The sequence below is a fragment of the Sylvia atricapilla genome, chromosome 3 (assembly GCF_009819655.1).
Source record: "Sylvia atricapilla isolate bSylAtr1 chromosome 3, bSylAtr1.pri, whole genome shotgun sequence".
In the NCBI taxonomy this organism is placed as follows: Eukaryota; Metazoa; Chordata; class Aves; order Passeriformes; family Sylviidae; genus Sylvia; species Sylvia atricapilla.
In genome coordinates, this window is record NC_089142.1 from 77,527,810 (window position 1) to 77,770,218 (window position 242,409).

The following is a 242,409-nucleotide window of genomic DNA, read 5'->3' on the forward strand; positions in this document are numbered from 1 at the left end:
GCAAAGGATTTCCCTTTCCTGTCTTATTTTTGAAACTTCCTTATTCTATGTTTGCTGTTCAGCTCAGTTTGGTGATGCTGCAGGCCAAAGAACACATTCATTGCTAAAGTCATGTTTGAAATTTCTTGGTTATGGTAGAAGAAGGACAAAGATGTCACCACTCTCTGGGTAGTTTTGTTACTTGGTGGTGGTGGTTTCTATTCCTGTGAGGAGAGGGATCACTGTGAGGGAAGTGATTGATTTACCTTGGTGGAAGATTTTCCTAAGTACCGGACAGTAGCTATCGATTTCACCACATGCCAAATCTTTATTTAGAGACTGAAAACTACTTTTGTGGTCTCCAATGCCAGTGAACAGGAAGGATGGGATATGTGAGATGCTGAGGCTTTGGATCATGAGCAAATGACAGGATGTACTGGAGGCAAAATAGCAAAAGCGGGGCTTCAGTGAAGACAGCTCCTGGAAAGGGGTCCCAAATGGGGAAATGCCCTTGTGGGGAAATGCCCTCATGGCCAGAGCTGAGCTGGATGGCTGCCTGCAGCATGGACAGGTGTGTCACAGCCTGACAATGGTGCCCACTCACAAAGTTACACGGACTGCCCTGATAACAGTAAAGTTTCAAACTTTACAAACAATATTCTGCTGGGGATTTTGGAACAGATCTTACCCACTCTTCCGGGCAGCTACTGCCTGAATGAGAAGTGGCAGAAATTGAACTTTTAATGTGAAAGAAATAAAAAATCTGCTTAGCTGCACTCAAAACTTTTCTGCCAGAGACATTCCTCATTAAACACACATGGTGGGATTTTTTTTGAAAGAGCTCGGCACAGCCTGTTCCCTGCTCCCACTGGAATCCATGTAGGTGCCACAGGTTTCAGTGGGAGGAGAGCTAAATCAATATGGAGTGCTTTGGAAAAATACAGCTCAGAATGGATCCTGGCAGCCTGAGTAGATAGGGATTGGAGGTGATGCTGAAATTGTCACGTAGAAATTTTCCATGCTGGCTAGCATTATCCTCTCCATCCTACTTGGTTCAGAGCTAATGGAAAGCAGTGTGTGGCAAAGCATGACTTGAGGGGAAGGGAAAGTCAGTGCTGAATAAAATAAGAATACCCTAATTTCCTCCCTCCTCCGTGTCTTTTGTCAGGACAAAAATTGCAGAACTTCCCTTTCTTCCTAAGGTTGCCACTTAACTCTTCAAGAACATAGGGGTTAATTGCAAGCAACTGTGCACATTGTGCTTACTACTCCTTCTGGATGCGATTCTCCTGATGTGGGCTGAGCAGGCTGGTGCTCTGTTCTCTCCAAAGTGCACCTGGCACATTCTTAAGTGTGGGAGAAGTAGGGGAGGAGGTCACGTTCCCTCTGTTCTGTTAGCTGTCTCCCACAAGCACAGGCAGCAGAGGCTGCTGTGCTGGGTCACAGCCTGGTCTCATGGAAAAGCGTAGCTTGAAGGGACCTCTGGAGGCCTCAAATGCAATCTCCTACTCGGGCAGGGCAAACTTCAGAGTTCAGTGAGGTTGCTCAGCTGCTGAGGCACAGCAGTAATTTCTCCAATCTAGAGGGGAAAGTGCAAAGTGATCACAGGCCTCAGACGTATGTAGGACAAAACATGCAGCCTGAAGACTCTCAAAATATCTATCTGGTGATCCAGTGGTCTTGAAGGAAACCTGACACAGCTGACATCCTGCATTTCTTTGGTTTATGTCATTCTGTCCCCATCAGGTAGCAAAATATCTTATGAATACAGGTTGTCACAGGATAATCCTGTTTCATTACATGTTCTCTTGTTGGCACACGGGCACTGAAATGGTAAAGGTTGGTGAGGGGCAGGGTGGTGTTTGGGTTGAAGATCTTGCACAGCTGTGTCAGCTCTGGAGGTGGTGCCCCAGATGGGTCGAGATTTTCTTGTCCTTCCGTTGTGTGAGGTTACTCCTGCAGCTGAAGTAGTGACAGTAAGCCAGTCCTGTAGCAGCCGCTGTTATTCTCACAAGGTGACACTGTCACTCACTGAGAAACCTTCAGCAAGTGGCTGATTTTCCTCATTCCCTCAGTTGTTCTGCTTCTCTTTTGGACACATCACATTCAGTTTTTCTAGGTAAATTTCAGATCTTCTGATAGAAAATGTTATACACATACCAAATAACCAAAGAATCACAGAATCAATCAGTTTGAAAAAGATCTCTGAGATCATTTAGTCCAACCTATGATCAAACACCACCATGTGAACTGGACCATGGCACTGAGTGCCACATCCAATCTTTCCTTAAACACCTCCAGGGACAGTGACTGCACCAGTCATGGTCCCAGAAGTGAACAGTAGCCTCTGTTACACACAGCAATTCACCTCTTTTTTGCTTGAATGGCTCATTAATAACTCCCTTGGTGTGCTTGGTGTTAAAAGAGGCCCCAGCAAGCACAAGCTGCCCTTCAAAGTGGGTGGCGTTGTAAAAAGAACAACACTGTAGTGTCTTCCACAGGCAGCAGCGGGGTTCCTGAGTTTGCCATACACTTTGAAGGAATGCACTGTGGTTTAATTGCTGCCCAGATCAGGCCTGTGACATGCTCTAATTGGGTCTGTCACCTTTCTTTTTGAGGAATTAAGGAAGTGCCAAAGCCAGGAGCCCTTCTCCTGCCAAACCCAGAATCAACCCCCCTGAGGGTAAGGATCAGTGTGAACTAATAAGTCATGACAATTCCTTTGGTGCCTTTAGCATTTAAGGACTTCTCCAAGTCAGGAATTTACTTGAGTATGTCAGTTGCCACTGACCAGCTGAATATTTGTCATGACTGAGTTCGATCTCTTGGATCCAAAGGATCCGTCCAGCTGTGAGAGTTTTTTTCCCAAGGAACGTTAGTGTTCACTTTGATAGTTTTAACACTGGCTAATTTTTTTCACTGAATAGCATCCCAACATGAAAGTATCTTTCTACCCAAAATGCACGTAACTCCACTTCCACAGTAACTTCATTCTCATTAACACAGCAGCATTAAAAGGGAACTAGCAGAATTCAATTCTACCATGTCAGCAATTTTATTTTTTGTAGTAAGGAAATGTCTGCCTGAAAAAGGATTGATTTTTTTTTTAGAGGATCCATATGGATGTATAAAGTATTGGTGCCATTTGGTATAAATTGTAATCAGTTCCAGATTCTGCTGTACTAAGAAACTTGAATCATGGAATTGTACGTGGTGGTTTCTGTATTTTGAAGGCTCTCACCTAAACCGCAGCTCTTGTAACAACTAAAATGGCTACACCCATGGTGTCCAATCCCTTGTCTTAATCATGTTAAGAAAATGTTTGTTTAACTATGAATCAAAATTGTATTCCTAAGCCCTGCAGCTTTTCAGGTGAAACGACAGAACCAGCCTTGTTACACTGGGGCAAAGTAGGTGGGCTCTAGAGGCTGAATTTCACTTAATTCCTTCAATTGTGGTTCCTTTGTCAAAGCATTTCTGAAGGCCTGGAGCCAGGCAACGTGGAATACTAAGCACTGGGATGTAAGTGGGATTTAAGCTGCTTGGTCTGCTTTTGGCTCCCTGCATGTATTTTAAGGCATATTAGAGGTACAAAGAGGTGGAAGGGAAAGGCACAAGCATGCACAAAGTCTGCTGCCTGTTTATACAGCGTCTGTGATTGATAGAAGTGTGTGGCTGTAATGAGGATATGGCTATTGAACTATTGTTTTAAGCTTCATTCAGGGCTTGGGTCAACTGATGTCCTCTTGAATTAGGTAGGGGAGAGGGAAGATGGCAGGACACTCCGAAAGGTTTTTTATGAATTGCTGCCAACAGAAACTGATAGGCCAAGAGATGGTTTAGGTTTGCTGGGGGAATTGTTTTCTATGGAACCAGAGCCAGCATAAGCTATCACTCTGAACCTACTGGTAGCTCTCAATGCTGTGACCAACTTCAACCATGTCTACAAGGCAAACTAGAGCAAAAGGCCAGCACAATGTGAGATCTGTGAACTTTGATGAACAGCTAGAGACAAATGACCCAACTAATCCTCCCTGCTGAGAGCATGGACAACATTTAGTTTGGCAGCAGTTTTGCCAATGCAACTGCATCTGTCAGCTTGTTGTGGCACTCAGGCACTCACACCTGCAAACGGGTGCTACCTGTGTATGGATGGATGGAGTATTGGAATACTGAAAATCTGAAGCTGGGGTGAGAGCTGCAGTGGTGGCTTGGGGCCTAGGCTGTCTTACAGAGATGAACACATCTGGTTTCTGAAGCAGGAGGAGGTGGGAGTCAGGAGAGCACTATAAATTTTGACAGTGGCTGAAAGCAGCCCAGGGCATCATCCTGAACCCAGTGAAAGATTGTAACAGTGACCTTGTTCTTTATCAAGATCGAAGGATTAACCTCGAGCAGGACAACTGAGAGCTGTTCAGTGACAGCATTCACTAAAATCAGACTACACCTTCCTTCCTTCTTCCTTAACCATAGCAGGTAAGAAAGAACTGGTTTTGTCCTTCACAAAGAATCTCTTCCCTAAAGACCTCTTTCCAGAGACTTACTGAGAATGTTTTACTGCATTTTAACAGTATCTCCACTAGTCCTAATGTCTGGTTCCAGCAGAGAGAGAGGGAAGGGTCCTTGGAAGGACAGATGCTACTGCACATTTACAGTCACATGGACTTTAGTAAGATCTACTGTAGTGTGCAGAACTGAAAGGGATACAACTTATGATATTTTTGGTTCACTGACTGACCTGAATATTGGAAAATAAAAATAAATTTAATTCAAACTGAATTGAAACAAGTTTGTTTGGGTGGTTTTTTCTTTTTTTCTTTTTTTCTTTTTTTTTCTTTTCTTTTTTTTTTGGTGAAATGAGAAATAATAACCTAATTTTTGGATAATTGGACTGAATTTGACTCACTGTTAAAAATTGTAAGTTATCCTTCCTATAATGCAAGGTAGGTCTAAAAGACACAGCAAAACATTTAATTTGAAAAAATATGAAAAGGACCTGTTTCAGGATTTCCAAAAGAAATTCCTTCACTCTGGAGAACGTCAAAGTGAAACATCTGTCAGTCTCCTAAGTTCTTTCTCTCCTTCCACTGAAAAATAAGAGCTGATGGGAAGGTACAGTTCATGAAGAAAAGGAAATTCTCCCCCTTCTCCTCAGTATTTCTGAAAACCAGGCCATCATACTGTAGAGTGTTATTTGCAGATTTAGTGGGAAACATGCCTAAACCAGGAAAGAAAAAAAATTCCATGTGAATCAGCTTCCAAGTCAAACAGTTTCTGTAGGTCTGTGTTTGAAATCTTCCCCCTGGAAGCCTAACTTCAGGCATTAACTAATTCAGATTCTGGTCTTATTAAAACAGCATGAGAAGGAAAAACTAGCCAGACAACTCCCTAAGACTTTTGTAATGTAAAATAAATCTTGCACTGTAAACACCTGAGGGCTGATTCTTGTAAAACACATACACACAAAACAAAAACAAAAAAAAACCCAAAAAAACCCCCCAAACAAACAAACAAACAAACAAAAAAATTAAAAAAAAAATAAAAAGAAGAAGGGAGGGGGGTAGAAGCCAAAATTAGTACATAGTACTTTTTTTTCTAAAAAAAGGTGATTTTATTGAGTTTTAATATACAGCTTTAATATGTTAGGGTAATCATACAAGATCTCTCTTGTGTTCAATTTACACATTACAATAGAGATGTGAGCTAAAATCTTTTGGTTCAATGTACAAAAGGAATCCAATGTCGACTAGCAGCTTTGAACTTGGCAAGAAAGGTTCTAAAGACTTTAAGTGCAGTAACAATCATACAGAATACAAAATGCATATAAGGACTTTTCGCCAAGGTATATAAACATTTGAAAACATTTGGTGCCTGCTCCACAGGGCAGACAACTTGCAAATTAGAAAAAAGTCACTGACCAATGTTCCAGGAAAGGAGGAGCATTGTCCTGTGTAACAGTTCTTATAAAATGGACTAAGAATATCTGTATCATAGAATTTGTATGGATCAGAAAAAAAGATCTGAGAAGAAACAGTAGGCAAGAAAATGAACAATCAAAAAATGACATAGTAATATAAAATATTCCATCACTATTTAAATGCCAAATTAATCAAGCAATAGTAAAAAAAATTCCAAAACAAAACAAAACAAAAACCAAAAAACAAAGCTCTTCTGTTTAAAATAACAGCACTGTTTTTGATTATTTTCAAAGATTTTTTTAATTAACACACTATATACTTGTTTCTTTCATACAGAGCAATGTGTCCATTTGGTCTGTCACTTCAATGAAGCTGATGAACAACCAACCCATCATGGCTTACCTTTGACACATTTTAACCCTTTTCTCCCCTTTTGTTTGCTACTCTGGTGCCTTCTTTTCTCAAGTTAAATACTTTTCTTCCTTTGCTTTCTACAGTGCAGAGTATATGGGCTTAGGATATGGAGATTTTCCTCTACTCCAGTTCACTCTCTGGTTCTGAGTTCAGTGGTGTGCAGTAGTTGGGCTTGTCTGAAGGCACGTACCCAGGGAGACACAAACACTTGTATGATCCCTCCGTGTTAATGCATTTGGCATTCTTGCAGAGGGACATCCTGTTGTTCAGCTCGTTGCACTCATTCACATCTGCAAAAAGGAGACATCAAAAGACACATGCACTTAAGTCTGGTGTGTAGTTAATACTCCTTTAGTTCCAGCACTGCTAGAACTGGAACAATCTGCTCAAATGCCCTAAGAACTCTATTTTCAGTTCCAATTGGGTGGAGTTAGGCTGGGTCAAAAGCTCTAGAAGATGAATTGGGAAGGGGTGGAAGTTTTCCTAGCAAATCAATAGGGTATTAAAGGGCCTTAAACTGTTAGATTACCAAGTCCAAATTCAGCCTAGCTGCACAACAAAATTAAGTAACCACTTACAGGTGTTTATTTGATGACTGAAAAGTGACTTTAAAGAAAGAAGCTCAAAGTTCTCAGCATAACATCTGTACTTTACTGACTGAATACTTTAGGAGCTGCTGCTGTTGTCAAGTGGATAGTTGTGAAGGGCAGGCTACCTGCACTCAACATCACACAGCTTTGGCCTGACATACACAGCAGCTACATCTTTTCTTACTAAGGAGGCCGGCTTGCTGTAAAGTCCTGAAGATTACAAGGCACATAGGCAGCTTCTCGTCTTAGAGCTGGGAGATTCCAGCTGTGTATCACAAAGCATAATGGTAAACAAGGTTAGTGCACTCCTTAAATCGAAATAATCACACTATCTATACTAAGCTTCTGCATTGAGAGTTGGTTGTTTTGCTTCATCTGCTCATTGACATTTGCTGTTCCCATCTTTAGTTGTTTTTTATTAAAGATATAGATGTCTTGGTTAGTAAACGTGCAGATTTAGTAGTTTGAGAGTAAGAGAAATAGTTGAGTCTGTTGAAATCTGTGAAAATCAGGGGCCAAACTTCATTGACTAGTTATCTGCATATTTAGGCAATCACTCCGAATCCACTCTAAAAATCCAGTCCAAAACCCACTCTTCTGCTCTGGATCCATTTCCATCCTCTTAGCTTACTAAAGCCTTTGAAAAACATTTGGTCTGTACATTAAAGCCTTGATATAAGTTTAAGCTTCATTCCACAAATGTGTATCTGTTCACTTTTACTCTCTTAACTGAACACAGCTGTAATGACCAAGATGCACTGAGGAACCCCATGACATTTTTGTAACAGTAATTACTGGCCTTTGCAGTAAATAAAACAAAGCTTGGATCTTTGATACAATTCAGGTGTTTTGTTTGTTCAAGGCCTCCTAAGGTCAAGTGACTGAGTGAACTGACGGACTACCAGGAGACAACAGGTGATGTAACAGGTGATATGCTATCCTCACCAACACAAGTCATTTTGGCCATGTCCAGGTGATAACCATCAAAGCAGTCACAGGTGTAGCCTTCCTGGACTCTTACACATCGGCCATTTTCACATCCATTCAGAATACCACATTCCTCTGCTTGTAGCTCCTCAAAGCTGTTCAGGAAACCTGGGAGGAGAAAGAATTGCAGACAAGTAGGTTACAAAGCTATTCAATCAGTATACCCAAATACGTAGTGAGAGTCTGAAATTCTCTCAGAATTTTACTGGAATGTGACTTGACTTTGCAGAAAATAGGTCAGCTTTAGCAGAGCTGCACCATCTGGAGTTTTAAATGTACCAGAAAAGTGCTGTGATATGTTTCAAGATGGAAACTGAATAACTTAGTTAACTCTTAAGTTTTATTTGTGTTAAAAATCTGTGATTTTTTTTTTTTGGTAGAATGGAAAATCCCTAATTTAATTGTTTATTCTGTAAAGAGTAAGTGTTTTCTAAATAGTACCTTTCTTTTCAATTGTTATGCGTATCAGCCTTCAAGGAAACCAGTGGTCATGCAATTTGGGATAAAAGTGTCTTTAAAAAGGATTGTAGAAAAATAAGGTGTGTGTGTCTAGAGGGGTTAGAGATGCATTATAATTTATCCAGAAGAAAACATATTAAAAAAAAATCAATCCCAGCTGCCATAAGGAAAATAAGAAGAAATCAGAGACTGCTTTCCTGTTGTGGTTTTTTGTTAACAGCCCTTTGGCTTGTGCTTCAGTGACTGGTGCCAGTACAAATACCTATAATCTACCAATTCCTCCTTGTCATAATTCTAGATGGTGAGCAGTCAAAGCTCAAAGAGTTGAGCTTTTTTTTTCACCCCTTATACAAAGAGTTGTCTTTGTATTCAGTGGTTTGTATAATGCTTTTTGTGCTCCTTTCCTTAGAGCTTTTGTGACAGTTATGTTTTTATATATAAGGAAGGATTTATACTTACAAAATTATTTTACATTTGTACACGTTCAGAGATTGTCTCTAGGACTGAAATCCTCCTGTAAGTCCCAAGTTTTTTTTCACTAGCTTTCTGCTCACAGAGTAATGATGTAACAGGACTGCAGATGGCAGCCCATCACATCAGACAGACTTCTGTGGAAAAAGCTGAGAATGTTTGAGTCATAAGTTTAATAGCACAATGAATAAATAGAAGGGAAATTGGAGCTGGAGTGCAAAAGAGGAGGATATATCTCCCCATCTGTCCTGTAACAGGTAGTGGCTCTGCCAACAAGCCAGCAACTTACTGAAAAACTGTTTACTGATTCATACTGCAACAGCTGTGATGCATATATTTGCTAAGCTACCTAGGAATACAAATTTCTCCCTTCCTTATGTTTTTTTTTTCTCCTGTCTTTTCTTATTTACTCCACCCAGTCTTGGTCCTTGAGGCCCTCTTTTCTACTGACCTGCTTTTGCCTTCCCTACTCTACCCTTTCCATGTCTTCCTCCATTTAACTTCCATACTATCATTTCCACTCCCTCTCTCTTTGACTACAAATATTGTTCCTATCCCGGATTTTCTAGCAAGGTGGGCTTCTTAGTAAGGATCAAGCTGGTCAATAATATGCTGAGTAGATTCTGAAGACACTGAACACATAATGTGAAGTAAGTACTTGCTGACTATTGTCACATCTCAGGATGTCACATCTCACCTGTATACACAGGATGTATACAGGTGTACATTGAATGGGAGACATTGTAGTCTTTTTCATGAGCCTTGTAAATCACTTCTCAGTACAATAGCATTGAGATATTAAGCACTGTCATGATGTAGGTAACCCAGTTTCATTACTTGCTGGAGTCCTCTGGCAGAGCTTGCAGAGGGCTCAGAAGAGACCTTTAAAGTAAAGATATTTTCTAATTTAGAAAACAATGCCAAGAAAGGGAAAGGTGTCCCCCTGAATACATAGATATTTTTTAATAAAAAAGACATAATTTATTAGACATATAGATTATATGTAGGCATATATGCATGTGCATAAACATATGTACACACATATATACATCTTTTCTCTCCCTCTGTCATAAATACAGTATGTTGTAATTTTAACTAGCTGAAACTGAAATATATATCATTCACATCAAGTTGTACTTCACAAAATATACTCTAGTTCAGAATAATTTAATGAGACCTGCATTGTAATTCTGAGTTATGTATTTGCTTCTGTAGAAACTGACTGCACAATGACAAATATTACACTGAAGTACATGGCCCTGCCATGGGATGGGATGTATTGGTGTATTCCTCACGCAGCCTGCAGCAGGGCTGTGATCTTGAAGTCTCTGATGCCCTAAATAGGATATCTCATCTGATTCAGTGATAGGATGGGAGCAAGAGCCATGAGCTCTTAAGCCTCTGTCTCTAAGAGGTTGGAACTGGATGCTCTTTAAGGTTCCTTCTCACTGAAGCCACTCTATGAAGCAGCCTCAGCTGTGGATTCAAAAACTTTCCATAGTTTATCATATTTATTTACCACTAAATTATATAACTTGTTTATACCTTTTGAAATGCTTCTTTCCAGATTTAGCAGTAAGTTGACATTGCCTACCCAGTCATTGTTCTGGGTTTTTTGTTGTGTCATCAGTAGTTCTCAGCTGTGTGACATTTCAGTTACACATCAACACTCAGTAACCTGACTGGGGAAGAGCACAGTAGCAACTTGCAGGCCATATATGTGTAAAGCACAAAAGTTACCAGCTCCTTCTGGTACTTCCACTTTTCTTCTCTAAAACTGTGATAAAATATTCTGGACCTGTTCAGGGTGCCTGATTTCGAGAAAGATGCTAAATCTATAAGCATTTCTCTCCTGCAAATTTTAACAGTGAGGTGGGCCCAACCCAACATAGAGAGCCCTGATATCCCTCAAGTACAAGCGAGATACTGTGTACATTCCCTCACACCCTGCTTGGCAGCCCATAATATCCAGACTGAAGTCCATACATATGTGTATTCTCTGATCACACTGTGCTGTAAATTTTCTCTGTTGAGCAAGAATGACTTGCTTGCTCTCATTTCACCCATACAAGTTCAGCTGGGAAATCATGGAAAGATGAAGAGATTTTTTTTTCTTCTAAATTAAAAGCACTCTGGAGAAATCTATCCCATGCTCCGAAGGAAAATCAATTTGTGAGAAGGAAAATTGGCAAGCCTTTTGACCTTGAGCTGTAAAGCTGTTGGTAAACACAAATTTAGTACATTTGGCACAAACTGTTTCACTAGATTAAAAATTAATTGTACTCTGAGCCCAACTGGACTCTCATACAAACCTGGCTATTGAACTGGGACACCTGACTGAAAGCCAGTGTCATAGGAATAACTAAAGCCCAAATAGGCCAGACTACCCAGAAGCAAAGAGAAGAATGAAACTGGCTACAGGGAAAAAAAAAACTGAAGTAAAAATCTCATTTCAAGGCTTTTACATAACAGAGAATCTTGCTTACGGTCTTCAACAAAGTATGGATTGGTTTCTGGAGTGTAGTGCTCCTCGAAGTCCACTAAAGCATCCTGTCCATATGGCCGTCGAGATCCTGGAACAGGAATGTTGCACAGCTGGGCGTAATCCTCTGAGGGGGGAAAGAAAATAAGATATAAAAGTAAACACACTTGTAACACAGGCTGCATTACATTAGTCCCAGTGAGCTGTGGTTCGTATTTGCTGGAAATAAACTTATCTTCCTAGAAATGCCATAAATCTGCAGAAAAGAAAATTTCCAGAAAGCATTCTCTCTTCAAGAAGGATGCCATTACAATGTTAATCAGCCAAATATATACTATTAAGTCATAATAGGGATAACACCAGGGATAGATTTGAGTCAATAACTGTACAAAAAGTTATAGGTCAGGTTCTTCTGCTCAGCATGGGAAGCAAGATCCAAGGCATGCTGTGTATCCCGCTGTTAATGCACTTGTCTCCAGGGCTATCTCTGTTTATACTCCTCATTCTGTGGAACAAAGGCTATCCCAGACCATCATGGTTGCTAGCAGAAGCCTCCCCAAAGGAAGTAAACTGGGGCAGGTACAGCCAATATTGCTGGCACTATCAGCCAACCTGCAGAAATCAGAGTGAAAAATACTCCTAAAATAGCCCTCACTTACCTACAAACTGTATGTTCAACCCACAGGCTTAAAAGTGTGAATGCTGTTCAAAGTCTCCTTGTCTGTGAACCTCAAAGAGCATGGGGAAACACACCACACAGGAGAAACAGTTAGATCTCATTTTGTGCCTCTCTCTAAAAGCTAGACTACACAAGTCAAGACCAAAGCAACTCCTCATTTTAGGTGTCAGAGTCCATGTTTGAAAAGCTTATGCAGAATTTGACTCTCTCATAAGTCAAATAAAAATTGTGTCAGCTATGTTTCTATTACCCTTTACTAAAAGACATACAACACAATTTATTTGAAAGCAGAAATATTGTTAAAATACAGCAACCCAGGTGCTCCTTTACTGTTGCTACAGTCTATTTAGTATCTGGTTCTGTGAAGATTGCCTGGTGTTCTGAGAATCAGACAGAGAAAGGATGGGAAAGAAAAACCACCGAAAGAGAGGGAGGAAAAAAAGCCCTAAGCAGATACAAAATCCAAGAATTGCAGATGGTTGCAGAGCCAGAAACCTCATGCTGTGTAGAACTGTCCCAGACAGCAAATAGTTGGATAAGTCCAGACTGCCTCTAGACAGTACAGAGCACAGCCCTACTTGCTGTCCAGCACTGTAACTTTATTTTTACAGGTAGTATCTCCTCTGCCTGGAACAATTTTATTTTGTACTGAAAAAACCGAAGTGTTCAAGAAGTCTGTTTGAATTCTGTGGTCAACAAGTTGGCCCTTTGAGAGCACAAGACAGAGCAGTACAGGCAAAGCTTGTCTGTGCACACCCAGAGCTGCCACAGCTGCCAGTCCAAGTCTGCAGCACCAACTCCCCCGAGAACGTACAAATCATTGTAAATCCCACCACATTCTGCTGCAAGAGCAAAGTGGTTTCCTTTGAGGTATGTCCTCCAGAATATATTTACATACAGTAATAATATTCAAACACTACTTTTCTCTCCCAGAGAACGAAGTAGACTGCCCAAGAGCAACATCCCAAGGCACAGCAAAGAAAGCCAGCACGGCAAAATAAACAACATATAGCAAAAGTTACTTACATCCCTGACTGCACAGCTTCCCACTGAGATACTGTGATAATGAGCATAGGTTTAAGAGCTGTCATAGGAGCAGAAACACACCATTCTTTCTTCCCCACATCTAACCCCAGATTAACATCCATGCATGGGGACAGGAGTGACCCCTTCATTCATATGTACACACAGGAAAGCCATGCAGAACAGTAAAAGCACTTTATCACAGATGCCCACAAATGTTCTTGGCAAAGGAAATTCGTGTTCTACCACAAAATACTAATTCATCTGGCTTATGTGGAAGAAAGCACTACATAAAAACAGTCAGTGAAAGGCAAAGGGATAAAACAAGCAGCTCTTAGGGACTGCTGCTTCTTCCACATGAATGTGATCTGATGGGAAGGACTGAGCAGAACCTGGACACTGGCTTCCCAGATTACTGAGTGCTAATTTTGCCATTAGTGATACTGGTAGTATAATGTTTTAGTTCTAAAGGACGCAGTTGGAACTTTTGAAAATCCATAGAGCTGAAGCTCTCATATACGTGAGAGCTGTGTAGTTTAAGATTGTGCAAGGCTATTTTATATTGCATGTCTGCCAATGCAAAGTTGTTTAACATCTAAAGAAGAATTAAGGAAGAATGTTGACAATAGAAACTTGTTTCCTGCCCCACTGGTCCCTCAAAAATCAAGTTCTGAATGTCTGCATTTTTAGGGCTTATACATGTAATACTCTCTTAGTACTGTATGTTCTATTTAGCTGTCCAAGTAGTGTCGACTAAATCTCTTGCCTTTTACAATGTGTTGTTCCAGTCACTAGGTGCTTGGGCAATAAACCCAATGGGAGCAACAGCAACTCACCTAAGAAATCAAGAGTAGAAATTCAGGACCAATAACAATGATAAGTTATCTATTCCGGTAAGTTATCTATTCCACCTTTCTCAGCTTGTCTTTTTCTTCTTCTTTCTCTTTCTTTCTTTTTTTTCCCCAGGGAAGAAAAGGGTGGGCAGAGAGGAGAGTACAAAGACTGAAAGGTAAATGGAGGGGCCACATTCTGGAAAGGTCATGAGAACCGATGTTTTAAAATAAGGTAGACTTGAGACTTGGATCTCTGACAGAAATGAACCCATCAGAGTGCCCCTGTAGAGGATAGAACAAGTTACAGAAATGACACTTGCTCTTGTTTTAAACTTTTCCCCTTGCTATGCTATGTTCCTACAGTTCAAATTAAAAATGATATATTTTGGGTCACTGTGATGTGTGCTGGTCACAGTCTTCCAGGGGAGGGAACTAAATGAACAGAGTGCTGTAAGATTTGTGGGTGAAAGCATGACACAGAAGCCTGCAGGCAACGATTTAAATGGCAGAACAGCGTGACATTGCCCTAGGGAGATGACAAGAGACTGAGATCAAGAGGGTGGTAAGGGGGCAGAGACCAAGAGAGAACATGTAACTACCCCTGAACGACAGAAACATTTTAGTTGTCACAGAAATAAATACTCACTTTGAAAAGAATCTTTCAAGTAAAATTGAAAAAAAATTTCTATAATTCACAATGAATGAGGAAACCTTTTTCTATATGAGTTTATTTTTTCTGCTTACTCATCTCTTGGCTGTGATCAGGGACAATACAACTACAGTTCAAGAGGGAAAAAAACCCCTTTGTTTTTAATATAGTTTTGTCTACATTGGTCCATGTGCTTCTATGTTTTTCTCGTAACTTGCAAATGAAGCATAGAGACAGCTTGTTGTATAACTTAGAGTGGCTATTATAAAAGGAAGCTGATGTATGCTTTCAAAAATGTAAAGGGCATTTTTAAAGTCATATGTACTGCATATTAAACAAGTGTTAGGGGATTACATCTAGACACACATGTGTACTGGCAGAGATGTTAGCTGTAATTGGCGATGAAAGCTCGGCTGACAGAGACGACATGATATAAATTGGATGGACTAACTGGCTTTTAGGTGCTTGTAAGCAAAAATGCAGCTGTGCAAATGTGCATCTAATTTGCATATATAGTTGTAACTGAGCAAGCCCTAGTGAGCCTTACTTGTACCCAGATGCCTAAAATTCCTCATGTCAGAAACATCATTCCATAGTTCATGTATTTAAAGAAAAATATTATATAAAAAGCTTTTCCTGATACAACCATGAGATAACTACACCACAGCCAGTCCAGCTCCTGCCCATAAAGAAAGCTTTATTTCTCTTCCAGTTCCTCAGAAATGTCACCATCACACACACAAAAGAAGCCAAGACTAAGAAACAAAACCAGATCTTTCAAATTATTTAAGAATGCAATAGTTTCACCAAAGGTTCTGGACATCAGTCTGAACTGGTGAAGTTTATGCCATCGCAGGAGATTGCATCATATGTGAACCGAAGATAAAGGCATTTCTGCTCTATATTTTAGATGGTGCTTTCGACAATTTTGAGAACTTCATTGACATTGCCCATGGAGAGATGCTAAGGTTTGCAGTGAACAGCAATCATATCTGTTCTACAACTTAAGAAAAAGGTAAGGGTTATTTTTCTTAAAGGTTATTTTTCATTAGTTAACAAGGATGTTCATATCCGCTCATGGACATACTATAAATGAAATCCCTGAAAAAGATTCACAGTTACTGTAAAGCTCTTGCTAACTGAAATAATTGCCAAACTGATTTTCTCAAAACCTCTTGGTAGTGACCTTTTGCTCCTTTACTAATGCTGCTCGAGTTTCCTAAAATGACCTTCCCATTCTTTTTGCTCCTAGTAGATAGTTAGAAGTTGTAGTAAAAGTCAGGTTGTTTCTAACACAATTTTGCACATTGGCTTTCTGACTCCTTGCTGATTTCCATGTACACTTAGAATATGAGGTTCCATGAGAAAGAACCTTTAGCCAAAGCTCCTCTGCATGTCTCTCCTAACCTTCAGAAAAAGCACTGAAACTCTTCACAACAGAAATTAAATCGGCCAAAAATCTGCACAACTGAACACAAGATTTTCAATATTCAAGGCCAAATCACTGAAATATTTTAAGCCTAGATGATATAATCCATTTGACCAGAGTCCTTACCACAAAGGATAGAGGCACAGTGCCATCCTAAATGGAAAGATGAGCAATGACCTACAGAAATTAACCCAGTGCCTCCTTACTGATCTTTACCATCCCAAAAGAGGACAGATGAAAACTCACCCTTTACACACATTGGTTTTTCCTGTACTTCCAGATCTTCATGAGTGACACCAGCCAGAACTTAAAGGGAACACTGTGTTCTCATAATATGGAAGCTCAGCCCAGAACTAGCTCATAATGTTTACAAAGGATACACAGAGTTCCTTTGCAACAAAAATTTAATCCAAACAATCTGTTCTGCCAGAAATGGGCAGAATTCAACTCCATGTAGGCATCTCTGAGGGTCTGCATCTGAATTAGTTGTTCATTGTCCATTTTAATCCATGGAAAGACATAACCACTTTTAGGACAGAATCTCATTGTAAAGCACAGGTCTAGAACAGGTCAGGGGAATATATTGCTCAGGGTACTGATTTATCTTTCCCGATGGAAAGAAAAACTGGCAGGACCAGCACTGATGTCAGTTTCTATATAAAAAAACACAATATGAAATTGTCCAACAAAAATCCTACATTATACAACACCTCATGTGATTAATTTCACCCACTACTCTCAGAGTTCTCCTAGCATGGGCTTTGCAAATGCTAAGGTGGAGATAAGGAGAAACTTCAAATACAATATAAACAGCAGGTCTCTATGTGACTTCTAATCCCACCGAAGAGCTGAAACGTCTACTGACTGGAGAGCTACCGTTGTCTTTTCTGCAGATCTTCTAAACCTAAAGTATTTTAGTTGGTGGATGGGGTCCGCCGCTTGGGACCCAGAGAGCCACAGCCACCCCAAAGGATGTCTCGCTAGAAACAGCTCCTTGGGGGGTCAGGGCGCTCCTCAGCTGGACAGAGGGGCTTCTCAGCATCGGGCAGAGCAGTGATTTTTCAGCTCAGTGATTTCAGCTCTCAGTGATTTCAGCTCAGTGCTCTCAGCTTATGCCCTTGTGAGTTGCCCCTCTTTTAGCTGGCCATGATGAGAGAGAGAGAGGTCTCGTATGGAATTTCCGCAGGTGGTACTTTATTGAGAGGGTACCAGTGAAAGGGATCCAGGGACGAGGAACCTCTGCCGACCAGAGGAAACTCAGGGGTTTTTATGGGACACCAAGGTAGAAGGAAAAGGGTACAGACCCAATCAATTGTAACAAATCTACATAAAATTCCGAAAGGGCTTATGGGTCTCCGAACAAGTCGCCGTAGCTAAAAGGTTTGTCTTTGTCTTAGGAGCTCCGAGTAAAGTTGCGAAATTCTTCCTTAACTCCCTCCAAAGCAAAGCAGCTGAGGCTCCACCCACCCCCACACTAAAGTGCTTCCATAAAACCCCACAAAGTAACAGAATTTAAAACTTAAAGGGTAGAAAAAGTATTTTTAAGCATGCACAAATAAGCAGGCTGATAAACTGAATGCTGGTGGCTTTCAGTTTGTGAACTGAAAATGTGTTCATGACATTATCTTAGTACTCACACCAACAAAAAAGTCTAGGTGCAGATGTAATAATGTACCCCCACTCTTACTAGTCATTAAAACATCTGCTAAAGCTGCTTAGGCCCAGATTTGCCTCACCCTGTTTTCTATACAAAAGCTTCCCCAGGCAGCCAGCTGCAGAAGAGAAAGTATCCTCCTTAGCTGACGGACATCTCTTTGGTTCAGGGGCTCCTAACATCACCGTACCAGCATCTTAAAGTGTTACTGAAGCAAAGGTGCTACTGCACTGCAATAGCCTCAAAACTATAATTTTGAAAATACAAAAATAGGCTGTCTCCGTAAATTAAATGCTGACCCCAGCACACCACATTACTCAACATTTTCTAGCTATTAGTTCTATCTCCTCTCTTCAAATTTCCTGTAACCATACACCTTGCCCAAAGTCCATTCCAGTCCCCTAAGGGTCTCTCAAAAGAGCTTCTGGAGTCTCAGATTGTTTATAGTTCAGGTCCTACAAGTTCAAGTTAACTTGAGGTATATATGACTTTATTTTAGATTTCAGATTTTTTTCAGTCTGGGCCAGTTGCTCTCTTTTCTGGCGTGGAGGCTCTGACCCAGCTGCTAAACCTACTGGTGCCTGCCCTGCTACCAGTTAGTAGACCTGGACTCTGGATGGAGAGAGTTGGGCTGTTAGGCACTAACAGTGAACTGACCAAGGAAGCAGAACTTCCAAAGGCAAGTCAATCCAATGTGCATTTTTGGGGGGGGGGGTGGGGGGGGCGGGTACAATGAAGAAAGGATGTTTTGGTGTTGTTTTCTAAACCAAAAAGTACCAAATTTTCTAGTTTTCCTCTAACAGTCAATTTCTACAGATTGCAAATAACAAATCTCAAGTGCCATAGAAGTTTTTTAAGAAAAATTACTGAACTGTTATTACTGTTCTTTGGGCAAATACAGACTAATGACACCATGAGCTCAGAGAGAATACACGCCAGTAGTTGACATTTTGGTATTGGATGAAATCCGTGAAAAGTCTTTATCTGCAATATGATGATATCATAAGACAATAATGTAATTGAAAACAATGTCTTTACATCCCTTGTTTGCACGAGTCAGATGTACACAACCACAGCACTATAGCTCATGTTTACAGTATTTTGACCAGGACTTTGAACTAATATTTTGAGCTTGTTCCTCAATGTTATCATCAAAATACTTACCAGTCTTATTGCTGTTGAGATGTTGCTGTCGATATTTGTTGCAATCTCAAAAAATGGAACTTATTTTTATCTCATTCTCTGAATGTCTGGAGTCCTTTCAGTGGGGTTTGTTTAATTAAGCACTGATTAGTAGTTTTTAAAAACAGTAGCAACCATGTAAGTTCTGCTTTCAGGCTGATTTAAGATAGTATTTATTTTTGCTTAGTATGGATAAATTCTTAAAAAAGCACTCTATCTTCCCACTGTTTTTATGCTGGATCCTAGTTGAACAGGATATTTAAATCTTGTCATGAAAGATGAAAGCACTTTAGAGACAAGTTGGGTTACGAAAACTAGAGGTTATTTTTTAAAAAGCATTAATATATTTAGAAGCGACGTGCAAAAGTATCACTTATGGTGGTAGGCCTGAATTTCCTTCTTTCTAATGGAAGTGACCAGATCTTCAAATACAATCGGACTATAAACAAGGTAAAAGGAAACCACAGATCTGTACTATGATTCAACCCATTTCATGGTGAAAGTCTTCTGGTGATAATGCTTTTCACATCGCCAGGTCTCCTTTAACATGGGTTACAAATCTTTAGAAAGCCCCTAACTGGAGAAACAAGCAAACACCTTCAGTAGTAAACCCAGCCAACACAATACCTAAGTATTTAAAAATGGAGAAATTCCAGGTTCCCCAGCCAGGACTTGAACCTGTGACCTGATGGCCTGGAGGTGTGAAAGCACTCTCTTGAGCCAATGATATCACTTTAAGTGCTACAGACTGAAGACATGTCAAATGAATAATTTATTCAGTTCAGTCAGCTTTAAATTTTTCTTGGTAAATGTTCCTGAACACAGGGAAAGACTTCCAGGTTTCTGTGTGGTTGAGTGCACGTGTGTGAGGACAAATGAGCACATACCATCTTCACTACGAAAGGAGAGCCTGTATGTTTGTTCTGACATAATAAACATTCAATATGCTTTTATTTTTAACTATGTTCCAATTGATAAGAATAATTTAAAGTATCTGGGATCAAAGTATGCCTCATAGTTTCAGTTAAAGCAGATACTTCTCAATGCAAATGAAAAATCGCATCAAAGTTATCTTGTGTCTGGATTGAGAAAGATTTTAATATCCAACATAATGCTCTTCAGCTTTGACTAAGGATCATCCAACAGATGTTTAGGATGTTATCAACTGGGAACCTCCATGTAATTTTAAAAATTAATTTCTCAATTTTCTTCACAGAGCTAGTGGGGATTTGCACTCCACTGTTTGCACAGGATTGAGGCTCCAGAATCCTAATGATCAAAATGCATCTAATATTTTCAGACTGAAATAGTTCCAATTTTTTCCCCTCACATCAGCACTTTTGTTTAAATTAAAAGCTTCTGGGAATTCTCCATGACTGTGCTCTAGAGAAGAGTCTTAGAACTTGCACCCTTTGTTCCGCAGCTATGCTTGGAAATTTTCATCTTCCCTTGTGAGGCAGGTTCTCTTGGCCTGACCATGTTGGTGGTACTTCTCTCTTTCTTTGCAGATTTATCCTGCTTTAAATGTAACTAGTTAGAAATCTCCTTTAGTAAATCTTGTACCTAATTTAATGCTAACAGTAACATCTTTTCTTTGCTGTCTCTTGATTGCATGACACAGATGGGTCACTCTCACCATGTAATAAACTTCATACAAAGAAAAACTTTAATCTGCTCAATCTTTCCACTTGAGGAGTTCCAGTTCATAGCAATGATTCTTGCTATTAGCTGTTGCCCTGTATTTATGTTACTATTAGATTTCTTTCCATTGCATTTGTTATGCAGGTATAGTATATACCTGCATAGTATATAGTACAGCAGGTATAGTAATTTGATGTCCTCATGTAAGATTTGTTCTGACAAAGACATTTCAGAGATTTCCACATCTTATAAATCAAGCTGTCATGCCCTGTTTTTCTTCTTCAGTCTCTTCCTAGAGTAAGCATCAGCCAGCAGTTACCCCAGCCAACATCATCAAAATCAGATGCTTTTTTTTCAGTTGCTGCGTTTCCAAAGCAAATTCAAACAAGTGAAGATATCTAAGAACAGGTACAGGGACCTTGCAAGTAAATTATAAAAGCATACAACCCAAGCAGACAGAAACAGCCACATTAATGCTTTACTGAGCTTTTCTACGTAGTTTTTTAATTCCTGGGTTTTTGCTAGAAGTAAAACATGTATTCCTTTAGCCTCAACACTACCATTAGAGTAATCCAGGAATGTTCACAGTAAAATGCTTTACCAGTGCAGGATGGTATTCCTACATGGAAAGATATGTCACTGAAAGACACATTTATAGTAAGAAAGCTGCATCCAAACTAGACCTTGGAACAGTTTACATGGGGAGAGGAAGAAGTTAGTATCATACCAGACTGTGTATACCAGGGCTTATGTACCTCAGGGCACAGCATGACATTTACCTATGCTGCTTCCACTGGCCCCTTCTCCAGTCCCCAGAAATAAATCTGTGTGTTAATGACATTTCTCTCTGTATCCATTCAGCTTTTGTAGTCACCACAAGTAGCACCTTCTACCTGATATATCATGGAAGAGTATCTAATTTCCAAACTAGTAAACAAAATATCGTCTTTTAAATATATAACAGCTGGCTTTCTTTTTAACACTAAATTATATTCCCTGGAAATTCTTCAGTCCTTATTTCCCTTCACTTGAGGGGGTAGGGGTTTTTTTTTTGTTCTTTTTTACGTTATTGGGGCAGATGCAAGGGATGGAAGTGAAGAAGTGTTTCAGATCGTTCTGAGAAGTGACGCCTGCATTTCCTTACCCGACTCCTTCATGGGGCACAGCGCACACTGCATGCCCCAGGCCTCCCCGTACAGGCAGCAGCACTCCGTGTACGTGGTCTGCTTCCCAACCAGCGGCCGACTGCACACAAAATCCTCACTGAGGTGCTGCCAGCAGAGGTCCTGGTAGACCTCAGCTTCTTCTGTTTGTTCTGATGGAGAAGACAGGATAAGGTCATCATCATAGCACTGTTATTTAAATAAGACACTGGTATAATGATAGATTTTATAAATTTGGATTAGAAAAATAGCTTAGCTTTACAGACTCTGCTGAATACAAATTTAAGCTTAGAAGTCATGACCTTTTTGAAGTGCCTTTTGAGGTGGCTCATCTCTTGAATATTCAGCTTTGGAAAAATCTTAAAAGGTTGTGAGTTGTCACATTAGGCCAATTTAAAAGCACATTGTGTTGGATACCCCAAAACCAAATCTTTCTAAATCACAGTCATTGCTGGATACTTAACAAGGATTCAGCTCAGCTCCCATGGGAGTTAACAGAGCTTGACAAAAACCAGCATCGGGAGAGAGGTGAATATTTGGGGAACTCCATCCACACAAAGGATCTTTAAAAGTTATTTTACTTTTCTTATATTGCCGTCAATGGCATCTGAAAAAACTTTTACAACTAGGGCAGAGCTGAACAAAAAATTTTACATGGGCTCCCTGGGAGACTGGACAAATACTTGGAAGAGAGTCCCATTAACTAAACAGACAAACTACATCAGTCTCAGGAAATCCCCTGAGCTGAAAATAGCTGGAGGCTGAGAGTGCTGGGGAGGGTGAAGAGAAGTATTGTTTATCTGCCCTCCTGGTCTCTAATCACCCACTTACAGCTATTGTTAGAGACAGAACACTGCTGTGAACTACAGCCACATTCTTATGGACTTTAACAAAAAATCTGTATTTTTGTCAAGGCTGGAATATTTCAAAGGCATAATGGTTTTGACACAGATCTCAGAAGAAACCATTCCCAGTCCCAGCAAGTTCTGATCACTGCTGATCAGAAGGAGAGGAACTTTAAACTTAATCTTCCACTTGGAATGTAAAAACCTTAGCACAACTGTTTTGTGAAGACATCTGCAAAGTTTTGATTTTGCTCCAACACAGAGTGAAAAATAAGTGCTGTCACAAACCAAGGTTCTGTTTTGTCTGTGCATATCCATTTACTGCATTTTCACATTATGCATGGGTGAGTACAGAACTGAAACACTGAGAAAGAGCAGAACTGAGTTCTGAATGCACAAAGGTGATCACAACTTAGATACCTATTCTACTGAGAGCTTGCCAGAACATGCATTGAAAAGCAGCAGTGGGTCTCTGCAACCAACTCCAGATTCTGGCGGCAGCAAAGGAACCAGCCTGCCCTCTCCCTCTCTGCGTGAGGGGGACATTGCCAGTGGCAAGACAAGGCTTGAGTGCTTTGTATGCTGGCTGAGATGATCAGTGCTGTGTCAGCCTGAATGTCTTATGACACAAGACCCTTTGGGCTCTTACATTCTCTTCACATCCTAGATGAACCCAAAGGACAATCCTGCTCTTGGTTTGTTTAACTGAAGATTGAACAATAGAAATGCTGTGGCTCTTTCACAGCTCCAGGCAACAGGGTGACCGCATTACTCCTCAAAATATCAGCCTTACAATTTGGAGTGGCTAAAGCAGACATTCAGTTGTATTCTCATTTCCTTTTACAGAAGCATCTCAGGAAAATTCACTGCAAGTTGCAGGAACCAGACATCCAGATTTATAGCTATACAGTGCCAGCATTAAATCAAACCCATTGTAACAATTCTTTTGAAGACATGAGTGGCATAGACAAAGCTGTGCAGACTGCATAATGCTCTGGATTTCTGAGACGTTTCTAAGAATCTCATAGTATCTAACGTTTTTTTCTGAAATCAGTGTCTACTGAAACGAAAAGAACACACAAAAATGTTACTTTAACAGTGATGTTGAAGCCCACAGCTTGAAGCCGGGAGCTCAATGTACCTTCAATGTTAATAAATTGCAAGCACACATACAATCTTAGCTATTTCCTCCTATATCCTGTCATTCCTGTTTTTATTTTACTTTGGTAGAACTGAATCTCGAGACTTAGCCTGCAGCCAAACCCCAGCCTTACTGAGACAGCAAACAGGCTGTGCCTCATTACCTACAAGGCTGGACAAGGCAGCCGCAGAGGTGGTGAACTGGCTGAAGACTCCTCAGCCCACACCTAATCTCACAATACTTCCAGCAATGTCCTGCCTGTATAGGCAAAGTGGAGCACTGTGGAGTCCTACACCATGATGCCTTCTGGATCAACAGACGACAGTCCAAGCATTGCCTTCCAAAATCCTCCAGAAGAGCAGGCTCATCCAAGGATGACCCAGTCTAAGCTTAGACTTTGGGTCTGTAGCCATGTCAGCACCACCTCGTAGAGGCGTATTCACTTCAGTAATATGTATAATGGATCATACCACTCGAATCTGCTGGTCTGATGCATCGCTTTTCTGTTGCGTCCAAAACCATTGGGTGTGTACAGAAACAGTTGTAAGATCCTTCTGTGTTAATGCACTGGCCATCAATACAGCTGTTTGGGTCCTGACATTCATCCGTGTCTTTAAAATGGAAGGAAATGTATCAAGGAGAGCCAGCACAAAGTATTTGCATTGTGTTAATCTATGTTTCTATTTTCCTATATTAGGAGCAGACCTCACAGCATGTCTTCTGTGAATTACCACAAATACCCACTGCTGGCAAAAAAATCCTGCCTGTGCCCATGGAGAAGGACAGAGATCTAAAGGACGCTGACCTCCAATCCTCAAGTCGTAGGGAGCTAGCAGGGAGAAGTACTAGGGAGGATAAGGAGGCTGGTTGGAGAGATTGCAGTGCCAGCAATACTCTGCAACCAGTATAGCTGCCACTAGTTCCCACATTCGTCTCCCATTAGGACAATACTAGCAGGTATTAGAGGTGGGCATACTCTCAGTGATTCTTCATGAGCTTGTCAGAAGAAACGATCACCTTACCTAGCATGGTAGTTATATTTCTTATTTTGTGTTGGAAAGCAAAAGCTGAAATTAAGCTCAAGGGGAAGAGCAAGCCACTTCAGATAAATTACATTTAATCAGCCAAAATCCCACCCTTTGTAAAGAATAATCATAGAATCCCAAGGTAAAAGGCTCTCTTACTGCAGCTGCAAAAATTGTTTCCTTTCATTATGCTATTCTGCACATTATACATGGTTCTCTGCTTACAAGGCAAAAGCCAGGGTCATGGTCATGAGTAATTTTCAGCTGAATACCAGAACCAAAGGAGTACAAAGTTGTGCAGGCTAAAATGGGCTTATCAATGACCTCAACCGTAATTTCATATTGCATATTAATTCCTTGTGGAAAATCTGTCCTTGGAACAAAAAAAAAAAAAAAAAAAAAAAAAGTCTGCATTAATTTGATTTGGTATAGTAAACGCAGAACACTTACCAAATAAAAGGTGAGATTCAACATAGAGGTTTTCACTGCTCACCCAACATACAAAGAACAGAAGGCTAAATTGTACCTTGGCAGAGTGAAGCACCAGTGTGCACGTAATGAGAGAGCCCCCTCTGATCACTTTGTGCTGCCTGCATTAAGGCTGGCACCAGCTCTTGACTATGCACTCAAAGGAGCACAGCCTATATAAAAGGCTGTTCTGGAGATGCAAACTCCTGGGAGTAATTTGCTGAAAAAGGAGGCAAATAAAGCAAACCCTGCTCTACATGCCACAGCTATGTCATCCAGAATTGCTGCTCAGCCAAGCAGAAGGAAGGGAAATGACCCAATGTGTCTTACAAAGCTGCTACAGGAGTCCAGAGGCCCGGTGCTTCTCCCCTTACTGGGAATGCCACAGCTCTGATCTGAATCCTGCTGTACAAGTCTGCTTGTTTTGCCCATCTGCATACCATTATAGTGACAAGACCACTTTAAATAAACTTACCAAAGCACTGGAGCTTAACAGGGTCATAGTATGTGCCTTGTTTGCAGTAGCACTCATAACCTGGCTGTGTATTCAAACAGAAGCCGTTTTTACAGATTTCTTGTCCAAAGAGTTGGCATTCATCAGCATCTGGGGAGGAAACATTAAAGGCTGTGTTACCATTGTTATTATGCTGCCGCGTAGACAAGCAAGATGGAATAAATCCTATACACTTCTCTGTTCAAGCAAATTTCAGTTTAAACAGAAAATCCCAGGGGCACAGATATACACAGAATAAAACCCCCTCAGACAACTGGTGTGGAAGAGGCTATGTAGCCAGAATGGAAAAGGAAAAATTGGTGGACTGTTACTTCCACTTGTCAGAATTAAGTCCCGTGGCACTCAGAGACTGAAATAATCTGCAGTTTCCCTTTAATTCCTTTGGTATCACACAGCTCTTAACTCCAAGCAAAACAAATGAACAATACAGCCTGTATTTTTCCTATATAATTTGCTTTACTGAAAGTATTCCCACCATGGATCTAATTTAAGCCCACCATCTGGTGACCAAACTAACTAAGCAGTTATGCTTACAGATGGACTCTGTAACTGCTCTTCTCTTTGCACAGAGTTTGGTGACTCTGCTGTGCATGGTAGGAAATCTTCCTATCTGCACTGCTCATGGCTTTGTTTCTCAAAGCACAACTTCAGGCCAGCCTTCTCCCACATAGGAGCAGTTGTGTCTGTGGCTGAGCACAGGGTGGCATTCACTACAGAACTAGCGACGGCTGACAAAGAGAATCTACCACACTTTCAAATGAGGCTAAATGTTTTCAGGGAGGTTTCATGGAAAATATATGCCAGCTCATATATAGCTTTTCAAAGTTGTACACATTTTTTCCCAGTCTTGTATTTATGTATTTGTTACTGTTGGAATTCCATTCACTTCCTTTTTTCCAGCCTACTTTTCATTTGCTAGACCTACTTAGAGTAATCTGTTAAAGCTAGGTTGGTAGTAAAAATGGCAATAAAAAGCACAACTTAAAGTAGGTCATTCTTCTCTCAGTACCAATTGTTTTAATCCACTGTCTTCTATAAATTTACTCCCCCTTTATTCTGGGGCAACACAGATTTTATCCCAAAACTGTAATTTCCAGCTGTACAGTAGTTTTAAAGGTGAATCCTTTTTCCCAGAAGAACTGAACGATCTAGAAAACTATTTATTTTTACATCCACTCTTCCAGCCACTAAGTGGCTACAAACATTAAATATTTTGACTGTTTAGCAGCAAGAACAATGCAAAGATTAATAAGAAATGTCATGTTCACATCTGTCTTTTTCCCATAGAACATGAATGTCTGTCTGGAGAAAAATGGGAAAGCCTGGAAGCAAAGCCAAGGAAGGCTAGCACTTCTGACAGATAATTCCATTATGAAAACAGGAATTGCGCCTACAAGCAGAAGCTTGTGGACAAAAGCAACAGTAACATTTAAGTTACTGTAACAGAGAAAGATCATATTACCAAAAGAGCACATTAGTAAAAGTTGTTTATCTATTTAGTGTTTGTCCTTCTTGCCATTCCCAAGGTTTTACAACATAAATTTACTGAAAAGGGAAAAAGTCTTTTTATGGCAGGGTTTTGTGGAAGATATTTCCAGATGAACTATTTCCATGTTTTAGTATTTATAGCAGCTAGAGATATTATCAACCCTGAGGTAGCACAAAAATAACGCCCATTTTATCTGAGACGCATTTGGACATGCTGCACACAAAAGCAAGTTCCAAACTCCCATTGTGAATATATACAGAAATCTTAGCTCTGTAAAGATAAACAATACCCTTAAATAATCCCTGAACAAAAACACTCTCAGAAGACTTTAAGATGACCTCTGTGACAGTCTTAAAAATTATTAATATTGATGACTACTTGTCAAACCTGAAAAGAAATTTTGCAGATCTCTGTTTTCCTTCTTGGTGATGCCAGCTTCCTCCCACCCACGGTCACCAACTTCTATCACTCTGATTTCTTTACTACCACTGGACTACCACCAGTAAGTATTCCATTAAGTTCTGTAATGAAAATATCATTGCTGAACTTCTCTTCAGTTTTTATATTCATTCTCCCTTGCAGGCCAAATGTTCAACAGAACCCTCTCCTCTCTTCCAACTCCTCTTTGTACATATATTTACAAATTTAAGTTGGCATTGTATTCCACATGTAAACGAGTATTTGTGGTTTGTGGTCACAGCACCTATTCTCACAGTATATAGCACTTAGCAGAAATTAAACCGGAATATTACAGAGACTGCGTAATTGACATTCTTAACAATCTGTAAAGTGATGATTTTCAGTAATGTTTCATAATACAAACTGTTTTTATCACGTAATAAAATTTGAATTAGTATGTTTACATTCCTGGCTCACGTTTCTAGTTAATCAACTACCAGAACTTCTGAAATAATTGACCTTAATGCAAGTCAGTACTGACCTTTGTAATTCTGAGCAAGAAGCCCGTAAGATGATTCTTCAGAGGGAATGAAACCTTTTCCTTCAGGACACAAATCAGTAAATTCAGCTGGGAGAGAAAGAAAGCAAAAAAATTATGTTGTTAACAAGAAGGTATTCACATACGTAGTGACATGTAGTTATATGTATTTCAGGGTACCTTGAGATATCTGCCTCGTTTGCATCTATCAGGCAATCATACACACCACCTTTAGTTTAATGTGGGATGTTAAATGCCACAGCCTGACTTTCCTCTGCTTCCACTGTGCAGAGCTAGCTTTCTCAAATGTCACTAGGGTGCCTACAGCATCACAGAGCTCCAGGCAAACTCATTTGTCTTGCTCTTTGGCAGGAGAATGTGGTCCTTACTAGGTTTCATGGTGTGCTGCAGTTATAACAATACCAGTAGCCAAATTATCTTAATTAAAGCTAGCATGGGCCTCTCTCTGAGCTACGCTGCAAGCTGTAATCTAGGCATACTCCAACTGAGATACAAACCCCCGTCCACATTCCTCAGTCCTCGTACAGGAAAAACACTAATTGACTGCAACAGGAGAACATGGTGTGCATTACAGAGAGAAATTATCCCAAGTGTCTTGGAGACTATACAGAATCAAACAAACCTATCCAAGCAGAGAGGCCCCTTTTTCATTATGCATTTCATTTCAGTTTGACCAATTCTAAGGTATGATTAAAACAGGAATTAAATGTGACAGTGCATTTCTGTGAAAAGTAATCTTTAGCATTTCATCTCAAAAAGTTTACACATGTTCTCTCTTATGTGATTCCTTTACAGCTAGATTCTGAATTTCAGCCATCCCTGTTTATGTTTCAAGTACTGTTTTCAAGATTTGTGACAAATATCACATGGCTCTGTTTGTCTAATTTAATACTTAGAGGTTAAACAATGGTCTGCAGAGAACATTATTAACTGAATTGTTCAGTAAGTTGCAAAATGTAAAACTAATACCACAGCATATATTGCTAAGCTGTGCTGTAGAAACAGCATTACAAAGAATAGCTGCAGCATCAAAAATGTTGTAATGGTTACCTTTGTTTTCCACCTTGTGGAAAAAATGTAATGTGTTACCATAGCATCTGCAAAAAGCTTTTGTGAGAGTCTGTATTTGCTTAAAATCAGCTGAAGTTAACACCGTTCAGTAACAGCCTTCTTTTATCCCTAGGGCAACTGCAGAAAAGCCAGTGGATTTACACTAGGTACAAATTATTATCATCACCCTTTCCTCTGTGGAGGGCTCCTATGGATAAGTCATGACTAGATACTACAGAATATGGGATTTAATGGGCAAGCCTTCTCTAAAGGCAAAGCACACTCTGCAAACAAATACAATGCTTCAAAAGCTTGCAAAGGGGCAGAAGGTCTCATCTTACCAGTTCCAACAACAGGGCATGGGAAGATTTCACAGTTATCACCCCAACCAGCACCCAAGGTGCAGCAGCATTCTTGTTTGGTTACATTGGATGTAAGCACGTTGTCACAGAAATTAGCATCATTCAGATTGTAGTAGCACTCCTTCTTTCCATCTTCCTGTTGATCAGCCTCTACTGGCATTTCTAAGGCAGAAAAGAAAACAAACCACACAAGATGACACATGAAATTAGTCACTTTTTCAGAATGCCAAAAGAGCAGAGAAGAAAATCATGAAGTACAAATTTTGGTTTAATTTTATGACATTAGAAAGAATGATAGAAGTCAATGACTTTCCTTTGGCTTTTTCAGACCTGTTCTCCAACTTGACCATAAAAAGATTCCTCCAATTTGCACTTCTGTTATTTTCAAGCAATGCATGAAGTACCTGCTCGCATGTTCTGCTACTAATGGCCATGCCCAACAATTGACAGGATGCTCTTCACTTATGAATCCAAAAGCTCTTTGCAGAGGTAAACAAATATTATTACTTCATTTTTTCAGATAAAGTAACTAAGGTATGAACTGAAGAGACTCAATTTTCAAAATAATGAGCATTTACAGCCCCTTTTAATTTCACTGGGAAAAAAGCATGCTCCACATTTGAATACAATGCCCTTTATGATTTTTGCAGAAGTAACTTACTGACTCCATGGTAAGCAGAGGAATATAATACAGATGTCAAGTTAGCTGACTCTGTATTTTACTTTAAAACAGGAATCCAGCCAAGAAGGCAGATTTATTGCCTTAAGCACTGAGTGAGTCCTCTCACAATATTTATACGGACTGGAGGCAAAGTAGTCTGTCCCACAGATCCAATAAATACCCTATTAGTATAATAGTCAAAAACCTTTCTAAAGCAAGGCACTCAAGTACACCAAGAAGTGATTTTGAAAAGAAATACCTATTTAAAGCATCTGTGTTTGCAGAACTCTTTCTCCCTAACATTTTACTTCACAAAAATTATCATCAAGGGCTCAGAAGTGGGAACTACCACATAAAATTGCTATTCACACTTGATAGATATGAAAAACTCTGCACAGGCCATCAGTAAAGTAACCAAGTTCTAAAATTACATATGCTCATATTTATTAATTAAACCCAAAACTTTATTCAGGAATTGGAGATAGATAAATCAAGGTGACTAGCTAATTTCCTTTTTATCTAGGGAAATTCTTTATGCTTAGTACTTAACAAATGTTTGACTCACAAAATCCTATTAAAACTATTGCAGGCTGACTTTTCACTCTTTGAGATTTCATTAATTTTTACCCAGGCTCTTGCACAATAAGCCAAGAATGAGACATTTCTCAAGGGACACAGCTACTGAGGCAGGAATCAGGACCTCTATAAAATTTATAGAGTGACAGCGCATTTCAAGATGGTACTGCAACAAATGTTGGTTTCATGGTGCAGGAACTGTAACAGAGTTGCTAGCAGAGACAGGGTGGGATGACTTGCACAACTGGAGCACTGCAATGAAGGGTTATAAACTCCTGAGAAGGGATAGGCAAGGAAACAGAGGCGGCGTCATTCCCTGCGTTAGGGAGTGTCTCAAACGACGATGACGACAGGGTTGAGTGTTTATGGGTAAGAATCAGAAAAAAGGCCAACAAGGCAGGTATCCTGGTGGGAGTCTATTGTAGACCACCCAGCCAGGATGGAGAGGCAGAAGAAATATTCTGTAAGCAGTTGGGATAAGCCTTGCTATGCCTGGCCCTTATTGCTGTGGCAGACTTCAGCATACCAGATGTCTGCTAGAAATGCAACACAGCAGAGAGGAAGCAGTCTAGGAGATTCCTGGAGTGCATGGAAGGGAACTTCCTGACATATCTGGTGAGGAAGCCAACCAGGGGAGGTGCCCCACAGGACTTGCTGTTTGTGAACAAAGGACTGGCAGGTGATGTGATGGTCAAAGGCTGTCTTGGGAAAAGCAACCAGGAACTGATAGTGATTGTGATTCTTTGGAAGTAAAAGGAGAGGTGCCAGCAGATCTGCCACCTTGGACTTCCGGAGGGTAGACTTTCACCTCTTTAGGAGACTGGTTGAGAGACACCCTAAGGCAGGAGTCCTGAAGGGCAAAAGAGTCCAGGAAGGCTGGATGTACCCTAGGAAGAAAATCTTAAAGGTGCAGGAACAGGCCATCCCTATGTGCTGAAATACAGGACAGGAGGGAAGACGATCAGCCTGCCTGAACAGAGAGCTTTGGCTGGAACTTGGGAAAAAAAGTGAATCACCTTTGAAACAAGAGGCAAGCAACTCTAAGTGGGTTTTAAGATTCCACCTTAAAAAGGGTTTGTGAAGTAGGAGCTTGGAGATAGTGATGTCCAACAAATGCTGAAGGAAATAAATGAACTCCAGCTCTTGCTACTTCAATCCTATTATCATTGCCCACCCACATTCCCCAAGCAGATGGAGTAAGGCCACTTCACTGGGCATGCAAATTCTAGATCCATTTGGAGAAAAGCACATTTAAAAATGTCAGCATGGGTTGCCTGTTATTGCACTTCAATAGTATCAACATTTGTAATAGTTCTTTTGGTTTCTAATTAGACACAGACAATTGGATTTATTTATTTTCCTCAGAAAAGTGACTTCAGATTTGGGAGGCTGAAGGGCTGGCAGACACCTCCATTCAAATTTAGTATAATGTTGCCACCTGCAAGGCTTTGCAGTTTTGCCAATATAACTAAATTGTGCATTAAAGGATACACTCAGCTGGCTGCTTATTTCAGCTTTCTTAGTTTAGTTTGTGGTCAACCCGCATCTGATTGTTACAATTTTCCATAATGTGTTGAATTTCATCATTTGAGGTGGTTTTGTGGTATCAGTTGCTATCCAATAGGAACTATATTGAGACTATCATGTCACAGAAATGCAGCTGAACTAAATCTGTCATTCCAAGGTGAGAGAGCAGTACTTCAGTCACCAATTTATACATTTTCCTTGGCCATTTGCCATCTGTCTAACAGAATCAAAGCCAAATCTTCATCAGAAGAGAAAGCATGGCTGTTTTCTTGCCGTTTATCAGAGAAAGAACACCAGAAGCTGCCCTGGGAGGGAAATAGTCTCCTCATGTCCTTGTTTATTCTCATTTTTACATATGATGTGTTGGTTTCTCCTCCCATTATATGCTCAGCAGCTTAAATGCCTGTTGTTTACACAGCTGTAAGTGAGGGTTAGTCAAGAAGACATCATGAATGTTTGGAAAACAAATGAGATACAAACCTACTTTTTCTTTTTAAACCAAGACCAGTCTGTGTCTACAAGCTCATAATTTGTCATAGACTATTAACCATTTAGTAAACAGGCTGTTTTTGAAAGTGATTTCACCAGGTATGTTGACAAAGCATGACAGAAAATGAATACTTACTTTTTGTATCATTGTTGATTTTGGGTTTTTTTTGTTAGAAAAGGTAAAATATCTTTCTACCTAAGGCAAGCTGGTGAAGGAAAATAATCTTACCACATTTTTGATATAACTGTTCTATTAACAGCCTATGAGAGAAATTCTGTATAGTTGCTGCTGGACTGGATTCTGAAGTATTTCTTAGAAATAGACTTATATACCTGAGCATAAACCTTGATCCAATAATAAGCTTAGCATGTGTTTGATGCAAAAACATGCATCAGTAATATAATATTCAGTGGATAATATGGATTAGCATATGCTTAGACTTCAACATACAGTGAAATATTTGCCTAAATAGTGTTCTCCTAACAACTGTGATCTGAAAAAAAAAACAAAACATAGAACTGACAGGATCTTAAATACTGCAAACAGGATCAACAACACAATTGATGCAATCAAAAAACTGGTTGCAAAAATGAAAAATATTCATTATAACTTTATGACTTCTAAAAGCTCAGCAAAGACTCGTGACTCTCAGCAAATAGCTTGAGTAAGAACTCTCACTTTCAGAATCTGATTTTCATAAACACAGTAAAAATCTTCATGATATGTGGCTGTTGTAAGGGTGTACCTGTTTAGTTTTCTCAACTGACTCCACATGTGACAAGCTCCAACACCTAACATGTGCACATACAGTGCATACACATGCATATATACAATTCAGGGATTAGTGCAAGTGATACATATGTAAAACTTAGTAGCTAAGACTTTGTCCACAGAAAACTGAAATTCACTTAACAATTGGAAAGCCTGTAATATTTAGGAAATTCAGAATCTGTACTCATGCATCAAATTTCTAGCCTTAAGAAACCTTTTGGATCAAATTTACAAACTGTTACTTGGCAGCCTCAATTTTTTTGTGCTGGTGGTTGGTTAGATTGCAGGGTGGTTGATTTTGTTTCAATATTAATCAGTCTAGAAGGTGTCCATGGTTTTGGACACCAAAACCATGATTTTAACTTATAATTCCCATCATTTACTGTTAAATATATTGCAATAAATAACTGATTATATTTCATGTAGACAGGAGAAAGCAACATCTAAATCAGCAGTAGGTAGCTAAGTGGGCCCAGGTACCTTAGTGGAGATCTACATGGTGATGCTGTGCCTGATGTCCCCAGGACAGGGCTGGCCCTCCTGGCTGCCAGGGCACTGCTGACACAGGTTCGACTTGCCAGTGACCAGGACCCCCAGGTTCCTCTCCGTGGCACTGCTCTCCAGCATCTCATTCCACAGTCTGTCCATACATCCAAGGCTGTGCCTTCCCAGGTACAGAATCTGGCACTTTCCCTTGTTGAACTTCATATGGTTGGTGATTGCCCAGCCCTCTAAATTTGTCAAAATCTCTCTGCAGGGTCTCCTTGCCTTTGAGGGAATTAACAGCTCCTCCCAGTTTTGTATCCTTTGTGAACCTGCTCTGTTTCCCTTCCAGCCCTGTGTCCAAGTTATTTATGAAGATGTTGAAGAACACAGGACCCAAGATGAAGCCCTGTGGAACCCCCCTAGTGACAGGTCCCCAGCCTGATGTCACCCCATTCACTGTAACCCTTTGTGCCTGACCCATGAGCCAGTTGCTCACCCATCCCATGACGTGTTTTTCCAGCTGTGTGCTGGATATTTTGTCCAGAAAGATCCTGTGAGAGACAATATCAAAAGCTTGACTGCTATCCAAAAAGATAACATCAACTGGCTTCCCTTTATCAGCTAGGTGGGTTACCTTGCCAGGAAAGGGAATCAGGTTTGATAAGCAGGAGATTCCCCTAATGAAGACATGCTGGCTGTGACAAACGATCATGTTGTTTCCAGGTGTTTTTCAATAACTGCCAGTGTAATCTTCTCCACAACTTTACCAGACACTGAAGTGAGACTGACAGACCTGTAGTTAGCAGGGCCCTCCTTCTTGACGTTTCAGAAAATCAGGACAATGTCTGCTGGCTTCCAGTCAGTTGCGACCTCTCCAGATTCCAAAGACTGTTCAAAAATGGTTGAGAGACCTCACAATGACATGAGAGGCTCTTTGAGTATTCTTGGTTTAAACCCATTAGGTCACAGAGACTTACAGGGATCCAGATGGAGGAGCAGATTCTGCACAAGTTCAGGGTCAGTTATGAGTTTATAATTCTCACAGCCATGGTCCTCCAGCTCAGATCAACAGGACCCCCTTAGCTTGTCATCCATGTTGAAGACAGAGGCAAAGAATGCATTAAGTGTCTCTACCTTGTCTATGTCTCTGTGAGGTGACCATCCTCATCCTGTAATGGAGCCATGTAATTTCTGCGCTGCCTTTCTTTATTCATCTAAAACCCCCTCCTTTTTATTGTCCCCCACAATAATAGCCAGCTTTAACTCCAACTGAGCTGTGGCCACACAAATTTTCTTCCAACAGTAGCCAGCAGCATCTCTGTATTCTTTTCAAGTTATCTGACCTTCCTTTCACTAGACATATACCTTCTTTTTTGGTCTTAGCTCCAAAAAAAGATCCTTGCTCAACCAAGCTGGTCTTTTGCCTCACCTTCTTCACTTTGAATGTTTTGGAAATGCCTGTTCCTATGCTCCTAGGCAGTGGTGCTTAAAAAGTAGCCAGCACTGAATGGACCCAAACACCTCCAAGGGCACTTTCTCAGGGGACCTTGCTAGCTAGCTCCCTGAGAAGCCTGAAGTCTGCTACTCTCATATCTTTAGAGTTGCAGCTGGCATTTTCCTCTTGTCACCAGATTTTAAACTTGATTACTTCATGGTCTCTGTGTCTGAGACAGCCAACAATCACCACTTCAATGATTGGCGACCCTCCCTGTTAATTAAGCAACAAGTAAAAAGGGGCATCTTTCCTAGTTGGCTTCCTTAGTAACTGTATCATGAAGTCAGCATCCAGGTGTTTAAGCAGTCTTCTGGACCTGTTTGTGCTTCAACAGACTTCAACATCTGGCAAGGAGAAGTCCCCTCAAAGAACAAAGGAAGTTGACCGGAGGTTTCCATTAGTTCCTCAAAGAACAATTAATCAGTGTCATTGTCCTGGCTAGGTGGTTTATAGTAGACTCCCACAATGACATCCATCTTATTTGTTTGTCCCTCAATCCTTACCTGGAGACTTTAAACCATACCACTGCCAAATGTGAGCTCCATACGTTCCAGCCACCTCCCTGCCTCACCTGAGGAGCCTGTAAACATCCAGCGTGGCACTCCAGGCATTGTTTCATCCCACCAGGTTTCCCCTATGCCAATGATGTTTTATCTCTGCAAGCACTGGTACTGAAACATTTCAGGTTTTGGTATGCCACCCCAAACCATACTTGCTATAATCCTCAAATATTCACTGTCCATTATAGCTTCTGGATTCAGTGTTATGAGACTTCTTAGTAGTGTATTAGTCTATATTAGTAGTTCAAATGCATACTACAACGTGCAACAGTTAAAACTACAATCATACTCAAACTTATTATTCATTACTATTATCACTTGAAATGCATCAAACTTGGCACTTGCTAGAAATTAATCACAAATAGTTTTATACAGTTTGTTAAAAGAATAAATGAGAAGGCTTCAACCCAAAGGATGCATTTTTTCTCTCTTAGGTACAAAGATGTATAGAACAGCAGATTTTCATCTCCTACGGAATGAAGTTCTTTCCTCCTTTATCTTTTCTTGTTTCTGAAACATTTCCTACATTTTATGAATGGCAGGGCAGAGAAGAGAGGAATGAGACAATCAAGCCTTGAACAATTTTTTGCACTTCTTTTGACTGGAAAGTGACAATAGGGGCTTAAATTCCTGAAACATACACTGGGAGGATTGTTTCAAGGCACAGCTAGCAACAGACAAATTTCCAGCAAGTGGAATCTAAATAAAAGGAAGTCTTGAGAGTCCTCAGGGCAAGTAAAGAAAAGTATGAACACACAGCACTCCACAAATCTAACAGCCTTTAACCACATGGAAGAAAAGACCCAAATTAAAGTAACATTTGAACAAATGCCACCTATTTGCACTTCATATAAGGTGGACAAACACTTCTTTATGCACAAAAATACAGAATGAAAAGTAAGCAAGAGCCGGGTGAGCCAGGCTGAATTACAGATATCTGTGACAGGATAACACAGATTAAGTTCTTATTTTCTGCCTTTTAAGCTCTGCCTTTCATAAGCATGGCACAAACTAATGCTGATAGATGATGTCCAGATGCACCATGGGAGCTTTGGAAGCACCACACCTGACTTGAGTATGTGGTTTGTCAAAGCCGAGAGGAAGTGTGGCTATTGCAGCACTCTTTGCAGCAAGGATACTTTATAAGAAGAACTAACAACAGCCTTTTCTCCTCTAACTTTGGAAGAAAAGCAGATAGTAAAATCTCTGCTCTGAGTACTGCCATTTTGCCTTATTCTAGTCCAAGACCATATGATGTCAAGTACTTCTCACTAGCTTCTTATGGTTTCCTACGAGAGATCTTGATGACCTCATCAGAGAAACATGTGTTTTGTTAGGGCCTGATGAAGCCTGGAGGGGAAGGAAGAACGGTAACTTTCCAGATTGATCAGAGCAAGGCTGTGCTCACTGCAGACAGCATAATGGAGTTAGTACTGACAGCAGAGTATCCATCTGTTGACAGTACAATCGATCACACTGTGTTCTTCATCCCCTTCCTCCCCACAGTAATGTTAGGGTATGTCCTCAATTGTCCCTTGGATGCGAGTTCTTTTTACATGACTCAGGTCCTCTGCTGATTTTTTTAGTTCTGGTTTTGTTTCATCAGCTAGCTGAACTCTCCTAAGTACTACCTCCTGACAGGCCCCAAATGTTTGTCAATAAGCTGCTAATGATATTTCACAGGCAACTTCTTGAGTGCTCTTGAGTGCACATTCAGTGATCTAAATATTTGTGACTATTGGGTCATAGATATTTTAACCCTCTTTTTAAGTCTGAAAGATCATGAGTGATAGGAGAAAATACCCACAGCCTGGAAGCTGTAAAGTCAGCATCCTGGCAAAAAAGCCAGTTCCTCTAAGGCTTTCCAGAAGCTGGATCAGCCTGGAGTGTAGGAAATCTAGGAAAAAATACCAAGATTTGCATTCTGGAGGAGAAAAAATGCTGTGCAAATAAATCCTGTCATGTCTTGTACTCTGTTCATCAATACAGTGGGTTTGTTCCTGTCTCCAAACTGGATCAGTGTACAAAAGTGATGGCAGGTTTAAGAGTCCTAAAGTAATTTTGAGTTAGTGATTTTCCAGTAGTATTTTCAACACCCAAAACACTTTATAAGAACAGCTCAAAAATCCAGTACAAGTAGCAAAAACAGGAGTAAACCAGGCAAGGACGCTTCAAGAAAGACTGGCAACAGAGGTAGATTGACAACAATTTAGTGGTTTGGGTTTTTGCTTTCCCAACAACCTTCTCTTAGGACTTGTATTAATTCCAGATAATGCTAACAAGATATCACTATTGTGCTGATTTCGGCTGGTATAGAGTTCTTCAGAGTGGCTGGTATGGGGCTGTATCTTGGATTTGTGCTGAACACAGGGTTGATAACATAGACATGTTTTTGTTACTGCTGAGCAGGGCTTAGACAGAGCCAAGGCCTTTTCTGCTTTTTGCTCTGCCACACTGGTGAGGAAGTTGTGAGTGCATGGGAGGTTGGGAGGAGACACAGCCAGGACAGGTGACCCCAACTGACCAAAGGGATATTCCAGACTGAACAGCAACATTCTCAGTATACAAAATGATGAGAAGAAGGAGGAAGAGGGGGATGTTTGGAGCAATGGCTTTTATCTTCCCAAGTCACTGTTACATGTGTCCTGGAGATGGCTGAACACCTGCCTGCCCATGGGAAGCAGTCAATTAATTCCTTGATTTGCTTTGCTTGTGTGTGTGGCTTTTGTTTTCCCTATTAATCCGTCTTTACCTCAGCCCATGAGTTTTCCAGAGGAGTGAGTGAGTGGCTGCTTGGGGCTTGGTTGCCATCTGAGCTGAAACCACAACAACTAAATTCAACTTCTGGTTTTAATAATATGCTCCCTTAAACACTGTCCAAGCATACTAATGGGTGTTTGTAAAAGTTTAGACAAAAACCAAAATCACTCAGGTCACAGACTTGATTCCATATCAGATTTCATTGTTACAGTACAGCCAACTAAACTGTTTACTCTTACCTGCTGTAACTGCTCAATACTACTGCCAAGTCTGTTGATATGTAACATGTAGAAGGTGCTTCTGCTATCTTTTCACTGCTAATGATTCACTGATAACATATTCCATCCTAGAAACACCTCCTCTCATGCACACACTTCCAAGACACTGACAAAGTTTTAAATTTTTCTGCTGTAGTTAAAGCAAGACCAATACTTCAACCAGCTTTGCCTTTCCAATGGCTGTGTGTGCAGCTGAAATCATGCCAAGCAGGCAAAAATCCGCTGGCCTTTTACCTGGTGAGGTACGGAAGCGGCACTGTCCGGTCATTGGATCATACTCCTGGTTTTCATCAGAGCACAGACACAGGAAAGAGCCATCAACATTTTCACAGAGGGCTTCACCACATACTCCACTCAACATTTCACATTCATTCACATCTGGGGGAAAAATCCAAAACATAAATCAGTTGAGACCCACTACTGACTGTTCTTTTATCTGCTGTATCTGTGCCAGTATTGTCTGCCAGATTACAGATGTGGTCTCTGGGGAAGGATTAAAAACTCACTAATACCTAAGTGGATTGATAAACAAGTAGTAAGTGCTCTGAAATAAAGACCCCTGAAAGTCACAGTACAGTTTATAGACTATTAGTGCTGATTAGGTGCTGACTGTAGACCAGAACACAGTTTTTTTGGCATTTCTCATTGTTAAATACTTGCTCCTCTGTGTATTCTCTTATTGGGATTTAAGACTCAGAGTAATTTAATTTGTTTTCTTAAATTTATTATCAAACTTCCATTAAACTCAAGGAGCAAAACGAACAGGTTTTGGTGAGATTTAGACTGTCCTACAAAAAATAAAATTAATTTTCCTCCCCTAAATACCATTTTTCTTGTAAACAATCACTAAACAGAGAATTTCCCAGCCCCACTACCACCATATGTCCATGCACGGAGTCACAGACTGCTCCAGGACCCACAGAAATTGTGCCCAGGTCACCCAGAGACCCACGCTGAACACTGCAAAATTCCTCTCCCCAAAAAAATTCCACATACATATTTTTAACCAGGATTGCACACACCTGCTAACTAGCCAACTCTGAAAAGCTTTTTTGACTGATAGAATTGCTGTCTGTTGTTTAAACAAGGATTACCAAATCCTACCAGGATCACTTCGCTTTACTTTCTTTTTAGTTGCTAATGTTGACATTTGAAAATTTATGTCTAATGAGAAAATCTCATTAGTAGACAGAAATCATGCTGATCACTATCAGAAATAGTAATTTCTTTATCTCAATTCAGAAATTCCTGTAATGGAGTGTGGTCTAACATATAACTTGTGAAGCAATATTTCATCCTTTTTACCTCTTGCCTATCAATATCTAGTCACCTGAATAAACATTGATTTTGTGTTCTTTAACATAAATGTGGATTTTAACTTAAGAGTTTGCTCACATTTAAAAAATGTATTCAGATTTTTCTTTATCTTTTTATTGTGTTCCTGTCATAAGGAATAAGTCGTCTTTGGGGAACATTGCCTAGTCAGGAACTGGAGACTTAGTTTTCCCTTATGTTGTTTTGGCTTATGTTGTAACCGGCTTCAAAATTTATAAGAGTATTTTATACTACATAGTGCTATACAAGGAAAAAAAAAATCAAATGCAATATTTTGTGGTTCAGAATTACTTCAGTGGGAACTCAAAATTAAATTTAGTTTCACATCATCCTTTCCTTTCCCCTTTTATTTTTTACTTTCTTTGCTTAATTTGTTTTCATCCATGCAAAGTTACTGTATGACAAAATACACCTTGGTATGCAGCAAAATAAGTTTTAAATGGCATAAAGAATTTTGTAATGGAACTATTTAATATATTAGAAAATGCAGGCACTCTGCAAAACTTCTAATTCCTTCTCTGTGTTCCATATCCCATTTAGGTGTCTGTTACCAGTAAATGTGTTTCATCCTGAGTCTGGCTTAAAGGAATTGCCTAATGAATACCTTTCCTTGATCTGGTATTAATTTGATATTACAAACTTTTGCTGCCTCAAATGGTTCTCCAGCCATCACTATTAACAACAGATCTGGAAACCTATTAGTCATAAAAGAAATGTGTAGTATTTACACTTCTTCAAATACCCCACATCATTTCATGGTGATAGGTGTCTTTCCTGGAGCTGGAAGCTAATGTTAAAATCTGTTTTAACACCTTATGCCGAGGGAGGTGCCATATACTTCAGCCTGGCTGTGCCACATTCCAGATGTTATTTCCTACAGGGGATATAGTGCAGGGTCCTGGTTACTCAGATAAGAGACTAAACAGATGTAGCACTTAAATAGGCTAAAATATTAAATTCGTGCCATTATATTTGTGAATGGTCCTGACATGCAGAAACATGGAGGTTTCTTGGTTTTTTCAAAAGAAATAAAATAAGTGGGTCAGCTTATTTGCTGTTGGCCTCTGTCATAATAACAGGTTTTTTTCATGAAATACATACAAAGTAAAGTTTCCATCTGGCACAAAGTTCAAAGTGTAAAGAAGAGCTCCATTCTTTTACTAGGAAGTGGCATGACTTTAATAAAAAAAGACAGAAAACAAGAAGGTGAAATGCATTTTGTTGGAATGCTGTTTTGGCTCCCCTGAACTTTGCAGCAGTGATTGGTAGCACCTGTGAACTCACCTGTACACCCCTGCCCATCCTGTGTGTCCTGGTACCCCTGGTAACAGAGACAGCGGTAGGAGCCATCCATGTTTTCACAGAACCCGTGAGTGCCACACACCGTGCCGTTCGTACACTCATCCACATCTGCAAGGAGGAATTAACATCAGACAGGCTGTGTGACAGCCAAAGGCACGCATCCACAGTGAGTGCAGAAAACCCACAGATGGGCCACTTTGCAAACAGATGCAGCTGTGTCTCAACACGTTGGGAAGGAACACAAGGACAAGACACAAAAAATTAATGTAAGACACTGTTTCAGGGTTAGCTTTGCAGTAAGTATGTCAGCAGTGGTCAGCTGCCTGCACCCATCTGTTTCACTGAACTTGCTAACCACAGCATGGCGTTACATACCACAGACTAAGGCACAGTTCAAATAATTTCTCTGACTGACATATAGATTCTACCAGTGGAGTATTATACAGTCAACAACATGAGTGAAACTGAACTCACTGTGCCTATAAAAAGAGTTCAAGGGTATAGCTACATCCCCTGTGGAGAATTGCTGCACAGATCACATTCTGGCTCTCAGCAGACAACAATTTCATAGTATAAGTGGTAAATATCTGTGGACTGAAACTTTTGTCTTAAGTCCTGTAAATCTACACATACAAGTCATCTTACTTAGGTACACAAAGTAATTCCAACACCGGAAAGTTTTCTGTACTGGCCTTTTCATTTGTAGTTCCAGTTTTGGTTTGCTGGCCTTACAAATAAGTCACTTGCATGTGTAAGTCTTGACATTTCTTTGACTCAGCTGTCCACCAAATTACAATGAAGCAAAGCTGCCTGTGGCAGACTGTGGTTTATTTTTGTAAGTGTATTACAAGTGCTAGGAATGCATTGTTTTTATCTCCACTCAAAGTAAAACCTAAACCCAAAGCCCTGGCCATATGTGGTTGTTAAAGATATCATGAGATGCTTTTTAGGAGGAAGAACATTGGCCGAAACTGTGAACCTGCCAGGATACTAATATTAGTACCTTCTGTCTTCTATATCCCTCTGCAGTCTGAAGCAGAGAAATTATCACTGTACTCTTTCCTAAAAAACATTATGCTGTTAAGTATGGCTACTGTCTGATTTCCTTCTGCACATTTTCTCAAGGGATAACTGCATTTTAAATGGGGAACAAAGTGATTTTTCTGACTGCTTGTTGCTATCATTAATTCTGCATATTTTGGTAGCCCTTCTTGCGATGGAGCCTATCATCATTCTACCTCCAGTGAAGGCCTTTGGCACTCCTTGAACTAAAGAACTGCTGGGACTGAATCCTTCAATGCCACAAAGAGAAGGCTTCTCCAAACAGGTGAGGAGCACCTGGTATTTTTCTGTAAGGACAGAGTAGGGCTTAAACGTAGTCTGACCTACTCCTCCAGCTCTTCACAGCTGTGACGAACAAAAACCTACAGAAGTCAGCAAAGATGCACTGCATTCTTACCTGACAGTAGTCAGTCACCAGGCAAGGACTTTTTACTTATAAATTGTGTTTTATGCTCAGCTGAAAGGGAACTCATGGGCTTTGAACCATGAGGTCACAGCCCCGCAAGCTATCAAAATCTGAGCAGCATGCCATTACAATCCACACCTGCTACCTCTGCCCTTTTGCAACCCAAGTGCTCAATTCATCCGCACAAGCTTTGTGTGCCTCAATGAGTGGTGTTTTTGGGATCTTGAAAACCAGCTTTTCCTGTGTTGTGGTGGGGTCTAAAAATCACACAGGTTTGGAATCACATGTAGACTTTTGAGGCCAGAAGAGTCTATCCAGAACCTCTTATAAAGGTTAAAAAAACTGTCTCTGGCAATTTCTGTACCAATGGAACGAACTGTGAAATTTTAACATTTTTCTCAGAAAGACATGCAATTTCACGCTAGGATGTTTAAGTGACGGAAAACTCACTTCTACAGAACTGATCTTAGTTAACAAACCTCAGCCTACATACGAAATGCAGGAAAAAGCTGGATGTACTAAACACACCAAAATCTAGGACATATCCCTGAGTATAACTGATGGTTATAAAAATGTACTTGCAGATGGAACTGGCAGAAAAATTCATTTGGTTTGTAAGTTTTGTAGTAAAGATATTAATGGTCTTTACATCTTGATTTATTAATCAAAGGAAATATATTAAACTAATTTATTTTAGAAAGGGCTATTACATTTGGCAAAGAATACAATAGCCAATATGCTTATTCTCAAGGAATTGAATATGAAAATTTGGATGGTTTCTGCCCATTGGACTTACTGAAACCCACCACAAATCCTTCCTAGTAGAATTAATTCAGCAATGTGGTCTGTGTTAAAGACTGTCAGAGGTGAAAGGTCAAGGTACCTTTAATACCTTTTCTTTTCAAGTTCCCACAGAGATAGAATTATAGAACTATGCATATGGAGTTACTGGGAGGAAGACAATGAAGATTTTTACAATTGTGTTTTTCTGGTCCCTCCTTCTTGCCGCTGTGCACTGTCCCTGCATAACATATTTGATATTAATAATCTCATGTGATCAGCAGAGTTTCACATATCTAGTAAAACATCTGAATACTGTCTCTCAATCAGAAAGCTCTGTTAGAGAAAAGGAGTTCAAAATGAGCAAACAATGGAGGCTTGACCGCTGGGAATTTCAGAAAACATACAGTAAAACAGTGTTTGTTTCTTCAGTGAAAAACTATGGTTAACTAACAAAAAGTTCCTGAGCCATGGGACAGTTATTGTTAAAAACATATGCAGAAGAAAATACAACTGGAGATTTTAGAATTATCCAAATAAGAACTCCTCTTATTTAAAACCTAAATGTTAAAGGAAGTAGGGGAATGGTTCATGCAGCTGGTTCTTCAAAGGTAAAACAAGGTCACTGACTAAAAAGCTGCAGAAACAAAACCTGTGATTGTAGCAAGTGTCCTAATTCAATATATAATACAGCCACAGAAGACAGGTTTTTTTAAAAAAGAACAGTCTTAACATCTTTTAGTGCATGGGATATTACAGAGAAGGTCCAAGCACCAAATATTTTTCCTTGTCTAGACAGTTCACTCAAAGGACTCTTTTTTACAGCCGGAAAGGACATTTGTTTCTTTAATCACCCCATAAAGAGTGAGGCTTGTAATCGGCAATTCTCTTGCTACATGGAAACAAAGGGGAAAAAAACCTAAATATGAAACTAATATATCCTATGTCTATAGAGTGACTAAAGCAGTTCTCTGTAATTACAGCCTATTTTAGAATCCATGAACCAGTGCTGCCTGCTTTAATCAAGAGTGCATGTGTGCACTTGTGCACACTTTTGGGCAGCTCAACACTGTGTTCTTGTTTTCTGACAACCTGAAGGCAACCTCAACCATGATACTTAAATCTCACTGAAATCTACTTACATAGCAATATGTCTGGAATAAGAACTAGTTCCTACAACACGTCTGTAAAGTGATCAGAGAAGCAGAGCTCTGATTCTGAAACTTCCAGGGCTACCCATAACATGCATACAATAAAAAGGAAGAAGCAGAGGTTGGAGAGGTCTGATGGGATGTGTAAGTTTTTTTGGACTGCCTGTTGCAGCAGTGACGAGCCAATGAGAGACAAATGGGATGGGACATGGAGACAGAAGACGTGTTTGAGGCAGGGTATCGACTTAAGCATCAGAGAACCTCTAACTTGAGGTTTTGCCAACATATTCAACAAACAGCCAGCTGGGTAAACCACTATCTTTACATGAACCCCAGAAAGCTCAACAACGAACTAAGGAGCACTCCGAGAGCCTCCAGTTCAGAGAGGCCAGCACAGTCAAATTGCTGAGCCTGGGGCCAGGCTGCAGTGGTATGTCACTGCTGCAACAAAAGTTTGTCTACACCTTGGAAGAAGACACAGTCTCCACAGCTGTTCAGTTTACTTTGGCCAATGGCCACAAAAACTCCATACCAGAACTAAACCACATGAGGTTCTTAAATGTTTTATGCTGTTGTTGTTTCAAACTTTTTTAAAAAAAACAACAAGTCAAACTCGTACAAAAAAAGTCCGGAGATACGGAAAATCTGCTCCCCAGGTACAGAGAGGTGTGTGAATCCAGGAAAATTTTCTCAGGTTCTTTCTCTGATGGTATAAACAGTTATTCTCACTCACTTAACTAGACCTAAATTCACAGAGGCACTTAGTGTAAAGAACAGTAGCTCCTGTGGCTGGAAGCCACATGCTTTTTCAGTACCTGAAATATCACACATTCCTCTTGTGTCATCTTGCCTTTTAGCATGAAGCTGACACCACTACAAATATTGACAATGATGCCATTGGTGCTCCCTTAAATTGAGTTTTTTTAAAACTCAGGAGTTGTTTTTATTAAAATGACAGAATGGAGAAACTAATTGTGGTGGAAAAGGAGTGCTGCCTCTTCAGAGACTAGAAGTACCCTTGCTTCGCCAAGTTATTAAAATACTTTTCCAAGTGCTGAATATAAAATCTGATCTGTATTCCATACACAACACCAATTACTTGTGAAGCATGGTCAACTGGTTTTGTACTTGTTTTATTCTTCATTAAAAAGTTCCAAAACTAGTCACAGTCTTGGAAATAAGATCTTGTGACTTCATCTTTTTCTATTTAGTAGAAGTTTGGCTTTTTTGTTCTAATGGAGATTAACTTTGTATTACTTCATCATATATGATAGCAACCTTTCCCTGGAAACTGTGCTATTTTATTAAATGTCAGAGATGCAGAAGAGCTCATGGTTTCTGGTACATCTCCTAACAGTAGATGCCAATGACTTTGGATTTTTTTAAGTTGCGTTCCTTTTCCGTTGTGCCATTTTTAATTTCTGAGTTTGATTTCACAAGGTTAATAAGTCTTCAGCTAGTTTCATTTTGAAATAAAGTGTTTGGCTTCTACAAAGAGAAGGCTGTATTCTTCTCTGGCCACTTTTTTTTTCCCCTCTTTTATAGCTATGCTCAACATGAGGCAAAACACCTGCTACTACTTTTCTTGCAGAGCAATTGAAGATATATGGCCATATCCTTCCTGAACACTGGGTGAAATGTATACATAGTGATGAAAGGAGTCCATGAACATGCTTTGGAATTATCCCATTACTTCAAATCATAAAACACTGTCTCCTCCACAAACCAGTGGAGTTACCCAGATTTGCTCTCTCTAGCCTACTTGACCAGGTTTTTGTCTTGGCAGTAAGAGAATATTTCTTTCAACTTATGCCATGACTTAAAAATGAAGTAAATGTTTAGAGAGGAAAAAGCACTAAAAAACACTCGAGATTTTTTTAAAATTATCAATAATAATTAAAACACAAATGGCATATTTGATGTTATGCTATATCTAAATATTCTGCACTTAATCCCTGACATCAAGCATAACATTGATCCTGCCAGCACTGTACTTCATTTCATGAGAGACCACATTACTAAATATATGGCAGGTTATGTGCAAGCCTCAGTAATGAAGCTGTAATGCTTTTCTCTGGTGTAAGCAGGGAGATGCAACAGTCAGAACAAGTTTCACTTTACCGCATTCACAAAGGACAAATGTTTTCACTATCCCTAAGTGAACTATGAGAAGAACTGGCCTGCGAAAACAAATCACATATGGATTTACTGGCCTATAATTTGGGAGAGAGAACAGTTGTTTACTTCTTGGGTGCTTGAAATCTGCTCTCCACTGGTTCTAACACTGAGCTATCATCTGCTCAGTGCTTCTTCTCAGCATGCATCCTGCTGAAATACTACCATATAATTTTTCCCCTTCTCAACTTTTCCCACAAGCCTTATTGTCTTGGACACTCCCATCAAACATAAGAATAGCCATTCTTAATCTAGTTAGGGGAGTGTTTATTTTCTATGAGCATCATTGACTTCACAAAGCCACATACCTTCTTGGTATCACTGAGCACAAGTGTCCTGTTTTAAGTTCAGTGCAGGAGAGCAGCATCACTTGCAAACGTGTATACCATTAGCAACAGGATTCTCAGGATGTAGTAACATAAGAAACCTAGCTACCATAAATTCCAGGCTCCTGGTTGATATTTCTATAAAGATCTAATTACTGCTGTTTATTCCATTACTGCCATTTCAAAATGCCTGAAGTTCTATGACAGAACTAGTGGATTTCACTACAACTTCTCACTGGAGTTACTGTTCTATTGCTTAATCTTAATATTTTAAATAAAAGTTTGGACAAGCAAGGTTCTGTTGTCTTCCACACAGCAATGAGAACATTCAGGTGGCTCAGACTTGCTGATAATGCATTTAAGCTTCAAATTAGATAATCCTAAATATTCATGTGATTCTTACCCACAGAAACTTATCAGAAGCCTGAGTTCCAAACACACTTTGCACATCATCTATTTATGAGAAAAAGAACAAAGGGCCTTAAGTGGCAGATTTTAGAGATAATAGAGACTGACTGACTACTTTTCTCACCCTCCTAATAACAGCAAATCAATGGGAATGGATGATTATAACTTGTCTCACCTTCACATGTTCGGCCATCTGCAGACACAGAAAAGCCCCGCTCACATATGCACTGGTAGGAACCATCTGTGTTTAGACACTCTCCGTGGGGTGAACAGAGGTCAGATCTCTCACATTCATTGATATCTAAAAGCACAGAGATATTTAAAGAGTTTTGCAAATCATCACAGCCTTAATATTAATCTTAATTTCAATTAATCTTAAAAACAGCTTCTATTTCTACTGGCTATGTAAATAGCTGTGTGAACGGCTCGTCTTCCAGAGTAACCAGATCTCCTGGGATCATTCTTAAACTCTGCATAGATGTCATTATGTTCCACTGCATCATACTATTGCTATGTCACTCTGTGATGAGGATGAGCAGAGAATGATTTGTGGGATATCAAAATAAGCGCCATCCTAGTCAACATTTCTTCTGTGTTACAGGAATTCTCAGCTCCATCTCCCTGCTTTTTGATGGCTTCACTCTGGCCTACTTGGGCATCTGACTCCACACGTTAACTAGCAGGTTGGAGGTGCATCTTTCCCAGAAGACTGATTTTATATAATTTAAAGCCAAATGCTCTTTTTTGTGCCAACAGGGAGTAGGAATGATCCCAAAAGTTTGCTATATAAGAGGTTATCTCTTATAAATATATATATATATATATATATATATATATATATATAAAAGAGGTTATCTCATCATCTCTTTTGCTGGGTTCTATTGTAAACTTAGAAAGCATTTTTCAAACTTGTGAATCTGAAAAACAAGTATTTCCTTTTGATTGATGTCTTATTTTAGCAACCAAATCTGCCCTCAGAACTTCAGGACTTCGTTCTTTCATCTAGGTACTACCACTTTCATATCAAGTACCATCCACACTGTAATTGTACTTTTGCATTTTTTTGCTTTACAAAAACCTATTAAGAAGCATTCAGTACCATGCTGAGACCAAACACAAATTTACAAACAAAACCTATCCAGGAGGCTTATTCATTTCTTATCCAAACACTAGAATTTCTCGTTCTTAACTGTACCTCTTGTTGTGTACAGCCATCCAGAATGTATCAAAGTAGCCAGCAATTTTGATATACTAGAGAAATTATGATTTCAATAATATCATCTCAGGACAATGACATCCATTACAGAATTTTCTCTAGCTACAAACTGATTCTAGCCTGTGTGTAAACCTTCCATATCGGCGTGAGGTATGTATAGAAGAGTCAGTGCACTGTGCTGAACACAATACCTACATGCATAAAGTTTTCTCTGAATTCACTGCAAATGCAAACCATCAACTACTTCCTGAGGCTCTCTGAAAGTTGGGAATGGTGGGAAATCAGCAAGATAAGGACAGTATTGTAACTTCTCATACTGTACTCGAGATTTAGCTGTATTAAAACTGCCAGAAAAATACTGGAAATCGAACCAGCTGATAACACAAGGTAGAATGATGTATTAAAATACAGGAAAACAGAATTACCAGTGTTGGGGAAATTGAGTATAATACCTCTGAAAGAGCAAACTGCATTTTCTCATGCTCTGGAGTCTTTTCAACTTTCTCCTTACCAAAACGCATATCCCTAACTTTTAGTCTAGTCCAGATACAACTTGCAGACACTGCACTCCGTGATAAATTTGCCAGTTTAATTTAATAGCTCTCTGTCTGCACTGTCTGTCCCTTAGTTGGCTCATAAGTGCCTTCAGTTCTATTTATCCATTTAAAATATGAGGCATATATTTACTACTTTAGATGGCAAAGTGAAGAGCACAGAGGTGTATCAATACTGCCACTGATTTTAGCTTGTGATCGAATCTCTTTTATCAGCCAAAGCAAGGTCTAATACAGCACTTCTGTGTGCTGAATGCAACATTTTTTGTATTAGAAAGCAGTCACATAGAATACTCAGAACTTTTACAGGGAATTTAGTGTTTGTTGCAGAAGATCTTCAGTGTGGATGAGCTGCAATCCAGTTTCTCAGCTCAAGTCTGAACCGTGCGTAAGAGAGCAGCCAAAGCAAAGTCCAGTGTTCTGGTCCTTCAGCCGTTTAGAACATGAATATGTTATCACTTTTCAGCTAATACCATGGTTTCTGTCACACAAAAATGGTGGGCAAAAGTGATGAGGCATGGCTGGGTGTTGTGCCAACATGAAGATGGGGTTGTTCAGAACTAAAACCTGGGAAGTGTTTTCCTGGGTTTGGCAATGCTGACTCAGTCTCAGATAACACATTCACTTCCTCCCCGCCCATCCTCTACAAAGTACCACAAGTGTTTTATAGAGGCAATATCTAATGTGACTTGATGCTAACAATGCTGCTCTTGTTGTTACATCTCTGATTCACAACACATGGAATGTTCTGTCACAATAAATGTTTCCAGGATTTGGGAATAAAGCAGCACTGTATCTCTCTTATTTCTAACACAGTTTCTCTTTCAAGTTATGAAGGCTGAGACTTTAGCCTCATATAATTTCCCATAATTTCTCAGCATATATTTACAGAGAGAATAGAATGAATAAAAATAGAAAACTTGAAGAGTAAGAAAGTACTGCAGATGAAAAATGAGTTTCTCTTCCTTAGCATGATCTGTGACTATCATGAGCTACACTTACAAACCCGCACATCTGTACTAACGATCCAGATATTTTGTACATCCATTTCATACCTTGACATCCCCTATTCGCTATCTGCTGGAAACCATCTGGACAAGTGCATTTGTAAGACCCTTCAGTATTTATGCAGCTTCCTCTAAGGCAAACATTACTGTCTTGAAGGCATTCATCAACATCTGAAATAAAAAGGCAACCAAATTACTAGATGATGTCAAAACTGATGAAATTTTTAATAGTTTCAACATAACTTGAAGCAACTGCGTGCATACATGGAAATGAAGCTCAGCACATTTTTGGATTCTTTGTTATTTCCCTTTAATCATGTCATCAAACATCTCATATTTCGAGAGGGCTTTGAAATTTGAGTTTGTATGTGATTTATTCCTAGCAAATAGGACTCATGTGCCATCTGCATCTCTCATAAAAGCACATCATAACAGTAACACAGTCAAAAAGAAATCGAAGCAGCTGCACATTTGGAAGACAGACACAAAAATACCTACTAATGCAAATTTACAATAGTGATCTTTAGACATGTTTAAACCACCACACAGAAATCCCTGAGTTGGAAGTGACTCAGGCGTCCCCCTGAGAGCGGGCGAGCCCAAGCCTAGCTGGTGTGTCAGAGCAGCCAGGACACGCCTGGGGACACTGCTCACACAACAGCCACGTGGGCAGGAGGCTCGTGGGACAGGGACTGCGCTGTGTCCACTGCTGTGCTGCGGGGTGGCTTTTCATGCAGCTCACGAGATGCAATACAGCCATTCCACAGGCTTTCAGCAGCTGGGTCATGAAGCTGAATTGGCTGCTTTTGCACAGTGCTGCACCTCAGCCATAAATCCAGCTCCAGAGTCTAGGCACACAGGATCTTGTTTCCCAGCTGCCCATACAACATGTTCAGGATCAAGCCTCAGGCCTGTATACTCTGCCCTAGTGTCTCAATAGGATAAATGGCTGACACACAGCAGGGAAAGTTTCAGGATACAAATTAGACATGAGGTAATCAAATATTTCAAGAATAGAACACTGGCATTGTCTCCACCTAAAGTCTTCTCTGCCCGTTGTCTTTCACTGGGCTTAAAGGCAGACCAGTGGAGGAAACAGAGTACAACTACTATGGGTACAGGATTAAATCAGCAAGTGCTGACATTCCAGTGGTATTATACAGTTTTGGTTTCACTACAGCTAAAGATTATAAGGTATTTGGTGCCTGTGCCTCTAAGTTTTAAAAGCAAACAGCAAGTGAGAGAGTTAAATAAAAAAGCTGTCTCATAAGCAACTTCCCTCAGCCTCCACAGAGCCCTACCTAATAATCTGCCCAGACTATTGCTTTGATAATGTAGTTAGCTTCCTTTGAAAAACAGTAACAAAGACTTTTCCCTTTGATTATTCTGATTTCTTAAGTATGGATTTTAGTGATCACAATTGTAACTTTTTTCCTGTGCTGCAAGAATGAATAACAATTATAATTAAAAAGAGGACATGACCTCATTTCTACGTTTATCTTTGGAAAGCCCACATTATATCATCCTCCTTGAGATTTAATCTATTTTAAAAAAGTAAGAAATAGGGATAGCTTTCTTATACAAATGTTACTTAAGATAAAATTGCACTTAATGTTGACAAAGTTGTGACCTTTAGATAACCACATGTTTTATAACCATTTTCAACTGCAAAATAAATTGTGGCTTTTTAAAAAAGCAATTAATTTTGACTAGGAGCATGAGAAAAATTAATGACTCCCTTGTGCTAAGTTAATGCCAAGCCTCACAACAAGAAGGTGTCTTCTGCCAAATTTAGTCAAAATGCATTATTTTCTATATAGGATTCCTCCCTTTCTCTGATGTAACTCTTCACAGACCCTATGAGTGCTGCATGAGAATTCCCAGGAAAGTGAGAGGTAGTAAGTCATGCTTGAGACACTCAATGTTTTTTACCACCCTTGACACATGCATGACTTGAACATTTTGGCTAGCAAAATCTCTGAAAGCTCTAGGGGAACACAGGAGACTTATGCTTCAGACTTTCTTCCAGTAACCCAGGTTCTCTGAGACACAGTCTGGATGTGAGTCTTGTTGGCACATATTCTCACTCCCTTTTGGTTAAGATAAGGCCTCACAGGTGCCCTCATGCTTCGTGTTCCCTCTTATTCAGGGCGACAGTGAGCAGCAAGTCTCCACGTCACTTCATCCCAAGAACAAGATGCTTGTTCTTGACAGACTAAGGCAGAAGATAAGCATGCACATGGGTGTGTATCCTGAAGATGTACTGCATGTATACATCCATGTATACAAGTTACCTGCAAATAACTTTTATTCTTAAACAAGTAAAATACTGCACAAGGGCTTCCAGACAAAAACCTCAGCCAGGGAGTTGCAAAAAGCACAGCTAAAAATGAGCACAGCATAATTCTGTCGAATTCTGCAATATCCCTTGATGTTTGCACAAGTTATAATGATCAAACCAGCAAACTGCTTATCGTATGCGACACCTTCAAGAAAACGTCTGCACCAGAAGAAAACCTAATTAAACAAACACATTTCTTGCATTTCTTTGTTCTTTCCAGACAACTGTGCTGTGCTATGCTCACAGTTTTTGTCATCCCTTGCCTGCTTTCTCTGTGAAGTGTTAGAAAACATTCAGGTAAATCAGCTAATCCAAAAATCAGAGGACATTATGATGTGGAGAAACACTGGATATCTTCTCTAAGTTATTTTTTCTTTAGTTTCCAAGGTGCAAAAAGCAGTCTAAAACATCCCGTACTTCAGAAAAATTTTAAGGGATATAATGAAAGCACAGAAGAACTTCTCCCACTTCAAGAGATTAATTATTTTGTGCAGGACTTGCAATATTAACGGAAGTTAATATTCAGCAAACAAACTATGGCAACAGAAATTAACCGCTCTGTCACTGGGTGGAGAAGCTGTAAATTAGGTTGCAGACTTTTAAATGAGACAAAGGTCCTGGGGTAACAGAATGGTTTTACCCTTTTTCCTTGTTTGATTCAATCCATCTTCTTTTGCCTTGAAAGTGTCTGAAACCATTTTGTCTTGAAAACTGCCTTTGATAAAGATCAAGAAAGATCAAAGATCTTGAAGATAAAGCATGGACCTATCCTAACAGGCCAGGTGATGGAGAGCTGCAACAGCCACCATGACTTCTTAGGCTGTATGAAATGCACCAAGGCAGTCTGAACAGAAGTTTGAAATCTCATCTGAAGTCTACGCAGAGCAAGTTAGATGAGTAGTTGTTAAGAATAACACCATATTATCCATTCTGTCTTTGGGATGCAGGAAGGACCTATGATCAATTACATCACATTTTTCTCTGATTCTTGACAGAGTATCTCTACATCTGATGCAATTCACAAAGATCTTGAAGCCAGATGAGAGCAAAATTCTTCTATGCAAGTTTCTACTGCATTGCATCATCAGACCACATTTCTTGAAGCTGATGCAAGAGATGCTGGTACTCAGCACAAATGATAAGACTGTGTTAAGTTCTTCCACGAACATATTCTCCAAATAGTTTAGGACCAAAGAGTATCAGTGTCTTGAGGAGAGTTTATAAGATATCCTCATTCTTTGTTGATGAGAACTTCAGGAGAGGCTGTCACTCATTGAATGTGGCCAATCCAGTATAATCACTGATGATAAAATCTGTTGCAATTTTGCCTTGAGGAAACAGCATTTGGTTGGCCCAGGGGAACTGCTCTTCTGCCTGCATCACTTGAAGAAGAGAATTCCTGACCTATTGCTGTGAGGAAGAAGGTGAGGACTGCCTTCCAAGTGCTGTGTGGAGGATAACCTAGCAGCAGAACCCTATTTGGTAGAACAGCAGTAAGAAGCTGTATCTTGCAACGTATCAGCAGTTACAGAAAACACACCAGAGACTGAAAAGCTTTTATGAGCTAATGCCACATGTACAGTGAGACCTTAACTGAGAGCTACTCCTCCCTGTTTGTGTGAGACAAGCAAGCAATTGAGGTAGACTGTTTCCTGGAGCTTGTTAGTAAGTTAGTGCATCAGATGTACCAGATCAGATGGTATAGCCAGCAACAGAGAAAAAATGAGTAGCTTTGAAATGCTTCATCAGAAAAAAAATATCAGTTTGCCAATTACTGAATAATTAAATTGTTTTACTTGAGAGATAAGAGAATGTTTTTTTTCTCTAACGCAGCTTTTTTCGCTATGTTTATTGTACATCTTTCACTCCTTACTTTTGTTTTTACAAGCTCAGTACCTAGACTGCTTTTTGAGACAGTGCAAGCTATGAGCTCCAGTAGATCCTGCTGGAACTTGTCATCTACTAAATACCTTCTCTTGCCAGCACACATGTCTGATTGTGGTGGCTGCAAAACCATCTGGAGAAGAAGTTTTAACTAGCAGGCCCCCATGAGAACAGCATATGCTGGCAGTAGCTTTTGTAATACAGAGCCTCTGTGTCAAAACTTAAACAACAAGGTTTGGAAAGGCTGACTTGTTTTCGGTAATAATAATATCAACTGGTCTTCCAATCTCACTGTTGGAAACGCTTGTCCTGGTTTTTTGTTTGTGGAAAGATGACAGGGACTATTTCTAAGAATCTATTAAATATGTGGCTGTGTTGGTGGGAACGAATGGTTGGCAGTGTTGGGAAAGAAAGAGAGGCAATATATATTTCTACTCCATTTTTAATAGAGTTCACACCTACGGCTGAAAATACTCAAGATCTTGTTGAAAAAAATCAGTCAGTAGCTTAAATCCCTAAGCTTACCTTCACACTGATCTCCAGTAGATGACAATGAGTAGCCTTGGCTACAGATACATCTGAAAGATCCTTCTGTGTTCCTGCAGCGCCCATTGGTACAGATTGATTGCTGCTGGCATTCGTTAATATCTGCAGCAGCAGAGACAGGGAAACTGTTACACATCTGAAAACAACAGTTACTCATCAAATGGTACAAAGACCAAGTCTGAACAAAACAGCAAAGCACAGTATCAATATCCAGCGCTACTTGTTTGTATTTATTAAATACAAACAGTGAATCTAATACATAAAATCATATGAAACCGCAGTCTGTGTGTTTTTCTTGAGATGACTGTGTTCAACATTCTCTCAAAGTAATGTCAATTTGTCCCTCAATGCACAATCGGGTACACAAATACACACACATGCTGCCTCAGAGCTGCTTTTGTTTCTGTTATATCTGGCAGAGGTAACAAGTCAGCCACTCCAGTGAGTCAGCAAAACCCACAAAATACTTTCCAGCAGGATCACCACCTCTTAACAGGGTGTGGTTTTCAGATGCACACGGACAGGCTAATCCACTATTAAGCTGTAGGTTAAGGCTCCTTAAAATTCTTGCCTTGTAACAGTATTAATCATCTAACTGTGGGGTAGGTAATGTCTCTTTGCTTCCAGGACATTGCTAACCCCTCTGTGCTTCAGTTCTCATAAACAGGGGTCAGCCTGAGCTAACCGATGGATTTGAACATCAAACTTAAATTTTCCTATGGAAAACGCAAAGAATTGGAGGGGAGTGACACTTTGAATTCGGAATATAGCACATGCCTTGTTTGAGCTAGGAAGCCTATTTTCCCTCTGTTATTTGTAAAACATTCATTAAGAAGCACTATTTAAATTGACATGGTGAGTTCTTGGTCACTTCTAGCATTCTGGCACAGCTGAATGTCTTTCTGGAAATACACCTCAATTCAAACAGGAGAATGTTACTCAGTGAGGTTTTTCAGGTCTGTGTTATGGCTGTACAGTCTGACCTCTTAAGTAATGGTTCCTTGCAACCACAGAAGTTTAGAATTTAAGGATCACTGAAATCTGTGGGGCTCCATGAAGCAGCTGGGCATGTGAATGGGTCCTTACTTTAGAAGGGTGCACTTTAAGAAGAACAGTCTGCACATGCCAGCTCAGCTGGCAAGGGCTCTTTTCCATGAAAGGCTCAGAGGAAGCAGTCAAATTTTGTCTACATATTTTCCCCACGATCAGTCTGCTGTGTGTCCTGAACAGCACATTTAACTCACTCAAGACATTTAACTTACACTGATGTTTTGTTTCAAACTTCCTGACAAATTTATATGAACGATCATTTAGTTTTACTGTATTATTTTTAGCACTCAGAAGTCTGGAAGCATTTGGTGCTGTACAGAGACACTCAGGGAAAGCTGAGGGAAAGGAAAAAGAAGGAAATCCAGCTTCTGACAAGAAACATACAGGTTTCTGTGCACTTCCACAGCCTGGAGACACTGTCCCAGATTTTTTACCATCACTGAAAAATTTCAAGTACCCTCTAATTAAGGAGAGGAATATTCATACCTCCTGTACATGCTCTAGGTTCTCCCTCAGACTACTTCACTCTAACTTCAGACCTAATTTTGTTCCACTGGAACAGTTCTGATGGGCATTTGAGATGTGGGAACTGACACTTTGGAGGTACAGGTACTGTTCCTAGAAATATGACACCAAGATCTCTCTCTCTAAGTGTGCTACTGAAAACACAGAGACATCAGTGCAGGCAGAGTTAACTGCTCAGTGGTAAGAGACACTGCTGGGTTCCAAAGGGGAGCAGCCTAGGTTTTTTGATTCCACTCACCCACTGGTAGAAAAAAAAAAAAAAAATAGAAAGAAAAGTAGAAGTCACTGTCCTTAAACCTCCAAAATGCCAGATATGCCACAGATTTTGTGAAAATTCCAGTTTAGCAATATAAATACTACTACATGTTCTTGATCAGCTTTATAGCGCATGTCACAATCTACAGTGCGGTCATGGAAGTCATAAAATGGAAATACACATTCCTACATTTTTGGGTTTTTCACATCAGTGTTGTACGTTTAAAAGCAAAATAAAAGATGAAAAATATTATCTAAATGTAAGTGCAATCTTATAAATTTTAATCATATTCTCTCTTACCTTCACATTGCTCCTTCGACGCAGAGAGTTTGAAACCCTGGGCACAAATACACCTGAAGGATCCCTCTGTATTTTCACAACGTCCATTTGCACAGTGATTGCCATACTGACATTCATTTATATCTGTGTACAGAAAGAAAGTGCAAGAAATTAACTGGGGTACAACCACCTTTGGGTTGAGCTTGGCAATATATTCAAATTACATCATAAACATGGTTATTATTCCTGAGGAATTTATTTCAGTGGGATTTCAGCACTTCATGCAGGTCCCTTTGTAAAGGCTAGTCTATACACTCATCAAGGAACTCCATCAGATTATGCAAAATCTCTCTTCCTAGTCACAAATCATTCCCTCTTTAGAAGGACTTGAAAGCAGCTTTTTTTTCCCTATAAGCCATCCCACAGACAGCTACTTTCATCCTTCTCTGAAAGAAAGCTATTAATTAGATAGGCCACTTTCTTTAGCCAACATGAAAATTGCTGTGCTGTTACTTAAGACTAATTTTCAAGAATTCCTTCTGAATGCAATTTGTATAAATCAACAAAGCAAAAAGCAAACATAAAAAATAAAATAAGAAACATATTTTGCTATAAATCCAGCCAGAATTAATTCTGTATTCTAAAATAACAACTACTGGTTTTCTTCTAGCAGTGACTTTCACTGCCGAAAAAAAAAAAGTTTAGTTTTCAAATTTTGTTTCTTTATTTTGGGTTTGCAGTAGTCAGCACGTGTCCTTGTTTTATGGAAAAAAGTTGTATTTTTTTAGCTTCCCTGATGCAGGAAAAGAACAACCCTTTGTTTGTTTTTACGTGCCAGAAATCATATTACTCCCAATTATGCTGTCTTTTGCCACCACAAAGCACACAAAAGCCATCAGCATAAAAAAAGTGGTAATTATTTGAGGCACTCAAGCCATTTAGGCATCTGTAGCACAGGGAAAGCTGGAAGATTAGACATCTTTAAATCATCACCATAACCCCCTATTGTAAACGTGTGCAGTAACTATTTTCCTCACATGTATTTACACGCATGGCTCTTTGCAAGCTCCTGTACCACATGCCTTTGACAACCCCCATCTTCCCCCAGACACAAACAAAATCACAATTATCATCGACATTCCCAATGACCTAGAACTCTCCATTCCTCACTTGAGCCTCTAGCTCTGTAAGTACAATGTCCTGCTGCAGCTAGCCAAGCAGAACAGTGACACGCTCGGAGAGATGACAGCACACATCCACAGGTGCTGTGCTATGGCATTCAGTAGGTGTTACCACTTATTCCTTTCTCCAAGGCTTATTTCCCAGCTCATGGTTATTGCAAAATGTGCTTGCTCCACAAAACACAATCTTTGCTCTCAATGTGCATGATCACTGCTCTAACTGAAGAATCTGTTCAAACACAGAGAACCCAATTCAAGCACACAAATTTCTATCTGAGCAACAACACTGCTTCTTACAGATTCACGTTAATCCCCAAGCTGTTTGATGAAGAAACTTGGAATACTATTTCTGATTTTTGGATGGGACTCAAAGATCAAGAGACTTCCCAACAAAGCCAGCAGAAAAACCAGGAACAGAACTTTAATCTTCTGAGATAAAATTCAGAGACATGACTGATTCCATTGGTGCTCCCTACAGTAGGGCTAGAGGTATTTGGATTAGCTCTGCTTACTTCTGTATTAGTTTTGGTATCTTCTAATGGGATCCTTCAAACTGCACAAGTTGAATATTGATAGTTAACCATGTAGCTTCAAAATCCATCACAGTGATAACTACGAGGATAAAGTGATCTAGAAAGTTTTGTCAACCTGTTTTTTTAATTTGTGCATCAATACACAGAAGTGTGCTCTAGGTACATCATAAGATATGACTTTATTTGAATATGAAAAGTTCAGAGAGAAAAATGGAATAAAAATGATTCAGTGGTTGAAAGTAAACTTTAAAAAATTTAATTATTTCACATAGTCCCTGTACAACACAAATGCACTGAGGGATCTGGGACAGTGGCAATTTCAAGACAATAAGGCAGGCTGTGCAGGTGTCCTTTTCCATTTCTTCCAATATGGATTGAAATTTCCACCTAAACTCCAGTTAAATGTAGTCTACCCAAGTTTGAAGTGACCTTGGCTAATGAAACAGAAGTGGCTATGTTCCTGGCTTTAAATCCTGGAAAATTACAATACAAATGGCATCAAAGATCTATCTGTACGACACTAGATACTCTATGGCATAAAGTGCAGGGAGAGGAATAAAGTGGGATAAAAAAATTACTGTAAACAGCCGTGTGGAAATCCAGAAGAACTGCAACTGATCTAAACTAACAGGAGAAAAAAATGAATTTACGGAACAATAGATTTAAATACCCTTCACAGATAATGGGAAGTATTTTCCTTTTTGTTATATTTAAACGGTGCCATATTGCAGAACTAGAGATTTAAGAAAAATTGTCTGCATTACATTTTCTAAAATGTGTATGGCTCATTTCCAACATGATGTAAGCCTAGGATAAACAAAAAACGGACTGATCACATCACTAATGAAGTAAGAATGTCTAGGCTTAGAACATTTCATAAAACAAAGGAAAAAAGGAAAGCTACATGCAATAATACAAGGAAAAATTATCACTTCAAACCAAGACATATTCCTTACATTACTTAGTTCTGAGCAACTACTTCTCTCATTCTCCTCCTACCAATCTGGTTAGCAAGAATGAAACAACTGAAAGTTATGCCAGGGAATTTTCAACCAGGCTATTTTCATAACTAGGTACAAAAATAAAGCTTACTAATGGGAAAGAAGGCAAAATTAGGTCGATATTTTGCAAGAAAAAAGAAGTTAAGAGAGGTCTAACAGAGTACATATGCCACATTCTTTGCAAGGGCAGGAATCCAGGCAGGTGGGAAGGAACAAAAGAAAGATGAATGTGGAGTAATTTATGCAAAGTGAAACCCATTAATTTGCCGTAAACATTTGGTAGTTTGTTACAACTCAATTAAAATCCATGAAATTGTCTGAGAAATACATTCCTCCACAGTAAGTCAAATGATAGCACCAGATATGCAGCTATGACACGGCAGATCTGTTCAGACAGATGACTTCAGAAAATAAGGTAGTTGAAAATGGCGTAATCTGCACAGCGAAATTGGTGGTGAGGTTCTGATAGCCACACCACTGCTTCACTGCAACTTGGCTCTAATCTTGAGTCGTAGATTAGCACCACATTTGCAGATGAAGCACAGCAGATCCCAGACACCAGAACTGTTTCAACCAAACACTGCTCTTAGACTGCTTTGTGAACTGAACCAAATCACAGAACTGGGTGCCATTACAAAATAAGCCATGGAAATACACTCACAATCTGCCCTACAACAGCAATGTAAACACCTCCTCTATGAAGTTTACTGTACACTTAGGTAATATGGTTATTCCAACAATTACAAATTATAGGGCACGTGTTACTTGGACTGGGCAGGAATATTCGCAACAGACAGCAGATCCTTCACAACTGAGGCTAAATTTAAGTTTCTAGTACTGTCCCAAAAAGTGGCACTCAAAACTGCAAAAGATTATTTCTTTTTGCACAATGGATTAATTTGCTCTTTCTTACCTCTATTTCAAATAGTCAAAATTGATTTTGAAAGCAATAAAATTTTATCATTTATAAACAAATCAACCAAAGTAAAATATGAGATATCTCTCCTAAACTCCAAACCTAAAGTTAGATAAGGAGCTTTAAGATATGCTAATGTTTTGCTAGAAGTACAGATAATTAAGGAGTTTTATTAATATGCTCCATGAGCAAAGTCCCCTATTCTAATGAAAAACCTGCGAGTCACTCTGGTGTATTAGCACTCACTTGTCTTTCCATTTCCAAACAACAGCCTACTAGTATTTCAATGACAATACATGCCCTTTCTGTTCTGTATTTTCTATTTCAATAATTTTGTTTTGTAGTTAATAATTATATAATTTGTAATCGAGATTCAGTGCTTACTTATCTACAGTAAAACAAGATTTCCTCTTATATACTGTGCCTGAGAACACAAAGTAATTTCAAAAATCTCTTCTTTTCAGTTATTCTTTAATAAAATGGGGACCCAGGGCACAGTGCTGTCATCAGGTTCTAAAACTGATGGAATATGAAATACAGCTCCTCAGAACAAGAACTACAACCAGAGAGATTAAGAGTACTAAACATACCATGGCACTGTCCGTTCCAGCCTCTGAACCCCACTCGGCAAGGAATGCACTGGTAAGAGCCAGGAGCATTAAGGCACTGTGCATCTGGACAGGTAGTTGGAGTCAGGCATTCATCAATGTCTTCAAAAGAGAAGATAAAAGGAAATAATGGTCAAAGCTATACCAGAACACCGAACAATAACATGGTTACTCTGACTCTCCTCCTGTGACACTAAAGCGTTTAAAGAGTTGCATAATTTATCTGTGAGAGGTGCAGGAAAGAACAATTTCAGACAGATTTGTACCAACAATGGGGCATCTCTGAGAAATACAGTAGCTCATAATACATGCAACTGAATCTGAATTCTGTATTATACTAAAAATCTTTGGTAGGTCTTCCAGAACATACAGCATATCAGATTTCTTTGCTACCACAGGTAAGAATAACCTTCCTTATGTTACTCCCTTACCATATTGAATCCCGAGATTCTTCCTATAGTAAGACTTTGGAAGTTCATTGCAACAGCAGTAAAATTGTAACTATGGCTTCCAAAAGCAAAGCACAATTTGGTATTCTCCAATGTTGTAGAATTATTCAGCAAGTGCATGCTACAGGGCCAAAAACCATCATTGTGTCAATGAGACTTACAGACGCTTATATGGAGTAAGGAGTTAATTTTGTCTGAAAGAAGGCACAAGCCACATCACTGAGACTGGCAGTGTTTAGGGTGATACAGAGACTTACTGCATCAGGCAAGGTGCTAGATTGCCCATGACAAGAAGAGATAGGTCCTGAAAAAGTCATGGAACTCATGTTCAGGCTCTGAGCAAGAACAGCTTCTTATCCCGCACCAAGGAAACCCATACTACATGCAATATATGCAATCTAGAGGAGACTGCACACAAAAAACAACATTCAAAGACAAGCTGCTGTTAAGTGACCAACGATCAGAAGACAGTGGAATTAAAACTGTAGGCAGCCTCCTTGCAGTCTGCTTGCATGTGTGAGATCATTATATAATACGGTGTTTAATTATACAACAATTATAGTCTTTCTCACAACATACTTGCTTCATACAGTGCACAGCACTAAATAAATTGTCAATCACCTCAAAACTCAGCTTCCTAAGCTTCCACCCCTTTCCTGCTCCAGGCCTAGCAGTTTTGTCTTCTGCAATTAAGGAGTGCTACTCGAGCACAGATCACAGGGAGGGAATTCACTCCTAGTTTTGAGAACAAGCTCACAGAACTCAAGGAGCTCCCAACACTCGTAATTTAACTGGACAATGCTCCAAGCTTGAGAGAACTGAAATATCCCAGCTCCAAACAACTCATGGGATGTAGGCAAATCACGATCTTTCATAGAATCACAATTGTCCAGCTTAGAATACTTTCTCACAAAAACATCAACAGGCTTTTTCAGCTGCTGCAATGCAGACCTGCAAAAGTTTCCCATGACACTGCTGTGGGATTATTTTTTTTTACCTAATTAATGAAGAAAATTACACTTCTGCCATAGTTTCTTCTCAGAACTGTCTGGACTGTGTCTGCTCTCAAAACATAGAACATGAATGATGTATGTGGTACAGAAATTTTCTGTTAAAATAAAGTCTCAATGCTGCAAAGCTTTTTTAAAAAAAAATACTTATGCAATCCTATGGAATGATGTTCAGCTATGACTACAACACTCTTCTACATAAACAACAGACCCTAGAACAACATATATGCACTATTTACATTCCCTTGGCTAGGCCAGTGAAAGAGCTTGTGTGAGTACAGCTTAAAGGCAGAATGGAGCGAGGAAGTGCAAGTGAACTGTGAGTATTGTGTGCAGCTTGGAGGATTCCTGCCTTTGTTTTTAAACTGTGGAGGGGGTGGAAAGAAGTTTTTTGTGGACTCAGAAATCTGTCAGTAGGGTGATGACACGCTGAAATGATTCCCTGAATGTGTTATTTCCTTGGTTTGATGGATTTAGTATAAGAGAGGTTTTTTTCCCCTCAAGCAACCTTAAGTAAGTTTCAACAGAGAATTTGGTTTCAGAAATTACATATTGTTAAGTTAAATTACAGAGGACTACCACCACACTATTTAAAATACTAGCTAATTACATATTTGATGTAGTGTAATAGTCTGATTTCTAGCCTAATTGAATCACAGATTCCCTATTCACAGAGAAGATTTGCAAAAACTACTTGTAAGAGTGGAGTCTGTGAAACATTTAAATAAATTGAAAAAAAAAATGGAAGAGGAATCTTTTAGCATTTCTGAGAGCAGCAAATATACCCATGGCAGCTTTCAGTTGCTTATTTGCCGGGCAACCTAACACATCAGCAATTTTATTCTGTGCTACGTAACTTAAGACTAAAGCATGAACAAAATTATGTTTAAAATTAAACGATTTCTTGGGATTTTTATTTTACCATTCAAGTTGAAAATGAAAAAAATACCAGGAAAAGAGGCCAAAATGTCACATTAAAAATAATGTGAAGCTTTGAAGGTCAGATGTGCTAGGATCTCCAGCAACATGAAATACAGATTTAAGAGGTCAACCTATCATTTGCTACCTGATATAACACAGGAAAAATGACAACTATTTTTAACAGAAACTTGGCAAGCAGGTAAGGTCTAACAATGAAGTTAAGTGATTCCATGACGAGATATGATAAAATGGCTCTTCAAAGATGGTTCTGTACCCAGTGGGGGAACTCCTTTGCAGCATCTCAAATTTAAGTAACATGAAAGATTGAAGAGTACTCACAAAAGCTTCTTATTTAAGATTGCATCCTCTAAAATTTGTCCCTTTGCAACTCAAGCTGCAGTGCTAAGCCTCCCTTGAATAGTAGGGAATGTTAATCATTCCAAATGGCAGCACATGTTTTTGTGCTATCAATAAATGGTAACTTCACTTCATCATCACCAGTAGTGAAGAGTCCAAACCTACCTTTGCATTCCCCTCTCCTGTTCATTTGGTATCCACTGTCACAGTATTCACATCTGTATGACCCAAGAGTGTTTATACAAAAGCCTTCTCCACAAGTGTGCGGTCTTGAACATTCGTCGAAATCTGCAGATGACAAAGACAAGTTAAGAGAAGCTGCTTCACCATCAAAGTGTTGAATGTTTCCATCTCCTCAAAACTTTGCTTTAACTAAACACTAAGTTCGGATTTTTGAAGCTGTTTGCAAACCAGCTCACTGCTTGTAATCACAGAGAGAACGAATTTGAGAAGGAGCCAGGATACAGAAGGCAGCCTGTGAGCACCCATGGCTGCAAATACAATGTTGTCTTGCTCCATGTATGCCCAAGCCAGCACCTGCCTAAGGCAGACTGCAGCTTCTTAAGGCTGTGTTGCTTTGTGAAGTCTGTGGTTGTTTGCAGCTGTATTTAAAAATATGCTTTGTTCCAGCTTCTACTCTTTGTAAGTGTTAAATGTTTGTGTTTTAAAAAAAAACCCAGGGTTTTTTAGTAAATGGTAGTTTTCCTAAACAATGATGGTACTGAAAAACTTCTTGTTTTTCAACAAACAAACATGTTGTGAAGGAATATCAGCTACTCAGGTGCTTTCTTCACCACAATACCTGGTGAATAAACTTGGATCAGAATAATATCTGGTGAATATCTTGGATCCAAGTTAAATGTACTTCCAGACACCAGTCCAGTACCACCGACATTAAGGAAAAAAGAGGTGAAAAGGGCATTTGGGAGGGTTTAGTTATGCTTCTTGAATAATTTTTATATTTTTATTTTCTATAAAGAAGACTAGTTATTACCAACACAGTCAGTTCCATCTTCACTGGCCATGAACCCAGCTTGGCAAATACATAGGAAACTTCCTTCTGTATTCTCACAGCGTCCAAGGGAACAGAGATGTGGTGCCTGATTACACTCGTTAATATCTACAAAAGAAATGAAAACATAAGACAATAGACTAACATATTTAGTTGTGATTATTTCTGTGCATTCTCTGTCATGCATTTGAAAAGACTGATCTTGTAGCTATTTCAACTATTTGAAAAGGTATATATGTTTTCTCTCAGAGAAGCAAACAAGATGCACTAAATAGTTTTGGTTGGATAAAAATGCTGTTATTGGCTTAGACTGCAAGAATATTGCATTGGCCTGAAGAACGTGACATGATTACAGTTCAAATCACTACACTGTGTGCAACACGAGCACAGGCTGCAAGCATGGAACATTTATAAAACTTGTATAAAATAAAGGGATTCTATGCTGCCATTTGGCTATGTTGCATAATTAATTTTTCAATACTGTAGTTGCACCTGACAGCATGTGTTACAGCGTGAAGCTACTGAGGTTTGGTGGCATGAACATTTTATAGCATATAATCTGTTGATACAATACACCCTTCCTGATCCAAGTTACAGAGGAACCAGTATAGTCTGAATGAAGAAAAGATACCAGTACAGCTGCTTCCAAATCTGAGAAGGCTCATGTAGGACTCATTTGTGCTCTACCTTGTTCATCAGAGGCCTCTGTTCTAGAATTTACTAGCTTAAAAGGGGATGTAGACCTCACTTTGTAGACCTCTCATCTCACTGTGCTTCTGGGTTGTTTATGATGTACTTTCTCTTTTCAGTTGCAGGCTGAAAGGAATAACCTAACAAAATGCCTGAACTTAGCCTGGCTGCAGAGCTGGTAGCTGGGTAAATCACTATGAGAAACAGGCACAAATTCATTCTTTTTCCAAACAGAAGCATATTTCATCCTAGTAGTCTGACTTTTAGATACCTGATATACAGCTGAGAGGAGATGGTCTGCCTTACCACTTTTTCTCTCAAATCACACTGGGAAACATTTAATTCCATTTAATTAAATTCACACTCATTTCAGAGCATCTGAAAGGCAACATTAGACACTACCTCACAAATTTTATTTGGCATTAAAAAAATATTTTGTAGTTTGGAAGCATTCAACAGAGGAAAGAACTTCTGACTGCTCTGTAGAGATTTCCCCTAACCAGATTCTACATTGCAAGCATTTCATAGCATGGTTATTTCAGATTTTTGAAAGCATCATTTCATACCAATGCACTTCGTCTGCTGATCATTAAGTTTGTACCCCTTGTAGCAGATGCAAGTGTATCCCACAGGCAAATTAACACAGTGTCCTGCTCCACAGATATCAGGATTAACTGTGCATTCGTTGATTTCTAAGCAAACAAAAAGAAACTTAATGTTAAACTCACATAGTTCAGTGCACAACACTCAGTAATCCAAGCAGAAAACTCAGGCCTGAAAACAACTGTAAATCAAGTTTGCAACTCCTGAGTTTCTCTAATGGATACCTTATCTGGCAGAATCTAGAAACCATCTGGGCTTTTCCTAGTGACATAATCTTATGTACCTTCCAAGATCTATAAATCAGTACATAAATTTTAAACTAAAATGAAGATAAGATAATATAAAATAAAAAATATATGGCTCAACCTTTGCATTGCACATTAAGAAAATAACTGTAGTGAGTTGCTGATTACATTGGGTCTTCTGATTTACAGAATACTCGTCTATTAATGGCTTGGATGTATTTTTTAAGATAAAGAGATTCAGATACAGGCAGCATTGGATGCTAAATCCTCACAGTAGTTTTAGAAATTTCCAAAGTATATGGGTTACAACAGAAAATACTAATGGGCTGTGTTCAGTTGCTATGAACTAAGGTTGTACTGCAGTATGGAATTGTAATTTCCTGAAAAAGAAGAAATTACTGTGAAGAATTGTTTATCTAGCCTATTTAGAAAAAGATCATATTTAAATTTAACTAACTTCCAAAGTACAGAAATAGGGCGCTCAAAAACCTCTCAACTTGAACTGCATTCAGTTTTTAAAATCCTGTTTAGGATTTTGTCCTACAAATCTTACTGCACTTGTACTTTATTATCTCTGAACAACATTTTGGCTTATAGCACACAGCAATTTCTAGTTCTACTAATTTTCCTGAAGAAAAAAAAAAGAACTTGGAAAACTACCATCTTCTTTTTACTGACTGATGTGAGTTTCCAGCAGGGTAACTTTCTCTCCCTGTAAGGAAGCTGGAAGCTGGCTGGCAGAAGGGACACAGTCACAGAAGAGCTCACTTCTTAGTTCTAGTTTGATTATGACAACTATTTGAACCTTCCTATGCAACTGATGAACTGTAATTCCAGCAAACTGATGGCAGCAGTTAAATGCTCACAGAAGGACAGGACACTTTCTCTACTCTTACAGTACATTCAGGAGGATTCAACTGCAGACAGAATTGTACAAACAACTGTCTGCATTGTGTCAACTCAATAATCCATTCCTGCATGAAGGAGAGACATTTTGAAGAGTTCATTTTTTATTCAAGTATGGGAAATTTCTCCCCCTGAATGGAAACCAGGAAACCTCTTTGTAGGCCCAAATATCTCTACCTAAATACATATTTATATCTAAATATATGAGAATGCATTCTTACAGTATTTACCAGGATATTGCAATCACTTCAAAGCCTGTGTTCATTCTGGTTCATTCTAACCAATGTGACATTGTAATGCCCTCACATATACAAATAAGTTACATTCACACTTTTGTTTCTAAATGTATAGCAAAAGAAATTTTGATGTCTTTTGGACACAGCTGTCATTTAGATAAACTTCAGCTATGGCAGGTGCATTACTTGCATTTCTGTTACTTTCACTTCTCGACACATAGATGTAGATGAGGCAACTCTGGTACATAAAAAATGGATGGAGCACAAACATCAAAAGAACATTTCAAAATAGATCTTACAGTAGCGTCTCACCTGCTTTTTGCAGAACATTCTGATCTACATCCCTTGAAGTCTACATCCCTCAATGAACATCATCATGTATACTTCATGAATACACATGTAGGCTGTCTAACAACCTGACTTGTATTCAAGAAGTATTCAGTTCTGGACATTCCTTGGAGATCTGTAAAGAAAGTCCAGAACTGAATCTGAGGTGAATTATCAACTTTCTCTTCTATCCCTTACTTGTGGATACAAAAAAGGAAGGTGACATCCTGGAACGACCTGGTCCTGGCTCCTTTAACAATAGCCTCATTGTTGTGCTGTTCCGCACTTTGTCCAGAATATTCTTTCTGTTCTACAACCACATTCTCTTCACTATGGTAATTCAGCAATAGCACAGAACAATAATGTCAGGAACTCAGTCATTTCTTAATTTATTGTAGCTCTAAAAGAGAAGTACAATACCTGTAACTTGAGTAGGTGCAATAACTTGACTTGCACTTGAAGTAGAGACTTCAGGAGCAACTTCAACAGGCAAAGGAGGGGATGTTTTCTCAATCACTACTGTGTGACATGGAATGGACATCAATCACATTCAAAAAACCCACCTTAAAGCATTAAAAAAAACCCAACCCTTAAAGAATTCACACATGATACTGAATAAGCTAGGCACTGTGGCGATTTTAATTTGTTTATTCTGCTTTGACTTACAGTGGAAGAAAACTGTGTAATTGGGATTTTCATCATTCTACTGCTTGTGAAAAAAAAACACTGAGGTGCTAAAGAACACAAATACATTGTACAAAGTTATGCATAAATATGCAAAGAGCCACCTAAGCACAGTTTCCTCTTGGAAGGAGTACAACGTTTCACCTCTGCCGACATTGAATTCTCATGCACATAATCCAGGATATCACTTCTTGAACTATATCTTTATCACTTAAATAAGTCACCAAGCCAATGCCAACCTCTCAATTCTTTCTACTTCTGCTTCCATGACTTTTTTTGAACATGAAGAAATTGCTTTTGAAGCTCCAATAATTTTTTCATTAACCTCTGTTAGAATTGCTACTTTCTCATTCTTTTAAGAACTGTAAGCACGTTCTCATACTGAAAGAAATGATAAAATAAGTTACCTGGAAACTGTGGATGCAGGTTAATTGTCGAAATTCCAGGAGAAAGTTGGGGCTGCCCAGGCTCTAGATAAGGCTGCTTTTCTTGATCAATGGAAGCTAATTCCTAGAAGAATGATAAAAAAATAACATTCTGAAAACATTCCCTTAATTCACAGCTACCCACAAACTCCTGGCTTGAAACACTGCTAACATTCTCACAAGAGTGGCTTTTGAAAGCAGATCATTAATCACTACAAATTTAAACCTGAATGAACATGGAATACTATGTTTATACAATGACATACCGTTAAACATTGATTTTAATTTAAGTAGCCATTTCCTAGAGCTTCTAATTGCATCTTTCTTTGGCTTTGTTCTTCCACAATTCTCCCATTCTCTGATCATTAATTGCTTTCAAATAGCATTTGAATGCAGGTCAGTATCACACAAAAGTATACAATCAAATCTAGGTGTCTGACAACTGTGAAAGGTTCCTTCTTAGCTATTAACCCATCATCCTATTTTCATAGAAATGTCAGATGCTTGTACCTCTGTCAGAAAATGAAATGGAGCACATCTGCAACTAGTCACAACAAACGCCATTACCTCCAGCACAGAGAACCTGAAACTTCCAGAATGGGGGACCTCACACAGACACACACTTTATACACTTGCTCATCTCCAATGAGCACAAGATAGGCTAAACAAACTATGAAACTAACTGAGGCAACAATACCAGTCTCACAAGCAGGTGTCACAAATGCTTCTGAAAGCTTCATGTTGTTTCTCTCTGATTAATCTTCTCTAGCTGTTATTATCTGTGTCTCTTCTTCACACTCTCTGCATTTTTCAATATCCTCCATAAAATACAGTCTCCAGAATGGGATAGAGCAATATATACCAGACCCTCCAACTAATGCCTCTAAGAGAGACAGAAATAATCTTTCCTGTACCTTACTACCTGTCTGTTGTTGTATACAATAACAACACAAACTCTTTTTGCCTCAGGGTTTGAACAGTAAGTCTACAGCGACTTTTTTGTCCATCATAAATTCTAAATCCTTTCAGCTATCAGAATCCCACATCATACACACGGTCTGCATTCTAATTCCTAGATAAATTACATCATGTTTTACCTGATCAGGAGCTGCAGTTGCCACTAAAAGCAGAAAGAAAAAAGAGAATTAATCAGTTTTCCCAAAACATTTTATTATATATTTTACCACAGTTGAAAGGGATTGTGGACATCACACAAAAAAAATCAGGCTCAAACCTCATTCCAAAATGGTGCAAACATGAAATCATGTTCCTGAAGCAAGTGTAAAAACTAACCTGAAACCAGAATAAGATTCTACACACCATCTAATATTTATTTACTCTGTATTCAGCTGCCTTGTAGGTTTCTCAATTGTTTACCTGCTTCCTCAGGAACAATTTGACAAACTCACAAGTTATTAACTCACTGATGAAACCTTTTCAATTCCTTCCAAGGGATATCAACATCTGTAAGTACTTTAAAGGTAAATTAATGTCATAATGATATACAACTTACCACTAACAAATTTGCAAGGACTTATTGCAAAAAAAAAAAAAAAAAAAAAAAAAAAAAAAAATTTAAATTTGTCCTTTCTTTAGACAAGCAAGAGTGGGTTTTTTCCTCCACAAATATGACTTTTTTTCTGGGAAAATGTGGTAGGAATTTCATACAAGTTCTTATTTTCCATTGCAGCTTTCCTTTTTAGAATTCATATATACTATTTTTTTAAAAATCTTACAACAAATCTTACAACAAATATGTACTATTTCTGATCATAAAAACTACTGAGACTAAAGCAGTCTCGCTCTTTCTCCATGGTCTCAGCATCTGGTAGGACATACCCATAACCTGTGAGAAGTAAATCAGGTGATGGGTATCATGGAATGCTCTGCTGTGGGGAGTGGTGCCTCTCGGCCCTGCGCTGTCCACAGCGAGCACGCAAAGAAACAAACCATGGAAGACACAAGCACACAAATAGAGAAAGACTAAATTTTCCCACTCTCACCTTCTTGTACAGCCATCTCAGTCTCACTTTTCTGTGAGAAGGTCAGTGCCTCCACTGGCTCTTCCTTTGCTGGGAGAGGTGGAGGAGAAGTACCTTTAGCAACAGGTTGAGTAATCGGGGTCTTGCCAATGGCAGGTGGCTGTACTCTAACTGCAGGGTGATGATATAGCTTGTTTCTGTGAGGGCCAGAAACCGTATAACCCATTCCACCAGGGCAGATTTCCTTAAAAGCAGCTAGATTTGGGATGGGAAAATATTCCTTTTAGGAGTCTAAAAGTGCAATATGTTGACATAGTGGAAAATATAATGACTACCACTAAGAAATTTAATCTCATATTGTACATACATTTTTACAAAAAAACTCTTAAAGAGAAGCTATGCATTGCATGCTAATACAACTGAGCACTCTCCCAAAACCATGCTCTGGCTGTTTTTCCTAGAAGGTTTCCACTCCAGTTTACCATTTTTCTTCAGTTCTGCTTATCTGTCAATGTATCAAATTTTTTTTCTTAATTAATCCCCTGCAAACAGAACATCCTTTCTACATATTAATTTAAACATGCAAATCATCTTTATCACCTATACTGCATAATGAATGAAGATCACTACTGCTATAATTTTCTTTTTTGTAGAAATCAAAGGGAAAATGCTCACCAGCCCTGTACTAGAGCAGTAGAACACTATCAACCAGTACCAACACTGATCCACAGGATCCCACCTGACTACATCAGAGGCCTCATACCAGTCCAGATCCAAATTCCACTGAATTGAAAAAGGCTGGCTAAAAACAAGATGAGGATCATAAGAAGCCAAATCACTACTAGAAGAGAGGGGAAATAACCTCATTTATATAGCTGCTACAGAAAAAGTTAATTAAAGTCGGGCAACGGCACTTGCTCTATCTCTACAGGTGCTCTATAGAAGCATCATGTTGTGCAGTTCTACTGGAAAAGTAAAACAAGAGAGAAATACAAGTCAGTCTTCCTCCTCAGCAAAGACAATTGTTATGCTCCTGTCAGGGTCAGGGAGACCTTCAGGAGTCTTGAGAGGGCAGCGCTTCATTGTCCTTATTGCTCTAGGCAAAGCCATGCTGGGATGGAACAAAAAAGATTTAGTCTCCCGTGTGGGAATTCTTACGGGTGCCTGAGGGATGTGCCAAGTGGGCATTGGTAAGTTCACAAATTCTGCTTTGAACACATCAAGGTTTTAAAGTGAATTAGCATCTAAAACAAAAGCACAAAGTACTAGGCAAAAGCGCTCCACAGATGAGTTAAACTGTACATTAATCACAGTATGCATTAACTGCATGATGTGTCTCAGTGGAATAGAGGGCGTCTTAGTAGAATAGAAAATATGAAGGGTCAAACTCATTAAATTGAATGGATTCAGAATAAGGAAATACTTTTTGCTGAGATATCTAATATCTAAACTTGCCATAAAATACACCCAGCTGAGGGTAGGAATTCTGGTCAAAAGAGTGAGACAGAAAATTTTATGTCTGTCCCTTCAGATGCATACTTAGGACACAGGAATCTTGCTTCAGGTCATATTCCCTCAAACGAAAAATAGAAATCTGAGCCTTATTTTAGCACAGCTCTGATAAGAGCTCTCAAAACCTGGACATACAAGTCTAGTGTGTCAGTGCCTCTTTAGGAGATGTTTACTTTGCATGAATACTTTAGAAGTATTTTATTTTAGTGGCTTTTACACTAACATGGGATGCTTCGGTAAATACATTACCCCATTCTGGAGTATCCCACTTTAACACTTTTTTCATAGAAAACTCTGAAACATTATGAATTTAACCTGTTACAGAAAGGAACATATTTTTAAATCATGCAAGTAGTCATTAAATAGGGAAAAGCTCACCAGAATTTTCTACTAACATATTTTCTCTCCAAAGTCTTTTCATTAAGAAAAAAAATCACAAAAATAACCAATTCCATATGATACTTGATGTATTTTTTTGTGATCAAATAGCAGTCAACATAAGGATGTATTCTGTGCTCCACTATACACACTATTGGGCATAAAGCTTCATGCCATATTCTCACACATACAAAACACTTGCACTTAAATTGCAAGTCATCTCATGAGAATATATTTTCTCTCAATTAAAGAGCCACAGAAATATTATTTATTCAAAAGTTAACTGGAGTTTAAAATCCTGATCTAGTGACTCAATGGTCATGCAGGAAACAGTGGCTTTAAAAATCTACTGAAATGCTCAAAACTGTTGGTCTCTTTCATTTCTGTAAGTCACACTTAAGAAAGTAAGGAATCTGCTGCTCTCATCATACCTTAGATAGTAACTGTGGATTTCCCAAAGCAGCTAGCTGGTTTGAAAATGTAAATCTTTGTAAAATACTTCAGAAAAATACATGACCTGCATCATGAGAGTGACATATGCAACAGGTTCAAGTACACACAGTGGATTGTCATTACAAACACCTGGGCTAAAATACTCAAGAGACTGGACATCATGTATATTAGAACAAGCAATGATGCTTTTAAAACAGATTAATTTGACCCTACATTTGGGAAAAAGGATAATATAAAATTGATTTTGACTGAAGACTCCATGGGCGTTTAAGTTTTAAGCAACATCAGGGAATAAAAAGTACTTGAAAACAGTGATCAATTTCTATATGTGGAATCTTAATCTATAACCAGCCAAAGTGAGAGTGGTGACCAAACAAGCTGATATTTTTGAAGTCCTTATACATTTAAATAACAGCGGAACTCCAAGGGAACACTGATAATACAAGAGAGTTTCATGTATCAAATAAGGAATTAAGTGAAAAATGGCACAAAAAGTTTAACTACTAGTTTATTGTTAAGAAGGGAATTCTCTACTTACCACATCCCTCAGGGTGGTAAATGGGTGGTAAAGATAAGAAGGAAGGTGAGAAAGCAGAGATACTACCATGCATATCCTCCTAACTGTAATACAAACTACATCTCATGTTGCTCTGTGACCAGATTTTTAAAAGCTGCCATTGTTTCACCAGAGCCTTTAACAACTAAAGAGTATTAACTACATTTTAGGTTACTTTTCCTGTATCTCTAAGTACTGTGGTGATTGTTTGCTTGGGGTTTTTTAGAGCATGCATAACAAATTAGCATTTATTTTCCATTGCAGGGGGCAAAAGCTTGTATTTTTAGTGGAAGTTCTTACCTGTTCCTGGGAGAGGACACTTCTCACAGTGTGGGCCCCAGGCTTTGCCAACACTGCAACAGCAAAGCTGCTTGCTGAGCTGAACAGAAAGAGGATGCATGCATTGCTTTCCTGCACTAACAAACCGGTAGCAGGGTCCTTTCTCTTCAGCGACTACAGGGTTATCAGCTGCAATGAAAGTGGAAGAGAAGATGAAAAGCAAAACAGAGAAACACCACTAGATTTCCAACATCACTTAAACAGATTTGTATTCTGTCTGCTGAAGTTTCATTTCAAACACCTATCTCAGATGAGAAACACATTAAAAAAATATCTCATTTTGCATCAAACACTCCTGAATTCCCACTTACCCTAGACTAAGCATAAGAAGTATTTCAAAGAAAAACAACAACAAAAGTAAATTCAAAACCCGCAGTTGCCATCCTGCCACAATGAAGAGTGAGAATCATCTCTCACTTGTACACAGCTGCTGAAGATCAGTCACTGCCACTACACAGCTGTGCCAAGCAATAAAGCCAAAGGAACATCCATCTATAAGTAGGCTACATCAGTAAGACTGCAAAAGCATGAAGTATCATATATTACAATCTTTTTTCACAAAAGAGACACATATTTACATTTTGTTATGCTTCATTTTAATGTGGAAGAGCCAAAGGCCATAAGCAATAATTAGTATGATGTAACAGAAAGCTAAGACCCATCCAGCTAATTTATACATCCACATTAAGATAAAGCTAACAGTTCTGGGTAACATGTTCACATAACTCAAAAAATACAAAGACTATCAGATTTTCACCATGACAAGTAAAAGCAAAACCAAAACCCAACAACCAATTCCCTTCTCCTTGTGTTCACCCGAAAAGCAGTACAAAGTTCTTCAAACTGCTGAGAAACTCTCTCAGCAACTGAGTGTCATTAACTAGTAGCACAAAATACCTATGCTGGGGAAAAAAAAAGAAAGAACTCACCTATGACTTGAGATTGTACTTTATCTTATAAATGTAAAGATAGCTCAGAGAAAGAACTTAGGATTATAGCTATTTTTCACTTGTACATATTCTTTGAAAAAAAAATAAAAGGAAAAAATTTAATTGTTCCTTTGTTCTTTACATTGTCTTTGCTTCTTGCAGAGGCAATTGATTGTAACCCAAAATAAAAGCTAATTAATAGAGGGAAATATTTACATTCACATCATTCACAACTTCTTATTTCTCCTCATTATTTCTTAATTTTTAATTCTTCCTAATTAGAAGGAGAATGTGCTAAAGATCATCCTGGGCTAAATATTTATTAATGGAAACAATCCAGATCAAAGCTGCAGAGGCAGAAAAGGGGAGAGCAGGACACAAAGATGATTTTGGCTGAAACTAGCAGAGAGGGGAGTAAAAAAATACCTGAAGGCTACTGAAAAAGACTGTACATATGTGGAGGCTGGAGATGGCGTTGAAGACTTGGTGACAAGAAAATCAGGAAAAGGATCCTGGGCAACCAGTGGTAGAGAGCAAAGCTTCCAAGACAAAGGAAGAGAAAAGAAGCAGGAGCACTGAGACTGACTAAATAATAAACTGAGAATTTGCGGTGGAGACAGAAAAACAAAGGTGACAGATTAGAATAGTTGGGCTCAGTCAAATAAATCTTCATCTGAAGTGTAACTAAGTATGTAATTTGGTACTTTGATTAGCAGTATTACTTACGTATGCATCTTGAGAGGGTAGGATCTGGCACAAATCCCATTTTGCAGGTGCATCTGTAGCTGCCCATAGTATTCAAGCACTCACCATTAGGGCACACTCCCTGTAACTGACACTCATTGATATCTGTGGAAAAATTGAAAAAAATCAGATGATGAAACATGTATTAATATTTCTCTTTCTTCAGAAGTTCTCTCTTTTTTTTAAATATATGAAGGATAACTATTACAAGTTAATACTCTAATCAACACTTTTTCCCATGCTGACATGTGATTCATAACCTTTTAAAACATTGCTGAGAACCTAACAAAAACACAATTATATTTATACATCATTCTTAAGTACTCTTAATTAGAAAAACAAATACACTTTGACTGGCTTATCAACCCTTCTTGTACTGACTAGATGATTGCTTGCACAGCTCAACACAGCTCACAAGAATATTCACAGAGTCAAGTTTCAAACAATCCAGTACATTTTGCAGATATTCCAGTTTTTATTAGTATTCATAATGAAGAGGGCTCAATGGTTCATTATGCTGAAAGAAGCGTAATGCAAAAATACCATCTGTAGCCTAAAGGAACTTCAGGGATGCCTCAGGGAGCACAGAACATACTGGACACGGAAAGAATTGCAGCAGTGGCAACACAGCTTCCTAACAATTATGTTGAACCTGTGCCAGCAGTGCCCTGGCAGCCAGGAGGGCCAGCCCTGTCCTGGGGACATCAGGCACAGCATGGCCAGCCGGGCAAGGGAGGGGATTGTCCTGCTCTGCTCTGAGCTGGGGCAGCCTCAGCTCCAGTGCTGGGGACAGGTTTGGGCGACACAATGTAAAAATGACATTAGACTACTAGAGAGTGTCCAAAGGACATGAGGAGCAGCTGAGGTCACTTGGTCTGTTCAGCCTAGAGGACACTGAAGCAGACCTCACTGCAGTTACAACTTCCTCATGAGGGGAAGAGGAAAGACAGACACTGATCTCTCTCATGACCAGTGACAGCACCCTAGGGAATGGCCTGTAGTTGTGTCAGGGAGGTTTAGGATGGATATTAGGAAAAGGTTCTTCACCCAGAGGGTGGTTGGGCACTGGAACAGGCTCCCCAGGGAAGTGGTCACAGCACCAGCCTGACACAGTTCAAGAAGCATTTGGAGAACACTCTTGGGCACCTGGTGTGATTCCTGGGGATGGTGCTGTGCAGGGATAAGGAGCTGGACTTGATGATCCCTGTGGGTTCCTTCCAACTCTGTATGTTCTCTAATTCTGTTTTAATAAAGTTTGCTGTTACTAGGCCACCTGTACAAGTGTTGCTTTCAGGGTCTGACTGAATAATCCTCCCATTCCCCAAGCACTGGGCCTCAGGTCTGTATCACAGTCACGGCTGCTTTCGTCGTTCGCTTACTCTTAAAACAGGACCTGTCTAACAATCATCTGGATACCATTTGTAACTAAGTCAGCCAAACTAGGTTTTTATTTCAGGGGACAGGAACAACATAACTTGCACTGATAATCCAAACATCAAAATAGTATTAAAAAAAAAAAATCTACCAATCTATAATTATCTGTGTCAGAACTTGTGGTCTCCGCTTTCAGAAAAATTGAGAGAGTGGATTGAAATAGACCTACTTTAAAATATTTACATCTATTATTTTTCCATCAGACTTTTCCTCCCTATCCTTAAGGCTAGGAAAAGACACCTACCTTGCTTTACTGGGTAAACAAACTTCATGTGGAATTTAGAAATTCCAGCTAGTTCTTTGAAAATCAGGTATTACTGATCATTTATCTAAAAGATATAATATTTATTATCTTTCCTTTTAGCTTTTATAATACCAACCTCATTTTATTTGACCTCATTTTATGTTATGTTGCATCGTAATTCAACACCATTGCTGAGGGTAAGAGGTTCAATATACAAAACGTAACAGATGTGCTGAAGTTTGCATTTGGAAACCTATAGAAAGATTCTTTCTTCATTTTTCTCCATAAGTTTGGCTACCTGTAACATGACACAAGAGTACAGCAGACTCTGGCAGCTGCCATATCAACCACATTTTTTCCCAAATACTCAGTGTTGAGCTTATCCCTCAGCTCTTCCAGTGCTGTACCTAATGTAGTATCTTGACACCACCTGGATAAACTTCACTTCTATGCACTTAGCTGTGTATGACAAGGAGTAGTAATTTATATCCTAAAACTTTGGATGAAATGTGATGGAAACCACACGAATTACAAAGGATCAGCTCTGCCTCAAAGGAATTTTCAAGTGAAATTCCCAGACTACATGACTTTCTGACCTCAGAGGGAGTGGACTATTTAAAAAGGAGAATGGTATAAGAAAAGAGCAGAAAAAACAGCTGAAATATTTTTGTATAGCAGTCTACTTTTTGTCTTGCCCAATGTTGAAGCAGAATGACACCCTATAAGAACAGGATATATATAAGAACAGGAGTATCTCATGTAAGGATTGCATTAATACAGAATATTTATCAAGCTAGACATTTTCAGATGCACTTGTTTTTATCAGTTAATTAAGTTTCTTTGTCAGACTAGGCTCTTTCTTTTACCTTGAAATCTCAAAATATGATTGAAAGCATCTACACAGTTCCAACGGATCCCAGAGGGAAGATTATCACTATTTCTATACCATTATGATTTGTGAGTATTAAAGAAATGAACTTAAATCTTAACAGTTAGCAAACTGAAGACATTTTAGAAACATCCCTAAATAGAAACATAGTGATGCTGCTGTGAACTTGTTGGGAGGAAAGGACATACTTGCTAATGTTCCATTTTCTAAAATTATGCTCAACTAGGACCTGATGGAAAAAAGGGACTCTGAAATACCTAGAAGCTAATACAAAGAAAACACTGGAACACTCGAGAGCCCTCTATTAAATTTTCTATCTATTGGCAATTTAAGTTGTCAGATCAGTCTTCAAATGCTAAACCAGAAAACCATTCTACTTGCTTTGATAAAGCATTTTCTCTGACGTCAGAAGTAAGTTAGAGGAAGAGACAGTATCTTTTATTCTGTGTACAGGAAAAATATAGTTATCTGGGTTTATTTCAAAACAAAAATCCTCAATATAAATACACAAATTACACACAGACTTAGGCAGAAAAACCAAGTACAGATTTTGGAGGAAGCAGAAAAACACAGGAGAAATTGATACACATAATGAAAATAATTTCTCTACTTCCTACATTGTACTATCCAGACATTTTTAAACAACTTTCTCCCTTTCCAAATTCTCAGTATGTGTTTTTCTTTACAGGAAAATTAACATATATGACTGGAGGAAAATTGAACATATATGCCAAGCAACATACATAATGTATCATTTTTTGATGACTTTTTCTGGAATTAGAATTAGCAGAAATGCTTTATCTAATGAAAACAGTATTTAAGTTTTACATCAGAAAAGAAGACGGTTTATTTCAAATAATTACAATTTGACTCAGATTTTATAATTCTTATTTTCAATAAAAAGACTAAGTCTCTTGTTGGTTAGCCACTAAAATACATTGCTACTTACTTATACATCAGCATGAAATGGATGGCACTTTTTCTTTCTGTCTAGGAGAATAATTCCACCCTTCTACATGTTTTTAAGCAAGGTAAATAATTACATGACTTAACATAAGTACATTTATATTTTCAATATTAAAAATTATTAATGATGCATTCTTCACCTATTAGATGATCACTTTACTCATTTGCATCCACCTTCATTTTAAGGACTGTTAAAAACCTATATATGGATAAACTTCATCATTTGAATATTAGAAGTATGAATGTTTCAAGGCATTATTTGCTAGAATAGCAGATTTGTGGATACATGGGATCTTCCTATAATTCATGAATACACAGTCATTCTTCTTTCAAATGACAACTATTCTGCAGGAAACATTCACAGATGCTGTCATTATTGCCTCCACATTCAATCTCTTTACAGATAAATGTTCTTGTATGTCTTGTACTAACAACATCATCCCCCATCCACATGAGATCTGCTATTGCTATTGAATGTAGGCACTGCTACATTTAAGTACCAGCTTATGTAAATACCAACTAGCATGCCAACTAGAGTTCCTGATATGGTTATTCCTCTTGCTAAATCTGTCCAATTTTTAAAGTTAACTTCATTGTGCATGTTCCAGTGCCTCAGCATAACTTAATTACAGTGTATATTAATGCCTCTTTTCCTGGTCATGTCTACTCAATGAGCTCATTGAATTACTGAGCTGATGCTCCATGCTGAATTACACAAGCTTGTCTAGGGATTCCACAGAAACTACCCAGAAGCTGATAAAATAACCCCCAAAAAACCCCAACCAAACAAAAAACCAACCAAACAACAAAAAAAACCTTCAAACCATACATACACGTAGGAATAGTGTTTATTGAACAACTTGAGTAGAAAAAAAAAATCCGCCCTTATTTACTACCAACTTCAGACTCTAGTAAGAGGCCACCTACCCAAAACATTTCCAACCACCTGCCAGCCTGACCAGCTGTGCAAATTGCATTGGAATCAACTGGTTCAGGCAGCTGGAAAGGAAATCTGATTCAAAGTTAGCAGACCATTCTCCCCCCCCCCCAATTTCTTGTATATGGACATAAAAAAAAAAGTCAATTTTACATAAGTACAGGAGGAAGAATTCATTTGCTTCATTGTAAAAACCAGAGAACAAGGTCTAAATAATGTCCTGTGCAGAAGTACAATCATGCTTGAGGAGTAATTTCATCAAATACAGATGATGAAATCTACATCATCTATATAAAGAAAATTCTAGAGGGCTAGGTAGCAGTACTAAAAAAACCACACAAATGCAAATAAAGCTTTCCAAAGACCAACTCAATATAGACTTTCAGGTTTTGAAAAAAGCAGAGTAATGAAGTCCCATTGGTAAAAAGCCTCTGTACCAGTGATACAGAAAAAAATTAAGCAAGGAGATATTCCACACAGCACCTCACATGGCTCCATAAAGAACTCTCTCTGTGTTTTGATACAACACAGTAAGTAAGCACTGCCATTTATAATTTATACAGAACTGGTAAATAACGCATTGATTTTTTTAACAGTTGGTGTTTGATAATATGAATGACCTGGCTCTTTCAGAATGGTAATAAATGGGTTTAAATGCCACTGGCATGAAAGAAGCACTGTCAATTCTGCACTGACTGACAGCCTGACCCGCTGCTGTTGCCCTTTAGTATTATCCATGCCAAATATGTGGAACTGGTCCTTGGCACACTGTGTCCCTAGATTTGGTAGTCCATCCCCATGAAAGTTTGACTCATTCTTAGAACCAGTTGAGATGGCAGTAGAAGACAAACGCCATCCCAGAGGCCCTGTTGGTGACTCTGCTCTCACAAGACCACACAAACACACAGAAGCTTTGCCACAAACAGGGTCTTAACAGTGATGCTGCAGCACTGTACAGATGAGTCTGCTGTATCTCAGCTCCTCCTATCCCCTTTTCTAAGCACAGCTTGATATATAGCGAGGTCAATCACCACGCCCTCCAGAACCACCACCCAGACACGGTAACCAAACTGCTGCTGCTAATCTATCCCACTAAGGCGAATTCAAAATAGGCTCTCTTAACAACAACAGTTGGTATTTGGTACCTTCCCACACATTTTTATAGGTCTTCTGGGTGTCAGGTCAGCCTGCTCTCAGAAAATGCAATGTGTTAATGACTCATTGCCACTGAATTTCCGGGTGAAAAAAAAAAACAAGCTATAACAGCCATTTTTTAATTGCACGCCCATCTGCTCATGTGGAGAGTATGATATGAACACAGTAGTATCTGCATGACTTAAAAAAACCAACAACAAGAAGAAAAAAAACAGCCCTCAAAACCAACCAAGCAAAGGAGAAAGGTGGGAACAATGTAAGATGGTGTTCATTTAAACAAGTAAGCACATAGTAACATTGAACTTGTCACAAACCATGATAATTATATAGCTTTATTTAGTTCAGAAACAGATTCAGCCTCAAAGAACTTTACATCCATTATTAGAAGATAAAAGATGGAAATGAATCTGATAAATGAATCAGATAACAAAATTTACTTTGCTCATGTTTTTTTCTCCTTGCTTTCTATGAAGGTTCACAAAGAAATTTTATTTGGATTTTTGTTCAGTGTAAGACAATCATCAAGACTTCATATCAGAAATACCCCAAAGCACTTTACCAGAATCTTGGTCCACATATGTTTAACACAATCAGATGAAGAACTGCTTTTACTCATGATCACACACAGACATATGCATTGGCTGAGTATCATAATACTAAACTAAATTTCGTTCAGTCTAAGTGCAAGCATCAGTTAATATCACCTATTTTCTTCTCTTAACTGTGATTTAGAGAAAGACTGAATACTCCAAAAGAAATAAAAAATGCAAGAAGCTTCTGAAAAACAACCTGATCCTTATCTCTAAACAGTTCTTGCTTGCCTAAAGATCAAAACCTGCAGTAATTTTTCAACATCTCCACCTGTATTTCCTCAAGTGTGGATTTACTTGTTCAGCTCTCTTACATACACTACACACTGGGGAACTGAGATGACTGAAAAAGAAATGCATCAATCAAAACTTAAATTCTGTCCTAAGGTACCTAAATTTCAGTGACAAACATTTTCACACCTAATGGAAGGTTTCCCTCTCACTGATGTAGAGGTATTTATGCACAGAAAAGTACAGTGTAGTAGAATCTCTTTCTCAACTGAATGACAATGCACAGAACACTGTGCTGGATGCTACAGAAGGTCTCAACTTCCAGTATTCTGATTGCATTCTCCAATTCAACACTGGCTTTTAAATTAGATTTAAAAAGTGTTTGTGACTGCATTAGCTGCTGTTCAACAGTACTTTGGTTTTTTACTGGAAACCTACAAGCAACTTCTCTCACATTTCCTTGAGCAATGTTATACCTAATTCAATCACATCCAGGAAGTGAATCATTTCAGCTTTATTCCAGGACTAATGACATTTAAGGCAGCCTGACGATCTTTTATCCAAGAATAACAAACCATGCTAAGTGTAAACATCCAATCCTAGGAAAAATTCCTGCGCCTGCTTAAAATGAGATCTGTTCCTGTCACTTACTGTTAAAAGAATATGCTTTGCTTGGTTACGGTAAAACATGCCAAGTTACTTACTACATCATAAAGCACCTTTAATTTCCCCTTTTACTGAAATACCTTACTAGATGCTTCAGCAAGCAAATATGGAAATGCCTCACAGCCTGCTTCTGTTCTACACATTAACCCGAAGGTGATGGCTGCTACAGCCAAGCAAAGTGGTGCAGAAGGACTACTGATCTGCTACAGAGCACCCTACAAAAGCTGATGGCTGCAGTATCAGCTCTGCAGTGTTTCCCTCTGGCAGCTTCCAGCTGTACGGCTATTTAGGAAAAGAAGGTCACTGTGTTTTGGCTGTGCTAACCATTACAGCAGCCTCTCAGACCACCCAGGCCCAGCTGGCCTAAGGCAGAACGGCTGAGGTGGTGTAAAGCTGTCTTCTCTGCCTTCAGCCTAGTAAGTCATTGGGACACACAGAGCAAGTCCACTGCCCACCCTCTTCAGATAGCAAGCAATGCCCGTATTAGGTCACAGACATGCAGGAATTTGAAACATTCCTATAAAATTAAATTTATTCTTTCATTTCCAGGCTTAGCACATTGAATTTATGCTCTTCAAAATCATTGCTGCTTGGAAATTTTTTACTCCACATTTCAGTATTATCTTAAAATTCTACAACCGAGCATACATGTTTATTATTGTGTCCTGAAGTATCCTGATAGTACTTTATTTAAATCTATTCATTTTAAAGAAAACATTTTTACTCAAGAAAAGCAGTCTATGAATTCAAAAGGGTCAGGAGTTACTGCAAGTGCTTTGAACAATGCAAATGCAAAGAAAAAAAGCCTTTGTTTTTTGAAAGAAGCCACTGCTACTATTGATGTAAAATAATACAGTCAAGTTTCTTTTCAGGGGCACCAAAAGCTTGGAAACTATAGGTTCCCCTATCAAAACAGGATTGGGGTTTGATTTTATCACTATTTTCTGCTGAAGTAACTAAAAAAGGCATTTTAAATTTTCATCAACAAGGCTGAAGAATGTTAAGTGATTGAGTATTTATTTAAAAAACCCTCTCTTTTGAAACAATAGATTGCACTTGTATCGTTGAGTTTGCTATATTACAGATTTGTTAGATGATTTTTGATTGTGTAAATTAATATGACTCAAAAACCAATGAACAAGTCTGATTTTCAAAGTCACATTACATGCACTAGAAGAAAACAACATATAATTTGACAATTTTTAATACAACACATAACAAGGCATAAAAAAACTAAATACACAACTGCTTTCAGCTAAGACAGTCACGAAGGTTCTTATAAAATTTGGACCAAGAATAAGAACTTTTGGAAGCAGGGATTTCTAGTCAGACCACCACAGCTGTGGCAGCTTCACTGAACTATTCAGAATAAACTTGTGGCTACGAAAGTACTGCAGCCCATCTCACCCCCCTCCATCCCAAGTGGCTGGTGCTGGAGGGCACCAGCAATCTCAGTAGCTGATTATGATTACAAGCCTAAGCACTGTGGAAAGATAAATTTCTGAAGGGCGACTTGTACAGTTAGCTCTGAAATCCTATCTCTATGCTTATCAAAAACTGACTGACTTTATTTAAATTACTAAGTAGTAAAACCAAATGGAAAATATTTGTCCCCTTCTGATGCAAAGAGAACAACTTGCCTTTCAGTAACACCTACACACCCTTAAAACCCTCTGCTGTATTTAAGCAAAGAAAGCTATCTAGATCAATTTACACTAATTAGAATTTGCTAAAGTATTTAGGCAACTTCTCAATTAAAAATGACCTAGTGGTCAGTCATTAAATGTTATTTAGTAATATCTGCCTTGACTGATGTTTTCATGCTCTAAGTGCTTTAATATGCATTATAAATCATCCTGTAAATTTGGACTAGAACATATAATTTATGTCAATTGTGACAATTTAATACATTCTGTTAAGTTACGTCCTAGGCTTCACTGCAAGTGCCAGCTGACTGATTGATCTCCAAACTGACTTAATATGCAGGCATCAGGTTTTTTTCTCTTTATGAAAATCAATTACAATCAATTACCTATTAACATCACAGAAAATATTGTTCCAGCTCTTTCTCCTATAGTTACATTAACCACTATTAATATCCTCTAAGAAAAATAGAATAACCAGATGTTGCTGCCTTCATTAGAGTTGATTGTTTCAATAATAATTTGATCAGTGAGAATGAGAGGTAAAAGAAACAAAACCCAAGGCTTTGTGCTAAATAAACTACTGCAATGTTTTTTAAAATTACAGAAAAAACAGTTGCTTATTCTAAGAAATGACCCACTGATTTCTGCAAGCTAGCAGAATAGCAGCAGAAGAAATCAGTCCAACTCGTTTTGTGCTTTTGCGTGGAATTTACTGGAACAAAAGTCTGCAGAGCCACACTTCTCAAACACATAATCAGTGTCCAAACAGCAACCCAGCCCAGTTTCTGGAGATATATTTATTTCTCACTATGATCATCACAAAAGAACTTCTTTGAAAGATGGTTGTTGACTTAGTAACTAAGTAACAGCACTTCCTATTAATGAAGCTCTTTTATTACTTAAAAGTAGTGAAATAAATATACAACATGCAGAGTAAACAAATTTATTACTGTATTTTAGTGACAAATGTAGGAGGGAAGAATATACCTTCAAAATTTATCTCATGATGAAGCCAAGGGAAAAGTGCTTCAAGTCCCACAAGCATGTGATTATAGAATCTAATCTATCAACATACAAGTACTAGTTTCTGCAAGCTATAAACATTTAATTTTAAGAATATAGGGACTTTCCAAGAACTTCCATGCGCTTTTTACTTCATTGCAAAACAACAAGCATTCAGGTATTTTTCCAGTTCTTCAAGATAAGACTTCTAAAGTGCTCTGTTGGCAATATGTTAGCTTCCTGAAAAATGAATCCAATCTTTTCACCAGCTGTTTTTTCCATTCTATTTCAGTTTTCCAAGAAAACCATTAGCAGACTAAGGAAACAGTAAGTATAACTCTAAGCAGGGAACCAGAAATTAGCATTGCATGTGGATTCTGACAAAGAAGTTGCAACACTGATAAGCTGTATTTTGGCTCTAATGAGAGCCTTAGGGCATCCATGTGTGTACATGTAGTAAATCACCCCATTGAAAAGATAATTACTGAGGGGGGAAAAGCTTTCTTGATAGTAATTACACTAAACTGCTTGAATTAACATACCCACAGATGGTTCTTTGTGGTCCTACTTACACATTAGAGAGAAGAATGCTTGATTACATTAGTTCACTCACTTGGAAAAAAAAAAAAAAAGGAAAAAAAAAAAAGATTTGGTTATTAATCACACTAATACTCCTTGGTTGATGAAGCCTATGTAGACTTTTGACCGCAAAACCAAAGTAAAACAAAAGTTAATTAAGCTTTTAGGCCTGAGTTTTCAAAGGCAGTGAAAGTTGGACAACATCTAGGTGAAAAAACCAATCTCTTTTGGCTGCAGGCAGGGATTCAGAAATATATCCCCATCACTATTCAGCCTGGCCCTTTCTAAGCCTGGACACAGCATACAATACCCTATCAGCAAAGAATAATCTAATTAAAACCTACACTTGCATATGGACATGCTGTTTCACTCCCTTCCAATTTAGTTGTACAGATTCTTAAAGGAACATGAATACTCCCACGCCAGCAGCTTAATCAGTTTTTGTTTGACATCTACGGCTGTCCGTGTTAGTGATATGGACAGCCCTTTCTTCATCAGCCCTGTCTTCTTCTCTTATAGAAAAGTATGTCTGCTTCAGATAAAAAAACAGGACACTTCTGGCTGACCCATTGAGAGGCACATGCTAATAACCATTTCAGGGCTGAAATGCACCCTACCAGCAGCTTTCACATATGAAGCCAGCTTTCCTGAAGAACATTCAAACCGAGGTCAGAATCCTGACCCTCCGAAAGAAAATGGTAAGCTTGTTACTTACTTCAATAGGACTAAATTCCATCATGGCTTTGTTTCATGGGCTTCTCCCATTTGTATCTCCTTAGTGGAGTGTGTTAGTGAACAAATTAGAGAGAAGCTATTAAAACCGCAGTAAAGCAATAAAGGGAACCTTCAACTGCCACTACCTCATCCCTCTCCAGAAAGTTAGGAGATTGTCCCCATCCTAAATTCATCAACAGTCTACTCCCTGGTAAGATAATACTACTATCATTTTATGATTAAACACCACATTATGAATTTCCATGTATCAACTACAGGTTATATTTAGAGTCTACAGCTCAATCGCTTCTGGGATAGTGACAGCAGTATAAAACAAATTTTGTAAAGCCTCATATTTCTTGCAATTTTTGTCATATAGTACAAAAATGTGTCGGGGAAGAATTATCAAAATCTAGTGCAAAACCCAATTGATTAGCCTACCAGGTACAAATCTATTTCTGTACACTATCATGGCAGTACTCAGTTCCCTCTTATGCTCCTTCCCAGACACATACGTTCTCTCTCTCTATCAGGCTGTCACTGCTCAGTGAAACAACTTCCTGGCCTATTTCTGGCAACCTTCACAAGCACCAGACCATTTCTAACCGCCCATAACCCCTGAATAAGGATCTCAGCTTCCCTGAAATAAGGTTTGCCAACACCTAGGTTCAGCCTCTTGAACCGAACTGAACGTCCTACTCGCCTTTAAATGCCTGCTGGGTTGCTGCTGTCTGAAAACATTGCACATTCTGTGGGGTATACACACGACTACTGAAGATATCAAAAGCTCCTATCTCTCCTGAATCGTGCTCAAAGGGCTGCATGAAAACACTAATCCATCACGGTATCTTACAGACACTTTCCAGGCTCAAAGTTAGAAAACCTCTCTTTTGCAGACTGAAAAGCCTCGTGACTGATACGTGGAACAAGACAAACTCTTTCAAAATAGCTGGAACCACCTTGTTGAAATACATACATCACCTGCATGTCTAATTTGAGGCACAAAAAAGCTCATTTACATATGACACTCACCTCCTTCACTTTTTGACTTTGTGGTCCTCATTAGCAAATTGCCATCAATATCTCCCTGTCCCTTTTTACTTTTAAAGAGAACGTTACAGTCTTTCACTGCAGAGCAGGGAACAAGCTCTTGAAATGCAATTGGCAGCTCTCCTCCATTTACTTTTTTAGTATTTTGACCCATCCAGTCCTCCAAATGCCACTACCCTGCAAGCTGGTACACCACTAGGTAGAGACCAGAGCAGCAGATGGGCTCAGGTAGCCGCAAATGGCAGCTCACATCTCCCTCAGCAGTGAAACAGCCTGATGTTTGTGTTTAGTGCTCTACAAATTTTATTACTTTGGTGGGTAAAAATTTCTTTATGCAACTGGCTATTGTACATTCCCTCATTAAGACGCAAAGTGAAAATTTTCAGTTAAGTAAGATTAAATTTATGTCCAAAATGCCTACAAATATCATTTAACATCAACTATTCTTTCATTTTATCCAGCTCCCCGCCAGCACTACTATCTGCTGGGACCTCTTTATCCCTTGCGGAATCAACAATGATCAAGAAATCTGGTCACAGCCGTATCAGCTTCACTTGAACTCATTTTTCCCTTCCTTCCCAAATCTCTCTCCAGAACACTACTGCAAGATTGCTTACATTGTCTCAGAGCTCCTTTTTCTTGTTTACTTGCACTGTGCCAAACAAGTCAGACAAGCAATTAAGCTTTTTCCCCACATCCTCATCTGGCACCTCTGTGCAGCGCTCCAAGATACACAGAAAGAATGAGGATTAGTCTGTGGTCATCTCTTCAGCTTTGCCAGAGATGCTATAGACCAGGAGAATCCAAATGTCCCAAGCCTTGCTTTGTAGCTGCATGACCATGCACACCTCACAACCATATATATATATTGATAACTTCTATATTTACCACCAGGTGAAAATAATCCCAGAGTAACACAACTAGACTGTATCTAACTCCATATATCCTCACCTGCACTATGCACATTTGGGAAGTAGGTGGGTCACTTCTTTACATGGCAGCCAGGTACTCATCCTTTTCATCTCCACTTGCCAGGGGTGTTATCTGGCTTTTCTCAGTACTGTTATGCCTAGCCTCTTGAGTCCAAAGGAATTGTTCTCTGATCATGATTACAAAATGATTACAATTTCATGATTACAAAAAATGTTCTGTATTCCTAGTTTCATCTGACTTAACTAAATATGTCCTCAGATTCACAGTTTAGCAAAAAAAACTCACAAAGCAATGTATTTCTACAGAAAAACAAAGTAAAAGAATGCTTATGAAGTCATCTTTATACATCATCAAAGGAAATGAGGGCATACATAAAAGTTTCAGAAGTTAATTTCCCTAGAGGAAAAAACTCAAAGTTGCCAATACTTGGGAAGAGTCAAAAGTATACTCAACATTTTTTCCCAAATATAAATCAATGGACCGGAATCATTCATCTAAATCATCAATATCAAAGAAGCTGCCACAGAAAGCCAACACTAGAAAGAAACACAACCAATTTGGTTACTATCATACCTTGACAAAATGTAGCATTGATTCTCTTGTAGCCTTGTGGGCATTCCATCATAGGACCGTATCCATGGTAAGCTGAAAGAAAAATCACATCAGTTAAATACTGATAATTTATATGCTTGCAGAGCCTGATAGCTAAATTATTATATAATTATATTTAAAAATTATAACGTTTTGTGATAAACGGTTAAGCAAAACATATAAAGAAATTAAAATTAAAGACTGTACAGAGGTAACCTTAGTTCCATCACTTTTCACATGTGTACTACTTAAGTCTTCCATTATCCAGCCAAATTTGTGTTAAAAAAAACCCAAAAACCAACAACCAAATCTTTGAAATCAGGGTATCTTTCACCCTATTTGTTCTGAAATATTCAAATGATTAATTTTGCAAACCAGCTAAAAATATCACGTTTGGAAAAAATAATGTTGAAGATTTCTTATGGAAACATCTGGGATTTACCTAACAGAACTGTTGAACTTTAGAGTACTAAACTTTACTTCACTTACTGGCTGATCAGTGTAAAGTCACAGATACAACAACACTACAATATAAATATTGAATTCAATTTTGCCAAACTACAAAATTTTCAGTTAACCAGCTTTTTATTTCTATTTATTGTTCCTTTCCTCCACTTAAGGTTGCTTTTCAGACTACAGAAAACTGTTTATTGATTCTTAAACATCATAAATGTGAGCAGTATCCTCTTTGTATGGTTAGGCACTAAAAGCTAACTTAGTGGCAAAGCCCAGTACTTTGATAAGCATATAGGACTAAACTTTTGGCACTATGATCACATAAATGCTTTTAATAAGAGTCAAGAGAGTTTTTCATAATTTGAATGTTAGACCAGAGATACCTTACATTTAGTCAGATATTTTGTTTCATTTCCAAAGTGTCCCAAATGTTCAACAGACAACCCCCTCCCCAAAACCCACCAGATTTATTCGTTTCCATCTTTACTGTATATAAACTGTCAAGTAAGACAGAACAACTGAATAACAAAATGCCATTGATTGGCTTCCCTTCACATAACACCTGAAAGGCACATTTATCCCTGTAGCTTATTTTAAAATTGGCACCTGGCTGACCGTAATGATGGAAATAATAAAAATTTTAAAAAAATAGGGTAATTGTTTTAACTAGTTCTAAAGCTTTTCCTATTTGGAAAAAATTAAGTGATGATATTGAGTAGCAGGCTTTGGAGTGAGACAGTTTTATTTCAAATTTCAGTGAATTATTTAAAATAATTGCTTAAATAAAACATTGAGATTGCATAAAGTGCAAAATGGTTTAAATACACATAGTAAAAATACAGCAATGTCATTACAGTTCTGAACACATACTTTTCCATCTTTACACTGACTACAATCATTTTAACACCAACTACAACTTGAAAATTTTGTCTCTCTACTAAAGCGGCCCCTACAGCTATTTAGTTTCCAAGGAAGATTTTTCAGTCTTTTCCTAATGATAATATTAAAACCATTTGAAAATTAAGAAGACTTCCAAAAGCACAATGCATTAGTCTACTTCTGGTTCCCTAAAGTGTCAGTCAAACTCCTAGTACTCAGGTTGGCAGATTCAAACTTATAACTGCACTCATTATGTCCTAACAAATCTGTGTTTGCTGTAACAGGTCTGATTTAATTCACACTAAAACCAGGAGAGTCTCTGTAACTTTCTGTGGGCAGGAATGGCACCCTGCAGTGCAGCCTGCTGAATGAAAATAGCTTCCCGTTGTAGATGGAGACCAGCCCATAACATTTGCCAGCTCTTTTCCAGTGGTGCAACACATTTTCCCTCTCAGGGTGATTCAGCTGCTCTAGAAAGCGCAATGGCGGACTGAGGTCAGAGATTTTAGCTTCTCCCTCCTTCCTCATCCTCCTACTCACACAATGAACAGGAAACTGGCAGCTTACTAGCAGCAACAGACTTGCTGGTTACTGTTTTCTTCCTTTCAACAAAGAGCAGAAATGTAAGCAAGTCACAGCAGAGAAGCAGCTTGTTCAGTGATGGTTAGTGATCCATGTGGGAGCTGGACGGAGTCCGACACTACTCACCCTTCACTCACCTAAACAGCTTGTTTGTAATTACTAAGTTACCAAGAAGCCTGATCAATCACAACACCCCCACGTAACACAGGAAGACTCTTCTTCTTAAAAGCTATCTTCTCTTAGAAGCCCTTAAAAATGGAGATCTGTTCCAAAACCTCTTTTGGTTTTCAGTAATACTGAACAACCTATAAACTCACAGACATGGCAGCTGTCTCAGGCCAAGGCACTTAAATTTGCAACAGGGCAGAAGCCCTGACTGAGCAGTGGCTGTTACCCAAAATACTCAAGTCTTTACAAAGATGACAGAGCTCTCTGTAAGACCATGGGAACAAGAAACACGCAAATTTATGCATGTCCTTAAGTAGTTGACTAAAGAGAGAAGTGCCTCCTAGTGACACTAAAATATATGCTTAAATATTTTGCTGAAGTGGGTTATGCAGATCACAACCTGATTACATATTATTATAAAAACATGTCCACTTTAAATGAAGTTTGAGGCATAAAACCATAAAAGCAAAAGGAAGTCTGTTTGCTTCCAAAACATCCAAAATAAAAACAGTAATACCAGTTTAGTGAAATATCAGAATAGGTCAGAATTATATGGGAAGAATTTAGGATTAAGTTAACCTGTAGAAACACAAGCATAGATATCACTTACCTGACAACTTACTAATTATTTACTTGACTCCTAACTTTTTTCATCCAATAAATTTATGTACATAAAAATATACGCATATTCTTTTTACCACTGTTTTACCACATTCTCAGTGTTGTAAAAATAAAAGTACTTGATGAATATAAATCTTTCAGCATCCACTCCAAACTTCTATTAAATGTTCTAACAAATTCACATTTATCTTTGGAAATTGTTTACTCTACAGGACCATAATAGTTTGATATTGTCATGAGGCTTATAGGTGTCATGACACCTATTCCCAAAAGATACTTTGACCTAGATCCAGAACAGATTTTGGGCTTTCAATGTGCGTAAGTTCAAACTGAACATCTATAACATTTTAACATGCTGTTAAACACCTGCAACACACTAAACATATCACCTTCAAGTCTTAAAAATCTAAAAATTGACCATTTACATCCATGCAGACTTGCCATAAGACATGGCATGATTAAACAGCATCATGCTTAGAATCATTCCTAAATCAAATGTAGCCTAAAGAAAATACATACACCACTACTAAACCTTCTTGACAGATTCAATGAATATTCTTGAAGCATACACCTACCAAATCACACTCTTGATATAAAGACATTGTATTTTAACCTGCATAAGAGATAGTGCATCCTTCTCCTCCTCCCTTCTTAAAACACTAACATAGAGTGAGAACTCCCACCTAAAAAGATGAGAACTGTCTAGGAGACACAAATCCTTACTTTCCAGGAATGCTTTAATCAGAAGGAGAGGATTATTCCAAGTGGCACCATTCACTCTCTTCGTGAAATCATACAGTTACATTCAAAAAAACAATTCCAAATTGAGCCAGAAAGCAGGAGTAAGAGTGACTCATACTGTAAATAATTAAGGACTCTGGGAAAGAGACTGGGTTCCTAAATCTGTTCCAAGAATTGTTTCTACATTTTATGGGTTAGGGCATCTCCTCATAGGTATAAAATGTAGATTAGAAATTATTCTGGCAGATAAAGGAACTCTGAAGTGTCCCATCTTGAGCAAGCATGCTAGTCATTAAACCTTTTTTATAACAAAGGACATTTCTCATCTCATTAGCATTTAAACAAATTATTCAGTGCTTTGAAAAAGGAGTGGGTGGACTTCCCTCTAGGAAAGGTTTTTAGGCTGAGCTCAAGCACTTCTCTGTACCTGCTTAGGAAGTACCAGTGGATCAGAAGTTTGTCACAGTTTCCCTTTTTGCTTGCTTTTAACACTGTGCTGAGCACCGTGCCATTAAGCAGCTGCCTTGTCCACACATCTACTGTGGATTCCAGCCTTCTATTAAACTCATATTCTTCTATGAACAATTAACAGGTGTGCTTCCCTTCCAACCAGGCACCAAAATTTTCTGTTAGTAGTTCCAACCAATTTTTGGTTCAAAACACATTTCAGGCTTTTGTGATGTTTCTCATAGCCCATCTACATCCAAATAAGCAACATTTCACTTGTCAATATGATTCCAATGAACTAGATTTCAATTGTAGTTGAATTGCATTGTCTGAATGCTTCTTGAACTCTGTCAGGCTGGTGCTGTGACCACTTCCCTGGGAAGCCTGAGGGTGCCTAACCACCCTCTGGGTGAAGAACCTTTTCCTAAAATCCAACCTCTCTGACATAACTTCAGGCTGTTCCCCTTGGGTCCTGTCACTGGTCAGATAGAAGAGATCAGTGCCTGCCCCTCCTCTTCCCCTTATGAAGAAGCTGTAACTGCAGTGAGCTCTCCCCTCAGTCTCCTCCAGGCTGAACAGACCAAGTGCCCTCAGCTGCTCATCATACAGCTTCCCCTCAAGGTCCCTCACCATCCTTGTTCTCCTCCTTTGGATACTCTGAGAGCTTTATGTCCTTACATTGTGTCACCCAAACCTGTCCCCAGCACTGGAGGTGAGGCTGCCCCAGTGCAGAGCAGAGCAGGACAATCCCCTTCCCTTGCCCGGCTGGCCATGCTGTGCCTGATGTCCCCAGGACAGGGCTGGCCCTCCTGGCTGCCAGGGCACTGCTGACTCGTGTCCAACTTTCTGACTGGCACTGGTCTCCAGCCTCTCACTCCACAGTCTGCGTGTACATCCAGGGTTACCCAGGGCCAGCAGCTGAGTCTGGCGCTTGTCTTTGTTAAATTTTATACAGTTGGCATGCATGCTCCTTTCCAAAACTGTATTTACATGCTATGGAAATAAAATAGATACCTGGGGTCTTATTTACTATTACCTTCACCCACCAAGGTGGCTCTCCTTCTAAAGCACATCAGAAAATAGACATACTCCAATGCACAGAATGTTTCAGAAACTAGCAAACCAGACTGAGTCACCATAAATTTATACCAAAGTCTCCTATGGAAGGAGGAGTCAGAGAAATAGGAGTGATATAGCAGATTTTCTGCTGGAATTGTATTTACATCCACATCAAGAGTTATAGAGAAACAGCTGCTTCCAAAAAAATCAAACACTGAACATACTTTCAGCACTGCTATCTGAATAACAGGATCCTAGAAGAACTAGGTAAGAGTGACCGTGGTTTAATGACCTATTTTTGGCCCAGTAAATGCAGGTCTACTTCATCTACAAAACTGAGATCACATTATCTCTTCCCATCTTTCATTTAATGCCGAAAATATGACATGACACAGAAGTATTACCATTCCCATGCAAAGGTAATGTAATTCACAAAAAGTTCAAGAGATTATCCTCACTGATCATGCAAATAATTCAAAAGTCTTTTCTCATTATAATGTGATGTCAAATCATAACAAAATGCTGAAGAAAGTCTACGTTGTTGTCTAATTGTTGGGGAAGATATTTCAAAAGCAGAGGAAAAAAAAAGCAACCAACAATTTAGAGCCTGGAAGAGCTTGGCTCCAAACCTGAAACTTCATCTGCAGTCCCAAGAGGTCACTGCATTCTCTCCAAGCAGAAACTGGCGCCTCTATAATTTAAGATTTGTATGCAAACTTAAAAAAAAAAAAAAAAAAAAGAAGTCCAGCTGGAAAAGGCGAGATGATTCAATCTGATTGCTCTTCCTGGACTGAGTAAATGCAACAGTCCATCACTGACTCAAAGGAGGAAGAAGCAGGGGAAAAAGCCCAACGACGTCAACTTTGCTGGCTGCACCAAGTGCCTGCATATTGTAACTCTGCTGGCATGCTGGGGAATTCCAGTTTCTACAACCTGTCCCTAATCAAATCATAGCACATTTTTTTCTACTAGGTTCCTTTGGCTTTCTTCCCCTCTGTAAAAAGGGAAAATACTACTTGAGAGGAAAAAGCCATGAGAATAACAGTAAAATAGCACTTACATGGCTTCTTGGGACATTTCTGGCATTTGTTAAAACCCCAGGAAGTACCCACGGTTCCACAGCAGTCTTCTTGCTTGGAAAGGCCAGGAAGTGCTTTGCCACACTGAAATAGTCAGGTAAAGAATACTCTGGTTAGTGATATTGTACAACACTCCCAGTACAATGTTCTTTTTCAGTCATTTTGAGTCAACCTCTTGCTGAGACACTGAAGATTCAATGGAGCTCTTAACTGAACTTAAAATGGTGTTCACACATTGCAGAGGCTTTTCACACAGGCGTAAGTAAATTAAGTGACATTATCTTCCCCCATGTTGACTTGAAAATGAGAAAAAAACAGAAGAAAACAGTAAGTCATAGGAATGAGTGAGTATATTACTAAGGCAGTAACTCGCTATTAGAAGCTATTGTTTTCATCCTAAAAACATGCATGTCCATTTTTTTAAAAGCTATATGAAATATCTCAAATATCTTATAATTTCTGAGGTCAATTTTCATTTCCCCACCAATCAATAACATACTTATTATGCTTTATAACAAGAATATTAATATTTGGAAGCCTACAACATACTAGTTATGTTCTTCACTTTTGCAATTTTCTTCCATTTTGCATGGTAAAGAAAGCTTAAATGTATTTCAGCTGCAGACATTAAAAAGACCCCCAAACATGTAAACCTGCCAGTTAGGTATACAATGGAACACATAAAGCACAGGAGAAGTCCACAACAGCTGCACTCAGTAATACTTTCAAAGCAAATGTGATATAAATAGCCACTGCAGCAAACAATTCAAATGTGCTGAAGTGTGAATCCTCAGTATGGCATGAACAGACTTTCCCTAATCTAACTCTGCTTTCTGACAGTGTGTAAACCTCTGACCCAAATGTTCACTGCCACATAGCTTTCAGCTCAAGATAGCTGGCTCATCCTATGCCACAGGCTGTGAGGCCTTGTGGCTGCTCTCACTGAGCTGGTAGCACAGTCACTCCGCAGTGCAGAGGCATGCTGAATGAACAGCTTCCTCCAGCTTTCCCAAAATTTTTCCAGTGTGCTCTTAATCACAATGTCACACATGAGCCAATGACATTTATGAAGCAGAGTTGCCCTGTGTAGCTTTACAATGTGACTACGAACAGGACAGCAAGGGCTACAAGGGCTCTGACTCATCAGAGAGTCAGTCAGAGGGGCATGGGGAGGGCCAGCAAGGCATCCTCCCAGCCGTTTTCTCTGTCCTTTTTTCCATAGATTCTCCATAGACACATCCTGAAGTATCTCAACTAATTAAAAGGGGCACCAGTTCACTATCTAAACATCAGACTACAGCTCAGCACTTGCAGCACAAGAAGCTTAGATCTGTGTCAAGGGATGTGTGAGAAGTCTGAAGTGTCCTCCATCTCAGTGACAGCCAGCCACATACGTCCAAGTTTTTACCACCTCTAGGGCAACTTGACACGGCTATGGTGTGTCTCTGCCCACACTGCCCATATACAGGTTAGCACCACTTTGAGCCTCAGTTTGGCATGACATATGAACAGCAAAAAGAATAGAGTGGCCAAACAGGTTCAAACAGACTGCTCAGTTATTGTGACTCCACAGGAGCTTACTTTCACATTACTGTCTGGAGTGGGTCTGGTGAAAAATTTTCCTGTGTTGCAAGGGAAAAGAAATAGTCCTTGCCTGGATGGTATTCGGCGATGTTAAAACAGTGGAGCATCTCAGCAAGTCCCACCTCTCAGATGCAGACCCAGGCTTACCCTAGGTGAATGTGTATCTTTCAGCTGCCTTGCACTCCTCTGCCTTAGGCAATGGTAGGATTAACACAAGGCTGACCATTCCTGATCAGTCAGAGTCTACTAAGTTCTGCTTCCATAAGCAACTCCCAGCCTGGTACTTCAGAAATCAAGATGCATAAATGGGGAATTCTGCACAACTTCTGCTGTAGCAGCTCTGCTGTTTTCAAAACCGAAATCTCTTCCAACTGCCCACAGCTAGAGGATACACAGAATGTGCTGCACATCCCAAAAGCTCAAAAAATCTTTCCAGCTGGAGAGTACTCAGAATGCCTCCTCTATGTGGTTACCCTAAACCTTAAGAGTTCAAGTTACATCTTTACACAATGCTGGTTTTTTCAACCTGCTTCCCAGGCAAGCATAATCCAGGCAGGACCATTTCACTTTTATAACTACAGCTACCAAGTTTTGCTTTATAGTTACAGAGGCTCAACCCCTTTCCTAGAGCTTCTTCAAAGACAGAGTAGCCACTTGCTGAAATTGTACACTGTGGCTGTTATCACGAGTCAGCTAAAGCATTCTGCACCCAGCTCTTCTCCCCCTACTGTTTTACAGCTTTCTACTCTGTGAAAAGAAATGGGAGGAATCCAGGCTGGTGTTACATCTCCCCTTATGATCTCAGAAATGGAGCATTTGGGCAGTGAGGCACACTACCTAACACTCAGTGTTTCTCCTCAAGGTCAAAACCTCAGGAGCTCATGTATGTCAAGGCAAGATTCCACTAACATGACAGCCAATATGCCAGCACGAACTGGCTCCTCCCTTCCCCCCCCCCACCCCAAAAATAGAAAAGGCGTCATCTAATAGTAGCTAGCTAGAAAAGAAGGGAAAAAAGAAAGGAGAGGAGGAGGAAGATGGACTAAAAGCCTACTTATAGTTTAGGTGTGGTGCTACAGCATTTGCACTCTACTGAAAATCATGATCTTCGTGGTCATAACTTTTTCAAATTTCCATATAAAAATCATGAGCAAAAATAAGGATGCCAAAGTCTGAGTCATTTGGCAACTGTGGTTTGCAGTCCTGTCAGTAAAAACTGGCAATGATTAAAGCTGCTGCTCCCACTGCCTCTATGGTGAATTAAAGCTTGAAGAATCAATGATAATTTGGTTAACATCCAGATCATTGTAGAAACCAGGCAACAAGGAAAGGCAACTCCCACATGGGGCTCCTATTGCCTATAAGATGTATGTAATTTTGGAGCTATGCATCACAAAACATGAGTGCTCTGCAAAGTCCTAATCCAAGCAGAAACAGAGTTCTTCTGCACCTACTAAACTCTGATTTCTCTGGTACATCTAGTAGTGCTTCAGATACTCTAAACACTCATGGCACTGCACAAACTATTCCCAGTTATGTTTTCTTAAGATGCTCCCTCCTTTCAGCAACCTTAAGCTGAACTGAAGCTCTACTTCCACAGGTCTCAAAAACTTTTATAGCTAATTCCTTTCCACTTCAAGTCTTAACCCACTTCCTACTACCAAGAAGAACTCATTAGTTCTTCAGACAGTCTTTTTCAGTCTCTGACTCACAAGTGACTGGAAAAGTCACTTGGAGGAATTCATAACTATTTTTTAGTTTGTTTCACCATTCAACACAACTCCATCATATACTTATGAGCCTAAAATAAGCAGGAAAGCTAAACACAGGCATGCTTGACTATGCATGAAGATATTGCCATTCTTTAAGCTTAGGTTTAGACTTTTCTATTCATCATCTACACATATTTTAAACTAATCTAGTCTGTATTCCTGAGGGCTTCTGGAAAAGAATACAGATTTTCATGAATGATATCTCTGTCATAAGCTTATGATTTGGAAATGTTTTACTGGTTCAGAAGGCAAAGAAGTCATGAAGGTTTGGTATAAAAGAGCTCGACTGTGCTGAAAGGCTCAGCAGTAGCAGCAGTATGATGCACACATGGTACTGCTATAAAACAAAGTTCTTCCTGGGTAAAGCGCTCAGAGACACTGAAAGTATTGTTTCAAATCCACATATTTTTCCTCATGCGTGCCTGGGCTCCTATGCCAATATTTTATATAACTGAAGGAAGTACTGAATATTCCCACTGGAAGACTGAAATTCTGGCTGACCTTGTGCTGGTGCACAAAAGCCACCCCAAGCCACATCACCTCTTTGTTACTCTGTCCAGACTCCAGTCTCTGCCCCATCTCCACAGTCCTAGAGTGCTAAGCTGTGTATTGCCACCAGCGCTCCATCCATTTTCCAATGCCAGAGAAAAAGAAGGATTGTATCCTTGAAATTCATCTGCTAAGGCAGTAGAGGAAATTTATTCAGCTCCCTGTAATGTGCAGTAGGGAGCCCAATCTGGCAATCACTCTCAGGGCAACCGCAGAGGATTCTGGCTGAAGGACCACAAGGTTTCCTGGGACTCCCACTCCTGCGTGACCCATCTGCAAATCCCTGTCACAAGCTTTTAGTTAAAACCACAATACAGGCATAAATAAAGGAGTGTCACATGATTAAAACTATGATTGAAATTGATAGGTGCTTTGCCTGAGCTAATAGCTAATGACTCTGGGATCCAGCTCAAAAGACTGTATTTCACATACCACAATAGCAGAAGTGAATGGATACACTGTTTAACTTTCTGCAAACTATTCAACAGGCACAGACCTTGGATTGTTGCTTTTTTTTTTCCTATAGGCACGACAAACAGAGCAAGAAACCTCAAACTTAATAAACTGTATCACTGAAACAATTAACAGACATACTTAATTAGCTTACTGACCAGCTGAATGACAGGTTGTTACAAATGAAGAGTGTTATCCCATGTAACACTGGCTCACTAACAGGCATTGTCTCTTAAGGAGAGGAGTGAAACTTAAATACTTCCAGACTTTCCAGAAGAACTGGTAAAGAATTTGTTTTGGCATAAGCAGAACATTCTTCATAAGCAAGTAAAAATTATCCAGCTTTCTTCTATTTGAGTAATTAAAACACTGTTTGGTGTTTTTGGTATCTGATACATCTTTAATCTTCTGATATTTCAGAGTATTGATCTTGCAAAGAAACTACTGCAAATGAAGCATTAATCCTGGAAATGAATCCACACCAATTCCTGACAGTCTATTTGTTTAAGAACTTCAGAAGCCAAACCATGAGCTTTAAGGAATTCCAGACAGTTATTTTATTTTACGAGATGGCATTTTAAAGACTATTCTAAAGAAAAGAGGTTTTAAAAGTGCTCTAAGAGAAAAAGTACCAGTATGAAGCACAAAATTGTATCACTTCTGCCTAAAGATAAACATTAAAGTTCATTTCATACAGCTGTCAAAAAAAGAAAATACCTGAAATTTATCTCCACAGGAAATGTTTTCTTAAATCTGAAGTTTGACAGGGATGATTAAACACTTGAATGAATAACTTCAACAGGCATATTACTGCCGTGAGCACCTCCACACTACACACACTATGATCGTATTGCATACAGTAGTATCAATATGTTAGGTTGGGCATTAAGGGCTATCGACATATTTTTGCTGTTCTGATTTCTAACTCAAAAACTTTGATTCATTGGTTTAATATTTCCCATCATGAAAAATTCAAATAACTAAGCAGAGTTTTTAAAAATTGTATGTATATTTTCAAAGTACCCAATCAGTGTATGCCCCTGTCTGAATGTAGTAAATGCTGAATCATTTGGAGTCAAAATCTTGACCATGATACAACATCGACAATTTCTAACCTTTCCCAGCTGCCACCTATCACTTGGCTTTCTTTTGTATTCTATTAAGTCTTATAACAGATAGAAATGTGTTCCTCAAACCAAAACAAATGTTTCCTGTAAAAGACATTGCTGAAACAAAGTATTAAATAAACTGTCTCCATAGAAATTTATCCCACTTAAGATGCTGGTTAACTAGTATCTGTTGGTCAGACACACTAAGCAGCATTTGAAACATATTTGAAAGCATCTGTGAGAGTTTTGACTGCAGTGAAAAATGGACAACCCCTGTAAGTTTCAAAAGTCTTTCCTAGTGCTCATAATTAATGTTATTTATGAAACCATTTAAATAATTAAAACCAATCAATTAAAATCATTCATTTATCAAAATACGCTTCTTTTGTCTGCCATGTCATACTGTGATTTGCTTTAATATGATTTTCCAAAGTATCGCTATAATCCACCAAATTTCACTTCACAATACCAAAGCAACTCTAATTCAGGCATCCTTTTGAAGAGAGCTGTTACAAGTATGGACCTTTTCTTTTAAAGCAGTTAGCAAGGGAAGCACAAAGCATCATGCACCAAACCACTGACATGGTGAGGAATGGAACATATGCCCTAACACAGTAACCTGGAACTGACTTGAATTACTTGAAATACCAAAACAGAAAGGGGGGATCAGAAGACAGTGTTTCTGAAATTCTTGCAGTGATCTTTTCAGAGAGCAGTCCAGCTCTTCTCAGCAGTTACGTGAGGAGGAATGAACAAGCAGAGGCTGACATGACTTCATAGCCAGTTTCTCTTTTAGACATTTTGCCATGTACTCCTTTCTTCAATATCTCTCTGTAGAATAACAATGATTTTTTTACTTTGTTTTTAAACTAGAGACGCTAAGATTACTAGAAGTCTCCTATGGTAAACCTAATACCAAAAATAACTGCTGAAGAGAACAGCATTACATGTGAATCTAGACAGAAAGAAACTGATTATGACCGATTTTTTGCAGCACCAGTTTCTCCAATTTCTTGCTGCTTTGCAAAAAATACCTCATTTTTTACACTGAAGCAGAGACCCAAACAATCTTGAGGTAAAAAAATCCCATTTTTTTATCGACAATATTGCAATGCAGCAACCATAGGGAAACACATGAATATACTTAGTAAATACTTCGAAGTGATCTTAAGGGGTGGAAAAAATAGTGCTCAATTATCTCTATATGGATTTTCACAGACAGTAGGCAAGTGCATTCTTTTCTTGATTTAAATGCAAAGAAATTATATGCAAAATCGATAGGACTCAAGAATACGAACACAATCTTTACTAAGTACGCCACTGACACTATAGAAGTACCTTAAGAAATCCTGTGTCATAACAAAGGCATTTTTATTAGAATTGGAATCATCTGAAGAGGAGGAATTAAAGAAGAGAAATTAAATCTTCCTCATTTGCTTGCTTTTTAAATAGGACTTAGTGAATCAGTGGTCTAAGATGACCAACTGGATTTTAGAAATAAAGGACTACATGGCTGTAAAATATTTTACAGAACACTAAGCCCAGTCTCCAGCTTTTGAAGGCATCATTATAGAGTGCTCTCCAGAAATTTACTGCTCTCCATTTTAATTGGGATTTTTGGCCTACTGCTTCCATCATGTCTGTTTCCCAACTTGAGATCTCTATTTCCTCTACATCATTTTCTGTACAACAATAGGGAAGTTTAGGTAAAGGTTTGTTTCCTGTATCTTCATGTCAACACCAAGTTTCTGGCCTGCAGCTTAACATGGCTTATAATATACCTTGCAAAAATCTTTGTGGTACTAGGAAAGAGTCTAATGAACCACAGCTTTTGTGTGGGACATATCATTGTGAGGTATCATGTAACATGATATGCTGTCCTGGAGCAATCACCATTAACATCTGCCAGACGAGAAATAAATGCTGAGTGTTCCACTCAGAGAAAAGAGAGGCAACCAGGAAAAGTGAATTGACTTGAGAACAAAACAGAACCATCCAAAACACTATTTGCTTCCTATAATACCTTTTAAAAATTCAGATTGTAATGCTACTTTTGTAGTTATCTTTCCACTTTACTTCACAGTGCTGAGGACACTTCAGAAAACAATCACAATTAAACAATACATACATACGTACACGTATTTCCAAAAATGCATGTCTTTATTTATCTATTCTTATTAAAAGCTAGGAAATTTCATTCCCCTTGCCCCTCTCACTCTTCCCGGTCCTTCTGAGCTGGCAGACTGACATCTTTTCATCCTCCTTTTACTAGCTTGCTCTCATGGTTGCTGCCTTTGGTACAGTCACTTATGATACTACAGACAGCTAAGGGAAGAGAAGGTCTGAAAGAATTCCTATGTCATTGATGAGAAGTGATTGCAGACCTGACAATACAACCAGACTCTTCAACTATCTGTGCCATAATGTCCTTCAGTTCAAGGTGGCTCCATTTGCTAACTTCAATAGTATGCACTTGCTTGGAAATTTACTGCAAAAAACACGCTCACTCTGTCTTGGAAACTGAGTATCCTACTGTTATTGAATGAGATACCTTATGAAAATTTAAATAAGGTGGGGCAAGGAAGAACATGCCAGGAGATGAAAAATATTTCACAGAAGATTACAAAACAAACCTCAGAGCACTAAAATCAAAGGATCTGTAATTGAAAAGCAGCTGAAATTCAGAGAAGGTAAGGAGAGAACAAGGGATGGAGACAAACATAGAATAGTAGAAGTTACATATGCACATAAAATCACAAAAGAGATCATGATACAGTTTTAATCCTTTGCTTTTAGCGTGGACCAAAAGTAAGTTCAGCAAATCCCTAATCAACTTAGTTGACTTGTCTACAAGAGGCCACACACAAATCCTTCCACCAATCTGCTCTACAGACAGTAAAGTCATCTCAGGATTCCAGGATATTTAAGAAAGCATTTCTGAAGCCAAATACACAATCCACCCTGCAAAAAAATGTATAAACACTGATGACTGTTGAACTAATTATGGGTATCAAAATTATCCAGCATCAGCTCCAGAAAGGACTTGCAACACATTGCTACTAATAGAGAAAGCTCATTTTAGTATTGCATCTGAACAAATAGAGAGAGTCCACAGATAGAGCAAAGCAAATATGAAAGAAACTGAAAAGCCATCTTTTAAGCAGTTAAAAAAAACCCCAGTTGTGTCCTTCCCAGTTAAAGGCATATTTAACATAAAAATAAATAATAAGCATTGACTCGCTGCAGGAAAACCAGAAACATTTCAGATTAAAATCTGAAAGGTGAATGAGTCGCTCAGATCTATATTTATGGCAAGGTCTTAAATGAATGCTCTACCAAACACCAATCTACAGCTCCAATTCTAAATTGAACCATCACTGTAAGAATGCTTCCGAAATCCTTACTATGTTCTTCTTCAGTATTGAGATTGATCAATGAAATCTGTACAAACTGAGAACATGCACTATTCTAAACTAGGAGGCACTACCCTTTCTTGAGACCATTGCAAAGACACAATTTTCTAGGGCAATACTGAAAAAAAAGCTATAAAAAATGGTGAGTAGGCTTCCAAGACAGACATGAAGGTAATCCAAGCTTATTTTTCCTTTTCTCCACCTATAAAAGGAGATAGGAAGCACCAACTGCCAAGTGCAAGACCAAGGAATTAATTTTGTATTCCTTTATATATACGTACATAGAGAAATATCAAAAATTAATAAACAACTATTAATTATCACACTTTTTCCCAGATTTTTAGGATTGCACCCTATGATGCCATGCTTTTTGTATTTCTCATATTCAGGAAACAGAGAGAAATCCTTGTTTGACACAGGCCCTGTTTCATTTTTTCATGTAAAATCCATGAACTTTCCCAAAGATTTTACCATGCTTGAAACAGACAAGCACAATGAACTCATGACTGTAAATTAACACTGTAGCTCCTGAATCAATCATTTGACAATTATTAAAGTCTAGCCTTTAAACACATGCAAACTTAACTCCAGTCTTCTAAAAAAAAAAACTCTGGTGTGCAATGACATTTAAAATTAATTTCTTCCATTGCATTTTTCAGAATTAATTACTTTTAAGCATCCTCATGTCAACTCATTAGAGATGGCAGGTGACTGAGCCTAAGGAACTTTGATTTCAAGTTCAACAGTCTGCCCATGGCAAGGGGGGATTCAGTACCTAAGGATCTGACAACTATGCCACCTTTACCCTGCTCCTGACTGCATCCTACTTCTGCTCCTGTCTGTTCCCCATTACTGATCCTTTCCAAACTCCTTGCCTATCTGTGAGTAAGGGGGAGAGGTCTCTTCCCTGGTTTTTTGGGAGGGGAAGGCAGGAGCTGTGCACAGCTTAAGAGCCTTTAAAAAATTCACTGACAGCTGGAAGAAAGAGCCAGAACAAACGCTTGTAAAGGACATTTTTCACCAGGAACGATGTCCCTTTGAGGGGAGGCATGCTCTGTGCCGGTGAAATCTTTCAATAATTTTGCTGTCAACATCTAACAAGCATTTGTGAAATATACTGGCAACACATACAGTATTTGATGCTTGAAAATTGGCTAACTTTGGGTGCATATTACTGGAAGGACCAAAAGCAAAGCAACCCTTGTGATGAACTTAAAATTTACATCTGCAGTGATACAGTCATAAAGTATTTTTCAGCCCAAAAAACAACACACTTATTCTCTAACACAACCTCCCAAAAGGAGTGACTTTTCCTGAAACCTCACACATTATTTCAGTCTGAGGCATACATTCACTTTAAAGACATTTGATCTGAAAAGCAAAATTTCAGAAAGGTAATAAGCAATAAATAATAGCAGACTTTTACAGGTTCTTAACAATCTTTTTGCATCTCTCTCTCTATCATATCTCTCTCTCTATATATATATTCTATATATATATATTCAAATATATATGCAAATTGAAAAACGTGTTGCTATTAAAAGGCTTTCAGGATTGAAAGAAGATAGAAAATTTTGAATAGTTGTATGAAAAACGTGATGTGAACATACTATTTTTAAGTGAACTAAGGTTTTAATGTTCTAGTGAACACTCAGTTGGCTTTCATGATTTTTCTACCCCATTCAATGGTTACATTTCAACAGATTCAAAACATTAGCCTAAAATACAGTTAAACATATAAAGTTGTTGAATAGGAATTTCCAGGGGAGAAAGAAAAAGCTATGCATAAAATAACTGAAACCAAAATGTCGAGTTTTGGATTGCAATTGTTGGATTTTTAAATATTTTTTCCCTCCTTTATAACAGAGCTTTAAAGCCACCTGTCTCACAAGCCTTAGCAAATGTTTCTTACCTGTGTCCCAACAGTCTCTTGAAAGCAGCGCCCAAGCTGAGTTTTAACTGAAACAGGAAACATATGAGGAATGGGTTGTTGATTTGTGTAAGTTGTATGTCCTTTCTGGGTCTTCTGATACGGAAGACCTTGGTAAGAGACCTGTGGATGTACTGGCTGAGGTACTTTCGCTTTTTGTCCTGTTGATGTGCTGTCAATCCTTGACACTTGATGGATCTGAACTGAGGCTTCAGGGGGATGTTTCACATGGATATTCACTATGTTAGGAGGGAACTTCACTAAAATAATTGAAGGAAAAACACATAAGAGAAATTGGCAATAAAGTATGTGAAGAAGATATCTTAGGCACCTCTAAGACATTTTTTTTTTTTTGTACATCAGTATTTTCACAAGGTGCCTTGAAGTGACTGAAATATAAATGAAGCCCAAATTTGGGGGTTAAAGGAAAGGCTTAAAGAACACATAGAGTCTCATTAACAAAGCAAGAAAATGAAAAATCTTCACAGAGGAAAGAACAACATTATAGGATTGTAAAGACTGCTAGATAAACATGGATGTCCGAATTGGCTGGTATGACATTAATATTTGTGGTCATACCGTGTAATAAGAGCCCCATCCAAAGTTCCAGAATTCCTACTCTACTAGGTTATTTTTGGATATATAGTAAGCTTTATTTTCTTTTTCAGATCCATCATCTTTCTCTGGAATACAGAAAAAGCTTCAGATTTCACTCCTTCACCTTTATATACCTGCCAAGTCTCAAGTTCGCCCCTGCAAGAGCTGCCAGCATCTCAACCATCTAAAATCACCACTCCCTGTGCTGAACTTTGAATTCAGGGTTTGGCAGATAAAGGGAGAGGAAATGATTTTCAGACACTTCCATTTTTAAATATGGTTGCAGTTTTAAGTCTGGGTATATAGACTGAGATCCTCCAGTCAATGCAACTTGCACAGAACTGCTTGTAACCCTTAAGCCTCTTTTCACTGGAACACAAAATACTCTTTAAAGTAAATGAAATTATTATTGGGTTGGGCAGGGAGGAGAGGTGTGTAACAAGCGGTGTAGTTTGTAAGCTGCATAACTAAGTTAGCATTTCCTGTGTCTGGCTGGGCCTCTCTCATCAGTGACTACTGCACAGGCTACTTGAGGCCAGACAATCCATCAGAGGTAGCACCTCTTCCAAACATCAAGAACCAAAAAATATCATTTGACAAAGCTTTCTCTATAATGCACACCGGATTGTTGAGTCTTCTGGATTATTTCCTTGTCTCCTGAAGTTTGAACTGTTCTTTGGAACTTGATTAGGAATTTTCAGCTCCACTCCTCAGGAGGCATATTTCATTTATTGGAGCGACTTTGAAATTATAGTATTTTGGACAACGCGCTTTTGATTTCTGACCTTATTTTCATTTCTCTAGGCACATTATCAGTATTAATTGGTCTCACATAGAAATTCCTTAAAAGAAACAGACTTATTTTTACACTGACTGCTTTGTTTCATTTATGAAAATTGTCAACATACCCAGACAGAAACATCAGGAATATGATGGTAGAAAGTCAGCAAAATATGGCTGCAGGGTAAAGATCTTGCCTGTAGCTGAAAACAACCCATGAGCAAAATGTATGCTACATGAGGTCTGCTAGAGGCAAACCCACAGGGGAGTGCTTCTGTAGTACAGCAGAAACAGTGAGGTCCTTTTCAGGCTGTTAGACCAGATTTGGAGGGCAAGATAAGACAGCCTAGTCTGTCTGTAAAAAGAACAAAACTCACCCCAACATTTTTATGAAGAGGGATCCCTTCAACTAGCTTCTCTAGCTGCTAAATCTAAAAAATATATTAGTCCTCAAAAGAAATAACTGAATTTCTCTGCTTTAGTGTCTCAATCCATCCAGAGATGTTCAGATGCTGGAAACGTCAAATTTAGGCTGGGTTCTCCCATGCAGTATTATTATCACACTCCTCTCCAGGTCCTGGATCACTGCCTAGATGTGCTCATTTTTATTTCTGCCAGCCATTTCAGGATGAATTGTTTTATTCTTTCCTTTAAAGAAATAAAATATTTGTCTCTGAACAATCCAACATCCTCATTTGGACACATAAAGAGAAGAAAAGGCATTGTGACTGCTAATCATTCCTATGAGGATCCGAAGGTCAGGAAAAAAATATTCAAGAGGTCAGACCCTTTAGCAATGAGAAACCTATTGTGCATTTTAGGAGAGCATCTGAATAATAACTATGTCTTAAAAATTTGGGGGCTGTGGTCCACTGTATTGTCTAATATTGTTTCATCTGGAATTACATAGACAGAGAAATAAATTGATGCTTTGCCAGATGTTTAGGTAATTATATTTTCTTATTCTGATGGAAGAGATGCTCAAAAGTACTTATAAAACATTGCATTTCCAGGATAATATCAACGGTTCATTCACAGCTACTTCCCTCTCTGACTACAGAATTACTGCCTTAGATTATATTTATCACAAATATCTTTTAGCAAAGTTATTCAGAAACTATTTGCCAGTAACTGAGCCTCCTCACATCTTTCCCTATAGATTTTCTTTTTATTCAGAGATACCAACCTTGGAGAGGTAATTTTAAAATGACCCTTGACCAAAAACCAATCTGGTAATTCAAAGAAGACAACAAAATTCACATTAGGTCATATGTTGAAAATCTGAGTTGCAGGGGTCACTTTATATAGACAAGATCTCACCCAGAGAAAATCCTACCTAGACCCATAGGAACACACAGGAAATAAATTCAACACTTCTCTTCAAAGTCAGCAGAAGTTTACACTTCACAACAAAAAGTATTAGAGGAAACAGTAATCCGAAGCTGAATGAATTTTCTTTGACTGGGAAAATTTGATTAACATCACAGGTTACCTTTTCTCTTATCCTCTGTCTTCTTCACAGCATTAACAGTAGGAAAACGCTAGATTTTGGGTGTGGGTGTTTTTTGTGGGGAATTTTTTGTTTGTTTGGTTTTTGTTTGGTTTTGGGGTTTTTTTGTGTTTTGGTTGGGGTTTTTTTGTTTTAATTTGGTTTTTTTTTAATATTGCTATTTGACCTGGAAGGAATGTTCTATTTAAGTGGATCATATCATGGTCTATCTACACTAAGAAGTTCACCACAAAATTAACTTATAAGACTCTACAAAATCATGTAAGATAAACACAGATTGTAATTTTAGTTTACTTTAGTTTTAATATTTTTTTTTTTTTTATGTTGAAAAGCATGGTCTCTTCCCTTCACTAGTAACCATGGAATCACTTGCAACTCTCTGTCTAGGTATACTGCAATTTATGAACTCTTTTCAACCACAATCACTGTCTATTTGAACAGGTCTACACTTCTGGAAGAAACCCCCTTCATTATTTCTTGACTCTGCAATTTGCATTAAATTCTACCATAAAGCAAAGTAAATCTACCTACAAACTCTTTTCAATAACACTGTTATTTCAGTCATTGTGCAAAGTATGTTCCAGACATTCTAGTGAGCTCATGATTCAAGTTGTGGTGTCAATATTTGATATATGTCGATATAGCACTATTGTTACTGGTTGAATATCCAAAATAATTTGTTAAAACCAACAAGTTAAAAATATCTATCAAGAAAGAAGTTACCTTTTACACCTTGCTGTCCAGACATTGTCAGTGGTAAAGTATGAGTAGAGTGGATAACTTGTGATCCTACAGCCTTGTTCACCTGTTGCGGGTGATGGTAGAGTTTTGGAGAATTGGCAGTCTGCACAGGAATCTGACAGAGTTTACCAGTGTAATTAGGAGGGCACTGGCATTTATCTCTAGAACTACACTGGCCTCCATTCATGCATGGAAGGTGGCAAATAACTGAAATGAAAACAGAAATAAAAATTTTTGTTATTGACTTTGGCTTTAGTATTATCTGGCCACATATCACACATAAGTTGAAGAGGAAAGGAATAGGGCTGGAGAACTTAATTCTTCATTCAGACATCTTAAGAATGACTATCCATCTGACATGAACTTTTAACTGCCTTGTGGTAGAACCACTCCCCCGCCCCTCCTCATCATCTCTGACCTCTGCCTCGATCATATCTTCTCTCCAAGACACACAGAGAAAGACGTTCCTCCCTTAGATATCCCAGCTCTTTTATTTCATGGTGCTATTAAGCAAGATGCTAAACTACTACAGTGTATGGCTACATCTCTTATTCACACTTTGGTACAGATACTCTTTATTTGTCAGCCTCCTGTTTCCAAAATCCTGGAAATACTCACCCATTCCTGGAAGTCTGTGAAAAAACTCACCCAAGAATACAAAGTACTGGGGACAAAAATTCCATTTTGACTTTAAGCCTTGGCTGTTCTCTAGAAAACTATTTCTTGCAGAGGACCTAGATTTTTGCTTAACATTTATTTCTCAGATAAAATAAGCTAATTTGTATCCATCCATGAAGATCATAAAAATATCAAGAGAGTCTACTGAGATGATTTCATAGACAAACTGCAAAGCATTAAAACCTTGTAACTCCAATAAAAAGACAAGAGTAATTATTTCTGTGCCAGCTAGCACTTGTACATTTACAGCAATATAGCTTATCAGATGAAACATGGAAAATGTCAACATCAAATGAAAAATATCTCTCAACTCAGAGATATATGGAGTAATGAGCATGGTTCATCACTTTCCAAAAATATAATGTGGGACTCTATAATCAATCACAATGTAAGTGAGCTGTCAGAATTTTCAAGAACTAAATGATGTGAAAACAACAAGAAAAACACAAGTTTTTGTTCAAGATGAACAAAGGCCGTTTTTGTCAGGAATCAAATAGTATTGAGAAACAGAGCCCATATCCATTTGTCAGATTTAAGATAAGATTCTGACTTCAAAAACCAAGAACTTTTACAGTAATCATGGCATTTTGCTTGATTGGTATTGCTTGGTCTGTAAGGAATTACAACAAAAATGACAAACTGTAGATAATCCAGGTAACTAAGAACCTAGTGCTCATTATTCCAATTGCTGTGACCTCTGGACAACAACAGCCTATTACTATTATGAATACCATAGAAGGCCAGTGTTGGAAAAGGAACCTGTGTGTTGTGCACTGCAGGAAGACAAAGTAAAACACTCAGCAGCCCAAGGAGTTCTAGCCCAGCTGTGTAATTCCCTTGGCCCAGGAAACAGCACGCTCAGCCCAGCTCATCACAGAGCACCCTCACACTGCCTGGACAGGGTCTGGAATGCCAATGCCTGATTGCCAGATAGGTCCACGCACAATGCAAACTGCCAGAATTGTTTTTTCACTGCACTCTGCAAAAGTGTACTGAATATTTTTCTTGTCTAATCTTATATTTACATTTAATATAAACTGACTGAAAGTACTTCAAGCCGTAGCATTGTGCTAATGGTCATAGTCAATCTTGGAAGGCTACCCACGACAGCACGTTTTGGGTCTCAACCCTTGTTGGGACTTGATCTAAGTATATAAAAGACATCCTTACAGAACTGCTGTTACTTCAGGGCAAAATGAAGGGGGGTTGACCACAGTAGTAACTAAAGCATGAGAGACACCTCTCTCTCTCTGGTACCATTTCTTCCTGAGCAGCCACAAAGAAGCAGCTGCACTGTAATAGAAACAACATACAAAGAAGTCTAAGTGCTTTGAAAGATGTGCCTGAACAAAGTTGAATACTAAGGTGGTTTTCTTGCGAAGTAACATCACACCATGAAATACTGTGAAATAGCATTAAGGGGGGAGCAGTTTGGTGTTTGAAAGAAGTACAGTGAAACGAAGGTAAACAAAAATAGTTTCACTGTGGAATTCCTTGAGTGCAAGTGGTCTACCCTACAGATTGTCTTCCCCCTCTCCCCACAGCCGAGACAACAAGGTAACTTGCAAACTCCACTTTTTAGACCAAATAAATATATCTAGAATTTCCACCCAAATAAATTAATTTCTTCTGTGCTATTGTTCCTATAAAGCAATTGACATCTAGAAGGCCAAGTTGCATGGGAATCTCTGCACCACCAGGCACTCTTCACATGTTCCTTTCCTGCAGGAATCTGGTGGGTAATGAATGAATAGGCACATGGAAAGCTTTATTTTTGAGCAAAAAGTTTGTGCTAAAAATACTGAGAAAGAAGATGCCAACAGGTAAGAGTTGGTTCATGTTCCTTCTCATAGTTATGAGAAGAATATCCAGGATGTCCTAGATATCCACTCAAATAATTTGTGCAAATAAGTGTAAATAAATGACACTAAAAGGTCTAATGTGAGGTAAATAATTAAGAATATTTAATGCCTCAGTATTTAAACATTACAGAAAACAAAAATTCCAAGCTTCTCACATTATCATGTGCTACAAATCACTCAGTTAACTGATACTGATTTACATCTCCAGCCTAATGTATGATAAAGGAAGTTTAAGTGAGAATATATGAAATCCATTCTGAGAATATAAAGTTCTGTAATAAAAATTCTGAATTCTGAAATACATAACAGTAAGTTGAAATCAGCCAATGCAAAAACAAATAGGATGTAATCTTCAGGCTAAACTGAAAACTTGACAATCTTAAACAGCAAATATGAGAACTTGAAAAAATCCCAACCTCAAAACAAAAGATCAAATAAAAAAATAGAGAAAAAAACCCACACCACATTGAAATAAAATTTCTGATTATTTTAAACAGGTGTAAGCAGCCCACACTCTTGTTGCATTATTTCCTCAGGTAGTTTATGGCCACGAGAAGGGGCTGTATTTGATTATGACACTGGTGCTGGAAATCACAGGCACACAAGTTCACCTGAACAGGAATTACACACAGACCATTTGAGAAAAGTGAGCTGGAGGAGCATAAGCCTTCAGAAAGACAGAGGACAGAACCACTGCTTTTCCTTGACAGGGCTCTGGGAATGTCTGTTTACTGAAGACCAAAGAGCCCTGGGGAAAGGACCACTAAAGACAGAAACAGGACATAAAGCCAGGGTATGTTCGAACAGCTCAACCTCTCCTGTAAGTTTTTTGCTTTGTTTTGTCTTGTCATTGAGGCTAAAGGATGTAAATAGAATGGCAGAATACTACCAGAGGCATAGGGGACATTCCTGACAAAAACCACACCCATGGCTTCTGGGAGAAGCCATTTAGAGATGTTTGGTTTGCACATAAGTTTTCAACTGGCATTCAGAAAAAGGTTCCACTGAAGCCTGATTCTCGCCAGGCTGTTACCATTTCCTTTAAAAAGGAAAAAAATAGAAGAAATTAAAGTCCATAAATAAAAGCATCCATTATGGAGTGAAACCCTCTAGCTCAGAGCTTGATAAAAATGTGAAGATAGGTCTGTGTAATATGAGAAGAAATTTCAGTTCACATGTGGGTATCTTACAAACAAAGCAAAGGAAATATTAATGGATCTAAGAAAGGCAACAGTTTCCTCACTCAGGTCTACTGTAAGCTAAATCTCTCCATGGTGTCTTAAGGAACAGTCAACATACGACTGAAGAAGCCTTACTGTTTTCTACTATAAATGAACACACATCCTTTGGAAATGTGGAGACAAGTTTAAGGAAATACAAACATTCTAAGTATTCTTCCCATCACTGGACATTTAATGGGCAATAGCAAGCTTTGATTCCTCTGGCATCCCAAAGCCCTGCCTCCTCTGGCAAAGCTTGCTGGGTATCAGTGTTGGAAATGAGACCAGCAGAGAAGGTGCATCAAGATGCCCCCACAAGGAGTCTCTGAACAGTTCAATGCACAGAAAAAGAACATTTGCAGGATAAATTCCAATAAAGCTGCCACAGCTAAGGGTTGGAAACACTAGTACAGGGCATGAAATCATCAACAAAGCAGCTAGGAAACCACTGATAAATACAGTTTGTTCATGTAATTGCATAATCTAATTTGTTTTCAATACTCAAACAACCTCGAACAGCTCCAGATAAACTAATTTAGTCAAGTCCAAATGTTTTCATTTAATCAAAACAATGTGTAACAAGACAAATTCCAAGCACCTAAATCCCTCTAATCCTTAAAAAACAGCCCATGCTTACCCAAACAAGCCCTTAGGATGGAAGGAAACTCCCTTCCTGTAACCAGTGTCAGAGAAAATGAAGATGGGTTTTGAAATGCTCCTCATCAGACTCTCCAAATTCCTTTTCTTTTACACCTCAGGGAACATATGAGTTTCCCTCACCACTTTTTGCCTTTTCTACTCACATGCTATCAACAATTCAAGCATAAGCCCTATTCAATCACACCAACAGGCTCGCCAAGGAAAACCTTGAACTGCTCATTTAGATTACAGTATTTCCACTGGATGCATCACAAAGAGCAGATTAATTTTGTCTCCAAGTACTGTAGTTATCCAGCATTACTACATGCCCCCCAGCTGTTTGGGCATCTTTCATCCACCCTGTTACTAAGCACACAGAAAGCACAGGGCCTCACTCATATGCAGACCTACTGAACCCAAATTGTCACACTGCCATATGCAATATTCTTATAATACAGTGCTCTGAAACGCCACAAGGTTTAGGTGAAAGTTGAAACCCAGAGGCGCCACATACGGATCTGCACAATTGCTCTAAACTTATTTCTACTTCTTAATTGCAGAAACTCGTACAGTATCTCACAAAGCACACAGAGGCATGAACTACAATAGTGATGCCATCCCTCTGGTTTAGACTCTTTCCTAATTTTTTTCCCTTTTATTCTTAACTTGTGGTACCTCAACTTTTTAACTAATTCATCCTAGACTCTTTTCTCTTCAGATTTCTGGTTGTAATGCAGAGGAATTATGTAAAGAAGTTGCAAGTTAAAAAATAAACTAATTATTCGGTTACTTTAGTAGCATTCAGATAATCTTGATATCAAAAACTTGTGCTTTGGGACACAAAAGGAGAAAAGAAAATCTTAAAGTGGCCTTAAAAGTGTAATACCTCTGCATTCACCTCTGAATTTATCCTAACGTTTGCATTTGGACAACTTTTAATATAAGCATACCATTGCAACAACAAAAAGTAATTTTAAAAAGTAGATCTGACAGCAAGAGCTCCAGCACCTAATGTAAGAATGATTTTTTTTTTCTGCTCTAAAAACACTAAAACACCACTGTAACACCACTGAAAATCAAGTGATGCCCTGCTCCTGTGACTGGCCTAGTTATATGAACAGGATATTGAAGGCACTTGAGATCTTTCTTCTGGAAAGAGGTAAGATCTGCAACACTGCAGGGAAAAACGTTGAACAGGAACCTAGCTCAAACTCAACTGTATCATAAAAAAATATGCAGCTACTAAACTGGGCTCTCAGCTATTACAAATTAACATGGTTACTGACTTCATTAGAATTTATCTTTTATTTTTAAACTATTATTACCAAAGGATCTTTAAAAAAAGTAATGCACCTCCACTTGGGAACAGGATCATAAATACTGCTATTTAACCAGATAAGCAAACCAAATTTCTGCCAAAATAAGCAAGCTTTGTAGTGTTATTCCAGTCTGGATCATGCATGTTTTTTAGAGCTAATGGAGGCTACACCATCAACTATGAAATGTCCTGATACTGAAATTTGGGCAGTGAGTTCACATCATAAAAGATGAAGCTGCAATATGTTATAGAGAAATATACATTTCTGAGTGAGCATCACGATCAGCAAGAAATCCAGAATGAACATGCACTAGATAATTTCACTGTACTACTCATCTGACTGCCCCAGTTTTAAACTCACTACTTTAAAACATCCCAGGAAGAAAAGTTGGATGTTAACAACTTGAAGATGTGTACACAGTCAACCAAGAGTCATCCAATATATCCCCAGGTATTTCATTAATCGTTTATTGTGGGTCCCAGTGGGATGGGAGTATCACTGGCCCTGTATCAGATCTTTCCAAACTCCTGTGATAAGCCACCTATCCTCAGATGTGTCAAATGCAACACAGGACTCTCGTGTAGATGCCTGACATGATCACCATCTGCTGCCAATAAAAATCTTATTGTTATAGTCTGGAAAGAACAGGATGGATTAAAAAAAAAGGCTTAGAATATTCAAATACTATCAGAAAAATACAATGTATGCTGTGGCACAGAAAATGCCCTAAAGCTATGCTTACTCAATATAGAAAGTGTATAGCAAAAATTATGGTAGTTGCAGAATTATTGACGGGGGAGTCTTAGAACAGGCATGATGCTTAGTCAATCTTGCTAACTCTGCTTCTATTATTGTCAATGCATGAGACGATTCAGACACTGTTTTGGGAGGCAAGGAGACAGACTGCTAAGGAGTCATCTGAGTCACTCCTACACTGATCATAGTTGGCAAATTTATTGACTTTGTTAGTCATCACCCTGATATACTGAGTATATCACAGCAGTCAGGCTTAGACTCAGTATACTAAGAAAAACAAAAACCCACCAGCAGTTACCGTTTATCAGGAATTAATGTCTTACAAATGGCCAGGATCAGACCTTTGATCATGATGCTAACACATACAAAAAAGCTACTCCAGACATTTCTCTGGATTTCTAGTGTATTGATATTTATTTTCCTCAGAAACAAAGTAACTAGGAAAAGCTGGCTTTGGATGGGTAACAAATTAGCACCCTTGCTTAAAACAAGTGCCCTGCAGTATGAAAACTTTATAGGTATCAATTTAAGCAGTCCTGGATAACTTCTTTGTTGCCATCGTCAAAACAGGAATACTGACATCAAGGTGCACAGTGTCAGATGAAAACTATCCTTCTTATGTTCCCAGGTTTTTTTAAGATTTAGCCATCTGTATGGTGTTTGTGCCTGAGCATATGTCATACTAACATGTATGAGTTAATTTTGTTAAAACACGTCCATTTTCAACAGAACAAGAATTCAACAGAACGACAGGTAACAACAAACAGCAAGCATCTTTATTGCTACAGGACCCTTCCAGACTGTAGTCTTTCCTTCAGGTGCCAGCTGAACAGCACTACTCACCCTTTAAGGACAACAGGATTAAAGAGTAATTTGACCATAATGACACTAGGCTGTCATTGCTCATGCACTGTTAGAATCTGAAGAAGTCAGTGAACTGATTCTCTGCTCTGACATTTATTACCCTATTAGGCTATTTCCAAAAAAAACCCACACTGGACTCTCGCATGGATTAACAGCCAATAGCATAAGGCAGAGAAAAGAGTTCCTCCTAGACATCTAACCACTTGATTATCATCAGACAAAACAGCACCATGTTCTGAGAAACACTGGGCATGCTTCTGTCATGCAAAGGCTCTGAAGACTACAAAAGTAGTAAAGCTGACACTGGTCACAGACATCTGCATCCTTACAGTTTCTGACAACTGAATAATAGATATTGAAGCTGATGTGCCGGCTTCAGCTGGGGTAGAGTTAATTTGTTCACAGTAGCTGGTACAGGGCTGTGTTTTTGGCTTGTGCTGACCAGTGTTGATAATGCAGAGCTGCTGTTATTGCTGAGCAGAGCATATACAGAGTCAAGGCCTTTTTCCTTTGTGCAGTTCCACACTGGCAGAGAGGCTGGAGATGCATGGGAAATTCAGACGAGACACAGCCAGGACTGGTGACCCCAAACAGCCAAAGGGATATTCTGGACCATATGAGATCCTGCTCACTATAAAAAGCTGGAGGGAAGAAGGAGGAAGGGAGGGACATTCAGAAGGATGGTATTTGTCCTCTCAAGTCACTGTTACACGTGATAAGGCCCTGCTGTCTTGGGAATGGCTGAACACCTGCCTTTCCCATGGGAAGCAGTGAATTAATTCCCAGTTTTACTTTGCTTGCATGCATGTATGGCTTTCTGCTTTCTCTATTAAAGTTCTTTATCTCAACCCAAGAGTTTTCCAGATTTTCTCTCTCCCCAGTCCTGCTGATGAGGAAGTGAGTGGCAGCGTGGTAGCTGGTTGCTGGCTGGAGTTCACCCACAACAGCTGAGATTCGTTCCCATTTAACCTTCTGTGCCTTCCTGAGCCACACAAGTTAGGAGTGCTGTTATCTGAGGTTTCCTGGTCTGTCAGTGAAGACAGGCTGGCCCAGGAGGCCGCTAAGGACATCCACAGGCCGACTTGCCATACAGGTGCATCTCATCACCCACTCACAACTACACTCCACTGAGGTATCTCGGTATGGTTTGGTGAGCCAGATGAACCCCCAAGCTTAGATCCAAATAGTCTATAAACACTGATCTACTGCATCCCACCATACCACAAGACATCCTCCAACAACAAAACCATGTTTAAAATAGAGAAAGAAAAGCCACAGAAACCGCAGTCATCACAAAAATTTCCAAACATCAGGAGACTGGTCTCTGATTACTGTAGCATTACCACAGTTCTCAATTTGGTGTAAAAACATCTACAAGAAGAATAAAATCAGAACAGACTCTTTAAAGTGGCTATCCATTAGCATACAAATAACAGCTCATAATCCAGGCATTCATGGAAGAGTTAAAAAAGAAAAACACAGGCTATGATTTTCAGGCACTGGCTACATCACAAGAAATGGGAAAGTTTTCTAGGGAGAGCTGACCTTGCGGCGGTGACAGGATGTGAGAATGGGATGGATAATGTTCAGAGTCTGAGTAATAAATTAGGTCATAGGATACCAGTGAAAAGCTAGAGACTCAAATCCCAGAGTTCTGAGAGAGAGGAGTCACTGGTAGTGAATAGGAAAGATAAAGGTTATTCTGCAGAGAATAGTTATATAGTTGAAAATTCATTAAAAAACCCCACAACTCCACCACTCACCATGGTTATAATAACCATAACAGATGTATGAATTGTTGCACAAGCTGTGTAAACCCAAAACACTATCAATGTTCTGCCTGGTCATGTCCAGTTCCAAGCAACTTAACCATGAACCAAATTCTCCTGAGCTGTGTACAAGTTCATTGAAAAGCTTCACACATCACAATGTTGCACCCAACTCTGTGCACTGAAATGTGTACAAGTATGAAAAAAATTCCTTTTCCCCTTGTCACAACAGGATTTCTGTGTAGCTGGTTAGACAGAATGTGTTCTAGCACCTACATTTATAGCATCTAACATAACAGAGTGAGTTTTATCTATTCAAACAATAAATAAGAGATGCAATGGACACATTAACTACAGAAAGGTAGTTTTACAGCTTATGTTATGAAGTTGGTCTTCCCTGTTTACCTATATCAGCAGTTTCCAAAGCAGGGCGTGCTCATCCCACACAGTGCACCAGAAAGTGTACTGGGATGCAGGAAAGAACTATGTTTTATACCACTTATAAATAAAATGAATTTTCCCAAGAGTTCACTTAATCATTTCTCATCCATTTTTACTTTCTATTTTATCTATGGTTTATAATGGACAATTAGATAAGATATACAGTACTAGGTGTATAAAATTTATAAATATATAAATCTTGGAGAATGTGTTCAAAAGTATTTTACTGATAGGAATGTGCAATCAAAAACATTTAGAGACCACTGCCCTATACATCATATGGACAGAGGCAGTCCCTCTCTGGGAGAAGTCAAAGAATTAATTTCTAAATTATGAGATGAACAGTTGCTAAAAGATCCCCTAAACTTGAAATATCTGAGTAATATCAAATACAAAAATTTGACTTAATAGCTCATATTAACATCTTTAATTTAAACTTAAAATACAACCAAAATGAAAAATTAACAAATTACATGGATTAATAAAATACAGATGAGAAATAGGCTGTTTGAGTTCTTAAAACTCAGTCCTCTTCCTGTGCAATCAGAAAACTTGCAATTCTCCTTCTGCCCATTGACTAGCATACCTCAAGACTTCACAAGAGATTAGTGAGGAAAAAAAATTGCAGCTCCCATAGACTTCAACTTCATTCACATTCATAAATCTCTGGTTGAAAGTTCAAGGGGCCACCCTCTTGACAGGTTTTTATGGATATATAGGAAACTCACTGAATTTAAGTGTGTACATAACAAATAAAAAGTTCAAGTTCCAAAAGAAAAATCCAGGAATTCCAGTGTCTCTGTGTCTCTATAAAAACAGGACTCTGTATAACACTGATACCCAAATCTAAGTACAGCTGGAATGGCTAGATGAACACTATACAGACTACTCAGGCACAGAGATGAGAATTATCTGGAGAAGAATAAAAAGCCAGAACAAGGAGCATAAAGGCTGAATTGGGAAAGACTGATCAACAGAGCAGTGACAACTGCTTGCTTCCTTCTGACTGTGCTAAGCCCAGAAGAACACATTAAACACAAACTCATTTGCTAAGAAATCTAGTAACGATCAGTGCCATATTTTAACATGTAGAGAAAATTTTCAGACTCTTTCTTCTGTAGTTGCATAATTTGGAGGCAATTTCTTTCTTAAGCCAAAGCTGGCATATACTTGATCTTCACTGAGGTGTGTGCAAAGACATTTAGTTTAGCAATAACATAGTTATAGCTGTACAAGGTAGTGTGTTTACATGAATATAAAACAATGTAATCATTCAAATAAATGCATTCAGTTCTCTTTTTACAGTACCTCAAGTCAGATCTACATAAACTAACCTCTATAAATTAAAACCATACACAGTAAAATAAAACATAATGCATTTTAGCTTTGTGCTCTGTTTTGCTTTAATGTTGAGGGAAACATACTCCACGTGTTTTTGAATGGCTGCAGGTGTGGATTTTCTACCATTTCCATTTCTGGTTTTTCCTATGACTGCACATCCAAAACTGTGCTCTCTGTAATAGATGGTTTGGGCAGTTATGTGAAGAGCAGATGGACTTTAGCTTCATGGTGATCTTCTGAAGTCTTTAGGGTGAGCAAGGGAGTGGAAACAAGTTGCTAACAGACTTGTAGGAGTTCAACCTCATTAAAATCATCTGACTGAACAATCTCTTTTATATAAATTAGCATCTGGCCTCCACTGGAATCTGAGGTAAAGAAAGAGCTCAGAGATGCTGTAAGTTCCATGGCAGAAACCAGAATGATTTGTTGATGACAAGTTCCAATAAATACATGGGGGAAAGAAATAATTTTTTTTGAACAGATGTGGATAATAAAAGCAACAAAATTGTTAAAATACAATTTTTCTTAGTAATTTGAGCACTGGAGGCCCATAATTGCAAATGCTTTAAAACCCTGAGCTTTGCTCAGCCTATAGAATGGTACACTTACATTACAGGATGGAATTGTAGTGCACTAGTATTTCAGATTAGAAAAGCCTATACTATACTACCTGGACTGTAAGTAAATTAGTTCATTCTGCTGTCAGCTCAGATTTATTTATAGAACAAAGGGAGGTTGGAAAAAAGAAATCTTTTGAATTGATGGTCATAATTTGTCCCTCCCAAATAATTTTGCATTGGCTCTTCTGGCTAGGAAACACCTTTTTCCTACTATCTTCCATAAGGCAAAGAATAATTTACAATAATAGTCCTGCTGTTATTTGTCATTATTTTAGCTACTCAGTTCCCTGCCTGAGGAAAAATACTTGGCTTTCATTTTGCTACAGCTATTACACTCTTGCTGCATGAGTATGTCTGGCATAGTCATCATTTGTACAGATTAAATTTCAAATTACCAGATAATGCAGTGGACAAATCCTAATGTCCCTTTCCTAATTTTTTCCTGAGACACATAACCTGAACAGATGGACCGACCTCTTTACTACTTCAACTACTGTAGAAGAAAGTTTGAAAAGTTATTCTTTCAGCCAAGTTGTCCAAGAATTCTGAAATTTTCATGTGTATATTAAAGGAAATAGTATTTCATCTAGCAGCAAAAAAAAGCATAAAGCAACAAAGCCTGACAAGGCACAAAGTATAATTACTGCAAGAACAGTAGAAACAAAGCTTTTACCAAATAAGGCTACAAGGTAACTACCACAGACAGTAAAAGGACAAAAGTGATAATACTAAAGGGAATAATAAAGTTCTTGCATCACAACTTTTTCATATTTGCAAGTTCAAATGCAAAACTCAAGGATATTTAAAAGAAACAGTTCAGTCTTACCCACAGAGAATATTTACTAAAAACAAACTATGAACTGCCGTATGCTGTTATGGAGCCAAGTAGTTATTCCAGAAATACGCTTCTATTCAATTAGGTTGTCTGATGAAACACAAAGCTGAAAATAACTTGCAATAAAATCACCTCTCACTTATGTTAATAAATTTTAAAAATCTCTGCATTATGTGTGCTAGCAATTATTTAAAATCCTGCACACGTTTATCTGCCATGTCTCAGATGAAGCCACAGGAACAGTGCTTTGCTGGGGCAGAGTTACACAGGTCATACGTGATGAGTTACCTACACAGGTTGATGCCATTCACCAAATAGCAAACACCACTTTGAAATAGAGAAGGAAGTGTCATTTCTGACATGCTACCTTTGTAGTAACTCTCACTAAACCCAGTAAAACAAGAGAGTAATGGGGAAAAAACTGGGCAAGGTGTACCTCACAAGCTGCCAGAAGAGACTCTGTAAATTCACAGAAATCTACACCAACACTTCCACAAGACATTGGTCTTTTATATGCCTTTACACATCATCAAATTAGCTTTCCAATACTATTTAAAATATGCCTTTTCACTGAAAGGATACTAGAAAATTCTCCTCAAATTTCAGTCTTACGGTTCCTCTTCAGTGTAGAAGAACATGTGCAAAAAAGTGACAACTTTAATACCAAATGGGAGCAATAAAACATCAATCATTTCTCTTGGACTTTCTGTCCTATGTAAACTACAGATAAAGGCAGCTGGCTGGTTTGCCAACAGGCTGCCTGGCATGCAGGTAATTGCCACTTTTAACCAACACTATACTTAGATAATACCTGAAGTGCCTGAATAAAAAGCAATGCTAACTTCTACAGCACTAACAGTAATTCATGATCACATTTGTCTGAATAAAATTCAGGATTTCTGTCAACATTTAGTAAAATACCTGCTTTAAATTTTCACAATTCTAAATAATTATGCTTACTGAACTGTTTCCTAGATAGGAAATTCTGTTAGAATAATAATTACATAGTGGGTCTTCTTACTAAATTTCCTTTGAATAACCTATTGTTTTAAAATACAGTGGTCAAATTTTCTTTCACTGCTTTCAACAGAAGACCAAATAAAATCTGAGCAAAATGCTTCTGCTGCTTTTTGGAAGTTTCATTCTATACGTAATTGGAAACTTCAATTATCTAAAAACACTTACACAGAGTCAACACAGTAAAGCTGGAAAAATTTTTGACAAAAAATTCCAATATGAAAAGTGCCAAAATTCAAGGGGCAACATAACTGGAGCATTACTGCAATAGAGAACAGAATATCCAGGTCACTGTCATGATGCTGAAAGTTTCAGAACTTATGATTAAATATGAAGGACCAGATACATTTTTACTTAGGACACCACATTCACGTGGAGAAGACTTTGAGGTGACCTCACAGCAGCCTTCCAGCATCAAAAGGGGACCTAAAAGACAGCTGGAGAGGGACTTCTTAGAGGGGTATGGACAGGACAAGGGGGAGTGGCTTTAAATTGAAAGAGGGTGGATTTACATTAGATGGGGAAGAAATTCTTTACTGTGAGGGTGGTGAGAAACTGGCACAGGTTGCCCAGAGAAACTGTGGATACTCCTTCCCTGGCAATGTTCAAGACCAGGTTGGATGGGGCTTTGGGCAAACTGGCCTAGTGAAAGGAGTCCCTGCCCATGGTTGGGGGCTGGAAGGCTAAGATTTAAAGGTCCCTTCCAACCCAAACCCTTCTGTAATTCTATGATTCTGCTTCCTTATTTGACACAGATACTGCCAAGTACTCAGACATAAAAATTTTACAGAAAGATAGGCACGTTCCTACAACTGACAAGCGTACAACTTTGACCTCTCATTTATAACAGTTTGAATGAATCACTTTAAATGAGATGCAGGGCTGAACAGTGAATATGAATCTAAGTATTAAATGACTTCTTCCTTTACTAAGTTCTGTCATTCCTGTTCAATGAATGAAGCACAGATCTCTCGAGAAAAAACAGAACGTAAATCTAGAATTAAATATATATATACAACAGTGGAAAAAAAACCCCATGAAAATCTTAATTTGGACATTTACTAATTCCTTATTGCTTCATTTTACAGTTACAAATTAGTCATTGTCCTCCCACTCCTTACAGGAAGAGAATTAATTTCAAAATTGGAATGTGGAATAATTTTGAGCAGAGACAGGACACCTCACTGAGTAACTTCAACAGTGAAAGAGACGGAAACCTCATCTGCTACTCTATTCCCATCCTTTCCTATGCACACGTATCGACCCTGTTTTACAAGCCTCAGTAGATATATCAGGACTGAAATATCATACAAACTGCACATGCTTCAATCCAATAGAATAATAAGATTAATCTATTCAGCAAAAGTTTCTACTCAGATTAAATGCTTTCATTCTCCAAGCCAATGAAATATTGGAGGTTGGTTAGTTTAACATATCCCATTCACAAAAATGAAACTGCAAAACCCCAGAGTTTCACTGAAGCAGTCTGGCAATCAAAGAGGTCCTTCCTTTAAATACCAAGCTTTCAGCACCTTAAATTGCAGTGCTAGGAGCTATTCCTCACCACAGCCAAAAATCTCAGCTACCTGAAAAGCAGCATTCCCCCCAGTCTGTCTCCCTTCTTATGGGTTTTTGTTTTTAATAGCTTATCCATATTGGATAAAATTTTCAGGAAACAGGATTTGTTCCTTGCCTGGGCTCACTGCTACCAAGCTTCAGCTGAATTGACAAACTGAGCACATTTTAAGAACCTGAAATTATCCATGACAAAACATGAGTAACTGTAACAGAGGTATGGCAACTTATTCTCTCTGAAAATGCAGTGTTTACAAAGTTCAGCACAAAGTTGAAAAGAAACAAAAGCATTTACTCTGAAGTTTAATTATTACTAGAAATAATTAATTATTAAGAACAAAGCAAACTGATGTCTAATCTGTCATCCGAGAACCCAAATTCAATGTTGTGTATTAGGATGCTGCTGCCACAGAAATGCATTTAAAACTTTTCCAAATAGGCCATGTGACTATTTTATCTGGTTTTAGGAAGAACAAATATTTAAAAAACAAATATTTTAAAAAACAAGTCTTTTTAAAGCACTTAAAAAGCGCTGTTAACTGCTTTAAATATGTATTTCCTGACATGACATTCTGTTTCATGGTTGCATTTTTAAATACCAAGTAATCTAAATAAGAATTTCTACACATTAACAGTAAGTAAAGAAGTTTAGAACAGGGACTTCAAAGCTAAAAGCACAATTTAAATATAATTCAGCTACTAAAAATATAACAAGAGTTAATGATCTTTGAAGACACAAATTACTTCTGCTTTATGTGCCAGGAAACATCAAGACAAGCCTAAGCTTGTTAGAGAACAGATATAAAAAATTATTTCAATAGTATATATTTTAAACTCTGATTCAAAAGCTCCTGAAAACTGTGACTGGTGAAAGAATTCAATCTACAGGTAGAGGATTCCTCTTCTCTAGTTCTTAAGAGGGTCATGCAGTATTTTTATTTTTAACTGGAGAGCCTTTAAGGGCTAGTTCTGACCTTACTCTTCCATGAAAATGTCAGTACCTAGAGCTGTACTAAACACTTTTTTTCCTTTTAATGTAGTAAGGAAGATAGTCAGCAGGCAAGTGAAAAGCCCTTATCCATGTGTAACAACTCACTTTTATACATTTTTCAACATAAGCCTCCCTTATCTTTGCATCCAGTACTATTATAGGCTGCTTCTGTGAAATGTTTCTAGCAGCCCATTGTACCCAGTGCATCAGAGCTGCGTGGCCTGAGGCCAGGAAAGAAGGTGTGGAACACGTCTTCACAGGTCAATTTCCGCTCTCCAAGCCTTCAAGTATTTGAGAGGAGGTCATGTTACAGCACAGATTTACATAGCAGACAAATTACATGACTGCCTGTTCTCAGCATTTCATAATTTCAATAGAAAAATTAGGTCAAATGAAAGGAGGGAAGAATAACCCTATCCTTTCATGCTAGTCAGAAAATCAAACAAAAAACTTAGGCTGGGGTTCTTACCAAAACATTGCTAAAAATCTGCACTGGTAGTTAAACACAAATTAAAAGTATAAGATTTATCATTCCTTTACAAAATACTTTTCTTTTTCTTTTTTTTTTTTTTTTTTTTTTGTGCCTCCAACAACCACAAACAAACCCCAAAATTTGCTCTGCCCTTGTTTTAAAAAACTGGTTTTACTAGTAGTCCAAAACATACATTTTTACAAATACACATACTATGAAAGAATGAGTTAGTAACTTCAAGGGCTTTCCCTCAGTCTGACAGTCTAGTAGGAGCATTAAAAGAGGGAACTGCTTTCTGTATCATCTGTCCATAAGGAAAGAACAGTAATTTCTAACGGCTTTCCCCCCACCACCTTCAGAGCACAAAATACACTGCATCTGAAAAACAGCAATACTGGCCAGCCTCAGCCCTGCCTGAATTCTATGTTTATTCTAGACAGAGACTAAAATTTCAATGTTCATATTTGGCATTCTTTAACTAGAAATTTGCTAAATTCCGTCCCCCCCCCCCCAACCAACACTATGATATTTTCAGGATAACTACAAAATTACTTTCCAAGAGCAGTTCAGGGTATCAGAAAGTGAAACAATAAATTTAAAGTATGCACCCATATATCTGTATATGTTCACTTACAGGGCAAATATTTGCACACAAATGCCTATACAGTATACAGTTAAAATATGCTAATCATTATCCTAGGTAGCTTTCAGGATTTGCTTCAACAGAGTCAAAGAGTTGTAAGGTTTAGACTGGCATACTGTTGATACTTTTACTGTGCAAGTAGAAAGCATAAACATTAACAAAGAAATTACTGGCTTCAGTAACTTTAATTAGGCTTAACATTATTTCACTTTCTAAAAATGCCAAATATGAAATCTGACTTACTTTCAGCAGTAAGAAAAGTTTTAAGCTGCTGCCTATTCAAAAAGGACTGTAGTTTTAAGGAACTGCTGAACAAATTTTTGAAGACAGAGTCACTGTTAGCTGTTCACTAGGTTTTGTGTGCATTTCATACAGGAAACACAACTTTTTGTGCAATCTGTCATTTTCCCTATTTACTAACACAAACCGAGGGAAGAATTTTACCAAAAGCTTCAGCTTAGCATGTTGCATCCCTGCAGCTGAAAACTCAGATGGAAAATATGGGAGCTTTTTCTCTCTGACACATAAGGAACTTTTGGGAACATTTCCGAAGGACTCCAGAAAGCTTGTCTAACATACAATGGTTCCTACTCAGCACAGCCCTCCAAACAAAGAGCAACAGATGCACAACTGGTATTAATAACAAAACATCTCCTCCCTCCGTTAGTCGGGAGAGGACAGCTAAGGACAATTACAGTTTCAGGGTACTTACCTACTCGGAAGTTAGTGGCTGTCAGAGTGTCAGCAGCATGGCCGTTCTCACTGATGAGGGTGGTTGTATTTCCCTTCTCACAGTTGTTCTGACAGTTGCCTTTGGTACAAGTCACTTTACAGATGCTGGGTGTAAAGACCACCTTGATGCGACCAGTGTGATTTCCCACTGTCAGTGGAGGCAAAGAAAAAAAGAAAAATAAACAGATCACTTTGGTATCCATTGATTTCCTTCAAAAAGTTTTTTGGGAAAAAAAAAAAAGGCGCGGGGGGGGGGAAGGCGACAGGTCTACAGGAGGAGGGCAGTCTGCAGTGCTCTCTCATAGATCTCCAGTGGTGTCTCTGAAACAGGAGTAGGAAGCTTAGCAAACAGAACTCCGGGATCTGCTCCAAAACCACATTTAAAGTCAAGTCACTGGAGTGGGATTAGTAATCACAATGCTGCACTTTATTCACAGGCAGACAAAGAGCAATACCAAGGGCATGACAGCTTAAATAGCCAACCCTGACAGGCAGATGTAATGTAAAGAGGCTGGCTGTGCACCTAGAGGTGAATAAACTCTCGTGTATTCCTACATACTTTTCCTGTTTCTGCACTTATTAAGTCACTATTTGTAGCTCGACCCCTGGAAACGTTTTAGGCATGCGGCATGTCTGAAAACATCTGTCTCAAATCTCCTGGCACCCCAGCCTGAAGTGGTCAAACCTTGTGACGCAGCTGCCTGGACCCATTTGTTCTTCACAGTTTTCTGGCACTATTTTTCCACAAAAATTTACATATTACAGACTGAGCTCTACTGTCAGCCTTTGTTTCAGTAATAGCTCCGAGAAAAGAGTGAGGAAGTATCAGTGCTTTAAAATACTGAGATCAAAGATAAAAAATGGCCAGATTCACTTTTTTAATATACTTCCCTGTAGTCACTTTAAAAAACTTGAATGTAATAATAAAGACTGCACAAGCACTAATTTGTAATTAAGATGGCTCTAAGAATTTCTTGTTATAGAATTACATTTAAAACCAGATGCATTTGATTCGGTACCTAACAACTGAAGACAAAAACCATATTAAAACTACTTATTAGGAAAAACCACGGAAAAGAACAGATTCCATTTGCAATTATTTAAAAAGAAAACATTTTGTCCTCTGCATACAAGTAATAAACTCAGAAAATATATCATAAGATCTTTGTGGAAACTATTAATAAATACTTTCATATCAAACCTAACAATGCCAAGAGATGACACACTGAAAGAGAAGAATCTCCCTTTTTCCTCATGTCATAGAAATAAAGTTGCTGGATAGTTGCCTAACCTAGTTCATGAAATACCCTCCAGACAAACACTTTTTTGAAAATACCAAGAAAATCTTCCCATCTTCTTATTTCTGGCTCATCATGAGCAAATAAATTCAAGCAATTGTGCCGATTGTTTTGTCTACAGTAAAGGCATTGCTCTATTTCAACAGCAGCTGCAGTACAGATGCTCCCACCTTATTCTCCCTAAACAATTCTAAGAAAAGGAAGAGCCCTGAGAGATACAAGAATAAAATATTTTGATCAAAGGCTAATATTGCGATTTTAGGGGATTTAGAAGGCACCGTGGATTCTAGGATGCCACGCATTTCATACGAAAATGAATACACCTTAATCAATAAACAGATATAAGTGACCTATGAACTGTTGAGAGCAGAACATCTAAGCTTTGCTTTTTTAAAGCATAGCTTCACAAGCAATATTGCCAACTTCACATTTTACTTGCATAGTTTTATATTTTCCTAGAAAAGACTCCATTTTATATCTTATATTTTCAGACATTTTAGCAGTATTTTTCCTTTAGGATGTGATGCAATTAAAAAAACAGGGTTAGTTGAGTCACAAAAGTCAGTCCTGCCTACACTGTAGAAACCAGTATTGGGGGACCCAGACAAGCTTTCTGGTTTAGCTAAAAACAAAAAACCCAAATAATTTGGCTTTGTCAGTGTTGGAAGGGCAGAAAATGCAGAGCTCAATATGTGATGGAGCTCACCATGCAAATACTGAAACTGAATTGAGGTCACACGGTTTGTGTTCCTGTGGCATCAGGAACGAGCATGGGAGAAAAGTGGAGACCACTCTGATTCTTCTACCTGACATCCCGAGATGTTCTGTACAAACCAAGTACACCTCCTGCCGAGAAATACTGTGTACAACATGTCCACAAAGAACAGAAAGTGTGACCATAGTCCCACCACAGCACCTGGCACAATCGTGGTCAATGAGTTATAAGAAATACCACCATTTTCCATCTACCCAGGACCTGAGAATTTGACATGAAATTGTGCAGGGACAGACTGACAGGTTTGCTGTCCTCACCCCCGAGTGGGGACACCTTTCACTAAGTCTTGTTCCCTCAACTCTGCTGAGTGCTGACCTGGGACAAGAAGCTCGTGAATGCAATAGCACTGTTAGTGCTGTATACACTTACTCTGCAGTTAGCGCATTAGGTAACCCAGAGGAAACATCCATATGTGTAGCATTCAATAAAATTTGCTATTTGTGAACTCAAGCAGCTCTTTTGAATGTGACCCAATTTAAAGTGCAGTAGATTGTTTGTACACCCAGCCTCAGGCCCATAGTTATGTTTTTAAAATAGTAAAGATGAAACTAAACCATCATTTAATTCTCCTTCACAGTATTCTGTACTATGTTGTTGATTGCTGAGCTGTAGTAAATCTTGAGCCTGGTGTTCACACCAACAAACATTTTGAAATAATTTTTATCACATAGTTTAAATTTTACCAGAAAATCTGGTAGCACAATTATTTTGGTAAAAGAGATGCCTTAGTATGAGACACAACAGAAACTGTAAAATTTGCTTTTCAGTGCTTTTGGATGAGAAAGTACTAGTATCTAAGTTTGGGAGTAATAGTAGTCAAACAGTACTTTCAGAAACATAGACCAATATCTAGAGAGCTAAAGAGTACCCCGACACAATATTTAAATTGAGTTTTTCAGGAAAAAGTCTTAAAAACAACATGATGGAAGCCCCAGCCCCTACAAATATTCAAATCATCATTCAGCAGAGTTTTTCATAGAATATCCTGTGTTAGAAGGTACTTACACGAAGACAGAGTGCAACTCCTGGTCCTGCACAGCACACCCCAAGAGTCAACCATGGGCCCTGAGAGCATTGTCCAAACACATCTTGAACTCTGTCAGGCTGGGTGCTGTGGCCACTTCTCTGGGGAGCCTGTTCAGTGCCCAACCACCCTCTGGGATAATCTTTTCTGAATATCCAACCTAAACTTCCCCTGACACAACTCCAGCTCATCCCCTTGGGTCCTGTCACTGTCACCAGAGAGAAGAGATCAGTGCCTGCCCCTCCTCTGCCCCTCAAGAGGAAGATGTAACTGCACTGAGGTCTCCCCTCAGTCTCCTCCAGGCTGAACAGACCAAGTGCCCTCAGCTTTTTAGCTTCAATTCTCTTGAAGATATTTAGGATAGATATAAAGCTACTTATGGCCTCTGAGCTAAAAAGTGATCAGTCTATGAGGAGATGATTCAAGGCAGACACATAACTATCATTCTTTTCTGCAGTTGCAAAGAAGTAAACTATCCTCACAACTTCTGAGGCTTAGGGACCTTAACAGTGAGGTTAATACACACAAATTCAATTTTAAAAAAAGACCATAAACCCTTCTCCTTAAAGGGAGCTTTTAACAGAAACTTCAAGTTCAGACTCTTGGACTTCCTTGAATATCCTCTTCTGTATTTCTCCCCCGCCACCTCTTCTCCAAAGAGGAAAATTCAATTCTAAATGAGAAACTACTCTTCAGTATCTGTTAGCTGATTTTGCAGTATTAATGCTAAACCCCACAATTTCATTCTAGGAAAAGACTGGTAATGGTATAGCCTTGACCTCTTTTGAATTTGGACTAGTTCATATTAAAGGACAGAATATTTTTAAGGAAGTATACAGAGTACTTTATTCAAACTCCAGAAACTCTACTGATGATGCCACTATGACACAGGCATGACAAAATCTGCAACTTAGATTACCTCAAATCTATTTCTGGAAAAAAACTTGATAGTGCTACAACAACATATCTGGAATATTTATATATATATATTTATATATATATATATATATACACACACACAGAGAAGTATATCAGACTCTTCTAGACTGATTTTAAACATGTGAAAATGAAACACCTCACTACACTCCTAAGTATAACAGCAGATTGAAGAAATACAAGTATGAGATGACATAAACAAACAAGCCTAATGAAAAAACCAAAAGCAGAAGGTGCAAACACCAAATAAATAGCAAAGTTACTGAAAAAAAGAGGCCAAACTAGAGATGGACTCAGACTGTTGTTTTAATAAAGACAGGACAATCAAGATGACTAATAGTCTTCATCCCTCAGCTAGACAGCAAATTCACTATGAGATTCAGCCAACAGCGCCATCATCCTGCCTCCTAGTCCAGGCTCACTTATACTTAAGAACTCTGTGATACATTTGTCAAAAGAGATCAGTGGAAGAATGTACCCATAATTTCCCAATCTGTAAAACTCTTGAGCCAGATTAAAAAAAATAAAAATATGTCTGGGTAAAGTGATGAGATTTTAGTTGAGAGTTGGCACTGTATGTATGTCATGTTTTTCCATCTCCGTAAGTCACTATGATATAATATCATGAACACAGCAAACTCCTGCTGTGATAAATTTATGATTTAGCAACAACTGCGGGAGAAATGGAAAATATAAGCATAAGGATTTCTTAACAGAACCCTTTCTGCCCCTGCTATCCATTGTGACAATCTTTTTTCCCCCTGCATTAGCAGAAAAGGTGAAGTAGTTAAGACAGGGCAGGTGGCAGGTTTTACATGCAGGTGGTCACAATAGCTTACACAGCCATGCCTGGAAATAATTGTATAAGGGGAAGGATTCCTCCTCAACCTCTTCGGCCTCTGTGTAATGCAACTGAGACTTGGTTTCTTTCTAGAAGAATTTCTATAAACCATTTTTTCCCTGGATTTGTGGCTGCTCTCACAGCTCCAACATTCTGACAGTATTCAATAGCTGCAGTGGAGCTCAGATGATTTGCGGTATGTCCCTGTTTTACAGGAAGACAATGGGCTAGCAACACTAGTGAAAACAGGACTGGTATTCAGTTAAATAGATAACTAACTACATTGGTCAAGAGGGCACAAAGAGCAAAACATTTTAATGTGTCAAAAACATTGATGTTATTTGTGTGATAATTTTGTGCTTCACAGCAATCTAATCAAAAGGATTCACAATTTAAAAAAAATCACAAGCAGTGGCTTCTACCAGCTGAGTTTTGAGTAGCTTATGCACACATCTTCCATATTCCTTGTACAGAAATTTCTAAAATTATTCCATCAGTATCTCCAGAAATGACAAAGTCTTTTCATGACAATCTACTTCTGCACTGATCCCAGTAAGTCCTCATATGTTTATCTATACCATGTGTCATCAGACCTGAAAATTCTATTTTAAAATTACATTTTCTTCCCAATGAGAATAGATAATCTCAGGCTATTTCACATTTTTAAATTATAACCGTGATGCATGAGGAGAGCATCTAGAATTAAATCTTCTAAAAACAAACCAAATTAACTTTTAAACAACTAATATATTCAACCTTTAAAATTCTTAGATGAGCAACACCCTCTTTTTTCTTAGCTAAATGCTGACATACACACCAAAAAAAAAAAAAAAAAAAAAAAGGAGAAAAGAAACAGAAGGAAATTACTTCTTATTTCCTAAAAAAAGGTGTCTCCCATTTATTTCATTATCCACTTGGTTTAGTCCTCACACTATATATGCTCATTCAGCTAAAAGGAAAGATGACATTGTATAAAAATCAACCACACAATTAGGATACTTAAGCTCTTAGAACAATTGTCAAATGACCTTTTTACACTTTTGACAATATATGAGGAAGTTCTGTCTTGTTACCACTTAGTCATCAATTTAGAACAAAAGAGAAAAACACCACAACCAACAAAAAGCTAGTTCCCAAAGATCTGAACAAGCTGAACTTAGCTGTCATATAACTTAAAAATAACATCATCTAGACAATCTATAATGCTAGCAGCTAAAGAAGAAGAAGAAAAAAAAAAAAAAAAAAAAAAGATAAATAGACAGTAGATTGACATACAGGCAAGAGGCAGATCTTACCTAAATTTGTGATTACACATTAAGAGAAATAAGGCTTTAAAAGGCACATAAAGGGCTGAAAGTGATTCTGAGAGATCACTTAATCTCACCCATCTTAATTTTCCCAGGATAAAACAGCAACATTAAATAAAATGTTTGTCTAGACTATCCTCAAACCCCATCCATTATGCAGATTCCACAGCCTTGCCGAAGAATTTATTCCAGCACTTCAGCCTCTCTTATTGCAAAGGCAATACAAACACCTAACCCACATTTCCCCTGTAGCAACTCAAGCAAACTATAACCCTGCTTCATCTACAGCACACTTGAAGAAAACATTATTCCTCTGTGGACCATTTTCTAACATACTTGAAGAGCACTGCCATCATTCTCCCTCAGTCTCATTTTGACAAGACCAAAACCATCTAAACATTCAGTCTAACAGCCTATGCAGATCTCCATCTTTTTTTTGTTTTGCTTTTCATACCAGTCACTTGGTCCTCATCTTACTTCACAAACACTGTCCAAAGCCACACTATACTGCAGCTGAGGTCTGATCAATGGTGGGGGAGAGCAGCAGAATTACTGAATGCAGCTTTACATAAAATACTTCTATGATTTTAATTTATTTTCGTTTCCCAGCAATGCACTAACCGATACTTCACACCCAGAACCAACCTGCAGGCTAGGCCAAAGGCGCGCACATCTCCCAAATCCCCTTCTGATCTGTCGATACAGATATCATCCCAGTAAAGCAAATATAGAACATCCCTTGCACAACCTTAGCAGGACTGAACTCAATCCTTAAACTCTGCTCTGAGCACAGGAGTAAAATCTCCTGCATTCAAACCTCACCCATCTAAAAATCACGCAGAATATAAGCCTTATTCTTTCTGTAACAGTCACAAGCACAAACAAGTCTGAAAACTACCTGGATTAAATAAAGGCAAGGCACAGCTGTTGAGTAATTTGACTTTGGCTTCAATATATAATGCCTAACTTCACTCTTTCCAGAAACTTGGTTACTGTTCCCTCGTACACCTCACAGCCAGTTCTCTTTTCACAGGCATTGGGAGAAATTAGACATGTCAACAAAAGTAAAAATAAGATGATCCAGATTTATTTCATCCAAGATGCAATGCATTCGCTAATGCTTAAAAAAGTACAACCCCAGCTCTGCATGAGGTGAGGTGGTGTGCACACCCACCCGGTCGAACATTTTGAGCAGATGACAGTATGGCAAGCTGTACTTGATTTAACATGTCTAGACAGCTATAGGAACACACTATTGAAAAGTAATCACCTTAGCACTCCTACTTTTTGTTATTTCTGTACTTCATATTTTTGCTGCATTTGTATGATGCTACGTGTATTTCATTACTTAATACAGCTTAACCTTTGATATTTCATCACTTTTCAAGTACTCAGTTCCACTGTCTTGATGCAAACTACATGGCTTCCAAAAAAAGCAAAACATGATCCAACTACCTAATATGACAGTAACTGAAGGGGGCTATGCACTGATATTTGTTGCCATTCTTACTGCCACTATTGTTATTATACACACTTCTCTAGACACCTATTTCTGATTAGCCATGTCACTACATCTTCACATCACTTCCTCCTTCTGTCTTGCTCAGAAGCTCCTATCACAATCTTCTCCCTTCAGTCAGAACTGAGCTCTCAGACTTTCTGCTTCTATCACACCCTTGTTTCTCTACCCTGTTTTTAAGCCCTGCTTGCTTCTTCAGCATGCTTGACAAACAGGAAAAGAAGCCATCCAGAAAATTTCCAGGAAGCTTCGAGGCAGGAAGAAGGTAACTGAGATGAAAAATAACTGGAAAAGTCTTCTCCCTTCCTGATTATCACAGGGATACAATCTCTTCTTTGCTCCCTGTCAAAGAATTCCACTGTGTTCCTCATCATCACCTCCACCATCCTCCAAAACACACTAAAATTTTTAGTAGTCTATTCTAGGAGATGCAAATAACCCACTCTTCAATTATCTTAATCTCAGTTTAAAACAGAGAAGAGTGTACTGTTTGAAGCCATTTACTACAGCAACTCTTGTTTCATTCATTCATTCTCTAATAATTTTGACAAATCCCAAAAAGCTCTCTACTATCTGCAACACAGATTTCTTCTGTTTTCTATGGATGGCTTCACTTAAAAGTACCAAAGGAACATATGCAGGCACAAGTGCTGAGATTGTTTAGAAAGACCTGTGTTTACATGCCACAAGCCCTTTGCTGATCAATTCTCTCACTGATCCAGCCTTTTTAGAGCAAGAGAGGAATTCACAGAAATTACCTAGAATTTTGTCCTGTGGAAACCCATAAATGTACAAATCACGCATAGATTTGAAATCTGAGATTTCTGCCAGTAGATTTTATGAATCACCTTTTGTCTTCCTTGTCTTTTCTACCACTACAGAGATTCTTTATATACGATCCTCAGGCAGTGAACATCCTATCTTAAACTACAGCCATTCTCCCTTGTAATGAGAAACAAAACTATCATCTTCCTTCACATAGCTGAGAGTGAGCCAGAAAAAGGTACCAACCCAAATAAATTAGAGAATGCAGTGTGGTTTGATGTCTGACGGAATGGCCTCAACTCATTTCAATAAACTTACTGGGCAATAATTCTTTTAATCTGTACTGCATTTATTTGGTTTAAATAAATTATATTTAAACTAGATCCACAAATAGTTATGATGGTAAGGAACTAAATTTTAGCCTCAAGTAGTCCTTGGTCTCTTTTCCATGGGATGAGAGAAATGAATTGCATGGAGCAAGCAGCATATTGAACAGAAGTGTGCCCAAACCCATTCTAAAGTAAAGGCTGATGGCCTTAAACTGCTTATTTCAAATCCTTAGTTCAAGACTGCTTAGTTTAGGGCTCAGACATTTTTCTTTGAAGAACTACGTGACTTCACTACAGCTGGATTCCAGACACCACTATGACTGCTATGGCAGTCCTTGGGGAGCTCAGTCCTGCAAGAGAGTTCAGCTGACTGTACTTCTAAGGATAGGCAGGCAGTCAAGTGCTTCAGCTGCAATTTCAAATATGAATTACTCAAAATATTAGCACCCAGATGACCTGTCTTTCCCAGAGTGAAGTACTTGTCCTGAAACAGAACTTCAAGCTCTTCAAAAGTCTCATGCTTGAGTTCACATCAGTGCTTTAGGTTTGGGGCTGGCTACCACTCCAGCTGTAAGTACAGCATTCAGGTGAACAAGCCTTTTAAAGATTCAATTCAAATTATCCAGCTTCTTAGGTACCTAAGCACATCTGGACCCGAAAGACTTTCCCTTGAGTAATGTGATAACAAAGGCCCAAAATCCACATTTAGACACAGGCATCTATATAAGACATAGAGTTATTCTACACAGTCCTCATCTCAGCTGTAATGAAGCAGCAGTAACCTTGCAGCCCACCACAAGCAATTTTCCACGGATGGAACCTGCTGCAATGCACTCTGATAATGAAGTCATCATCTTTACACACAAACTTACAACCATACAGGAGCTTTAAAATTACCAGCTGAACACAATGCCACTGTCCACTTTATCAACAGTGGCATTTTTTTCTTTCACAAGAAGGTCTGAATTTGGTCTTTATACACTGGGAATAAGACTCATTCCCTGCGGTAGTGCACTAAGTAGTTAGTTTGTTTTGCACTGAGTGTTCTTTGACTGTACCTTCCCAAGCATCTTTGCACCTCTCCCTCACTTGATACCCCCTGTATCTCTCCTCCCTGAGTCTGCCCACTGGCCATCAAGCCCCCTCCCCTCTTCCCTGGGGCTTAAAACTCCTGGGACAAGGGGTCCCCCGCCCTCTTCTTCCTCCTGGGCTCTGAGGATCAGGTTCTGCATTAAACCTGTGGGATCATTTCCCAGAGGAATCAGGGTGCCTTTTCTCTTTTATCTTTGTCCTAGCCCAGATTCCCCCTTGTGGTCCACAGCTAGCCATGGCTGGACCTTAGGGGTGCAATTCCTACCTGAAATTATGTACTCATCTGAAATTATGCTTTTTGCCTAAAGTTATTATTTAGGCTTCTTTCACAATAATACTACAAATATTAGACAATAGTATTACGAGTCTCAAGTTGGAAGAGTATTACTTCTCGAGATAGAATTTCCCCCTCCCAAAATATGCAACTCCCTTCAAACGAGAAAAAAAGTCTAAATTGCAAGAGTCAATGTTGATCATTTCTAGGAAGAATAGCAGATAAAAATTAAGCTAATATTACCTTACTAAAGCATATCCACTTGGCATTTCATTTCCTGAAACAATCAAAAAGCACTAAGGAAGTCAACAAACTGTAAACAGTGACAAAGGACAGGACATCATGGAATAAAGTTATAAATGAATACAGCCGCCTCTGCATGCTGAATCACCCTTAAAAATCTTCTCTCTCAGCAGTACATGAAGCCAACATCTTTTTTTCCCCCCTGATTTTCTGAAGAGAGGAAAATATGACAACAGACACAAGGATGTCACTGATTCTGAAATCTGTTTCACAGGGTATGAACCTTCTTGAAGCAATTCTTTTGTCAACATTTGTTCATTCCTTCTGGCCTAGGCAATGGCACTGACAAGAGGAGCATTTTCACATCTCCTATGAAAAAAACCAGAGTCAGCTACTTGCAACAATCAGAATCAACTTTTGATATCAAAAGACTTGCACCACCAGCAACTCTTCAGTTAGCCAGGCTAAGGGACTCTTAATGTTTAATTGTGTGGGTTCAATAAGTCTCTATATCCACCTAAATCAACATTTTTAAACATCATAAAGGCTTTCCCCTACAGAATTTTCTGGAAAGCCGCCTCTTTTCTTCTTGAGCAATTTTTGGTTTTGGAGCCAAAACTCTTTCATCGCAGAAGTTGACATGCATTTGTCTCAGTCTGTGTTTTCCCCCAGCAATTACATGCTTTGAACTGATTTTAATTCTGTTTGCCAGATCACCAATCTATTTTTCCAACATTCTTCCTCATTCTGCTGTATATCAGTCTCTGTCTCTGTATTTTAAAGCATGGGGTTGAGAATTCCTTTTTGGGTGAATGCAACATTTAAAATGGTTTCTATAAAAGCACCAACAGCCTTGGCCTGTCAGGCAGACATTTGTTTTCTGGTGAGCTCAGGGCCATAAAAGTTTTTCAGATTCCAAAGAGAAAAATACAGTAAGTTTTGGGGGGTGCTGATTTTCTGGCCTCCTCAATCGTGAGCCCTTTAAGACAGACAAACAATCACAAAGACAGCTTAGCAAGGGTATTGCTAGAATGCCTACAGCAACAGTATATTGAATGAAATTGTTTGTATTTATACAGAGCTATTCTGTCTCCAAGGTTTCCAGAGAACTCCATAGTCTTTTATAATTGCTAAATAAACTGCATTCATTTGTTAGTCATTTTTTCAGAATTTGTCACTATTTTTTGAGGCAAAAGCAAAGTAAATGTGCTGCTTGGTTTGCTAGACTTAGCTGCAGTAATGTGCATCTAAATAACTAAATTCATATCTAGAATTCAGTCTGTTGTTTCAAAGTCCTGCTGGAATCAAAAGTGAGCTTTAAATGGCTGTTATGAATTGCCACACTGTTCAACAGCAGGAAGAATAATGCTTTTAAAGTGAGAGAAGAGGAAAAGGATGCTTCACACTAAAACTGTTCTTTGGAAAAGCCCCAGTGCTGTTTGACCCTGATGCTGACAGCAACAAAATTTTTTCTTCAACTTTTCCGCTTATCCCAGAAAAATCCCCTCTGCCTCTGGAATGAGAGCGCAGGCTTTGAACATACACGCATTTGAGAGTGCAAACAAAAAAAATCCCCAACATTTACACACCCCATTCTCTTGCAATTGACTATGTATGATTTTAGGAGCAATACGTGAATGTTGGTTGCCGTAGGTGACTGAAGCAAATTTGACTCTACATTCCCTCCAAATAGACTATGTTGTAATTATACCGTTATTTCTTAATGTTAATCATCTAAGAGTTCATTCTGGTTTCACTCATCTCCTTCTACTGGCTATATCTTATACAGAGTGCAGCCTTAAGATCCTCTCATCTCCTAATTTCCCAGAACTTCCAGTTGGGAACATTACCACTGTTTAATGTCCATAAAACACTGATAGGGAGAAGTTACAAGGATCACAATGCAATGATCTAGTTAAGACAAGCCAGTGAGAGAATTATTTTGCTGTACATGAAGGGCTGTTCCACAAAGCAATATCAAGAACAGTGGATAGAGTATCTAACCCAGTGAAGACTTGGGGGAGGTTTTCCTGCGAAGTTGGAACTTGGGAATAACGTCAAATCATACAGATGAATTTAAATGCAGCACATGTCATATCTCTGTGTGCACTTCTTTAAGCAGGAAAACATTTATGCCTTTTGTAGCTGTTTACCCATACTTCCTGGCAGGGAAATACTATTATTATGAAGTAAGTGTCATTTAATGAAGTCAGAATGGTACAATTCCACAAAAATAGTTTAAACTGGCATTTCAAAGTGACACTTGGGATTTGCTCAAATCAACCTATGAAATCATCAGTGAAGCCAGCACATATAATTACATATAAACTTACAGAAGACCTTCACTAAGTTACCAGTGTATTGTGCTGCCAATATAGGAAAGCCAATACAGGAAAGCTCAACTGATTTCAGAAGCAGAAATTTCACTATTTTCAGCTCAATCAGCAAAATGCACAATGCCACTTAACACTAGCCCTCAGGTATCTCAGGCTGGAAAATGAAGTGTGTATTTAAAATGCATTTTCTGAAGAACCATATAGCAACCAGAAGTGGATAGAATGAAACAGAGAACTTCCTAGCCTCTCACTGTTGTAATCAGCAGTTCTCACAATAACTGCATTGAAAGGAACTCCAGAAAGACTACATTTAGAATTTAGAATTGCATTTAAAATTATACATTTTAGACGAACTGTCCTGGGTTGTAGTGTAGGATGCGCACAAAGTATTCTATCACAATCTTCATGAACTGTTGAATCCAGGTGGAGCAGTGTCTTCCCAGGCCCCCCTTCCTCTGGGGTGCCTTCTGTTAATGGCCCATCAATGCCTTGCCCATGACTCACAGATAACTCCCTCCAGGAGCTCTCTCTCTTTAATGGGCCATCAAGGACCCTCTGTATGACTCATCATCCCATTGTGAGATGCTCCGCCCAGGGGGAGGAGCCAAGCATTCTCACCTGGATTTAAGCTGGGTTTTGGGACAGAACAAGCAGACCTCACTCACTGGATTCTCAGAGGACCAGAGCTACCAGACCTTTCTACAGGATCACTGCTTCAGGAAGACCACCTCACCTGGACTGCTTCCATCACCCTGCTCAGGTTCTATTCTGACTCTGTCAGTGGCCTTTTTGTATTATTGCATTTATTTTATTTTATTTTTCTATTTATTTTTTCCCCTTTCTTCCAATTAAATTGTATTTCTGACTTGGAGCCTCTTACTTGTTTTGCTTTCAAACCACCACACCAACAGAAACAGCACAGAATTCCTTTAACTAATTTTCTTCAGCATTGCATTTATAAATTTAGATATTTATATATTTAGATGATATTTAGATATTTAGAGGATTCATGCTCAGATGTCTAGTGGTTACTATTTAACAGTGCCACTAAGGGAGTAGTGGGAAATGTCATAGGTAGACGTACCTGAGATACTAAAAAAAAAAAATCTTACTACTGTATTATGGCCTATCAGGTTGAAACCTGAATGTTATAGCTGAAATTTCTGTGCTGCTGTCATTGCTACTATTAGAGAATTTTTCACTCTGAGGTTCCAAATATTTAGGCAGACTACAGGTGAAGTGTGACAGTACGTACTTTAAAGCAGGTAATACATCCCTTGAGAATTACTCAGAGTTTGTATCCTACAGGACAAAAGTTTAAAATGTTTGACAGTAGAAACACTACCTGCTACTGCCAAGTAGCTCAATTTCACATCCCAGGGTGACCTTAAGAGCTATAACTGCATCCCCAGTGGTTTACTGAATTTTCAAGCTCTGTTGATGTGATATGTAACTTTATGTAAATTTAAGTAAACATAACTTTTAAGTAAAATTCATCTTAAAAGCCAAAAGAATAGATTAATTGCTGTTTTTAATAAAAGTACTATATTGCATGTTCTCAACATTACCAGAGAAGTGAAACTGCTTACAAATGCATCAGAGTAAAAATTCCAGAAGGCATCTTGAATTAATTTTAATTGAAAAATGTTTAATGTGAATTAACTTTAATGTTTTTTACCCTAGTAACTCCAAAAGCTCATCTGACAAGACCGTGATAGGCATTTAAACATGACTGAATTTCTATAAATCAGAAGATGCTCAGAAGCACCTGGTCACATTTGGCAGCTTTCTTCCCAGTGTACCAGTACCCCCAGAAACATCTCATTTGTTTCTGCCAGGACCAACCTGTCTCTAAAGGTAACGAAAGATCTTTTCCAGACACTTCTTCCAGTTTCAAGACTACCCATTTTATATCACCAAATTGAAACAATCTATAGAAGTCCAGAAAATTCAAAAGCAACAGCAGCTACAGCTAGAGGAGTGAGTTTATTCTACAGAGTATATTTCTCACAATGGCTAATCTCTGCCACAGTGTTAATATTTTGAAGTAAAAGGCATAGAAATGCTCATAAAACCCAAACAGAATGAGTAGCTTTGCACTCCATGTTAATTGATAGCTATAAACTCTTGGGCAGTGCCACCAAGTATTACGTGGCTACTATTTCTTCTCCTCTCTAAAACAATTTTATTTAATGTTACCATTAAAAAAAAAAAAAAAAAAAAAAGTTGTGAAGCATTCAGTACTAACTTTCTGGCTTCTGCTTTTTGATAAAATTATCTTTTCCCCCCTCTTCCTTTTAAAGTTTCTCCGCATGGCCATTACCAATTCCTTTGCTCAATGAAGTAAGAGGCTGTCCCATTAAATAAGATTACACATTTAAGAGCAATAATGTAACACCATAAGATTATCAGCCGCTCTCATAAATTAACTAGACAGTGAACATCAAACATAAGAATGACCTAATTCACAGAGCCTATCTCTGGTCAAGACAGGACTCAGAACTGCATATTCATGATTATCACAGAAAACCTGACATGAAGATTCACATCCTAATCTTACCTCACTGTAGCTAATTCAACATCCCTAGAATTAAAATACTGACAACTGAAATTTAGAACTCAATTTTTATGAAAACAAGCAGTCTTCTAATCTTCAAGTTCATTCCAGCACCTCCAGAAACCAGAAAACCCTAAAACCATCCAAATAGCTTGCATTTTACCTCTGAGCCAACACATAAGTCATGGCTGACCTTATCTTTTACTACTTGTCCTCTGGCTGTTTTAGGACCCATGAGCTTTCCAGTAAGGGTAGAATGCTTTATTAATGCACTGCTCACTAAGGGGCTTCTTAGAATTTAATAAAAAACACTCCTGCCTTCAGGTCCTGGTCTTCCTTCTCCTAATCATGTCCCTCAGAACACTGTAATTAACAGTGGGGCTCAAGTAAGCCAGAAAGAGCTGGAAGCACTGGCTCCTTTGTCTTACAGCTCCATCTCCTTATGCTACCATAGAAGGAAAAAAAAAACCCACACCAAATAGCTTTCAAAATTCATCCATTTAGTGACAGCTTGATACTTGTGAGTAGCACTGAGTGTATCAAAGGTAGACTGACTTAAAACAGCCTGAAAAATGGGAGCAAAATGAAAGATTTTTTTGTCAGAATCCAATCTGGAACAGTCACTCCAAATACCGGAGAACCATACAGCCTGGAATTTGTACACTCTTTGACTAGTAAAAGTCATAAGAGATGGACACAATCCAATCCTGGTGGCTATTAATATTTTATCTGAAGGAAAACAACTGCTGACTGGAAAAAAAAAAAAGGCAGTATTACCTTATCTACAAAAGAGACAACTGCTTGATGTTAACAGCATGACTAAAAAAAAATATTTTTTTTCTGAAATTCTTAAGAAAGGAGATACTGCTTTTTTAAGAATACTTCACCACTCTGAAAATGTTAATTGAAAAACCTCCAGCTGCCCACAATTCTTCCCATGAGAGCAAATAGTCTCATTAACATTCCAAACACTTATACCTGAGGAAAAGGAAGCAAGAACTCACAACTTAAGTTGTATTTAAGTGTAAATGGACAGACCATAAAGATGTGCAATGCAGAAATGCAATTGTACACAAAGGAATTCTAGTTAAATATTCAGAAGGAATGGCTCTTCCTAAAACCTCAGCAGAACATAATTCTTCGTGCTACAGCAAAAGAAGTCTGTCAGGAGACTGCAAGTACCTTAAGGTCTCAATGTCTCAATGTCAACTAGTCCATTATTCAGCTGCAGGAACTTTTCTCCAAATCAAGCCAGCAGACGTTCTGTAATACCTAACCCATAATTCATCAAGCTCTTCATCTTCTAAGCCAAAACTTGTCCTCAGACTCTGCACACAATGGGGCATGAGCCAAGGCCACAAGCTGGGCACCTACACAATCTTTTTTTTATAAATATGAAGCAGAAACTCTCAGGCTGCCTCCATACTGTGCAGAAGTTCATAAACACATAATAAATTAAATATAGAGAAAAACAGTCACCAATGAGACCGCAGTCCTGAACTCCAGCTTTCCAAAAAGGTATCCATCATACTGACACTGACTACACTCATAGATGAGCCTATCCTAGCAAAGCATTCACAAAGCACCCTTTTCTGAAGAAAAATCTATTATCTAGAAATAGGCATGATGAATTTTCAGCAGTGAATCAGGTTCGATTTTTTTTTTCATCCAGGAAATCTGTTTTGTTTCTCCACAAAATGTAGAATAATGGAGCATTTGCCAATCTAAGAATTCTCGTGTATAGTTATTTTAACCTCTCTCTGTCTTCAAGTGTTACTGCAGAAAATTTCAAGATCTTAAAACAAGGGGAGTGAGAGCTCTGTAGGGGGAGAGAAGGGAGTTGCTTTTTGCAGTTGTACTCACATCGCAAAGGTGATGCAGGTTGATTCTGGCCCAGTCTCAGTGGTAATGAGCCCTCAGTGGACTGCTCTCCTGAAATCACTTTTTTTACTGGATAATATTTGGGCTTAATCACATATTCCTGTGTTTGGCCATGATGAAGATTCATCATTAGTGTCTGAGATGAAAGGGGTATCATCCTGTTTTGGAAAGAGATAGAAAAGACAGAACAATGTAAGAATTAATAAATTAGACTTAGAAACTACATGTAACAAAACTGAAGGCAAATTCAACTCTACTCCAAATTCTGAAAATACTGTTTGGGAAACCTACTACCTTACAAAGTAAGCACCTGATTTTCCAAGCATTTAGCCCCCTCATTGTCTTGTCAGATCAATAGACTCCTAAGAAAGACAGACTACATGGATTATATAACTTTCTTTCTGACAAGGCAAGAAAAACATCATGGATAGCTCAGAAAACAAGGAGGAACAGGGAAAAACCCTGATCAAAATGAGTTACAGCTCAAATTTGTTAACACACAGAGCTTTCCAGACAGGCCACAGAAGTGGTGATGCATTCTAACTTTATACCATTTCTTACAACTGTCATTCCATACAAGGTATATTAAGTAGAACCTAAACCCAGCTGACTTTTCCCTTCTGTTCCCAGAAATCATCTTTCTTCACCATACCCCTGTAGCCAAAGAGCAAGCACTGCTCCTCTTCCCATTTCAGACTGTTTCCCACCTAATCAGAAAGTTCGTGTCCCAGAGTTGCATTACTTTGCCCTTCCACTTTCTCTTTGCCTGCACTACTGAACATCTCTGACAAATGTCCCATAACCACAAACGTCCCAGAACTATGTGGCTTCCCTTAACAACGAAACCATTTCACCTTCCTGCTAAACAAGAAGATTCCTTCAAGCTCAAGATCCCCGACAGCTAATCCTGATTCATATGGTTAGATTCCTCCCTCTGACCTCAGCTTCTCACTGCACAAGGCCTTACTAACTTTCAATAACAATTCCTCCTCTCCCTGTCAAAAAGCCCATGGTTTTTTAGCCACCATCAGCAGCAGGAATCATTTCTTCACTAACAAACTGGCCTTCACTCTTCCAGCAATTAATAATGCAGCAGATTGGGCAGCTCTTAGCACATGCAAAGAAACTGCAAGCAGCTTTGGGGCCCCAAGGCTGAAGAATCCCACCAACTAGCAAGTAATAACAGACTTTCAAGTAACAAACCTACTACTAACGTGCCTTCAAGCAGTCATAGCTAGTGCAGATCGGATTGTAAAGACACACACTCCACGGAGAGTAGAATCAATTACTAACCTAATAATAGTGGCTATCAGGACTACATCATCCTTTGCTCAAATGAAGGCATACAGAGTGGGATGCTGTAAGCCCCCCTTACTTCATTCTCAGCTGAGGGTATACAACCAGTTTGGTCTTCAAAAATGGAAAAGTGGGGAAAAAACAACCATTTTAACAACCATCCCTGGGAGCCACGGTTCTGCAGGGTAAATAACTCTCCTCTGAGAATAAGCCATGAACCCTGTGTTATAAAGGACAGCTGAACAGCACTTCCCCATAGAGGTGAGACTGCAGAGTTTCAGCTAAAAACTCAGATGACTACTACATTGTTTTCTGATATGCAGAGCCCAAGCCAGCCCCTATATCCAAAGCAATGCCAAACTCCTTGGTGATGTTATTCAAGATGCTTAGTAACCACTGTAGCCAATGGATTTGTGGTTAGAACAAACAATGGGGTTTTGTCCTACACAGATGCTCTTTTTCTCAAACTGATCCAAGTTAACAAGAGCATTCATTAATAGTGACATTCTAAGCCTCCTATGTAGAACAGAAACATAACTGCTCAGGCTGTCTTCAAGTCAATATTTCTAGTACAGTAATTACACAGTCTCATTACATTCAGTAGAAGTCCTTTTGCCAGACTAAGAGAGAATACCGTATTGTCTATGTTGTCTTTAGGGTTGCTACCAGAAGACCAAAAGACAGCCTCCACTGGCACTGGAAGTCAGGCTTGGAATTCAACAGAGTCTGATAAGAAGTATGACCAGGAAACCCTCAGCCCGAGATAAAACTGAAGTTGTTGCCTTCAGTACTGCTTACAGATGAATTTCATTTATTTGAAGAATCAGTACAATCACTCCTGCACAACCTGTTTTTTTTAACAGACCCCATCTGATGCCTATGCATAAGGACATCCATCTCTGGTTTTGGACATAAAAGAGTGTCTAGACCGAGTGCAGAAGCAGGACTTGACAACAGAGATCAAAATACTAGATACAGATGCTGCCACTGAGGAGGCTGATTACCACTGCTGCCCTCTCCTCAAACCCACTCTCAGAGTATCTCTCTTGTCCTGAGGTGCCCAGAACTGGACACAGCACTCCAGATGTGCCTCAGCAGGGCTGGGCAGAGGGGCAGGATTACCTCCCTGACCTGGTGGCAGTGCCCTTCCTAATGCACCCCAGGACAACACTGGCCTTCTTGGCCAAAAGGATGTGCTACTGGCTCATGGATAGCTTGGACTCCCAGGTCCTTTTCCACAGAGCTGCTTTCCAGCAGGTCAGCCCCCAGCCTGTATCGGTACAGGACCATGCATTTGCCTTTAAACTTCAGACAGTTTCTCTCTGCCCATCCTCTAGCCTGTCAGGATCCTCCTCCAGCCACTCTTCCCAGTTTTGTGTCATCAGTAAACCTCCTGAGGAGGCATCTACCTCTTCATCCTACTCATTGAAGAATGAGTGAACAATATGGACTTGGTCAAGTCTTCTGCCATTCAGCCACTGCTCAAACCACCTCACTGTCCACTCTTCCAGTCTGCATCTCCCAAGCCTGCCTATCAGGATGTTGTGAGAGACAGTGTCAAAGGACTTCAACTCCAGGTAGAAGATATTCACTTCTCTCCCCTCATCCATCCAGGGAGTTTTGGCACTGTAGAAGACAACTGGGTTGGTCAAGCATGATTTACCTTTAGTTAATCCATGCTGACTATTCCTGGCCATTTTCTGGTCTTCCAAGTACTTAAAGATGGCCTCCAGAACAAGGCAGTCCATTACGTTTCCAGAGACTGAGATGAGGCAGTAGTTCCCTGCGCACTCCTTCTTGCCCTTTTTGAAGGCTGGGCTGACATTTGCATTCCTCTAGCCCTCAAGCACCACTTCTGACTGCCATGATCTTTCAAAGATGACCATGAGTGGCCTAGCTATGTCTGCCACCTCTCTCAGCCCTTATGGATGCATCTCATTGTGGCCCATGGACTTGGGGATGTCAAGTTTGCCTAGGTGATCCCTAACCCAATCCTCCTCAACAAAGGAAGATGTTTTGGCATGAAAATTATTGTCAAGACTAAACTAAGACAAATCTCACTCAGGTGGCTTACTTTATTTTATTTGCTGTAAGCCTGATGCTCCCATGCTTGGCTCCTAGCTAGCAACATTTCAGGAAATATGAATTGTTAACACTACTGCTTCATGCAAGCACAGAAATTAAATTCCTTCTGCATTACCTCCTCCCAAAGTCACAGTGAAAAATTGAAAGGAGAAGAAAACCATTATTTTGTAAAACTATGAGACAGTTAAAAAATATGCAAGCCAGTTCAAAAGGCATAGAAATAGAACTACCCCTTTATCTGTCCCCCATAAATTGTTAAAATTCAGTTACTAGTTCAGCCTGACCTTTGCCAGCTGTTTCCTCCTTCCACTGCTTCCCTGAGATATATATATATGGTTTTTTTTTAAGATACATGAAAAAGTTTAACTTCCAGCTGATGATGACCAGATGGGATTTCTTCTAAGCCCTTTACAATATTATACCCAACATTAATCAAGGATGGCCTATTTCACCAGTAACAAAAGATGAAAGAAGCATTCTGCTTTTCTTTATTTTCACCATTGCAAGAGTTCTGCTAAAACTGATTTTATGTGCAAATATCTATGTTTAATGCATATTTAAAACTCCTGTCCTGAAATAGAGTAAACACTGCAAAACAAGCACTGAGACCTGCCTGTCCTACAATAACAACCCTACAACGTTTCATTAGTATCATTATAAAACTGTGTTGATTTATATCTTTGCAATACATTTTTCCTCAGGGAAAATTTGGCAAAGATAGTAGTTTGGATATAACTAATATGTTTTCAAATACTACCATTTCAAAATCTACCATTATTAATTCCTACCTTTTTTTGCCATGTTAAAGTGTTAGAAAATTATTTAAAATACAGAAAGATCTTTGATTATCATGAAATTGATTTGGTTTGTAAATGATGTAATGCAACACATCTTAATAAAGGTATTTAATCTACACCAAAAAAAGGAAAAAGGTTAAAAAGGAATTCAAAGTTGTTTATAAAGGTACACACAGAAATGTCAAACATTAACTTTTATCCACAAGTACCAGTTTTGCCCTTCTTACATGTAATTGCTGTCATAAAAGCCTTGTCCAGGACCCTTTCAGGGATTATCTAACTCCTAAGTGTTTGCTAATAAAGCTAGCTCTGTATTTGCAGGCTCAACTGAATTGTTCATTGGTTGAATCCTATTTGCCAGCATAACTTGGTGTAAAAGCTGAACTAAAGCTCTGTGAAACAAAACTCTGAAAACAGCACAACTATGACTCCATTGACACAGTTCATCTTTCACATACAACACAAACTGAAATGTGCAGATTACAAACATTCTTCCTGGTTTCTAAAGAAATATACTGAGTTTTCCAGAATCACAAGCCATGATTAATTTCCTAGATGTCAAAAAGCAGAAAGAGCTCTAAAGGCAAAAGAAACGTTTCTGTGGGCTAAATATGCAGATGCAGAGCAACAATACAGATGCTTGGTCGCAAGCTGAAGGAAGCTACAGTTCTTGCAAGTTATGCAACAGCAGGCAAGCACTCCTCATGTAATACAGTAATAATTCAAAGATTAAATCTGAAGTGTATTCCTTCTGTAAAATACCTAAATTATAAATGGTAATTCTGTCAGTAAAAAAAAAAAAAAAAAGGAACATTTGCCTACTGCATCGTTTCATCAAAATAGGTACAAAAAGTTTGCCCCACCCCACTCCCAAAGTGCCGTCAAAATACAAGTGATGCCAATTTTTAAAAAAACCTTCTTACAGTATTAAATCTTAAGTATCTTTCAAGTGTCCCCAAACCATCATTGCAGAAACAGTATCCATAAAGGCTAGAAAAGGCTGAGACAACAATGAACACAAACCAGCTGAGTCCAAGTCTCACAGTAACTGCAATTCACAAACTTCCCTTTTCACCACGCACCAAATGAACACCTGGAAGTCACAAATTATCTGTTACCTCATGCGTATTTTCATTAACATCTAACCAGTGAAGATCTTCACAAATCCAGATTAATTAATTTGACATCTGGATTATTCTATATAGATTTCCAGCCATACATATACCTTCAACTTTCCAGATTCATCTTACCAGTAAAGTTCAAGGAGGCAAAAAAAAGAAAAAAAAATCCACAACAGAAAACCTACATGTGTTGCTGACTTGTTCTTGTTCCTCTGCTTTTATTGGTTAACTGCTCATTTTGGGATTTTTTTATTGTTGTTTTCCAGGATGCTACATTGGTAGGACTACAGTCAGGTAAGATATTTTGTCACTATCAAATTCAGCTTTTAGAAGAATATCACTTGAAGTAAGAAATTGCCCTTCAAGAATCCACTGTGTTGCAGTACTGAATCAAGATGAAATTCACTTAAACAGAGCATCATGTCAGTTCAATACACTCTCTTCAGTAAATTCATGTATGTTTTTCCCTTTCCTGTTTTACATTATGTTTTCTACACAAAAATTGCTTTTGCTTCCATAGTACTAGTGGCATGTTACACTGACACTGTGTAATGAAAAAAATTACTTGGATCAAGACATTAATTAACTAGTGATAATTTCTAATCTGTCAACCCAGACAGACAGACAGACTTTGGTACTACAAAAGCACATTTAAATGGCAACTAAAAATAGAAACAAACTCCCACAATGGATGTTACATGATAAAGGCAAGTGAGCACAGCTGCTGCAAAGCAAAACTACGTACCACTAATCTACTCAAATTCTTGAGCATGGTAAACAAAACAGGAGACAAAGAGCCCAGTAGGTTGTGTAACTTACTCGAAATTTGAAAGAAAAGTTGAAGATTTATATTATAAGAGACTACTAAGAAATCTTAGACTATAAAACCGTGCTGTAAACTTAAAATGGGCAAATATATGGAACAAAACAGATTCATTTTCTTGAATATATATTAGTTGTAATATATCCTTCTGAAGTCTACTAACATATACATGGTTTGATAATATCTCAGTTCAGATAAATAAGTAACTTATATGCAATTTTGTTACAGTAGTTCAGAAAACCCTCAATTATTATTCTGTCTTCCAAACTAGCAACTATATTCACACAAGATAAAGTCTCTCAGGGAATACACTTACGTCCTTATCTGAATTTAGAAGAAACCTGTAATTTAGAAATATCTAAATAAAAGTAAAAATGCTAGTAAAGAACTGAAAACCTTGGCCTGCCCTTGAAATTCTGACAGGTTAATTCATGGTTACAAAAAACACAAATGTAAAGAGCAAGTAATTACCCTATTAAGTTTTTGCAAAGATGCAGATGGATTAACAAAAACCATTTTCTCGCTACTGCATGTTATGTCTAGAAAATGTTTTACAAGTATGATCTTGCTGGTATAAACAGAGTTTCTCAGAAAGGGTCAGATATAAAGGAATACATCATAGGTTTACAACCTTTTTATAAATTAGACCTATGTTCAAGTAGGAAAAGACAAAAAAACCCAAGACAATTAATGGCAGGTAGTCAAGAAGAGATGAAGACTCTTGAGTACCTGGACTGCAGAAGAAAGGAAATTGAGCACTGATGAACACGACAATGTGCATCAGAAGCAAACAGCAAAGTCTATGAGGATGCAGCCGAACAACAGAGATCCTCACATCAGCCCAGTGAAAGTTTCCAGCACACAAAATTGGATTAAAAGACAAAACTCAAACCATTACTGAAGTGCAAAGAGCTGAGGGAGAACAACAAGGAAGGCTTTTAAAGACGTTCATATTCACAAAGCTAAGAGTCTCCAGAAAGTGCACAGGCAGGGAACACCCTGACTCTGGCTCCAGAGAAAATTCTTCAGGGAATATATGATAGAAGGACATAAATAACCCTAATTAAAAATTAACTGCAGTAAGTTCTAGACTTAAAAAAAAAAAAAAAAAAACTTTTTCCACAAAACACATAATCAGAACTATGACAAGATCATTATTCCTTTCAAGAATGCCAGTGTAAATTGTTGATGAGCACACCACAAATTTGATTGAGATCACAGAAAAAAGAAGTCAGAAATCCCTAAGTTTAAGGATACCAGTTTCCTAACACCATAAAAAATGCAAACAGACCTTCCTTTTCTCCTGCTAAGGAAGTGCCAGGTGTGCAAGTTGGAGCACTTTATTCCTCTGTAATACAGTCTGATTTCTTACATAAGCAAACACTAGCAGATGTATACAATGCTGAGTTTGCCCAAGTACTATACACAAGAAGTACTCATAGGAGAACAAATTACCTCTTCATGATTGAGTGGGAAAATGGTTGTTGCAAACTAAGAATCTTAACCACATTTACTGAAGGCTTTCTAAATTTACTTGACAAGAAGTATAATCTATGATGAGTAAGCCTTGAAAATTTCAAGATTAGATCCAGACTCCATCCTCATTGTGTGTCTTCATCAGCAGAAGCTTTTTCTGGTATATGAAATCAGCAGCAAGCAGCTCTGACAGACTGTTCTGGCTACAGGATACACTCCCTGAAACACCAGAGGGGCTGCTCTTCCTAAGTTACACCACAAAATTTAAAGATGGAGGGTCAGAAAAACCCCAAAGTTTACCCAAGTTCTCCACAGCAGTCACCTACATTCAAGTGATGACACAGCTGCAAGCTTTCTACCACATCTGGGAAGTCTGGAAATGATGCACAACAAGAACAGAAGTACAAGTTGTGCTGCACCCCAGAGAGTGAAAAGATTAGTGGTGAAAAGTTTTGGACATAGAAATAATATTTGCATTAGGCCAAGAATACTTTTAACATCTAAATTTTTAAATGTATAATTACTTTCTTAGCTGAACTAGAGAAACAACTCATATGATCTATTTCTTCATACCACAAAATAGGGCAATAATGACTGTCCTTCATATTAAGTCACCAACAAAATGGAACACTTCCATCTGTGGGCAGAATCAGAGAAAGGGGGGACAGCAGCAAGCAATCACACTTAGTAGGAACCTAATTTTGGGGTAAAGGAGCTTCCAAAACCTTGTGACATATATACACAAATAGTTTGAACATAACATTACACAGAAAAGTATTTTCTAATTAATTAAGATAGTAAACTTCTGCAGGATCAGAGGGCAGCAATTTCAAAAACTGTTAGCAAATTGTAGTTTGTTGAAATTCAGCCAAGTAACATTTTGTTCACTAAAAATACATACATACAATGCATTAAAATTACACATTAATCATCATTTATTTTCAGGAAAATAATATTCAGAGAAATAACATGTTTGTGCCTACATATTTTTTGAGTCAGTACAAGGATCCCTGAGGTAAAAGGGTCACTTCAGTAGAGCTAAAGAACAGACTAAAACTAACAGAACTGATAAAGCATTTATTCGTTGTCATGACCTAAGAAATTCCTCTGCAGGGAGAACCTTGACTGAGAACCTTGACAACAGATTAACAAAAATCAACATCCTTTATTTTTACTTCTATTAGAGATACCATAAAAGTAATCAAACTCCACCACAATGCTATTTATCAGCTTATCCAGCTTGTTTAATAATGGAGACCAGCTATGGTAAATTTTAGCTACATAACTAATCGCTTCGAGGCTTAATAGGAGCACTTCAGAAGTATTTCTGTACTGGCTTAGTGTCCAGCATCAGGAGAGATATAACATATTCCTTTTCATTTCAGACATCAAAGAAAGAAAAATTAAGTTTAGTACATCAACAGTAACTCTTGGCATATATAGATCACTGCAACATTTCCTACAGCTAGCAAATCTAAAAACAGCATGCAAGGAATCTAGATTTAAAAATAGGCTGTTTTTCCTCATTTACTTGCTTAATTTAACCCTACCATAAAAAGACCAGTTGCTTGAAAATGGTGTTAAAATAATTTTTCAGAAAGCAAACCTAGATTATATAAAGACAGTAATATCTTTGTCTGAGAAATGTTCAGCAAAAATTACAGAGCTGAAAGTGAGTGTAGATTTCAACTCAGTAGTGCCTCACCCCTCCACTGAGCTCAACAAATGCTGTAATTATAATTACTATCATTATTATGTCCTAGCTTTATTTCTAAAATAATTAGGTAAAAGGTAAGATTTTCTAGTGCACTGAGGTCAAGGACAAAAGTTAAACTGTATGAAACTCTCATTTTTCCTACCAATATTGCTCTACTAAGCCACACAGTTTGCTCCAGAGACAGAGAAGTTTGCATGGAATCAGCACACAATTTTTTTCCTTTTTTACTTCCCCATCTGTAAAACAAAGATCTACATCACCATCTAGTAAGATACTGCAACATTTTTAACACTGAAAGGTTGGCACACTGCTTGGTCCATATAGAAAAGAAACCCAAACAGTTAAACTGGTTTTCATACAAGCTGTTTTCCCAGATGCTAGCATAAAATCCTGATCTCGCTGAAGTCGACAGCAGAACTCTCATTTATTTCATTGCTGGCCATGATTTCATCCCAGCACTTTGTTACTTGTCAAACACAGCTTTGCATCCTTGGACTTTAAACCCGTAGATGCTCCATTCAGCGGTCTTTACCCTGCCTTGGAATGCCAAAGCAGAGATTCCTTGTGGTTCCTAACTCTAATTCCTGAAAGCCACATTTGTCACCCTGGAAGGCAGCAAAATGCAAACAAAGAACACTGTATTCCTGACTTCAGCCTATGATCAACACAGGGATAAAGTATGTGAAAGCAATCTAATTCATTATTATAAAAATAAGTCCACCTACAATTCAAATTCAGCTTGCAAGAAAGCAGCTATGAAGAATTTCTAGCATACGGCTGAACCAACAATATCTGGAGGAATTTGGATCTCTTATTCCAAACCACTTTGCCTACTTTTAAAAAAATAAAAATACTGTGACCAAAAGCCCAGACTGCATTCCAGAGGTCTAGGAATAGCTTGTTTTCCTATTTGCAGTTGGTAAATTTGAAGTCTGTGAGGCATTCCGCTGGTTTTTAAGGATGTCTCCGATTTCTCCTCAAAAATTCACTTTGCTTCTTCCTCTACATGTAAAATTTTGATCTCCTTAGAACTACAGGCTTTGTTTTATGAAATATTTTTCAGAGTCACTTTTGCGAAGATGTAATTCAATACGTTCCTTCTTCCTGATACTGTCCCAGTCCTTAGTTTTGGTACAATACACCAGGAATATATTTTAAGTTGCTGAAGTTTGTGACTTATAGGCTCATGTTATACACACACGTAACAGTAAACCACATTTCACAATACTTATTTTTTTTTCTCCCTGTTGCATAAAGGACAGTCTTGAAACAACAGCTGAATATTGCCATTCCAACAAGTCTCAACTATAAAAAGGACAGGTTATAAAGCGTTTGGAATTACATCCTTAGGGCTCATTTTAGAGCCTTCTCCTCACATTCTTTTGATTTGCGTGCTTCGTTATGAAATTGTCTGCTAGAGTTCTCTTTCCTCATTAAGGAGTTCAAAGAAATACATGCTTGAACTCCTAAATATATTAAACTTAATTTAAATTATCTTAAAACATCCAGTGACTGGTCAGCAAACCACAAAAAGCAGACTGCACTTGTGGAAATAATATATTATTTAGCTAGGGAACTGCATCCACGATGAATTACAAAATAAACACACCTAATTAAAGAATACCATCAATATATATTTCATATAATTTGAATTTTTTTAAGCTGCTAAATCATCACAGTAACATAGAAACAAAAACTTTAAAACTTTAAGTAACTATTTCTTAATGATTTAAGAAATATTTTATTACAATGTTTATGCTTTTTATTTTCTAGGGGGAAAATAAAGAAAAAGGAAACAATTATGTACCTTTCATTTCACAAAGAAACAAGTCAGATATACAATTCACCTCTAGAAACTCATTGCTTTAGAGTATAATTTGAAAGACCATGTGTTATATCTAGGTTTATTAACTTGAAAAATTTAAGTACAGCATTACCCTCTAGAATTCTATTATAGAGTTCTGAAAATTAAAACATGGTTTCAAAGGAACTGAAAAACCATCCTCCATGTGGCCATATTTTGGGCTCCACAAAAAAAGATTAAATTAGTATGTTACTAAAAGAGGTATCTTAATTATAAACCAGACCAGGATATGTGTTGTCAAATAAAATGACTGACATTGACAACTTCTTGGCAAAACAAACACAATATTTGCATAGGCTAAATACATGTTGAATCCCAAAACTGATCAAACAACCTTATGAACATACTAAAACAGACAACTTGCAAATAAAATCTATTGAGATAATCTGTCATGGTAGGAATATACATAAAAGAGGACTATTTTAGGATCACTGATAATAGGCTGTATTTTGGCAACACCCTATTCTGTGGTGCCAGCTGGTTTGTGAACTACACAGCTTCAGCAGCCTGGCTGAACTTGTTGCTCTGAACTTTTGGAAACTGGCATTCCTGTCAAAGAGACATGTTGGTTCTGCATAAGGCAAATTCACCTCTCCCTTGGTAAGGCAACCAGCATTGCTTTGTCAGAAAAATCTGGATACTACTATGAAACCAACATTACACACCCAGGCCACTTCACTAATTTCAATTATGATGATACTCTTCAGGAGTATTCTGAAGAGTACTCCTCTGGAGAACAGGAACACATTCTTCCTGTTCCCAGCACTTGAATGTTCCTGTAATTGCCTAGTATTTCTCAACACTTTTTGAGTTCTTTGGCAGGACTTACAGCTCAGGGCTATTTTTGGAAACTCCAGCAATAAATACCATAGGTACCTACTCTTATACATAATTTAATGATGAAAAGGAGTAGCTGTTTGGAATCCCTGGGCTTAACACACTACTTCTGAACAAAGAGTGAAAGATGGACCAGTTGCTACTCATCTCCAGTACTTTAAACACTGCTTTGGACTCAGCTTGCTCAAATGCCTTCATTCTCCCGGCTGATCACATCCATGACTGACAAGCAAACTCTCTCAGCTCCACCACGCACAGCCAGAGACAAGAGGCTGGAGTGATGCAGGTGCTGGTTCTGCCTTTCCAGCTGACTAGAAGAGACCAAACTCCCTCCTGCAGCCTGTCATCTGGAGATTGGCTCCTGTTCTTGGGTGGGATGTGGCTCAAGCATCTACAGGCACTTTTTAAACCTGCAGCCTGTCTTCCAGGGGAGGTACCCAGAAAAGGATTGGTGCAAGACCTCACTTCCTTCCAGAAATGGGGAGATACCAGGAGCATCCTACACACAGAGATGGCTTGCCCAACTACCCTGCTCAGGATAAGGAGAGATGACTACTGATAGTATTAGGTAGGCAGATGACAATCCTTGGCTGCCAGTATTAGCCTCACTACAGAACAAACTGGGAATGGGGACTGGAAATAAAACACAAAGTTGGGAGGAAGTGAAAAAAGCAACAAGGTCCACACAGGAGCCACAACAGACCTATGTTGCTTGGCTTTGGATGTTCATAAGCAGAGCTGCCTTGCTGACCTTTTGTAATCCTTACAGCCTGCTGCTTCTTATCTTATAAGAAGTTTTATCTCATACACAGAGTTCTACATACATGGAAACAGAAACTCTTAGAGTCGAGTCTTGTTTTCACTATCAAAGCAAATCTAATTACAGCAAAATATCTCCTGTGCATAGTTGTGCTCAAAGAGCAGCTTTTTTTAGTTTAGCTTAACTCTTGATAAAGCACAAATATACTTAACAATTAGTCAAGAAATATCCTAACTATCTTCCTTGACAGAAATAAAGATAAAATGCTCCAAACACCTGAAAAAATACGGGACATACAGCAATTTCCTACTATAATTAATCAGCTAGATGTTGAGAATATTTTGATTTTCAAAGTACTCTTAGATTTGTTTGTGTTTTCTGCTCTGCAGCTCACACGAATTGCTGTAATTCTTACAAGTTGCTCTTGTTCTGTACTGTATGAGGCTATGCAGTTCAGATTGCTATATTAATAACTGTGAAATAACACACAACAATAAAAAGAACAGTATTTTATAACAACATACCAAAGGGGAAAATTTGGGCTGTACTTCCAGCCATAACTACTTTTCCTGCCAAGTGTAGCTAGGAACTTGAGTTCTTAGTTGCAGCTTCTGTGAATACTGAAACATTCTATATGAGTCTGATACACAGAGTACTGTATGCAAACTTCAATAATTTAATTTTACTAAATTATGAAACAATTTTAAAAGCAGTTACAATAAGTAGAGTGCACAACAACTGCAACTGACTAAAACCATACAGGATATTGGAGGTTTTTGGTTTCATTTGGTTTTTCCCCTAATAACATAGGAGGTATGGGAGTAAGAAAAGCAGTGAGGATCAGAAAAGCCAATAGCTGACATTTGAATTTTACAATAGAGACACATATTACTTCTTCAATTCTCTGTAACAAGTTTGACAATTAAAATTAAATATTTTCAGAAGGCAATCTCTAATTCATGGTTGAACTGAACCAAAACTATTTATGTGAGTTTCACAGCCCCAGCCAAAAGCAGCTATGGCTCCTCATATGTGTTGCAGAGCAGAGCAGGAATAATAGCTCCAGAAGCTTGTATCAAGCATGCTAAAGGATGACAGATAAACCTTTTCTATCAAGCACTACCGGGTTAAGAAGATTTTATGAACACATGCATACCGTTTTCTATACGGTTAGGAAAGCCAGTAAACCTGTTTTGAATGACTATAACTGCATTATACTTTACGTAACAAGATGATGTCAAATCAGAACAGCAACGACTTCTGATCTGAGTCATTGGTATTTTAGAACTTCACAAATATAATCAGGAGACACAAACCTAGAAGAGCCACACCAAATTCAACATGTCAAGGAACCTGAAAACAAATATGCTCAGAGCTTATAATCTACCTCTCACAGTATCAAAAACTAACTCCAGCTTTGAAGTGAACTTGTAGAAATAGAAATATTTAACAAGCCTTCCCACAGTTTTTCTATCTAGAACAGTGTAGCCACCACAGACTTAACAGAAAGAAATGTGTGGCAACCTGCAGCTTTTATTGCCTCTTTGGTTTCATTCTTTTAAACTGGAAGAATCTCCAACCCCAACCCCAGCTCTCTTTAATGAAAAAATAACTACTCAAGTATTTCTTTAAATCATTATCTAAGTAAAATGGTACTGTTTAATAATTTGTATTAGAGATGCAATGTAAATAATGTAATCTAAGAAACTGGAAGTTATGCCCATTAAACTCTGAACCTTCAAGTCTAGGTACACAAATCCTGTAGCCTTCAGGACATGTTTTGTAACATACATGCGACAAGTCTTTTGTCTTAAATGACTTTAAGCCGTAATTTGGCACTTCTGGCCTTGTTTCAAGACCAAAAGTTTCTTTAACCAGATATTTCCAGCTTGGAAGAGAAAAAAAAAGATTCTATTTATGACTTAAAAAAACAAACAGAAAGCTAAGCAAACAGCAGTCCTGTGTCTTAAGACTCCAACATATCTTAATCAGGCTGAATATTTTTGCCATTTTAAGAAAATGAAATTAATTAGAAATGTTGTGGAGTGCCTGTGAAGCATGTCAGTTTCAAGAAGGGAGCACAGCCAATGAAAGCAATGAATGTTCGTATTAAATTGAGAACCATCTAGTTTCCATAGCTACTTTTTAAACAATTGCATGAACTTATAATTTCTTAGAATGACCTTGTTTACTATGAATAACTTTGAAATGGCTGTTCTCAGAAAGAGCTACTTAAAACCATTTAGAAAAAAATTACAATCACCATCAGCAGCTGCTGCTTTAAACTTTTGAAGAAGACAAATAGTGTTAAAATACAAAAAAACTGTGGATAATGCATTTACATTTCCCATAATATTACTTGCAATAGAGTACAAGCCTTAGACATCTCAACCTGGATTCCAATCTTGCCACGGAGAACACTTCAGAAACACCCAGCAAGGAGAAATTATAGGGCAATGATCATACAGGCCACGTGATCACTAAAACAAGGAGGATTTAAAGAAGAGGAGCTCTAAGAGCATAACAAACACCTCAAAGTGAAAATTTGTCACCAGAGCTCCTTCAGCTTCATTTTCAGCACAATACAAGTAAATATCAATTAAGCAGATAGCAGCTGTAAGGCCTCATCCTGGTAAGAATAAACTCTGCATCGTGTAGAAAAAGCAACATGGTACAAGCCAACACATGACAACATGCTGCTGCCCTGTCCAAAGCACCCTGAGAGAGAGCGTAACTTCACAGAACTCAGGGTTCCCATTGACTTCTCTTCACCTCAGGGACAGTAAACTTGAGACTTTCCACTCACTTGGCTGAACAGGGAGACTGTGTGTCTCCCTCCTCTAAGGGGAACCTGAGAAATGTATGTGATGCCATCCCTTCAAGGAGACTGTTAGACTGACTGACTGCTCTGGAATCACCCCAAACTGATCTTCTTTACAAGGAGCACACAGAATTACCAGTTCTCCTCTACTCTTTCAATTATAGTGGAAATTGGCAATGACTGGGAGGAAATGAAGGAGGGAAAGGGAAAAAAATTAAGTAATTACATTGCTGAATTTATACACGTCTTTCTCCTTTTACAGTCCGAAGCTCTTCACTCTTCATCACCTGAATTCCCATTAGAAATATTCTGAGTGTACAGCTGTGGGTTATATTTGTTTTTAATATCACTTCCAGAAGCACATCAAAAGACAATCCAATTTAGGAATTCACTGGATTTCTAAATAGAACATCAGAACAAAAAAAGCTTATAGATACAGCCCTCCAGGGTGCAACAGCAGGAAAACTCTTCAGGATGAAAATTGTACACTGCAATGAAAAGCTGCTGTAAAAGCCACTGGAATAGCAAAAGGAAGAATGGGGGGAATTGGCTTTTTCTTAAGATTCTGCATGTGTGCAATAGCTGGAATACCCAAACAGGCACTACATAATAACAACAGAAAGTGTTCGAAGCAGTAAGGAGGCACAGCTGGGACTAAAGTGACCAGCAGTTGTCCTTCAGTTCAGAAAGCCAGACAGACACCAGAGGTTTTGCTCCAGTATATAAACGTATATATGTATTTCTGCTTCACCAACATCATTTATTTGGCAGTGGCATCGATCCTACAACTATCCTTGTCCACCATGCAGAAACCATTTCATAGCAGTATTTAAGATTAGATTACTCATCCATTGAGCACAGTTATGTCTGTTTGCTACATTTCTGAGAAGCATACAGATTATAAAATACAAAATGGTCTAAGGAAAGACTCCCACTATAAAACCCATAAAAGGTAAAAATTTTAAGGTCCCCAAAACAGTCACATTCTAAAAGTACTTTAAAAAGTGCTTAAAGCTAAAGGGATTCTAGACTCAGACTGGACTTGCTATCCAGAGGCAATCGCTGAAGATCAAAGTATTAACTTTGCTCCAAAGCAATCTGGGAGTGTGGTTCAGAAAATAGTTGAACAGTATCCTGTTGAGAATGCGTGCATGGAATCACAGAATTTTTTTTTTTTTTTAAATAAATGTATTAAGACTGAAAGTTTTTAACTAGGAAGCTGATGTGAGAACAGAAGTACTGACTTTAGGTTTAGATCTTGGTTGACTGTTCCCCCTACCACAACTTCAGATTACTCCTTCAGTACTTGCTATTTGTAACATATTGTGTTATGAAATATTTTGGAATCATGTATATTATATAAAGGTACTTCTTATGTGTTATAATGACCTTAGATATTGAAAGGGCATGGGGCAACTGAACGGAAAGAGGGACATAAAGAACAACTTTTTATGATGAGGGTGGTAAGGCAGCATACCCAGTTGCCCAGAAAAGTTGTGGATGCCCCATTCCTAGAAGAGTTCAAGGGCATATGGGCCCTTTGAGCAACCTTTTCTAGTGAAAAGTTCCCTATGATAGGGAAGTTGGAACAAGTTGGTCATTAAAGGTCCCTTACAACCCAAACCATTCTGGGATTATGGGATTAAAGTGACAAGTTACAGCATGTTTGTCTCCTGCACTGAAATTTAACACTTTTTGCTAAGTCTGAACAAAGTGCCAGAGAGGCTGACATGGCCTGCATGGCTCAGAAAATGGTATAAACATAGGGGACTTCAGAGTTGTCAGAAAATTGAACAGAATGCTCTGTGGAAGACAAAACTCCACTTAAAGCTTGATGGGAATGACAAGTAGCACAGAAGAACTTTAAACCAGAAACTGGGAAAGAAAATACAGCTCTGAATGATGCAGTCACAACTTTTAGTCAAGTCAGCACACTCAAGTAAAGAACAAAGCAAGAGTCGGTTAACAAACAGCTAACAGTGAGAAATGGAAAAAAACTGAAAGCTTCTTAAACAGTGTGCTTTTTAACAGAGGAAGAAACTGAATCAAAAATGTCAGTGCTCCTACATGAAGCATTGTAAATTCAAGAATTAGAACTGAGAAAGAATGACCAGACTTACCAGGAAGGAATCATTCCTATCTTAGGAAAACACAACTAATGGGAGAACTGGGGAAAAATCCATGTTTTATCCTGGATATGCAACAGATCAGCTGGTGAAAGAGTGATGCTACTTCTCAAAGAGTAGCCTGTCGAATTCAATCAGCAAGTCAACCCTACCAGTCACTAACAGAACATCTCTGTGATCCCTAATTTCAATAAAAAGGAGAGAAAACACAGCATTAGGACTATGTTATTAGCTGCCTAAGATGATGACAGCTATCATATCACTGAAGGTAGAGAGTCAAGAAACATTGGTAATATGATATTTCAGGTACCGCCCAAAGAACAACACAACATTAAACAAAAATTTTTTAGATGTAATTAACATCATCATTAGGGATCAGCTCATTCAGGAATGCAGAAGAAAATAGTAAAATCCTGCTTTGGCCTAACTTGTGTACAGGATTCAATTCAGATATTATCACTGAAAAGACGCTTCAAGAGTAAGCAAAATAGAGTTAACAACATTGAAGGGGAAAAAAGCCAAAGATTCTCTACAGCACTTCGTAGTTCCAAAACAGAAGAATGACCATAAAACAGAAGGTAGTTTAAAAAGTTTAATGAACTGAAAAACTGACCAAAAGTCTTTTGACCCAATTAAGAAATCTATTAAAGGAACACACGCAGAAGAAAAGACCAAAGAAGACAGTCTCAATTCCTCTCACCTAAGCTCACAAACACACTTAGAAAGCTTCTTATGCCTTTCTCCATGCAGGATTCTCAGAATCTGTTTCAGACTGAAGCACAAGAGAAGGTGGCAGAACAGACAGGCAACACCAATAGGTCATTAGACCAGATAATTCTCATACAAAACTTCTAGAAGTTAAGCAAGATTCTAACTCTTGCAATGCTCTGGGCACAACAAAACCCAAAAAAGAAGAATACAGTAAATTTCAACAACAACAAACCCCACACCAAAATTAGATGGGTTTTAACTTTCCTTACTACTCATGTGGAACACATGGGTTTTTTTGTAAAGTTTGTTACAATTCATGCACAGTGCTTAGAGAGGTTAATCAAACACAGTAAGCTCTTAAGAGACTGACTGGAATATTGACAGAGCTGTTTTCTCTCTCCTACTTTAATGAAGCTTGTCTGTGTTGGCTTCCTGACAGATGAGTTGTGAATGACAGGGGAAGGGGTGGAGGATACTCCTATGAGCAATTAGTTGATCCTTCCCTCACACTCAAGATTAAATTAGTAGTGGAAATTGTTCAACAGCATGGGCAGGCAACAGTGTCCCTGCTCATATTCCAACACTGACCACCCTTTCCTTGCACCAAAGCTTTACTCAGGCCAGTGATGTCACACAGACAGAAAAGCATAAATGAACTGGCTGTTGCCATCACACAGAACAGCTTTCTTCTCCTCTCTGGAATAAGCTCTGACTGGCTTGAGATCCCTGTTGGCTCCCTCTAATTTAAGTCTCTGTATCAAAAATATTTTATTTTTGGACAGGAATTCTTTTCCTGTCAAAGATACTAATGAAAAGAGTGAATATCCTCTAACAGCTGTTTGTGAGATGTTCACTTAACTAGAGGAAAGCTGAAGTGTGGATAAAACAAGATGTTCAAGCAAAGGTAGGCTATGTCATCTCAGGAACAACAATAATTTGAAGCATAGGACTTGAAGCTGCATCTCATGAGTGCTTTGCACACTGCAGTGCTGATACTTTGTATTTTTAACATCCTTTCCAAGATACCTTCTTTTCTGGTGGACACAAGTTGACTGCTCATGCACAGTACTTGACGTGGCCAGATGCTCTCTGGGTCCACTCCATCAAAAATAACCTGTGTGGAACTCTCAACAGAAGTCAAGTGGATACTTGCAGCCTCAAAGATTTCAACCCAAACATTTGCAGAAATCTGAAGAAGCAGTGGGAGGTATCACAAATGTTCACATTCAAAAGGCCTTATAAACAAGTAATTACAGAACAGACTGGACTTGGTCCCCAAAACATCAAAGGCTTCCCTCAAGGCAGTTTGCTTAATGATATGCCCACTTCTCACACCACTGTGAGCTAACAAGACATATCAAATGAATAGCCCATTTTGTAATAGTCACAGGCTTTTTTGTCTTTCACACCACACTTCAGGCCATAGTCTTTAGACCTATGTCTACTACAACCCAACTAACAGCAAGTACTCAGTCCAACAGAGGTAACTACAAATTATCTGTTAGTTTAATGGATTAGCACTGAAATGTGCACTGAGCAGAGTTCCAAAAAGACACCAAGACAAGACTAACATTATTGTCATCAAAAAATCATCTCCTCATTTTCTGCCAACACAAACGATCCCAGTCCTGAGGGAGACTAGCAGTTTGAACTAAACAGTGACCTCAGCTCCTGCAGCCCGATGACTACATTTCCCTGGAATGATGAATGGAGGTGTTCTTGAGGGCTGACTCAGTGCCTGGCAGCACAAAGATGAGTAACTACCTTTGAAACAGTTCTTGTTCTAGCCCATACAGATCATAGCACTGCCAAAGACTACAGAAGCGAGAGTTAATCACAGTATCAGGATCTCAAAGCACTGGTCTCAATTTACCAATAGCTGATGCCAAAGACCCTTTTAGCCTAATGCTCCTGCAGCAATGACAATACCCATGCCCTCAACTGACAGCTCAGGTCTGCATTACCAATCCCAAAAGAGTTCTGATCTTCACTAGGAATTGCATGAGGACAGAAAGCTTCAGCAGTGAAAATGTTAACTCCTATGGAGCCTCTGTGTACATAAGGAGACCCCTCCATGCAGAATGCCCTCCCATAGTAAGAAGAAAATGTTAGTTACTGTGTTAGAATTTCTAGAATGACATAATTGAATGAATATGTTGATGTTTGGGATCAAGGATATCCAAGACAGCAGATCTTCCTTAGAGCAATTATTATAAAGTGCAGGTAGGATGGAGTGACTGAGAAAGAGAGCCATGTAATTTTTTTAATCCAGAACAAACTTTCCCCAAACTTCAACAGCAAAGCAAGAAGAACTCTAACTCATTCATGATGAGGAAACTCAAATAATTAACTTGGCCAATGAGCAAAAATCGTTCTAGAGAACAGCTGAGAATGCCTAAGTTGGCAAACAGCTGAGAGCTGAGATGAACTGCATGGGAGCAGAGATTCTACATCCCTGGTATCCCTGATAAAGATACAGAGCTGATCACCAATTCATCAGCTGCCAGGTCACTTGCTCTAATCAAGAAGTCTGAGCAGAGAAAGACTATTAACAGTCAGCCCCAACAGAAAGTTCCTGAAGACAAGCACTCTGCCTTGCCCTTTCTACACCACCTTAGCTTTAGCAGGACAATTTGCTGTTGCTGTTTTATTGTCCCCTGTTACACTGAGCCCTACACAAGAGCAGAGCTGAGTTTGTGAGGACAGCTACAGCAATTCAGGGGGGAATGGAAGGGAGGATGTGACCACAAAGACCAGAACAGGACATGACACATCATAAGGATAAATAAATATCCTCTTCTTTAGAATACAGGAGAATATTGTATTAAAAGAGGGTGTTGTTTCACCTTGCCCCTAGCTGTACTGTGGGCCACAACAGAAGTTGAACAAGAAGATCCCAAATAATTTCAGACTGACTGTGACTTCACCCATTTGTATAATGTCTATTAGTAATCTGCCCACAGAAGTCATGAGACAATACAAGAGAGCTCACATTTCTTGATTAGCATCCATCATTTGAAAAGAGGCTTTCCTTCAGTATTCAATACCAAGACAATTACCCACTACGAACAAAAGAGATTGTTAAAGAAATGTGCTGCCAATAAATGACATAATTCAGTGAATTTAAACCACTCCTCTAAAAATTCTGGCATTCTGCAACATGGAAATAAACCCTAAGTAGAAAGAAAAGCAAAGCTTGCCACCTACTGCCCAATAACATAATAGTATGTACTAATATTGTCTATCTCCTTTTAACAAAATCTCTTTTCTTGACACAGAACATACAGAACTGCATCTTCAGTTGTTTCTTTAATGAAAAAAAAAATAATAAACCAAACCAAAACCAGCACACAGAATATCCAAAAACAGTCTTTTCTATAAAACTACTTATAAAATCCCTGACAAGCCTAAAACATCATTTCTCACAGCATCCAAGCTGACAAGGAATTCCTTTCAATATCCTCCAGTGGTGCTAGAGGCTTTAATAAAATCTGTTCCCCAGCTGCATGATAAGTTTTAAAGACAGTACTTTAAACTTTAAAAAAAAATATTACAATAGATAAAGCCTATCAGAAAAGATTTTTTGTCTGTACACATATGGAGGAGATATTTTCAAAGCTATAGATTACATTAGTAAAAAAACAGGGCTGTAGCAAACACTGGCTCATTGCAGATACTTTATTTGTTCTACAAACTTCATGTCTCAGCATCAGAAATGATACTTTGTTAGGTTATGTTTTCAAGTACAGAGTAATTCTCTTCAATAACTAGGATGCTTTGTTGAGCTATTACTTGAAAGGTATTAATTTTCCTAATATATCACATTTAAACAGTAATTTCTGAAGAACAAGAGGTGTTTTGCTTAGTGTAGGAAGCTGGTTAACTCAAAGTCAAGCAGTCATTATCCAATAGCCTACAAAACTTTTGAGTACACCTGCAGACTTATCTTCAGAAGTAACACTGTGCTGCACACTGCAATTAACACAACAGTCCACATTCTGGTCCTTCAGCTCTCTAATGCCATGGAATAATTTAGGGAAAATTCAATAAAGAGGGAAACAAACAAGGATTTACTGCAGAGTCCCTCTAATATACTGCAGGTTGGTTACAAAGTCTCAATGTATATTTGAAAATAACATCAGGAGAAGAGCCCACTTTCTCCATCTGCCCAGTGCTCCTCACCAGTTAGATAGCAACATATCACACTTTGTATAAAACAGTAATTTTGGATTCTTGGGCAGAAGTGGTGAAAGTACAAAGGTTCATAGCATAGGTAAACTTTATGGAGCTTAGGTAAAATGGCAACTGCTTCTCAGTGAAGTTCTTGGACTCTAGCACTGAAGAAAATAAGTTCACTGGAGATGAAATCTGTGTCTCTCAGGGTTCTTAAATCATGAGTAGAACAGGCTATTCATAAAATGGAATCAATGAGGCATTTTTAATTAATCAGACAGACCCAACCCTGGAGATACATCTGCCTTTAGACAAAGGCCAGTCTACATACCATGCTTTCCAAGAAAAACTCTGCTCCTTCAGCCCCATCAAGCCCCTGGAAAGAAGTTCTCGTAGTTTCCCAACATCTCCTGAAATAATTGTTTGAGGATAAATAGCAAAAGTTCTAATAGTTGTGGGAAAAAAAAAAAAAAAGGCAAAACAAACCAAAAATCTAAACCATAACCTGAAAAAGCCACTTAGAAGAGAACAGACCATATTGCAACACAGTAACACTAAGAACTCCTCATTAAAGCCCTCCCTAGCATTCAAACTGTGGAAACACTGGTACCTGTGCTTTTAAACTAGAAAAAAATTTTAAAATGCAGTGGCTTGAAATGGTGGTTTACTGTCTGCTTTTCAGCTAAGCTGACAGCACCAGTACAGTTTAGAGGAAATTTTCTTTCCTGAAAAGCAATACCTTGAGAACAAGACAATGATTTCCACACACGAAATATTCCTAAATCACTGTCTCTTTTTGATGTATTGTCATACAGGAGCATATGCATATTCCAGTAGCACTCAAAAAAACCCCAAGCTTAATGACAAGTTAATTAAACGTTAACTTCACCTCATGGATTATGTTCAAGTTGCTGGGATTGTGAGAGGGAAGTATGCTTAAAAGGAATGCGCCTTACAAGGATAATACAGACAACTGATCTGCATAAACTCTTTACAAGTCTATTAGGAAGAACATGAAGAACCTTATGGCTAATAGGGTATACTGTGCTTCCTTACAGCAAGTCTCTTGATGAAAACACTGCGCAAAGGGCATCTCAGACTCCACCCCAAAGAGCGCACAATGGAAAAGTTACTTTCCTGAGCCTCCCTGGAGCCACCTTGCACTAGCAACCCTAAGACAAGCACACCACGAGTTCATTACATGTCAGAAGTCTACAGTGAAGGGATGCAGTTGTCAGCATAACCTACAGACACAATGCCAGTTTTTTGTCTCCCTGACCCAAAGCAGTGAGCTGAAGAACTGCTGGAAAAACCTCACCTCTGACCACTAGAGTTAAATTTTAAAGTCTGGGAAGAGTAACACACAGTGCTGATACAAACCCGAAGAGCTCTGTCACTGGGCTCTAGGAGGGCAGAATGAGAAGCCTATGACCTACAGACCAAAGCTCTGAAGCACCAGGTAGCAATCCTTGGTTTTACCTCTGTGCAGGAGAGCAGATTTGGCACCAAAATGGCTGGAAAGCAGCCCTACAAAAACCAGGGGTCCTAGTGGATGAGCAGAACACATCAGCAACATACCCCCACATGAAGAATGCCAATCATATACTGGGCAGAGCAGCATAGTCATACAGCTCAAGGGAGTGGTTACTGCCTCCATCAGGCACTTGGGAGACTGTCTCTCAAATACTGCGACCAGTTTTGGACTCCCCAAATCATGACAGCAGCACAGTGGAGCAGGGCCAGCAGAGGGCCACCAGGACTGTCAGAGACTGGACACACACAACACATGAGGAGAAAGATTTCTCAGCTCTAAAAAAAAACAAAAAAAACAAAAAAAAAAAAAAAAAAAAAAAAAAAAAAAAAAAAAAAAACCAGCTTAAGTGGATGATACTGGAATCTACAACTGCCTCTTGAGAATCTGTAGAGGCGGCTGAGCCAGACTTCTTAGAGGAATAACACAAAAAGACACAGGGTAACAACAAATGTGCAAAAATGGAAATTTCAGCTATAAAAGGAGAATGCACTTTTTTTTTCCTGAGGGTAGTCAAACACCGCAACAGAATCCCACAAATACTGGAGATCTCCCACCTTGCAATCTTGAAGGAATTCAAAGCTCAACCACACAACGCCCAGCGCAATCTCTTGTAAGTGATCCAGCTATAAGCAAAGGGCTGGACCCAACTGCTTCATGCCACCAACCCAAGTTTTATCCCTGCTGTTCTTAAAGTTCCCTAAAAAAAAAAAAAAAAAAAAGTCAAGGTCTTTTTGACAGGAGTTCAATATTATCAAGAGCTTCCACAAAGTATTTTCAAACAGACCTTACACTTAAGTTCAAGTGCAGGGCTCTTTTAAGTAAAGAGTTTCACTTGCTCTGTAAATCTTTAGTACAAAACTATCAATGGTGGTGAAAAAGGACATCTTCCAGAAATATTCACTTTCACACCAGCTTCAAAAGCCTGTCTATAATCTTTTTAGACCATCACCTGATATATCATCATATTAACCAATCTTAGAACCAGAAGTCCTAAAAATAAATTACATGTAGTCAAAGACACAAAAAAGAACCAGTATACAAGACAGGAGGCAAAAGAGCAGTCTCTTATACTTTACAGTGACCCTCAGTCTATATGAGTTTGCACAATAGAAAGTCAGTAATCACTACAGATTTTAAATATATATGTAAACATTTAACTTACAATTATATATTATACTAAGCATGTATTCCATTTTCTGTTATGGCTGTCCTACATTGTTTGTTTCAGTAGGGTCACAACAGTATGCCCAGTTCTTCTTTCAGGCATGGTTTTTTTCAATCGAAATTCACACCGATTTGCCATCTACCAGTTAAAATTGGGAAAAAATAGTTAAAACTGGAAAAAATATTACCGCTTTGAACAGAAGTCAAAAAAGAGCTTTAGGCCTCAGTTGATAGGCTTACTAAAATTAGCAGGCAATACACCTGCCCATCATAGCATGGGACTAGACCAGTGTCCCAGGAACACGGGTTTGGAAGGGACCACTCAGCAAAGATTTCTGGGTACATAAGGCAGAAATTTGGACCAGTAAGTCCAAATCTGTCACCTGCACTCTGTGCGTTCACCACTCCTTTGATGGGCTTTGCTCTGTCCAACATTAAAGCAGATTTTCACATTCCATCACCACCTGCCTCCAAAGGAGGCTGAAGGAGCAGCGGTGTGACACTTCAGTGTATTTACTGAGCTCCAGTTGGTTGATGCCATACTCTTTCTGGTGTTCATTTCCAGAACTGTACCAGAAAGATCCCTTTAAAAAAATAAAGTTCTGCTCACACAGATGGTAAATGCACAAAATCAAGCTGTTGGAGCTATCCTGTTGCCAACAAGTGAGAACACGAGATGTGAAAGGAACACCCAGAGTTACTGGAGAGCTATCACAGGAATTCAGGCCCACAAAGCATGCCTGTTACTGAGATCAGAATTCCCTACAGGTTCCAATAAGAAACAGATTTTTGTTTCTGAAACACCACTTGTTTTCAATTACAGCCATCTATACCTTCTGCTAACATTTTTCTGAGATGAGACCTTGTACCTGACACTATATCCATCTTCAGAGCACAGCTCTGACAGACTTGCTGAACCCAGGATATTCCAGGAAATTAATCTCACTTCAGCTTTCCTTCTGTTCAGCACCTTATTCTTCAAAAAAAGATATCTGGAAAGAAATAAATTAATTCTCTGCTTTCCTAAATATCATTGTCACCATAATCCTAAGAAAGCAGTCATGCAAACATCTTGACTGAAGCTGGAAAAGTTGCATTCCTAATGGAATAAAATGGGAAAAAATTGACAGAGGATGGCAAAATAGAAGCTCTGTAGAGGCAAGCCTCCTCTAGGAGCTAATTTAGGTGTTCCAGGTTGGGTTCTGCTCTGACTCTCACCAGTCCAGTCCTTGGCTGCACAGCAGCAGTGTCCAGATCAGCATATCAACTACACTGACAGTGAGGATGACTCCACTTCCCAGGAGTGGGAGAAGGAAAAGCCATTCCAAAAATATCTGGGCAGCCTCACACAACATACAAGATCACAACGTATTCAAAAAGGAATTCAAACAGGACCTAGCCTGTCTACCCCTCTCAATGTTAGAGACCTGACCTCAGAAGGATCTTTCAGCCCTGTAAATCGCCCTAACAGTCATACAGGGAACGATCACTGGCTCTCATTTCAACAGCTCTATCTCAACATCCACCTTCTGCTGCACTTAATACAACTGCTTTGGTTTGTAGAGTAGTCCTTTTCCTCTCCAGCTCCAGCTCCTGCACCTGGCTTCCACCAAGGCTGAAGGCTGGCGTTCACATGACTCCAGAGACTGACTCAGTTTTCCATTTTCCAATGCCAGTATTAAGCTGACTGAAATAGATTTATCTTCATGTGATCTCAGAGTAACAGTTCTACCTGAAAAAGTCTCTCTAGGAGAAAAACCCAGCCTGAGAAGGGTCACAGGAACAACAAAGCCTGCTACATATGGAAGCATGCAGAGGCACTTTGGATAGCAGATGACAGATGACTGGTTTTGTCAGTCTGAAGGTGCTTCCTCCAGATCTGTCATGATGTCTCATGCAAGCAGTTAAAGAGATTCTGGTGAAGCATGAAATGCTGTAGGTATCTTCTAGAAATACTGTGAGCATCATAGCCCAAGAGCTACCATAGTAGCACAGAAAAAATATCAGTTTGTCATATTTTTTTATTTTTTTTTTCCCCAAGAAGAACCCTTTACCCCTAGACATTATTCCAGGAATAATGGAAAGTAAGCCTTCTCTAGAGACTGCCACAAGCCTTCTGAGTACAGTTTTAGAGCGCTTAAAGGATGACAACTCTTTTTTTCAGGCAAGAAAAGATTACATTCTTTTATCTCTCTTTTCTCCCCCCCTCTTTTTTTTAAGGTATATTTTACTACCCAATTTGGACAACTGGCCTTGATCACAACAGAAAGAAAAATTCCTTGAGAATGCTTGTGTGTAGAGGGAGGGAGAAAAAAGAAGGAATACTCTACAGGAATCAGCACTGATAAGATAGGAACTTTCTGGCTTTTTTGTACTGATTTGTTGTGCTGCTCTTTATGGGGCAAAGCAGAGACTCCAGGTGATGAGTCCAGCTGGTCTGGAGAGGGAGGAACATGAAAAAAGCCTGATGATTTTACCGGCAATTTCCCCTTCATATTAGTCACTTCAATAACCCTTGCTTCACTGGTAGGAATGAAGCTGGACTCAGAGTTCTAGGAAATACTAAAATTTGGTACCAATTTCTCAGTCTTTCAAGACTGTGGATGTATTTGTTCCTAAAGCCCCCAGTGCCCTACCTTCTTCTTTCTCAAAGAACATACTGTCTCAGGGCTTAGAACTCCAAGGGAATTCAGGTAAATTTCTCTTCTTGCACAAGACATGTAGGAACCTAGTTTAGCTTGCAGTTCCACAGTTAGTACAAAGAATTAGAAGGGTTTAGGAGGAAAAAAACAAACCAGATAAAGGGGTTATGAGACAACAAATAACATTGGGAGTGTCCAGCAATCTCTGCTGTCAGATGTAGCTTTGGAGAGGAAGTGGCACTTTGTTGTCAGGAGCCTATGATGACTCAGGTGCAGAACCCTATAATCACACTCCACCCTTCCACATTCATTTTTACAGTTTTGAACACAGGAAAACAGAATTTATTTCCTAATCCTGATTATCTTCCTCTGGAGACTAGAAGAGAGACAGACTACACCTTCCTTAAAGCAAAAACAACCTCCCCAAAAGCAACACCTGTTACAGGACAGAAACACTTTTTGTCACTGACTTCACCTGAAAGTGGAAGGACAGCAGTAGCTGAAAACACCTAAAACTGTTCACATTCCACTTGATTGCCACCCTCCTGTGGACCTCCCTCCCCCCATCTCAAATGGAGTCTCAAAACAAATTAATGTCAGACCCATCAGTAAAAACCACAGCACAATTAAGAGAAATTTCAGACTCACATTAAGTATTTGAAGCTCAGAGAAATAATAACAAAGACTAAGTCACGAGCTACTAAAGAGCCAGAGGGAAAAAATCTCCAACCAAATGGGTGTTTCCTTGCTGCTTATGGCAGTCAGATACAATCCTGAACAACAAACACCTAAAGCTAGCAGAAGTACTCATCGTAGCACAGCCGCAGAGGCTTATATTAAAAGAGAAAACAACGCAAATACAAGAAAGCTAAACAGAACAGGAGCACCAAATCTTACTCTCCTCAGTTACACAAGCTGTCAGAATTCATGTTAGACTTTGTTCTAGGATAAACTCAAAAGGTCAATAGTGTAAATTAAGAGTAATTCCTCCAAAATTAGTACAGCAGTATCATTCTAAGGAAAACAGAAGTTGACTGATATCATGGGACAGTCTGTTCAGGTAAGGAAATCCGGCTCATAACAGAAGTCTAAACACCCACTGAAATCTTACAGTTAAAACAAGAAGCTGTTTTTTAAAATCTGTGACAATTTCCAAGTATCTTTTTTTTTTTAAACACTTGCAAGGAATGACGTTTTATAAAATGGACACACTGGACTTCTTTGAAAGCAAGGAAAACACTTACTGTGGTTGCATCTGCTGAGTTAACCCAACAGGAGGCTTCTGCTTGATTGTGAATGCCATCTGAGCCACAGGGCCAACCTTTGGTGGGACCTGCACCTTCTGAGAGAAGGTCTGCTGGGCAGCCTGCTGGGGTATGGGCCACGGGGGAACAACGGGGCTCCGGCCTCCAGCGGAAGACGTGTCTTGTACGACTGTATCCTCACAGGAATTACCTTTGGTTCCTGGTTTACACACACAAAGCTGAGGTCGCAGGCACATCCCTCCATTTTGGCACGGCGGTGCACAGTTAGCTAAGAAAAGACATTTTAAAAAGTACCTGTGAAACAAAGCATGAAGGAAAAGGCAAACCCTCCCCACAGTAAAAAATGGCTTGAATTGTTAATGTTAATGGGAGTAGGAGAGAGCAACATTGCTGAGCTCCACAAAAGATAATATACAACTTGATATAGCTTTTACTGATTTCTTGCACAACATGTGAACAACTTCAAAAAATAAAATGCTGGATCTAAAAAATAAGAAATGTACTAGTTAAATTGAGAAATATAGCAGTATTTCAAATATTTCTCCTTTCTGCTCAGCATCCCTTCTCCTCATACTTTAAAAACCCAAACTGCATCTGATAAAACAATATTACACAGCTACAGAATTTTACTATTGATCCAGGCTGGGATTTATTTTATTACTATTTTAAAATCAGATGCTCCATAGGAAGCTTGAATGAATCCCTATAGCCACATTATAGGTCACCAAAACAAAGCAGAGAAGCTGAAGCAACTCAACCCTTCCCCCTCTAAAACCCAAATAAAGCTCCCTGCAGTACCCCCATTGTAACACCACCAGACCTGAACTGCTGCTACAAAGACATTGCTACACCTAGGGAGAAACAGACAGGTGCTTGTGATTATCCCAGACCAGGTTCTTACAGATTCTCTGGAATGTTTTTTGGAGCATCAGTGAAAAGGAATCAGATTCTTTAAAACAAAATTCACCTTCAGAGAGGATTAATTACACTGCTTTACATTGCTCTATCTAGCGACTACCGAGGAAGTCTGAATAACCAGCCTGGACTCAACCCAGCTTGAAGACATAATGAATGCACTATCAGCTCCACTCTGAATGAACAAGAAACTTGGAGGAGCAGCAAATCCCATCAAAAAAATGGAGTGAGGGAAAAAAGCAAAAGCAATTGCTGATTATACATATATATATATACAAATATACTGCAAAGGCATGTCTACCTTGAAGATTTTAGATGCTAAAATTTGCACATAAAGATGGCAAAACAAATCAATTCTCTTAACTAAAGGACACAATTTAACATTAAAAGATAGCAAATAAAATAACTTCTTCATTAGTCACATTAAAGATTGTATACAATGAAGCATGTATAAGAAAAAAACATGGCTAAGCTACTTTGTTCCTACAAACTAAGCATATTTTAATATTGTTAAAAATCCTTTAACATCAACAAAATTGTATGTCAGGTGAAACTTTTTTACTAGAATAGGTAAGATAATATCTTAAACTATAATATGGGATTCAGCACTATGTTCAGATATATCCAACTGAACAATTACATTATTAAAAAGAAAAAATCAGTCCACAGCCCTGGCCCAAATAGAGTACTTGACACTTCAACTAAGCTCTAATATATACTTCTACACATAAAAATAAATTAAATGCACAAGAATATATATGAATTAACTCATTTAGGATGGGACTATGTTAGTTTGGAGGCCAAATTTATCCAGATATATCATATATACCAACTGCACAGACACCAGAACTGCCCAACAACTTACACCTGAGTTTTGCATGGGGTTTTTTTTCCACACACACATTCCTCTTCACATGAAGCTTATCTTCTTTTCAGTAACACTTAGCTGGGCTACCTTAACTGCATATTATGCACCTCCCTGGCAATACTAATCATTTGCTCTCTTCTATTAGTTTATTTTTGAGACTCTGTCTTGTCTTTGACTGCAATACCATTTTCCCTGTAAACTTGAGAAAGAATTTGCAACAAGCATATTCTGCAATAGATAAGCCAAGTCTTGCTTGTGCCATATTTATAAAAACTTAGATTTTGGTAGAACAGTAAAAATTGATTATATACACATGACTGAAATAAATCATATCCTGGAAAATAAATTCAGGAGCCTAAAATTCTGATTAAATTTCACTGGCTTTGGAGAGACTCTTAAGACCAGAAGAGTGACCCCATCATCTGTATGAATGTGCAAAGATCACAGTAAAGAATCTGGGCCCAGCTGAGAGTGCTTTAGAGGAAAAAAATAATAAAAAAGCAAGACTTTCAAAAGTCCCATTTTTATGTTAAGAAAGCATTCATGTACTTCTGGAGACTTATGGACATGTTGACTGATATTAACCTCTAAGTTTCTCAAGAAATTATTTCAAAACCAGTGACTCATCAACACAGAAGTAAGCTAACAAGACCACACCAAAAGTCAGTATGAAAAAATATCTATTCTGCTAGGACACTGATCAGGGCATATCTCCTCTCAGAAGTGAAGCAACAATGTATACACACACAAAAGACAACACTGAAAAGACTGCAAGTCTTTTTCCTGTAGTTAAGAACCAACGTTGTGCTGCAGAAGCCCACAAAAAACTTGAGTTTCTACTTACTAAAGTGAAGGTTACAGGGAATTTAAAACTATAAAGCTAAAATCAGAACCTGTTTTGAAATGACCTCATCTTTTTTGCCCACACAGACTTGAACATTCTTACTTCACTGACAGCAACATAAACCCTGAAACACATTACATGTGCACAAAGCAAATGCCCTGCAGGACAAACTGCATTACTCTAACTGGCCTTTAACAAAAGCAGCATCGGGAAATCCAGCAACTGTGTTATAACAGACCAGTGACAACAGGTTGAAAACCCCATCCATTAGGTCTTCACAGCAATGAACCTTTTGACTCAAGTCCTTCATTCATGTTGCATAATAGAAGATCACATAACTGGATAAAAGATCACGTTTTTAGGAAAGAATTAAAACAAACATTTTAATTGACATAATACAGCAGTTTAGTTTCTACAATGTCCAAGACAGCTGTTGTGTGCCAAATGAATGACCTAATTATTTTGTTTGAAGACAACAATAGTGGCCCATAAAACTGAGAACACCAGTATTTTCCATAAAGCTAAGCTTCCAAAAACTGAAGCATGGAAGTATTAAGTTCAAAACTGAAAAGCAGGCCAATATACTGCTGTTCAAGGCAATTGGCTTCATCCTATTCAATTCAAGGAGGTCATGACTGGAAATTCAAAATGGAGTTTGGCAAAGTCTCAAATAATGAGACTAAGCTTAGTGGGTCAGATTCAAAGATCCACCTAGTCCAGTGTTCTCCGTTACTAAGGTGGACGCTTAAGGACAGAGTGAGACACAATAAAAATTTATACCACTACAGTTTTTAAGAATTAGAGGCTCAGCAACTTCCTGAGCAAGAGTGCTGGTTTTGTGTTTAATAAGTCTCAATGGATTTTTCTGTCAGAGGTTGAGTGATCTGCTCTTTGAGCCACTTCACTGCAATATCCAAAACTTGCTGTGCCACAGATGTTGGCCACACTGAAAGGCCGGGATTGGTTATATTGTCAATCTTTCCTCGCTTTCCACAAGTATGGTTTGTGGTGAGGTTGACATTGGTTGGATGCCAGGCGCACACTAAACTGCTCTATCACTCCCCAGCTAGACAGGGGAAAGAAAACAACATCAAAAACAGCTCACAGGTTGAGATAAGGTAGTTTACTAAAGCAAAAGCAAATATTTATGGGCACACAAGCAAAGAGGGAAAAAAAAACCCCAGTGAAGCAGGCTTATTCTTTACTTGTAAAAACAAAGCAGGCTTATTCTTTACTTGTCATCAGCAAGTGACGCTCAGCACTTCCCCAGAAGCAGGGCTTCAGCACGCATGAGGCTTGCACCAGAAGGCAAGCTTTGTGAATAACAAATGCCCTTGTTTCTTCACCTTTCCTTAGCTTTTCTATCTGAACTGATATGGTCATATGGTATGGAATATCCCTTTGGTCAGTTTGGGTCAGCTGTCCCAGTTGTGCCTCCTCCCAGGATCTTGCCCACGCCCAGTCCATTGATGGGGCAGGGGAATGTTGAGATACATTGCTGGTGCTGTGCCAGAGCTGCTCAGCAGTAGCCAAAACCCTAGAGTGTTACCAGCACCTTTCTAGGGACCAATGCAAAGCACAACAAGGATTCTTTTGGGCTGGTTTGTGTTCTAAGACCATTCACTCTGTGCCTACTAAAAATAAAGTCACAGTGGCACATTCACTTCGGAAGCATCTAAGTCACAAAAAGCCCAAAACCGTGTCCTAAAATGCTCAACCTTTTTATACATCTTGCCCATACCAACTACTGCTCACCACTCTCTCAGAAGGGGTCTCTTCTAAGGGGTTTGACAGATGCATATCAGGCCATATGGTCATATCTGTGACATTCTTTCAGAAAAGCCAGGGTAAAATAGTATTACTGTTGGGTTTAAACACAGCCCTTCCAAAACATCTTATGTTGGTTTGGGATTGATCTATACATATACACTTTTCATTCCATGTGTTCATGTCATTACAGTTAAAGTGTATATAAATATTTGCAGAAGCAAGACCCAAAATAAAAGGTTTATAATAGCTTCAAAACACAAATATTTTAAAACTTCTACATATACAGAATGTAATTTGTTGTAATACATTCTAAATTAAGCAGAATTTATTATACTCAAATCAGTAAGTATAAAACATTGTCATGTATGGAAGGAATTTAGGTAAGAATTTCTCTTTTGTCCCTCCAAATTAATCAAAATACACGTGATTCCACTTGTCCCATAAGTGTTTGTATTAAAGTAGTATTAAACTAACGCTAATTCTTGGATTAAGATCATTACAATCTCATTCCTATGCTAATCACTTATTTTAACTTCCTCAAAAGTAACAACACATTTACAAGTTTATTTCCCTGTGAAGAATAGAAATCTACAAAAAAATATTTTTCAGTGAGAAATTCACAATAAGCAAATTTAAGTACCCCAAAAGTTTCCTGCACCCAAGTTTCTAGCCTTTCAGCCTCAGCTCTACCTTTAAGTATTTCCTTTAACAAGCAACTGCTGTTGGTTTGCACTTAAATGTCGACAAACATTTTTCAATGTCATTCTTGAATTTCTAATACTTTAACACAATTACATTACAACAGTGTTGTGAGTCTTATGCTATTGCTAATGCACCCATCCACCAGATTTCTTTCCTTTTCCACACAAAATTTACCTCTTTTTTCTCATCTTGAGCACACATAATAGTTTAGAGAGAATGCACCAACTTGCAACAAATTTCATCACAGTACACACTGGCACAGCATAGATCAACTTCTCCCATAGGAGTGTGTAAATCCTGTCAGGCACAATACATGCCAGAGGGCAAATAATAGGAAATAAAGCAATTGGAAAGAGGATTTGAAGTATAGAGCTGTTTCAGATTCCAGCACAAAATGGTTGAGAAATGATGCATGCATCAAGTTCACAGAAAGGGGAAAAACCAACACTATGACATGGACACATCTGGGCTGAGGGCAGGGTTTTCAAGCTTCTGTACGTGCAACATAGGAATACTGTTAAAAGCATAACAAATACTGCCCTTTTTCATGAATGCAAGATTTTTATTCCTCAAGCGCACAAAGCCGCCAAACCAAAGCTCATCCTGGTTGAGTGCACACTCTAAAAAAAAGCTGTGATACAAAGGCACCTTTAACTCCTGCTGGGTTGAAAGACAGAGTGATGATCCCCCACGGATTCCAGAAGAAAAGCAGTGAAGCGCTTTCCTTGGAAGGCAACAAGCTGTGGGTTCTGAAAGGAAAGAGGCATAGCCCAGTTTCCCTCAGAAAAATCTGAATAGGGTGCTGACATCCCGAAGAAGAGCAATGATTTTTAGAATTTCCTGTTCTCTGAACTACCCTACTGCTTAGCTCGCCATTCAATTTTTCATTTTTACTCTGAATACCCTTTTAAGTATTGAGCCATTGTCAGGACTGAGGATGCAACTGGAGTCTAGAGAGCCAAAAGCTCACTGAAGCTGATGCTGAGTATCTCACATCAAAGAGGTTTCAAAAACTGAAAAGTTTACCAGAAATGCTTCCAATAATTCTAAACATTCACTGAGAATGGAGGAGAGATGAATCTACAACCAAAGGTGATACAATCACGTTGTAAGACCATTCTATTAAAAAAGTTTAAATTACTTTTATATAGTCCTGAGAAATTAACTGCAGAAAATCTGTGTGATCTCTACACTACTCATGGAGGTAGTATTACAACCATCTGTGTCTTTCTACACAGGAACTTGTTTTTATCATTACTATATGGTCTTAAGGAATTCTTTCCCGAAATATACTTCAAATGAAAGCACGTGTTGGAATTCTTTGCTGTCCAGTTCAAACCATCAGATTCATTCCCACGCTGGCATGTAAACATGATCTCCAGGAAGGGAGGGAAACAAAAACCAATGCTTTTAGCATACATATTACTTTTAAAACAAACACACAAAACAACAGTTTCTCTTTCAGCCTAAAGGCACCATAATGTACTTTACTAACATATTCTATGTATCTCAACAGTATAATCTCTAAATGCCAAGACTTATCAGAATTACATGGCAACTGTACTCAAATACTTCACATGCTTAACTTCAGCAAAAGGATGCATTATTCTATCAGCAACAAGAATGTAACACACTGTTTGATACTTGGCATTTTCATTCATGTGGTGTTTACTAGAGTTTATATAATATAAATAGTTAAGACTGTACAATCTGAGACATTTTGAAGTATTTAATTATAGGAAATCCTAACTATGCATATTCTGACAATACAAACATTTCACATGCTACAAATCCCTTTATCATTCCAGTGCCCACAAATAAAAATCGTTCACTACAGAATGGACTAAGCCAAGGAAAGCAGCAGATTCACATGTTACACGTTGTTTTTGCTGCTCGAGTGGTTAACACTCCAGTAGGTAATCCTCTTAATTCTCTTAACGTTTCTCAGTACAGTGCTTACTCATTTTGTTATAAAATACTTCATAATAAATATGCAGGAAACTGAACAAACTAAGACAAGCACAGTAAAAAGGCAACTGGAAATATTTAACTGGATGCAGGACAACTGAAGTGTTACAAAAAAGAGAAAGACTAGAGAAAAAACTATCACAATAGAGTAGGCAAAGCAGTAAGTACAATAAAGTTTTTCCTTAAATTCAACCAACTCTCAATAAGAGTTCACAATTCGGTTGAGCTTCTCTGAAATTCCAGGCTTAAACTGCCATCTAGAGATAATAAAAACCTGATCTCAATTACAAAAAAAGCAAATCTTGCCATAGGACACAAAACTATTTCCCATATGTGGGATTATTATCTGCACTGGGGGGGGGGGGGGGAACAAAAACAACAACAACAAAAACACCAAACCCAACCACCACACAAAAAAACACAAAAACAAAAACACCCACACAAAAACCAAAAAACACACACACAAACAAAAAACCCCAAAAAAATCCCACCACACCAAAACACCAACATGCCCAAGCAGACCTATTTTTGGCTCTATATTTAAATGAACATCTTGTCTTACTAACATGTAAAATGCTTGTTTCCCCTCCGTGTGCAGTCATAGATATGGAGAAATGCTCAAGATTTGCTTTCTTCCTACAGTCAATGTGCAGGATCTATTTTCTAGTAATAAATTAGGCTACACAAGTACTGCTGCTCTTAAATGTGGAACAAAAAGCCAACTAAAGAAAGGAACCTCACACCCACCCCAACATCACTCTAACAACTAACCTATCAGTTACAGAACACGGACTGACTTGATGACCCGAACCATCAATAATGTGTTAACACCCAGTACAACAGAGTTTGAATACGGACACAGTTTAGGGAGGTGTATGTGCCCCTCTTTATCTCCCCTCCACAAATCCCACAGTTCCCAGGCAATCCAAGCTTGCTTTAAGGCAGGATCAGCTGGCACAAGCAGCCCTTGATGGTGAAGGCTGCACTCTTCTCAATCCCTCCCCTCGCTACAGCCCTGCTTTTCCCAGGGTTGGGAGGCTCCCTGATCCCATACACTATAGACAAAAGAGCCACTTGGCAGGACAGGAAAGAGAGGGGAGCATGCCCCCTTTCCAGCTCTTTCGTTTTCCATGCTCAGAAGAGTGGCTGTAGGAAGAGAGGTCTAAGATTAGTACTGAGTATCCAAGTAGCACTCCTCTGTCAATACATCATTCTGCTCCTACACAGATGCAGAACCAGGCAGTGCACAACTGATGGATGAACCACAGCTTTCCCTGGCACCTACACAGCTCTCTACTCCACTTCCAAGTTACACATTGAAAACAACAGCAACTAAACTGAAAGGGATGGGGGAAAACATAAAACCAAAACACCTCAGTTTTTCTGTGTTACTTCTGATTCTCTGTTAAGAAGGGAAGTGTTCAGGACTTTTTATCCACTGTAGATTTACCACAACTTTCCTGCAGGTCCTGCTTCTTTTGTTAACACTAACTGCTGCAATGAGCTGAACAAACTCACTATCAATCTGTCATCTGCTGCAGTGTGAGAGCACAACATCTTGACAAGTTTCTTTTAAGGTTCTCCTTTTTTTTTTTTTTTTTTTTTTTTTTGTTCTGTCTTAATTCTATACACACTTGTAGTATTTTTATGAAACAGACTGTGTACCATTATGAGCTTGTTTCCAGTAAAGTCCCCAGTGTCTCACAAAGAGAAGGTTAGGTAGGTTTCACTTCATACTAATTGTGGACTTAAGTTTCCTCACCAAAATGAGGGAATGGCACATGGCATGGTCATGTGCAGAGCAGGCAGCAGCTAACAGCTCCCCATCTTCTCACAGCTCTTTTACAGCCTGGTCTCACAGGAGGGAGGTTGGCTGCCAACCATGGCCAGGAGACAGACACTGTGCTCAAAGTCCACCTTACTGCTGGTTCAGATCAGCCTCTCCTGAAGGTGTCGTACCAATTGCACTTAGAAAGATTTGGTTTGTGTTGTGGGACCATCTTTAGGTGTGTGCACTCTATTTCTTTTAACATGCAAAGAAAAAAAAATACGTCTAAATAAAAAAAACCTAAACTCAAAACAAGAACGCCCCTAATGTCTTCCAGTCTCCTATTGGTGTTCATTCCACAAGACCAGGCTACACCTTGGCCAAAAAAAAACACTAAGCCCTGAAACACACATGCCCTGGGCCTCAGGTCATCAAACCCAACGGGTTTTGTCTATAGATCAGCTCCATGCTGCTTGCTAATGTAGACAAAGGTGACAAGAATTTGGACCCTGTTGTTCTACCCCCTTCCAAGGGCAGTAAGTGAAAAATACAGCAGAGTAGAATTACCACCAAGGTCTAACAAGAGCTTCCCCACTACGAAAGCCCATTTCCTGTACATGAAACTCAAAAGTTTTATTTACATATTACAGTAGCAAGCAAAGGCAAAACCAAGCTTCTAAAGCTTTCAGTTTTTCAATTGTGAATTGTTTAAAAACCACATCAAAGGACATGTCAAAAAGGGCTAATGTATAGGTCAGTCAAGGGGGTCAAAGTAGTTTGTCTCTTTAAAACTCTGACATTAGATTTCGATTTAGACATATTTTGAAGGAGATTGATACTGCTTTTACTGAGAGGATGGTCTTAGAATGAGAAGAAACAACATTTGGGGACAGTATGTTATAGTTAGGCTTTGTATATACAATGTAAATAAACAGAACTTGGTAAAACTCAAAGCCACAAAACTGATTAAGCACAAGCCTCAGGAACCGGTTGTGACCAGAAAACCTCCAAGAAGCACAGCTGCAAACATTTGAAGTACTCTGGTCTGAGGATGAAAAGCACAGCTCTCCTGGATACCACTTCCTAAGAGCTGAACTGAAGACAGAAAGAAGAGTAGATTCTGAGCAACCCATACTAAAATATTCAGTGATACAACTTTATGTCTAAACTGGAGCACTCGCAAATGTGTTTCTAAGTTTCCAGGTCTGGATCCTAACCGTATTCCAGAACAAGACCTAAACATGCAACCTTTCCCTCACCTTCCCCAAGAAATTCAGAAGCACAAGCTGGAAGCAACTCGGCACCCTCCATCCAGGTGATCTGGAACCACTGGTCACACTGTCAGGTGCCCATGCCCTGAAGGAGACCCATAGCTGTAGCATGCTTACTCAGCCACAGCGAGAAGTTCGGAAATTTAGGGAGGAGACAGCTGAAATTGAACAGCAGTACACAAGCAGAGGTGAAGCAGATTCAGAAATTGAACGAAGGAGACCCTTCCTAGGGGAAAGTATTCACACAACTTTCTAGTCTCCTGCCTCTACAGAAGCAAGTATCTACTGCTGTGTATTTCCTTACTCTGAAAAATACATTAAACCTCTGTAGCAACTTCATTGGAGTCAGGCAGTCTTTTTTAAAAGAGAATCAGCAAGATAATACAGAGAAAAAGCCAATGGAGTGCTTTCTTATTTTCTGATGACCTTCCAAAGGTGCCCAAGCACGTGACAGACAGCTCATGATCAAACTCATAGAATTCAGTCCAGTTCCAACACCAAAGTACTATGCATGGAATACATGCATGCACACACACAACACCTTCAGCTAAGGAAGACTTAAGACCCTTTTAATCTTACTTGACAATGATGGCATACCTGGGTTCTGCATAGACAGCAATTTCTCTCTCTATAGGAAATTTACTGTAAATGTGTTCCCGCCAAAATCCACTTCCTCACCTTTTTACCCTGTGAGCCTCTCTTACACCTTTGCAGTAAGGAACGCATGCCATTACAAACTGCTAGCTTTCTCTTTCCCCATTTTTTTAACCATCCAGTTTACATTGAGAACACTCACAAACAACTGCTATTAATGCTCCAGGCAAAACATACTACATAGTTTACTACAACAACAAGGTGGTTCTCCCAATTTATATTTTTAATATACCAGATTCTACATACAATAGGTAATTTTCTCTTAGGTTCCCAACATGAAAAACAGCTCCTTGTACCATTTAGCAAAGAAAACCAGAACAAACAGAAGAGCATATTTTGTAGAAGTAGCTTTAACGAAGAGAAATTTAGTAGTAAGTAACAAAGTAGGAGACAACTGATTTCAACAGGATAAACACCCAGTTGGATGGTGGGAACTCCTGATTTCCAGCACAGGCCTTCCTGACAGTTGTTATAACTTGTCCAAGACCACATTTAACCTGTGGTTTAATTTCCATAAATGAAATAATAAAAACCCCACACTCTAAGTTTTACTTGCCTTACAGACATGTTACAGAGCTAATTAATGTTTCCATAAAGCTCTGTTATGCAGCAAGTACTGACAAAACACAGTGTCTCCAGCCTTGGTGGTATCTCATTACTGCACTTGCACAGATTATAACCCATGATAACTGTGTCTGGAAGACAATCCTTGTCCCAAACCCTTTCACGTGCTTCTAACTTTCCAAGATGTTTACTGTTGTGGTTCAATTTTTCCCACCTTTGTCTTTACCCAAAGGTGGATGTTTGGAAAGCTTCAAAAAGGTTGGTTTTGATTGTTGGGCATCAATCATATGCCCAGCATAAAGCATTTCTGAATACTGTTTATACTGAGTATTATCGTTTCATCTTTCTAATTAGAATGATGCAGCTCTTCATAAATTAAGTCACTCTAAGTTGGGAAAAAGTTCTTAAAACTTTAAAGTGTAAAACTGAAATATTAAGAACAGAGAGGGGAAAACCCTATATACCTAAATTGGGTACGATAGGCACTCTTGTAGAGATTACATAAAGACAGAAGCTCACCTTCTGAGGACTGTCAGGCTTCCAAGAGAACATGAAAAAATGTAAACACAAAAAGCAGTTCAGCTTCAGACTAAAATTTAAATAAAAGAACTTGCAAAGTTCCCTTGCCTCCTCTGAACAGATGCCGCCCTCTGACCTGCACAGAAACATTTCAAACACCCCCTGCTGCTGCTGAGGGAAAAGCCATGTCATTGCTCCCAGCCAGTGACAGACTGCCACCCGCCTGGACAGAAGTCACCCAAGGGAACAGCAGCCACAGCAGCCTCAGGCATGAGAGAGCAGGGCCAGCAAACACCACCAAGCAAGGCAAAGGGAAGGGAAAGCAGCCTGGCTGCAAGAGCAGACCTCTGCCCTTCAGCCCCTCTCTCTGAGGGTTCCAGGCAGGCTTATTCACACAGGTGCAGCAGAGCAGAAACACATGCTGCTTGTTCCAGCCTGGGATTACACCTGAGCTAATAAACCTCGCTGATCAGAGCTGGCTCTCAGCACTCTGGTTCTGGACGCACGATGCAGACAAATGGAAGTTGGCTCTGGAAAGAGCCAGTATGGGTCTGGGGTTTATTAACTCAGGCTTTGCACCATGCAAAAGAATAAAATCTAGCCCGAGAGACTAAATAGGTTATTAAAGTGATACTGAGCCTGAACTAATAAACCCTGACAGAATCAAACTGATTTTACATCAAGTCAGCTCAGGTGTGCCAGCATCTGTGGCACAGTTAATCCACTGCTCCAATAAGCCAATCAAAACCAACAGAGCCTGCTACCTGAATTTTTAAAACTCACTTGATTTATAAGAAACCAAGGGGTTAACTGTTGTTCAGTTATAGATTTTCTTTTCTTCTGAAAGGAACATCAGGAGCTTCCAGAAAAGGTGGTATCTGGCTTTTATGACTGTGAGACTAATCTTCCAGAGCTGAATCAAGTCAATGCTATCTCATGGTTTGCCTAAGTTACAAAACAGACAACTTCAGTACATTCAGTGCTTCCCTTGGCCTGCCAAGAGAGGGGTGAACTGAGAAAATCCAAGCCAAGTGTATTATACCACTGCTAGGAGGAATTAAAGTAGCATCAGAGCAGGGAATGAAAGTATTTAATGTGAAGGAGAGCATAATATCAAAGGCACAAAATGAGAAAATCCCCCCACCTTTCTTTTAATTCTATCTCTGCCACTCCATTCCTCCAGTTACTGTATGAGCTAACCAAGTAATTAATGGATTTCAATTAAATTCTACACATATATCCCATAAAAATCCAATTGTCTGACTTACTCCTTACTGAAGACTCTAAAAACAAAAGACAATCAAAAAGAAAAGAAGAATGATGGTAAGAGAAGTGAAAAAGGCGAAACAAAGGACAAAAAGCAAAGAAAATTACTTGATTTGCAAACAAAAAAGCTGCCTGGAAATGAAAGTTACTAGAATACAGAGAAAAAGCCATTAAAAAACAAAACAAAACATTGTTTGGGTTTTGTTCAAAATAGTGACAATAAAACTGGTTGACAATAGTACAGTTAAAATACATTTTTCACTTAATGTCCTGAAATTACTAAGAGGTTTTTTTTTTCATTTTGGTTAGTCTTTAAGCTAAGTGTTTATTAAGCTCTGCAGTTAGTCTCCAAATACCACTCTAAGCTGAAGGAAAACATTCTAGTATTTGTAAGGTGTTAAGCAAAATGTGACTAATCTAACACAGGAGCATGCATTTGAAAATGTTGATTTAGAAAAGCATCTTAAATACATGTCTAAATAAGTAGGGAAATTGTGAAGTTTTGTCTTTAACTACTGTCATAAAGTCTTTACTTCTTAGCAACAGGTCCATGCAGATCGAAGGTACTTGACCTTAGTCAGGATTACAAAAGCGATTGCTCCCTATTGTGAAAAAATCCCACACAGGGACAAAAGCTACTGGGGGGGGGAAAAAAAAAAAAGAAATCTTGAAAGCATTGTTTACTCCAACTCTCTCAGGAACAGTAACCTCTCCTGCTGAACTAAAGCAATATTCCCAGATCTGCCCAATCTCACTGATACTTACAGGAGTTTCTTGAAGACATGCCATTGCAGTCTTTCCTGACCTCATGACATCACTCCACTTTAGCCATTTACAATCATTCTGAATCCTGCCTAAAGCAGCAGAAATTCTTCCGCTTTCCCGTTAGAAAGAACAACCGGAGCCCTAGCAGGATTGACTCAACCAGTGTTATTTTATGCACATATTTTGTGTTTCTAGTTATCCCAGTAAAGGTATGTCACTCTCCAGGACCGTCACCAAACCCACTTCTTTCACGTTGTTCAGTGCTTCAAAAGACCCACATGGTAAGGACAGGGTCATTCACGTGGGCTACTGGTGAAGGGACAGTGTGGGTCCATGGCGATTCCTTGCTCCCCACCTGTGCTCCTCCGGTAGATTCTCTACCCTGCTAAGCTCCCCATTCTAAAAACTCCCAAAAAACAAGAACTGGTGGGGAGGAGATGTTCACGCAGACAAAGCCTCCTATAAAGCTCTCTCCGAAAACGTCACTATCTGTGCTAAGAATAAACGCAAGAGACACCCACTATTCATCCTTTAGCAAAGGTGAAGGTTAGCAAGGAGGGATTTAAGGATGGAAAGAGCGCTACATCTGTCCCCTGGGCTCTGTAGCTCAACCAGCCCCCCTTTACCCACAGACGATCCCAGCATCCACCACCTCGCCAGGTGCCGGGGCGGCCCCCGCGGCTCCCACCGCATCTCCCAGCACACGCCCCTCCCCGAGCGCACGGCTACTCACGTTTGATGCACCGCTGGGAGCCCGTGGCCTTGCTCCAGCCGTGGCAGCACTGCCCCCCGCACACATTGACCCTGCAGGAACAGCAAACAAGGACCAGTGTCCGGCGGGGCACCCCGCTCCCCGCGCCGAGCCGGGCCGCGGGGCGGGCGCTGGGCCGGGGAGACAAAAGGCGGGAAGAATTAAACCTCCCGATCAAACTCGACGCCTCACGCCGAGCGCGGGGCCCGCCGCGGATCCCGGGATGGGGGGAGCTGGCCCCGCGCCCGCCCTCCTGTGCCGCGGACGTTCGGCGCCCACGGCGGGCACCGGGGCCGGGCAGGTAACGCCGCGGAGCCCGGGACGGCCCCCCGCCCTCTTCCCCTCCCGAGGGGGCGACAGCGGCCGCCGCGGAGATGCCGGCGGTGGCGGGGAGGTGCGGGACGGGAGGGCGCCTTACCCCGGCGGCGGCGGCAGCTGGTGCTTCTGGCGGAGGGGCAGGGCGGCGCTGCTGTTGCCGTGGGGGCCCGGCGGCGCCTTGAGCCGCGGGCTGAAGCGGGCCGGCTTGGCCAAGGAGGAGGCGTGAGCGGCGGAGTTGGGGTGGACCTGGGCGGCGGGGCCCAAGCGGAGCTGGACGGCGGCGCTGCCCGGCTTGCTCATCCTCCGGGTCCGCTCCAGGGGGCCGGGGCCGCCGCCGTAGCGCGTGTTCAGCTGCACATTGATCGTGCGCTGCTGCTGCTCCCCCCCGAGGAGGGTCGGGCGCTGCTGCCGGCTGCCAGAGGAGCCCCCTCGGCCGGGCTGCAGGACGTACGTGATCCTCCTTAGCCTGCCCTTTTCGGAGGCTGCGAGCCCTGGTGACAAAAGTGCACAGGCAGCGAGGAGGAGGAGGAAGCCCCATCTGATCCGACCCATTTCCACAGCGGGAGCCCCTGCAGCCGGCCAAGTTCGCGGAGCCGCGGTGCGAGGGTTTCCTCTCCGCCAAAGGACGCGTGTGTGCGCGACCTGCGCCCCGGGGCGCGGATCCCTCCTCCGCTCGCTGCCCCCCAAACCTGCTCCGGGTGGTGGGGGGGGGAAGAAGGAAAAGAGCCTCAGGATCCTCCCGCCCGCCCCCCAAACTGTTCGGAAAGTTCAGCAAACACTTGGCCCCGTGGAGCAGGAAAACATCGTTGGAAGAAAGGAAGCGGCGGGTACGAGCCGAGCTGCGAGCCGGAGCGGGAAGGGAGGAGGAGCAGCAGGGGAAGGGTGTTTGCTGGAGGGGGGTGGTCGCAATGGAGAGCAGATGTCTCGGTTGCCGGAGCTGCCAGGGGTCTGCGTGCGTGTGTAGGAAACGGCCCCCGAGCCGGTGCGGGCTGTGCCGAAGCCCCTCTTTAAGAGAGTTTGTCGGCGAGTGAGCGTGTGCGCAGGGGAGGGGGCGGAGGTGCCCCGGTGCCGGCCCCGCGCAGCCAATCTGGGCCCGCCCTGACGTCAGGGGCGCTCCCGGCGCGGGGAGGGGGCACAACGGGGCCAGGTGACCGAGGCGGGGCGGCGGCGGCCCGGCTCCCTCACGGCGGTACCGGGCTCCCTCACGGCGGCCGCGGCTCCCTCACGGCGGCCGCGGCTCCCTGCCGGCGGTACCGGGCTCCCTCACGGCGGCCGCGGCTCCCTGCCGGCGGCCCCGGGCTCCCTGCCGGCGGCGGAGCCTCGCCAGTACCTGCTGGGACCGAGCGCCGCCGACCTGCCGTCTGCCAGGGGCCCAGCCCGCACAGCGGCCCCCGCTGCTGGGCAGCGTACCTGTACTTCGGCAACAGCCGAGCCCTGCTGTTCTGTTTTAATGATCCGAGGTGAGGCTTTGAGGCCCCAAAAGCGTAGTATGCCTGCTTCACTCTGGAGGTGGGAACTCGGTGATGGCACACACGGTATAGGTAAGCACATTCCTCCGTCTCAGCCTGATGAGAGCTAGAGGTTGCTCTTGGCAGGATTAGGAGGGACCATATTCTTTCTTGTTTCTCTTTATCTTCATTAAGCAGTATGTATTAGTAAAGAATGAAATACAAACCACAACTGTACACTCGTAATTAACGTATAAGCAAAACTGCCCACGTTTTTCTCCAGTGTGTCTTAACCAGTCTCACCCTTTAGCACTGTAAACAAAAAAACAAAGTTCACAAGCTAACTCGAAGGTTACATCTTTTAAAATACTCAGAAGCTGATGTGTCCGAGTTCTTTCCAAGAAACTTCGTGGAGAATCAGTTTGCAAATCCAATAGCTTGGAATTCAGGTCCTCCTCCCAGGGTTCTCCTCTGCTCTTTTCCACAGCTTTAAGGACACTGACCCCGGCTCCAAACTGACGAGATTTTGCTCTTGAATGCTCTTGGCGCAGCTACACAGCCGGCAAGGGGAGCAGGAGGGTTTTACATGGACTCGATTCTAGGCAAGAGCCAGTGTTAGGAGCACAACGGTCCCTTCCTCCTTAGCTCTCATCTATTTAAAACTGCTCAAAAATAAATAGATGTTTTAAATAGATGAGAGTTTGGAGCTTCCTTATAGTCACACTGTAAGGGATCCACATCAATGTTAAAGGCTTCTGCTCCTGTGCCTCCAGTGGTCTGAATTGAAACCCAGTGTTTGAAAAGAAAATGCACAAGTACTTGGGTATTCTAATTCCACAGTGGGTTAAAGGAGAACGAAACTCTGTGGTGCTTCAGAAGAAAACTGAGGTAAAGCCTAAAAGTTTCAGAACCCCAGTTTGAAGTTAACTGGGAAGTTAACTGTGAGAGCCCTGCCTCTCCTGGTGGCAAACATACACATCTATTGTCTTTTTAACTTGGAAAACATTCCCAGCAAGTGAACTGCTCAGCCTTCCAAAGGCTAATTACTGTGAATCCCAACTATGCTAAATGTTTTTACAGTATTTAGGGAACAGAAAAATACCTTGAAACCAGTGTGGGGAGGTGAGGACTGAGTAAGTGGAGAGAAACTGACGAAGTACTCAGGACTGTTGCTCTGCACAAGGCCACTGTCCTTCAGAAGTTTTCCAGAATGAGATCACAACTCCGTGTGTGGCTGGGTTTGTTGAACAGAGGGCAAAAACTGCATCATTCCACAGCAGAAGCCAGTTGCTTTTAAGAAATGTGAGGTTTAAGTCATGTCAAGCAGGGGGCAAATGTGGTGTATTACTGGCTACTGTACAGCAGCGGTAAGGAACCTCAAGGGAAATATATCCACAAAGGTGGATGCCTTGCATAGAACCACTGAGGTGTAAAAACATTCTTGAAAAAATAGTTAGTATTATCTGAAATTAATTGCTAGAGGTCAAGCACTCCTCACAAATTTACATGGCAGATCTGATTTTTAGTGGGTTTTTTTTGTTTTGGTTTTTTTTTTTTTTCCCTCTAGCAAGGAAATCCACACTTTTCCATTTGTCTGCTATCTGGTTTTGCTTCCTCCTTTCCTCCCACTCCTTCTCCACAAGATCTTGGATGTTAGGGACCAAGTTTGGCTGCAGTAACACATCAGGTTGGCCATAGAAGTTTTAACAGCTAAAAGAGGACTTCAGTGAACCACCTCTGCACAGTAAATCTAGGCTCAAAATTTCTTCACATCTAGAGGTTTCTGCTTTCAAAGGACAAAAAGTTCATCCAGCACAAAACAGCTAGATGCTGGCCTTTTAAAATCAAGCCAAGTGACTACTAAAGTTCTGAGGATTCTGTAGTAAATGGTGTCACTGCTTGTGGAAACCTGCTGTGGCTGCCTCCCCAGCTCCCATGGAAAAGAAACTGACTTGAGTTAGCAGTGACAAACAGGAATTAGTATCTTATGCCACCTTTCAGGCACAGCCCTCTTGTGAAGAAGAGCTGGGAAAGCAGTTTGCACTGTTTTTGTTCTTGTCCCCTGTGGTTTGTGACTAAAGGGTGGACATAAGGAAACATGAATTCCTTAGTCTGTACACCACCCACCAGAGGGGCAGACCTCTGGATGCTCTGCTGTAAGGGTGAGGCTGAGAAGGGCAGAACTGGCTGGAACACTAGGAGCAGGACAGATGCAGGAGGCAGAACTGCTGCCCTGATGAGATGGCAGGACTGCTTCAAGGTTTAAAGGCTTAATGGACAGGGGAGAAGCCAGTTTGAGAGTGGGAGTATCTACAAGAAGAACCAAAATAACATTATTCAAACCAGAATGAAAAGGAAGAACTAAAGTGCCATATATGTTTTTGCTCAACTCTCATGACTTTGGGGTCAGTCCCGTGAGCTGAATGAGGAAGGACAATTGTTTTGAGCTGTCAAAGCTGGCAGCATTCAGACCTCCACTGTTCTTCTCATCAAACAACTGTTGCCCTTTGTCTCATGGAGGATCTGTTTGGTGCATAGGCTTGCAGGGAAACGTAGGGACCTTTGCAGGACGCTTCAGTGAGGATGTGCAGTTATGCTGAGGCTGAAGTCAGCTGAGCACAGGTGATTGCTGAGCCAGCAATAAACATCACAGTGCCACAGCATGTCCTTGTGACTCGATGTCCACATTAGCCACATTGAACGATCAGCAGTGCTTGATGTGTCCAGCTACGGGGTCACTAAATGGTCCTGGTGATCTTGTAGATCCACCAGGCAGCAAGTCTTGGCTTGTAGGGAAAGCTGGCTTGGGAGCTCACATTTAACATTAGACTTTGACAAGGCTGAATGCTGTATTTAGCCTCAATTTTGGTTATTTAAGAAAACTTTTACAGTACTGTAGCTCCATTAGCTTCAGTAATATTACTTCAAACTTCTTTTGAGCTAAAGGAGGAAAAGCAGTCTATAATTTCTTGTAAGCTGAGAATCAGCTGGAGACCTGTATTTGCTCTTTTCCTTTTCTGTACTATACAATTATCTGAAATTGTCCTGTATTTTGCAGTCTAAATTACACCTTTAGTCATAGCTCTGTACAGGTAACATGACTCTAATGTGGAGAGTATTTCTTTTGAACAAAAGAAAACAGGTCAGTCTAACTGTCATCAGAGTAGGAAAAAGAAGTAATTGGTGTTTATTGTGTCACTGAAGTATATAGCACACGTGACTCTCAATACATGTGATTTGCAGAGTAAGACCATGTAGATAAAAGTATCATTTTTACATGCTGTTTTTCAAACAGAACTGTAACTTCCAGCCCTGATTGTTGTTTGTTCCTTCAGGCAGAAACTGCAATTACTCTACAGTTTCTACTAATATCCTGAGGCCTCAACTGTTCCTGAGTGTTACCGCAGTATAAATATCATTAACAGTGTTTCACAAAAGGACAAGTCCTGCTCACTCTATTCAGGTAGGCACTTTACGCTGACTTCCAAAGAAGTCAGATAGTCAGACTAGGCCTGGATGGATGTGTGAGGTTTGGAAGGAAGCGGCTGAGCTTTGCTGTACCCATTCACTACTGCTGGCCCTGTGATTTGGAGATCTCTAATGCCCATACTTGGCACATCCCAGTAATTCCAGACTCACACTACGTTAGCTTGGGTAACCAACCTTCTGCCTCCCCCTTACTGGATTTGCTGAATCCAAGATGCATTAATGTGCCGTCCCAAGCACCTTCCCTGAAAGAACTCATCATCTCCCAAGGCCACTCTCCCACTGCCACTGCAACCGGGGCTCTGCTGCATTAGGCACTGCACACACAGCCCAGGCAATAAATCCTGCCAGCTCTTCTGACTGGAGTCACGTGGTCCTGAAGCAGACCAGCTTTTCAGGGGCCAAGGAACTTTTATGATGAGCTTGGTCCATAATAATATGAATTCACATCTTGGAGCAGGGCAGATCCTGTGTGGCACTCAGTTTCTGAAGCAGACAGATTAGCATGCAGATATTTCAGAGCTACAAGTCTGGATGGGAAAACAAAACAAAGTAACAGTAGTAGTAGGAGTCATCATTCCTACTCTGACTACTACCAGAAGAGATTGCAGTAAGGACTTATGTTTTTTCTTGCATTAAGTCACACTGAAAGTTGGATCAGTTTTGCAAGTCTGATGCCAGTCTGTCACCACTGACCACCACCATATCCAGCAAAATAAACACTTACGGCAAGTAAGAGTAGGCTTCTTTATAAGTTACTGACAATAGCTGTAGTAAAAGAAGTTGTGTGGATTTGTATAGTCTTGAATTCCATTTTACCAAACTAGCAGAAATCCCTTCTAGAATATTTGGCAGTTTCACTGTCATCCTCACATATGGAAAATAACTGATTCAGAAATACAAGATTTTTTTTCAAGATATGAAAATTTCTACACTGTGCTGCTGCAATTATTCTCCCACTCAAGGAAGTAAATATGTCTTGTCTACAAAACAATTAAAATATCTATAGATCTTTTTTATTACACTATTCCTTACAATTGTTTGTTTCTTTGTACACTGAAAATAAATAAACTGCAAGGAAATTAGGTGGAAAGGCCCACAAAAATAAGAAAATACATACAATTATGTCACTTTACCTTAGGAGAAGACGTGTTTAAATAATGTATTATTTACAAAAGCAAAGTAAATATTATAACTAATATTTGAAAACTCCCACAGCGTGACTACGTCATATGCCAAGAATACTAACCTCTACAAAAATAAACTTCAGCAGTGGACCCTGATTTTTCAGTGTTGCACCGTGTGCTGCTCAGACTTTAGAAAGCTGAAGGAAAAAGAGTCTGTGTAAAATAAAGCTGCTTCTGACTTCAATTAGCATTGAAGAATGTCTTAAAGTTTTCATAATTGTACATAATCTAGGCAGAGCAGCAAATCAGTGGAAGTGAAGCAGACAGAAATGTTATGAAACTATGGAAAGGGGAACCATGGCTCATGGGAACACCAGCCCCTGCAGCAGCTGCTGAATAACCTGAAATGTAATATTTTCACAGCCTTGTCTGTGTTTGGTCTTCCCCTCTGACAGGGATGAAGTTGAGTGGACAGCTTAGGTATCTACAGTCCAGTTTAACCTTGCTTTGCATGTCACAGAGACAGGAACCCAGCCCTGCTTAGCACCTGAGCTTGACTGTCAGGGTAAACAATTGTTTAAAGACCAGCTGGGCACACTGAGCAGCAGATCCCGGCTCCCAGAATTAAAAAAAAAGGGCAGAATAGTATTTCTAATGATGCACTTGGAGCAACTCCCAGCACACCAATATTAGAGATTGGGAGTGTGTAGATAGGTTCTCTGTCTGCTGTTCTCTCAAGGTTTGTGGAAGAAGGCAACGGAATGAAAATTACAAGCTTTTTGGTTTTGTTTTTTTTTGTGGTTTTTTTTTTTTTTTTAAGTAGGTAGGGAATAAAATGCTGGGCTTTCATCTCCGTCGCTTTTCGTCCAGTAGCAAGATGTGTCTGCAGAGATGTTTAATATCAGTCTGCAGCGTGTCTGTGTTTTGCATCAGGATGCTTGAACACTGCCCCTGGTCTGAGCAGGAGGACCTCTGAGGGTCCCCTCCACCCTCAACTACCATTTGCATCTGTGATGAGGTGTGGCATCACGCCTAACAAGCAGCCTCAGGTGGAAACAGGCGCAGCTGCTGCCCGTTCTGGGTGGGCAGAAACCAGCTTCAAGAAACCAAGCCTGCAGGGTAATAATGTAGAAGACTTCCTGCTGTAGGCTACGGGTGAGAAGGAGATTGAGGACTGGAAGAGCTAGGACATGCCAGAAGGCATGAGCAGACCCCAGGAAAAGGCTACAGATGATGCCAGGCACAGTCTGAACTGATCTTTCCACCAGGCAGGTTGTGACATAATAGTATTGTAGAAAGTCACACCAGCCCAGCACTTGCATTCAGAAAATACAAATTCAGTCTGGCTTTCTAGCACAGAAGTTTAGCCGAGGAGGGCCTGGTAGGGGCTGACTGCACAAGATAGTCAAAACATGGTCTCTAATTAGCCAGATCAAAGGGATGTGAGCAACTACTTGACTAGAATCTTTCTCAGGTTATAGTCGGTTTGGCAGCGCTCACCTGATCCTAAGGAAAAAAAAATAAAAGGTATGATTATGAAAATCATATTTTTTTAATCCTCTCTTAATAGCTGTACTTAAAATAAGCCTCTGTAACAGTCTGATTGTTTCAAACCTGCCATCGTAATTTACCACGCTTCCCTAAAGCAGCAGCAGATGAGTCTAAACAGTAGAGGGCTTGTGGTCCGTGCCCAGCCTGGCCAGGCCGGTGCTACTGGCAGACATTCCCGTGCCGGCAGCCCCTTAGCCACGAACCGCAGCTCGTCTCTGCTGGCACCCGAGCCCAGCCCAGGGGCAGCCTCACTCCCTCCCTTCCCCGGCGCTGTCCCCGTGTCCCGGCAGAGGAGCGCTGATGTCTCTCCGAGAGCCTTCAGCGCACCAAAGCAGGCGGGCCGCAGCGCTGCACATCTGCAGGCTGCTTTGGTGGAATACACGGATCTGCAGGGCAATCAGTATGGGATCACAGGCAGCACACACGAGCAGCAAGCAGAGAGTCTTTCAGCTCTACACGTCAGCATTCCTAGCGGGGAAAAAAAACAACCTCTGAAGGATCTGCCTCAGTGCTAAATAGCCTGTCTGTGAGTGAGATTCTTGTTTGAGTCACATGTAGGTGGGCTGTAAAGAGAAGAACCATTACCTGTCCAGAACAGGGTCATCCAGGAAAGCAGGCATTCAGAGCATGAAGCTTCAGCTCATGCAACCTCTTTTTCTCGTTTTGCTTGTGTCAACTCTTAGCCAACAGCACACAAAAAAAAAATTCAAATTCTATAGATTCACGATCCTGGTGTTTTGTTCATATTAAAATTTAAAATTTTCTGAAAAAAAGAAAAAAATAAAAGGAAGATTCCTCTCCTTTTCTTCCAAAACAAGTGTAGCGTTTTCAAGGGCCACAGCTTTGACCTATCAGTGTACTTACAATCTTGAACTGAATAGAATCTGAAGACAAAATCTGAAGACAAAAGGAATTATTTACCTCTGCACAGAATCTTCTCGTATCTTCCTATTCAAAGCACATTGATGTCCATCTCTGACCTAAAATCAGATAGTACCTTTACTCCTTCAAAGTTGAACTAACCTGTGTTGCCCCTCATTTTCTGTGGGGCTGTAGCCATGGCTGACAAAGACCAGGATTCTGCTGTAGGACTGTAAGTCTGATGATTTCCAGAGTTGATTTAAAGGCAACTACAATTATGAAAATCAGAAATTATGACTGCCAACAATTTAAATTGAGAGAAAGGCTCTCCAGTCAAGAAAACCTGAACGAAGACCATATGTAAGTCCTTAGCACTGACTGGCAAAAACACCAGTGGTTTTTTTGAGTGTTTGCCAGTTTTGTGAAAAATTACGATACATAACATTTTGGGGGTCTGTGGGAATCTCTAGTGATTCTTTACAGTTCAACTCATCATGTACTGACATTTTTATCTTCAGTGTTTCAGCATTTAAAGGAGCTTTTCCAAGCCAAAATGGCACAGTCTTCTCTTGTCATCTATTATCATGTATCTTTCAAAGACTAGAATAGATTTATACTAATTGATTTAGCTCTTCTCAAATATAGGGCTAATAAATTGGACTTTCACACCTGCTACCTTTTCTTAGGCTTTCTTAGTCTTACAATGAGGTGGACTTTTTCTCTCTGAAAGAACTGAGGATTCATTTTTATTGCATAGAAGATCTCAGTTTCTTGACAATACAATTAGGTAGAACAAAGTCTTTTTACAAATAGTTAGTTATGCTGAACAAAATATTAACAAAAAGAGTTTCAGTATTTCGTGAAATACTGAAATATAGAGTTTGTGAAGAAAAAAAAAAAAAAAAAAAAAAAAAAGAGGATCCATATTTATAACTCATCTATTAAAAGTGTTTGTTTTGACTCTGCATCCAAATCTCATCTTGTCTCTGTGATCTCCAACTTTTCGGGCAGGCTGTATATGAGGATTATGTTCTGCCCTGTTCTGGAGAAACTGGGGAGTTTTCTTAGCTTAAGCATGTTTTAGGTTGCTATTAAGAGCTCTGATCAGCATATCAGGGAAGTGGGGGGGGGGCAGGTTCTCCTTTCTTTTAAAACTTGTTTGTACAGATAAGCTGAGACTGAATTTGCATTTAAACTAAACAGACTTCTTTAGCAATTAATTTTTTCGGATATAACTCTTTCCAAATGTTTCCACAGCTTTTTTTTTTTTTAAGTGCCCATAATGATGTCACCAGACAGGTAGTTTATTATTCATATTACAAATAAAAATCATACAATAGTTTTGAGTGAATTCTCTAAGGAGAATTTTGTGAAGGAGAATATGGGTATCATATTGTTGAAAGAGCTCCTACGGATCCTCAAAGCAGGAGAATTTCTTCTTCTTTCTTTGTTAAGTGTGCCTGCTGTAAATAAATGTTTGGTGGTTTGGTTGTGTATTGAATGAAAAAGAGGTAATGTGACCATCTAGTTAGGTACATGTGTTGAACACTTCATTAGCCAGTTTTCACAGCTAAAATCCCTCATGCTTTAAAGCATCTTTTTCCTCTCTGGCTGTGCAATAATCTTCAGTACATGTTAGCTTGTATCATGAAAGCTTATCTTCGCAGCAAATGAGGCTTCAAGTTCTCTCTCCCTGGTAAAGTAGTTTAGCTCTATGCCAAGCTGGAAAACTTCACCCTCCCCCAGGGGTAAATAAAATCCCTATAAGCAAGAGTTCAAGTTGAGCAAGTTCTTAACTAGTTTCTCTTTCCATGAGTCACACACTTCTCTTTTGCAGAATCTGTCCAGCTCCTTCTTCTCGGTGATATAAAATCAGCATAATCTAAGTTACCTTTCCTAGCTGAAAGCAATATTAAGCCCTGATATTAATGAGAATAAAAACCTTCTGTGTATTAACAACCCAAAATTTCTTCTCCTTTCCTTCTGCAGTTTTTTTCACTCTCTTCTTGCTGTTTTTCCTAGGTCTGGCTCTTTAATCAAAACAACATTCTTACCTTCTCACATTGATTATTTCTAAAGCAGCCACTCATCTTCTTAATGTTTTTCAGTCAGGGAGATGCTCTTCTTTCCTTGTACCTGGTTTCAAGGGCTAGCACAGCCTGTTAAAGCCCACTTCTAGTTGGAATAAAGGTTCTTGTATTGGTTCTTGTAATGCTCTGAGTGTACTGTCTGATCCTATATTCAACTAGTCTTGCACAGTCTTAACAATTATATAAAACCATTGTTTCCACAGCCTAATTCCAGCAAGAACTATAAATAAGAAAATGTTTTTACTTTTGTGACTTACTAAACCAGAAACACTGGCTCAGACAATAACCTATTTTATCCAAAGAGGGACATACAGTAGTGATTAGCATCTTCCAGGGCTAGGTGTTATGTTAGAAAGGTACATGAGAAACCTTTCTTCAAAAGTAAGAAAGTAACATTCGAAGTAGCAAAGAGTGCTTAAACTGAAAATGTGTCTGAGAAACCATGAGTTAGTTTTCATTGTAGTGCTGAACCCTCGTATTGCCAGCCCATCTGAAATACTGTGCACAGCATGCAGAGCAGTCCCAAGCGGGACCTTTGATTTTTATCAGGTATTATGGTGATACGTGCACAAAGGTTTGTGTATTGTCAGGAGAATCTTGTCAAAGATAATAATCCCACTGAACTGCTTGGAATAGTCTCACAGTTTCATTTTTCAGGATATTTCCAGAAGTGTAGTGCTGATGTCCAGGCAATGTGGAAGATGAATGATATACTCCTGACCTTCAGTAGTGGGTTAAGCCACTAGAGTAGCCTGTTGAGTCCAAAAGGAGTTACACTAATATTCTGGATGCATAAACCTGCAATTTAAAGATGTTTAAATGTCACAGGCTTAACATACTGATGTAACAGAATCTATGGCACAAAACACTTTCAACTGCAGGCAATTAATTATTCTCTGTTTATCGCTTTGCTTTACTAGGTCTTTTTTTCCACCTATATGTTTTATGGTATACAAGAATAAATTAATTTGGATTATTATATAAGACGTGCTAATGTACTTAGAGGAAAAATCAAAGCCCTATAACAGGTTTTGCTTTGTTTTAAAAGTACAATGGTCTGAAAGCCAAGCACATGGTTTAGGTTCCCTTTTTTCACTTTAGAGTGTTGTCTGGCTTTTCTAAACCATATACCTAAATATGATTGTATAACCTGGAGATAGGAAAGCACTTGTTTAAACATGTGCATGCCCACAGCACCACAATTTAAAGAAACTCAGAGCTGGCACTGTGTTCTGACATAGAAATTTAGGGTTGCACCACACATACTGAACAATTGCTCTAATGTTTGAAATACAATGGCTACACTGTTTTGTTTCCAAGTTCTTTAGGAAAAATCAGTACAAATTTTTTTGGTGCCATAGTACCTCTCTAGATACTATAGAAAAGTATTCAGTGTATTATTTGTCAATTAGCTGTTACTTATTATACTCTAAAAACCCTTCAAATTAAAGCTTAGGCACAACTAACTGGCACTTAGGGAAAAATCTGGAAATTCAGTGGAAATGCTGTAGTAGCCTGTGGATTCAGAAGTGGCAGGTGGAACACAAACAAATAAAAAAGGCTAAGAAAAATCCCTCAGTTGTATATACCAGTTTCATTGTTATAAGCCAGCAAGTCAACCAAGCACTTTGTTTTATGAGGTGTTACAGAGTCAGAGGAAAAGGGGGTAGGGGACTGTACCAAAAAGTAACAGTGCAGGGTAGTGCAGAAAACCCCCTGCTTGTCCCTGTTCAAAGCCAGTTCCCCGTGCTGGCTGCAGTTGTGATATACACTGTACAAACACACAGAGGCTGGTGCACCTCAGCCCAGAGAAGTTCGCTTGGAAACCTCACATGTTATCCCAGCTTGGCCTCACAGGTTTCCCCTCTACATGGATCACGGTCCAGGCCCTTTTGCATATGGCCACTCTGAGTGAGCAGCTGGGAGGCAGAAAGATTTTGGTGGCATGTTCATTCCAAGCTTATTTTTTGATGGCAAATCATACTTCAGCTTTGCTGGTCTCCAAAACTGATTTTGTCATCCCAGCTCAAGGAAGGTGACTGTGTGGGACAATGGCACTGAGCACACAGCTGCCAGTACCTATAATAGGATGTACTAACCTGTCAGGAAATCTCTGTGAGGCTCTAAGAGGAAGAAAAGGTGCTTAGCTGTCCAAAATTACATTTTTTTGAAAGAGGCACAGAAAAAATGTGAGCCAAGAAGTGATCTTTTCAGTCTTGGTCTTTGCTGCATTTGACTCAGGTAGACAGAAATTTTGATGGAGTTACAGGAATGCTAAAGCAATTTTTTTTTTTCTTGTACTTCGGCACTTCTCAGGAAAAATACCTGCTTATCTGGGTTTAATCTGACACTGCTGTGGCTCATTTGTAACACTGTCTAGTTCTATTAAGCAGCTAATAATACTCACACCTATACAACACTTTTCATTTATAGACTTCAACACACCAGCACAGCCGTACACCCATTTTACACAGGGGAAAAGTCAAGGAAAGCAAGGCCAACACTGGACTTTCTAATGCACACAGCAGTTTGGGTGGCAAAAGGATATTACTTGGTTTTGTCAGATATTACTTGGTTTTGTCCCTGGTGTGCTGGAAAAGGGTTTAATTAGGCACGGTAGGCTTCAAGTGTGCAGCCATTTATGGGTCTGAAGGCCCAACAGGGTTCCTGTGTCTCGCAGGCACAGCTGGTTGTGTTTTGGGGGAAGGGGCTCAGCCTGAAGTGTGAAAGCCCCCTACTGCCACAGCCCCGGGCACAGCACAGCTGCTGCACCCAACCACAGCCTGCTCCCACCTTCCAAGGACAGGCAGAGGGGAGAGACACGCAGCCTCGGAAATGTTGGTGGCATGGGATGAGAGGGAACGTGACGGGGGGACTGTGAAAGGAGGAGGGGAAACAGCAGAAACTTCCAGGACAGTGTGAGAAAATACATTCAGGGAAGAAGAGGCTGGGCACACTGCACCTCCTACATGTAAGGTTTGATCCAGCAAAGAACATAAGCATTGTTTAGATGTTCTTTTCAATTCGAGGAGCTGGAATACAAAGATGCCTGAGCTTAGCAGCCTCAACACGTTTCCACTCTTAAGTCTGTCTCTTTTCCTGCCCTGTGCTGGAAACATTAGCAGAATTATAGTCCAGTTCTCCTGAGTACCATGCCCAGGTAAATGGAAGCTTAATGGGACAGGAAGCCAACCCCTTTCATTACACAAGAACAAGATGGACCATAAAGCAAGATCCCAGAGTGAGACTGCCAGCAGTGCAGTCCTTATTGTTAGGAGCAACCCAATCAGCCCTGGGGCACAGGCATACCAGTGTTATTTTCATAGCCTCATTTTCATTGCCCCACCACTTCTTTGTGAAGCTGACACTCTCTTTTAATTTCCAGCCTCCATTTATGCACCACCACTTTATACCGACTCCCTGCTTTCCCTGTGAGAATTTTCTTTCCACCTTAGCAAAGTTCAGGCTTTTCCTGAGTGGGTAACATGTACGTTGTGTTATCTGCAAGTCTATTAGCACTTCACTTACAGATTAATAACAACTTCTGTGTTTATACAGGACTTTATATCCAGTGTACTCCCTAATACCTTGTAATTGTTAATGTAAATTTCTTTTACAGAGCTGTAGACAATGGTCTTGCCTTAAACCACTAAAAAAGGTGTGATGTTTAAGAATTACTAACTAGGCTAATAGATTTATCAGTTAAATAACTTAGCTTTAGCCTTAAAAAAACATTTAAATAACATAGCCTTAACAAAATATTTAAATAATGTGGAATTAAGACTTTTATAATTAGATATATATTAGATATATAGATATAGATATAATTAGATATATAGATATATATATATTGGAGAAAACACACTTCAATAACATTTTAGAAAACACCAAATATTAGAATGTTTAATCTAATGGTGAAGCTTACCAATTTAAGGACTCATGAAATATTGGCATTTAACTTGACATTTAATCACATCCTGGCTCATGTATTGAACATGAAATTCATACTGGACCCTTCTGTTGAAAACAAAATACTTTTTATGTGGTTTAAGTTTTAAGGCATTTCTACATTTACCAGTTAAACTGCCAGGTGTAAAAAAAAAAAAAAAAAACAAAAAACAAAAAAACCACACAACAATGAGCAGAAGTATACTTTAAGAATAAGCTATCAAGTGTCCAAATACTCAAAAAAATCATAATCTGACTCTTTCTAAAACAGTTTAGGAAAAGTCACAGCAGCTGTTAGGTTCTGAGGTTCTGATTTCCTTTCAAAATTAGATTATTAATTTAGATACAACTAGAAGGCAAATTTGGCTATACCAGTTTAAGTATCAGCCTTCATATAATGCTATTGTTCCCTATTTTGCAACAATTCCCTAAATACAAAGAAATTCTGACGTCGCTGGAAGGCTGTGCCATCAGGCAGCTGGCTCAGCCCATCAAAACTAGGATTTTCTTTTTAAAGTGAATATTGCCATTCATGGCCGTGGGCTGCCTGCGGCTCTAACCCAGCTGTTCAGGATAACAAGGGAGCAGACAAAGGCGTTTCACCCTTTCAAACCTTGCTGCATTGCTTCTGCTTAGCTTTTGCTTTGGGAAACGATGGGAGGGCACGAGCTTTTGGCTGGGGCAAGCCCTGGAGGCTGAATAAGGGGACACCCCAAGCTGGAGCAGACACCTCCGAGGGCTCCCCTCCTGGTCAAGGCTGCTGTCCCCTGAACACTCACCTTAACCCATTCTAAAGCAGGGAGCAAATTTTCCAGCCTAGTGGCTGGAAAGGGGAAAACCAAACCCTCCATCAGTTTGAATCTTTTGGTCACGTCTCAGTGAGTGATGGTACAGAAGTGTGCCGTGGTACCTCTCTGTGCTTGGGGCATGCGCATGGGAGGTACCCACAAACCCCAAAAATGCAGCACTATGAACGTACTGCAGAGTCAACAGTAAGTGAAATGTTTTCAGAAAATCCTAAAGGGAAGAGTAGAAAAAAAGCAGGCCAGCCCTCTGGGAACTCGGCTTTCCTAAGTCATAAAACTCTCAGTTTTCCCCATCTGGAAAAGCTGTCCACAATGCTTAGAACAATATGCTTTTATTTTTAGCCTTTTACACCAAATAACCATGAGGAAAAAAATAGCCAGTGTCAAACATCATGAGTGGTCAAAAGTACCATCTTGTATTTAGGATAGATATGTTTTTAAAAGCTGGAGTTTGAGATGTGAAATTGATATTGTTCAGCAAAGTTTCACAAGTAAATTTAGTATTTCAGGAACATGTTTATGTCCTTAACTAAAACATGTTTTCAGACTGCTTTAGTTTTTTATGATATGTGTAAAAAATATTTCATGTTCTTCACTTTTAAATTCACAAAAATTCAAAATCATAAAAAAGTCCTGAAAAATGGACATGCCAAATGTGTTGTTAATAAACAAAAAAAAAAGAAAATTATTGAATAAAATGGCTTGAAATCAAGCCAAACTTCCAAAATGGAAAGGAAGATACATTTTTTCTTCTTTTTCTGAAGGCGTCCAACAGTGCAGGAATGCTTTGTTGAAAATCTAAAGATGGACAAATAATCAAAAACTTGGTGAAGCATGGAGCAGCAGACTGTATTAATTAAACCACAATTAACTTTGCGGCACTATTTGGTTTTGCATGGTCGCACAGTATATTCATGCATATTGTATCTAATCCTGCTATCACCAGATAGACAAAACTCCAGACGCCAGGAATTTGGTTTGGCTAAGTCAAGCACAGTGACTTATTTCAGATGCTGATATCTATTTCTTAAAAAGAAGCATTGTTACTTTTCCCTGTATATTCTACAGCCCAACTCAGCTGAGGCTCAGTTGCGTAGGCATGCTCAAGGCAAACCTTCAGACAACACCCAGATATTGCAGAAATATATAAAGATGTTAATGAGGCTTTTGCCTGGGTGTGTTGCCGTATCTGCAGCTGAACTGGGTCAGAGGCTGAAGCTTCTGGGCACCCTCCCAGCTGCTCACTGTTGCTTTCTCTTTTTTTCACTGCCAGAGGTCACCCTCTTTTGAGATCTGCCTCTGTCACTGCATGCTTAGGTTGACACTGTGAAATGACATAATTGTCACTGTCATGACTGCTTTGTCATTGGTACCTCTCAATAGGTACTCACATTACAGGTAGTGAAGAACAGAGTGAACTTGGTCAGTGGGCTTGCAGAAAGTCATTGGAGGCACTTCTCACCTCGAGGGGCTGGCAAACCCCTCTGGGCACATGAGCCCCTCTTTACACCCCTCCTGGGACATGGAAACCTCTACTCCAGTTCACTGGGCTAGTCTCTACTCTCAGCCTCTCCTGTGCCATTAATGCAGACTCTCTCAGATGCCCGTCAAAGGCAACCTTTTAATTTGGCACAGCACAGGATAGGTGTTAAGGAACAGATACAGATAGAGTGTCACTGCATTAACACCTGTGGCAGGGTTTCCCAGAAATCTAACAAACTGTGAAGGGAAGAGGTGATAAGAGGCAGGGTCGTTTTGGCAGCCTGCCACCACAAACTGGTGTATGCTGAATGTATGTCACAGGCAGATCCTGTGCAAAGGTCACAGCAAGCTAAACATTACAAATCCTAAAAGGTCCTTTCACAATTAACATTTTAAAAATAATGTATATTATATAAACTGCTGTGATTAAAAGAGGCCAGGAACAGAGGCCTGCAGCCAGGATTGTACTAATTAAAGTATACAACAGAAATATTAATCAAGTGAACTTAAGGGTGGGAAGCAGGCAGGAGGAAGGGGGAAGACATGACATAATCCCCTTAGTACCATGTGATATTCCAGTGCCCTGAAAAATGGGACAGGCAGACAGAAGGAGCAGTCCTGCCATCCCGGCTGGGAAAAGCTGTCTCTACCAAGGCAGGGGTTCTACCTGGGCTCAAAATCCACTTACAGTGTGTCTCAGTGCCCACGAGTGCACATCACAGCTGGGGTACTGCAGCCTGCAGCATCATGAGCCCATGAAGGCCTTGAAGAGGATGTTTTCTAAATGTAGCTTTAACAGGGAGTTTTGTTTTACTTTTTCCTGCCTTGGTATTACAGACTGATGGTTTGAAGGAAGCCCTGTCTTTAAGGGAAAATCTCACTGTGAGTAACCTCACACACTAAAGCTCTCTGTTCCTGGGAGCATGGCAATATTCAAAGCTTTTCCTGTAACCAGTGCCCCTATCTATATTTTTCAGGATACCCTAATGATAATATACAGTCATCCTTCTCTTAGTCACAAGGCTGTTTGGGAGATGGTATCTCTGGGTCTGAGGTGGGGGAGCATCTGCCAGCAGACTGCTTTAGCCAGGAAAATCCTCTGGCACAGAGGGTGAGCTGGGAGCCTGCCAAGTACACAGCACTACGAGGGAGTTTACAGTGAAGCAATGAAGCCTGTGCATGCTTCTGCCTTCGTTTGCTTGCTGCTATGGAGGATCATCCTTATGTTACGGCCCAGCTCCTGACTTGTTTTGTTTAGATCTACCAGCTCAAATCAACTTCCTTTTCTGTCCTCAGCTGATCTTAACAGTAAGCTGGGCACTTCCGTCTAAAAAATCTTTTTTGTCTCTGTCCCGTCTTCCTCAGCACCACCCTCATGTGTGGCTGTGAAATGCCTTAATTCAGGGATTTTAAGAATTAAGGTTCTTTTTGCCCCTTGATCGTGACCTGACAACTTTATCAGCCTCTGATGTTCAGGTTGCTGGGCATGCACCACACAGCACCCTGGGGCTGGATTTCCCTGGCAGGAGCCTGGGGAGCTGCCAACAGTAGTAATGAGGAAGAAGGATGGAGAATCTCAGCCAGATTCTGTCACATGAATACACGATCTTAGAGTAATTAGGAACCTCACAGCAGCTTGGATATACACTCTGCCCACTACTCACTTGCATACTGTATTTTTCCTAGCATTTTTTTTCCACTGATCATTCGAACAATTGAAAGTATTTTGGAGCAGCTCTCAGTACCAAAGGTAGGATAAATAGGGTAGTCGTGTTCCACTTTAATTAGTAGTTTGCAGCAAGGATAGTATTCAAATATCAGCTCTTACTATCGTAATTACATAAACTTTCTTGCACGCAAGCACCCAGTCAAAGGAATGCATATGCCCATACCAAAAGTTCTTTCAATACCTTTGCTGGCATCTGTTGTACATTGCCTGAACAAAGGAAAAGAATGGAACTTTTCAGCCATCTAGCCATTCATACCTAAGGTCTTTGTTTCTGGGGCACAGGAATGAAGCTAGTCCCCAGGAAAGGGAAAAAAAAAAGTTAAAAAGACCTCAATGTAATCTTGTTTCCCTTCATGATTAACTGAAGTTGGGAAAAAAAGGGATCTCTTTCATGAGCCTTAGGTTGCTGGAAACATATTGGAGTCCTGCTGCTCTCTCAGCTGAACAGGAGCTCCCAGAGTGACACGCTGCTAAAAGAGACAATGCTGCTCTTGGATACATGAGCAGATACCCAGGGGTGTATCCAGTAGGACGGCTATCAGATGTCTGCATGCAGTCCTGAGCAAATACTGCTGGAATACTGTCCTGGCCTAGTGCCTGCAGTTCAAAAGGGATGCTGATAAATTATAGTAACTTCAGAGAAAAGCCACAAGAGTGTTTAACATGGACATGAGCACCAATCTTCCTTGTCCTATAAGCTCTGTACCAAAATCATTGTTTGAACAAAAGCCAGCAAAGGGGAATTCCAGGAATAATCAGAAGAAGACAAAACTGGTGCCCTGGGAATCCCACGGCTCACTGCATGGAAGAGGAAACAAGGCCATGACAGAAGATGGGTTGGTCACTCACCTTTTGCATAACCATGCCACAGTCCTGGCATGAGTTGCACCTTAACACTTCCTTTTCATGTAGATGGGGCACTGCTAATCAGTTACCTGGAAAATAAGCATCATCTATGGGAAAGCCCATTATTTACAACTGTTTAGCTCATCAAAAGGAGGTTAAGGACTGAATTCAGAGTCTGATACATAAATAGGACTTTGCTAACAACTGTTTTGATTCAGTAGAGGAGAAGGACTCTGAAGGTTGAATATGAATAGTGTCTTCATTTCTTAAGGTGAAAAAACTATTTTTGAATGTAACACAGCATTTGAAATTTTGATGAAGTTTAAAGCAGCCATAACCTCATCTTCGTTTTCTTTCTTAAAGCCATTACCCTCTTCACCACCCTGTGAGCAAGTATTGCTTATTCACATGGTAAATGGCTGTAGCTGTATAACTAAGAGAAATCTCATTTAAAATATTATTTTCTTAATCTTACATTGAAAAGAACAAATAAAATGTTCATGCGCATTTCTAACTTTCTACTTGGGAAGTATCTATTCATGACATAGAAATCAATTAAACTGGAATAAAACCCCCATACCCTAAACTCTAAGCAATCCAGCTACTCCGGCAGCTTGTCTCTTTTCTGATGGCAGCACACGGCTACTGACAGTACAAACCAACCAGCAAATTGTGCAGGGCCTTCAGACTTACTACAGAAAAAGCCCCAACCATTCAGGAGCCTTTGGCCAGGATGTCTGACCCCTGCTTGCAGTTTTTAAATTTCACAGTGGATTAAGGCACAGAGTGGGTTTTTTGCAGTCCAGAGGTATGCAGAAGAGCTACTAGGAGATGAAGAAAGGCAGGGAATTCTGGGAAGCCCACACTTGCAATTGCAATCTCTTAAATAACACTAAATGTATTTTTATGAAACAGCACAATCCCTCTTCCTTGGCTTCCCAGAGAATAGGCTAATAGGAATCACATGACAATGATAAGTGCTTCAGCAGCCATCATTGTGGCTAGTGGGGTTATAAAACAACAACAGAATTATTGTATGTTCCTATTAAATCCTCTTTGTCACCATTGATAGAATTGATCGAGTGCTCTTCAGCGCATAAACACATTGGTGAATGAGTCTTTTTCTTGGTCAGCTGTTGTGTTGACAGGACTCTTTTATCCTTTGAGTGGCGGATGGTATGTGTGGCTGCTGGGAGGCAGCAGACAGAAAGTCAAGTCCAGGGCTTAGGGAAGAGGCTAAGAAATGCCAGTGGAAGCTTGTGCAATGTGCTAGAATCAGCCAGATTCACAAGGGAAGGAGAAGCCCTGTCTAGTGTCTGCTGAGACTGATTTGGGATAGCCATTGGGATTATCTTCCTGATGACAGTTGCTTTTGAAGATGCCATAGTGATTTCAAATGTTTGATTTCCCCAGCAGTTTCAGAAACTGTCTCAACCTCCAGGAAATTGGATGCTGCTGTAATACCTTGCCACAGAGGACCAACATAACAGCAAAGGGAAACGCCACTTTTTCACATGGAAACCTATTAGAGGAAAAGTGATTAGAAGAGTCCTCCTCTAAATTTAAATGTTGCATATCACAACCCTCTTGTAAGTCCAAATGTTTGGGTATTTTTAGCACCACTCTACCAAATTAAGAGGAGGCACTGAAACCAGTAAAGCAACCTATGCTTGCTTTCTCTACCTCAACATGCCACATCCAGTATACCTGTGGTTTCCAGTAATTAGGGAAAGAGCAGCCTGTGAAATTAAGCAGGTATTTTTTCCTCAGCAATAACATTTTGTTTCCCATTTCTCCTTAAGGCACTGGTCCTGCCTCCAGCACCATCCCAACTCCCACACAGCAGCTGGGCAGGGAGAGTTGGTGCAATGAATTTTGCAGCTACTCTCTGTGTGCACCCTCAGTGTCACTGACCACATTCCTGGGACCTGACACACACTGGAACACCTCTCCTACGCATTTTTCTCCTCCAGTTTTGGCTCATTCCAGTGGTTTTCTTAGAAAAACGATTGAACTAATGGTCGTATTACTTTAAAATGTAAAGCAGACATTTTGGCCCCTCAGTAAAACATCTTTAGAGTGAAATACTTTAGAGATGTACAGAAGGTATTTTGACCACCAGAGGGGGCCTGTATTGTCCCAAATTTAAAGTAAAACCAGAAAAGCATATTTTAGGGGAGAAAGAAAACAGCAAGTATGTATTTGTACCAGGGTAGCACCTACAGGCATGGAGTAATGATCCATTCAGTCCCTGAGATGAAGGGAAAACAAGTTTGTGTGGGGTGAGCAGGGAGTACTATCTGGTACCCACTCCATCAGCTGTGCTCAGAAGGCATCCTATGGAGGAAATTATTGAGGAATAATATGAGTTTTTCTGTGAATCTATATGTGAAATACAATGAGATTATTTTGGCTGTTGCTTTTAACTGCTGCCTCCCTTATGTGCATTTCAGTAAAAATAATGCTGTAGATGAAAGCCAAGTTTTCAAGGCTCTTATCAATAGCCCTGTGTTAACTTCAAATGGGACATTTTAAAAACATCAATATTTTACTAATATTTCGCATAGATCTAGGACAGGGTTAGGTATCCCAGTTATACTATAAAGAACAGAATTCAGAAATACAGTTCACAGTTAATACTTCTACTTATAGTAAAAATCCTAGCACAGACTGGAAAAAAAAGGGTTTTTTCACCCTAAGAAAATGAACTGATCTACAACAGAGAGAGACCATTTTCCAGTACCTACTTAGTTATTCAAGTGTATATCTCAAAATAGTTGTTTTCCCTTTGTCTGCACTTTGCTTTTTTTACTCTGTACAGAATGAATACAAACCATGTGTAATGCCATACCCCACGCTTGCAGTCTAAAGCGACTTTCAAAACACATTCATATATCATCATACTAATAACTATGCAGCAGAAACTCTAATCCAGCATTTAATGCAAAAAATCCTGTTTATGTTCTGTGACTTTTACAGCAGACCATCTATACAAAACCATGGCATTAACACTACCACAAAAAGTTTAAAAAGATGGGAAAGTTTCTGCTGTTTGAATGGCAATTGACAAACTTGCATGTTCTTGCTTGGAAACATTGTTCAAAGGAAACAAATCTTCCAGCTGAAAGCCTCATTCCTAGAGTCATCCAATAACACATAAATAGGACCACTTAGACACAGCATTTGTCCCACACTCTAACTTATTCATCTATTTGTAGCGGATATGAGAGCTTGTGGGTGGCCTGACATGGTCCTCATTCAATTTTATTTAATTATGCACTTGATTTCACTTGAAAGAACTATTAAAATGGCATCTTAATTGCTCAGTATTATCCAGAATCTTTTTCAAAGCCCATAAACTGTCAGGGATTAAAAATGATGTTACTTTTCTGAATTCACTATTCAGAGGAGAAAGAAAAAAAAATCTCCATCCAAGCCAAAATAAATACATAAAAATACATACCCCTGAGGAGGGGACCTACTCTTTCCCTCTCCCCATGCTGCACTTCTGCTGTGAGCAGGATTTGGGGAAAGCATATGAAGCACTACAGCCATAAAGATTTAGGCAGGAGAGGAAAGTCACATTTGAGATCGTCAGATCCTGGATGATGGAGTTTCACAGCCACAGCCCACTCCACCCCCTAAACACGGAACACTGCCATCCCGGGATAGATAAAAGGTCCATCCAGCCCAATATCCGACCTTTGACAACAGATAAAGGCAGATGCTTAGGAAAAGAATAGAAGAACAGGGTGCATGCATGCAGAGTGATTCCCTCTCCACACGCCCCCCTCCCCCCCTCTTAATATCCTCTGTGTTTCTGACAATCGGGAGTTTAGGGATTTCCTGAGCCAGATGTTGCATCTGGACCACTGTTTTTAATAATCGAATAGAAATAGAGACCCTCTTCTACAGGGGCTTGGCTGTAACTGCAGCCAGCCTAACACAGTAGCAGCCACAGTGAGTGGCTGTGCTGCTTCTCTGAATCTATGAACATTTCTTCCGGCTTCTGACCTTCATATATAACAATGCTATAAATTCAGGTTTAGCCCTAAAAAGAATTCATAGCCATTGAATTTTATAATGATAGATTATGCCATCAGTAGCCTCATTAAGAAATCTATTAATTGAGTGGAAAGTCCTGTTTTTACATGCACAAACACATAACCTACATCTGCAAGCAGGTGTTAACTGCAAGGCATATGGAACCTATCCCTTAAATATCTTAAATATTTTACATATCTTACAAATATCCAGGTTGGATATTTGATTCAAGTGTACTTCAGTCTATCTGGGAACTGGAAATCAGGAAAAAAATAAAATAGAGAAATGTTGGTACAGAAACATGGGGCACTAGTGCATTGGGCCATGGCTTCCCTGAAGTGCTGCAGGGGAATATAGTATAGCAGACATCACATAATGGCTATGAGGACCAGCTCTCATGGATCTAGAAATTAATCTAAATTTTTACCTTTGGAGAAGGGAGGAAGGCAACAGAGAATACCATCTTATTTTTTGTGCTTGGTGTCCACGCATAACTTTGAATTTCTTTGTTTCATTAACCAATTTGAAAGAAAAAGTGTCTTTTATTTCTGCTTTAAATAAAATAATCTCCCTTTCTTCTCCTGACCAAATGCCACACACTTAAAAAAAACCACAACAAAACTTATTTTTACGGAGTTAACTCAAAAATAGCTGAACTCTGGAACCTGGCATGCAAATAGTTCTAATCTTAGTGTACACACATGTTCAAGCTTGAAAACAAACTGAGTAAGATAAAAATAAAGGTGCTGGCAATTCTGAATATGGCTGTTGGTATCTGTTAAGACCTTTAGAATGTCCTGATTTAACTCCCCCATATTTTGTGACTTGACACAGATACACCTGCCTAATCTTGATGCTCAGATGGCTCTGCAGAGGCAGTGGGCAATGAAGGACAGTGATGCCTCACAGTTATCATAGCCAAACCTCGAGGATGGTGAGGGAAAAGAAAGAAGAAATTGCCTAGGCACAAACACACTGGAGAATGCTTTCTTCCAAGAACTGCAGCCTCCAAATAGTTTTGTTGCATTTTGCATTAAGACCTGCATTGACTCTTTGGACTTGACTCTCAGCAGTTCCAGTCACTCAGTGTATCAAAATATACATCAAACTAGTCACACCACATTCCATTCCAGTGAAACAAGAGCATCACTGACTAATTTTATGATAATTCAGCTCCTGATTCATCACTGTGTAGTTACATGTTCACCTTCAAGGAAGAAGGATCTCATACCCAAGTGGCTTACTTAGTTGAGTTTAGTTTGGAGTTTACCTGCTCCAAAACCCAAAAGCCATAAACCCCAATACCCCTCAACTGCAGTTTCCAGGATTTTGAAGCTGCCTAAGAGGGAGACTCAAAATTGAGATATTCCTCCAACATCGGGGTCAGACATTCCATTAGGTAATTTGTGCCTTCTCCATTGAAGATAGATGGAATAGAGAATGTCTTCTCTATTTCTCTCTTTCTCAGCAGCCTTTAGAAAAGTCAAATATCTTCAAGGAGCTGGGATCCTCTCAAAACACTTTCTGTCTCATGGAGGACTGTAGGCAGTGGAAATAATGCTCATATCTTTCAATCTCCACCCCTTCTTCTTTTGCCACTCTGCCCAAGCTTTTCTGCACTCTGCCCCACAACCACCAATTCTGCCATCCCTGTGCAGCAAGAAAGAGTCTGTCTGCAGGGCTGGAAAGGGAAGACAATGCAGATGGAGAAACCAAAATCATCCTCTTCCATGGACCCCTTTCAATTAACAATGCAAGGAACATCTTGCCCATCACTTTTAGCAAGTTTATTACTTTTAGATGCTATTAACTGATCTCCGTGCTGTCAGCAAATTCTTTTACAATCAGGAGAAATTCCTGTTATATAAAGAGAAATTGTCACCGACTTTACACACTGATACAGCGAGTTAGGACTGCCAGAAATCCCCACCTGCACGACCCATCCAGTGACTCCTGTTGGAGTCAGTGTGTTACCTCACATGCATGGCACTCAGGAAGTGTCCAGCCTGAGCCCTGCTATACTCATGCTGGGCTTAAAGTTAAACATTAATTCACTGAAAAGAAGGGAATGGGCAGCTTTGGGAACCAGGGAGACACACACATGTAAGTAAAATAGGTACTGACAATCTTCAGAGCTCCTGAGATGCAATGAATCATCCACCTGGAAAGTCTTCTCTATCATGTGAGAAACTGCAGTTAAATGATTGTCTGAATTTTCTGAGTATGAAGCATAGACAAAAGATACAAATATTGAAAAATTTCTAAGTATGATTTAACTCTAAGTTGGGTTTATCATAAAGAAACATGTCTGGTTTATAAATTAAAATGTCTTTTCCTTAGGCATGAGTTAAAAACAGAAGAAATTGATCAGTTTCCTCTGTGTTTGGACACACCTACATACCAGAAGAGCAGCCATGACACATTTTATCATTTAAAAAACATCTTTCTCTGGGAAAATAATGCTGAAAGTGGCTTTTCTTATTTTATTCATTAGAACTCAAGTGATTTTCAGAAGCGAGTGTTTCCACCTGTGACTTACCTGATTTACATTCCATGTCCCTTGAAATTCAAGGAATCATTCATCTTTACATCACCCACTGGCACCTGCTGACTGCAGACTTGTACTCGCATAGTCCTGAAAACTTGCACCACTCCCATCAGTCTCAAGAAGTGTTTTCCAAAATGCAGCAATGACAATTCATTTCAAACATGACAGTCCAGCAGTTGGAGTTACACTGTAACCAGAACTGTCAGTGGAAGCAGCATATTTTCCAACTAAGAAACTGCTGATCATTTCAGGCCTATACAAAATAAGGGAGAAACCCCCCAGCTAATTAAAAACTTGCCTTGCAATATTAAGCTAAAGATTTTTTTAAAATTTGTTTTCTTCCCATTTGTTGCTTGCCAGATATTAACAGGATTGCAGCACATTTGCACAGCTTGTGGAGATTTTTGACTGCAAGGTTTACAAGAGACACTGCATGGTTTACAAGAGACATATAAAATGCATCTCCTAGCCTCTGATACAATTTATTATTTTTAACTAGCCCAAGTGAAAGCACTAAAATTCCCTGCTCAGCACTTGAGGAATGAGTATCTGACAAGGAATGCAGCACAATTGCCCCCAAATAACTTTGTCCTGACCCACCAAACACAGGGATAAAACAAATGAGATGGTTCTTGCCCCTCCTCCTTTTCTGAGAAGTCAGCATTCTCCACTGAAAATAAACCAGTGTCACTAAGTGACAATTCTGGAATTCTCCTTGGGAGTTAAGTCCCAGCTGAGGCACTAAATCACTTCATGAGAATGTGTCCTATTGCAAAACATTTGTATCAGGGTCCAATTGCACTATCCTTGGGTGCATTCCTTTTTTAATAAAATTGACATTTTATTCCACTTAGGCACATCATAAAATTGCCACCAAATAATACTTCATGTGGTAGTTCTGTAATAATCAGAGACACTCCAAGCACTTTATTCTAAATGTTAGTCCTAATCCTCCAGGCAAATACTAACGGATAGTAGCAATTTGGGTAGTCACTGGAGCATAAAAAATGAACTTTTTAAAATACCTAACGCTTAAAAGCAAACAAACAAACAAACACAATAGTTTGCTTGTCAGAACACAAACAACTTCCCCACAAAACATCTGAGAAAGAATGAAAAGGCAGAAGTTTGGACAAATCCAGTTTAGGCATTGTGTGCAAGTCTGTGCCTGCAGTGGGAAATTTTGATGCTTTCCTCTTTTTTACTGACATGACTGCTGCTGCAACAAAGGATCAACAAAGGAAGCAATAATGTATACAAGAGGAGACAGACTCAGCAAACTGAAAAGCATTCCCTGTTTTCCTGCTTCAGGATAGTGGCTATCATAGTTGTCAGTAGACAGGTTAAACCAAAACTACTGAGAATCCAAAACTAGTGAAAAGCAATCGCAGAGACTAACATCTACTATGTGACATGGCAAACACACACACAAAGCTGAGTTTGCCAAGTGAATGGCCCCATTTCACTAGAGGAATGATGACACTATGCTCTGTGTGTTACCTTTTACCTTGTAGGAGGCAAACCCCTCCAATTTCAGTCACAGCCACATGGGTATAACTCAAATTTCGCTTGTCACCTGAACTTTGCCAAACTTCCCCTGAAAACAGAAGAATACATTGTCTTGGAATCATTAAACAATTTTAATGTGTCCTTTTCTAATTAAGTGGATGAAAACTAACAAGCAGACTGACCCACACACTCAACAGGACACTAATTTCCCCATTTTTCATTACATTCCCTTTTTTCTCTACTTTCAAATGATGGAACTGCACAATTTGATATTTCCTTTTTGGAATGGAATGCTTGAGGGAGCAGGAAAAGCTGCTGCCCATCTCACCACATTTAGACCCTGGACAGCAGGATATCCCAGCTAACACATCCTGGGAGTTGCTGCTGAGGTCTAGGCAGTGACCAGGGCTGCCCCAAGGGCCCAGCCTGTTAGGACAGCTATCAAGTCCAGCATGACTTGATCTGAGCCACACGTCCCATGGCATCCTGCAGCCATCCTGGCTCCCAGAGAGGCTTTTACCTGTGAACCTGAGGGAACAGGAACATCAGGTGCCCATGGAGTGCTGCACTGATACACACCTCCTGCCATGTTTCTACTGGGAGCACTGGCCAAGGAGGCCAGATGCAAGCTCAGGCTTTTTCTCAGGTTAGAGGAAAGTCAAGCCATGTACAGTAAGTGCAGGACAGAGCTTACCTGTGCCTAAGTGGTCAGGGTAGTCATTTGGGAGGAGAGTTCTGGTCTTGGTATCTGTGCCAGAGATCATTTGTAGCTTCTTTTTAATAAATAACAGACATATACATATATGCATATCCACACAGATAGCCACTTAACTACCTGAGCTTTGGTCTAATATCTGCTGAGGATGGGTACCCTCAGCTTAGTGTGAGAACATGGTCCCAATGAGCACTATTTGAGGGAGTTAAATCCATGTTTGCGCTGGCCTGGTCCAACTGGATCATCTTAAAGGTGCTCAGCTTGCTGACTGCACTGGGTAATTTCTGAGGGCTGCAGGACCATGCCAAGCATTGTCAGAAAAGGAAGTGCTTCTGAGGCTCCAACCAGGGTGTGCAGAACAGAAATCCAGACACTTAACAAGAGATGGACTTGATGACTAAAGGACCAGGAGGAGAAAGTGCGGGCTTTGTATTTTGGTATTTCTGGTTTGAACACTTATGCCCTTCAGGGGGCTGAACCTGAAGCTCTAAGTTCACACTAAATCTTGCATGAGTTACCAGATAGGAATGCTTATCCATCAAAGCCAACCGTATATCCTTATTGTCACAAATACTTGTATCTGAATTATATTGTAAACATATCTCCCCAAATTGTTCTCAAGGAGGAAATACTATGAAGCATTACAACTATGGAAAACCTCAAACAAAGGGCAATTATTTGGTAAAGACTAACTTTTATGAGAGTATTTAAGAAAAAGGAAAAGGAATATGGGTACTTGGAGCTTGATGGAAGAATGAGGGGAGGGTAAAGGATGTATAGAATTTGCATATTCTGTCTTTTGAAGACTGCCATTTCTCCTGCTTTTATAATGTGGTTAAGTTCATGGAATGAACTCACTTGAACACAGAAGACAACAGTAGGATTCAGCAAACACTGTTTACTAGTAAATATTTACCTTCAGAGAAGTTTAGCAACAACTCTGCTAATGTTTGGTGAAAATCTGTTAAACCAAGCCTTTAGGGTACAGATTCAGATTTTCATCTGAAAAGTACCTTACATTTCTGTTTATAATAAAAACAGTACAAATTACAAAATCTTCTGAGCTGGAAGAGATCCACGAGGATTCCTCAAGTCCAACTCTTGGCCCTGCACAGGACAGCCCCAAGAAGCACATCGTGTAAATTAAAATGGCAAAGTACTACAGACCAGTCAATTGGAGGCTTCAAAACGAAAATAATAATGAATTCTGTGTGCCCAAAGTTTTTGGTCACAAAACACTACAACTGCACTATTTGAAGATCATTGATATCCTCTGATATCCTGAGCTTCAAAATCAAAATGTCACTACAACTATTTATTGAATACTTTTCTTTTTCCCTCTTTCTAGATGGAGAATTTTTACCAAAATTTGTTGCCTACCTAAGTCTGCATATTAATGCTGACTCTGTATGCTAGGAAGGAGACAAAAGAGATCAAGCATATTTTTCAAAATACATTTTCAGCCATGCAAGATATAGAATCACGTTAGTTTCCTTCGTAACCCCAGCGAAAATGACAGCTCATGTTTCTGGTGACACAAGTGACCAGACATATTTGGTCTCTGTCAGCTCTCTCAGCTCTGCAAAGAAGAGAAACAGTTGAACCACTGTCTTCTCTCTCCCTAGATGTAGCTCTTACGTGTCAGTGTGGTGGCTATGTTAAATCACAGTCTCTCATAGGATATTATCATTAAGGAGAAGCACACGAGAAACCAGTAATTGGTACTAAAACTTGATCTTTCACCTCTGTTGCTGGTAACTCAACAGATCCCCCATTTCCAGCCTTCACGAGATACTTCAGCTTTTGGAAAATGTTCATGTACTCTGAGCTTGTGACACCCGTTTTGGTGTTAATCTCGTTTTGCTGAGCTGATATCCTCACCTCAGTGCAGGCACTGGTGTTCACATTATAAAGACAGATGCTTTAATGTTGGACATAATGACATAACAAAATCCCATGGCTACAAAAGAAATTTAGGTAAGTTCAAATGGCAAAGCATGCAAATTTCTACTGTGAGGAAATAAAGAATTTGCTTCAAGTTTGTGTCAATACTGAAGTTTTTCACACCTGGCTCAAAGGCACAAACCAAGAACTGCAGGGTGAAATTCTATGGTTTGTCCTATAAGAAAAGCTGAAAGAGATGAATATTTATAACCTCTCCTGGCTTTAAAATCTACCAGTTCTTTGACTTGTGACCAGACTGCTAAGCAAGTTTTTTGGAAGAGTTCTCCAACCTACTGTTTTCACACTATTAAAATTCTGCCATTTCGAAAACATGCTCCTGTTTTTTAGTATTTGCTCCACTTTTTATTTTCCAGACTTTTTTTTATTTTGGGGGAGCAGTTGGGGAGGGGAAAGGAGAGGGAAGGACAGGAAATTAAAATACCCCAACTTTCCCCAAAAGATCTACTTAAACTACTACATGGTTTTGTCTACTTCAGATGCAACCCAGGGTTTTATGCATTCATTATAAGATAGTACAAAGAAATTCTTACTATTGCTTAACTTTGATTTTTTTTTTTCTGAAAGGCAGTTAAGTATCTTTTTTCACAGATATTCAGGTGACTTAGTTCAGCAATTAACAGATACTTCAAGAGGAGCATGTGCTGAACATCTCGGCAGGCATCACTTACTGTGTCAAGGATTTACTCAATATTTGAAATAAATAGAATCCTATAGTTAATTTTACAAATAGTGAATCAGCTCCCTCTGACATGGGACATATACCATTCTGTATATAATTTTTAATGCAGATAAACAATCTGAACTTATTTCCCCTTTGACTTCCTGTACTCTAAACAAATAAATACATATCTTTTTTCATCACCTGTCCTTCATATGGGGAAGAGCAGAAGGTAAAGATCTGTCCTACGAAGGAATCTGCAGACAATTGACTTTACAGTGAACCCCTAAAATGCATTATTCATTTTCCAAACAAGATCCTGCCAAACCTGGAGAGTTTGTATCTAAAAACATCCTGATGTGATTTTATCCAGCAAACTCATATCATTATTATTCTTGGCCTAGTTTCCTAAGATATTGAAAAAGTGTAATCATGATATGTGTCTTCCCCTAATAACTTCTATGGACATAGCCAACTTCAATTGCCTTTTAAGAGGAACAGAGATGTCAAATGTAAACTGAAACGAAGAGAAGCTCCCCTGGAAAATGACAATCCTTTAAGACATCAGTGAATGCAAAACATTGTGGGAATCCTAGGTCTGGGACAGGTTCTGTTGGCATTTGCATTGTTGATCAGGCAAGATCTACCCACAAGACAGAAAGTTATGCATTAGATCTCAGTAATGTTGCTGCCCACAAAACTGTTTTCTGTAGAGTGACTGAAATATCTTTAAAATTTTTTTTAAGACGAAAGTGTTCACATAGTCCCAATCTGCTGCACACCAAATGGCTTCCTCCATCTGCCATCCAGGCTGCCTGCTAATTCCATAGAAAATATTGCTTCTGCCTCCTGGGAACCACTGTTGCCATTCCCTCTCCTCCACTGATTAAGGAGTGGAGTTCTACTGCTGTGAGGCACTTCAACCCAGAAGCCATGATCCCTATGTCACGTTCTGTGAGCATGTCCCACAACTGGTCTCCAGCCCTGCCTCCTAAAAACAGCTGGACAGCTAATCACACGTGCCATAAAATCTCATGCAGTAACTTCACCACAATTGCATGTGCATTATTTCATTACATTGTTACAGCTTTGGTTTGCTGTTGGAATTGTGTGCCTCTACCTTCTTTTCTTGTAAGTGAAGTTCTCATCTGCAAGCTAAACATACAATTATGCTCTATCTATAAGAAGTAAAATGCCACTAAAAACACACTGAATTGAAAAATGACCCAGTCTCTCTGTCAAGATTTTTCCTGGAACTGATAAATACAAGATAGACTGCAAGAGAAATTGAAAATAAACTTTAAAATACGGCTCTAAGAGCAAACCAATTTGGACAGTCTTATGGAAACTTAGAAAATCAAGTTCAAGCCACAGAGATTTAAAATAAAAAGGCAGAAAGAACAGATCCTTAGATTCTGTAAACACATAGAACATAATATTTGTTCTGACTGAAAGACTTCCCACTATATTTTTAAAAATGCATTTACTTAAATAACACAAAATTGTACATGCAAAGAATAGTGTACATTTTATACCCTGACATAATCCATCCCATCTCAGATGAAAACCAATTGCACTGTATGCCTTAAATATTTTGTCACTTGAAGTTTAGCTAGAAAAACAAATGCCTAACAATTTTATTGTTCAGTTCTTGAAAGAACTGAATTCTGGTTTTCATTAAAGCAAAATATAGCTATAAAAGCTGCTTTTCAAAGACTGTGTGTAGACTGACATTAGGCACCTAAATGAAGCTCATGGTGAGACTAAACCACGGCATATTTGCATCATCAGTTGCTGGATATTTGCAATCAATTGCTATGGAATTAAAGTCTCTAATAGCATCTAGAGCGTGGACAGTCAATGCATTAATCGTTCCATCACTTTCCTTATGTTTTTAATTAGTTAAGATGACATAGGAAAAGCCATCTCTGGCATTGTGAAGCCCCATAAATGTAGCCAAGCCACAGCTTTTGTGATTCTGAGCAGGTCATACCAGAAAAAGCCCAGCATATCAAGAGATGCAGCACCAAACATCCCACAAATCTCATCTCTGTCCTTCCAAATAAAAAGGTGGGCATGAAAAGAGATCGAAGGGATCAGGAGTGTACTCTCAGATCCTAAGTGCCTCCTTCCACAAGTAGCTGGCAAAGCAGGATACTTCAGCTAGAAAGGGCAAGGCAGAGCCAGGGAAAGGGTGTGATGGGAACCAGGCATGCTCAGGTTATTTATTTCTACAGCTGTACAGGAAATTTCAGCTGTTGGCAGCCTGCCTTGGCAAGCCACACCTTGTCACCCTTTCTGAGCAGACAGAAAAGAAAGAAGGGGAGCCAAGTGAGATCCCTCTGTGGATTCAGCCACCAGTCCACCTGGAGCCAGCAGTATCCAAACTGTAATGTGATGTTTGAGTAACTGCTTTACTTTGCTTTGCTTATGGGGTAGAGATTTCTGCTTCACCCTCAAACTGGGTGTTGGCCTAAGTGCTGGAATGGCAAATGATGGTTGGACTGTGAAACACATAGAGAAAGTTAGACGCTTTCCCTTCTCAGCATGAGAAAGAGCTCAGCTGAAATACTCTGCCCCATCTGGACCCCGCACTTCACAGATGGAGACAGCCCTGAGGGGAGTAATGGAAACTAATCTGAGGTTCCGAAAACCTGACATACAGGGAAAGACAGAATAAACAAATTGTTTAGAGAAAAGGGCTGTGAAGAGACTTGAGAACAATCTCTGGTGTATAAGGCTGAAAAAAGAAAAGGAGAGGAACAAACTATTTTCCAGGTGTAGCATAGACAGGATAAGAAGAAGTATGCTTCATTTGCAGCACGAGAAATCTGGGGAAAGGAGTCCTCTAACCAAAAAGAAAACAAAACACTGGTGAGTTTGTCTGGAGAGCTCATTATGGGCGGTATTTAAGAACAGACCAGACAGCCAGACAGATCTCTATGACAAAGTGATGTTAGTTTAACTGATCCTTCCTTGGGACAGGGAGTGGACTTCACAACTTTTCTGAGATCATAGCTTGAGAAAACTCTAAATGAAGTAAACTGTGTGTCATGGTCACACTACAGACCCCAAGACATCACATGCGAATGAAAGTCAGCAAGGACTGTGCCCATACTGAAAGGCCAAATGGATTCCTTGGCACTTCACTGGAGGATTGTGGGTACTTCTTTTGGCCACATAACGTGTGTGAAACATTACCTATTGACACTCACTTCCCTTTGCAATTTCCAGGTGATTTCTGCTTATCTGGGAGCTGATTCAGAGGACAGTCTTTGTTAGGTCACTGTTAGTGCCTCACTTGACCTCTTTTCCCATGAGGGAGGAAGTGGACTGGGAAAAGAAATTGTATCCTCACAATAGTAGTTGAAAATCACAGCTTTTTTGGGGGGGGTCCAGAGAAATCTCTTAAATCTGCTTCCAAATTTGGATTAACAGGGACACTGAGCATGTCTACAGTAAGCAGAGCCCTGGGGTGAGAGACAGACTATTTCTTAGGTAAGTTTAGAAAAGAGGACTAAAGGGAGCCACATCACACATAACTCCTGTATTTGTAAAGAGGCCAGAAGCCTTCTGGCCACTCCTAGCTCAGGTGAATCCTCTTCAATCAGCTCTACACCGGCAGGAATCCTTCCAGGAAGGCTTGCCATGCTTTTCTCCCTGCTGGTCAGACAGTGTCCTTGACCTCATTCAGCTCTGCAGGAAGCACACTTTGGGGAGTGCTGCAGTGTAAGGAATGCAGGCATGTTAATTATTAGAGCTTCAAAAGATACAAGTTCCAGTGGGCTGGATTCCAGAGTTCTGAATGAAATGAAAACCTCATCTTGATCTCCCCTGGCCCACAGTTTGGGTTGTTAGTGGAAAAAAAGAATTGAGTACACACACAGGATGGTTTACCAGCACAAAACAATAGCACACAGCTTTAGGACTCAGGGATATGTTAAAGTAGGAGCTGTTGTTGGGCAATGTTCCTTATATAGACTTACCCTTCACTGCTGCTAAGAAAATTCCACAGGAAGATTTCAGTGTTATGTTTACAGTGCTCTCCTTTAAAACAGATGTAAACAGATCTCCTCCTCCTTCTCTACTGTTTGTTTGGAGTTCACATTTCAGTTCCTATGCTGTGACCGTGTTATATAATGGGTGCCACCAGCATTCTGAATGCCATAAGCAAAAAAGAATCACTTAAAAATATATCAGAACTGAGTTTCTCTGTCTGGAGTTTCTCATCATGCCCCACTATAGTTTCTTGCTGTTCTTCCCCTTTTGCAGAAGAATATATAAAGCTGTTGTTTTGCCCCCCTCTCTGTCTTAGGGAGCCTAAGAGAGAAGCAAAAAACCTATGAGCTATGTTCATCCTCTGGCTGCTGAAAAGCTGTGATTTGAGGCATTGGATGTAGGAAGAATAGCACAAATACCCCTCCACCTCTGGTTACACAGGTAAGACAGCCCAATCCAGGGCAGAGGTTCAAACTTTAGTCTATCCTGCCCAGGCTCCTACTGTGGTGCACACAGACAAAATGAGCTTGTTTAGGTTATGATTAAGATGACGAGATGGCTTGTCTAGTAAAATGAGACCAGACAGTATCTAAAGGAATATGAGGTGTCTGCACAGAAGGAAAGGAAGGGTAATTCATTCTCTCATGAGAGCCACCGTCATAGCTGAACACTGAGAAAAACAGTACAACCACATTCTGTACCCTCAGAAGTATTTTTTCATTGAGTGAGAGAAAAAAAAAATCACATGAAGATGGACTCAGCCATGGATGCATATATCCTCCTAATAGAGGCAGACATAAGCTTCTCCTTGCCAGCACACTGGTGCAAGCTCTCTGAATTTCAGAAAGTCAATCTCCAGCTCTTTCTACTCTTCCGACTCCCTGTTTTATGAACCACATAGGTGAAGTGGATGCCACTTCTGAAGATCAAAATCTCTGCTCTTCACTGCTAGCATGTGACATGTTTTCTCTCCTGATAGTTCCTGCATGTGTCTGAATAGATGTGGCACGAGGTAGAAGCATGAGCCCCTAACTCTGGTTTGGTTTCTTACTTGCTAGATGGTCTGGGGCAAGTTACTTCAATCTTCTGTGCCTCAAGTTCCCCATATGTGAAATGGTGCTACTAATTTCTCTCCAAAGGCTCTGGAAATGGATGACCGAAAAGTTTTAGACACTGTAAGCAGTTTATTTCCCCAGCAGTTCTTAAAAATTGCAGGGGATGCTCTGACAAAAATACAAGTAATTTAAAAGAAGCCAGGAAATTTCCAGCAGTTCAGACTCTAAGGAGAAGAAGTAAAGTCCAGACCTAAGAATCTGTCTAGCAAGAATCTGTAGTTTCTCATTTAATTAAAATATAGACAGCTATCTCAAACTCCACTTCTTACTTCACTGCCTGTGACTAATTCACAAGGGTTCCCTAGCAAGCAAACATGGGAGGATTTTCTGTGAGTGGGTAAAAGAAAAATTTGAGGGAGGTCTCTCTGGGATCAATAAAAACCATGCACATTACACTCTCAACATGTTCCAAAAACATCAAGATTGAAAAATTGCATTTCAATACAGCCAAGAGTTCAAGTACTATAAAAGCGCCATTAAAATATACATTTGTATTGCATCACTGAGGCAGAGCATCAAAGGATACACACTAGAATTTTACTTCACTGGCTTTAATATAGGCATTGCTATATCCTGGCTGCCCTAGGACTGACTCCCTATGACTTTGCCTTTATGTATATATTTGGATGGTAAAGTGCTGGAAGTTGTTTCAGTGGACTGCACTGAAGAACACAGTTCTTAAAAAAATAATAGAGCATACTTTGCATTTGATTGGATAATTACCTACACAATTATGAATGAGTGTGCAACTGTGAAAAATAAAAGATTAGACTTAACATTTTCCAGCACAGGCTTTTGTAGTAGGGCTGAAATGAAAATCTTCTGTTCTGAGGTGGAAAACTATGAAATCTGGATTAAAGAGCATAGTTAATCAACTGCTGATGGTGGTAGTTCTATGGTCTCACCAAAAGAAAAAGACAAAAGCACTATTTTGGGAGTGCATTACACATCTGCTGTTGTGCATACAACATTGAAAACCTGGAAATAAATCATCAGATCTGCTTTTTCTTATGGGAAAGCTTTGAACCAGGGTTTTCAAGCACACAAAAAATATCTGATAGTCACTGCAGTACAGCATCCTGTTATGTCCAAGTTATTTTCACTAGTGTTTCCTACAAAATTAGAGCCTATGGGATCATTCATTTTGTGTTCACCTGTATATTCATTCCATCCATTTCTTAAAAAGATTTCCAACCAGCTTCTAACACTGGTACACTTGTGAAAGATGGCCAAATTCTTCCTATTTCTTCCTGAAAATAGACAGATGGGTAGAGATGCTATCAGAGTCCTGGCTCTGAGAAAACTTGCAGTTGTGAGTTCAAGATATGAGAGAAGCCTCATGGGAGAAATCTCTTATATAAACACCCCACTGATGGGAAAAGCTTTGCCTGGGGCTCACATCCTCTTAGATAGTGAAAGTCAATCACCCATGAGACAAAAAGCTATAGGAAACCAGGCTTCATTAGCTTTGCTGCCACAAAATCTACTTGTTAAACAAAATGGCTATTCCAGGATTTCTGAAGAAGAGCACTGTACTGCAGGCATGTGCAAGTCTGGATTTTTTTTCCCTTTTTCTTTAAGTACTTCTGTTTACTAAGCTGTAAGTTGTGCACCTAACTCACCAAAACGTACAGTCTCACTGCCATCAATACCAAGAAAAACTGGTGACCTATGAAACGCATGAGAGTTGAGCAAAGATTTGCACAAACAAACCATGACACAAATCTACTGAGAACAACAAAGAATGAACAATTTAAACTACTTGCCTACTTTGCCAACACATGATGCCTGATTTTTAACAAGTAAATCTTTAGCAGAACATGGAGAGGAAAAAACAACAAAAAAAAAGCCTGAAAGCAAGCTGTTCAGAATTTTCTTTTCAGCAGAATATAGTGTTTTCAGCAGTGGTTTTGCATGCCAAAACATCTGAAACAAGATTAATTATCAGAGAGCAAACTTTGAAAACATAGATAAAAACCCCCAGGCCTATTTTGATGTCTCATAGCTGGTCAACTCAGAAATAAGGTATACAAAATCTTTAACTTTTATTTCTAATCAAGTGTTGTGAATATACTTTTTTGCTTCTTGGAATTCTCACTATGTTTGGGAGAGAAGGAAATTTAGTCACAGAAGTCTCTCTGTATTCTTGACGATTGGCATTCTTCAAAAACAAAAGCAAGTTACAAAACTGTAATAATCTCTCCTTCAAATTCTGGATTTCACACATAATTACACACACACAAAATACCCTCAACATCCTGGAAAGCTTCTGCTATTGTGATTGCACCAGCAAAAACAACCTAGAGACTTGGGCCAGGGTCAAAGGATTGAATCTTTTCTGCTCTCCAGTATCACCAGTCTGAAAAATTAAGGCTCAGCAGCCTTCCTCTCTGGTGGTCTGCTAGTATGGACATACACTAGTTTACATTTTTCAGGTCTGTTTCAGGAAGCAGGCTACAGACTTTAAAGAAAAACAACCCAAATTCACCTCAAACCTAGTGGACAGCCACCATAAGCCTCACCAGACTCTAGTTCAAAAGCTTCACAAAATGGAGAGGGTGAATGTGACCACAGTCACACATATGAAATATGCACATTGGTATGGACAGAGATCCATGCATGGGTCTGGAAAGCAACTGCTTGAAAGATTTACTGATTGTCTCATACCTCTTATTTTTTTCATCCCTTTCTTGTATTTTTTTCATTTTTCTTCACAAAAAAGTATAGTCTGTGAATGCCTGGAGTCACACAAATCAAAAGTTCCTCAGTTTAGTCCCTAGTCTATATTGCTCCCAGTTATCAGATTGGTATCAAGGAAAACACTTCATGGCTGTAGCCAGATTAAAACTGCTGTAGATTAGTATTTTCCTTGCTCTTCTTAAGTCTCACTTGATTTAAGTCTTTCTTGTTACTCTTTTAAATACTCTTTGTTTCTCCCAGCTCTTTCAAAGTAAAATACTCATAATCTTTCTCATTGCGCCTTAAAAGTTGATTCAGTTTTCCACCTCCACCATTTCCAGTTTATTCCCTTACCACAAGAGCTGCTTTGTATGTCTTACTACAACTTCTTCATATCCAATTTTCCGTTCTCTCCACCCAGGTTGTAAGTGACTGGAGCAACAAAAAAATGCAGGAATGCATGATGAGCTACAAGATGAGCTACAAGAAACACTTATAGTGGAAAGACAATGAGCATTCTCTAAAGAAAGAAATACCTGCTTATTTTTTTTAGTTTGGCATGCCATAAGTACTCTCTGCCTCACAGAATGATCTGCCCCATGAGCAAGTTTCCATGTCCTGTGCAGAGCTGACTGGTATTGCTTCAATTAAACACAATTTTCCATTGAATGGAGATGTTTATATAGGGGATTTTGCCATGGGTCTCTTGAATCCCAGACAATTACAGATTCTTAGATGATATATCCATGCCTCTCTTCAGCGTTTACAGATTATTCATCAAGCCATTTTGCAATTGTTTTACATTGTTTCCTTTTTTCAGTACCTTCGGGGAATTTCATTGATATATTCCCTAATCAATCTTTGTCTGTAACTCAGTGGTTGAGTCACCAGCCCCGGAGGTATTGAATAGATGTGTAGACAGGGCATTTATTAGGGCCATGATTTAGTGGTGGACTTCGCAGTGCTGGGTTAATGGTTGGATTTGAATGATCTTAAGGGTCTTTTCCAACCTAAATGCTTCTGTGCTTGTAAATGGTTAACTAACACCAGAACCCTCACCACCTATGCATCACTACTCTTAAGTCCTTTCATTCTTTTTCAGATCATACTGATGCATACATTCAAGCTGATTTCAGAATTTGTACACTGAATATTCCGTGGTCCTCCCCTGCTTTAGTTGTTATGTAAAAATAACACAGTCGAGTGTGATGAGGTCTGTTAGTGACATAGACAAGGGCTAGGACTGGAATGGCAGTAGCTATATGTAGGCACATGCTCATTGAGAAGAGAGTCCGGCATCCTGCGAAACATGAATTAAAGCAGTAAGAGCTCCAATGCAGATATCTGATCCTGCACATTCCAGCCTATCTGGGACCTTGATCCTCTGATTCCCCCCCTTTCCTCCCATCTCTGTAAATAACATTTCTTATTATGAACCACGCCACATCTGGCACAGGATTGCTTATGCCAAGCTGAACTACACCCTTCCCCTGGGGAATAAGGTCAGGAATCATGATAAACATAGCAGTATAGGAATTTCACACCTTATAAAATTATTGTTTACAAGTAATAGCAGTGATTACTCAAAATCTCAGGAGAAAAAAGATGGAAAAAGCTAATCAGATATGTAGACACAGTAATTAGGTTGCAGCCACGACCAGTTATCAATTTACCCAGCAGTCTGTGTCTTTATTTATTCTTCTGCTGATTTTTCTCTAAGAAAGCAAACCCCGTGCGGTCTTACTGAAAGGAGAAACACCATTTAGATACCCTGCCCATGCAACACACAGCCCTGATTTAGATCCTTTCCTTACTCCCCAGAAAGAAAAAAGTCAAGAGGGTGCCTCCTGGAATATGTTTATTTTGCTTACTAGCACGAGCTTAGTGAGATTTGGAGCCCATCCAAACTATCCAGTCTCGTAGCCTTCCCTTATGCAATTGCTCCAAGCATAATCCCACTGGGCACAGGCTGCCGGAAGACATTCAGCACTCGTGAGCTTCTGCATGCTTTCTATGGGTGGCATGGATGGCCAGCCACACAGAAACACCAGAGACACCATCTGGGAGGAGGTGAAGAGCAGCTTCCTCAGCCTGACTGTTCTGGATGGGCAGAAATCCAGGGCAGGTGGCCTGCAGCACACACAGCCATGGCAGGGAAGTGCCTGCTCAGTCACCCTTCCAGCCTGGAGCTGACACTCCTAAGCTGATATGGAAGGACCCTAGTGCCACCAAAAGACCTGATGTAGTCTCCCCAGCCTACAGTGTGTTTCTTTCCACTCCAGTTTATTTCGAGTGTCACCATACTTAAAGTAGGAAGTTGACTCTTTTCTATCTTCCCATACAGGTGCTCACCCCCAGTGCAGGGCCACAAACAACACACAAACTCCCTGTAGCCCTGGAAGCCAGAGAGCAGCACCACATCTGAGTTACAGTGACCCTTGCTGGGTGCCATCAGCTGCACAAGGTTGGACAGGGAAGGTTTGACACACCAAAAACCAATCTCTTTCTCTCATTCAGTCCTTTGGCAACAAGGACTGCTTCATGGCTCAGGCTTTCTGCATTTAGAAAATTCTCTCCCAAGCTGAAAATACCACTTAGGGACTTTCCAGACCCTTCAAAGCTATTGGAAATGGCAACACCATGTGTCCTCCTCCACTTTCATCAGTGAGTTATTTAGGAGTTAGTTCCTCTGGGTTAATCTTAAAAATACTCAGAGCACAAAAATAAGTCCTGCCAGAAGGTCAGTTAAAACAAAATCTTCCCCATGGTGTTACGAGTGCCCCACCAGACGCAGCTAAGAGTAAGGACTGGGATTTATTTCCCAACACCTTTCATATAGCTCAGTCAGTACTAGGCCAGTGTCAAGGAGAGACAGGGAAATATTCCAGAGAGTCAGATTTTGCATATCTCTTCCTTTCTGTGTAGAGATGTGGACAGACTGACAGAAATGGTGGCAGCATGCCCGTCACAAGGTTGTGCTCCATGACCAGGGACACATAAAATAGGGTTACAGAAGACAACAGCTACACCTTCCCTTGCCAGTCAGCCACAGGATGGGCCCATCTGCTGTTAAATTTACAGGTTCTTCACAAGGCAGACAGCTATGGCCCGGCTGCCCCACCAGGGACAGCCAGTGCTGTCAGCTGTAGCTGGAATATAGCACATGGGGGACTGCAGGCATGCATGAATTTTGGATTTCTATTTCTTCCTACAAATTAAACCCTTTTACGGTTATATTTCTCTAAAGATATTTGAGCCATTAATATATGTTCGGCTGCATATATACACATGTTCTTTGACTGTATATAGAAGTTACATCTGCTATATTCACCATCTGCTATATTCTCAGAAAAGTGTAATATATAAAAATAACATTAAGGTGGAGATAGGAGCTGAACAAATGAATGCACAAGATTAAAATCCTTCTTCAGGGGCAGAAGAAAGTAGTTAATTTTAGCGGTTACTGCTCACTAGCAAGTTTGATTATTTTATGGTTCCCATTTCTTTACCCTTTCCTGTTTAATTATTCTTTCTTATCAGTCATTTGAAGACTAAAACCTTCAAGCCTGGCTTAATTCAGTCTTGCCCGCTTTTATGTTTTCTTGTCAAGACTGCTGTTATCTACTGCTTCTTCCATCTGTGGCTTATTTTTCTGTCAGGGCAACAAGGTTCTCTTTGTCAGCTCCCCAAGGTCACTTCTGGGACATCTTGCATATGTATAACTACATCTAAAACCAATGGCTCTAAGGTCACCTGCAAAGCCCTTTGCTATTTACAAGGCCTTACCTCATATCTGCTCCAGCTGCTCACAGGAGTTCACAGTCACTCGTACATAAAATGAATGTACTAGAAACTGACGTTCCTATTCCTCTGCCTATTTGGCAATCCTTGGGCTGTGGTTTTCCTGGAGTAGGAACTGTATTCTTCAGCTATGTCTAGACTGCTCAAACTAACAGTGTCTGAGCACAGACCCACCCCAGTCACCCACCCAGCTGAATTGGTAGAATGGCCTCTGGCATAGTTATGGCTGAGGCCAGCTAAATCTGTTCCAAGCATTATGTGGGCACAGTTCAAGTTTGGACATTATGATGGGCCACGGACCATTCCCAATAGGCAGCTGAGTCCAGTGTTTTGGAGAGAGGAGTGTTTCTCTGTGTGGATGTGAGCTCTGCCATGCCATCATGGAGCAGGCTGACATCCTACCAGACATTTCTGCAATCCCCAGCTCTTGCAACAGGACTGCTTGGGATGTGTGCAGTGCCCATCCCTGGGGGATCTCAGTCGTGACTGAGAACTCAGCTTGCTGCCTGAACCTCAGTGACTAAACAACGGCTTTATTTTTCCATTCCTAAGATTTTATGAGTGCATAAGAAAATATTTGCCTTTCTCTCCCCCCCTCCCATTACTTGAGAATCCCTTTCTTAAGGCACAGAAGCACTTAACACTTCAATGAGAAAACCCAATTCCAATCTCCCTTTCATTTGAGGGAAGCCAAGAGAAAGGATCAGAAGTCTCTGCACTCCCATCCTCCTCCTTGAGCCATCTGCATTACCTTTGCTGACTCAAGGGTTAGCAGGCAGTAAGTAGCCAAGTCTGCTAAGGACTTTCTGTCTAAACTCTCCCTGTGAAACCTGTGGGTAGCTCTTAAGGGACTACACTGGAGCACTGGGACCTGGAGAGATTTCCCAATTTCCCTGATTGCAGAAAAGCTGTGCTCCAGGGGAAAGGAGGGTTCTGGGGAGGTACACAGCCTCTCAAAGAACATCCTGAAAACAAGACAGCTGTCAGTGAGTTGAAGCAGGGAAGGTTAATGTGTGAGGTGGTGATTAAAGACAAGGAAGATGCAACAGAACCAGCAGCTGCAAAACTTGCACTATTCAGAGGTTGTTCCCATGTTGCTGGAGGGAGCAGGGTGTCAAAGATCCCCTTCATGTGACTGCAGATAAAGCTGTTATTCCTTCCTATAAGGCCCCTCTCAGAGTCCAGGGAAGAGAAGGAAAGATAAATAGGAAACTGGGAGGCCATTATCTGTCTCTTAGGGTCCTTAGGAAGAAGAATTTGGTAGCAAAAGCCACAAGTAAGAAAGGAGCAAAGAAAAGCAAGAATAGCTGTGCATGTCCCCTGCTGTTAACAACACACACTTATAGCTTGATGCCTTTCTTGGGCATTGAAGAGCTGGAAGGCAAAGGAAAAGACTGATGCCTGGAAAAGTGGGCATCTTGTTCCTTGCATGGTTCTGACAATAGCTCATGGAGGTTTTCCTGCTACTGTGACTTAGAAGCAAAAAAAGCAAATAGGGACAAAGAAAGCATGTGCATATTGTTATCTAGATTTTGCTCACATATGAGGAAAGTTTGAAGAATAATTAATCTCTTAACTGGGATACTTAGTGAGAGCATTGCTACATCATCCTTTCCAACTGCAGACACAGAGCTGAGCCCTGAGATCTTCCAACCCCCATCTCCTAAACCTTCCCACCCCATGGCTGCACTACAGTCAATATTTACGAGTGAGACTTACAAAACAATTTCATGCCCGTGCCCTCATTCTGCCACAATTAAACACCATCTCCAGAGCTGCTCTGAGGTCACTGATGGTGTCAAGAGCAAATGGGACAGTAATTTGTAAAGACACATTGGCATTGTTTGCCTTTAAAAGGCACAAATCTGCACACGTACGTGCCCTCACACACACACATTTTGCCAAGCATTACAGCCAATGTTATTTTTAAGCTTCTGTCAAATAGATGCATGACTGTGGGGATTTTATATGTTTAAAATGTCTAGTATTATTTCAGACATTTTCCTCTTAAATCTCTACTTTTAATTTATTTTTCCAAACAGCTTTTGAAATACTCACAAAGCCTAAACACGTTTAAGCTTGCAGAAAGGCACATTTAAGGTCTGACAAGACAACGTTTAAATAAGTTAGAAGAATCACTACTTTTTCAAGGGTACTGTTCTTACTATAGTGTTAGGTTTTGGCCTGATAAATCTACACAGACACAGAGGTAACTTTTCTTCACTCCATCCAACAAGAATATGCAAACAAACCAGGGTCACAGGCAGAACAAATTATGAGAGCTACTGTTTTAAACTGTGAGGCCTCAGTTTTAGGAAGCATTCTTTACACTACAAGTCCTCAAGTGAACAGAAAGGCTATTTCACCGAGTTTCTCAGGGGAAGTTCATGGCCTCTGCATTTGACAGATCAAAATAACACTGCTGCTCCATTCCTGAAGTGGTGATGCAATATTTTCACTAGAACTCTCAGAGACAAAGTCCAAAGAAAAAAACCAAAACACCCTAGATTAAATTTCAGTGAAAATAAATCAAGGCATGAATGCTTTTAACAACTCAAATGCAATTGCTTGTCTACAAAGATACTACTTTGCCATTGCATGATACAAACCCCATTTGTTTTCACTGATGCAGAACCTTGCTGTAGAAATGTCATTACAGCAAGAAGCAGCATAAGGGAAGCTATCAAGTTTTCCTTTGGATTTATGCCTTGGAAGGTAAGTATATCTGCACTATATCCAAAACACGTGCAGGCAGGATGTGACAACGTATCTCAGTTGTGTTCACTGTTGTCACAGTAAGCTACCTTCACTGCTTTCCCAATACCGTCACAAGAAGCAGACTTGTATGAAAAATAAAACTCATTTGCAATGCGCAAAATAACTTCTAGTATGAATGTATGAGAAATTGTCCAGAAAAGATGTAAATACCTTCCAAAGTTCCTTGGCTCAGCTCCCCAAGCTTCCCCACGTAGCATCAAACTGATCACTCAGCTAAAAGCATTGCCAGCAAAATAACACAGGATACAACTGCTTTTAGAAAAAAAAAAAAAAATTGCAAAACTTTCATTTTAGAAACTAATCCAACAAACAAATCACCCCATCACAGTATTCACAAAACTGGTATCTTTTTCACTCAGTTAAACCCCATGGAAATAATAAAACCTTAACCAGAAACTCTAAAATTTAGCCTCAGGCAGAATGCGTGAAAGAGCATAAATCAAAAGCTCCCATGATATCCACAAGAGACTTGGTTATAGCCAGTGATATTATGCAGCAGGCACTCAAACACTGCAGTAGCAGGTGGGAGCATTCACGTGTAGGAATGATAAACTAGGAAAAAAACCCCACAGTTTCAGACATGTCACCTTGGGAAGCCAGTGAGCTCTGGAAGAACATTCCAGATTGCTTTGCTTTGCCTCGAGGTGGAGGGAGGATCGCTACAAACATGTGTGATCATGTGTGGTTGTGTGTTCTATGGGAGGTCTGCAATACCGGCAGCAAGTTAGGTAGTTGCTGTAACTCAATCAAAGCAGAAAACCCTTGGTTTTATCCAAGAGAGTGAGGCACTCAAGGGTATAATAGACACAAGACACCGAGGAAACAGGATAAGCAAAGGCTTAACCCCAGGAGATTGAAACTTTGTCCAAGATGTTGAAGATGATTGAATCAATCTCCTTGTTCAGGAGATTGAATTTTTATCCAAGATGGAAAAATCCTACTTACCTCAGTGCCAATCCTCTTGATTAATAGCTTGCCAGAAGTTTGCTATAGTTCTGGTTAGGAACATATCAGAATCTATATTTGTCAACTCTTCCTGCAGTGAAACAGCATGTGCAGGCAGCAGCAAGTATCTCTCTGCCTGTGCCACATGTGAATGGCATCACAACACTGTGTATCCTTGGCACTATTCACTGCTTCATTTCTTTATGGACCTCACTTCTCGCATTGTTTCCATAGGCCAGTTCCTTTTTTCTCCTTCCTCCATTAATTTATAAATCACACAGGACTCAAAGTCCTATTTGAAACTGTGTAAGTCATTCTACATCGATTCTTTACAACTGGCTTTGTCCATGTATCAGCTTTCTTAGAGATAAAAAAGGGCAGTAAAAGCCCTTATGAAGTACAGACCAAATGTAAGACATATTTTAGCTACAAAAAACCCTTCTCTGCCTACTAAGTTAAGATTACAAAAATTATCTGATTTCAGTAGCTTGCCAAGCTTATGAATCACTTGCCTGTTTTTCACTTGCAAATAGAAATGGAGACTGATTGATGCTGTGTTCACTATACCTGGATTTAGGACTGCACAGAATTTACAGTCAAATTAAAAATCTAACAGGAGGTGATAGCACTGACAATAGCAAAAACTGAACCATGGAAGATGGACTGCTACAAATAAAACAAGTAAAAAAATTGCAGGTACCTCTGGAGCATTCCCTGGCAGACAATCCCTCAGACCACATGGGCTGTTACAAGTCCTGCATTATGCTGGTGTTTGTGCCTGAAAGTCTTTTAACTTCGGGCTATGGCCAAACCGTGACTTTTCTCTCCAGCTGCATCTGTTACTTCTCGTTGGTCTGCCATCTCCCTCTGGCAATATATGGTCTGCTTATTTACTGCTCCAACTTTTACTAAGGAAAGACTTGTGCTTTCCTGTCTGATGAAGAGAGCTAATCTTTTTTTCCTTGTTCCAGCAGTTTCACAAGGACCATCATCACCATCTCTGGGCTGCTGCTCTTCCTCCACAGTCTGAGTTTTCTGGCAAACACTAATGGTGCTCTTAACTCCTCTTAAACATCAAGGTCCTTGCCCTCTGTCTCATCTCCAAGGGGCTCAGCCAAGACAGAGGGGGAAAATGCCCTTTTCCCACTCCTTCAAGTAACCCTCATCTCACTACAAATTAAATTTTTCATGCTGCTGCCAGCTACCCTCTACAATAATTGCAATCTTAAGGTCCTTGCTAGCATCTTTCCTATTAATACCTCATAGACAAACCTTAAAGCAGGGAAGAGAGATAACGGGGAGGGCACAGTGGGATAGTACTGCTAGAAAGTGAAAAAATGAAATTGCTGTGAGGCAGAAGCACATGAAGAACTGTAAAAATTAGGAGTGCTTTTCCAGGGACCAAAGGTCACCAAACTGGCAGAGAGATCACAAAGATGGGCAAGTCAAGTCTGTGCCAGAGAGCATAGAGAAAGAATCACAATGGTAGTTTCCATGCTTGTAGGATCACCATTGCAGGGAGCAGAAACTGAAAAGCAGTTCCTAAGCAGGAAAAATCCTTGGAAGTGGATTAAATGATTGCACTTAAGACAGAAAGAATATGATGCTCATTTAAAGATGACAGTGGAAAAGAGATGAATTGTAGGGGTTAACTTCTAAAAGCTTTAAAAATTTAAAAAACTTTAACTTTCAAAACTTTAAAAATGTAGCTACTTCACTTCAGCAGTGATGTCATTAATAGGCTAACTTGCAGTTTTGAAGATCTTCATGCTGTTAATCCCAGTTTTCCATTGCATGGCTCTTGGCTGGTGCTTCTTTGCCTGGTTTATTACACTGATTTTTGGCCAAGAACTCTTGTAGTTGACTCACAGGTCACTGAGGTTTAAAATAAATAGGAAAAAAAAATTGAGAGGGGACATATGACATCACTGGTGATGAAAAGGTTCTTGGTGTGTTCTGAGAAAACATTCAGATCAGAGTAAACTGGAAACAGAAAAATGGACATTCATAATTTATTTAACTTGAAAAACAGTTCTATAAAGAAAGCAGTGTTATTTAATATAGATTTTTAATCCTAAATCACTCCATTGTTGCAGAGGCTCATTTCAGGTTTATATCAGTATTAGTAGAATTAATTTATAATAGGTCTTTCATGTAACCCAGAAGAGAAGAGCAGCAATTACTTGACTTGGCATCCTTGTCTTGCTCAGTGATGAGAGCCTGAATCCACAAGCTTACTTTTCTTGCCCTAACAAGAGAATCAAAATTGCAAAGGAAATTCAAAGGTGCAAAAGTGTGAGTGAAAGGACAAATGATATAAATATAATAAAACAAACCAAACCAAAATGTCCAACAAGACAGCTACTGTTGTCTGACGGCTTTGTTTAAAGAGCAGAAACAAAATTCACTTGAGCTACAGCATATAAGCTGCTCCCAAAAGCAAGGTTGTTTCCATTTTCAGTAAGGCATTCTAACAACACGCTGTTAAGTTACCAATTTTCAACTCATTTCCTGAAAACCAAATACTGCCCCTAATAATGATTAGACCTTGGTCTTTGAAGGATGTTAATAGTTAAAAAGAGAACACTGTGCTACCGCACTCAGCCCATAAAACATAACTCTTTTATTAGTGTAGCTGAAGGATTAGTAGAAATGTTTGTCTAATGAATGCAGCTACTATATTTGAGCACATGCCTGAATAAGCTACTGGTTGATTGAAACTTATCTATTTTTAAGTATGCCTGAATGCTGCAAAAACTTGCCCTACTGCAGTATTACATTGGGTTTTGTATAAATGTAAACATTTTATTGTTTTATTGCCAGTAACTTGTGAAATTCACCTTATTTGCAAGTCTTATGCCCGAAACACATAATGTAAAATGTACAGGAATGACTTTGCTACATCTGGTTTGATTTCCAGTCCCTGTAATGCATATAGCTTTCATGCAATGCACCTTTCTGTAAATTTACCTCCTACACCTTCAGAATTAATAACTCTTTCTGTGACAGACACAAGATTCTATATATGTATGAGCATGTTTAGACATGTATACATATAAGCTTACAACTATACACACATATCTAGACACAATATAAACAAAAAAAAGTATTTTTGAAATAGTTTTTGAAACACACAACTCAGTTTGGGTAATCACACTGAAAACTACTCCACACAGTTGATGGCAATCTTTTCTTCTTTACAGTAAGGTATTTGCTATAAAATTCCGGTTTATTTTTAAGTTCAGAGAACCCAAGTTGTACCCTATCAGCTGTTACCTTTTCCCTATTTTGTATGCACTTCTGGTACAGAGCTCTGCATGAATGCACATGATGAAAAAATGAGGTACTTGTATATTATTTTGTATTCCACTGGAAATAGAATGAGTTTGTTTAGCTTCGTTTTATCTCCTGAAATACATTATGTCCATCTGTACCGTCAGTCACTGGTATTGAGACAGAAATACTGAACAGAAGAGCTAAATCAAGATAATTTCAAAGAGCCTTTACAGCTTCTCTAAAGCAGGGTAAAATTAATACCTGGGTTTTTTTCTGTCTAATTTATTTTGAAGAGCATAGTTTTAACCAATGTATGTATACATCCGAAAGCTGATCTTGTAAATGTGTCCTCCATATTTGATATAAAACATGCACCATTTTTAGAACCAAGAAATTATTCAAAGCTTTTTTCTTTCCATAGTTTTAATACAGAGCTCTGAATGAATGATGGGATGAGAGCTGCCTGCCTTTCTGAATGGTCAGCGTGGTGGAAGGAACACAAAGGACAATGTGACATGGAATACAACATTTACTGGCCTGTACTTGGGATGACCTGCCTGAGTCAGTGTGGCCCCAGCAGCCCTAAGAACATTCACTTCAGCTCATGAGTAATGTCCCAACCCCCCAAAAAACTTTTAGTACCACACCCAGCCCGACACAGCCCTTTGGGTGAATCAGAAGACCTTCCCTGGGTTCTAACCACCAGGGGCTTAAAACACATCATGTGTTGAATCATATTAGGTCAAAGACATAATAACAAACCCTTTCAGACCACGGAAATTAATTCTTTTTCATACATCATACTTCCTGGCTTTATAATCACTTTCAAAACTCTGAGACAGTTGCTTTCCCTGTCTGGGTTGGTAGAAATTGAAAAATCTTGACTCATCTGTTTTACCTCCATGTCACATCACATTAACTCTAATGGCAGACAGACATCAAAAGGGGGAAACCCCAACACTTCTGAAGTTAGAAAGACAAAAAAGATTGGGAAGGACCTGAAATTCTACTGTGAAGTGTAAGCCATTCTTGCAACATATTTCTTGATCGAGTCCGTGCTACACTAATTATCGGTAGCGTGTGCTGTACATAAAGCTTTCTTTGAAAATAAAGAGAGGGGATTATAGAGGTGTTTGAAGATGTCACAGCTGTATCAGGAAAGGACTGTCCAGTTTTGCTAAATTCTCAAGCATTCTGCAGTTGCCACAAGTGTGATCCAAGTAAGAAGACAGATGCTCCCCATAAGATGTAGAGCTGAAAAGTCTGAAGTCTGTTTAGGAAATGATTCTTCCTCTTTCAAGACTAGCCAGATTATTTATATATATATATATATTTTTTTTTTTTTTTTTTTTTTGACAGCCAGAGCTTTTATAGAAACATTGTCTTCATGACAACAAGTCTCCTAAAGCTACTCTGAACCAAATGCTGCTGGCATGAACACAGAAAATCCGTACCATACAAAACTGACATAGTTTTTGTGTCTGGAATGTTGTAAAAGACCTGTGATGATCTCCAAAGAAACAGTATGGGCTCATCTTGTACCTGAGGAAGATGAAAACGCCACCAATACACAGGAAGAATTAGCAAGTACATACCTGGTAGAGGGATTTACATCAGGTGTTCAGTCTCATGGATAAAGGCTGAGGTCTTCTGGAATCATTATCTGCTCTGAAAAGCCAGACTCCTTAATGATGAGCCAGCTGTTGCCTTGCCGTGTTTCACACCATGTATATTGTCTGTACATACTGAAGTTGTGTATTTTTAAGTTTCTGCAGACATCTCCCCTCTATTACATGAATTGTGACAGGAAAACTGAGGTGCTGTTATAACACTAGTCATCCCACTACAGGACACCCTGTCTGTTGTCACTAGGCTTTCCCTGTGTTAGGTGAAAGACAAACCTGCTTATGTTCCATGTATCTACTAAGACAGGGAGGCACAAATGGGGAAAAGATCTGTGCTGAGAAAGCACGTGAAGCACTGTAAGGAAAAGACACTGAAAGAGTAGAATGACGTCTTCACCTGACCACCTTAGGCAAAGAAACAAAAATAATTTTCAAAAGAACACAATCAAAGGGAAAAGGACTTAAGGCTTTTTCACAGACGTTTCTAATATTCCACATGAAGTGTAAACTTCCCATCTATTTTTTTTAAATGCTAGGCAAAAACCACTACACAAAAATGAATTTGGCTTCATGTAATGCACTGCCAAACTGCAGCTATAAAAGTGTCTCAGGCAGACTCAACAGAATTATCGTCTTTTAAATCAAGACAATGGAATCCAAATCTCATGTTTTCAAGGTAATCATGGGATGTAATTCTGGTTTAAAATTTGCCATAGGATTACTGCAAAAACTGAAGATTTTTCTGCCACTGAACTATTCCACACCTAAACCCTTTCCTCCTAAAAAACTCAGTGCTGGGAACAAAATAATAGTTTTAAAGATACTTTCTTTTCCTTAGTGAATTAGGTTAAATCACATCAAAACATAATGACAAATCAAAAAGATGGTAGTGGTGCTAGTCTGTCACAAAACTCTAAGCCCTCTTTTTTTCTTTTTTTTTTTTTTTTTTAAGTCAGGTGGACTCCTCATTATATGTATGAGCAAAATAGGAGCAGCTAAAGCAAAGTCCCTCTGCAAAAACTTTAATGTGTCCTCTCTGGGCAATTTCAACAAAGAGATGTTTTGGAGCCAGCTGTCCTCTGCTAGTAGGTAAAGCTATTACTAAGATGGTAATTTCTGTGAGAACCTCATGTTTAAATACTGTCACCAAATAATTTATTCTCCATTCTAAGAAGTCTTACAAAGATGTGCAGCTTTACAAATGTGTCAAGATGGTTTACCCCTTCATGCATCAAAATAACATGCATGTACTGCTGCTTCAAATCCAAAAAATTGTTTCGTTTACTTGTAACTTCTGGCTTTCTCTTCAGGGAGAAAATTCTTACCATTCAGCAACAGATCACAGTCTGTACAAAGCCAGAATACATATAACCACACCATTATCAAAGGGAGAAGTAAGCCAAAATCATACACATGAGGGAATTATTTCACACAGCTTTCTGGAAAACCCTGAAAAAATCTTACTTTAAGAAGAGCAGTAGCAAAGATGCTAAAAAATGAAACCATGCAAAATAGTCTAGATGAAAATAAGACACTTGGGTCTAGTCAGATGTAAGTATTTTAGAT

At 39.4% G+C, this 242,409-nt stretch overlaps 1 protein-coding gene across 6 annotated transcripts; it reads right to left on the bottom strand.

The window, feature by feature from the left end:
- Nucleotides 1-5,566: 5,566 nt before the first annotated feature.
- On the bottom strand, nt 5,567-190,493 carry LTBP1 (latent transforming growth factor beta binding protein 1). 6 transcript variants are annotated; one of them, XM_066315902.1, is made up of 33 exons: nt 189,913-190,493; nt 189,477-189,547; nt 174,849-175,137; nt 145,640-145,815; nt 128,461-128,628; nt 110,689-110,913; nt 107,061-107,107; nt 96,250-96,352; nt 90,219-90,290; nt 76,592-76,714; nt 74,898-75,065; nt 71,720-71,788; nt 70,814-70,836; nt 69,699-69,801; nt 69,028-69,126; nt 66,857-66,982; nt 65,583-65,708; nt 64,754-64,876; nt 61,834-61,953; nt 57,634-57,756; nt 55,482-55,604; nt 50,780-50,902; nt 48,130-48,255; nt 41,629-41,754; nt 39,244-39,387; nt 29,385-29,567; nt 27,976-28,062; nt 25,508-25,636; nt 24,010-24,150; nt 21,535-21,705; nt 11,305-11,427; nt 7,847-7,996; nt 5,567-6,601 (listed from the first exon to the last, which is right to left on the bottom strand). In XM_066315902.1, the coding sequence occupies exons 1-33, from the start codon at nt 190,362-190,364 to the stop codon at nt 6,432-6,434; spliced, it is 4,602 nt and encodes a 1,533-aa protein (XP_066171999.1). In that variant the 5' UTR covers nt 190,365-190,493; the 3' UTR covers nt 5,567-6,431. The 6 variants fall into 6 exon arrangements, with proteins under 6 accessions (XP_066171999.1, XP_066171997.1, XP_066171996.1 ...); XM_066315900.1 differs by having other exon boundaries at nt 69,028-69,123; nt 107,061-107,338; XM_066315899.1 differs by having other exon boundaries at nt 107,061-107,338.
- Nucleotides 190,494-242,409: the final 51,916 nt, after the last annotated feature.

Coding starts and splice junctions, on each gene's coding strand:
- LTBP1 (XM_066315904.1), bottom strand. CDS start 190,364: ATGGGTCGGATCAGATGGGGCTTCCTCCTCCTCCTCGCTGCCTGTGCA. Junction 41,755..48,129: donor AGATGGCCGAACATGTGAAG/GTGAGACAAGTT, acceptor TCCTCCTTGCAG/ATGTGGATGAGTGTACGAAC. Junction 24,151..25,507: donor TGTTAAGCTCCAGTGCTTTG/GTAAGTTTATTT, acceptor TCCATTTTAAAG/ACACGGATGAATGTCAGGAC.